This window comes from Macaca nemestrina, chromosome 17 (genome assembly GCF_043159975.1).
Source record: "Macaca nemestrina isolate mMacNem1 chromosome 17, mMacNem.hap1, whole genome shotgun sequence".
NCBI lineage: Eukaryota > Metazoa > Chordata > Mammalia > Primates > Cercopithecidae > Macaca > Macaca nemestrina.
Window position 1 is genome coordinate 19,804,083 of NC_092141.1, and position 288,358 is coordinate 20,092,440.

A 288,358-nucleotide genomic window follows, 5' to 3' on the forward strand; every position below is an offset into this window, starting at 1 on the left:
GATGCAAAGGTTTTGAGGAGCGTCTGTGATGTCAGAGAAGACCAGATGTCCCAGAGCTGTGGCACCTGTGGCTGGCACCGGAGACCTGGGCTAGTGACACTGCTTCCTGAACCTCTGGTTCCTAATCTATAAATGAGGTCAGTGTGATGGCTCACACCTGTAATCTCAGCACTTTGGGAGCCTTAGGCAGGTGGATCAATTGAGGCCAGGAGTTCGAGACCAGCCTGGGCAACATAGTGAAACTCTGTCTCTACAAAAATTTAAAAATTAGCTGGGAATGGTGGTGCACACCTGTAGTCCCAGCTACTGGGGAGGTTGAGGGGGGAGAATTGCTTAAGTCCAGGAGTTCCAGGCTACAGTGAGCCGTGTTTGCACCGCTGCACTCCAGCAACAGAAATCTGAAGGGGTGGCCAGCCCCTCCACAACTGTGGGCGTTTCTCCTCAGGTGGGACTGGAGACTGAGAAAAGAAAGAGACAGAGACAAAGTATAGAGAAAGAAAAGTGGGCCCAGGGAACTGGCGCTCAGGAGGACCCACACCCCCACTGGCACTGGTCTCTGGGTTCCTTCAGTATTTATTGATCATTATCTCTACCATCTTGGAGAGGGGGATGTGGCAGGACAATAGGGGAGAGGGTCAGCAGAAAAACATGTGAACAAAGACCTCTGTGTCATAAATAAGTTTAAAGAAAGGTGCTGTGCCTTGATGTGCGTGTACACAAACATCCCTGGCCTTAAAGAGCAGTATGGCCGCTAGCATGTCTCACCTCCCGCCCTAAGGTGATTTTCTCCTATCTCAGTAAATAGAACATACAATCGGGTTTCACACCAAGACATTCTATTCCCAGGGAGGAGCAGGAGACGGATGCCTTCCTCTTAGCTCAACTGCAAAGAGGCCTTCCTCTTCTACTTCCTCAGCACAGACTCTTTATGGGTGTTGGGCTGGGGGAAGGTCAGATCTCTCCCTTCCCCAGAGACCATATCTCAGGCTATCACTTGGGAAGAAACCCTGGACAATACCTGGCTTTCCTAGGCAGAGGTCCCTGCGGCCTTCCGCAGTGTATCGTGTCCCTGGGTACTTGAGATTAGAGAATGGTGATGACTTTCCCCACAAGATCCTGTCTGTAAAATAAAAAATAAAAATAAATAAATTTTAACAAACGGGCTCACATCCTCACTGCACAGGGCCATTGTGGGGTGAAGGTGAAGGTCAGAAGGCAGCGTGTGCCAGCCAAGCCTTCCTCTTCCTCCCACCTTCAGCTGGGGGCAACTGTCATTTATCAGAGCATTGCCTGTGGGGCCCTTACCTGGGATGCGTGAGGACAACAGGACACACTGTCTTTGATTAGGATGTTGTCTTTGTGGTTAATATGGTTTAAAACCTCTGGGCTGTTTTATCCCACAGTGGGATCCTATGAAGTTTGTTGTCATCTAAAATCAGGTAATTTCAGGCTGGGCACAGTGGCTCATGCCTATAATCCCAGGATTTTAGGAGGCCGAGGTGAGTGGATCATTTGAGGTCAGGAGTTCGAGACCAGCCTGGCCAACATGGTGAAACCCCGCCTCTACTAAAACTACAAAAATTAGCCTGATGCGGTGGTGGGCACTTGTAGTCCCAGCTACTCAGGAGGCTGAGGCAGGAGAATTGCTTGAACTCGGGGAGGTAGAGGTTGCAGTGAGCCAAGATCGCACCACTGCACTCCAGCCTGGGTGACAGAGCAAGCGAGACTCTGTCTCAAAATAAATAAATAAATAATAAAATCAGGTAATATCAGATGAGATGATGGTGCGGCGTGGGGGGGTATTTAGAGCAACAAAACACCAATGACGTCTTTGAAACTCACTCATTTTTTCATTTATTCAACAAATATTTACATAGCCCCATCTATGTATAGGCCACTGCTCTAGCCTCTAGAGATCTAGAGTGAATACAATGGACAAAGGTCAGCACTTGCCTTGAGTGGGGAAAGACAGGCAATAAACAGATGCACAGACAAGACAAAGACTAAGGCAGGTGAGTGAGAGTGAATAGGGAAAGGAGATGAGGTTTGAGCTGGCAGAGGCTGATGAGAAGGATCCAGGAGAACAAGGAACAGTCCTGAGGAAGGGAAAGGCTTGTAGGAGGCCGTGGGTGTTGAACCAGGAAGTTCGTGGCAGAGGTCAGAGAGTAAGACAGGGCCCAGAGCGCATGGCGCTTTGCAAGGCAATTTACGGATCCTCAAGTGCAATGGGGAGCCATCATAACATTTTATGTATTTGTTTATTTATTTGTTTTGAGAGCTGGAGTCTCCCTCTGTCGCCTGTGCTGCAGTGCAGTGGCATGATCATAACTCGCTGCAGCCTTGACCTCCTGGGCTCAAGTGATCCCCTTGCCTCAGCCTCCTAAGTTGGGACTACAGGTGTGCACCATCACGCCTGGCTAATTTTCTCATATTTTGTAGAGATGGGGTTTCACCATGTTGCCCGGGCCGATCTTGAACTCCTGGCTTCAAATGATGCTACCACCTTGGCTTCCTAAGGTACTAGGATTGCAGGTGTAAGCCACTGTGCCTGACCTGCTAATTGGCTCTATCCAGAAAAAAAGACCTCTCATATCTTTATGACAGGAGGTAATTTTGCAACTTGGACAGACATGCCCACTGGAAGTTAGGCTTCTTCCCTCTCACAGGAATTAGAATTTGGGGGTGCATTTCAAAGAGATGACACCCCAGCCCTTGAGAAAGATGTCTGGCTCGTAAAGCTGACAAGAGTCTTATTTATTATAGCTCCTGAAAAGACTTACACACATTTCGAAAAGACAGAACTTATAATGACATGTTTTGCAAAGTAGGTGCTCTAAAACAAAGGAGGGGAGAGAAATCTTTTATTTTCAACAGAGAGAATTAAGGCTCTTTTTTCTATTTTTTGAGACAGAGTCTTGTTCTGTTGCCCAGGCTGGAGTGCAGTCGTATCAACACAGCTCACTGCAGCCTCAAACTCCCGGGCTTAAGCGATCCTCCCACCTCAGCCTCCGAAGTAGCTGGGACCACAGGCATGTACCACCATGACCAGCTAATTTTCTTATATTTATAAAATATAAGATGGCATCTCTCTCTGTTGCCCAGGCTGGCCTTGAACTCCTGGATTCAAGTGATCCTCCTGCCTTGGCCCCCCAAAGCACTGGGATTAGAGGCATGCGCCACTGTGCCTGGCATGCCTCTTATTTTTGCATTTTTAACTTTGCCCTAACGGAGATTTTTGTATTGGGAATATCATCTGGGTGCACAGTGAAGAATGAAGCACAGGGAAGCGAGAGTGGAGGAAAGAAGGCCACTTAGGAGGCATTTGCTGGTGCTCAGGCCAGGGGGGTGCGGGTGAAAATGCAGAGTTGGACACGTTTTTGTGATAGTTGAAGGTGTTCCCCTGGGGGCTTGTGGAAGTCTTGGACATGAAGGAAAGCTGGGGAGTAAAGGCTGACTCCTAGGTTTTGGCCTCAGCCACTCTGCAGGGTGACACGCATTGGGACAGAATGGCTTAGGCCGGGCATGGCGGATCACGCCTGTAATCCCAACACTTTGAGAGGCCGAGGCGGGCGGATCACGAGGTCAGGAGTTTGAGACCAGCCTGGTCAATATGGTGAAACCCCGTCTCTACTAAAAATATAAAAATTAGTTGGGCGTGCTGGCACGCTCCTGTAGTCCCAGCTACTCGGGAGGCTGAGGCAGAAGAATCGCTTGAAACTGGGAGGCAGAGGTTGCGGTGAGCCGAGATCGCACCACTGCACTCCAGCCTGGGCGACAGAGAAAGACTCTGCCTCAGAAAAAAAAAAAAAAAAAAAGTGGCTTAGAGGGGAAAATCAAGAGTTCTCTTTTGGGCATGGAAGTGTTAATTTCCTATTGAGACTCCAAGTTCACAGGTCAAGTTGGTTGTCGGTTGTCGGATATATGAGTCAGGAGCTCAAGGTCAGGAGGGATGGAGACTAACTTGGGAACATAAGCTGGTGAGGAAGGAGAACTGCAGCATGTGGGGTCCAGGAACCCGGAGAACAGAGTGCTCGAGGGAGGGTGGGGTCGGATGGAAGGAGGCGGCAGGGCAGTGGAGACATCCAAAGTGGCTGCGAGACCCTGGGGATCTGCCCACACGAGACTGCGCCTGCCTGGTCAAGAGCCAGGGGTTCCCCATAGGACAGAGGTGAGGGAGGGTCACCTGGGCAAGCGGAAGTGAGTGGGGGCAGGAAGCGCTGTTTGAGAACACCCATTCAAATGAGTCTTGCTGGGAAGGAGCGTAGAGGGATGAGGCAGTCGCCGCAGGGGGAGCCAGTTAGGAGAAAATATTATTTTGTTCTGTTCTTGGCTTTGGGTTTTAAAATTTTTTTAGAAACAGAGTCTCACTCTGGCACCCAGGCTGGAGTACAGTGGCACCTCATAGCTCACTACAGCCTCGAACTCCTGGGCTCAAGTGATCCTCCTGCCTCAGCCTCTCTAGCAGCTGAGACTACAGGCACACACCATCGCACCCAGCTAATTTTTTATTTTTAGTAGAGACAGGGTCTCTATTGCCTAGGCTGGTATTGAACTCCCAGACTGAAGGGATCCTCCCACTTTGACCTCCCAAAGTACTGGGATTATAGGCATGAGCCACCACTCCCAGCCAAGATTTAGTTCAGCTCAATTCTCTGGGTATACTATAAGTCACAGGTCCACGCGGGAAACATCCAAACAAAACAAAACAAAAGTTTCCTCTCTGCCCCTGCTCCCACCCCTTCGCTGGAGGGAAGGAAGCACAGGTAACAGTTAATGACTTTTCTCGTTGCATTTGGGGTCTGGGGGACTTAGAATAAGGCGCAAGACACTAGAGAATAGGAATGGTCCAGGACAGAAGGGAAGACTGAAGACGCAGGGGAGAGAGGAAGGTCAGGAGTGGGAAGGGGGTGGTGGTGGCAGGGCACGGACCACGTGGAGGGTAGGCTTTTATTGGGAGCAGCCAAGTGGCCGGCGGCAGGCGAGGGTCCCAGGCGGGGCCGGGCACACCTGGTGGTGACAGCACAAAACTCTGTTTTCACAAGGAAATCTCAGCAAAAGCTGGGAGGGTTTTGCTGCATGATACCAGGAGAGTCTGTGTAGAGGACCCAGAGGGACCGGCCCAGCCTCAGCAGGTCTCCCCCAGCAGCCTCCCCTTACCTGCCAGGCCCAGGCTGGGAAGCTTCCTGGCTCTGGGTCTCACCAGCCCCCAGAACACCCAGCTCAGACTCGCCTTGCCGGACCCTGTCCTGGCCGTGGGTGCTGGTGCTGCCTGGCCTCGGGTCCTTTGCCCCCATGAGCAGCACTATGCCATAACCAAGGCGTTTTGTGTTGACTACTGCATCATCTCACAAAGTGACCCCTGCCCGAGATAGTGAAGCTAGTCTGGGAAGAGCGAGCATCAGCTCTCCGTATCTGAACCACTGTGCCGACAAGGCTCAGCCTCCTCAGGCTCTCCTTGGCTGAACACACCAGAGATGGAGCTGACCTCCCCAAGGCTAAAAGGAAGATGAGTGTCACCCTGACACTGTACATGGCCTCCTGGCACAAGGCCCCACCAGCTGATGAGAGGCCTTTGCTGGCACGTCAGTGACCACGCTTCGTGGGGCAGTGGGATCAGGCAGGACAGGTCGGTGGGTTCAGTGCTGCATAAGAAGCGCCATATGCCTGCATTTGCTGAGTTAGAAAATTGTATTCATCTCTTTATTGGTCTAGAATGGGGTGGGGACTTGGAGTGGTGAGGCCCGGGCCCATGTGGGAGTGGGGTGTGCACAGGACAGCAGGTCAGCAGAGGAGCGGGGCTGGGCTGGGGCTGCAGGAGTGACTCTCCCAGGGCCAGGAGAGCCAGTGAGGGTGGTCCGCACTCTGATGGGACACAGTGTGGCCAGGCCAGGCGGAGCAGCCCCTCCTCAGTGCCAGGTCATCTGTGAAAGGGACACGGAGCAGGCAGTGATCCCCAGGCCCTGGTCCCACGCAGCCTGGTCTCCCCCCACCCACAGCCCCTTCCCCCTCTCACCTTGGCCGGGCTCGGGGGGTATCTGACTTTCAGTGCTTCATCATTCATCAGAGACCTCACCAGGCAAGAGCGGCGGTGAGAGAAGGTCTCAAAGCTCTTCTTGCCGTGGTAGGACCCCATGCCGCTGTTCCCTGCAGAGGAGAAGTTGGTTCAGGGCTCAGCATCCTGCCCCCAGGATGCCCCAGGCTTCCCTCTCCACCTTGTTGGGTGTATCCCAGAACCACAAGGACAGACAGGCAGAGCCCCAGCCATCATCACCCATCCTTCCCTCAAATCCTGGGGCCCTCAGCACCCAGCCCCAGGTTGTGGCCCTTTTCTGGGCCTCCTGAGGGTGGCCAATGTCCAGGGTGTCCCCAGGGCATCCACGCTGGGGACAACAGTGGGAGTGCCCAGCAAGGGTCTAATCCCAGGTCTGCCACTAAATGGCTGTGTGACCTTTGGCCTGGGTCACCTTTCTCAGGCCTCCATGAAACAGGCTGGTGCACCAGGTGACCTCTAGGACCCTCTAGACTCCCAGGTTAAGTGTGTCTGATGGATGGCAGGCAGAGGCCAAGGCCCAAATGGAAGAGGTTAGCAGGAAGCTGCGGCCTGGGCCACAGGAGGCGGCCCCTCCTGAATTTGCTGGGTGACGGTGCCCAACCCTGGGGGCCCCCGAGGGAGGCAGGGAGGCAGCAAGCTCAGCCCCAGACTCACCCACTCCCCCAAAGGGCAGAGAGTGCAAGGTGATGTGGACGATGACATCGTTGGCCGTCACCCCACCGCTGGATGTCTCTGCAATCATCTTCTTAATCACCTGCACCAGGACCCAGCCACTGACCTCAGTCTCCTGTCCACAGGATGCCACAGCCCCCCACCCCACCCTGCCTGGGTACAGCCTGGAGCCACAGGGACAGGAGCAGGTGGAGGCAGAGCCCTAGCCGCCGTCTCCCGCTCTTCCCGCAGACCGCGTGGCCCTCAGCACCACACGAGCAAAGAGCGACAGCAGCCGCGCCCACGCCTGTGTGCAGGGCCCTGGGCAAGGATCGCTCATTCAATGCCCTCAGGTGACGCTGCTGTCCTGATCTTAGAGATGAGGTGAAAGGAGCTCAGAAAGATCCATTGACTTGCCCAAGGTCACACAGCCAGAGAACAGTGAAGCTGCAGTTTGAACCCAGGTCTGTGGGCCCCAGGACCCTGGAGGAGGGCACCCCAGGCCCACTGCCCACCTTGTCGTTGCTGGAGAACACGTAGAGGGCCAGGGGCTTCTCGCGCTGGTTGATGAACTGGATGGCCTCCTCCAGGCTGCGCACGCACACGATGGGCAGCACAGGCCCGAAGATCTCCTCCTGCATCACCGGGGACTGGGGGTCCACGTCCGTGAGGATGGTGGGGGCTGAGGCAGGAAACGAGCCAGAGTTGGATGGCACAGAGACCCCCACGCGGTTGGAAAGTGCAAGCACCTAGACCCAACCTATTCCAGGTGAAGCTGCCCAGGCTTGGAAAAGGGCAGGGACGAGGCCCCAGAGAGGTGCCGCAGGCACCTGTGTCCCGGGTGCCATCTGGGCAGACCACTGGGGACAACTACAGGTTAACCTGTATGGAAGGACCCGAGATCTGTCTCCAGGAGCAGGCACTGCAGGCACTGCACCCGCCGGCCACCCGATGCCCTGCCAGAATTCTCTTGTCTCCTTGACAAACTCGGGGCCAAGTGGGCCCCATGTGGTGACCCACAGCCTGGGCACTGGGGGCCCCTCACGGCTTGGCACACCTGGGGCTCCTATGGCCTCTGCTGTCCCTGCTCCTGCTGCTACAGAGGGGCGGGGAGATGAGGCCCCTCTTTCTGGGCCTTTGTTGGGAGAGGGGATTCTGAGGCTGGAGCAGGGGCTGTCCTCAGCCCCTGCCTGCTAGAGTCTACCCCAGGCTCCCTGGTGAAAGCAGTTTATACCCAACCCGAGGTCATGTCTGCTTATCAAGTATCTGTGCCCACTTGCTGTGAACTTGCTGGGGACCCCTGTGGCCTGGGCAGGTGGGCTATGCCCTTCAGGGGTCACGCACCTATGTAGCGAGTGGCCGCATCCCCGGTGCCCCCATAAGCCACCTTCTGGCCCTCAATCAGGCCCATCACCCTCTGGAAGTGCCGCGCACTAATGATTCTTCCATAGTCCCGGGACTTCTTGGCATCTTCCCCATAGAACTCCTGTGGAGAAGAGGTGGGGGCTTCGGGTAAGGACGCAGACCCTCGTCGTGGCCAAAAGCTGCTCAGACACAGGCCAGCAGTGGCTGTCTTTGGCTGATGGGATTCTGGGTGGAGATTTTTCTTCTTCTTTATGCTTTTTAATCTTTTCCAAATTATCTATAGTGAGTGTGCATTACCTTTTTTTTTTTTTTTTTTTTCTTAGAGACAGGGTCTTGCTCTGTTGCCCAGGCTGGAATGCAGTGGTACAATCATAGCTCACTGCCGCCTCGAACTCCTGGACCCAACCAATCCTCCAGCCTCACCGCAGCCTTCCAAGTAGCTGAGACAACAGGCATGCACCACCCATCCACCATGGTTGGCTAATTTAAAAACATTTTTTGCAAAGACGGGATCTTGCTGTTACCCAGACTGGTCTCAAACTTCTGGCCTCAAGTGATCCTCCAGCCTCCACCTCCCAAAGTGCAGGATTATGGGTGTGAGCCACCATGCCTAGCTTGCATTATATTTATATTAGAAGAAAATAAATCCACTGTTTCCAAATCCCTAGAAGTTAGTTAAAGGGCCAGGCCCACCTTGTGATGGGAGGCTTCCCATCCCACCCCGCCAAGGGTCCCATACTCACTTTCAGTGACTTCTTGAGTTTCTCCACAATTTGGTTCTGGATTGAGGGGTCACAGAGGATGTAGTCGGGGGCCACGCAGGTCTGGCCACTGTTCATGAATTTCCCCCAGGCGATGCGTCTGTGAAAGTCCCAGACTGGACTAAATCCAAAAGGTTCCCCAAGAGCTGCACCTCGTTTTGCAGACCCTTGAGCTCTCTGGTCAGCAGAAGCCATCGGCTGTGACCTTGCCACCAGTGAGTCCTCCCAAGCGGTCTGCTTACTTCTAGACACTGGACCAGGAAGACCCAATGCCCCGATTGTGTTCACCGGGGACTGGTAGGGAATTTCTAGAGGACGTCTGTTGGGGGCAGCCTCCGTGCTCCCTGATCACGCCCTTGCCCTGCACAGCCAGATGTCACTGCTACTCAGGCTCCCCTACATCTCTGGGGGCCACAGATGTGGGATAGGGAGGTGGCCAGAGCCCTGGCTAGGGTCGGGAGGTGCAGATACGGGATCTTCCCCAGACCCCGAGTGGCGGTGGCTCTTCTCCCTCTGGGCCTGCTCTCCAGAACTCAGATTGCCCTGCCCCAGCAGAGGGCTGGACCCAGTACAGTTCCTTGTGTCCTGAACATCCCACAGTTGCTTTTTCTGCAGCCTCTGCTTGGAGTACCACTTCCCCAGTGATGCCCACTCAGCGAACAGAGCTCAGCCTGGACCTCTCCCCCTCCAGGAAGCCTTCTGGGACTCCCCACGCGTCTTCTGTGCACCTGGTCCCCCCCGCATCCCCATGTGAGTTTCTGCCAGGACCACTGCTCCGTGAGGCAGGGAGTGTCTGTGCTACTCAGAGTGGACCCACAATGTGAGGTGCAGTCATGTGTGCTGGAAGGCAGAGTAAGGGCCGCTGCAGCCAGCAGGCCGGAGCCTCTCACCGGCAGGCCACGTCCAGGCCACAGTTCTTGTCCACGTAGCAGGGGCTCTTCCCTCCCAGCTCCAGCGTGACAGGGGTCAGGTGCTGGGCAGCAGCCGTCATGACGATCTTCCCTACGCCCGTGCTGCCCGTGTACAGGATGTGGTCGAACCTCTCCTTGAGCAGCTCCGTGGTCTCAGGGACACCCCCATTGATGACTGGGTACAGATCCTTCCAAGCAAGGAGAGAGGGGGGGCTCAGCGAACACCAAGCCCTTCCTCGCTCTCACAAGTGTAGATGGGCAGTGGCCGAGACCAGCAGCCCCGAAGCCCAGCACCTCACCTTGGGGGCAGGGGGTGGTAACTGGCAGTAGACCCCCTTTCCTGGCCCAGGGGCTCTGTTCACCCCAATGAGAGAAGGCAGCTGCTAAGGACCATCCTCAGCGCCACCAGCTTGGTCCCTTGCTGCAAGAATTCACTATTTCTCATCCCCCAAATACCTGGCCCCAGCTCAGTTATGAGGCCATGGAGTTATGAGGCCCTGGAGGGCACCTCACCTTGTCCAGGTACTGGGGGATGATGGTAGCCAGCAGGCTCGCCATGTTCTCACTCAGCTCCGAGGGCTTGAGGACCACCGCGTTCCCTGCAGAGCACACAGAGCCAGGCCTATGCCCAGGGTACCTCACCCAGAGGCTCTGCCCTCCCAAGGACCACACCTGAAGCCTCCCCTCCATCGTGTGTCCTCGGAAGAGTGGATGGGAGAGTTATTGGCACACAAGCACATGCCACGGGGCACACCCAGGAGCACACACGGGCACATGACAGAGGGACACGCACAGGCACACGCTGGCCACAGTTGCACCACCTGGCCCTCTGAGTTGCTGAGATGTTGGAGGAAAAGCAGAAAGGGGAGAGAGGCTCTGGGGGCCTGGATGGTAGAACAGCGCTGGCCCCTTCTAGGAAGGAAGCCCTGGTGCATATTAGGTAACAGAAGCTCCAGCCCCCCAAGGGTGGGGGAAGGCAGGCCCTCTCTCCATCATCAGGTGCGGACACCTGAGCCTGACTGGACCTCAGGCACCAAGAGGCCTGGCTAAATAGCGTGGTCCCCACAGCCTCCTGTGACAGACCCAGCAAACCCTTATCTGACCCCAGGACTCTTCACACGGGCCTGAGCCCGTCCTGGCTTGGCTCCGTGGTGGTAGACGGTGCTCCCCCAGCTTCCCTTCCCACAGGGCCATGCACCTGCAGCGATGGCGCCCACCATGGGCTGGATGGTGAGGTTGAAGGGGTAGTTCCAGGTGCCGATGACAAGGACCACGCCCAGAGGCTCCGAGTGGATGTAGAGCTCATCCTGCTGAGTCTGGGGCGTCTTCTCCACGGGCTCATCCGCAGCCCACTCGGGGAGCTTCTGGATCATGTACTCTATCTCCTCCAGGACGTACACCACCTCCTCGTAGTAGGCATTCCATTCGTTCTGCAGGGATAGAGCCCCTGTGAGCTTCCACGGCCAGGGCCCGGCTGCAGCTGGGGCAAGTGAGGAGCCCCACTGCTCAGCTGCCAGGGTGATGGGGGCCGCTCACTCAGCCCAGGGTGGGGGCAGCCGCAGAAGGCCCCCAGGGGAAGCAGAGCCAGGATTATCCACTTGGACCTGTGGGTCTGAGAAGGCCCCTTTGTGCCAGAGGAGGGCCCAGGTAGGTTTGGATGTGTGGGGCCCCAGGGGAGAGAGCGTGAAGGGGCCAGGCATGGGCAAGGGGGATGGATCCAGGTAGGGGGAATAGAGCTGGGCAGGGGAGAGTAGATCCAGGCAGTGGGGATGGATCCGTGGAGGCGGGGATGGATCTGGGGACGGGGGATAGATCCGGGCACTGGGAGATGGATCCGGGCAGGGTGGACGGAGCCAGGCCCTTCAGATGTCTGGAGGGGGATGCAGGACCAAGGGCTGCTGGGCGCTCAGGGCCTCCTTCGGGAAGCAGGGGTGAGAAGAGGGGATGCAGACGGCGGAAAACGCCTCTCTTTTATAAACTTGGGCTGTGAAGAGCAACACAGAAGCTGTAAAGTCAACGGAGTGGGTTTCCTTATTGTTTCTGGTTTAAGATGAGAAGTCCTGGGCGATTTCTTTAGAAGTAGAGGAGCAGGCCTGGCGCTATGGCTCACGCCTGTAATCCCAGCACTTGGAGAGGCCGAGAACTCCTCCTGAGGAACTCCTGAGGTCAGGAGTTCAAGAACAGCCTGTCCAACATGGCGAAACCTCGTCTCTACTAAAAACACAAAATTAGCCGGGCATGGTGGTGCACGCCTGTAGTCCCAGCCACTCGGGAAGCTGAGGCAGGAGAATTGCCTGAACCCGGGAGGCGGAGATTGCAGTGAGCCGAGATCGCGCCATTACACACTCCAGCCTGGGTGACAGAGTAAGACTCCATCTCAAATAAATAAATGAAATAAAATAAAAATAAAAGTGCAGGAGCAAAGAGGGTAGTCGGTGGGAGGATGGACTCCGGAGCGCCGGACCCCAGGCAGGATGTGGGGACAGCAGGGGTCTGCAGACGCGGAGGCGTCTGATCTTGCTCAGGGCGAGGGACGGAACAGCCCCTGTGAGGACTGGGAGGGAGGGAAGAGCCTCCCATGCCCTCCGGGGTGCCAAGCTGCTCTGGTTCCTGGTGTGGAGAACCAGGTGGTCCTGCGTGGGGCTGAGGAATGGGGGGGACCAAAAGTTCGGGGTGTCGGGGCAGCAGGAGAGTTGAAATGGGGGACGCTGCGGGCGGGACGCGGAGGCCAGGCCAGGAGGAAAAGGCCAGAGGGCGAAAGAGGCGGCAGGGAGGCGGGGTGGGGGGGGCGCGGGGCCCGGCGGCCCAGGTGGCCCCAAGTTCTTCCTGCCCCTCTCCGGGCCGCACTGCCCCCAGCCCCCCGCCCCGCCGCGAGGCCCCGACACTGGCAGACGGCGGCCGCCCAGCCCGAGCACCTTGTGCAGGTCTGCGGCCAGCGCGCCCACCAGCTCCTGCTCGCGCTCCTGGATCAGGCGCCGCAGCGCCTCCAGCTGCTGGATCCGGAACTGCAGCGGGCGGGTCCTCCCCGAGCTGAAGGCGGCGCGGGCGCGCTTCACGGCCTCGCTGATCTTGCTCATGGTGCCTGGGGACACAAAGCACCTGCAGCTGGCGGAGGGGCACGAGCGCACCCCGCCTCCCACCCCGCCTGAATGCTATAGGAAGGGACTTCCCTGGGCCCGGGCTCGGCCTTGCGGAAAACGGCCTTCCCGCTGGAAGGTCCGCTTTCTGCCTGGCCTCCTCTCCCGCCCCTCACTCAGACGCCGGGGCCCCTGGCTGCCTTGCTAGCCCCTGAGAAGGTGACACCCGCAGCAACACACGCCCTAAACAGAACTGCTGCTGGGGGCTCTTGGCAGCGTGCTGGGGCAGGGCCTTTCCTGGCCTCTCCCGCTCCGATACTTGCTTGCAAAGCTGGTGGCACAGTCCCAGATCAACACCCCTAGAGCTCTGCACACACAGTCAGCCACTCTCCAGATCAGATTGGAGGGGCACACCCAAGCCGATAAAGCAAAACCCAGCACCACCCTCCTGGCTAAGCCATTGTTCTAAAAAGCGCTGGTTTCTTGGCAGAGCTGAACCAGGCTTGGTGTGTAAACCCATGCGTGCCACACCTGGGAGACGCACGCCCATGACCACCAAGGATTCACAGAGCTGCAGATTTCCACAAAGAGGTGTGAAGGTGATTCCTGCTACCAATACACGAAACCATAGCGGCCAATTGGGATGGCCCTTCTGGGGGCAATTTGGCGATATGTGGCAAAAGTTTTTCAAACGTATTTCTCTGTGACAAAGAAGTCCTACAGCCTTTCCTAAACATTCACGAATAAGAAAGTCATCACTGTTTTCTATAGCAGGGAAATATTGGAAACACCCCAAAGGTCCGAAAGAGGAGACGGTTTAAATGACTCCTGTCACACCCACGTGAGGGATTACTGTGCAGTGTTTAGGGATTAGGTGGAGCAGGCTATTCAGAGCATGTTTGTAGGGGCTCTCTCTACACCAGGGGTGTCCCAGGCACTGAGGATAAGAAAGAAAACAGGTTCCAGGCTGGGCGCGGTGGCTCACGCCTATAATCCTAGCAAACACTTTGGGAGGCTGAGGTGGGTGGGTCATCTGAGGTCAGAAGTTCAAAACCAGCCTGGCCAACATGGTGAAACTCCGTCTCTGCTAAAACTACAAAAATTAGCCAGGAGTGGTGGCAGGCGCCTATAGTCCCAGCTACTTGGGAGGCTGAGGCAGGAGAAGTGCTTGAACCAAGCCGGGAGGAGGAGGTTGCAGTGGGCTGAGATTGCGCCATTGTACTCCAGCATTTTGACCAGGAGAATGGAGTCATAATCACAGAGGTCTCCTATTAGATTAGTGGTAGGAGGTAAGGCAAGGTTAGTGAGATTTGCTAGAAGTCAAGAGGCTATCAGTGGAAGCGGTATTTGAATGCTTCGGGTAAGTAATATAATTACTTTTAGCGAGACTTCATCGAGAAAGAAAAGAAAAGAAAAAAGAAAAGAAAAGAAAAGAGGTTATGGAACAACTCCATCAAGAAAGAAGGGAAGGGAAGGGGAGGGGAAGGGAGGGGAGGGGAGGGGAGGGGAGAGCAGGGGAGGGGAGAGCAGGGGAGGGGAGGGGAGGGGAGGGGAGGGAAGGGAAGGGAAGGGAAGGGAAGGGAAGGGAAGGGAAGGGAAGGGAAGGGAAGGGAAGGGAAGGGAAGGGAAGGGAGTTATGGAATAACAGACGTACCAGGCGTGTGTGTGTGCGCGCGCGTGTGTGTGTGTTCTAACATGCAAGAAAGGACTAGAACGGTAGCCCCCAACGTGATGGGACAATTGATGGGGGTGAAATTATTGATGATCTGTTTTCCTCTTATGCAATGTTTGACTTTTTGCAATGAGCTTGTATTTTTTAAATGTTGGTGCATTTTAAGATAGGCAATACATGCTCATGAAACAAAATGTAAAATATAGCAAACGGACACAGAAAAAGGTCCACCGCCCTCGTCCCTGCTCCATCAGCTGTCAGGTGCTGCCCCACAGAGGGGCCACTGTTATCAGTTCCTGACTCCCCTTCCAGAGGTACTCAGCCCACTTGCAGACCCGGCATAACTTTTAACATCAGCAGAAATAGGGTATCTCCATTTTTTTAAAAAAAACCCTATATATCATAAGTAATATATAATTATATTGTATATAGATATATGGTCCTGCCTACCTTCCAGCGAGTGGCTTCTGATCCATTCTCTGCCTCCCCTCCCCATAGGCTGACCCCTAGCCCCAGGCTTTCTGCACAGGGAGCGGGGACCTGCTGGCTTCGAGGGTGCTCTAAGCCTGGCCCTTCCATGGCCCCTCCCTGTGATCTGATAGGAGGCTGGGGAAGCCCCCTCTCTGGGACCTTCTCAGTTCCATGGGCCAGGCCCCTCCTGCTGACCACAACCCCAGCCCTGCAGGAAGGTCCTGCTTCTCTCCCGAGCCTTGTACGGTCAAAGCAGGGCAGCAGCCTTAGGCACCAGCCACCGAGGCAGGCCGCCCAGGTGGGAAGAGCCTGGTGAGCGTGGGACGGGACTGGTCTTGCACCCCAGCATCGCCACTCGGAACTGTGGTCTCTGGGCAGGACGGCCTTCCCAGGCCTTCCCCGAGAGACAGGTTAACAAAGATGCCACTTCACAGAGATGAGTGGAGACCATCACGTTGCAGCTGCACCCAAATGGGAGCTGCTGCTGCATGCACTGGGGGCCTCCCCAGCACCCGTCGCCTCACACCCCACGTTCTTGCACCCCGCTCCTCTCACCTGTGCCGGTGTTGACTTTGCCCCCCAGTGGCACCCCCTCCCTTCCTCACTGCCTTCTGTGCTCACAAAAGCTCTAGAGTGGCGCCTATGAAGAAGGAACAATGATGAGTGCGTTTGACAGATGAGGAAAGGGAGACTGAGAAACGCTCAGTGCTCTGTCTGGTCTCACAGGTAGCAAATGGCACGTCGGGGCTTGAACCCACATCCATCTCTGTTGGCACCTCATGCCTTTACCACTTGGCTCTGCTACCTTCCCTCCAGTGATGGAGTCTGACGGCCCATCAAGGCCTCTCACCCCACAGCCACCTTGGTGCCTCTGCTCCATGGATTCCTGGGACCTCCGCCTCCCGGTTTGGGGGATGGCAAAGCTGCCAGAGGTCCAGGAGGATGCTCCAGAGATGATGGTCCCGGAGGCAGGGACCAGCCCCCTGGGAGATGATGTAGGACTCTTAACACTTAGGGCCCCCGCTCCGAGGGCAGGCGCCACCTAGACAAGAGAAAAAATAAGGTAAGCAGGGAAGAGGATTACCTTTGACACAGCCTCTCCTGGTAACTGGGGCTCCTGGAACAGCAACAGCCAAGAGGGGACGTATTTAAGGACCCTCCTTCCTGCCCACTGAGCCCTTGGAGTTCCTGCCCAGGAAGTTTGCGTGACAAGAAAAAAAAATATTCAAATGTGGGGTGTGGCGTCCTCTGGACTTCTGCTCCCTACAGCCCTGGTTTTGGGGATTAGGTCCCGGGCTGTCTGCTTTTGTTCGCTTCTGAAATGCCAGAATGTTTCTGAAGGCTTGGGCAGGGCACACATCTGATCTTCAAAACAGTCTGTGTTCGCCCTGGGCATGGGGGCTGCTGATTGATTCAGCCTGGCGTGGAGCTCTTCCAGCTTTCCAGACTTGCCACTGCCAGATGCGATTCTCCGAGTTCTCTGGTTACGTAAGATCGGCAGGGGTCAGCCACGAGCCACAGTGAGAGCATGGCCCCCTCCCAGCCAGCGCTGCCCCGGGCCCTTCACATCCCCCAGTGTGCACAGGGCCCCACTGAGGCAGAGACCCTAGCCCTGGGGAACCACAGGCTGGGGGCTTTTTTTTTTTTTTTGAGACGGAGTCTCGCTCTGTCACCCAAACTGGAGTGCAGTGGCCGGATCTCAGCTCACTGCAAGCTTCGCCTTTCGGGTTCACACCATTCTCCTGCCTCAGCCTCCCGAGTAGCTGGAACTATAGGCGCCTGCCACCTCGCCCAGCTAGTTTTTTTTTTTTTTTTTTTTTTTTTTTTTGTACTTTTTAGTAGAGACGGGGTTTCACCGGGTTAGCCAGGATGGTCTCGATCTCCTGACCTTGTGATCCACCCATCTCGGCCTCCCAAAGTGCTGGGATTACAGGCTTGAGCCACCGCACCCGGCTGGCTGGGAGCTTTTGGTGGGCGTCTCCAATCTGTAAATCTGCCCTCTCGTTGAATAGCTGAGAAGAGGGCCAAGGAGGGTGAGAACTCTGTGTGGTCACCGAAAACCAGAGACGCTTGGGAAGGAAGGAGTCTGGAAAAGCCTTTCCCACGCCCTCTGATCAATGTTCGCTGGGTTCCTGCTCTGCACCACGCTGTGGGGAGGAGGCAGGTGTGGAACAGACTCTTGGCCCCTCTCACCAGGCACTTCCCGCCACCCTCACTTGCCTGCAGGCTGCTTACCAGCATGGGGTCCCTGCTTCCCGTTTCATTCGAGGCAAACACAAGGTCCCCGTCATGGCCTCCGAGTCCTGAGGATGTGCTCTGGCCCTCCTGCTTACCTCCACCTGGAGCCCTTTTCCCCTCCATCCACCCACGCAGCTCTCCGCCAATGCGCTATGGAAAATAGCACAATGCTGTCCTCTTCCTCCATTATTTTTTCTCTGGAGCATTTATATCTTGTTTGCTACCTGTCCCTTAACTCCTGGCTGCTAGAATCTGGTTCATTCACTGCTGCGATCTCCATACAGCATCTATAGTAGATGCTCAATAAATCTTTATTGACTGACAGAATAAACAGGAAATTTCAAAATCATGTGAACACTGTAAGGACCAGGTAGTCAGAGGATGCTAGAGGGGCTGGGGTGAGAGTCCGTGGGAGGGGTCATCGTCTGAGCTGAGTGAGAAGCATTTGGGCAAGGAACAGCAAGGGGGCTGGAAGAGCAGAAGAAAGGCACAGAGGCAGGGAACACTATGTCACGAGAAGGTGCGATGTGTCCACTGTTGCCAGCAGGAGGTGTGGAGGTGAATGACACTCCTGGGGTGGAGGCTTACAGAGGCCTGTAGTCCAGGCCGGCTGTGGGGGTGCGGGGCACTGAGGAGCTTATCAGACAGACAAATGTCGGTTATTTTTTGGTTTAGAGAACCCCCTGGACAGGGCACAGTGTCAGACAGGTCCAGCCCAAAAGCCGCAGCTTCCAACAATGCAGGCAAGAAATGACGAGACCCCCAAATAAGAATGGGAAACATTCCAGAAAAAGCAGAAGGAAGCATCTGCAGGACCTCACACCTGGTGGGGGGGCCTGGACTGGGTGGTAGGTGCAAAGTGGGGTGCCTCCTGAGAGGGGGAAGAACAGGCAGGGCCCAGGCCGGTGCCAGCCTCTCCCCTTTTCTGGTGGCAGCAGCTGATTATCTTTGAAGGCAACCCCTTCCTCCTTGGTGAGATGGCCAGCCAGGTGCCTGCTCCAGGCCAGCCATGGGTTGGGGTGGGCTCCCCATGAGGCCTCCCCAACTCCCCTGGGAATTTGGATCCTGAGTAGAAGGCAGAATGCAAGGCCGAAGGCCATTCGGAGCTGGCTCATCATGGCAGCGGCCCTCCCCTGGGAGAACCATGGAATCAACTAGCAAAAGCCAGCAACGCAGCAGTGAGTACACCAGGTGACCAGAACAGTGCCTGGCGGGCCGAGGGCATCTTGGAAAGTTTAGGTGGCGTGGGTGTCGTCGAAAGTGGCAGCAGTAGCGGTGGGAGCGTCAGAGCAAGGAGCCTAGAAGCAGTTCAAATCTACAAAGAACAAAATCCTTGTTTGCGTGTTTGGGTTTTGGTTATAGTTTCAGTAGTGGCAAAAGTGTGGGTTGTGATAGAAACTTACAGATATTTGCTTTTCGGATTTTTTTTTTTTTTTTTTTTTTTTTTTTTTTTTTTTTTGAGACAGGGTGTTGCTCTGTTGCCCAGGCTGGAGTGCAGTGGTGCCATCATGGCTCACTGCGACTTTGAATTCCGGTGCTCAAGCGATCCTCCCACCTTGTGACTAGAGGAACGTGCCACCATGCCTGGCTAATTTTAAAATTTTTTGTAGAGATGGGTCTCATTATGTTGCCCAGGCTGGTCTCAAACTCCTGGGCTCAGTTGATCTTCCCGCCTCAGCCTCCCAAAGTGCTAGGATTGCAAGCATGATTTAATCTTTGCAAGTCCTAATAACTCCATCCCTGATGCCTCATCCTTGCCTGGGCTGTCACTCTCTCTCTCTCTCCCAGGCCACTGTTTTTGCCCTCTGCCTACTCTCCTTGAGTCCAGGCTCAGCTGCCTTCTCTCAAGTGGCTGCCAGAGAGACGTGCGGACGATGAGGACCTGAGCATGTCTTTCCCCTGATTCACATCCTTGGGTGGCGCCCCCTTGCTGTCGGGAAGCTTCCTCCCACTGCCTGTGAACCCCTGAGGGGCCTGGCTCCTGGTTGCCTCACCGGCCTCACTTCGCACCACTTCCCACCATTCTCACTGCACTGCAGTCCACTGGCATTCCTTGACTGACCCAGGCAATTTCCTACCACAGGGCCTTTGCACATGCTGTTCTTGCTCCTTTGGACACTTTATCTTCCACTCTGCACCAGACTCTTATCCATGTTCAGATCTCAGCTTCCCTGACCTCTCCCACCCCCCAAATAAAACCTTCGTTGCTTCCAGGAACCTGTCACAACCTGCAAGCATAGCTTTGCTTATGTGACTATGTGTTGATTATTTTTCTTCTCTCCTTGTCCCCCCCCCATGGACTGGAACGTCCACAAAGGCAGAGATCTCAACTTTTGTTCAGTACCATATCCTGGCGCAAGGGAGACCTCCTAAGATATGGAAGCAGTCCACTACGCCAAACCATCCCTCGGACAGAAAAGCAATCATTTAGCAAGACGATTTTCAGCAAATTCACCCAAAGCTAGCAAAAAAAAAGGGTTGAATGAATGAATGAATGAAAAGCGAGTTTGCTTAAATTTCAAGGAACGTTTAGATTAGAAATAGTTTTTGGGAGGGGAAACCGCTTCCTTTATGTGAGTAGAAGGAGCCTGGGCATCATAGAGAGACCCATCTCTACAAAAAATAATAAATTAGCCGGGCGGCTGGGCGCTGTGGTTCACGCCTGCAATCCCGGCACTTTGGGAGGCTAAGGTTGGTGGATCACTTGAGCTCAGGAGTTTGAGACCAGCCTGGACAACATGGCAAAACCCCATCTCTACTCAAATACAAAAATTAGCTGGTCATGGTGGCGCATGCCTGTAATCCCAGCTACTCAGGAGGCTGAGGCAGGAGAATCACTTGAACCTGGGAGGCGGAGGTTGCTGTGAGCCGAGATCCCGCCACTGCACTCCAACCTGGACGAGGGCAGAGCGAGACTCCATCTCAAAAAAAAAAAAAAATTAGCTGGGCATGGTGGCATGCACCCAGTTACTTGTGAGGCTGAGGTGGGAGGATTGCTTGAGCCTAGGAGGTCAAGGCTTCAGTGAGCTGTAATCGTGCCAGTGCACTCCAGCCTGGGGGACAGAGTGGTAGACCCTGTCTCAAAAAAAAAAAAAAAAAAAAAAAAAAAGAGTAGAAAGGAGAAAATTAGACAGCGGGTCTCAGGGATCTCCCCATCGGTTAAAAGCATTATGCCTCAGGAAGACAAATACCACGTGTTCTCCCTCACGTGTGTGAGCCAAACAAGTGAATCTCATGAAGATAGAGAATAAATTGGTAGTTATCAGGGCTGGGAAGGGTGGGGAGGTGGGGGAAGGAAGGGAGCTTGCGTAATGGGTACAAATATATACTTAGATAGAAGGAGTACGACTTAGTGTTCAGCCAGGCACGGTGGCTCACACCTGTAATCCCAGCACTTTGGGAGGACGAGGCGGGCAGATCACCTGAGGTCAGGAGTTCGAGCCCAGCCTGGAAGACCAAGCAAGACCCTATCTCTACAAAAAATGTGAAACTCCTCTGGGCATGGTGGCGCGCGCCTGTAGTCCCAGCTACTCGGGAAAGCTGAGGTGGGAGGATCTCTTGAGCCCAGGAGTTGAAGGCCACAGAGAGCTGTAATCCAGTCACCGTGCCCAGGCAAGGGCAGTCAGTCAACTACTGTTACAGAGCCCCTCTTTGGAGAGGCACGAAGTCAGCAGAACTGGCTGTGCCCGGGACACTTTCCCCCACTGTGTCCGCACCTCCTGGGGACTTGCAGGAAAGGATTTCTGGGGCTTCTGCATTTCTTTATCTGCCGCTAGTCATAGTGCCTTGGGTCAGAGAAGCTGCAGGTTTGCAGCCTCGGGAGGTGAGTGCGAGCAGGGGGGAGCCTCCCCTAAGATGCGGCAGAGGCCCCCAGTCCTCACCCCATCTCCCTTGGACTTTCCCGCTCCCAGGAAGCTGTGGCTCCCAGGCCCAGGCCCTGGCTCCCAGGAAGCCTCTGCCGAGGGCATCTTAGCGGGGCAGAAGGCATGCGTGCTGGCGGGAGGGGAAGTGGGTACTAGGACCATCCTGGCTAAGTCAGCCCGCCAGGCGAGATGGCAGCAAAGTGCAAGTCATGGTGAGTTAGGCACAGGCAGCCTCACAGCAGGAATGCCCGGCCCTCCCAGCCCAGGCGGAACCTGCCTGAGTCACCGCCTGGCTGCAGCCCCAGCTGCAGAGCCTCTGCAGACCAGCCCACGCCCCGGCCGTCCTGGAAGGGACCCAGCGGGCACGCCAGGAGAACATGCCAGGGCACGCTTGGGTTGGTACTGCCAGTCTCTTGGGGCCTGGGAAACCCCATCCTGGATCTTAACAGACATTGAATGCACCCGCATCACACAGGAAATATAATGTTTACTCGAAAAATGCAAACAAAAACTAAGTGTTATTTCTTCACAATAATCACACAAATGTAATTTTACAAACATAATACACATTGTTTAGCTCAGACATTTTCTTTTGTGTGTACTTGGTTTGCCCCTTTCTCAATATGAGTGTCTCATCAGTAAGCCACAATATTTTCCCTAAGTTTTCCTCAGTGCTTATTTAACACACACAAAAATGTACATGACACATTGGGAGCTGTCAGCATTTTAAAAGCAGAGCCTCATCATGCACCCTCTTCTGCATCTTCTGACCCCACTCCCTCCAGGGCAACCGGGAGCCGCAGTCCGTTCCTCCTGGTGGCCGTGGGAAAGCAGTGGCAAGCACGTTGAATGTGCAAGTAACCACAGTGTTGCCTGTGGATGGGAGACCACTTTGCCTTCCACTTTGGATCAATGCTGCATGGGCCACTTTGCATGTCCTGGCGTGTGTATTTCTGTGTGTTAGATCCCGGGGATGCTGGCTTTGTCAGTCTTCACAGGTGTTGCCAGTGACTGTCCACCAAGGTGGCCCTAAGGGGCTGCTGTAGTTCCAGCTGGCCTGGCGGTGTGCGGCACTCTGCCGTTTCCCTGCCGTCTGGTGGCATTCCTCACCATGCAATGGCCATTGGCATTTGCCCATTTCTTGGAAGGCGTTTGTGTTTTCCTTGTCAGTATCTAGGAGCTCTTTGCATATTACAGCCATCTGTATCACTAGTATTTTCCTGAATCTATCATTTGTCCACAGACTTTATTTATGGTATCTTTTGTTATATAAAAGTTTTTTATAAAGCTAAATGGAACTCTCTTGTTTAGTTTAGATTAGGAGGGCTTCCTTGCCCCAGGATTAATTCCTAATTTTCTGTTAAGATTTTTATTGTTTTATTATTTACTTTGAATCCATCAAGAGTTGATTTTACAAATGCAAGTGAAAATGCACATTGATTTTCTTTTTTCTTTATATATATTTTTTGAGAGGGAGTCTTGCTCTGCAACCTCTGCCTCCCAGGTTCAAGCAATTCTCTGCCTCAGCCTCCTGAGTATCTGGGATTACAGGCACCCAACACCATGCCCGGCCAATTTTTGTATTTTTAGTAGAGACGGGGTTTCACAATCTTGGCCAAGCTAGTCTTGAACTCCTGACCTCGTGATCTGCCCGCCTCCCAAAGTGCTGGGATTACAGGCGTGAGCCACCATACCCAGCCCGCACATTGTATTTTCTTGCAGATGCACAGCCTATGTGCCAACACCGTTTAGTAACAACTCCACCCCTTCCTGATCCTTTGCTGTGTGCCAGGTCTGAGCACTTACGAACCCTTTAGTTCTCACAAGTACCCAAGAGGCAGGAACTATCACTACTTCCATCTGATAGATGATGAACTGAAGCACACAGGGGTTAAGTGATTTGCATAAGGTCGCACAGCTAGTGAGTGATCGAGCCAGGTTTCACCCGAGAATCTGACCCAGCGTCCCCTTGAGGAGACTCATATCCTGGGGAGTCCGTCCCCCACGTTTGCAAACGTATTGCCAGAGTGTGGAATACAGTTTTCTCCAAATTCTGTTCTCATTTCTAGTCTTGAACGTGTCTGCTGCCCCCATCCCCCTGGAAACTGCAAGTCACGATGTGCTCAGGTCTGTTTCATCAGCGCTTGCAGAGACCTCGTTGCCGTCCAGCGCATTGCTCATGCGTAGATGCGTGGGGTCGCTCATCCATTCTAATAAAGTATGAATGGGATGCGTGTTGGTTTCCTAGCTCATTGATTTCTGTTTTAATCAATTCCTAGTTTCTTTTGGTGCTTAAACTATATAGGTCCTTTTATTTTTGTTTTCCTATTATAACACAGAAGGAACGAAAGTCTGCTTTTCCTCTGAATTTGTTGCTGGAGCTCAAGCGAGAGTTCGCCTTGGAAGATGCCTTCCGCATGCGTGAGGTCACCTGAAGTTCGCTGCCCCCTGATCCTCCTGAACATGAGGGAGAACAGGTTGGTCCCCCAGCCAAGTGGCAGACACTGGTTTTGGTGGCCACAGGGGGCGGCCCGTGCGACAGGCACATGCTGAGGCCTGCCAGTGGAGGAGGTAGTACCTTTGAAGATGCCATTGACCACCTGGCCACAGCCAGCCAGGGGCCTGGTAGCAGGGGGTGTCACCTGAGACAAGCCATCCTGGATGGCCTCATGGATAACATGGGCTTCAGGAGGGACCCTCTGGTCTAGCTGCCCCACCCAACCGCCCTTATTAGCTCCAAGTCCCTCTCCAAGCCTTTGCCAAACTTCCCACACCCACTGCTCTTCTCCTTTTCCCACCCTGATTCCCCATCTTCCTCATCTCCACCATCCAACCAGGAGGCGTCTGCCACTGGTAACATGGCTGTAGGCTCCCCCTTGATGCGAGAGGTAGGCTCCCAGAAAGATCCTGGAAAGTCCCTGCCACCCACACCACCAATGGGGCTGCCCCCACCCCAGGAGTCTGGCGGGGAACCCTTTTATGCTGTTCCTGTGCCTGGCCCTCCTGCTGGAGCGCTACATCATGTGCAGTGGGCTGGATGACAACGAGCTGGCCATGTGCTTTGACCGCCTTGGGCGACCTGGGGCGTGTCTTGTGCTGAGCCGGGGCTCTCTTTGCAGATGACCTGCAGTCAGAGGTGGGGGACTTGGAGGAGGGGACTGAGGCCACAGCTGCATCTTGATCAGGCTTTCTCCAGCCCACCATCAGCCCCACTAGATCTCCATTCTTTGCGATGAGGGCCAACACATGAGAACCCACCTCCCTGCCTGCCAACCCTAGAGCTGCTGGATCATAGAGCCCTTTCTCCCCAGGTCTAAGTATGCAGGGCCGTGCTCCGGCACTGCCCCCCGGGAGCCACAGCCTCTTTACTCTGTTTCTGTTGTTTTAACAACTATACTTTACACACATGGAAAAAAAAAAAATCTCCACCTATTAAATCAAATGTATTGGTTATTCTTTGATATCATTCCTTTGTGTTGATTGGCTTGAGAGCTGTGTATTGAAATCTCCCACTGTAACTGTATTTGGATCAAGCTCTCCTTTCAATTCTAGTAACTTTGGCTCTGTGTATTTAACCAACATTTTGCGTAGTCCATACGGGTCTGTGACTTTTTTCCTTTATAAGTTTTGCTTTTCATCATCACGTGTTCTAAGCTGAAGGTCCGCCTGTCTGCGGCTCACACTGCTGGCGCATCACATTTGTGTCTTGTCTGTCCACACACGGACCGTCCCCAGCCCTTCTCGACCTTACTGTTCCGCATGTATCCCGTCAATCCTGCATAGCTAGGGCTGGTTTTCAGACAATATCCCGACAGCCTCTCTTTGTGTAATGGCTGAAATACTTGGGGTTATCCCCTCCATTTCCCCCTGTGTGGAGCAGTTTACTTCCGCTGGTTATTTCCTCTCGCCTCCAGTCCTGTTCCTTCCACTGCCCCTGGCTCGTCTGCGAGTTCTTCCTACCTTCCCACTGTGCCGATGGGTCCTCCCGTCTCTGCTCCCGTCATCACACGCACATGTCTGTACCCAGTTTCCCACTCTGGGCTGCCCTCCTTTGCCAGGACACGAGCTTCAGACTCACCTCTGCTCCACTGCCACCCCAGGCCCTGGCTGTGGCATTTGGGATGGACACCTCTTCCCCTCCCCACCTCTGGGCCCCAAGGTTTTTGCCCCCCACTTAAAACTAAAAGTACAGAGCCCTCCTGTACTTTTAGTTTTACACTATTATTTGGCCCAAGTGTGAACACAAAATGACTTTTTTCCCAATTACTGCCTCCCACCGTCCCTTGTCCAACCTTTATTTTCCATCCCTGAGACACCCCAACAGCTCCCATCCCTTCCTGGCTGGTGTCCCACATCAAAACGCCAGGTCCAGGAGAATTTATTAAGCAGACCTTAGTGAATGCGCTTCTGCCCAGCCAGGGTTGGGCCTATGGCCCTGAGGAAGGGGTCAAGGCCTCACTACCCCTCCCACCCTGGGTCTCGCTTTCCCTCTGGAATATCGGCTGGTAGGAGAAAAACGGGCAAGAGCGAAGGACTTCAGACTTAACTGGTGCTCCTGGGAGGTGCGGCTCTCAGCAGCCCCTGCAGCGCTTACCCGCCACTGGGTTCCTGGAGAAGGAGAGAGATTCCTGCTGCCCCCCATACCCTCCGCCAACTACCTTCCATGGGGCCCCTCACCTCGCCAGCAGGCCCCTGGCCATGGCATCGGCAAGGCGGCCCACCCAGCAAGCCTCTGGGGGTGCAGCTGGCCCAGAGGGAGTGAACGCGTCATCCCCATGCAAGACGCGTGTGCAGGCGCCGTGCTCAGCCCCTCTCTGCCCAGCCATCTCTGTCTCGTTCTTTTTTCTTGCTCAACCAGCTCCAATGACACAGCGGGCGGCCCGGCTAGTCTCTTGTATGAGAAGACATCCCAATGGGCAATGAAACGCCACCCCTTTCCTTGCAGGTACCCCCATCTCCATCAGGGAGTCCCTGGAGCCCCATGGTTGGCACAGAGTGGTGGGGAGCCCATCTGTGTGTGAGGCGGGTTCCAGGGAAGGAAGGAAAAAGGTCCCATTTCTCTCCCCTTAGGTTCATGATTCCTTCAACTCTCACCAGCTCTCCAATGTCTAGTTTTCTGTTTACGTGGCAGAGATGCTGGAAGATATGGAAGGGCTGGCTCTGCTCCCGCATCCTTGGGAGAGGTCTCCATGGGGCAAAGGGCCCAGAGCACACGAAGGAAGTACAGAGCCCAAGAGGATGGCATTTCAGGCCTTGGGACCCCTGGTGATGGGTGGAGAGTGGGTGAGTCTCCCAGTGCCTCCCAAACTGGAGCATGCTCCATTCCAGCTGTGTCCATCCACCCCATAATCACTGAGACAACCACAGAGCCCCCAGGGCCATTCAAAATCATCCACACAATTCACATACAATGGAATATTATTCACCCTTAAAAAGGAAGGAAGGCCAGGCACCGTGGCTCATGCCTGTCATCCCAGCGACCCAAGAGGCTGAGGTGGAGGATCACTTAAGACCGGGAGCACAAGACCAGCCTGGGCAACAGAGTGAGACCCCCATCTCTACAAAAAAGAAAATTAGCCAGGCATAGTGGCACACGCCACCAGGGTTGCTTGAGCCCAGGAGTTTGAGGCTGCAGTGAGCTATGATCGAACCACTGCACTCTAGTGGTGGGAAACAGAGCAAGACCCTGTCTCTAAAAAAAAAAAAAAAAAGGAAGGGGGCTGGGCACAGTGGCGTACACCTGTAATCCCAGCACTTTGGAAGGCCATGGCGGGCAGATCACTTGAGGTCAGAAGTTTGAGACCAGCTTGGCCAACATGGTGAAACCCTGTCTCTACTAAAAATACAAAATTAGCCGGGCATGGTGGCGGGCACCTGTAATCCCAGCTACTCAGGAGGCTGAGGCAGGAGAATCACTTGATCCCGGGAGGCAGAGGTTGCAGTGAGCCGAGATTGTGCCACTACACTCCAGCCTAGACGACAGAGCAAGACTCCATCAAAAAAAAAAAAAAAGGGAGGAAATCCTGACGTGTGCTACAACATGGATGAACCTTGAGTGAAATAAGCTGGTCACCAAAGGACAAATCCTGTATGATTCCACTTACGCGAGGTACTGAGTGGTAAAATGTATAGAGACACAAAGTAGAATGGTTAGAATGATGGTTGTCGGGGGCTGACTGGAGGGGAGCGGGGAGTGAGTGTTGAATGGGGACAGAGTTTCAGTGTGGGGAAGATAAAAGAGTCTGGGCCAAGTGCAGTGGCTCACGCCTGTAATCCCAGCACTTTGGGAGGCTGAGGCGGGCGGATCACCTGAGGTCGGGAGTTGGAGACCAGCCTTGACTAACAAGCACAAACGTGTTGCCTGACCAGGTTTGTTCATGGAGGCCTGAGAGGGTGCGATGGGTGGGGCGGAGTGGGGTCACCCTGAATGCAGGGCAGAGGTGCTTGGACTCTGTTCTGGGGGCAGTAGGGAGCACAGGGTAAACTTCAGGTGGACGTGTATTAGTTGGCCTCTCCTGCAAATGACAAGCACCAAGAGAAGACACTGCTTCAGCCCGCTGGGAGGAGCCCGGGCTCCTGCTGCGATGCAGGTGTAGGAGCGAGCTCGGGGCCTGGGGCCCGCTGCAGGAGGGTGCGGTCTGTCTCCCTTCCTCTCCCTCTGCCCTCCCTGCCCTCTGCCTGTCTCTGCACATCTGCCTCATTCCTCCTGCCTGCTGGAGGAGAAGCGGGAAGGAGACAGGGAGTGTCCATGAACTCCCATGCCTGGGCTCAGTGAGGCCCCACACTCATACCCACAGCCCTAGCCCCGAGGCCTGCTTGCCACCAAAGGCAAGCATCTCAACACATAGCCTAATGCCTTCTGTGCGAATCTGTGGGGCCTCACGCCCCACTCACCTGTCATTTCGAGATTTCCGCGCTCCTGCTCCTTGGCTGCCCTGCCCCACACCCCACCCCTCCGTCCTGCCACCCCTTTGTCCACCCATCCATCCAAACCCTGCCTCTGGGCCCTCCGGAAAGCACAGTCCTCCTCCTCCCTTCCTGAACCCCAAATCTGTTTGTCCAAAGGACCAGGGCAGCTTCCCTGCGGCCCTCCTTTCCACGGGTGCTGCCTTCCTCCAGGGCCCTCACGCCTCAGGACCTGGGGTGGAGAGGGCTCCTCCTACCTCCGTGGTGCATCCAGGCCACAGAGCGGTACTTTTCTCCACAAATCCCAGCTCCTCGGAAGCTCACACCAGGGCCCGAGGCCCCTCCTCTCTCCCTCTCCCTCAGGGAGGCCCCTGGGGCCCTCCTCGCGAGATGCTCAGCCCCAGGGCCCTCGGCTTCTGATCTCATCTGCACGGACTTTTTCTTCCATGCGCCTTCAACTCGCGCTGCCAAGGTCCCACTGCGAGCGATGAGCTTTACGCTGTGACAGCCCTGGCCAAGAGAGAAGTGCTTTCTCAAAACTGATGATGCCTGTCTGGGACCAGCAGGATCAGAGCTGGAACTAAGGAACAAACACTGGCAAATAGGTGCCTTACTCTTCTCTGTAGACCTATTTTTTTTTTTTTCGTATTTCTTTTGTAGTGAAAATACATAAAATAAATTCACCATTTTAACTGTTTTCAAGTGTAGAGCTCAGTGGCATTAAGCACATTCACACTGTGTACAGTCTTCAGCTCTCTCCATCTCCAGGACTTTTTCATCTTCCCCAAACTGAAACTCTGTGTCCATTAAAAAAACAACTCCCCATAGCCACTGGAAACCACCATTCCTCCGTCTCTATGAATCTGACGACTCAGTGCCTCATGGAAGTGGAATCATAGAAGATTTGTCCTCTGTGTCCGGATGCTTTCACTCAGCATGAGGTCCTCAAGGTGCATCCCGTGCTGCAGAACGTCAGGATCCCCTTCCTTTTTCGGGCTGAATAACATCCCACCGTCTGTCTATGCCTCATTTTGCTCCTCCACTCACCAGCCCGTGGACACTTGGGTCACTCCTACCTTTTGGCTATTGCAAATCACGCTGCAATGAACATGCGGGTATGAGTATTTCCTTGAGACCCTCTTTAGCTTCTCTTGGGTTTATAATCAGAAGCAGAATTGCTGGATCATGTGGTAATCCTAGGTTTAATTTTCTGAGGAACTGCCAGACTGTTCTCCACAGCAGCTGCACCATTTTAACATCCCCAACCGCCACGCACAAGGGTTCCAATTTCTCCACATCCTCACGACACTTATTTTCATGGAGGTAACTTAGTCACCACAGTGAACCAGCAGGTCTCAGAGTTTTGCTGTCAGAAAAACAACTCTCTTTTCTCCCCTCTGACCTCTGGAGCTAGTTCTTCCTGGACCTTGGGACGAGAACTGGGGCAAGTCCATGATGTTCCCAGTCCCTCTCCGATCATGAATAACAGCATGATTTCAGTCAGTTTTTAAAAAATGCCTGTTGGGGCCGGGGCGTGGTTGTTCACACCTGTAATCCCAGCATTTTGGGAGGCCGAGGCGATCTGATCACCTGAGGTCAGGAGTTGGAAACCAACCTAGCCAACAGGGCAAAACCCTGTTTCTACTAAAAATACAAGAAAATTAGCTGGGCGTGGTGGCGGGCGCCTGTATTCCCAGCTACTGGGGAGGTTGAGGCAGGAGAATCACTTGAACATGGGAGGCGGAGGCTGCAATGAGCCGAGATCATGCCACTGCACTCCAGCCTGGGCAACAGAGCAAGACTCTGTCTCAAAAAAAAAAAAAGTCCGTTGGGGTAATCCTTGGAGCCTCTTCCAGGTACCTCCCCCAGTGGACCCCTGCAGCTGCAGGTGCTGTCAGGGGGCAGGAGGCCCTATAGGCTTCTCAGCCTCCCCACCTTGCTCCTCCTTCTCCTACCCCTCCCCCACCTCCTTCTCGGCCTCAGTGAGCCCTGGCTCCACCAAGATCACAGAGGGAAGGCAGGCAAAGGGGCCGCAGAGCAGCTTTCTCATCTGCGCCAGTCTCAGGTGGTTCCCTCTGAGGTCTGAAGCTTGCTCGCTCACACAGCAGCTTTTGACAGCCTCCCACACCCTCTGTCCCCAAGGACTGCTGCCTTGGGCTCCCTTTGACAGAGGAGACACCGTCTCTGCAGATGGCTCATGCTCCTCCGCTGCCCCTTAGCCTCTGACAGACACCCCTTGCTTTCCTGCCAAGGCCCCCTTACCCCAAGCATTGGAGCAGCCATGTTGGACAGGACCCCCAGCTCTCCCTGCCTAGGTCTCTGCCCTCATCGCCCCCTCAGCACTGCCGCACACTCTTTGGCCTACAGAGTGTTTGAGAGCAGCTGGCCAGAAGTGAACTCTTGGCCATTTGATTTTTCAGGCAGCAGACACCCACCCAGCATGTCTCCCAGGCTTCAGAAGATACATAGAAAAGCTCTTCCAAAGGTGCCACCAAGGAGGGGTGCCAGCAGCTTCAGCCCTCCATCAGAGAGGGACACTCAAAGCAGTCTCACCTAGCATCCCTCAAAAGCAGGGCCGGGGAAGGAGAGCCAGCGAAAGGGCAACACTGAGTTGGGTCCTGGCTACATCCATGGGGACGCCTGAGCAACGGTCTGGCTGGTCTCCCCTGGCCATGGTACACCCGGAGGACTCAGCACTGCTCTCTGCTGCTGGCAGGTTGGGCTTAGCAAAACCAGCCTGGTGGGCCCACCGGTAGCCTGTAACTCCATCACCATGGCGGGCTTATCATGGGCTCACGGTACAAGCACCAGGGTGGCCAAGGACGGAGGCCGGTTGACCTCCACTAGACAAGTCATTCACCTCCTGAATCTGGATTTGGCCATGGGGCTTTTGCTTTGGCCAACGGGACACTGGAAAATATGAGGCACGCAGAGACATGTAGGGTGCTGGTGCTTGGGCCCTGGGACTTGCTCTCCTCTTACCATGGGACACCACCATGTAAACAAGGCTGAGCTGGCCTGCCAGATGATGGCAGACAGGAGGCCAAGTCATCCTTGATGTCCCAGCTAAACATCATGCAAGTCTACAAACCCAAGTGAAGCTGCCTTAGACCACTGACCACCAGCCATGTTGACTCAGAACAGAACTGCCTAACTGGCCCATAAGCATGATAAGAAATAATACACACTTATTATTTTAAGCCATTAAGTTTTGGAGTGGTTTGTTATACAGCAAAAATTAACTCATACACTTTTTAGCAACTGAGAATACTGATAGATACCCACATCCTATTAATCTCCAAAGCATTTTAACTCCTACTCATCTATTGAAAACATCCATCATTCTCATGTGAGTAAGTTTCATCTGGTCTCCCTGAATCCATTTGTGGCCCTCTAATCTTTTCTGCAACCTGCCAATCTGATTAGGCCACATCCCATGCTTAAAAATGGCTGCAAGGCAGGTGCAGTGGCTCACCTCTGTAATCCCAGCACTTTGGGGGGCCAAAGTGAGTGGATCACTTGAGGTCAGGAGTTCCTGACCAGCTGGCCAACATGGTAAAACCCCATCTCTACTAGAAATACAAAAATTAGCCAAACATACTGATATGCACCTGTAGTCCCAGCTACTCGGGAGGCTGAGGCAGGAGAATTGCTTGAACCCAGGACACAGAGGTTGGAGTGAACCAAGATCCCGCCACTGCTCTCCAGCCTGGGCAACAGAGCCAGACTCCGTCTTAAAAAAAAAAAAAAAAAAAAAAGGGCTGCAAGCTCATCAACATACCTCTCCCTCTCCCTCTTCCCACCCAGACTCTCTGACCTGCAGTCACACAGTGACAGTGCTGACAGCCTGTGTTCTGTCATGGGCTGAAATCCCCGACTTGCTCACATATACATAGATACGCTTAAAGCTGCACCTAAGCAGATCCGTCTGCTTCATTTACATCTAGAGATGGGCTGTAAGAACATAAGCGCTGGAGGAAGCCTGCCTGAGTTAGAATCCTGGCTCAGGCACCCACCACCTTTGAGAAATTAAGCAAGTTACTTAACATCTCTAAGCTTCAGTTTCCTCATGGGCTGGCTGTGGGTTCATATAAAATGCTTAGAACTGTGACTGGTAGGCAGGGCGCAGTGGCTCATGCCTGTAATCCCAGCACTTTGGGAGGCTGAGGCAGGTGGTTCACGAGGTCAGGAGTTCAAGACCAGCCTGGCCAAGATGGTGAAATCCCGTCTCTACTAAAACTACAAAAATTAGCCAGGTGCAGTGGCAGGCGCCTGTAATCCCAGCTACTTGGGAGACTTAGGCAGGATAATCGCTTGAACCTGGGTGACAGAGAGCCAGAGGATGCAGTGAACCGGATCGTGCCACTGCACTCCAGACTGGGCAGCAAAGTGAGACTCTGTCTCAAAAACAAAACAAAATGAAACTGTGACTGGCACAGGGAAGGACATGCAGTGTATGTCAGCCATTATTATCATTTTCCACAAATATCAAATATATGTTGAGTACCTACTATCTCCCAGGTACTGTCCTAGGAGCTAGGGACACAGTAAGACAGTAAGGCTCCTGGCTTTAGAGAGCTGACGTTTTAGTGAGGTGATAATAATAATAAACAAGTAAAAATACACACAAGATAATTTCCGAACGTGATTACTGCACTGCAGAAAGCAAACCTGCTGGCCTTTGCCCATGCTGGTCTCTCCCTCAGAACACTCCCCTCTCTGCCGACTTCATGCTCCCTTCTTTCCTGGCTTCCTTGGCTGGTCCGGTTCCCCTACCACAAGTCCGCATAACAACATCACCCGCCTCTCTTCTGTGGCATTAGTCACAATTGTCATGTTGTCTTTACCAACGTCCTGTCTACAGTGTGTGCCCCATGAGGGCAGGCCATGCCCTTTCTCCCCTGTGTCACAATATAGCGCCAACTCACAGCAGGTGCTTAATAAACAACTTCAAGGGAATGAATGACGCAGGAAAAAAGACCCAATATCAAGCCAAACATCACAATTTCTCAAAATTTGTCCATTAGCCTCCGGCATAGGAAACATCCAGGGAAGGGAATTCCTTCCTACCCTAGACCTTGCCTGCCCCACACCACCGTCCTGCAAGCTTCTCCTGGCAGCAGGCTTTTTTTTTTTTTTTCTCTGACGTGGAGTTTTGCTTCCGTTGCCCAGGCTGGAGTGCAATGGTGTGATCTCGGCTCATTGCAACCTCCGCCTTCTGGATTCAAGTGATTCTCCTGCCTCAGCCTCCCGGGTAGCTGGGATTACAGGCGCCAGGCACCACACCCAGCTAATTTTTATATTTTTAGTAGAGACAGGGTTTCACCATGTTGGCCAGGCTAGTCTTGAACTCCTGACCTCAGGTGATCTGCCTGCCTTGGCCTCCCAAAGTGCTGGGATTACAGGCGTGAGCCACCGTGCCCAGCCGGGATTTTTTTCTTCTATGCGCTAGTAGGCCTGAGGTCTTACCTTTCTCACCTACAAAAGCCCATCTAGGCCAGGCGCGGTGGCTCACGCCTATAATCCCAGTACTTTGGGAGGCCGAGGCGGGCGGATCACGAGGTCAAGAGATCGAGACCATCCTGGCTAACACCGTGAAACCTCGTCTCTACTAAAAATACAAAAAATTAGCCAGGCGTGGTGGCGGGCGCTTGTGGTCCCAGCTACTCGGGAGGCTGAGGCAGGAGAATGGCGTGAACCCGGGAGGTGGAGCTTGCAGTGAGCCGAGATCGTGCCACTGCACTCCAGCTTGGGTGACAGAGCGAGACTCTGTCTCAAAAAAAAAAAAAAAGAAAAAGAAAAAAAAAAAGCCCATCTAGAGCAGTCCTCACATGGGGCAGCCCCGCCCTGCCAAGCAGAGGCAGGCCCCAGGAGGGACATGTGGCGAGGGCAGCCCTTCCCTCCTGCGGGTGGCCCTGAGTTCTGCAGGTCTGAGTCTCCTTTGGGGCAAGCTCACTCCCCAGCCTCCTCTCAAGGCAAGGGCAGATCTGACCAGACCCAAGAGGGGATCGAGGAATCTTTGGGGCAAGACAGCAGAACTTCTTTGGGGAAAGGGGACTTGAAGACTCACCTCACTGCTTCCCTTAAGGGAGATGGGCTTCCGGGGAGCTGGGAGTCCCCATCACCTAGTGACAAGGGGGCACCGAGGGGGCAGTTCTCATATTTTCTGAGTTTGTGCCTTTTCTGAGGTTTTCCTCAGACTCTCAAAGGGGTCCCTGATGGCGACCCCTTGGGAAGAAGTTACCTCACTGTCCCTTCTCCCCTCCCCATGCAAGATACTGTCCTTTCTCAGGGAGCAGCCCTAGAAGCCTCACTGCCTGGGGGCGGGCGCCCTCTGCCGGTTGAGGGCGGGACCGGGTCTGGCTCAGCGCACGGGGTGCTGCTGGCAGTGGGGCTGGTCAGGGAGACACGTGGGGCTGGACAGGTGTGTGGGGCCTGACCTAAGCTCCTTCTCCAAGGGCAGAGAAAGCACTGAGGTGGGGATATGACTCCCAGGGGTGGGGCCTGCCGCTGACAGTGCGTGGCTGTGGGGGTCCAGAGGCACATGACCTCAGAAGAGTTTGTTTCAATGCAGACAGGCAAGGCCTAGAGTATACACTTCGTATTTTAAAAACCGAGGACAGAGCTAAAATATTTATAGAGGATCGGCCCCATGGTTTTTTGTCAGCCCCACAGCAAGGAACCAGAACTTGGTTTTGCAAAAATCAATATGCTCACATAGCCCTACTGAGACACGGCAACAGCCCAAGGCCCGGCTCCCTGACACTGTAGGCAGCTCTTTATAGGAACAGGGGCATCAAATCCCAGCACGGCAGGGAGAGCCTCACTTTGCTTACTGCCATCATTTATTGAGCACTTGCTAAATGCCAGGCACTGTGCAAAGAGCATTTTCCCCACACAAGCAGGATTAGAAGGTAGTAGTCCTCTTATCTTTTCTAATGGATGGAAAAATTGAGGCTCAGGATGGGAAGGTAACTTGTCCAAACAACACACAGGAAGATTAAAAGTAGAACACCCCATTTCTCAAAGAAGCAGAAAAATATGTTCCAAAACTACCAATGGAGAAAAATTTGCATGCTGTAAACTAACAGTTCATTAAATTCTGTTTAAGGCTGGATGCTTTAAACAGATCACGCCGGTAATCCCAGCACTTCAGGAGGCGGAGACGGGCGGCTCACCGGAGGTCAGGAGTTCAAGACTAGCCTGGCCAACATGGCGAAACTCCGTCTCTAATAAAAATGCAACAATTAGCTGGGCGTGGTGGCACAAGGCCTGTAATTCCAGCTAATGGGGAGGCTGAGGCAGAAGAATTGCTTGAACTCGGGAGGCGGAGGTTGCAGTGAGTCAAGATCACGCCACTGTACTCCAGCGACAGGGACTGTAGAGAGAAAGAAAGAAAGAGGAGGGGAGGGGAGGGGAGGGGAAAGAAAAGAAAAACAATGGAAAATTCCAGAAATAAACAATTCCTAAGTTTTAAGTTACACACCATTCTGAGCAGTGTGATGTAGTCTCCTGCCATCCCACTTGGGACACAAATCATTCCTTTTGTCTGGCGTGTTCATGCCGCAGATGTGATCCACCCTATACTATGTGATTGTATAGGGAAAAACAGCATACATACATGGTTTGGCACTTTCCAAGGTTTCAGATGTCCACTGGGGGGTCTTGGAGCATAACCTCATGAATACGGTGGGACTCCTGCAGTTGTGACAGAGACCATACGGTCTTCAAAACCTAAAATATTTGCATTTTTCTGTACAGGAAAAGCTTGCCAACCCGTGGTCTACACACCTGGTATCTTGGACCATCCTGCCCCAGACTTCCTCTGTAACAACGCTTATAATGTCTCTATGACCACAGAAGTAAAAGGAAATTGTGACCTTTACCAATAAGCAACTTATTTTTACAAATTACTTACGTAATAAGCATCCTGTTTCCAAAACAGACCTCAGTTTTCATGTCCGTTTTGAATGAACATTTGTCACACTGCTGGCTCCTTTGTTACTAATGGTATATTATTGAGATCAACTTTTCTTTTTTTTTTTTTTTTTTTTTTTTTTTTGAGACTGAGTCTGGCTCTGTCGCCCAGGCTGGAGTGCAGTGGCCGGATCTCAGCTCACTGCAAGCTCCGCCTCCCGGGTTTACGCCATTCTCCTGCCTCAGCCTCCGGAGTAGCTGGGACCACAGGCGCCTGCCACCTCGCCCGGCTAGTTTTTTGTATTTTTTAGTAGAGACGGGGTTTCACCGTGTTAGCCAGGATGGTCTCGATCTCCTGACCTTGTGATCCGCCCGTCTCGGCCTCCCAAAGTGCTGGGATTACAGGCTTGAGCCACCGCGCCCGGCCGAGATCAACTTTTCTAAGAAATGTTATTTTAGCACATGTCCCATGGAAAGGAGGGTTTATGGCTCCACAATACAGATGTGACAAAGAGGAAGCAGCATGTGACTGCCAACAAGGAGAACCAACAGAGTGGGTCCTGAGGCCTCCCGTGTCCTTTCAGCCTCGCTCTGCTCCTCCTGCTGCTGGCCATGCCAGCCTCAGCCAGGGGCTGCCATGGCAGCTCATTTGACTCTCACAGGAAACCTGAGAGGCAGGTTGTGTTTCTCTCTCTGCTTTACTGACAAGGACAGGGAAGCCCAGGGAGTGAGGCGTCTCACCCAGGTCAGTGTCAGCACACACAGGAGGCAACCAGAGCATGTGGCAGGGCCCCACAGGACACCAGGGCCTCTCAAACCCACTACCCTTTCAGGCCCCTCTGCTGCTCACCATTGGTGACATGAGGCTGTCAGGAACAAAGGGAATTTCTGGATTTTCTCCTAACATTTTCTCCCACTTTAACCTCCCTTCATCTGTTGAATTTACTGCAAATCTTTCCTAGTCTTTTAGTTTTCCTATACTTAAAAAACCTTGTTTCTAAAAATTAAATAATTAGGCTGGGCACAGTGGCTCACGCCTATAATCCTAGCACTTTGGGAGGCCGAGGTGAGTGGATCACCTGAAGTCAGGAGTTCGAGACCAGCCTGGCCAGCATGGTGAAACCCTGTCTCTACTAAAAATACAAAAATTAGCTGGGCGTGGTGGCAGGCACCTGTAATCCCAGCTACTCAGGAGGCTGAGGTAGGAGAATCATTTGAACCCGGGAGGCGGAGGTTGCAGTGAGCCGAGATCACGCCACTGCACTCCAGCCTAGGCGACAAAGCGAGACTGTCTCAAAAATACACATACACACACAAAAAAATTAGCCAGGTGTGGTGGCACACACTTGTAATCCCAGTTATTTGGGAGGCTTAGATGGGAGAATAGCTTGAACCCAGGAAGCAGAGGTTGCAGTGAGCCGAGATCACGCCATTGCACTCCAGCCTGGGTAACAGAGCGAGACTCTGTCTTTAAAAAAAAAAAAAAAAAAAAATTTATTATGTAAGCTCATGGTTAAAAATATTAGCATTATGGAATATAAAATTAAATGTCTCTTATAATCCCAGCACTTTGGGAGGCCAAGGCAGTGGATCACCTAATGTCAGAAGTTTGAGACCAGCCTGGCCAACATGCTGAAACCCTGTCCCTACTAAAAATACAAAAAAATTAGCCAGGCGTAGTGGCGGGTGCCTGTTATCCCAGCTACGTGGGAGGCTGAGGCAGGAGAATCACTTGAACCTGGGAGGCAGAGGTCGCAGTGAACTGAGATCGCACCACTGCACTCCAGCCTGGGTGACTGAACAAGAATCCGCTTCAAACAAACAAACAAAAGTCTCTAAAATAATTCCCATTTTCCAGGTCCATCAGACACTACAGATAGGGAAGGAAAACTTAATTCCATTGGACACCCACAGATATATCTTGATCATCTTATAAACACTTAAAATATATTCAAATCTTTTGTGCATATTTTCATCATATTGTAGAAAAGTTCTCTCCAAGAGACAGGTGTATGGGGGTGCTGTTTTCTTTCTCAGAATGTAAAAGGGATTTATGAAAAAACTGTTCATGCTCAGAATATTCTGGGTTTCTACTAAATCCATTTTCCAATCACAAGGCATTCCATATCAAAGCCTGCACTCTTTCTGCTCCTTATGAGAATTCCTACCTAAATCAGCCATCTTTGGTTTAGCTCCAAAATGTATCAACTCACCTTCATCTTCACTGAAATTTTCCAGAGGGAGCAGAGCAATAGCCTCTAGCCAGGGCCCCTCAGAAGCCCTGGCTGTAGGTTTCCCATCACTGCTTCTGAAGGGAAACCATGTGCTAGACAGGAAGTCACTTTATTGTCCGTGAGACTTGGGAGAGGCCTTCCAGAGATCCGGCCAGACTCAGGCCACTATCTTCTTCCCCAGCCTCTCCCTGTAGTAGCGGGTGGGAGTGCCAACGTAAACAAGGGCCCTCATGTGGGCTGAGACGGGAACAATAGGACAGAAGGTAGGAGAAGGCAGCAACTGGGTGGACTTGGTGGCTGCAAACAGGGTTCTACACGCTGTCCTCCTCCTGCATAAGCCAAAGGGTACCGGCACTGAACGCTAGGCTGGGCAGGCCGAGGTAAGAATGGGAGTGCACGTAGCCTTGGTGGGGCAGCCTCTAAAGAGCGTTCCTGGAGAAAGGAGAAATGGGCTATGTCTACTGCCATCAGTGAAGGAACTGGTCCCAGGAGGCTGGCAGGGCCTGTGGTGGGGGAAGGTCCTCTGGGCACACCTAGAATTGAGGGTCCTCCCACTTCCCACTGAAACAATTCCCTGCTGCTCAATCTCACTGCCATATGCAAAAACAAGCAAGCAAACAGGAAAACTTAAAAGTGGGTTGATCGAATGCTTGAGTTTATTAACATGTCTCCGAAGTCTTTTTTACTGGGAGTTTCAGGGTGGTCTCTGAAATCCATTGCTGTTGAGCTCCAACTCCAGGCCCCATGGGGTTGCACCAAGCTGTTCAACCTCACCTGTTTCTTGAAATTTTGCTCCCTTCCACTAGGCAGAAGATGGGTCCAGCAGGAGACATTGGAGCACCAAATGGAAAAGCTCTTCCTTCTTTCCCCTCTTCCTGCACATCAGAAAGAATGCATTAGAAAGACAAGGAGTGTGCATTTGGGTTTTCTAAGGGTGAGACAGTGTGGGGCTCCTGTAGGGAGGTGGGTACTCCTGCGCCCAGTGTGGCCTCCTGCTCCCCCCACTATTCAGCTGTGGGGTTTTTCCTTGGGGGAAATTACTTTCCAAATTTGATTTTTCCACCTGTAAAAGGAGGCAAGTAAGGGTTGGTATGAGGATCAAATGAATTAACAACTATCAGACTGACACAAACATTCCACTTAAACAGCCAAATTGACTTAAAAGGGCAACATAGATGTCTGAAGTTAGAGTGCCTGGTGGGTAAGCTGGAGAAAGGAACTTCTATGCAAGAACTGTGTCCTTTCAGAAGCTCCAGCCAGAACGCACATGGTTCGAGAGAGCCCTGAAGACAGGCATTGCCCCACACACACACAGAACAAATTGCTCTCCACCCTCTCCCAAAACAAAACAAGAACAGTGAAGAGCCACAGACTGATGACCAGTACAACGGATACAGTATTGCTGAGCCCTTCCATGTGCCAGGGGCTGGGCAAAGAATTTCATATTATTTCTCACTTCAATTCTGTGAGACATGCACTCTTCCCCCACTGACAGATTCGGGGGAGGAGAGGAACTTTGCCAAAGAACACACAATTGCACATGGTGGAGCTGGAGTTTGAGACCAAGTGGACCACTAAGCTACCTGCCAAATTCAGTTGCAGAAACCCCAAAGCAGGTATAGAACACAGTTTCCAATAAACAAGAGCTCATATCGGCACTTCCTAGTGATAGAAGCTAACTGTCCAAGAGCACGACTGTCTTGGGACAGGAGGTCATGCTGCAGAGCCCAGGGTGGTCCGCCCTGCACAGAGAGGGAGTGCAGACCTAAGGAGAGGCACACTCTGTGAAAAGAGGAAAAACCTACAGATTGATTCCACCTGTTCAGAGCAACAGGCACGGCTTCACTTGGGACCACATGTGCCCAGGGGCTCCACAGGGCTGGGTCCTGGCTCTGTGGCCATCTCTACACAGCCTCTGCTGGGCTACTCTGTGAGAGGTCACACTGGCTGGCAGCAGGATCTCAGCCTCTGCTCCTTTCCCTAGTACAGTTTGATCTCTGAGTTCACTTTGATCTTTTTTTTTTTTGAGACGGAACCTTGCTCTGTCGCCCAGGCTGGAGTGCAGTGGCCGGATCTCAGCTCACTGCAAGCTCCGCCTCCCAGGTTTACGCCATTCTCCTGCCTCAGCCTCCCGAGTAGCTGGGACTACAGGCGCCCGCCACCTCGCCCGGCTAGTTTTTTGTATTTTTTTTAGTAGAGACGAGGTTTCACCGTGTTAACCAGGATGGTCTCGATCTTCTGACCTCGTGATCCGCCCGTCTCGGCCTCCCAAAGTGCTGGGATTACAGGCTTGAGCCACCGCGCCCGGCCGCCCACTTTGATCTTTTACCAGTTCGGCTTCACCTCTTGCACCAAGGCTGTGATTTCTCAGGGCAAGTTGTCAGTTTTCCCGTATGCAGTGTTTTTCTAGGTGGATTGTTTCTGATGTGGTTTCCTCTGATGCAGGTGAGGGAAGTATCACCTTGACTCCTCCCCCAATACAATTATTCTCACAGGGCTCTGCTAAACATGAGACTTGGGAGGGACCCAAGAGCTTGCTTGGCTGCAGATTCAAGGGTCCAGAACTCAGAAGAAAGTGGTCCGAGGTGTCTAGAAACAGGCACAGATGCTTCCAGAATGCACTTAATACCAAGTTCTCTGAGCAGTAGCTACTCCCTGCCAAGTAACCCTCCTTGAGAAACACTGATCAACCTTGCTTTATTCCAGAAAGAATTTAAGACTGCCTACAGAAAACACGAGGGAGCATAGTTAAAATGTGTGAAGTCCTCCTCCAAAACATGTACTAACCACTAATATCAATATTAAGGATTTTGGCCAGGCACGGGGGTTCACGCCTGTAATCCCAGCACTTTGGGAGGCCGAGGCGGGTGTTTAAGACCAGCCTAATACGGTGAAACCCCATCTCTACCAGAAATACAAAAATTAGCTGGGCATGGTGGCACATGCCTGTAATCCCAGCTACTTGGGAGGCTGAGGCAGGAGAATCACTGGAACCCAGGAGGCAGAGGTTGCAGTGAGCCAAGATCGCGCCATTGCACTCCAGCCTGGGCAATACAAACAAACAAACAAATAATAAGGATTCTTCAGATATCCAAGTCCAGGTCCTCATATCCACTATGTCCAACTCAACTTCTCCTTATTACTGTGCAGACCGAGGCAGTCCAGCCCTAAAAATCCCCTCCTCTCAAGCTCCTAGACGGGACTCTAGTGAGGGGAGAACTGCTGCCCTGGTAATTCCTATTGTGGGGACAAAGGAACATGGGACTATGGACAATAAGTTACTTATCAGTCTTCACTGGAAGTTGTTTCTCTCAACTAAAATTATCAAAATTGGGTGTTACAATTTTTAACTTGATATTCCCAGACAAGTGCCAGGAGAGAAGCTGTTGCAAATAGCTGGCTGAGTGGAGAGGAGAGAGCCTCAGCAGAGAGGCAAGCTGGAGGGAGGGATGGATACTATCCTTCTCTGAACTGAAGCAGTCACAGGATGGCTGCACACAGCACTCCCGGCATGCAGAAGGGGGCGTGGGGACTCAGACACTCTGAGATGCATGGGTTTGGGGTACCCACTCGAGGCCTCATGTCCACTGTGTCCAACTCAATTTCCTCCTTATTACTGTGGAGACTGAGGCAGCTCGATCCTAACAGTCCCCTCCTCCCGGCTCCTATTCACCACTCCAGCGAGGGAAAACAACTGTGCTCTGGTTGCTTCTCTCAGTGGAAGGAGGGGACAGGGACTATGGGAAACCAACTATCTAGAGCACAGGCCTCCAAGTCCAGTGGAGGGTACAGTTAAGCAAATCCTTACAGGAGTAATAGCTGGTCAGCAATTTTCCAGGTTATCGTTTGAATACAGGTGTCAACCCATGAATGTATGTATGAACTGGTACATTTCCACTTTATGAAACACGATATGAAATTAAAAAATACTCAGGGAAACATAAAGCATTTGTTTATTATTGCTATACTCAAGGCAGTATCTCTTAAAACAATTAGCCTTGATAATGGAAGTATAACCAGAACCATTATTCATGAATTTACAGTTTGTTCTTTTCTGCTGTTGAGACTTCACTGTTTCACACACACCATCTACCCCAAGAACTTTATTATACAAGAACAAGAAGAATTAACTTGAAAGTCACAAAGCATGGCTTGACAGCTTGCCTAGTTCCTGACTTTAGGCCAATCACGTCCCCTCTCTGAACCTGTTTCATCCTGTGTTAAAAAAGAAATGGGAGAGGAAGAGGAGAGGATAGAATAAACCTACAACTGAGATAACACAGGTGATAACTGAAAGAATATGAATGAAATTTCACTGTGAATAAAAAACATTATACACAATATCACTAATAACAAATAGGGCTGGGAAGGTAAAACAGTCTATGTTCCTGGAAGCCTGCATGACAGCAGCTGAGAACTAAATCCTGGGGCAGGACAAAGGATATTCATGGCCAAGTCTCTAAACTCACTGATGAAGTACCTGGCTCAACAAGTCACTTAATATGTACCCAGCTACACCCTAGAAACATTTTGTCAGTTTTATTTTACCTTAATATACATTTGTACAGGCAGTAATAAAAAGGCTATTACACAACAATTCAGTGAGTTTTACCTAGTTTCAAGAATAATGCATGCAGTTACAAATGAGAGGTAGAAACACTGTATTAAAGACCTAAAAATACAAACGTCATATAAATAAATGTTCAAATTAACTCCTGGAATTTCATACAGATAAATAAGGTAAAAATTACATTACTTTGTCAAAGTAAAGGAAAACCCATGTTTGTTTTTATCAGTACATTAAAATGAGATTAATGCCAAAGAGCTCTGTGCAATTTGTCAAAGAGTTCAGATTATTTTATGTAAAAGGATTAAAATAAAAGGATTAAAATTGGTGAATGGTTTATTCAAGTATTCAAGCAGGTAAGTAAAAGAAACCAAATAATATACAATGTAGGAACCATTCCTGGAGGGATATTAAGTTAACTGCCTGCATTCTCCATGACTAGCTATTTGGTGAACTGTCAGGATTAACATGAAAAATACACATTAGGCAGAAAAGAGCTGCCCATTTTCCTAAGAGAAAACAAACTTCATTTTCCACTCACTTCATGTAGGAACTCCACATCACTAACAAGCCTTTAGGTCACCAACTTTGTTTTGGCCCTATTCAAATTCTCAAGAGTATCTCTTGATCCATGATTTTTTTTCCTAATACTGCCCAAATAAACCTAGCCTTTAGTAAACCTAAGGTCACAGGCATCAATGTACATTTTGCATGCACAATAAAAAATGGAACCAAAAGCTAACAAAAACATTACTGAGAAAATCTGTAGGTGTAGATGAAGAAAAAAAAAAATTGCAAAGGTTCACATGAATACAAGTTTTAACCACTTAAAAGTTCACTGGAGATTACATGTGAATTCTGGGAAGGGTATATGTATACAATCAAGTAAAATATTTTAAACAAGTCCATTGTGCCTCGGTTAAATTACAAAATCCAATACACAGTTGTTTTAATAAATTAGTGCAATATGAAAGATTTTGGAAGATTAACATGTGTCCATATTAGGATCAAATTGAAGATTTCAAAATTTCTTCCAAGATCCATGTTTCACTTCTTCTTAAGCTATTTCTTCCTGAGCTGTTTAAATATACATGCTCAGATTTAAACAAACTTACTCCAAATATCAAACTGCCTGGATGAGGGGTGAATACTTTTACCTTTATACCTCAGCAAACACATGGAATTTCACACACTGCTCTGATGAACCGAGTGATGAGCACTCACTTTGTTACATTTTTAATTATCTTTAAGAATAACTGTACCGGTTATCCTAGTTCTAAGGTACATTTATTCACCAAGTCCAAACTGGGAGCCAAACACTCTTGCTCCTGCTTCTACAAAGAAAAAGGGAAAGGGTGACTTTCTCCAATAAGGCAGATTTCCTACAAATATGTAGTTTTTGGATTGTTTTTCCCTTTTGAAATCACTGCTTGTTCTTTGGTAGTCACCAGTTAAGAAGCTACAGTTTCCTGGGGATGGGGTGACAGAACTCAAGCTGTAATCCCAAAGGCATCACCTCAGGTTCCCACCACCGGTCCATGGGATGAGCCTGCTGCTCACACGGTTGCGGTGCTATGGCAGAGCGCCGACAGTCTTCTCTCAATACTACATTTATCTAGAAATAAAATAACAAAAATGAAGAACTAATGACAAAAATCACTAATTATATTGTCATCTCTATTCTATCTTTGCCCCAAAGTTAACAGTTCTGAACATGTTTTCTTATTTCTGCTTGGTAATAGTTTAGATACGACTTCTAGCTTAGTGCTGCAAAGTGGTAAAATTTAGGTAAGCACGTCGGCTAGCTTGCTACATAACTAGCTTGCTCAAAACTGCAAATAGTCTTAGAACTGCCATCCTCTTGTGGCTACTCAAAATGTAGTGTGACCACATACACTCCAAACAGTCCACCACCTCTGCCTAAAAAACCAGATTACTGGGCTTGTGTGTCATAAGTAATAACATCCTGGTATCCCATCAATCTCCACTCTGCTAACTATACCAAGTCTGCAGTACACAGAAGTTTCACAGGACTCTTCAGTCACTAAGCCCATGAGGCTTAAAATAGTTGCATTTAATAATAAAAATAAAGTCCTCCTACATATACGAACACTTGCCAACAAAGTAACACAGTGTAGAAATCTAAAGATGAATTACACAGTCATCAGTGCTTTTCATGCATCACCTATAATCCTCACAACAACCCTGCAAGGCAGGTACTGCTGTATCTATCTATGTATCTATCTAGCTATGTATTTATTTATCTATATATCTATATATGTATCTATGTATCTACCTACCTACCTACCTACCTAGGATGCAGTCTTGCTCTGTCACCCAGGCTGGAGTGCAGAAGCGCGATCTCAGCTCACTGCAACCTCTGCCTCCTGGGTTCAAGTGATTCTCCTGCCTCAGCCTCTCAAGTAGTGGGGCTTACAGGTATGGGCCATGATGCCCAGCTAATTTTTGTATTTTTAGTAGAGACGGGGTTTCGCCACGTTGGCTAAGCTGGTCTCAAACTCCTGAACTCAAGTGATCCGCCCACCTTGGCCTCCCAAAGTGCTGGGATTACAGGTGTGAGCCACTGTGCCTGGCCCTACTCCCATTTTATGAAAAAGAAGCTGAGGCCGCGCAAAGGCTCAGTGATTTGCTCAAGGCTGGAAAGACACGATTCAAACCCAGGCAGGATTCCAAACTCCAAGCTCTTTGTACTATGCCTGTGGTAGACAATTAAAATGAAGTCAGTAAATACACTACTTTGCAAGTCAACTTACATTTATGTACATTTTCAATATCTGCAGGGTCCTGTAGAATCTTAGTTAGGCCTTCCAAAAGAAGGGCTGCCTTATGATAGCGATAAACAATATCTTCGGTCTGCTGAAACATCTCATCAAGGGCTGCAGACTGAACCTGGAACCAGTCAACAAAAACACAATTCTCTCAATTTTTCCAAGAAAATACAAATGCATTTGGGCAATGAAGCTTTAAATGGAATCCACCTAAAATTAACACATTTTGGTAAAGTGATATAATCTACAAAACTGCATAAAATTCAAAGATTCTTTGGGATGAGCAATACATAAGAGCAACTTCATAAAAAGTCATTCTGCTTTCAAACACAGCCTTCTGGTATTCAGAGGTATGCCTCATAGATTTCTTACTAGAACCCTTCTAAACTGGCTCTTTTATGACTTCACCATAAATTGATTTTAAACACACACTTCCACACAAGGGTAACCTGAAATTTCATTAAAGTAGATTCTGTTTCAATCATACAATTAAATGATGCTAACAGTCACTTACTGGCTTTATTGGCTTCTTTTTCTAGCCAAATAATTTTTGGGTGTTGTCATTCATTCATTCAAATATACTTATTAAGCACCTACTAAGTGCCAGGCACTGTGCCTACAACGAAGGAGAGCTCGCAGTCTGGAGGGAGATACAGTCCTGCAAAAAATGCAATTCTAATTCCAAGGGACACATGGTATTACAGGAGGAAGCACTGGATGGTACGGAATACAAAGGGGATGCCTCTAACCTATATTATGGAAGAAGATGATTAGGGGAAGCTTCCAGGAGGTGCTGTTTGTGCTGAATCATAAAGCAACAGCAGAAGTGAATTAGGTGAGGAAAATATGGGAAGGGGCTCTCCAGAAAGAGGGGATGGTAGCATTATTCACAGGGGTTTCCCCATCGACATTCTGATTTTCTCTTTCATCATTAAATACCAAAACTCTCAGTAATCTAGTATCCAAATTTACTTGTTAATACGCTATATCTTTGTTTTTAATTTTAAAAATATATTAATGTCTTCTTATACAGATGGGGTCTTGCTCTGTTGCCTAGACTGATCTCGAACTCCTGGGCTCAAGCAATCCTCTCGTCTCAGCCTCCTGAGTAGCTGGTACTACAGGTGCTTGCCACTGTACCTACCTATTCTCTCTCCTTCAAAAAAATAATTTCAAGTAGCTAATAACAAGCAAATAAAATGGATACAGAAAATCAGAGCCAAGACAAGTAAAAAGAAAAAAATAACTTAAGTGTTAATGCCTCTAAGCTCACTAAGCAGCCAGGAGGAAAGGAGGAATTTATTAAGTTATAGATCTCTTTATTCCGAGAAGGAAAAACAGCATAATAATACTTTATGGAGAACATTTTTCTGGTGCAAAATTCTAAAAATAATTTATCATATAAGGTCTCAATTCAGCATACAGTGATGCAGTGCGTATTATTCACCTCAACAGTTTACAGCAATATGATATACACTATTTTTGTCAAGAATTTATATTCCAAAGTTATTTTCCTATGGTTATTTTAATAAATTTCAAAATAAGGCCATGGAATATAACAGCACAGTTCAAAGTAGACAAATGGAAAATGGAAAGGGGGATCTATTATGTTAATGTGTAGAAATACAATTAGCACGCCCAGCGTGGTGGCTCATGCCTATAATCCCAACACTTTCGGAGGTCAAGGTGGGTGAATCATTTGAGGTGAATCATTTGAGGTCAAGAGTTCAAGACCAGCCTGGCCAACATGGTAAAATCCCATCTCTACTAAAAATACAAAAATTAGATGGGCATGGTGGCAGGTGCCTACAATCCCAGCTACATGGGAAGCTGGGGCAGCAGAATCGCTTGAACCTGGGAAGCAGAGGTTGCAGTGAGCCAAGATCATGCTGCTGCACTTCAGTCTGGATGACAGAACAAAATTCCATCTCAAAAAAAAAAAAAAAAATATGATTGGCTAACAAATGAATTTTCCCCCACTTAACGACTTTTTCAACAGCCTCTATTTTTATTTCTACTTCAGAGCAATTTTTCCCCAAGAGAGGCAGAAAACAAATTATTTCCAATATTATAACCAGAAAATTGGAAAAGGAGGTTTTACTTTGTGTCTACACTACAATAATTATCAGTAAGTGGGACCTGAGCACATAAATTTGTGTGGATTGATTAATAAAGCAGTGTTTTTTCTTTTTTCTTTTTTTTTTTTGAGACGGAGTCTGGCTCTGTTGCCCAGGCTGGAGTGCAGTGGCCGGATCTCAGCTCACTGCAAGCTCCGCCTCCCGGGTTCACGCCATTCTCCTGCCTCAGCCTCCCGAGTGGCTGGGACTACAGGCGCCCACCACCTCGGCTAGTTTTTTTTTGTATTTTTTTTAGTAGAGACGGGGTTTCACTGTGTTAGCCAGGATGGTCTCGATCTCCTGACCTCATGATCTGCCCGTCTCGGCCTCCCAAAGTGCTGGGATTACAGGCTTGAGCCACCGCGCCCGGCCAGCAGTGTTTTTTCTAAGAGTTTTTTCAAGCCTAACTTTCTTAAACAACAGAAAATGCAGGAACAGATCCTGCTAATGCTTTTAGATGCACACTATAAAAAGATTAGATCGGCTGGGCACAGTGGTTCATGCCTGTAATCCCAGTACTTTGGGAGGCTGAGGAGGGTGGATCCCCTGAGGCCAGGAGTTCGAGACCACCCTGGCCAACATGGCGAAACCCCATCTCTACTAAAAATACAAAAATTAGCTGGGCATGGTGGCAGGTGCCTGTAATCCCAGCTACTCGGGAAGCTGAGACAGGAGAATCACTTGAACCCGGGAAGCAGAGGTTGCAGTGAGCTGAGATTGTGCCACTGTATTCCAGCCTGGGTAACAGAGTGACTTCATCTCCAAAAAAAAAAAAAAAAAAAAAAAAAAGATCATTCCTAATGCCAACAATGTTTAATAAGAGCTGTAATAAACTTTTAGCAAATGTGGTAAATTACAAATGTGGATTTGTAATTACATCAAATACATTCAATAAATTACATTAAGAGTTGCTTAAATCCAATTACTTCTTTAGTAGAAGGCGATCCACAATACTTGGGATTGAGACATTATCTTTTAAAATGATAGCTGTCAAATAGATATTCAATTAAAAAGACACTTAAAAGATAAGTAGTACTATACAATATTAAACCTTAGAAAGGGTTACCATTTCTACAGCACAATTATAGATGAGTTTCTCTGCAGTCACACTGTTGATTTCATCAATAAACCTCTGTTTGTCAGAGAAGAATCGATTCAGCTTTTCTGTAAGTTTCTTGCACATGGTGATGCAGAATTTATATCGTTCGTTCAGATTTTTGACAACTGAAAAAAATTGAGATGGGAACTAATTTTAATTTTCCTCCAGAAATAAAGACACAGTGATATGTATCTTTCTTGCTGATATATAGGGAAGGTGTCACTAGTGATCATTCAAAAAAAAGGACCAGAAATAGGATTCTTTCATATGTTATCTCTTTCAATATGAAAAGATTGAGAATAATGCACTTCTGATTTATATCAATTAAACTGCAAAAAGTTAATAACCCAGCATCTTTTCTCTTTAAGAATATTGAAAAATAAAAATAACAGTGAGTACTCATCAGACACTCTCACGGTGTGATGGGAAAGAGCAACTTAAGGACCCCTGGAGTCACACGCTGCCTTCTCCCATACCTTGTTTCACTGCTGTGGATGGGCTCAGTTTCCCGGACTTGATCTGGGCTTTGGCAAGATGCAGAGAAGCCGCAAGCAGCTGTGCTGCTTTCATGTACAACACCAGCTGCTCCACCCGCCTGCACCCAAAAGACAGTAGCAGAGGGTTATCTAGTGAACTAATCTAATGTGGCACTCTACACAACAGGTCAACATTAACATTGCCTTTCTATAAAGGAATAGCATCCTCTTTGATTTCCTTTTTTTTTTTTTTTTTGACAGAGTCTTGCTCTGTCCCCCAGGCCGAAGTGTAGTGGCTTGATCTTGGCTTACTGCATCCTCTACTTCCTGGGCTCAAGGGATCCTCCCACCTCAGCCTCCCGTGTACTAACATCTGGGACCACAGGGGCGCACCACCATGCCTGGCTAATTTTTGTATTTTTTGTAGAGACAGGGATTTATCATACTGCCCAGGCTGGTCTTGAATCCATGGGCTCACGCAATCCTTCTGCCCTATCCTCCCAAAGTGCTGGAATTACATATAGGCGTGAGTAACTGCGACCAGCCCTCCTTAATTTCTTAATGCACAAGTAAACTCTAGAGGGACAAGGCATAAAGAGGTGTGTACTTTGAAAACAACGGATACACTCAGATAAAAATAAATACAATCTATTTACATAAATAGTAAAATTTATGTAATTTTAATGTAATTATCAACAGTATAATTTACAAGGAAAGGCAACACTAAGGTTGTATAATCTCCAGGTCTTGGCTCATATAGTGAAATCTAGTACAATGAAATAATTGAGACTCCTAGCTTTTAGCAGTGAGATACGATCTTCAGTGGATGACAATACCTATGACTTAGACACAAGTTTAGAGAAAGCATGAAAAGTCTGGAAATGAATGACAGGGGGGTACCCACCCCCAGTCTTTGCTCAGCTGACTGATCTGGTCCACCACCACACTCTCCTGGATCTGGTACAAGGACACAGCAGATGTGCACAGCTCAGGGTTTCCTCCCCTCACGGCTGTCAGGTCCAGCACACATTCGGTGAACATCAGCATCACATTCAGATGGCGTAAGGTGTCCGTGTGTTCCCGCTGCAGCAAAGTCAATTTGTCTTAGAAAATTTCAGATTAAAAATCGGTACATACTCATTTCTGTACATAAACCATGGCCACTGATCACATTTTCTATACTTATGAGTATCAGAATGACAAAAGGAGATTGAAATTTTTAAACTTCAGAAAGCTGGTAAGAAAATGAACACAAATGAAATCAAATGTAGGCATATGCATGTGTTTGTGTATATATATCAGAGTACCCACATAAGTAAACTCTCAGGATGAGTCGCTGTGCTTTTACCAGAAAAAGAAAAGAAAGCTGAAATGATTAAACCAATATACATGAGACAAAAACGTGACAAGTTAGACACCAAGATTATAAGGATACTATAGGTGCTAAATTACACCTCTTGATACTGTAGTGAATTCTGTTGACTTCTTATAATTTCAGAGTTGCTTTACTTAATTTCTGGTGGTTTTTCAGTTAACAGTGATTACTAATACCAAAGCTCTAAATTTCTGTGATCTTTTCAGTTAGTTAAAGAGGGGAGTGTGGGTAGACATAACAACATTCAGAGGGCTGTCATTTAAAAATGGGTATTCTAGGCCAGGTATGGTGGCTCACGCCTGTAATCCCAGCACTTTGTGAAGCTGAGGCAGGTGGATCACCTGAGGTCAGGAGTTTGAGACCAGCCTGGCCAACATGGCGAAACCCCATCTCTACTAAAAATACAAAAATTAGCCGCTGTGGTGGCATGTGTCTGTAGTCGCAGCTACTCAGGAAGCTGAGGCAGGAGACTGGCTTGATCCCAGGAGGTGGAGGTTGGAGTGAGCTGAGATCGCGCCACTGCACTCCAGCCTGGGGTGACAGAGTGAGACTGTCTCAAATAAACAAACAAATAAATAAATAAATGGGTATTCTAGAATGTTGTTTTGAGATTTGTTTTTAGTTATAAATGCATTCTGAAATCTCAAATAAGCCTAAAAGTTTCCCACTCTATTATGGTTAAAGAAAGATGAGAATCATTTTCCTGGTGACAGAATAAGCCAATTGACTTCTAAGTCTTTCTGTTCTGTGACAGCATATTGGACTATATGTTTCAACATACTGGAACATGTACTGGAATGTACTAGAATGCTCATGCCTGTAATCCCAGCACTTTGGGAGGCAGAGGCGGGTGGACCACGAGGTCAGGAGTTCAAGACCAGCTTGGCCAACATGGTGAAACCCTGTCTCTGCTAAAAATACAAAAATTAGCTGGGCATGGTGGCACATGCCTGTAATCCCAGCTACTCGGGGAACTGAGGCAGGAGAACTGCTTCAACCCAGGAGGCGGAGGTTGTGGTGAGCCAAGATCGCGCCACTGCACTCCAGTCTGGGCAACACAGCGAGACTCCATCTCAAAAAAAAAAAGAAAGAAAAACACAGAATCTATGCGTTTCTTCCTATAAACCAAAGCTTATTATGGATGAGTGTCACTGTCAACATTAATCTAAAACGACATCAGCGATACTTTTCAAACAGAAAAGGCACGTTAAAGAGAACATAATTTAGTAACTATTTAATGTATTTTGTTCTTGTCATCACTAGAATGTTCTCAGACCAAATCAACATTACATTCACACCACTATAGTCTCTTCTCTACCTCCATCAGCGTCTCCTCCGGCAGTTCAGGGGCTTCAAAGGTGATGAGCCCCTCCAGGCTGGGGGGTGAAGCACCGTAAGGCACGTATCTCAGGCTGGGAGCTGCCTCTGCTCCTGGAGGGGAAGAGCCGAAGCCTGGGCCAGGCGGGGACCCCACACACACGCGGCCACTCACGGCACACAGAGAGCCCCCCGAGTTGCTAGGCCCCACTACAAGGAAACAGAGGATACATGGCAGTGTCCAGAGTCAGGGCTTTCACACCCACTCCTACTCTTATGTACTGAATAAACCTGCTGAGGTGATAAAGGAAATGTTAAAAGAAACTCACTGACCCCTATGTACTATGTGAGGATATTAATAGTCTTTACCTATCCATGTTCATTGTTATTCCTTGTCTATATATTTTATATTAGACATCATCACAGCTGGTTTTTTTAATACTCTGGGTTTTTTTTTGTTTCTTTTTTGAGACGGAGTCTCGCTCTGTCGCCCAGGCTGGAGTGCAGTGGCCGGATCTCAGCTCACTGCAAGCTCCGCCTCCCGGGTTTACGCCATTCTCCTGCCTCAGCCTTCCCGAGTAGCTGGGACTACAGGCGCCCGCCACCGCGCCCAGCTAGTTTTTTGCATTTTTTAGTAGAGACGGGGTTTCACCATGTTCGCCAGGATGGTCTCGATCTCCTGACCTCGTGATCCGCCCGTCTCGGCCTCCCAAAGTGCTGGGATTACAGGCTTGAGCCACCGCACCCGGCCAATACTCTGTTTTAAACAAATTTAGATCATATTCATTTCTCCTTGCTGTTCCACAGGGCCTCATAATTATAAAACTCAATGGATGCATAGTGATTCATTAAGTTTATATATAATGTTTATCTGGAGTTATTTATACTATTTCTGATTTTATTCATATTACAAATAGCACTGTAATGAAATGCAGTTGTTCCTTCTTTTGAATAATTTCTTTGTGATAAATACTCTGAAGTGGTATAAGAAGGAATGGAATTAGCATATTTTTACAGCTCTTCCTAAGAACTAAGATCAATACATATTTTTATAGCTCTTCCTAAGAACTGCTATATTACTCTTTAACGCAGCCCTGAGTAAGCACATAGATCCTATTTAAACCTCAATAACACTGGACATGATACTTTTTTTTTTTTTTTTTGAGACAGGGTCTTGTTGTTGCCCAGGCTGGATTGCAGTGGCGTGATCACAGCTCACTGCAGCCTTGATTTCCTGGGCTCAGGTAATTCTTTCATCTCAGCCTCACAAGTAGCTGGGACTATAGGCGTATGCCACCATGTCTGGCTAATTTCTGTATTTTTTTTGTAGAGATGGGGTTTTACCATGTTGCCCAGGCTGGCCTCGAACTCCTGACCTCAAGTGATCCTCCCGCCTCGGCCTCCCAAACTGCTGGGATTACAGGCGTGAACCACCATGCCCAGTCTTGGATATTATACTTTTTAAAATGTAGTTAGAGTTAACAGATACAAATGTTACTTTCTTAAAATGGCATTTTCTTATTATTCAAGGTTTTTAACTGTCTTAAAAATACGATTTTAGGTCTATTTTCTCTTATTATCTATTTCTGTCCTTTGCTTATTAATCTGGTATCTTGATTAGCAACTTATTTAGAATAAGATAACTTGACTCATGGTACAACAGAGAAGATGTCGAATTATTGATTTCAAGTCCAATCTAAATACTTTCTTAATTTTTGGTATTAACCTATTTACAGATTATAAATGACAAAACAAATCTATTAGCCTTCTAACTGTATATAGGATTAAGTGCAAAGATTGAGACCCAAAGTACAAAAAATTTAAAAAATAAATAAAACAAGTTTCTTTCCTTTTTTCTTTTTTTTGAGACAGAGTTTTGCTCGTTACCCAGGCTGGAGTGCAATGGCGCGATCTCGGCTCACTGCAACCTCCACTTTCCAGGTTCAAGTGATTCTCCTGCCTCAGCCTCCTGAGTAGCTAGGATTACAGGCACCTGCCACCACATCTGGCTAAATTTTTATATTTTTAGTAGAGACAGGGTTTCACCATGTTGGCCAGGCTGGTCTCGAACTCCTGGCCTCAAGTGATCTGCCTGCCTCAGCCTCCTAAAGTGCTGGGATTACAGGCATGAGCCACCGCACCTGGCCAAAATAAGTTTCTTTAAAACAAACAAACAAACAAACAAAAAGCCTATAATTTTCAAATAATTTATTGGATCTACTAAAGTAACCCTTTAATATATAAGCTGAGAAGAACCATATTTGATTTGCTTCTTCATGAATAAGTCATATTTATACTATGTCACTTTGTAATATATTATATAGAACATATAGTATTTTAATATATAATATAGCACTTTACAAAGTTTTTTTTTCCCACAAATAATGCCTCATTTACTTCTTAAAACCCATTAAGATAAAGAAAATAGTAATCTCCATTTCACTGGTAAAGAAACTGAAGCCCCGAGAATTAAGTGACTTGGCCAAGTTACAACACTAAGTCATTTGTCAAAACACTACATTCCAAATACTAGCCAAAGACTGTAATACAATAAATGCTCCTTACCTGAGGTTGTTCTTGCTCGAAGGAGCATGTGGGTACAAGTGGGGGCTACTGCACTGTGTGGAGGAGACCCTACAGTGAAGAGGACAGCCCTGGAACTTGCAGCTATACCTGCAGGAGGTGCCAGAACAATACCACAGGCTCCTGCTGGAGCTACAACAAAAAGTTTACAGAAGGTCATGTTACCTTGATAGTGTTTATATCTGGGAGATGGGATTGCAGGTGGATACTGACTTTTATATCAGGAGTCTAGTTTTTTTTTTTTCTCTCTTCTTACAAAAAGTACTTATTGCTCTTAAAATCAGAAAATGTAATACAATATTTTCATTAAAATAATTTATAGTAATCTCAAGTGTGAATCTTCTTCACACCAAAATCTAGCATTTGGAGTTTTATTTGTATACTTCTAAAATACATGAACTGTAAGTTATACATGTTGAAGACAGTCCTAAAAAGTGAAGGCCAAGAACTGGGAATAAAAACATGTTAAGCTAGGGTGGGTGTGGTGGCTCATGCATGTAATCCTAGCACTTTGGGAGGCCAAGGTGGGTGGATCACCTGAGGTCAGGAGTTCGAGACCAGCCTGGACAACGTGGTGAAACTCTGTTTCTACTAAAAATGCAAAAAATTGCCGGGCGTGGTGATGCGTGCCTGTAATCATAGGCCTGACTCAAGAGCCTGAGTCAGGAGAACCTCTTGAACCCAGGAGGCAGAGGTTACAGTGAGCCGAGATCGTGCCATTGCACTCAGCCTGGGTGACAGAGCGAGACTCCGTCTCAAAAAAAAAAAAGAAAAGAAATCAAAATAAAGACATTCTCAAATAAACAAAAGCTGAGAGAATTCACTGCCAGCAGACGTGTCTTACAAGAAATATAAAGGACAAAGGATAGTTCTTCAGACCAAAAGTAACTAACTCCAAATAGTAATCCCAATCTGTAAAGATAATTATAAAACACAAACTGGGCCGGGCGTGGTGGCTCAAGCCTGTAATCCCAGCACTTTGGGAGGCCGAGACAGGCGGATCACGAGGTCAGGAGATCGAGACCATCCTGGCTAACACAGTGAAACCCCGTCTCTACTAAAAATACAAAAAAAACTAGCCGGGCGTGGTGGCGGGTGCCTGTAGTCCCAGCTACTCGGGAGGCTGAGGCCGGAGAATGGCGTAAACCCGGGAGGCGGAGCTTGCAGTGAGCTGAGATCCGGCCACTGCACTCCAGCCTGGGTGGCAGAGCGAGACTCCGTCTCAAAAAAAAAAAAAAAAAAAAAAAAAGTTTAAAACACAAACTGTATAGTTCTTCTGTTAACTGATTTAAAAAGCAACTGTATAAAACATGTATACAGTTGCATTGTCAGGTCTATAGCATATAGAAATGTAAAGTTCATTTAATTATTATTATTATTATTATTATTATTATTTATTTATTTTTTTTGGAGACGGAATCTCACTCTGTCGCCAGGCTGGAGTGCACTGGCGAGATCTTGGCTCATTGCAACTCCCGCCTCCTGATTCTCCTGCCTCAGCCTTCCGAGTAGCGGGGATTACAGGTGGGTGCCACAACGCCCAGCTGATTTTTGTATTTTTAGTAGAGATGGGGTTTCACCATGTTGGCCAGGATAGTCTCGATCTCTTGACCTTGTAATCCACCCGCCTTGGCCTCTCAAACTGCTGGGATTACAGGCGTGAGCCCCCGCGCCTGGCCTTACTTTTTATTTTATTTTTTTTTATTTTTATTTTTATTTTTTTTTTGAGACGGAGTCTGGCTCTGTCACCCAGGCTGGAGTGCAGTGGCCGGATCTCAGCTCACTGCAAGCTCCGCCTCCCGGGTTCACATCATTCTCCTGCCTCAGCCTCCCAAGTAGCTGGGACTACAGGCGCCCGCCACCTCGCCCGCCAATTTTTTTTGTATATTTTTTTTTAGTAGAGACGGGGTTTCACCGTGTTCGCCAGGATGGTCTCGATCTCCTGACCTCGTGATCCGCCCGTCTCGGCCTCCCAAAGTGCTGGGATTACAGGCTTGAGCCACCGCGCCCGGCCTTACTTTTTATTTTTTTAGAGACTGGGTCTCCACCTGTCACCCAGGCTGAAGGGCAGTGGTATAGCTCACTGCATAGCTCACTGCAGCCTCGAACTCCTGAGCTCAAGTGATCCTCCTGCCTCAGCCTTCCACAGTGTTGGGATTACAGGAGCGAGCCACTGCACCCAGCCAGAAATATATTTGATAATAATAACATAAAGGAGTCAGATGGGATTAAAACTGTATTAGGGTAAGGAAATGACACCAGATGGTAAATCAAATCCACAAAAACAAAAACAAACCAAGAGAACCAGAAATGATAAATAAGAAAGTTAATATAACAAACTATAAACACATACTTGCTTTCTTTTCTTAGCTTCTTTTCAAAGACATAAAATTACAAACCAGAGTAAGATGGCAAAATAGAAGCCTCCACCAATTGTACAATACACCCCCCCAAAATTTGCGCACAATAAAGCACCTTTATAAGACCCAAAAATCAGGTGAATAATCACAGTACCTGGTTTTAACTTCGTATCACTGAAAGCGGCACTGAAGAGGGTAGGAAAGGTAGTCTTGAACTGCCAGCACTACCCTCCGCCACTCCCCTGGCAGTGGCTGTGTGTGGTGAAGAAATAATCTGTGTACTTGGGGGAGGGAGAGTGCAGCAATTTGGGGACTGCACATTGAACTCAGTGCTGCCCTGTCACAGTGCAAAACAAAACCATGCTGAACTCAGCTGGTATCCGCCCACAGAGGGAGCACTTGGACCAGCTGTAGCTAGAGGGAAAGTGCCCACCTGAGTGGCCAGAATGTGAGTTTCCGCAAGCCTCGCCACCACAAGCTAAAGCGCTCTGGGTTCAAAGTGAACTTGAAAGGCAGTCTAGGATACAAGGAACGCAATTCCTAGCCAAATCCTGGTTCTGTGCTGGGCTTAGAGTCAGTGGATTGGGGCACAACCTAGGGAGACATCAGACAGCGCTTCTAAGGGAGGGTTTGTGCCATTCCTCCTCCCAAACCCAGGCAGCGCAGCTCACAGCAACAAAAGTGACTCCTTCCTTCTGCTTGAGGACAAGAGAGAAAGGTAAAAGGGGCTTTCTCTTGCGTCTTGGATACTAGGTTCAGCCACAGTAGGACAGACTCCGGGCAGAGTCGTGAGACCGCCATCCCAGGCCCTAGTTCCTGTTGACATTTCTAGCCACACCCTGAGCCAGAAGGGAACTCACTGGCCTTGAAAAAAAAAGACCCAGTCTTGGCAAGATTCATCACCTACTGACTGAAGAGTCTTCGGGCCCTGAGTAAGCAATAACTACTACCCAGGGAGCATGCTTGGGCCTTGGGGGAGACTCTGAGACATGCTGGCTTCAGGCATAGCTTGATCACAGTGGCATAGAGCACTAAGCAGGCTCTTGGGGTTTCCAAATCTAGGCCTAGGCTCTTGGACATTTCTGGACCTGCCCTGAAGGGTGGGGTTCTAGGCCTAGTAGCACTCAGTACACGCTGACTGAAGAGCCCTTGGGCCTTAAGTTAACATCAGTGGTGGCCTGGCAGAACTCCTTGTGGGCCAGTGGTGGTTATGGCCACAGGGATAGGTTCTTCTGCCTGTGGTAAGGGCGGGAAAGATTGGGAAGGACTTTGTCTTGTGGTTTGAGTGGCAGCTTCGCTGCAGTAGGATAGGATACCAGGTAGATTTCTAAGGTTTTTAAATTCCTATCCCTGACTCCCAGATAGCATCTCTGGACATGCCTGGAGCCTGGGGAACTTGTTGCCCTGAAAGGAAGGACACAAACCTGGCTGGTTTCACCACCTGCTGATTTTAAGTCCTGGGGCTTGAGCGAACATAGGTGGTAGCCAGGCAGTGGTTATAGAGGGCCTTGGGCAAGACCCAGGGCTGTGCTGGCTTCAGGTCTGAACGAGGTAGTTCCAGTGGTGCTGGCCACAGGGGTGTTTGCATCACCCCACCCCCACCTCCAAGCAGCTCAGCATAGAGAGAGAGAGACGCCATTAGTTGCTCACCTTTTGATAAAAAGGGAACAGAACAAAAGTCTCTATCTGGTAATCCATAGAATTCTTCTGGATCTTATCCAAGTCTACAAGTCTGCAAGAACTACAGCATTATTGGGCTTGGAGCCCAAGTCCCGTCAAATACCTGGAAAGTCTCCCCAGGAAGGACGGGTACAGATTGCAAAGCCCAGATTGTGAAGACAACAGTAAATACCTAACATGTCAATGCCCAGACACGGACAAAAATCTATATCAAGACCAGTCAGGAAAACATGAACCTACCAAGTGAACTAAATAAGGCACCAGGGACCAATCATGGAGAAAGAGAGATATATAACCTTTCAGATAGAGAATTCAAAATAGCTGTTTTAAGAAAACTCAAGGAAATTTAAGATAACATAGAGAAGAAATTCAAAATTCTATCAGATAAATCTAACACAGATTGATATAATTAAAAGAATCAAGTAAAAATTCCAGAGGTGAAAAATGCAATTGACATACTGAAGAATGCACTGGAGTCTCTTAATAGCAGAATTGATCAAGCAGAAGAAAGAATTAGTGAGTTATGAAAATAGGCTATTTGAAAATAAAGAGGAAACAAAAGAAAAAAATGAAAAAGAATGAAGGAAGCCTACAAGATCTAAAAAAATAGCTGCAAAAGAACAAGTCTAAGGGTTATTGGCCTTAAGTAGAAAGACTAAACAATGACCCGATGAAAAATAATAACTACAACTTTTCAAAAGGTAGACAGTACAATAACATGTAGAGAGAAACAACAAAAAGTTAAGAAGCAAGGAGATAAATTTAGAGTATTTTTAGTTTTCTTATTGCTTGTTTATGCAATCAGTGTTGTCATTACTTTAAAATAATGCATCGGGCCGGGAGCAGTGGCTCACGCCTATAATCCTAGCAATTTGGGAGGCCAAGACAGGTGAATCACCTGAGGTCAGGAGTTTGAGACTATCCTGGCAAACATGGTGAAACTCCATCTCTACTAAAAACACAAAAATTTGCCGGGTATGGTGGCAGGCGCCTGTAATCCCAGCTACTTGGGAGGCTGAAGCAGGATAATCACTTGAACCCAGGAGGCAGAGGTTGCAGTGAGCCAAGATCGCGCCATTGCACTCCAGTCTGGGTTACAACAGCGAAACTCCATCTCAAAAATAAAAAAATTAAATTAAATCGAATTAATGGATAGTATTTGCAAGCTCATGGTAACCTCAAATAAAAAAACATATACTGGGGCCGGGCGCGGTGGCTCAAGCCTGTAATCCCAGCACTTTGGGAGGCCGAGATGGGCGGATCACGAGGTCAGGAGTTCGAGACCATCCTGGCTAACACGGTGAAACCCCGTCTCTACTAAAAAATACAAAAAACTAGCCGGGCGAGGTGGCGGGCGCCTGTAGTCCCGGCTACTCGGGAGGCTGAGGCAGGAGAATGGCGTAAAAAAACCCGGGAGGCAGAGCTTGCAGTGAGCTGAGATCCGGCCACTGCACTCAAGCCTGGGCGACACAGCGAGACTCCGTCTCAAAAAAAAAAAAAAACAACAACAACAACAACAAAAAAACATATACTGGATACACAAAAAATAGAAAGCAAGAAATTCAATGATACCACCAGAGAAAATCACCTTCACTAAAAGCAAGAAGGAGGGAGGGAGGAAGGAAGGAAGGAAAAAGAAGACCAGAAAAACAAATAACAAAATGGCAGGATTAAGTCCTTAGTTACCAATACAAACATTGAATATAAATGAACTAAACTCTTTAATCATGAGTTAAAAGACATTGAGTGGCTGAATGGATTAAAAAAAATAAGCCCCACCTATCTGGTGCCTATAAGAAACACACTTCACCTATAGAGACACACATAGACTGATAATAAAGGGATGGAAAAGGATATTCCATGCAATGGAAACTAAAAAAGAGCAGGAGTAGCTATACTTATATCAGACAAAATAGATTTCAAGACAAAAACCATAAAAAGAGACAAAGGTCATTATATAATGACAAAGGGGTCAATTCAGCAAGAGGATATGACAACTGTAGATATATACGCACCCAACACTGGAGCATACAGATATATAAAGCAAATATTATTATTAGAGCTAAAGACAGAGATAGACCCCAATACAATAATAGCTGGAAACTTCAGCACCCCATTTTCACACTTGGATAGATAATCCAAACAGAAAATCAACAAAGAAACATCAGACATAATCTGCACTATAGGTCCTAATTGATATTTACAGAACGTTTCACCCAATGGCTGCAGAATATACATTCCACTCAGCATATGGATCATTCTCAATGATAGACCATATGCTAGGTCACAAAACAAGTCATAAAACATTAAACAACAACAACAATGGCATAGTGGCTCACACCTGTAGTTGCAGCACTGTGGGAGGCCGAGGCGGGCAGATCACTTGAGGTCAAGAGTTCAAAACCAGCTTTGCCAACATGGCAAATCCTGTCTCTACTAAAATTACAAAAATTAGGTGGGCATAGTGGCTCAAGCCTATAATCCCAGCACTTTGGGAGGCTGAGGCGGGCAAATCACATGAGGCCAGGAGTTCCAGACCAGCTTGGCCAACATGGTGAAACCCCGTCTCTACTAAAAATACAAAAAAAGCTGGGTATGGTGGCACACACCCGTGGTTCCAGTTACTCAAGAGGCTGAGGCAGGAGAATCACTTGGATCCAGGAGGAGGTTGCAGTGAGCCAAGATTGCAGCACTGTACTCCAACCTGGGCAACAGAGTGAAACTCTCTAAAAAGAAAAAAAAAAATTACAAAAATTAGCTAGGCATGGTGGTACACACCTGTAATCCCAGCAACAAGGGAAGCTGAGGCACAAGAATTGCTTGAATCTGGGAGGTGGAGATTGCAGTGCACCAACATCATGCCACTGCACTCCAGCAACACCCTGTTTACAAAAAAAAAAAAAATTTTTTTTGAAATAATATCAAGTTATCTTCTCTGACCACCATGAAATAAAACTAGAAATTAATAAGAGGTATTTTGGAAACTATATAAATACATGGAAATTAAACAATATGCTCCTGAATGACCAGTGGGTCAATGAAGAAAGAAGGAAATTGAAAAATTTATTGAAACAAATAATAATGGAAACACAACATACCAAACCTTTGGGATTACAGTGAAAGCAGTAGTAAGCGGGAAATTTATAGCTAAAAGTGCTTACACATCAAAAAAGAAGAAATCTTCAAACAACCTAACAATGCATCTTAAAGAACTAGAAAAGCAAGAGCAAACCAAACCTAAAATTACTAGAAGAAAAGAAATAATAAAAATCAGGGCACAAATAAACAAAATTGAAACTAAGAAAACAATATAAAAGACCAAGGAAATGAAAGTGGTTTATTGAAAAGATAAATAAAATTAACAAACCTTTGACCAGACTAAGAGGAAACAAGACCCAAAAGCCCTCATGAATAGATTAATGCCATTATAAAAGGAATTGGGGTTAAAGGACAAGCCCTCTCCTGACCTTCTGCCTTCCACTATGTGACGAAGCAGCAAGACTCTCACCAGAATAAGTGCCTTGATCTTGGACTTTCAGCCTACAGAATGGTAAGAAAGTAAACTTCTGTTCATTATAAATTATGCAGTCTCAGATGTTCTGTTATAGCAGCAGAAAATGGACTAAGAAAGACTTCAATATTCACTAAATTGATCTAATAATGCAATCTCCATCAAAAACCCAGCCAGTCTCTCTACAGAAACTGACAAGATGATGCAAAAATTCATATGGAAACTCAAGACACCCCTAATAACCAAAACAATCTTGAAAAAGCACAAAAAAGAAAAACTCCTATTTCCTGATTTTGAAACTTAAGACAAAGCTACAGTAATCAAGGTAGTATGGTACCAGCAAGAATTGACATATGTATCAATGAAATAGTTGAGTCCAGAAATAAACATATTTATGGTTGTATTAGTTCGTTTTCCTACTGCTATAAATAACGCCTAAGACTGGGAAATTTATAAAGGAAAGAGGTTTAATTGACTCACAGTTAAGCATGGCTGGGGAGGCCTCAGGAAACCTACAATTATGGTGGAAGGCAAAGGAGAAGCAAGGCACTTTCTTGACAAGGCAGCAGGAAGGAGAAATGCTGAGCAAAGTGGGGAAGAGCCCCCTTATAAAACCATCATATCTCGTGAGAACTCACTATCACCAGAACATCATGGGGGAAACTGCCCCCATGATTCAATTACCTCCACCTGGTCTCTCCCTTGACACATGGAAATTAAGGGAATTACATTTCAAGATAAGATTTGGGTGGGGACACAAAACCTAACCCATCAATGGTCAACCAATTTTTGACAAGGCTAGCAAAAATAGCAAAACAACACAACAGGGAAAGAATAATCTGCAATGGTGCTGCGACCGCGGAATAGCCCATCCAAAAGAATAAAGCTGGATCCCTTCACCACATCATCCATAAGAATTAAGTCAAACTGAACCACAGACGTAAGTGTAAGAGCTACATCTTACACTTTTAAAAATAGAATTATAAAGCTGTCGGAAGAAAATACAGAGTTAGGCAAGGTCCAGATGCAATTTAAGGAGTGTATAGGGAAACCCAAAGACAACAGGAGAGACAAAAACAAGGATACCAGAGAAAATTTTAGCCTCTGATACCCACAGCTACGGCAAATGCTAAATAAAGCTTAACTCCTGGCCAGATAAACAAAAAACCTCATACTAGAGGCCTATTTAACTCAGTTTTTAAACAAAGTATATCATACTCCCCTCAATTAAAAGGCATGCTAAATGGCAAAAATACAGTTTGAAAAGAGAGAGCAAGTCAAACATCAGAACCAGACTCACATATGACAGAGATACTGGAATTATTTAATATCACACTGGGAATTTAAAGTAATGATAATTTAATATACTAAGGGCTCCAATGGAAAAAGTGGACAACATGCAAGAACACATAGGTAATATAGACAGAGAGATGGAAACTCAGAAAGAGTCTAAAAGAAATGCTAAAAATCAAAATCACGGTAACAGAAACAAAGAATGCCTTTGATGGGCTCATCAGTAGACTGGACTTTGCCAAGGAAAGAATCAGTGAGATTAAAGATACGTCAATATCTTCCTGAAACTTCCTGAACTAAAAAGCAAAGAGAAAGAAGAATGAAAAGAAGAAGAAAAAAGAACAGACTAAGAACAATGGAGCCAGTGCCTGGCTAGCTCAGTCAGCAGAGCATGAGACTCTTAAGACCAATGGGCCAACTGTAAGAGCGGAACATATACTTAATGGGAATACCAGAAGAATGAGAGAGAAAAGCAGAAGAAACATTCAAAGCAGTAATAATGGCTGAAAAACTTCCAAAATTAATGACAGAATCAAACCACGGACCTAGGAAACAGAAAACACCAAGCAGAAAGAATATGAAAAAATCTGCATCTAAGCATATCATATTCAAACTTCAGAGAATCAAAGACAAAGAGAAAATTCTGAAAGAAGCCAAAGACAAAAACACACCTCACCTATAGAGAACAAGGGTAAGAATTACATCAGACTTCTCTTTAGAAACTGAAGGGAAGAAGACAGTACAGTGAAATATTAAATCCTACAGTATTCTCTTTGGGTTAGAAACCATGCTGGCTCAGATATTTCCTCCTTTGGATGCTCGTGGGGAAAATTAAAAAATCATAGAGAAAAAAAACCAAGTAGATTACAATAGTGATTCTCAAATTTGAGTGTCCACAATAATCACCTGGGAGTGTATTACATATATTGATTCCTAAAAACCCCCAGAAAATTTAAGCAAGCAAGTCTGGAATACGGAATTAAGAGTCTAGAATCTGCATTTTGTTTTTGTTTTTTGACACGCAGGCCAAGTAATCTAGATATGTATGGGTGGTTATGAACGTACAGTCTCTGGAGCAACTCCAAAAGGTTCAGGGGTCTCAGTGATGTATGGGTCTTTATAAAATCCAGTCACTGTAAAGTAAATGCTCAGGAATGCATGTAGGTTTAGGCCAACTTCGACCAGTATTATCCTACTGACAAAAAAAAATCTTTGTCAGAACTCCTTCTATTAATAACTCACAGACTGCTGCTCATCAAGATACTGAATAAGCTCCTGCTGTGAATGGGCTACTGAGGAGGAAGATGAGAGGATAGGTATGACATCCAGAACTGTAAAATAATACATTTGTGTTATTTTATGCCACCAAGCATGTGGTGATTTGTTACAACAGCAGTAAGAAACTAATACATATGCTAGCAAATTATCTGCCTAAAAAGAAACTACATTTTTCTTACCTATATCCATTGGTCGTTCTGTATTTAAACTGTCTGTGCTGCCCTGATGTCCACCTATAGGAGTCTTTCCTTGTTGATCTGATAACTTCCCAGTACTGACAGATCTAAAAAGAATGGTGATGTTTTTAATAAAGGAAAACTATACTTTTTAAAACTAGAAGGGTTAATAGGAAGTTAGAGAATGAGGAAACAAGAAATAGATACCAAACAATTCAGGGTAGAGATAAACTTCAATAATAAAAATAAAGGACAGAAATAGAATATTCAAGAAGTTCAGGAAGAACTATGTACTTACACAGTTACAGGAAGCATCTATGGTTTTCAGAGATTCTAAATGTATGCTGTACATATCAATAACCATATGGCATAAATCACCTGCTATACTAATGTAGTCTTGCTGCTTTTATAATAGAAATCTATTTGTTTTACTATTACAGTTTTCATGTTTAAGGCTAGAATGGAAACAGTCTTTTACCTGCCAAACACTGCCTTGCTCTGCTGCTCAGCCCGCTGCCTCTCACTTCCTTGCACTAAGAGGCAATGGGCACATTCCCGTGGTTCATTCCCATCTTTGGATTGTTCTTCAGCAGGCCCATGACGAGTAACCAAGGCTAACAGGTTGGAAGATGCTTGCGTTTTAGGGATTTTGAAAGGAGCTGTGGTCTAAAGAGACATATATATATGTAAACTAGTTAATATAATGCATGAACTATTCAGTAATGGAAGGTCTGTGTGACCCAGTAGTCAGAAGTATTGGTCAGGGTGGTGGGAAAAATTGTAGAAAGATACAAACCTTCTTGGAAGGCCGAGAGGTTTTACAAAAGCTAGGATTTAGCTGAAGGCAGCCAGCTTCTCTTATCCGGTGCCTGACAGGTTAGGTTAGGTAACAACGGGATGAAAAAAAACTGATCTAGATAAGTTAGTTTACTTAGGCCTTGGAACCTGGACTTTAATCATCTACACACAATTACCCACAAGTATGTTGACTCAAGGCCTTTATCATTAAATCTGTACTAAATAAATGCCTGCAGCACTAGCATGTCAGAGCCATGGCAGCTACAACTCTTTCTGTGAACGGCCCGGTCCCCTAGCCCACTCCTTCACTGAATGTGTTGGAGTGCATTTTTTCATCCACTGCTTCGTCAGGGTCTGCGGGTCAGACCTGGCAGGAGTATGGACTCTGGCGTCAGTCAAACCCAGATTCAAACACTGGCAGCTCTATTTACAGCTTGAGTGACCTTGCACAGTTCATTTAAACTCTCTAAGCCTCAATTTCCTTTCATCAGGATTAAATGGGATCATACACAAAAAGAATTCTGCAAGTAAAGTACTTACACTGCATCTGGCACATAGAAAGTGTTCATTATATTATAACTATTATTGGCCAGGAGCGGTGGCTCACACCTGTACTTCCAGCATTTTGGGAGACTGAGGCAGGCAGATTACTTGAGACCAGGAGTTCAAGACCAGACTGGCCAACATGGTGAAACCCCATCTCTACTAAAAATACAAAAAAAATTAGCTGGGCAAGGTGGCACATGCCTGTAATCCCAGCTACTCAGGAGGTTGAGGTACCAGAATGGTTTGAACCTGGGAAGCAGAGGTTGTAGTGAACTGAGCTTGCACCACTGTACTCCAGCCTGGGCAACAAAGCAAGACTCTGTCTCAAAAAATAAAATAAATAAATAATAGCTATTCTCATAATGAATCCTTTCCATAAAGTACTATACTAGTTCCTAACCTACAAAAGGGTTTAATAAACACACCTTAGTAGGAGAGCCAATGATTGTTGGCAAAGGAGTTTTAAAGAACCAGTCAGAACTCCGTGGAGAGGACCCCAAGTGCTTGGTGGGAGAAGTTCCAAGGCTGCCAGGCCGGCTGGGCTGAGGTGAGTAGCTGTACCCAGCCCCAGCATGGGTTGGGCACACGGGGTCAGAGTGCTGCTTTCTGAGCTTCTGCTTGTTCTGATAGATGTCAGTGAGGGTGGGGGCGCTCTGCAGTCTAGCACCCAATAAGAGGGACTGTGGTGACTGAGCTTGTGGCACTGGAGAACCTAACAAGAAAACAAATGTAACGTTAACCCAAAGTGAAGAAGTGCAGTGCAAAAATGTAAAAATTAAGAAGACAGTTTTTAAAATGAGAATTCTGATAAATATCTTATCTTTCATAAGACATTCTAAAAGTGATTTACTTGGCAAGAGACTATTTTTCTGCCATCCTTTGCAAAACAAATCCATTGTTCATATTCTCAGGAGACAGATTTTAATGATTATGGGTTACTCGCTGTTTTTAATCAGTAGCTAGTAAATAACTCAGATTAATGCAAGGTCTGATTAGCACCAAAGAGAGCAATATCGTTAGTGATTAAAGTTAATGAATACAACAAAAACCTACATTGAACAGGATGATTTTTACTCTATATGAATACATACCTTGGTAAATCTATGTAATTATTCTCTTTTCTCACACAGCAACTAAAAGAAAACTCAAACTAACCCAAAATAACTCCTTATTCAAAAAAAACAAAATAAACAAATATATATAATGTGTAGGAAAGAAGATCATAAGATAACAGACCTTTCCCAAATTTTACTTTGTGTAAAAATAACAAGCATGTGAATTTTCTGTACTTTGTCCATTAAATTACACACTTAAAACCGAAAGCATCCATATTCTCACAAAGAGAACACTTGCCCGCAGATATCCTTGCCTCTCAGGGGAAACCAAATCAAGAGTCTAGGAGATAAGGTCCCCTTTTCCCCCCTACAAACCTTGTTGCCAACCCAAGGTCCACTAATCCTTGACTCCAGTTACACACTCTTCGGAGTTTCTTAGAAGCCAAACTATCAAGAATTAACATTAAGAGCATGCAAATATTCTTAGTGACCTAACCATCATTATTCTAAAAACAGAAACCAACAGAAGCTTTGCTGTTGACCACTCCTGGCTTCACCTCATTCCAAACTTGATATTTAATTTTACTGCGCTTTATAAAAATAAATTCGTGTTAAAATCTTATGGTCTGACTAAAGTTATTTAAGCTTCGTTAAAGAGTGCTTTTCTAAGTAACACAGGAGTCCTCTAACTGGTCAACTCCTCAAATATCCATACAATAGAATTTAACTTATAAAGCTGCGATTCACACATATATTTTCAGGCATATACATATAATTTTAAAAATCTGTATTATTTTATCTGATGCTGACTCATGGCTCTTACCAAACAGTATTAATCATTCCGAAACGGTGGCTCACACCTGTAATTCCAACACTTTGGGAGGCCAAGGCAGGAGGATCACAAGGTCAGGAGTTCGAGTCTAGCCTGGCCAATATGGTGAAATCCCATCTCTAGTAAAAATACAAAAGTTAGCCGGGCATGGTGGCGCTCGCCTGTAGTCCCAGCTACTTGGGAGGTTGAGGTAGAAGAATCGCTTGAACCCAGGAGGCGGAGGTTGCAGTGAGCCAAGATCGTGCCACTACATTCCAGCCTAGGCGACAGAGCGAGACTCCAATTTAAAAAAAAAAAAAAGGTATTAATCAATAGTATTAAAGTAATGAAATTTCACTTCGTAAATAATTTTCATTATCTATGTGAAAATAAGCAAAACTTAGCCAAGTTATTTAATTCCTAAGACTTACTTTCATTAAGGAATCTCATATTCAAAAGGAGGTATTAGATTAGCTTTATGATATGTTAAACCACATTAGACCAATATTCTAAAAATCAGGATGGCAGAGGAGATAATTCATATCAATTCTGTTCTTTGAGAAGACTAGAAAAACACAACTCAAATCCATTTATAATACAATTCAAATTATTAATAAACCAAATACATTCTCCTACCTGAGGAGTTTCTACTCCTGGAGTCATGGCCCTGAGGATGCCCACAGCAGCACTGACTGAATTGCTCAGGAATGGTACCAACTACAAAAAAAAAAAAAAAAAAAAGATGGGAAAAGGAAGAAAAATATCCAAAACCAATAAAAGACAGCAACAGGCAACACATGCACAAATTACACAGTAAATTACTGGTTAGAAAATTTTAAGGAACAAAGGTTTGGTTCAACTAACATTTACCGGAGGACCAATCTGCTGGGTGCTGCACACTAAGATAAAAAGTATCGTATAATCTGCCTTGAAACAAGAACATTAGGGGAAGAAAAGCCACATAAACAAACAAATGCTCCTAACAAGTATGTCCATAAGACAGGTAAGTACAAAGAGTTTGTACAAAGTGTCCGGGCTTGGGGAGCTGCGGGGCATGGCTAACAGACAGCCCCAGCTGCAGTCCCTCTGGATCTACCACACTGGTGCCAAGGCTAGGCTTCCCCCAGGAGCTGTTCCCAGTCAGTGACTGCATATGGTGGGGCACTAATTCAGGCTTGTTGAAGCAGGTCAGGGAATTCCTCTAACAAGACAATCCAGTGCTTGGGGCTACTCCTTCAGTCTGGCTGAAACCTTCTTAGACCTACATCACAGTCTGAGACTCTTCCTGGCCAGCTCTTCCTCCTTCCTGCCCTCCTTTTCCAGGTGTTGGACCTATGTTTGGTCTGAGGGCCCTCCCTGCTTCCTCCTGCTCCTCCCCTTCATTCTTCACAGGAGTTTCCCCAAGTCACTCTCTTGTAGATAGCATGTTCTATGCATCCATTTCTCTGAGAACTAAAACTAACATAGAGAGAGTTAGGGAAGGCTTCAGGGGAGTTTAAGCAGATGAGAAACATATGTCTACATCAAGAGGGCTCATTCCAAGGGATCAGGCAGCGGGCAGAGATCAGATCCTTAGGGAAGGGCTTTATTCTTGTGTGCAAGAATGAGATCTGGACCTTGTCTTTGGAGACCCTGAAGTACCTCAGGGGCTGCTGCAGGAGTGAGAAAGGGCCAAAATTTTATTCAAAGATTTTTCATCTAAAAACAGCTTTGAAACCATTGCAACAGGTAATGTGGCAATTTAAACTTTTTTCCTTTTTCAACACTATCATTGTGTGTTTTGTCTTGTTTTAAATAGGGCTCCTGAGGAAAGCCCTTCTCTTTCTGTCTCTTCAGATTTCTTCCTGTTCCATCTTAGTCTTACTTCAGCAGTTCTGACTGAAGGTGGGGCCCTCCCCTGGAAGTATTTTTTTGCAGTTTTGAGATCTGCCACCCCGGGCCCTGTGTGCACCACCTGTTCTTCCCACCACCTCAATGCTGCCTCTCATACAGCTGCTGTAGTCTCAGTGGCTTTGGCTCTCTTACACATATTTCTGGAGTTTGAGCTTTTATTTCTGTCTCTTGGTTTCACTGAAGATACGGTATACAGTTTGTTTCTCCTTTTGGGAGGGTTTTTGTTGTTGCTGGTGTTGTTTGTATTGGCATTCTCCTTATTACAGTACCAGGAGAAGTGGGAAGATCTGTAACGAAGCTGCCACCACATGCCTACCGGAACTGGAAGGTTTCTGGTAATTGTGACCCAGAGCTGCTATACAGTAATCCTTATAAGTATGAGTGATAAGTAGAAAAGGCATTTTATGCACTTCAACCTAGGGTTTCTGACTTTGCATTCAGAGCCCAATCCCAAAGGAGACGCTTTTTATACATAAGTTACATTTATATTATTGTATTTCCAGTAGAGATCCTAACACATTTATACAGAGATTCTCAAAAAGAATTGGGGCCAGATGCGGTGGCTCACACCTATAACCCCCGCACTTTGGAAGGCCAAGGCGAGTGGATTGCTTGAGCCCAGGAGTTCGAGACCAGCCTGGGTAACATAATGAAACTTTGCCTCTATAAAAATAAAAAAATAAAAAAAATTAGCTGGGTGTGGTGGCATGCGCCTGTAATTCCAGCTACTTGGGAGGCTGAGGTGGAAAGCTCCTTTGGACCCAGGAGGCAGAGGCTGCAGTGAGCCGAGATCATGCCCCTGCACTCCAGCCTGGGCAACAGAGTGAGACCTTGTCTCAAATAAAGAAAGAAAAAGAAAAAGAAAAAAAGAAAAGAGGGAGTTGGGATTGGGGTAAAGATGGAAGGACGGGGTATGGCCTCCAATCAGCTGAGAATCACTGCCATCATGAGCCAAAGTTCCTAAAGAGAATGTGTAACGTCAGATTTATTACAGTGAAAAAAAGGTTGAAAACAACTGTTTTTAAACTCTCCTTACCCAAAGGGGAAGGTGAGTAAGGCCTAGAAGACCCAGTGGAGAGCCTTCGTCCAACTGTCTGCGCTGTGTCTGCTGGCACCGGGGAGCATGATCCCAGCCGGAGGAAGCCCATGGGGCTGGTGTTTGACCTTCGCACCACTGCAGATCTGAAAAGTAAATTATTCCTTTTATAAAAGGTTCTAGAACTCTCTCTTTATTCCTGCATTTTGTGAAACTTCCTAACAATATGCCATGGAGTAGTTTTCAGAAATATGTAATGTAGTCACATGGAACAATTACAAGATGCATAAAGAGTGAGGTCTTGGCCGGGCGCAGTGGCTCAAGCCTGTAATCCCAGCACTTTGGGAGGCCGAGGCGGGTGGATCACGAGGTCAGGAGATCGAGACTATCCTGGCTAACATGGTGAAACCCCGTCTCTACTAAAAATACAAAAAACTAGCCGGGCGTGGTGGTGGGCGCCTGTAGTCTCAGCTACGTGGGAGGCTGAGGCGGGAGAATGGCGTGAACCCGGGAGGCAGAGCTTGCAGTGAGCCGAGATCACGCCACTGCACTCCAGCCTGGGAGACACAGCGAGACTCCGTCTCAAAAAAAAAAAAAAAAAAAGAGTGAGGTCTCCCTCTCATTTTTCTATTCTATTTGCCTAATACCCAACACTTCCCCAATTCTATTCAAAAGGTTACCATGATTCTTAGTTTCTAGTGTATTCTTTCAGAGTTCCTTAATGCATACACAAAACAAACTAAATATATACTCTTATTTTCACCATGTTTTAACACTAAAGGTGGTATGTTACATACCAACCATTTGGAATCTTTTTGGTCTTAGGTCCTCTTTATACTCTTAAAAATTACTGAAGACCTCAGAGAGTTCTGTTTATGTAACTTATATCTATTGATATTTACTGTATTCAAAATGAAGCTGAGAAATTTTAAGAATTATTAACTCATTAATAAGCTTATTCCATGTAATATAAGATTATGAAAAAAAAGCATATTTTCCAAAACAAAATAAATTAGTAAAAGGCATGGCATTATTTTATACATTTTTATAAATTTCTAATGGCTCACAGAAGACATTTGGATTCTCACAATTGCTTCTGCATTCAATCTGTTGTAAGACACGTTATTTTGAGTAAAGTATATGAGGAGGATCCAGCCTTCCACAGATGTGTAACTGTGAAAGGAAGGAATATTTTGGTAGCCTTTTCAGGTTAACTGTGACATGCTTCTTTGATACTACACCAAAATTCAGCAAGTGGTTGTTGCTAAAAGGTTGACTGCAATGTGGATCTGAAACCAGATTAATGAACTCATACTCCATTATGCGAGACTCCATTCTTTTGCAAAGAATCTTGCACTTTGAATGAAACTTTTACCTGTGCATGATTTTTTTTAACCATTTAGTAATTTGGAAAACATTGGTTCACTGAGTTATGCAGATATTCCAATGTTGATACATTAAACAATATCAAAAAGTAATATTCATAACAAAATATCATCCTCAATTTTAAAAGAAACACCTGTCAAGGTATAACAGAAGCTGTCAAACTTGTATTGACCACTGAATTTTTCCAACATTCTAATTTTTGCTTAAAAGCTCAAGTTTTATCATTGACATTTACCATCACTTGTTTTCTTCAAAGTGGACTTACCATTTTTGACAAAATGGCTGCTTGATACCCATAACCATCGTTTGTCAGCCATTTTTTAAAGTAAAAAGGGTACTAGATCTATGACAAAGCAGCTAGTTCAACTTGGAACTAGAACAATCATACCAGTGCTTTTCCTAAGATAACTACTCTAATATTAATGTGGCAAAAGTGCTTTATGTGTACATCCTACTCAAGGATTGAGATTTTCAAAGAAATATATTAATTTTTACTGCCTCATTAAGGACGTTCCTTTGTACCGCAAGTGTGTGGTGGGGAAGAATACAAAGACTAATAGTACTGTACTGTTTGGGTATCACCACCCTGACTCAGGCAAAGGTTCCAATAGCTTTATCCATCTTTGCTGTTTGTACTATCAGTGCATGTATCAATGCAATGAAAAAAGCAAATAATGTCCTAATTTGTATTATGAAAATAGTTTTGATCTCATTGACCCTCTGAAGGGATCCACAGACTAAGCTTTGAGAACCACTGCATAATATACTGTCAATCACTTTACTTTTTTCATTTTATAATATAACTTGGAAATCTTTCCACTTTGGCACAGAGGGAGCTCCTTCACTCTTTGTGGAATGGAAGGTGTGTAATATTCCATTATCAGAGATGGATCATAATAAATTAGTTCATTACTGGTGGCCACTTGGCTTATTTTTCATCCTTTGGTATCGTAACAGTTAACAACTTTGTGTAAATGCAATTTCATACACAGGAGAGGCCTGTATATGTAGAGTATGTCCATGACTATACATATATGTAGAATTAGTTACCAGAAGTCAAAGTGCTATTTCCTCCCTCCACTCTATCGAGTTCTCTGAGATTTAGGTCTCTCTGAGGATACTGTGGGTCACAGTGATTCTCGTTATGTCAGAATCCCTTATTATATGCATACTTACGTCTGCCATGCTAAATCAAGTACCATTCTTCTATCCCCTTCTGTTTTCCAGAAATTTACTGCACTCTCTCTCTCACTGAATAGAATAAGAATAATCTATGCTTGGCCAGGCATGGTGGCTCACACCTGTAATCCCAGCGCTTTGGGAGGCTGAGATGGGAGGATCGCTTGAGGCCATGAGTTCAAGACCAGCCTGGTCAACGTAGTGAGACCCCATCTCTAAAGCACAAAAAAAAAGAAAAGAAAAAGAAAAAAAAAAAGAATAATCTATTCTTATTTCATGTGTTTGTGTGGACTTGTACCTTTGTCATTCCTTTAATATGATCTTAGTAAGGTCTCAGGATCGGGGAAAAAGTAAATAATATGTAAATAATCTGCTACAACTGGTGGGATTTCATTTTTTTTAATAAGTTCTTCCTCAATTCTTAAAACTAATTATACTTTATAAGTATATGTATCTATACACATGTATACTTAACATATATAAATAAAATATATAAATATATACATATACTATATTATCAAGTTAAACTTAAATATCATTTAAATTATCAATTATAAAACTTTTTTATTCAATTTTGTGCATTTCCAGTATACACACATGTAAGAGACTAACTATGCCATGCAAAGTAACAGTCTTCCAATAACAATAAAAAATTTTTTTAAAGGAGAAGAAAAAGAATTAAGCAAGAAAAAAGCTACAAACTTACCTTGGGGAACCATGTACATTTGTGCCTGAGCTGGCAGTAGATGTAAGATTCTGCTCTATGCGCTGATAATTCCTTATTTGAGTAGGTACTGGAATTGGTGCTGTTTCACTGTGAGGTGACACGGTAGGCTGACACTGCCTGCAATCACAATTTATTGAAAAAGGAAAGAAACAGTGGTAGGACGGTTTTTCTTTCATTTGACCCATTAGTTATATTTAGAGAAAATTCTAGAAAGAGCCAAATGGTCACTCCACTACCTTAATAAGAAATGATCTTGTTAAAAAATATATAAAGCCAAAAAACTCACATTTATTATCTAAAAAACTTCTGGCATTCATATGCATATTGAGGACTAAGAATTACAACAACCTGGAAAAAAGTTCCTTTACAACAACAGGAAAAGTCCACAGGTCAGCAAAACTGTCTCATCCACTCACATTCTGCTATTCATTACTATGTGAGAGAAAAAATATCTAGGAAAATATGCCGGGGAAAAGAACAGGAAGTTCAACAGCAAAGATGACTGGAATGTTTGCAAAAGTCATGAATGCTGTAAGCATTCCCAAAGAGCTCTGACTTTATGAAGAAGGAGAACACATTGTGCAAATTCTCAAAGCATGCAACTCATCTGACGTCCACATTTTGTAGTGTCAGTCTTTGGTTTCTTTAATAGCCTCTTTCCTCACTTTTCATAAATTCAGAAATAGAATGTTCTCATATCACTTTCAATTCACTTTACAATATATCCTAAAACATATCAGAGATAACACTGGGCCCTAAGAGAGATGACTTATTTCAAAGTAAAAAGAAATACAAAATACTTCTGTAGTGGAGATGTTAGCTGCTTTCCCAATATCCATTCAGCTTTTATGTCTTACTAAAAAATAACTTAAATTTTATTAGTAGCAATAATATGCCCAATTAATTGTAGCATATCCCAGACTCCCCTGCAGCCAAGGATAGCCATATGTCTTTTTTGGTCACTGAGATATAAACAGAAGTCTTCTACTCATTCTTCCTGCTCAAAATGTGAGCATACTTGCTGGAGCTTCAGCAGGTACCTTTGAACCACAAAAAAAAGGGCAAAAGACCTGAAGACATATAACTTCCTTGAGCCACAGAAACCAAGGAAACAACTACTTATCTTGACTTTTTTTCATGTGAGAAAACCTTTAGCGTTCAACCACACTACAGTTAGGACCCTGTGGTTTACAGCCAAGTGGAATTCCTAATGATACACCATTTAGTGTGTTTCTATGAGCTCTCTCTACACATTTTGATTTAGGTATTTCCATTTAGTATCTTTAAATACAATAATGAATTTTTTAATATCTATACATCTGATTCTTCAGTTTATCTACACCCTAAAAACAAACAAAAGCCCCAAAACACAAACCCTCTACTACCACTAAAACAGCTTAACAGTACTTCACTAATCAGCTCTGATGTCTGCAAGCCAGTACACTCACAGGTCTGACACCCCAAGTTCCTTAACAACAGAATAACAACACAGCCATCAAATATCAGAATGTGAATGAACAAATGCCATTTTTCTATTGTTTCAATTTAGTAAGTAAACAGTGTTTTTGAAGCATTCATTCCCTGCTGAAGCACATCAGGGAATTTTTTTTTTAAATACACATTACCAAGCTCTAAAATTTTTCCTGTACTGGTTAATCTCCAAAGGGAAGAAGCTAAATAAAGGTACTCAAAGAAGTAAACTTAGCAACCTCATAATTCTAAGCACCTCTCTCAGGTAATCTCAGCTGGCTTCTCTAACACCTCTGGTTCCTCCCACCACCAGCATGAGGACATGAACAACCATGGACCACGTTCTGCAAATGTTATCTCAGATAGTCTCTGGACAGGACCTGCAAGCAGACTTGCTCAGAGTTTAGAAAGTCTTCCCTGGACAAATTCCAGACCTCCAGCTAGTTAAGACAACTGCAGCCATTTTCCTGTACAACTTAGTATTAACACCAATATTTAACCATCACTCAACTCCCTGAGTCCAAGGTAAGGAGACAGAAAGTCTATGTATGTCCTGAGTCTCCAGCACATCTTCCTCACCTCCACTAGGGCCTGCAATTCACAACATTCTCTGTGTGAAACGTCATCTTGGACCCGTATGAAATACTTGAAAGATGAGGCAGCCTGGACACACGGTAGCACAATCACATGTTATTCTACTTGTGCTGAGAGGAAAGCACAAATGCAGAAGGACAAATAAACACTAGGTGATAGCATGATAACTTCCTCAAATTCACAATCTTCACATCAGGAGATCCCTAGTTGCGTCTTTGTTTCAGAAGACTCCATGAGTAAACCCTGAAAGGCTGACAAGTAATCAGGAAAGCAAGGGTTCAGCTGGAAGTAATATCAAGGGACACAGGGAGAGAAGAAGGAAGGATCTATGCATATAAGAGCTTCTGTGAAACACAATCTAGCAGACTAATGCTAAGCCACAGCTGTGAGCTCACACTCATGAGGCTGTGTAAGCGATGGGGAGCCAAGTGGAGATAACCTGCTCATTACCCAGAGGCCAAAGCAGCATCAGAAAAGAGCCTCGTCGGGCACACAGGCACACAGCTGGCAAGGTTCCAATGAGAAAGGAGTTACTTCATGTAAAGGGAAGCAATCAGAAAGTTAGAAATCTACTCAGATGGTACACTCTAATGCACCATGGGCTGTGTACACAGCTGGCCTCCATCAATGTCTGGCAACAACCAGTTTTCAGAATTCTGATATCCTAATTCCCATGCCTGTGCCTATTTTTTGTCTGGATGCGCAAGGAATAGATATTCCTTACGTGTACTGAAAACTGCCATGTGGCTAATGGAGGCACTGTTACTAGGAAGTGCTGCTTTAGAGAAAAATGCATAATCACTGGCAAAGGAAAGTTCAAGAATTAGACCATAGGAAGAGAAGCCAAAAAGGAGCCAAAGATGACTCAAGAAGAAAAAAAGGCAGCAAATCAAAAGAAGTGAAAATCTGGCAATATACAATTCCCGTATTTAAATTCCCATATCCTCAAAGAAAGGAAAGAAACAAGTTTGTACAAGATTTGCTTATCCCCATGGTTCCCAAACTGTGCACTGAGGGACCCCAAGGTACTGGTGCTACTCAAGGGGTGCCTTAGAGTACATCAAATTGTTTAAAGTTTGGGAGGCTGAGGCAGGTGGATCACGAGGTCAGGAGTTCGAGACAGGCCTGACCAACATGGCAAAACGCCATCTCTACTAAAAATACAAAAAATTAGCCAGGCGTGGTGGCAGGCACCTGTAATCCCAGCTACCCTGGAGGCTGACGCAGGAGACTTGCTTGAACCTGGGAGGCGGAGGCTGCAGTGAGCCAAAATCGCACCACTGCACTCCAGCCTGAGTGAGCAAGAGCGAAACTCCATCTCAAAAAAAAAAAAAGATACTCTTGCATATACAGTGAAATGATCTCAGACAAGAATGCTAAGACCACACAATGGGACAGGGACAATCTCTTCAGCAAATAGTGCTGGGAAAACTGGATATCCACATGCAAAAGAGTAAAGCTGGAATCTTATCATACACCATATACAAAAATCAACTCAAAGGGGATTAAAGGCCTGAACATTATACCCAAAACTATAAAGCTCCTAGAAGAAAACATAGAGGGAAAACTTAATGACATTAAGAGTAGGCAATGATTTCTTGAATATGATGCCAAAAGCACAGGCAACAAAACAAAAAATAGACAAATATGACCTCCTCAAACTTAAAAAAACTTTCATGTATCAAAGGACACAAAGAGTCAAAACACAACCAACAGAATGGGAATAATTATTTGCAAATCATACCTGACAAGAGGCTAACATCCAAAATATAGAGAGAACTCTTAAAACCCAACAATAAAAACCCAAATAACTCAATTTAAAAATAAGCAAAGATCTTGACTGGACATTTCTCCAAAGACGACATACAAATGGCTAAGACATATAAGAAAAGATGCTCAATCAACATCACTAATCATTAGAGAAGTGCAAATCAAAATCACAATGAGGTATCACCTCACGCTCATTAATTAGGATGGCTACTATCAAAAAAATTGGAAATAACAAATGCTGGTGAGAATGTGGAAAAACAGGAACCCCTGTGCACTGTTGGTGGGATTGTAAAATGGCACAACCGCTATGGAAAATTTAGCCAATTCCTTAAAAAATTAAACACAAAATTACCATATGAGCCAGCAATCTCACTTCTCGGTACATATCCAAAGGTACTAAAAGCAGGATCTTAAGGAGATATTTACACACTCATGTTCATAACAGCATGCACAATAGCAAAGAGTTTGAAGCAACCCAAATGTTCATCAATAGATGAATGGAGAGACAAAATGCAGCATATACACACCATGGAATATAATTCGGCTATAAAAAGGGAAGAGGCCTGTCACATGCCACAACATGAATTAACCTTACAGTCATTATGCTAAGTGAAATAAGCCAAGTCACAAAAAAGACAAATGCTATATGGTTTCGCTTACATGAGGTATCTAAAGTAGTCAAATTTATAGAAATAGAGAGCAGAATGTGGTTATTATCAGGGCCTTGAGGGGTAGGGGAAATGGGGAGGTAATGTTTAATGAGTACAGAGTTTCATATTTGCAAAACGAAAAAGTCCTAGAAATTAGTTGCATAACAATATGAACATATTTAACACTAATGAACTATAAACATGAAAATGGCTGAAATAGTAGATTTTATGTGTTTTTTATCACAATTAAAATTTCAGGCCGGGCGCAGTGGTTCACACCTGTAATCCCAGCACTTTGGGAGGCTGAGGCGGGCGGATTACCTAAGGTCAGGAGTGTCAGACCAGCCTGGCCAACATGGTGAAACCCCATCTCTACTAAAGATACGAAAAATTAGCCGGGCACAGTGGTGCATACCTGTAATTCCATCTACTCAGGAGGCTGAAGCAGAAGAATCACTTTAACCCGGGAGGTAGAGGTTTCAGTGAGCCGAGATCCCGCCACTGCACTCCAGCCTGGATGACAGGACGAGACTCCGTCTCAAAAAAAAAAAAAAAAAAAAAAATTAGCAGGGCGTGGTGGCACATGCCTGTAATCCCAGCTACCCAGGAGGCTGAGACAGGAGAATCGCTTGAACCCAGGAGGTGGAGGTTGTAGTGAGCCAATATCCCACCAACGCACTCCAGTCTGGGCCACAGAGCAAGACTCCATCTCAAAGAAAAAAATAACTAAATGAAATTTCAAGAAAAGACATAATGAGGCTGGGTGCGGTGGCTCACGCCTGTAATCCCAACACTTTGGGAGGCTGAGGCGGGTGGATCATGAGGTCAGGAGATCGAGATCACCCTGGCTAACACAGTGAAACCCTGTCTCTATTAAAAACACAAAAAGTTAGCCGGGCGTGGTGGCAGGTGCCTACAGTCCCAGCTACTCGGGAGGCTGAGGCAGGAGAATAGCGTGAACCCGGAGGCGGGGCTTGCAGTGAGCTGAAATCGCACTACTGCATTCCAGTCTGGGCAACAGAGCCAGACTCCGTCTCAAAAAAAAAAAGAAATAATGGACTGTAAAACAAAATAAACCTTAAATCAAGAACACTAAGTTCTATAACCTTACCCACAAAAATAAAATATGAAAAATATTTTAATAAGACAATGTAAATATACATACCCTCCACACACCAAGAACTCATTTGAAGCACGCCTGCCAGCAGTCCCCAATGGCGTATCATCTAAAGGAGAAAAAAGTACAATCAGTTCCTGTTATACCATCTGCTTAAAAAAACACAAATTTGTTTCAACATGATTATTAGGTTTTCATGCACAATGCAAAATTACCATTGGCTTATGTTATGATTTCATCTATAAGAAATAATAGATGACCTCAGAAAACTACACCTAGCTGAAAACATAGGCTGCAACTCTTTGGATGTCCACTTCTATAAGCAAATTTGAGGTCTTCTTCAAAATAAAATGTCATATTTATTGCAGTGTTTACATACTTCTTCACCATTAAACATGCAAAAACTGTGCTACTGTTTTTATCAGGTTCCATTTTCTGTGTCAATGACAAAGGTTCTGACAGTTGTGCCCTTAATACCATTTTGCACATAAGTTTATTGCAAAATTTTGCAAAGAACATGTATATAACATAATAGAAGAACTGACCATAAAACAGAGTCTAGTTCAATAAAATGTCGGATTACTCCATCCTCCTGCATAACACTCTCTCAGGTCTTGCATGGGTTGTTGAACAACATGTCATAGAAGGCCAGATGTGGTAGTTCATGCCTGAAATCCCATCATTTAGAGAGGCAGGGGCAGGAGAACAGCTTGAGCCCAGGAGTTTGAGACCTGCCTGGGCAACACAGCAAGACCCCATTCTCCAAAAAAAAAAAAAAAAAAAAAAACCACAATAATGTCAGGTAGCAATAACCTTTATAAAGGAAAATAAATCAGGGTAAGGGGACAAAGAGTAGCAGGGCAAAGGGGAAGTCCATTTTTATTTAAAGACAATGAATACTTGCCTATAGGAGAATTCAGAAAACAGGGAGAGGAGGCAGGGATAGAAGCTAGACTTCACTAAGTGTATTTTCTTTCATAGCTTTGAGTTTGAAACCATACATAATTTTCAAACGAAATTAAATCAAAAGAAAATAAAATCCCTAAAAATCAAAAGTAAAAGAATCTAATCATGTAGCAACCTGATAGCTTAATCACGAGAGGGAAATTATTTCAAGTAACTTTTTTTTTTTTAATTTATGTATTTTTGAGACAGACAGGAGCATGATCTCGGCTCACTGCAACCTCCACCTCCAAGGTTCAAGCAATTCTCCTGCCTCAGTCTCCTAAGTAGCTGGGATTACAGGTGTGTGCCACCACACCCAGCTAATTTTTGTATTTTTAGTAGAGACGGGGTTTCCCCATGTTGGCTAGGCTGGTCTCGAACTCCTGACCTCAAGTGATCTGCCCACCTTGGCCTTCCAAAGTGCTGAGATTACAGACATGAGCCACTGAACCCGGCCTCAAGTAACTTTGATACTCAATAATTTGATTGCATATACCCAGTGGGATTATCCTAAGGACAAAAAAGATTCACAAAAAGATCTTAAATGGCTTTCAATGACCACATTTAAAAAAATTTTAAGTCAGGACCAATAAATAATCATATTTTAAGTAATATTCATAGAGTTTTGATACCATATTGTAATTCTGAAACTATAGAGGCAACGGGAAGGACAGAAAAGAGAAGAGCCTAAACTCACAAGGATCAAAAAAAACCCAGAAAAGTCCACAGCCACCAAAATTTGGAAGGTATAAAGTTGATGGACGAGTAGTATTTGACTTAGCTGACCCAAGAAGATAGAACCTTAGACAGCTGGAAAGCCCAGAAGTAAACCAATTTACATCACAGAACTCCAAAATGCTGAGTAATCAGCAGTACCAGATACCTTTCAGAGTGGCACTGAAGGTAGGACTAAAAGCAGGATTGACTAAAAGTCTGTTTAGAAGCAGTCAGAATATAGTTCATCATAGTGTATCATACTCAGGATTTTTGGTAAGTGAATAGATTACAGCTGCTCATGGAGCGGGCGTGGGTAACTATGTGAGTTGATGAATACATTAATTTATTTCACTGTAGTAACCATTTTACTATAGACAGATGCCCCTCAACCTAAGATGGTGTCGCTTTTGAATAAACCCATTGTAGGTTGAAATTGTCCTGAGTCAAAACGCATTTAATACACCTAACCTACCGAACATCATGGCTAAGCCCAGCTACCTTAAACACGCTCAGAATACTTACACTAGCCTACAATTGGGCACACAAAGCCTGTTTTATAAAGTGTTGAGTATCTCCAGCATCAGCTGTTTACTCTGGTGATCGCGGGCTGACTAGGAGCTGCAGCTCACTGCTTCCACCGAGCATCACAAGAGAGTTCTGTACCGCATATTGCTAATACAGAAAAATATCAAAATTCAAAATTTGAGGGATGGTTTCTACTGAATGTAAATCATTTTCCTCTTCACGTAAAGTCAAAAAATTGTAAGCCATTTTTATATCTCATAATATCATGTTGCATAGCTTAAACATACATAATACAACGTATTTTTTTTATACAGAATTCTTTTTAAAAGAAGCAGTTAGAATTTTATATCCTTTCCCCAACCTTATGCAGGTAGGCAATGCCCATCTCCCACTGTACATTCACACTTGGGACAGAGTAAAACAGAGGGTCTCTGGACTGCAGAACAGCAGGAAAAATTAAAAGCAAGGGTACTACACTGACAAAAGACTAGTGGAAAAAAGTTATTAAATGAAATTTTACACTGACTATTGAGAACTCCATACTTCTTCCCCCATTTTGCAAATCCAGATAGTATCAGGTTCTCTTTAGGCAAAATATTGGATGAGTCTTTTGGGGGATCTGAGTAGCCCTCCAAAAGGGAAATAGTCCCAAGAATTGCCCCCGCCATATCATTCATCAAAGAGGCTTGCTGTCAATGAGACGTTCCCATGTACAGAGCTCTCAAACAACTTTCAAATTCTCCATCCTCAAGAAGCATACAACAATATACTGCATGTTGAAATAAGAACAATACTCAGAGAAAAAACTTCTGAAAATTTAAAACATGAGGGCATAAAATGAAAACTCCCTACAAGGGTAAGAAGAAACATTAATGAAATTAAATTAGAGCAATAAGACAAAAAGATGGAAAATCAGACCAACAAAAGATAAAAATCAGCTGGGCACTCAGGTATTTGTTATACATTACTTTTAAACTGTATAGCTGTTTTAAACATCTTATATGTATGATACGTTTCACAATGGCACATTTTTAATCATTAAAAAGAAGGGCGAGATCAACTGTAACAAGTGTGGATACATCAGGACAATGAGGAATGAGAACTGACCCCTAGGATTTGGCAGCAGGAAGATCTTGACAGGAGCAGTTCTGAAACATTTACACCAGCACACACAAGAAAAAAGACAACTAGATAAAACAAAAGATGTGAATGCTCTTTATATAGAAAAGTATAAAAATGTATCAAAACACATTAAAGAAACCTAAATAAGTGGAGAAATACACATTCGTAATTAGGTGACTTAATATTGTAAAGAACCTACCTGTCCTTGAATAGGTCATACTATACAGTCAATCCAATTCCCATCAAAATGCCAAAATGGTTTTCATAAAATTATCAAGCCGAAATTAAACTATATGTTGGGGGAAAGGGCCAAGAATAGCCAGAATGATTTTGAAGAACACTGAAATGCTCTCTGCTCTCTGCCCCTCCTTCCCTCCCTGACCACACACACATACTGACACACACAAATTTAAAAATTATTATAATATAGACAAAAAAAAGAAACCCCATCCTGTATTTCAAGCTGACATGACAAACGTGACATGACAAACGTGACACTGCATATCAGTGGAGAAAAGACAAATATTTAATAAATAGGACAACTGACCGATCTCTACCTTGCTCCATCTACAAAAATGAATTACAGGTAAAATTATATGTGAAAAAAAATCTTTAGAAGAAAATATAGAACACCATCATAACACTAGGGCTGCATGAAAAAGAATATTAGTACAAGTTGTTTGTACCAATATATTACAAAGTTGTAGATATCTAAGTTTTCAGTTAGAAGAAGTTCTGGGACATGTACACAAGAATGTCTGTTATAATATATATATATTTTTTGAGACAGGGTCTTGCTCTGTTGCCCAGGCTGGAGTGCAGTGGCACAATCATGGCTCACTGCAGCCTCAAACTCCCAAGCTGAGACTACAGGCATGCACCACCACACCCAGCTTTCTATTTTTGGTAAAGATGGGGTCTTGCCATGATGCCCGGCTGGTCTTGAAATTGGGGGTTCATGCGATCCTCCCACTTCAGCCCCCAGAGAAGCTCTGATTACAGGTGTGCACCACCACGCCTGGCTAACTTTTTTATTTCTGTAGAGAAAAAATCTCACTATGTTGCCCAGACTGGTTTCAAATTCCTGGGTTCAAGCAATCCTTCCTCCTCAGCCTCCTAAACTACTGGGATTACAGGTTGTGAACCACAATGCCTGGCTCATTACATTTTGGATAGTGAAAAGGTAGAAATAACCCAGCTATAAATCAGTAGGGAGGCCGGGCACGGTGGCTCAAGCCTGTAATCCCAGCACTTTGGGAGGCCGAGACGGGCGGATCACGAGGTCAGGAGATCGAGACCATCCTGGCTAACATGGTGAAACCCCGTCTCTACTAAAAAATACAAAAAACTAGCTGGGCAAGGTGGCGGGCGCCTGTAGTCCCAGCTACACGGGAGGCTGAGGCAGGAGAATGGCGTGAACCCGGGAGGCGGAGCTTGCAGTGAGCTGAGATCCGGCCACTGCACTCCAGCCCGGGCGACAGAGCAAGACTCCATCTCAAAAAAAAAAAAAAAATCCAAAAAAAAAAAAAAACAAATAAATCAGTAGGGAAATGGATAAACTGTGTTTTAGTTATATTATACAATTATACAATTCAGATACTAGAATGAATTTCGAATTTTAGAATATTTACATTATACTGAGCATTCCAAATGCAAAAATCTAAAATCTGAAATGCTTCAGTGAGCATTTCCATTGAGCATCATGCTGGCACTCTGAAAGTTTCAGATTTGGGGGCATTTCAGATTTTCTAATTTGGCAGGCTCAACCTGTAACTGTAAAAACACAAAAATCTTTTTTTTTTTTTTTTTTTGTTGAGACGGAGTCTCGCTCTGTCACCCAGGCTGGAGTACAGTGGCCGGATCTCAGCTCACTGCAAGCTCTGTCTCCCAGGTTTATGCCATTCTCCTGCCTCAGCCTCCCGAGTAGCTGGGACTACAGGCGCCCGCCACCTCGCCCGGCTAGTTTTTTTTGTATTTTTAATAGAGACGGGGTTTCACCGTGTTAGCCAGGATGGTCTCGATCTCCTGACCTCGTAATCCGCCCGTCTCGGCCTCCCAAAGTGCTGGGATTACAGGCTTGAGCCACCGCGCCCGGCCACAAAAATCTTAAGTATGGATACAATTATATGTAGAAATACAAAATCTACAGGAAGAATATACCCCTAGCAAGAGCAGAAAGAGAAAAGGCACTTTAGCTGTACTTACAGCATTTTTTTGTTTTGTTTGTTTTTTGAGACAGAGTCACTCTCTGTCAGCCAGGTTGGAGTGCAATGGCACAATCTCGGTTCACTGCAACCTCTGCCTGCCGGGGACCCCAGTGCTCCTGGAGGAGGTTCAAGCAATTCTCCAGCCTCAGCCTCCTAAGTAGCTGGGATTACAGGTGTGCGCCACCATGCCTGGCTAATATTTGTATTTTTAGTAGAGACGGGGTTTCACCATGTTGGTCAGGCTGGTCTCAAACTCCTGACCTCATGATCTGCCCACCTCAGCCTCCCAAAGTGGTGGGATTACAGGCATGAGCCACTGCGTAGGCGACTTACAGCATTTTATGTATTTTAAAAAGACATCTAAGACAAATATGGCAAAATACTGACCTATATAAAAGTAACACAGCCTAGTGGGTACCTTGAGTATATGCTCTATTATTTTGTTTAAAATGTTTCATGATTTTAAAAGTTTTAATTACTTTTGGTAAAGAAATAAAACCACTGTAGTAGATGACTTTTAAAGGTAACTCTCAGTTCTCATAATGCTGGTTATAAACTGCCACAGCACTGCTGCTGTGGTCCATGTTTTCCCTTCCGCAGCCAGCTAATACTTAATTACATTCAGTCTAGGGATTACGGTCTTCACAACAACTAGCAAAGTGCCTAGAATGAGAATCTACTAAATAAGTACTCATTCACTGGTTTCTCTGTTTCTGTTTGGATACAAACAGAATTTGAGATCATTTCCTATAAAGTTTTCATGTACCTTCAGAATCCAAACTTACTGTTTAATAGAAGATGATTGAGCAAATTTTAGAAAGGTAGGAATATAATTCTGAGAATTTAAACAACTAAATAAAATGCTCATTTGAAAAGGTGCCCTACGCAAGAAAGTGTAATATACAGGTTTAAAAAAAGATGCTAGTTTAGTAGATTAAATAATATAATGTGTACAAGTAGAAAAGATTCTCACATGAGTGGTCTGACGAGATGTTGTGTGGCACCAAAACAAAGTCATCCGTGTCACAAGAAGAATTCTTGCTACTAGTACTGGCAGAATCTTTGGAAACTTGTAGATAGTTGGGAGGACCCAATGGTGGGGAAGATAAGTTTTCTTCCTGAATATGCTGCATATCTGGAAGGGACTAAAATTAACAACATAAAATTAAAACTGGCCTAATAATCAAATACAAGTCAGAATAGTGACTAGACTAAGGAAATTTTTTTTTTTTTTTTTTTTTGTGATGGAATCTCGCTCTGTTGCCCAGGCTGGAGTGCAGTGGCATGAACTTGGCTCACTGCAAGCTCCGCCTCCCAGGCTCACGCCATTCTCCTGCCTCAGTCTCCCAAGTAGCTGGGACTACAGGGACCCGCCAACATGCTCGACTAATTTTTTCTATTTTTTAGTAGAGACGGGGTTTCACCATGTTAGCCAGGATGGTCTTGATCTCCTGACCTCGTGATCTACCTGCCTCAGCCTTCCAAAGTGCTGGGATTACAGGCATGAGCCACTGTGCCCGGCCTAGACTAAGGAATTTTTTCCCCCCCCACAAAAGTGGGCATAAAGTCCAATTCCATCTAAGGTTTCAAAAAATCTCTCTGGAAAAGCTTTCCTTTAGAAAACCTTTCTTTTAAAAGTGTTTGCATAAAGACTTCTAAAATGTCTTCCAAAAATGATACTTAAAAATATATCATACCACTTATCCACATGTACTTGCCTCCCTCTCCTGAAGTTTCTGAGAAAGTGAATTTTTATCATCACAGCATCCTCCAGTTCTAGCTCATGGCCTAACAAAGCAGATACTTAATAACTCTACACTTAATGACTAAACACAAAATGTCCAGAGACTTTAAATTAATGACATCTTACACACACAAAAGTTTTAAATATATAATGAAGAAAAATTACAAGGAGGAAACCAAGAGACCACATTATGTAAAAAAGTAGACAAATCAGGAAGGGTGCCTGCACTTAAGACCAGAAATATATTTACAGACTTGGAAAACTTTACAGGTGTGCGTGTGTTCCTCTTGTTTTTGTTTTATCAGGGGTAGTAGTTGGTTTGTTAGTAGGAGATAGAATAGGAAGAGAAGAAAACCATGTAAATATATTTAAACAAATACTTAGAGCTAACTAGCTACGTATCTTTTGTCATTTATCTAGTTCAAGGACCCTAGTTGACAACTCATTGAATATCTTGACTATACAATGGTTTTCTACAACAATGAACTTCACAGCTTATTGTGTTAAGCCCCTATTAACCTGTTTCATCTTTGCCTTTATTTAAGGAAAGGAAAAATACTGTATCATGCTCTTTAAACCCAAGCCTTAAATACCTGGTTCACTGCTGCTGCTCCTCTGAATGTCACTGTGCCAGGGTATCAGTCACTGATACCAGTTATTTTCATGTGTGTGACATGCACTTGACACAATCTCTCCTTATCACTTTTTGAAGAGACTTTGTATCTCAAAGTAATGAAGGGAAGGGAAGATGAAAGAACTAGCACTACTAAGCCTCAACCATGGGCTAGGCACTGTTAAGAGCTTTCCATGTTATCTAACTTTAGACCTACTGTGAACTCCATTTCACATATAAATAAACAAAGTTCAGACAGGTAATTTGCCCTAGATCACACAACTAAAAAGGAGTCAAGCTGAGATGTGATTCTAAGTATCTAACTCCACAATTTCTTTCCAGTGGTTTAGGCAGGAACTTTCCCAGTTTCTTCTCCCGCTATTTACAAAATTACCTGCATCTACAATCACCCTGGTCGTTCTTCCTCATAACAGTGGAAGAGATGCTTCTCTTCCATGGGAGCTTCTCTCTCCACCTGTGCTCTGCATTCCATGCTCCTCTACGTCCCCAGTAACCTAGAACAACTCCCCTTGGCTCCTGACATTTTCACACTCTCCCTTTATTATGGCATTTTTCCCCTCTGTAGATAACCATATTTAACTTTCTCACATCTCAAATCCCTACAACCCTCTCAAATTACCATCTCTTCTCCATTTCTTTTTTTTTTTTTTGAGATGGAGTCTCAGTGTGTCACCCAGACTGGAGTGCAGTGGCATGATCTCAGCTCACTGCAACCTCTGCCACCCAGGTTCAAGTGATTCTCCTGCCTCAGCCTCCCGAGTAGCTGGGATTACAAGCATCTGCCACCATGCCTGGCTAATTTTTGTAGTTTTAGTAGAGACGAGGTTTCACTATCTTGGCCAGGCTGGTCTTGAACTCCTGACCTCATGATCCACATGCCTCAGCCTCCCAAAGTGTTGGGATTACAGGTGTGAGCCTGTAAACATTTCTTGAAATTATCTTCACTGACTCAAATTTGTCACATCCTATATATTCCTTAATTCAACATAACCCACTCTGTCTTCAATCCTTGAATAAAATTGCCTTTACTAAGATTATCAATAATTTCTATTGCCAAGTCCAGCAGGTATTTCCCATACTCCTTAAGGTACTTGAACTTTCTGCTCCATCTGTACTGTGGACCATTCTTCTCAACACTCTGCCCCTTCATTCAGTGACCCTGCAATGTCTTGTTTTTCCTCCTATTTCTTGGGGACTCCTTCTGAGTCTCTTTTGTGAGCACATACTTCTCATGTGCCCCTCAAAAAGGAGGAGCAGAAGAGTACAGAGTTCCCCATGAGCCACCCTGGGCTCCTCACGCTTCAGTTGTTGTATTTATCCGAGCGACCATGCTCACCGTCCCTCCTACCTTTAACTACCACTCACAGAATGATGGTTCCCACTTTTTGATCTCCAGCCACGATTCTCTCTGACGAGCTCTAGATCCGTTTGTTCACTTGCCTATACAACACATCCATGCCTATATGTTAACTCTCACCTTTATATTCCAAAGCACTGCTCCCCAAGTTCCCTCAGAGTGACCTTGCCAGTCAGCCATTGTCACTAGCAAAGTCTCACTCTTCCTCAGGTCCCAAGTTCAAGCAATCTTCAAGATCTGTGCGCTCTTTGCCTTTCTCTTACCTGGCTCTTCTCCTTTCCTACTGCCGCCTTAGTTCAGGCTTTGTTCTCAAAACAGTAATGACGTAAACAACAAAAATGATGATAAAAGGTGCAAGGGTCTCAAGGTGTTCTCTCTCCGCTAGTGGAGACCTCTGTATTTCCTCTCTCACTCCAACCTAGTCCTCCACCCTGCTTTTGGGAGAATCTAGCTAAAAAACACACTGGATCATAGCACTCTTCACTTTAAAATAATTCCAATGGCTCACCACACCTTTTTTTTTTTTTTTTTTTTTTTTGAGACAGAATCTCACTCTATCACCAGGCTGGAGTGCAGTGGGGTGATCTCAGCTCACTGCAACCTCCGCCTCCCAGGTTCAATTCTCCTGCCTCAGCCTCCCGAGTAGCTGGAACTACAGGCGCACCCCACCACGCCCAGCTTAATTTTTGTATTTTTAGTAGAAATGGGGTTTCACCATGTTGGCCAGAATGGTCTCAATATCTTGACCTCGTGATCCACCAGCCTAGGCCTCCCAAAGTGCTGGGATTACAGGTGTGAGCCACCGGCCTGGTTCACTACAACTTTTGAGAATGCAGCTGAAATTCATTTGCTTGACCTCCAAATACTCCCAGGCCTCTGTCTACCTCTCTAGCTGTCTTTCCCCTTCACCCATCAACAATGCTCTCTACATCCACCAAACTGATCTATTGAGTGCAGCCTTGTCCTTTCTGCAATGATGGAAAAGGCCTATATTTGAGATATGCACCATGGGAGCCACCAACTAGCTAAGGCTACTAAGCACTTGAAATGTGGCTGGTGTGAATAAGAAAGTGAATTTTAAAATTCACTTAATTTTAACAAATGTAAATGTAAATAGCCATGGAGAGCTAGAGAGTTCCTTCAGTGCTCATGCTTTTATGACTTCATGTACGGAAATTCTTCTGCTTACAATATCATTCTTTCACTAATTGATCTAGCAAACTTTCTTCAAAACTCAGCTCAAACAATCCCCTCTTCTGAGTAGCCTTCCTAAATCTTTAGCCTAATTTTGATGTTCCCCAATCATATTACCATAGGCAATGAAGATACATATACACATGCTTCTGGCAATGATTGAGCTACCTACCTCTTCTCCATACAATTAAATTAAAACCCCCTTAATGTCAGGGACCTGGTCATCTCATTCATTAGTATAAACCAGAACATCACACAAAGTAGGTAATCAATAAATGTTATAAAATGAATAAATAGGCTGGGCGAGGTGGCTCACACCTATAATCCTAGCACTCTGGGAGGCCGAGGCAGGCGGATCACCTGAAGTTAGGAGTTCGAGACCAGCCTGGCCAACATGGCGAAACCCTATCTCTACTAAAAAAATACAAAAATTACCTGGAAGTGGTGGCGCATGCCTGTAATCCCAGCTACTCAGGAGACTGAGACAGGAGAATTGCTTGAACCCGGGAGGCGGAGGTTGCAGTGGGCCGAGATCGCGCCACTGCACTCCAGCCTGGGTGACAGAGTGAGACTCTGTCTCAAATAAATAAATAAATAAATATTCAAGATTTACCATCTAAATAGCATTTAATCTCCAGTCAGTATCATAATTAAAAGAGTGATTTGGAGATTTTATTGTTTATAATTTTTTGTTTTGGGGGGGCCTAGAATTTTTCTGGAATAAAATAGCAGCTAGATATTTACATGAGAATGTAAAAACGACAATGCTATATCGCATGCCTGTGTATCTCAAGCCTCTGTATGAGTCTACACCAGTCCTAGAAAGAAGGAAAGGGATGCATATATGAAATCATCTTATTTTTGACATGTTATGTTAAATATAAGGTCTATAAAACCACCCCATTTTCCAATCCCAGTAACTGGAAACTAGATACAAAGATTTGTACTTTCCTTTTTTCCCGTTTTCTACTTTATTTCCATTTTTTAAAAAGGCTTCCTAGGCCGGGCGCGGTGGCTCAAGCCTGTAATCCCAGCACTTTGGGAGGCCGAGACGGGCGGATCACGAGGTCAGGAGATCGAGACCATCCTGGCTAACACGGCGAAACCCCGTCTCTACTAAAAACACAAAAAATTAGCCGGGCGAGGTGGCGGGCGCCTGTAGTCCCAGCTACTCGGGAGGCTGAGGCAGGAGAATGGCGTAAACCCGGGAGGCGGAGCTTGCAGTGAGCTGAGATCCGGCCACTGCACTCCAGCCTGGGCGACAGAGCGAGACTCCGTCTCACAAAAAAAAAAAAAAAAAAAAAGGCTTCCTAAAATAGTGTTTATTGGTTGGTTGGTTGGTTGGTTGGTTGGCTTTTGAGACAGGGTCTCTCTGTCAGAGGCTCAAGCACCCAGCTAATTTTTAATTTTTTTGTAGAGATGGGATTTCACCATGTTGCCCAAGCTGGTCTCAAGCAATCCTCCCACCTCGGCCTTCCAAAGTGCTAGGATTACAGGTGTGAGCAAGCGCACCCAGCTGACCTTATCTGGTTTTTTTTTTTTGCTTTTTTTTTTCTTTTTTTTGAGACGAAGTCACAAAGTCTCACTCTGCAGTGGCACAATCTCAGCTCACTGCAACCTCCGCCTCCTCGGTTCAAGCGATTCTCCCACCTCAGCCTCCCAAGTAGCTGGGATTACAGGCGCGTACCACCACACCTGGCTAATTTTTGTATTTTTAGTAGAGACAAATTTTCACCGTGTTGGCCAGGCAGGTCCCAAACTCCTGATCTCAAGCGATTTACTCACCTCGGCCTCCGAAAGTGCTGGATTACAGGCATGAGCCACTGAGCCCGGCCCAACCTTATGTTTTAAAGAACTCTAATGAATAAGACATAAAAAGGATATGTTTATGCCAGTGACTTATTTTATTGTTTTTTTTTTTTTTTTTTTGAGATGGAGTCTCACTGTTACCCAGGCTGCAGTGCAGTGGTGTGATCTCGGCTCACTGCAGCCTCTGCCTCCTGGGTTCAAGTGATTCTACTGCCTCAGCCTCCTGAGTATCTGGGATTACAGGTGCATGCCGCCATGCCTGGCTACTTTTTGCATTTGAAAAAACACCGAGACAGGGTTTTGGCATGTTGGCCAGGCTGGTCTCAAACTCCTGACCTCAAGTGGTCCACCCGCCTCAGACTCCCAAAGTGCTGGAATTACGGGCATGAACCACCACACCCGGCCATTTTACTGTTTTTCGTTTGGTTTGCTTTTTTTATTGAGACAGAGTCTTGCTCTGTTGCCCAGGCTGGAGTGCAGTGGCGTAATCTTGGCTCACTGCAACCTCCACCTCCCAGGTTCAAGCAATTATCCTGCCTCAGTCTCCCGAGTAGCTGGGACTACAGGTGCGTGCCACCACGCTTGGCTAATTTTTTGTGTTTTTAGTAGAGACGGGGTTTCACTATGTTAGCCAGGATGGTCCTGATCTCCTGATCCAGCCACCTCAGCCTCCCAAAGTGTTGGGATTACAGGCGTCGAGTCACCACGCCCCGATGGATTTTTTCTTTTTTTTTTTTTTTTTTAGTAGAGGCAGGTTCTTACTATATTGCCCAGGCTGGCCTTGAACTCCTGGGATCAAGCAATCCTCCCATTTCAGCCTCCCTTACAGCTGAGTCTACACTTATGCCCAGGCACACCTGGCTTTTTTTTTTTAAGTAGAGATGGCTAGTCTTGAACTCCTGGGATCAAACAGTCTTCCTGCCTCAGTAAAAATAGGTTTGTCCACCAGAGTTTCTAACACCTAAAAAAGTCCTTCTCTTTCTCCTGCCTCTCTTCACTCCTCCAGTTAGTTCTACATTCAGCTACTCCTTGGCAGCCCTAACCTGGCTGCTATTTTGTTCTCTTTCAACCAACAAAAACCCCAAAATGCTCTCTCCAGTCAAAGAAAATTTCCAGTTCAACGTCCTCCCTGCTGGCCTCTCATCCCTCAGTCACACTATCATCCCACAGGCTCCTTTATGTTTGCTCTCCCAAAATTAGATTCTTCCCTGTTGTTCTTTTCTCTAGCACAAGCTTTGCTTTTCATATTACATTGTGTCAAATATATGGTTCATAATAATGGCCACAATTTATTGAGAATTTGCCATGGCTAGGCACTTCCCACACATTACTACCAGGACCCTGCAAGCAAAGGTTAATCAAGCCTATGGTCCAGATGAGGACACCATGGCCCACCTCTCTAACTGACCGGCCCAAAGTCACTGACTGGGCAAGCAGCAGGGCTAGGATTGGTGCCAGCATGCCTGGCTCTTAATTTTTTTAGTTCACCAGAACGTAAGTCTTATTAACATAATCTGCTTTATCTACTTGGTATGAATTTGCAGGGCTGCATAAGAAACATTTATTGCCAGTTTTGAGACTTGTCTGTTTGCAACAGGCTACATCTGCATCTGCTTTACCTAACAGTTGCTACCTCCTGCATTATATACTATGTGTCAGACCCTGCATGCAGTAAGTGTTTGTACTCACTTATCCCTGAAGAACCCTACAAGGTAGGTAAATTACACTCACTTGATATACAAAAAAAAGGTGCCCTAGTTAGTATAAGGTAAGGCACATGGAGGCTGCAAGTCTCATCCACTTAAACCTCTGAGTTGCCTCACTTTTATGGCTCCCTAACCTTTGTGCCAGAGGCATTCAAGAAATTGATGCCTGAGGCCGGGTGCCGTGGCTCACACTTTGGGAGGCCAAGGTAGGCAGATCACTGGAGGTCAGGAGTTTGAGACCAGCCTGGCCAACATAGTGAAACCCCATCTCTACTAAAGATATAAAAAAGGTTGGGCGCGGTGGCTCACGCCTATAATCCCAGTACTTTTTTGGGAGGCCGAGGCGAGTAGATCACAAGGTCAGGAGTTCAACACCAGCCTGGCCAAGATGGTGAAACCCTGTCTCTACTAAAAATACAAAAATTAGCTGGGCGTGGTGGCACGTGCCTGTAATCCCTGCTACTCAGGAGACTGAGGCAGAGAACTGCTTGACCCCGGGAGGTGGAGGCTGCAGTAAGCCGAGATCGCGCCACTGCACTCCAGCCTGGGCAATAGGGCGAGATTCTGTCTCAAAAAAAAAAAAAAAAAGATACAAAAAATTAGCTGGGTGTGGTGGTGTGCACCCATAGTCCCTGCTACTTGGGAGGCTGAGGCTACAGAATCGCTTAAACCCAGGAGGCGGAGGTTGCAGTGAGCCAAGATGGCACCACTACACTCCAGCCTGGATGACAGAGCGAGACTCCATCTCAAAAAAAAAAAAAGAAAAAAAAAAAAAAAACCTAAGAGGAGAGATAGGTAAAACCCTGGGAGAGTGGAGTAGGAAGAAGTGACAAGAGTGACCAGAAGGCCTCAGGATTAGGAAGAAGTACTGAAATGGGAGGGAACACAGCCATGAAGAAAATGCCTTGGGAGCTTCAGCAAAAGGAAGAGGTTTGAGTAGAAGCCACCTTAAAGTGCCAAAAATCATGATTAAGAGAATCTTAAGTCAGTGAAATCTGGCTCAGAGGTGACTCCTCCATCAGTAGAAATTCCACATACAAAAAAAATCCAAGCTCATGTCTATAGCATTCAGATAAAATAAATATTTATTGCCTATCCACCTGTAATGGGTACTCTTTGTAAGTATCATCACCAAAACACCATAGGGTATAAAAAGGTGATATTACTGTACTCACTGTTCAGAGGAAAATGGCCCAGAGAAGTGATATTTCTTTCTGGAGCTTACACAGTAACATATGGGCAGAGGTCCAAATACAGGTCCATTTGACCCAACTATAATGTTCTTTCTCCCAAACCTCAACTGCATTAGTAAACATTACACATAAAAAGAATATCCACAGTGTATGTTCATGCTCCATTTGAGAACAGATGTAATAGCACTAACTCTGAAACTATTTTTAATAAAACCAGAACTTACTGGTGGAGAAGCAAAACGACAAGATGGAGAGCTGCCACAGGAGCTTCCAGAGACAGAACCAGAATACACGGGCACTGGAACTGGGCAAGCTAGAGGAAGAAACACAAATGAACTACATCATTTTGTAGTGCAGTCATATGACCTGTATAATAGAAACACCTGCCAAAACCACTACACCTTTGTGTTCCCTGAAAATTTGCATTCACCTATTTATTACCACATCTGCTGATGAAACTAAAAATGCAGCAATTACTAAAACTATATCAACTTTGTTTCAGAAGGAAAAATAGAACAGTTATTCAACAAACACAATCGTAGGTATCTAAGAAAATCAGGCCAGGCACAAGGGTTCACTCCTATAATCCCAACACTTTGGGAGTCTGAGGCGGAAGGATCACTTGAGGTCAGGAGTTTGAGACCAGCCTGGCCAACATGGTGAAACCTCGTCTCTACTAAAAATACAAAAATTACCCAGGTGTGGTGGTACCCGCCTGTAATCCCAGTTACTCCGGAGGCTGAGGCAGGAGAATCACTTGAAACCAGGAGGCAGAGTTTGCACCACTGCACTCCAGCCTGGGTGACAGAGCAAGACTCCATTTAAAAAAAAAAAGTAAATTCAACGAAATTTTAAGAGGCACTATAAAAGATCAATTTTGTAATAAAAATAATTAATTTTTCCTAAAGCTTGCATTCATTCTTTAAGTGAAAATACAAAAAATGGGTACTCACATTTTTTTACTGGAACTTGCTCAAGAAAAGGATGGCTAAAAAATGCTTCTGTAACAAGAAATGAGAATGTAACCTTTAAAGAGACGTTGACTAAAATATCAACCAGGTTATTTTTCTCAACGTATTCAACACAACGTCTTTGAGATCAGAATTTAACTTCTTTATACAGCCTCCATTTCCTTTAAATGTAAAAGCATATTTTTTATAAATCCTCTATAAAAACTATTTTTATAATCATATAAAATAATGAATCAACAAATTTTAAGTAATTATGCATTTTCAAAACATGTATCACCAACACAACATACTCTGATGCTACTTACACAGACATGTTCTCTAACATATGCCACCCCCCAGTGGACAGCTCCACAGGAGAACTGTGATCTCCAGGCCCGTGTAGAACCCATGTGAACTACAGCTGTTAATTGTCCTAAGAGGAAATTGAGGCAGCTGATTTATACAACAAACTATCCTTCGCCCCTAGATGTACTCCTAATGCTGGTTTCACATTAAAAAGAGAAAAAACTGGCTGGGCATGGTGGCTCAGCCAGCACTTCGGGAGGCTGAGGCGGGCAGATCACCTAAGGTCAGGCGATTGAGACCATCCTGGCTAACACGGTGAAATCCCGTCTCTACTAAAAATACAAAAAATTAGCCAGGCGAGGTGGCGGGCGCCTGTAGTCCCAGCTGCTTGGGAGGCTGAGGCAGGAGAATGGCATGAATCCTGGAAGCGGAGCTTGCAGTGAGCCAAGATCGCCCCACTGCACTCCAGCCTGGGCAAGAGTGAGACTCCGTCTCAAAAAAAAAAAAAAAAAAAAAAACTACAAAAATAATACATTCAATAGTTGTTTCACTATTGACAATAATTCTCATGGTTCAGAGCAACTCTCAGCTTAACTTCTCCCTAATAGGTATAAATATTTCCAACTACTTGAACTTAATTTTTATTCCAACTTTACAAAACATTAAGAAAATAGGTATTCAGACCATTTCAAATATTTTCCCTGACATGGAAACAATTACAGCTATCCTCTACTGAGTATTCGACATTCACTAAGACAATGAACTGGGTGCTTCACAAACCTTATCTGAGGAAATATATCCTCGTATCATGGGTAAGAAAATTAAAAGCACACAAAGACCATGTTTCTTGTCCAATGTCAAAGAGTTAGTAAGGTGAGGGACTAGAATTCAAATTCCAGTCCATCTTATTTAAATACCAATGTGGATTTCCAATTATACTATACATTAGCAAACCAAAATCCTGGAGTATATTTCCACAAATCTCTGTTAGTATCACAACTATTACTACAGGAAAAGTTACTTTTTTCCCTAAAAGCTACAAGATCAGGGTTAATTTGCTAAGTATTTTCATTAAACATGTCTTAATGATTTCTCTGGTCTGACATTTTCAAGTATTGCTGTTTTTACCTAAGATAAGAATTAGGTTGGGCCGGGCGTGGTGGCTCACGCCTATAATCCCAGCACTTTGGGAGGCGGAGGTGGGCGGATCAGCTGAGGTCGGGAGTTTGAGACCAGTCTGACCAACCTGGAGAAACCCCGACTCTACTAAAAATACAAAATCAGTGGGCATGGTGGCAAATGCCTGTAATCCCAGCTACTCAGGAGGCTGAGGCAGGGGAATTGCTTGAACCTGGGAGGCAGAGGTTGCGGTGAGCCAAGATCCTGCCATTGCACTACAGCTTAGGCAACAAGGGAGAAACTCCGTCTCAAAAACAAAAAAGGCAACTTCCAAAAACTCTAAGACAAACTGATGAGACCCACACAGAGATACAGAATCAAACTTTTAAAAGACAGAGAGAATCTTGGAAACAGCAAGAGAGAAGCAACTTGTAATGTACAGGGATCCTTAATAAGAATATCACCCAATTTCCCATCAGAAATCTTGAGGCCAGAAGGCAGTGGGATATTATCTAAAGTGCTAAAAGAAAAAAAAAAAAGTAAACTGAGAACTCTACATTCCACAAAACTGTCCTTCAAAACTCAGGAAGAAATTAAAATATCTCCAGAAAAACAAAAGCAGAGGGAATTCATTACTGTAACAAGACCTCCCCTATAAGAAATGTTAAAGAGAGTACTTCAGGTTGAAATGAAAAGAGCTAGACAGTAAAGAAAAGCCACATGAAGACATAAAGATCTCTGGAAAAGATAAATGCCAACGGCAATTTAAAATCCAATAGTACTGTAATTTTGGTTTGTAACTTTACTTTTCACTTTCTACAGAGTTCAAAAGACAAATGCATTAAAACTATTATAAAGACATAATTTGTGATATCAACATAAAGGGGGGACAGACCAATACAGAAGTAGTTTTTGTATGCAACTAGAGTTAAGTTAATATGAATTCAGTAACTTTAGATGTTATATGTAATCCCCAGGTAACCACAAGGAAAAATATACACAAAAGGAAATGAGAAGGGAATCAAAACACACCACTATTAAAAAAAATCAAACAACACAAGAGAGCAGTAATGGAATAAATGTGGGACAAAAAAGCTGTAAGATATAAAAATAGTGAAATGGCAAAAATCTTTCCTTATCAGTAATTACTTTAAATGTAAATAGATCTCCCTAGGCAGAGATTGGCAAAGTAGATTAAAAGGAAATAATTCAACTATAAACTGTCTGTAAACAGAGACTCCCTTCAGGCCATGTTTGGTGGCTCACGCCTCTAATTCCAAGCGGATCGCTTAAGCTCAGGAATTCAAGACCAGTCTGGGCAACATGGTGAAACCAAAAATACAAAAAACTTAGCCAGGCATGGTGCTGCACATCTGTGGAACCAGCTGAAGTGAGAGGATAGCTTGAATTTGGGACACCAAGGTTGCAGTGAGCTGAGATTGTGCCACTGCACTCCAGCTTGGGTGAAAGAGTGAGACTCCGTCTCAAGAAAAAAAGAAAAAAAAAAGGAAAAGCAAAAGAAACTCGCTTTAAATTTAAAGACACAAACATATTGAAAGCAAAATGATGGAAAAAGCTCTTCCAAGCAAAAGAGAAGTGCAAGGTTGGCTATCAGACAAAATAGAATTTGAATTGAAAACTGTTATAAAAGACAAAAAGTACATTAAATAAGGCCAGGTACAGTGGCTTAAGCCTGTAATCCTAGCACTTTGGGAGGCTGGAGGCGGGTGGTTTGAGCTCAAGAGTTCAAGATCAGCCTGGGAAAGATGGTGAAACCCCTCTCTACACAAAAATACAAAAATTAGCCAGGTATCGCGGCTTGCACCTGTAGTCCCAGCTACTTGGGGGGCAGACGTGAGAGGATCGCTTGAGCCCAGGAGCAGAGGTTGCAGTGAGCCAAGATTGCACCACTGCGCTCCAGCCTAGGTGACAGAATAAGACCCTGTCTCAAGGGAAAAAAAAAAAAAAAAAAAAAGGGCTGGGTGCAGTAGCTCATGCCTGTAATCCCAGCACTTTGGGAGGCTGAGGAGGGCAGATCACAAGGTCAGGAGCTCAAGACCAGCCTGACCAACATGGTGAAAACCCGTCTATACTAAAAATACAAAAATTAGCTGGGTGTGGTGGCAGGCACCTATAGTCCCAGCTACTCAGGAGGCTGAGGCAGGAGACTTGCTTGAACCTGGGAGGTGGAGGTTGTTGCAGCGAGCCGAGATCACATCACTGCACTCCAGCCTGGGCGACGGAGACTCCGTCTCAAAAAAAAAAAAAAAAGACATTAAATAATGATAGAAGGGTCAATTAACCAAGAAAATTTAAGATTTATAAACATCAGAGCCCCAAAATACATGAAGCAAACATTGACAACTGAAGTGACAAGGAGATTTGTATAACAATAGTTGAGGACTTCAATAAAGGATAGGATAGCCAGATACAGCATCAATAAGGAAATGGAGGCACTTAACAATGCTATAAACTAACTGGACCTAACAGACACACACAAAGTACTCTAGTCTCCGAAAGCAGAGCAAATACTTTTCTCAAGTGCACGTGAGACATTCTCCAAAACAGACCACACCTTAGGCCACAAAACAAGTCTTAATAAATTTTTTTTTTAATCAGAGACAATGTTGCGCTCTGTTTCTCAGGCTGGAATGCAGAGGTGCAATTAGCTCATTGCAGCATCAAACTCCTGGGCTGAAGCAATCCCTCTTACCTCAGGCTCCCAAGAAGCTGGAACCAAAGGTGCACACCACTACACCCAGCTAATTTTTAAAATTTTTTGTAGAGACAGGTTCTCACTATGTTGCCCTGGCTAATCTAAACTGCTGGCCTCATGCAGTCCTCCTTCTTCAGCCTCTCAAAGCACTAAGGTTACAGATATGAGCCACCATGCCTGGCCCATAAATTTTAAAAGACTGTAATCATGGTGATTGATTATCTTTTCCAATCACAATGGAATAAAAGTAGATATCGAGGGCTGGGCGCAGTGGTTCATTCCTGTCCTTTTGAGATTCTGTTTAAAAAAAAAAAAGAAACTAGAAATCAGTAACAGAGGAAATAATGGGAAAACCCACAATATGTAGAAATTAAACAAAACACTCTTGTTTTAGTCTGTTTTCACACACTATAAAGAACTACTTGAGGCCAGGAGCAATGGCTCATGCCTGTAATCCCAGCACTTTGGGAGGCCCGGGCAGGCTGATCGCTTGAGAAGTTCAAGACCAGCTGGCCAACATGGTGAAACCAGGTCTCTACTAAAAACACAAAAATTAGCCAGGCGTGGCGGCACACAGCTGTAATTCCAGCTACTCAGGAGCCTGAGGCAGGAGAATTGCTTGAACCCAGGAAGTGGAGGTTGCAGTGAGCCAAGATTGCTCCACTGCACTCCAGCCTGGGTGACAGAGCAAGACTCTGTCCCTAAACAAAACAAAACAAAACAAAAAAACTACCTGAGACTGGCCAGTTTATGAAGAAAAGAGGTTTAATTTAGTTCTCCATGGCTGGGGAGGTTTCAGAAACTTACAATCATGGCAGAAGGCGAAGGGGAAGCAAGCATGTCTTACCATTGCAGAGTAGGAAGGAGATGTACCACACGTTCAAACCATTAGATCTTGTGAGAACTCACTATCGCGAGAACAGCATGGAGGAAATCCGCCCCCTTGATTCACTCACCTCCCACCACGCCCCTCCCCAGACACATGGGGATTACAACTCAAGATGAGATCTGGGTGGGACATAGAGCCAAATAATACTAACTCTGAAGCAACCATTGAGTCAAAGAAGTCATAAAGGGAAATTAGAAAATATCTTGAGACAAATGAAAATGAAAACAACATACTAAAACTTACGGGATGTAGCAAAAGCAGTAGTAAGAGGGAAAAATATACCTGTAAACACCTCCTTTAAAAAAGAAGAAATGGGGCCACATGCAGTGCCCCACGCCTACAATCCCAGCACTTTGGGAGGCCAAGGCAGGCAGATTACTTGAGGTCGGGAGTTCAAGACCAGCCTGGCCAACATGGTGAAAGCCCGTCTCTACTGAAAATACAAAAAAAATTAGCCAGGCGTGGTGGCGGGCACCTGTAATCTCAGCTGCTCAGGAGGCTGAGGCAGAAGAATTGCTTTAGCCCAGGCGGCGGGGGTTGTAGTGAGCTGAGATTGTGCTGCTGCACTCCAGCCTGGGTGACAGAGCAAAACTCTGTCTCAAAAAAAAGAAGAAATAGGCCAGGCATAATGGCTCGCACTTGTAATCTCAGTATTTTAGGAGGCTGAGGCGGGTGGATCACCTGAGATCAGGAGTTTGAGACCAGCCTAGCTAACATGATGAAACCCTGTCTCTACTAAAAATACAAAACATTAGCCAGGCATGGTGACATGAGCCTGCAGTCCCAGCTACTCTGGAGGCTGAGGCAGGAGTATCGCTTGAACCCAGAAGCTGGATGGAGATCGCAGTGAGCTGAGATGGCGCCACTGCACTCCAGCTGGGTAACAGAGCAAAACTCCGTCTCAAAAAAAAAAGAAACATCTAATCAATAAGCTAACTGCATGCTTATGGAACTAGAAAAACAGCAAACTAAGTCCAAAACTAGTAGAAGGAAAGAAATAATAAAGATTGGAGTTAAGATAAATAAAACATTTTCTTTTCTTTTCTCTTTTTAGAGAGGGTCTCACTCTGTCGTCAAGGCTGGGGACGCTGGCATGATCACAGCTCACTGTAGCCTTGACCTCCAAGGCTTAAGCAACCCTCTCAGCTCAGCCTCCTGAGTAGCTGGGACTACAGGGCCACACCACAACACCAGCTAATTTTTTTATTTTTAGTAGTAGGGTTTCACCATGTTGTCCAGGCTGGTCTCAAACGCCTGAGTTCAAGTGATCTGCCCACCTCAGCCTCCCAAACTGCTGAGATTACAGACGTGAGCCACCATGCCCAGCTGTTCTTGAACTTTTAATGCATTCCCCAAGCCACACAGAGATCAATGGACAAAGGATAGTAACTTACTGTCTCGAAGCACCACCTTTGACCAATCACTGGCTGACCACTAAAAAATTGTAGACACAGGGGTGATCCCTAGGAAACTGGGCTTTACAATTTTTTTAACTGAAAAAAATACAAAAACAACTTTGGAGATAAATCAATGTTAAAAAACTGCAAGGAAAACAATATTCCACAGATTTGGTCCAGGCAAGTTACTAAACAAATCGAACAATCCGATGAGGCATCGTGGCTCATGCCTGTAATCCTAGCACTTTGGGAGGCAGAGGCAGGCAGATCACTTAAGGTCAGGAGTTCATGACTAACGTGGCCAACATGGTGAAACCCATCTCTACTAAAAATACAAAAATTCGCCAGGCGTAGTGGTGTGCGCCTGTAATCCCAGCTACTTGGGAGGCTGAGGCAGGAGTATAGTTTGAACTTGGGAGGTGGAGGTTGCAGTGAGCTGAGTCGTGTCATTGCACTCCAGCCTGGGCAACACAGTAAGACTTTGTCTCAAAAAAAAAAAAAAAAAAAAAAAAAAAAGAACAACCCCCAATTGGGAGAGGGGGAGGGTGCAAATCTAAAGTTGCTATTTGTATTGTACAAAATGTTTGATTTGATTTTCGGCAAAAAACTGCAAGGCATGCAAAGCAACAAAGAAGTATGACCCATACACAGGGGTATGAAGCAATCAACAGAAACTGTCGTGAGAGGGCCAAATGTTGGACTTAGCAAAGACTTTAAAGCAGTTATTTTATTTATTTATTTTTTTTTTTGAGACAGAGTCTCACTCTGTCGCCTGGGCTGGAGTGCAGTGGCCGGATCTCAGCTCACTGCAAGCTCCGCCTCCCAGGTTTATGCCATTCTCCTGCCTCAGTCTCCCGAGTAGCTGGGACTACAGGCGCCCGCCACCTCGCCTGGCTAGTTTTTTGTATTTTTTAGTAGAGACAGGGTTTCACCATGTTAGCCAGGATGGTCTCGATCTCCTGACCTCGTGATCTGCCTGTCTCGGCCTCCCAAAGTGCTGGGATTACAGGCTTGAGCCACCGCACCTGGCCTAAAGCAGTTATTATAAATACATTTTTAAAAGTAGAGAAAGCCAGCCGGGTACAGTGGCTCACGCTTGTAATCCCAGCACTGTAGGAGGCCGAGGTGGGTGGATCATGTGAGCCCAGGAGTTCGAGACCAGCCTGGCCCACATGGTGAAACCCCGGCTCTACTAAAAATACAAAAAATTAGCTGGGCATGGTAGAGGGTGCCTGTAGTCCCACCTATGCAGGAGACTGAGGCAGGAGACAGTGACTCAACAAATAGAGAATATCAAGAAAAAGACGGAAATTGGCCAGGCTTGGTGGCTCACGCCTGTAATCCCAGCACTTTGGGAGGCTGAGACGGGCGGATCACGAGGTCAGGAGATCGAGACCATCCTGGCTAACAAGGTGAAACCCCGTCTCTACTACAAAATACAAAAAAAAAAAACTAGCCGGGCGAGGTGGCGGGCGCTTGTGGTCCCAGCTACTCGGGAGGCTGAGGCAGGAGAATGGCGTAAACCCGGGAGGCGGAGCTTGCAGTGAGCTGAGATCCGGCCACTGCACTCCAGCCTGGGCGACACAGCGAGACTCTGTCTCAAAAAAAAAAAAAGAAAAAGATGGAAATTATAAAAAAGAACCAAATGGAAATTCTGGAGTTAAAAAGTACAATAACTGAATAAAATAATCAGCAAACCTGAGAACAGATCAATAGATATTTCCAATCTGAAAAACTCAAAGGAAAAAACAATATGGAAAAATGAACAGACTCAGATGTGGGATATTATCAAGCATAGACCATTAAGTGCACATAATGGGAGTCTCAGAGAAGAGAAAGAAAAAGGGACAGAATGAATACTTTAAGAAATGATGGTTGACAACTCCCCAAATTCAGTGAAAAACATTTATTTATATATCAAAAAAGATCAATAAACTCCAAGCAGGATAAACACAGATACACATCTAGACAGATCACAGTTAAAATTGTTGAAAATCCAAGACAGAGAAAAATCTCAAAAGCACTAAGAGAAATATGACTCATCACCCACTAGGGAAACTAGTAAGATTAACAGGTGACTTCTCATCAGAAACAACGGAGGCCAGAAAGCAGTAAGATGACATAGTCAAAGTACTGGCTGGAGAAAATCCTAACAACCAAGAATTCAGTATCTACCAAAAAAACACTTTTCCAAAGTGAAGGTAAATAAAGGGAAATAATGACATTCCCAGATAAATGAAGATTCTGAGAATCTGTATAAAGAGCATTGGTAATTATGCAGATAATTACAGAAGAGTATATTATGTATTTTTCTCTTAACCAATTTAAAGGATAACTGCATAAAATAATTATAAGATTGTACTACTGGGTTTTGTTTGTAACATACAAAGATTAATATATATGACAACACAAAAGAGGAAAGGAATGGAATTATATGAGCTAAAAAAAAATGACACCAAACAAAAAAGAGATACAAAAAAATACAAAAAGAAAAAAAATGACACCAAACAGTAACTTGAGTCCATAAGAATAAATGAAGAGTGCCACAAATGATAAATTTATAGGCTAAAATAGTACTCTAAGGCTATTTAATCCCAGCACTCTGGGAGGCCGAGGAGGGATGTTTGCTTGAACCCAGGAGTTGGTGACCAGCCTGGGCAATATGGCAAAAACCTCCCTACAAAAAATTTAAAAATTAGCTGGGCATGGTGGTGTGCACTTGTAGTCCCAGCTACATAGAAGTTTCAGGCAGGAGGATCACTTGAGCCCAAGAGCTCAAGGCTGCAGTGAGGCATGTTTGTACCACTGTACTTAGGCCTGGATGCAGAGTAAGACTCTGTCTCAGAAAAAAAAAAAAAAAAAAAGAGAAACACACAAAAAGACACTATACATGTTTTTCACCTTTCTTCTCCTCACTTCTTTAAAAGAGGTAAGACTGTATAAAGCAATAGTTGTAACACTGCACTGCTGAAATTACAACATAGACATAATATGTGAGACAATAACAGCACAAAGGGAAGAGCAAATGAAGCCATATTAACGGAACAAAGCTTCTATATTTTAATGGAATTCAACTAGTTTTTTGTTTTGTTTTTGTTTTCTTTTTCTTTTTTTGGAGACAGAGTCTCGCTCTGTCAACCAGGCTGGAGGAGTGCAGTGGCAAGATCTTAGCTCACTGCAAGTTCCGCCTCCCGGGTTCATGCCATTCTCCCGCCTCAGCCTTCCGACTAGCTGGGACTACAGGCGCCTGCCACCATGCCCGGCTAATTTTTTTGGTACTTTTTTTTTTTTTTTTTTTTTTTTTTTTTTGAGACGGAGTCTCGCTCTGTCGCCCAGGCTGGAGTGCAGTGGCGCGATCTCGGCTCACTGCAAGCTCCGCCTCCCGGGTTCACGCCATTCTCCTGCCTCAGCCTCCCGAGTAGCTGGGACTACAGGCGCCCACAACCGTGCCCGGCTAATTTTTTGTATTTTTAGTAGAGACGGGGTTTCACCGTGGTCTCGATCTCCTGACCTTGTGATCCGCCCGCCTCAGCCTCCCAAAGTGCTGGGATTACAGGCGTAAGCCACCGCGCCTGGCTATACTTTTAGTAAAGATGGGGTTTCACCGTGTTAGCCAGGATGGTCTTGATCTCCTGACCTCATGATCCGCCCACCTCAGCCTCCCAAAGTGCTGGGATTACAGATGTGGGCCACCACGCCCTGCCTCAACTAGTATTTATATAAAGTAGATTGTGATAAATTAAAATGCATACTGTAATCCCTAGATCAATCATTAAAAAAAATAACAAATAGCACAAAAAAGCCAGAAGACTCAATGAAAGAATTTAAATGGTACACTAGAAAATAATCTATTTTGACTAGGCACAGTGGTTCATATCTGTAATCCCAGCACTTTGGGAGGCAGAGGCAAGAAGATTGCTTGGAGCCAGGAGTTCGAGAATAGCCCTGGCAATATTGTGAGACCCTATCCCTACAAAAGGGTAAAAAAATTAGCCGACTGGGCTAGGCCCGGTGGCTCACGCCTGCAATCTCAGCACTTTGGGAGGCCAAGGCAGGTGGATCCCCTGAGGCCGGGAGTTCGAGACAAGCCTAAACAACATGGCAAAACCCCATCTCTACTAAAAAAAAAAAAAATACAAAAATTAGGCCAGGCGTGGTGGTTCACGCCTGTAATCCTAGCACTTTGGGAGGCTGAGGCAGGCCGGATCATGAGGTCAGGAGTTCGAGACCAGCCTGGCCAACATGATGAAACCCCGTCTCTACTAAAAATACAAAAATTAGCTGTATATAGTGGCGTGCTCCTGTAATCCCAGCTACTCAGGAGGCTAAGGCAGGAGAATTGCTTGAACCCAGGAGACAGAGGTTGCAGTGAGCAGATATCGCATCACTGCACTCCAGCCTGGGCGACAGAGCAAGACTCCCTCTCAAAAGAACAAACAAGCAAAAAAAATTAGCAGGGCATGGTGGCGGGCGCTTGTAATCCCAGCTACTTGGGAGGCTAAGGCAGGAGAATCGCTTGAACCTGGGAGGCGGAAGTTGCGGTGAGTCAAGATCATGCCACTGCACTCCAGCCTGGGCAACAAGAGCAAAACTTCGTCTCAAAAACCAAACAAAACAGAGCATGGTGGCTCATGCCTGCAATCCCAGCACTTTGGGAGGCTGAGGTGGGCAGATCACAAGGTCAGGAGTTCAACACCAGCTTGGCCAAGATGGTGAAAAACCCTGTCACCACTAAAAATATAAAAAATTACCGGGCGTGGTGGTGGGTGCCTGTAATCCCAGCTACTCGGGAGGTTGAGGCGGAGAACTGCCTGAATCCAGGAGGCGGAAGTTGCAGTGAGCCAAGATCGTGCCATTGCACTCCAGCCTGGGTGACAGAGTAAGACTCCATCTCAAAAACAAAACAAAGCTGGGCGCGGTAGCTGACGCCTGTAATCCCAGCACTTTAGGAGGCTGAGACGGGTGGATCACGAGGTCAGGAGATCCAGACCATCCTGGCTAACACGGTGAAACCCGTCTCTATTAAAAATACAAAACAATTAGCCAGGCATAGTGGCGGGCGCCTGTAGTCCCAGCTACTCGGGAGGCTGAGGCAGGAGAATGGCGTGAACCCAGGAGGCAGAGCTTGCAGTGAGCTGAGATAGCGCCACTGCACTCCAGCCTGGGCGACTGAGTGAGACACCGTCTCAAAACAAATAAATTAATTAATTAAATAAACAAAACAAAAAATTAGCCGACTGTGGTGATGCAGGCTTGTAGTCCCAGCTATTAAGGAAGCTGAGGTGGGAGAATCACTTGCCCCCAGGAGTTCAACGTTGCAGTGAGCTACGATCACACCACTGCATTCCCGGTCCAGCCTGGGTAATACAGTGAGGCCTTCTCTCAAATAAAGGGGGAATAAAAAAGAAAATAATCTATTTAATAAATATTGCTGGGCATGGTGGCTCACATCTGTAATCTCAGCATTTTGGCAGGCCAAGGTGGGTAGATCGCTTGAGCCCAGGAGTTTGAGACCAGCCTGGGCAACATAACGAAACCCTGTCTCTACAAAAAAATACAAAAATTAGCCAGGGGTGGTGTTGTACACCTGTAGTCCCAGGTACTGGGGAGGCTGAGGTTGGAGGATCACCTGAGCCTGGGGAAGTCGAGGCTGCAGTGAGCCATGATCATACCACTGCACTCCAGCCTGAGTGACAGAGTAAAATCCTGTCTCAAAAAAAATTTTTTTTAATTAAATAAATAAATACCAACCACAGGCTGACAACTCCCCAATCTGCCCCCAGTCTACCCTTTTCTGAAATTCAAGTGCACTTCTGTTTTTGTTTTTTTTTGTTTTTTGAGACGGAGTCTCGCTCTGTTGCCCAGGCTGGAGTGCAGTGACGCGATCTCGGCTCACTGCAAGCTCCGCCTCCTGGGTTTACGCCATTCTCCTGCCTCAGCCTCCTGAGTAGCTGGGACTACAGGCGCCCGCCACCGCGCCCGGCTAATTTTTTGTATTTTTAGTAGAGACGTGGTTTCACCGTGGTCTCGATCTCCTGACCTCGTGATCCGCCCGTCTCGGCCTCCCAAAGTGCTGGGATTACAGGCGTGAGCCACCGCGCCCGGCCTCAAGTGCACTTCTGACATTGACACTTAGACATCCAATGGTTATCTTAAATGTAACATATCCAGCAGAAACTCATCTTGTCCCCATAGCCTGCTCTATCCATACAGTCTTTCCCATCACTGTAACTGACAACATCCTTTCAGCTGCTCAGGCCAGAAACTTTGGAGTCATCCTTGAGTCTTCCCTCTCACACCCTCAGATTCAATCCATCAGTGAATGCTGTTGCCTCTACCTCCAGAAAGACTTCTTACCACCTCCACTGCTATTATCCTAGTCAAAGCTACACTCATCTCTCACCTGGGTAACGACAAGAGTCTCCCGATTAGTCTCCCAGCTTCTGCTCTTCCCCTTATATGCACACAGTCTATTCTCAAGCAGCAGCCAGCTTGATCCTTTTTAAAAACATTAGTCAGATCACTTTTCCTCCACTCAAAACTCTCTAATGGCTCCCATCACACTTTGTGGAAAAGCCCAAGTCTTCAACTGGCTTTCTAGTTGTTCCTCAAGCTTACAGGCATGTGCCCAGCCCTAAGCATTTGTATTGGCTGTTCACTCTGCTTAAAAAGCTCTTCCCACAGATATCCTATGGCTCACTCTCATTTCAAGTCAAGTCTTTGTTCAAATGTCACTTTCTCAATAAGGTCTTCACTGACTATCTTATTTAAAATTTCAATCCCCACCCCCACTTCTTTATTCCCACAATACTTAGCAACTTCTAATATAATATGTAACTATGGTTTTTAATTTGTTTCTTGTCTCTCTCTACCACTAGAATATATGCTACATGAGGAGAGAGATTTTATTACTCTATCTCCCATACCTAGAACATAGTAATAAGCACTCAATATTTACGAAACTAGTGAAGAAAATAAAAAGAAAAGCGAAACTGACTTCAATTTTCTTCTGAAATCTCTATTTTTAAAATCTTTCAGCACATATAACAATAAAGTTAGAAAGCATGCAAAAGTTGAAACTATTTCTTACCAAAGTCCATTCTATCTTTTTGGTTTCTCTGAAGCAAACCCAAAAGGAGATTAGCCAAATAAGGTGATGTTTCTCTGGGAATACTGGGGGAAAGGAAAAACACAACCACCTAAGTGATAAGTTTATATATATAAACAACATTAATTTTTGCCTTCCATATAGTAAACTAACACATATATGTGGTTTCACAAATACCAATACATTTATACCAAGAAGACCATGTAAGAGTCATCTAAAGAAGGAAAAAAAAGCACTAAACTGCCTTTGAGAAACAGCATCAAATTGAGAAGATTCCTGTACTGTGCTTGTTGTTATTTGAGTATCTGCAGGAGTAAGGCACCTCACAAGCCCAATGTTGAGTTTTACCATAACTTCAATCTTGTACTAATAGTTGCTATAATATTCTGTATTACAAAATAGCCACCTCCATTTCCGTCTGGAAAAGGGCAGCACTTAAACACAAGTGAGAACTAATACAACTTCCTAACATCCAATATGAAAACAACAAGCAATAGGAAAATGAGTGAAGTAATAGAAGTACACAATTCAAAGAATAAGAATTACAAAAATATATTAAACAGGCTGGGCACGGTGTCTTACGTCTGTAATCCCAGCACTTTGAGAGGCCAAGGCGGGTGGATCACTTGAGGTCAGGAGTTCAAGACCAGCCTGAACAACATAGTGAAATCCTGTCTCCACTAAAAATACAAAAATTAGCCGGGCGTGGTAGCCTGCCTGTAGTCCCAGCTACCTGGGAGGCTGAGGCAGGAAAATGGCTTGAAACCGGGAGGTGGACATTGCAGTGAGCCAAGATCATGCCATTGCACTTCAGCCTGGCAATAGAACAAGACTCTATCTCAAAAAAAAAAAAAGAAAGAAAGAAAGAAAAAGAAAAAGATTAAACAAATACAAGCCGGGCGCGGTGGCTCACGCCTGTAATCCCAGCACTTTGGGAGGCCGAGGCGGGCGGATCACAAGGTCAGGAGATCGAGACCACGGTGAAACCCCGTCTCTACTAAAAATACAAAAAATTAGCCAGGCGCGGTTGTGGGCGCCTGTAGTCCCAGCTACTCGGGAGGCTGAGGCAGCAGAATGGCGTGAACCCGGGAGGCGGAGCTTGCAGTGAGCCGAGATCGCGCCACTGCACTCCAGCCTGGGCAACAGAGCGAGACTCCGTCTCAAAAAAAAAAAAAAAAAAAAAAACAAATACAAAGGAGCCAAACTCACTAATGAAGAGAACGATCCAAATTAAATTAATAGCTAACTGGTCCTCATGCATTTGTGCAGCATCAAATCCGCTAACATTCTGTGTTGGTAAAAATGAGGGAAAAGGGGCAGTCTTCTATCTTGCTGTATTCACTGGGATAGCCTATTTGGAAAGTGCATCTTTTGGTCTGACAATTCCATTTCTAGAAGTCCAAACTAACAAAATGCACACATACACAAAGGTGTACACACACACACAAACACACACACACACACACACACTTCACTAGAGCCTGTTTGTAGTGACCAAAAAATGAAAACAGGGATCTGATTAAATAAAGTAATGTACATCTATGGGACTCTCTGTGGCATTTAAAAGCATACAGTGGCAGGTGCAGTTGTGCCCTGGGTCACCAAGATGTCGTTCCCAAAGTATACTCCATCGCGCCTGGCCACTCTGCCCCCAACCCTCGACCAAATACAACATATCTCCAGAAACCCGACGGGCGCAAGTCGAGCCGTTGGCCATAAGAGTTCGGCTGAAACAAGAGTACCTGCTTCAGTACAACCACCCCAACTGCAGAGGGCTCATCGAAGATCCTGCCTTGATTCGTTGGACCTATGCAAGATCAGCAAATGTCTATCCTAATTTCAGACCCACTCCTAAAAACTCACTCTTGGGAGCTCTGTGTGGACTTGGACCCCTCTTCTTCTGCTATTATGTTTTCAAAACTGACAGGGATAGGAAAGAAAAGCTTATCCGGGAAGGAAAATTGGGTCAGACATTTAATCTCTCATGTTAAGTCTGTCGATGACTATATGTACTCCTGCCTAAATAGCCTATTAATCATCTAAAAAAAAAAAAAAAAAGCATACAGTTGGCCAGGTATGGTGGCTCACACCTATAATCCCAGCACTTTAGGAGGCCAAGGTGGGAGGATCACTTGAGGTCAGGAGTTCAAGACCAGCCTGGCCAACATGGTGAAACCCCGTCTCTAATAATAAAAAAAAAATACAAAAATTAGCCTGGTGTGGTGGCGGGCACCTACAGTCCCAGCTACTAGGGAGGCTGAGGCAGGAGAATTGCTTGAACTAGGGAGGCGGAGGTTGCAGTGAGCCTAGATCGTGCCACTGCACTCCAGCCTGGGAGACAGAGCAAGACTCTGTCTCAAAATAAAAAAGCATACAGTGGCTTTCCACATCCTGTTGAGGAACATCATCTGTGATGTACTACAAAGTAAAAAACAAAAGGACACTGCAAACAACTCACAAAATATGATGTAATTTGTCTTAAACTATGTGTGTGTATAAATACATACATAAACAAGCACTCATCTCAAGATACAAGTTCAAGAGAAAACAAAAGGAAAACAAGCACTCAAACATGTATAAAGAATTCCCACAAAAACTATGTAGAAAGAGATACAGCAAACTCTTGTTACCCCTAAAGAAGAGAGCAAAGCTGTGGGGAATTCACTTTCTACTTTCCGTGTATCTATTCTGTCCACATTACCCTCCCCACAAGGAACACATGTAACTTCCGTATCTTTTTCTTTCAAATTTACATTTACATTTTAAAAGAGAAAGAAAAGAGTACAGTACTACACAGACACCTATGATGTGCCAGCAATTTTCCAATTTGCTATAACAAATGCTTTCACATTATCAACTGAAAAAGAATTCAAAAATGAGAATACATAAAACACAAACAGTTCAAATAAACAACACTGTGTTCACAAATAGTAAAACCCAGTGTAATCTAAACACATACCTAGGCATTAAGCTCCTGTTTTTTTCATAAAACATCCTTAAGTCTTGAGGACTATTGGCCTATTAAAAAAAAAAAGGTTTAATTTCCTAAACAATGGGGGCAAAACTTCCAAATCATATGATTGACGCTCATATTCTTTTTTTTAACGGATTGAGGGAGTGGGAGTTTCAAGGAAGGGATTCAGAGGAAAGGAGGGAAAGTATGAGGGAGGAGGAAAGGAAAGAGAGATGATGCTCATATTCTTGCTACAGAACATAGATTCTCAACTTGAAAGCCATGGATTGCTGAAGGAGCCATAACTGGTCATTAGAAAGTCATAAAACAAAGTCATATGACATTGTGTGAAAATTCTGTACATCTGAGTATAATGTACCTTTTCTGAGGTAGCTTTTCTGAGGTCAGACTCTCAGAGGAGCCTGAAACTTAGAATAGATTAAGGGTCACTATTCCGAAGGTTACATGGCCTGCCCAATAAGTACGTTATTGTTGGGTAAAATTCAGGTGTACTTTACCTTAGGACCCTACAGGAATTCAAAGAAAAGAACTATGTATACTGCTACTATGCAGTCTCTCCACAGCAACAAGTAGCTGATAACAAAAACTGCTTAAATGTAGAAGCCTCCTCTACAATGCAAACTAGACTAAGAAATTAAAAGTGTTTAACCTGGCTGTGTCACTAATTTTCTTAATACTATCTTAGGCAAATATTTTCATTTTGTTCCAGTTTTCAAATTCAAAGATCTTCTTTATGATATAAGAAATTATAACATGACAATATGAACTCAAGAGAAATCATCGTGATTATACTCTACAGGGTCACTTTTTGACAGGATGTTGGGGGAGAGGAGAAGACAAACCCATAATAATTTCCATAAAGCGTATATAATTACCTCCCTCTCACCTAGCAGTGTTAGGAATAGAGAGCTAGAGATGGTTTCCAGAGATCTCCCCAGACAGCCCCAGCCCTCATGTGGATTCCAGGATCTCAAAACCAGGCTAACCAGGAAGCTGTGGTGTCACCATTCACACCCATTTCCCATCACGCTGTTAGCCCTGATCCCAACATACAACAGACTGCATGCCCAGTTCAACTACAAAGGGCAAGCAGATAAAAGGGGAAAACCAAAAGATGTTCTGACTCACTAAAGCAGTTTTTGCCTATAAAAGAATCAAAGTAAGTCACAGAGGAGCCAAAAACACTGCTTTCAAAGTATTCTTCATTTTACAAATCAAACGCAACTATAAAATGACAAGATTCCAAAACTGAGGACATAAGAAAAAAGTCAGCCTACCTGAAAAGGTGGTTTTCCAACTAGGCATTGGTATATCACTGTTCCTATGCTCCACAAGTCAGCCTTAGCATCATAATGTTGAGACATAATAACCTCAGGAGCCTGGGGACAGAGAAATTTAAGGGGCATGCAGTATTTACATAATTAATATGCACATATTAACTGGTAAAGGTGACACTCCTAACAAACTACCAGAATAAAACAACACCCTGTGATAGTTCTCTAATCAAATAATAAGGCAATGAACTTACAACATATTATCATATATTGAGATTTACTAGTAAATCTCAAAATCAATGTTGCATGAAAAGGGGCAAGTTATAGAAACAAATGTTTCAACTGATTATAATGGACACATAAAGTACAATGAGAGGACCAAAATAATAACAAAGAAAAATACACACCATAGGACATGGTGTATAAAATACATACCATAGGACAGAGGTTCCCTCAGGTGTGTGAAAGGAGCAGAGGAGGAAATGGAATCAGGGAGAAGTACAAAAGGAACCTGGGCTGTCTCCAACATACATACATAAATATATATATATATATATATATATATATATTTTTTTTTTTTTTTTTTTTTTTTTTTTTTGGAGAACAAGTCTCCCTGTGTCACCCAGGCTGGAGCGCAGCGGCACGATCTCGGCTCACTGCAACCTCCACCTCCTGGGTTCAAGCGATTTTCCTGCCTCAGCCTCCCGAGTAGCTGGGATTACATGCGCCTGTCACCACACCCAGCTAATTTTTTGTATTTTTAGTAGAGACGGGGTTTCACCATGTTGGCCAGGCTGGTCTCGAACTCCTGACCTTATGATCCTCCCGCCTCGGCCTCCCAAAGTGCTGGGATTACAGGCATGAGCCACCATGCCCAGCCTATTTTATTTCTTTCAAAAACAAGATCAAGACAAACATGGCAAAATGCTAACTTTGTGAAATATGGATAGTGGGTACATAGGAGTTTGCTATATTATTCCCTATGTTTTTTGTAATCTGAACACTTCTACAGTAATAAAAACTATGATGCAAAACCCCACACAATAATAAAAATTGTCCTAAAAGCAAAACCATTTATCTGCTGCTTTGTTACAGGTATTTTCCCACCTCTCATCAAATTTTGCTTTTTAAATATACCATTAATCAGGACATATACTAAACAGAAATGGAAAATATACTTAAAGATAGTTTTATTTCCCACATGTAACATTTCAACTTTAATTCTTTTTGGAAATGGGGTCTTGCTGTGTTCACAGGCTGGCCATGAACTCCTGGGCTTCAGAAGTCCTCCTGCCTCAGTCTCCCAAGTGGTTGGGACCAAAGGCATGCATCACTACATCCAGCTCAGACATAACATTTTTATTTATTTTCCCTAGTAAATTTCTTATTAAGTCAATTTCCTTTAATAATCAGCCAAAACACTCTAACCTCAAGGCTAAACTAATTTTATACTCAAGAAGTACAAAGTAATTTTAAAATTTATATTTTTTATAAATTTAAAATATATATTATATATAAGCAGTGAAATTATGATTGACAGTAAATCTGATAAAATTTTTTTTGAAATTTGATTAATAGTTCAAAGTTGATTTTAGTTTAGAGAAATTCTGAATTTAATATAAACCCATTTTAAACTTAGAACTGAAATAGGTACATTTCACATAATTCTGAAGCTCTAGAATTAAGGTATTTCCAGACTTAACACTGCACATTAGTTTGGAAGTTTCATAACCTAACCCTATAATACATGATGATATCTATATGAGAGGATAAAGGGGAAAGCTGAGGTATTTCAGCTTTGAGTGTGAGGCTAATAGAAAAAACATCTACAATATAGGATCCTGTCAAGAGAGTTAACATGCAAAAGATGAGCACATCCTACAGCTGAAGAAGTGCTCCCATAAGGTGTTTTTTAAGCATTCCTACTTTTATAGTTCACTATGCTAAGGCAAAAGATTTCTGTATTATAGCATTATCAGTAATATAATTAACATTAGTAATAACAACTTGGACTATATGTAAAATCACATCTTATTTGGAAGCAAGCATTATATTTAAATTCCAATGCTTATGGAGCCACACTTTAAACACACAAGGATGCAAACACTCACTCACCATGTACATCGGGGATCCACACAGTGTTGCAGCCATCATGTTACTATGTAGGTAACGAGCAAAACCAAAATCCGCTATTTCACAAAATAGAAAGTAGAAAATCAAATTATATCTTCGCTCATACCTAACATACATCATATGATTCTTCAAGACACAAGAAGGCACAAAGGACTGTGAAAAATAAACAGCTTACTGAATATCACTGTCCACCAAAGAAAAAACTACCTACCTCAATTTCAACAAGCTAAAAATAGTAGTAATCATCAACTGTACAAGTCACTCCTCTGCCAGATTTGTAACCAAGGTGCATGAAACTTTGCAAGTGAAAATACTAATTATAGTAAGTAGCTCATTAATACAGTTTTCATTAAATATCAATACCAGATACAGAATGTAAACAATTATGTTTTTATTGTTTCAAATAATTTTGAGGTACTGCTAAAAAAAAAAAAAAACTGCCAAGGGCTAAACCAGATGGTCTCTGAGATCCCTATGTCAAAAGCCTAGGAACTGTAAAGAATCAGGGTTATGGCTGGGCGTGGCGGCTCATGCCCATAATCCCAGCACTTTGGGAGGCCAAGGTAGGCAGATCACCTGAGGTCAGGAGTTTGAGACCAGCCTGGCCAACATGGTGAAACCCCGTCTCTACTAACAAAATATATACAGGCTGGGCACGGTGGCTCAAGCCTGTAATCCCAGCACTTTGGGAGGCCGAGACGGGCGGATCATGAGGTCAGGAGATCGAGACCATCCTGGCTAACACGGTGAAACCCCGTCTCTACTAAAGAATACAAAAAACTAGCCAGGCGAGGTGGCGGGCACCTGTAGTCCCAGCTACTTGGGAGGCTGAGGCAGGAGAATGGCGTAAACCCGGGAGGCGGAGCTTGCAGTGAGCTGAGATCCGGCCACTGCACTCCAGCCTGGGTGACAGAGCGAGACTCCGTCTCAAAAAAAATATATATATATATATATATGTACAAAAAAAAAATGAGCTGGGTGTGGTGGAACATGCCAGCTACTTGCGCATCCCAGCTACTTGGGAGGCTGAGGCAGGAGAATCCCCTGAACCTGGGAGGCGGAGGTTGTAGTGAGCCGAGATCGTGCCTCACTCCAGCCTGGGTGACAGAATGAGACTCCACCTCAAAGAAAAAAAAAGAAACAGGGTTATTAATTTGCTGCCAGTAACCACACCACATCAATTTTCCTCTCGAGAGACACAGGTATTCATATTTAGAGCTCCTGATGAGGGCCTGTCAGCATCGTCTGAGACTTAGCAGACACTGTCAATAATGTAAAGGATTCACCTAAGAGAACTTCACGATGTCAATAAAAATACCAAAATTGCATCAATAAAATCCATCATTTAGCCAGGTGTGGTGGCTCACACCTGTAATCCCAGCACTTTCAGAGGCTGAGGCGGGCAGATCACCTGAGGTTAGGAGTTCAAGACCAGCCTGGCCAACACGGTGAAACCCTGTCTCTACTAAAAATACAAAATTCAGCTAGGCGTAGTGGTGCATGCCTGTAATCCCAGTTACTCAGGAGGCTGAGGCAGGAGAATCACTCAAACCCAGGAGGCGTAGGTTGCAGTGAGCCGAGATCGTCCCACTACACTCCAGTCTGGGCAACAGAGCAAGACTCCATCTCAAAAAAAAAAATTCATCATTCAACAAAGCTAAAGTTGTCTAAAAATAGTTTCAAAAATGTCCTTTCCATAACACAATACGCGGCCATTTACCTATTTTGATGCGAATACCACTGACACTTGATTTTCTGCGATTAGCATAGGACAGCAAGATGTTCTGTGGTTTGAGATCTCTGTGGATGATTCCTTTGCTGTGCAGGATTCGCATGGCAGCAGCAATTTGATGCAGAAACACTCTGATGGTATCTTCACTGAGAGTTCCTTTTGCTGGTACAAAAGGAGTCACGTAAATATTTAAGCACAAAAAATCAAATACCATCTGCATATTCCATCAACAGGATTGGGTTGTGAAGGACAGCATGAAGGGAATAAGGAATTTGGATTCACATTTATTCATTTTTAACTTTAATAATTGGCGTTTATGAAGAGATACAAGATTTCTCAAAACTTGTAGTCAACCTGTTGTAAAGAGAACTGATGGGCACTTTCATCTTGTTTCACCTGTGTGTTTTGCTTTTCCCTTCATGTTTTTACTGCTGATGGTGCCCACATGACTCTGAACACCATAGGTACTCAATAAATACGAATGTCCTTTACAAGCCAAAAGCTAAGTTCCCCTTCGTATTAGTCAAATATCTGGAATAAGTGTCCATATTTAATTCCAACCATTATGTGAGCACAAGTTACAAACAAGCAAAATCTTTGACCAGAGGGACCTGGACACTACTGCTACCTGTACCTGTGAGGCATCTGTGTTACTGCATCTACTCTGTCCCTTTTATCTCCCATATCCCCCATTCCACTAGAATCTCTTTCACAACTAAAGATACCTAAGAATAAATGTTTTAACCTATTTCACCACTATAAAGAGGTGATATGAACATTATTTGAAAGTAGTGAGTCATTATTCAGTAAATTTTTTTTTTTTGAGACAGAGTTTCACTCTGCCCCCAGGCTGGAGCGCAGCGGCACAATCTCGGCTTACTGCAAGCTCCGCCTCCTGGGTTCAAGAGATTCTCCTGCTTCAGCCTCCTGAGTAGCTGGGACTACAGGCATGATTCACCATGTCCAACTAATTTTTGTATTTTTGTAGAGACAGGGTTTTGCCATGTTGGCCAGGCTGGTCTTGAACTCCTGACCTAAGTGATCCATTCGCCTCGGCCACCCACAGTGCTGGGATTACAGTGAGAAACATTGTGATCAGCCTATTCAGTAAATTCTACAGTATTTCTGTGTATGCCTGAGCATGTTGTGGTTAACAGCTTGATTTGGAGTCTGGCTGCCTTTGTTCAACTCCCAGGTCTTCCACTGAATGTGTTACCCTAAAAGCCGATCCCTCTGTGCCCACCTTCCTCATGTATAAAAGTTGATGAGACTACATGAGGTTGACATGATGATTAAATAAAACCCATTTAATAATGAAAACTTCTGCTCGTTTCAGCAGCACATATAATAAAACTGGTACAGAGAAGATTAGCAAAAAAAAATTTACATTAAAAAGAAGCCAGGCGCGGTGGCTCACGCCTGTAATCCCAGCACTTTGGGAGGGCGAGGCAGGTGGATCACGAGGTCAGGAGATTGAGACCACCCTGGCTAACGCGGTGAAACCCCGTCTCTACTAAAAATACAAAAATATTAGCCGGGCTTGGTGGCAGGCGCCTGTAGTCCCAGCTTCTCGGGAGGCTGAGGCAGGAGAATGGCGTGAACCCGGGAGGCGGAGTTTGCAGCGAGCTGAGATCGTGCCTCTGCACTCCAGCCTGGGTGACAAGAGCAAGATTCCATCTCAAAAAAAAAAAAAAAAAAGAAAAGAAAACGATTATGAAATCTTTAGAAAAGGGCTTTGCACATAATATTTCAATGTAGTAAGTATGCAAATGGCCGGGCGCGGTGGCTCAAGCCTGTAATCCCAGCACTTTGGGAGGCTGAGACGGGCGGATCACGAGGTCAGGAGATCGAGACCATCCTGGCTAACATGGTGAAACCCCATCTCTACTAAAAAATACAAAAAAAACTAGCCGGGCGAGGTGGCGGGCGCCTGTAGTCCCAGCTACTCGGGAGGCTGAGGCAGGAGAATGGCATAAACCCAGGAGGCGGAGCTTGCAGTGAGCTGAGATCCGGCCACTGCACTCCAGCCTGGGCCACAGAGCAAGACTCCCTCTCAAAAAAAAAAAAAAAAGTGTATAAATAAGCTTATTACAATGAGTCTAAAAGTCACAAGTGTAATTCCTTACCTCCACTGAGGATTTAGTATCCGTGTACCTATTTAAATTATTTGTGATGCATGTCTGTCCATGTAATTCTTAGAATATGTTCTATATAACCTTTCCATTTGTAAATAAGAGAGAAATAACATTAATACTTGGAACAAGTGAAATATTATGGTTTTAAAATCATTTTAATGACCTGTCAAGTTTTACATGTCCTTAACATCTTCAAATAAAATAAAACTTTATGATTTAAAAATTACCAAATATGGCCCAGTGTGTGGCTCATGCCTGTAATCCCAGCACTTTGGGAGGCCATGGCAGACGGATTGCTTGAGCCCAGGAGTTTGAGACCAGCCTAGGCAACATGGTAAGACTCTGCCTCTACAAAAAAATTAAAAATTAAGGCTGGGTATGGTGGCTCACACCTGTAACCCCAGCACTTTGGGAGGCCAACGTGAGCGAATCACCTGAGCTCAGGAGTCTGAGACCACCCTGGGTAACATGATGAAAACCCACCTCTACTAAAATGCAAAAAATTAGCCAGGCATGGTGGCACACGTCTACGGTCCAGCTACTTGGGAGGCTGAGGCACGAGAATCACTTGAGCCTGGGAGGCAGAAGTTGCAGTGAGCTGAGATCGTGCCATTGCACTCCAGCTTGGACTACACAGATGCCATCTCAAAAATTAATAAATAAAATGAAAAATTAAAATTAAAAAAAATTTCAGGGGGCTGGGAGCGGTGGCTCACGCCTGTAATCCCAGCACTTTGGGAGGCCAAGGCAGGTGGATCACGAGGTCAGGAGTTTGAGACCAGCCTGGCCAACACGGTGAAATGCTGTCTCTACTAAAAATACAAAAATTAGCCTGGCATGGTGGTGCACACCTGTAGTCCCAGCTACTCGGGAAGCTGAGACAGGAGAATAGTCTGAACCCGGGAGGTGGAGCTTGCAATGAACCGAGATCCTGCCACTGCACTCCAGCCTGGGCAATAAAGCAAGACTCCGTCTCAAAAAAAAAAAAAAAAAAAAAAAAAAAAATTCATCCTTTGGAGATGAACACTGTTAAAAATTTGATGTACATTTTTCCAGATCTACTTTCTTGCAGATGCTAAGATATATATATTATTGCATAATAGTGGAGAAGTCAAATCAACAACTAGAACTTTATTTTTGTTATGCTTTACTTAAATTACATAGCGACAACTGAAATGGATGGTGTATTTAAAATTCATTTTGGCCGGGCACGGCGGCTCACGCCTGTATTCCCAACACTTTGGGAGGCCGAGGAGGGTGGATCGCCTGAGGTCAGGAGTTCAAGACCAGCCTGGCCAACATGGCGAAACCCTGTCTCTACTAAAAATACAAAATTAGCCAGGCACAGTGGCAGGTGCCTGTAGCATACTTGGGAGGCTGAGGCAGGAGAATGGCTTGAACCCAGGTAGCAAAGGTTGCAGTGAGCCGAGATCGTACCACTGCACTCCAGCCTGGGCGATAGAGTGAGACTCTGTCTCAAAAAGATAAAAAAGAAAAAAAGAAAGAAAGAAAATGTAAAAGGTGTTTGTTTCAAAGAGCAAATTAAAGGACTAAATGATCCTATTGTGACACAATGGCATTCAACCTTCTAGACATTCCAGACCTTCTAAACATTCCAGACCTTCTAGACCAGTGCTCTCCAACATGAATATTAAGGTGGCCACACATCAAACTTTCCATTTTCTTGTGGCCAGATTTTAAAAGGTGAAAAGAAAGAGATATAATTAATATATTTAACTCAATATATCCAAAATATTACCATTTCAACTCGTAATAAATACTTTTAATGAGATTTAATCATTCTTTCCTTCTGATGAAGTATTCAAATTCCGTTGTGCATTTTACACTTACAGCACATCTTGATTCTACCTAGCCACATTTCAAGAGCCCAATGTGGTCAGTGGCTACTATATTGGACAGTGCAGCTCTCAATAATTCCTCTAAGGACCAGAATTTCTTTCATATGTCTTTAAAGTGCTTTCATACTACAAGGGATTCCCTTACAGACTGTGACAGAGAAAGACCAGGGAGAAGTTATAAAACCAAAATCATACAGCAGTATGAGTAAACACTGGTGCTAGAACCATGCTTGCCTGACTGACTCCAACATTCAAGCTCTTAAGCTCTTCACTATTGAGTTTCCTAACAATATTGCTTTAGAGTATCAAACACAAGAGTTCAACAAAACTGTTGTAATAGTGCTTCTACGGGTGAATAATAGTTGTTAATGAGACTGATATTCTTTTTTTTTTTTTTTTTTTTAACAACATGCTCTCTAGAAAAGAAAAAACTCTTTTTTTGTTTTTTGAGACGGAGTCTTGCTCTGTCACCCAGGTTGGAGTGCAGTGGTGTGATCTCAGCTCGCTGCAAGCTCCGCCTCCCAGGTTCACGCCATTCTCCCGCCTCAGCCTCCTGAGTAGCTGGGACTACAGGCGCCCACCACAACATCCGGTTAATTTTTTGTATTTTTAGTAGAGATGGGGTTTCACCATGTCAGTCAGGATGGTCTTGATCTCCTGACCTCGTGATCCACCCGTCTGGGCCTCCCAAAGTGCTGGGATTATAGGCATGAGCCACAGGAGTCAAAAAACAACTGGTATTCTAATAAGGGCTGTAAGCTGGTGTCACTCAGTCTGACCCCAAGTAGAAAAGTGCTTCATCAGGAACACCAAGAACGTGAAGAAAGGCAGGGCAGGGTGCTTTCCAGCTTCAACTCCTTTCCAACAGCAGTGAATGAAAGTGTCTGTCTCACTGCGTTCTATTTATGAATAACATTTTGAAATGTGTTTACTAAATTGACAGTTTTTTTTTTTTTTAACTACCAAATTCAGGACAATGACTGCCTCTAGGGAAAGGACAGGAATGGGACTGCAGAAGGGCTTACAGGGAGCTTCAACTGTATTTATAATTTCTTTTTTCTATTTTTTTGAGTTTTTTTTGAGACAGAGTCTTGCTCTGTAGCCCAGGCTGCAGTAAAATGGTTTGATCTCAGCTCACTGCAACCTCCGCCACCCGGGTCCAAGAGATTCTCCTGCCTCAGCCTCCCAAGCAGCTAGGACTACAGGCATGCACCACCATGCCCAGCTACGTTTTATATTTTTAGTAGAGACAGGGTTTCACCATGTTGAACAGGCTGGTCTCAAACTCCTGACCTCAAGTGATCCGCCCACCTTGGCCTCCCAAAGTGCTGGGATTACAGGTGTAAGCCACCATGCCCAGCCTATAATTCCCTTGTAAATGGTGGTGGGGGTGCAAGTACCGGTATTCTTTACATTTTTCTCTACACAGCTTCTGAATGTTAGCAATATTCTATATTATCCTATATATCTATGTTATATTTTGTAAATTGTCCACAGTGCTTTTACCATCAACTGCCGTAATCTATTTTTTTTTTTTTTTTTTCTGAGATGGGAGTTTCTATCTTGTTGCCCAGGCTGGAGTGCAATGTTGTGATCTCGGCTCACTGCAACTTCCACCTCCTGGATTCAAGTGATTCTCCTGCCTCAGCCTCCCAAGTAGCTGGGATCACAGGCATGTGCCACTACCCCCAGCTAATTCTGTATTCTTAGTAGAGATGAGTTTTCTCCATGTTGGTCAGGCTGGTCTCGAACTCCCAACCTCAGGTGATCCACCCGCCTCGGCCTCCCAAAGTGCTGGGATTATAGGCATGAGCCACCGCGCTCAGACGCCGTAATCTATTTATAGGTTGAATGTGTTAACTTTTTACTGTCTTTTTGCATATTCCCCTTGTATCTTTTAAGGGGTGAACAAGTAGGTACTGGCTTCACTGGCCAGGTGCGGCGGCTCACCCTATAATTCCAGCACTTTGGGAGGCCTAGGATGGCGGATCACGAGGTCAGGAGTTTGGGACCAGCCTGATCAACATGGTGAAACCCTGTCTCTACTAAAAATACAAAAATTAGCTGGGCGTGGTGGCATGTACCAGTAATCCCAGCTACTCAGGAGGCTGAGTAGGAGAATCACTTGAACCCAGGAGGCGGAGGTTGCAGTGAGCCGAGAATGCACCACTGCACTCCAGCCTGGGTGACAGAGCAAGACTTTGTCTCCAAAAAAAAAAGAAAGAAAAAGAAAATACTCTGGAGGCACACAATTTGATCTGAATGCTTCATATCCTACATGTATGCATTTTGGGTTCAAAATTTCAAGCACCATCTAATACTAAAATCTTACTTCTGTACCACAAAATAATTTCATTGTTACCTTTAATGCCTTATAATGTTTTTTGTTGCCTTTTTTTAATTACAAGAAATGTTCACACAAATACATTCTTGGATACATTTTTCCACTACAATTTTTTTTTATTTTGAAAGAAATGAAAAGGACTACAACTCAGTGAAGCCTTTTGAAGGAGAGGAATTCTATGGGGTTTCTCCTCTCCTGGGGATAGGACCATCTCTCAAACACTATCAGAGAGAGACACACAAAAAGGTAAATACTTATATACAAGTAAAGCTTAGGAACAAAACCACAAACAACTGGTCTGCAAAGTGATCACAAGTCAAACAAATACACAAATATTTATTGAATGTTTCTATACAAGAGCAGAAAACGGGTAGTGTATTTCAAAAGTACCTCTTAGAATTAAACAGGCTGCAGCACTATCTTTATTGAACACTGACACACACACAGTTACCTTGCAAATAATCTGCGAGGTCTCCACCATTGCAATACTGACATAGAAAAGAGAAAGTAATGAAAATAAACACAGTGATTCAAGATTAATTCAATCCATTGTCAATTGTGATTAAAAAATCATTTGTATATAATGTCATGTAAATATAGCCTAAAAACATTACAGATTCAAAATTTTTAAAATTTTATATTCCTTGAGTAGAATCTAGATCACCGAATCAACTTTATTAATATAAACATTCAAATAATTTATCTACTGTCAATCTTAAGGTTCATATTAATCAAAAGGGATTTGAAATATGAAGATTTATGCTAGAATCTAAAAAAAAAAAGAAATTTGAAATAAATTAAACAGAAGTTTGTATACTACCTACCTCCATCACCAAAAAGACAGAGTTGGGTAATTCCTGAAAAGTAAACATATTAAATATAATTTAGAGAAAAATTAAACACAAAATTTAAGTATGATAGTTAAAAATACCACACTTGTTCATTATTAAAACTGGTAAAATGAAACCACAAAATCTATTAGAAGGTGAAATTAAAATTCGCAACACAATGATATATCTCCTCTACAAAGCCAAATCAAGTTTTAGTAACACTAATGTAGTCATCAACAAGTAAAATTTTGTTTACAGAAATAACTACATAAAGATTCATCTTTTGGTTATGATTGACCTAAAACAACAGATCTAGGACAAAAAGCACGGTAAATTTACAATGGGGAAAAAGGAAGGATTCTTTGGTCCTTGGGGAAACACTTCCTCTATGAAAAGTTTATGATTTGGAGCAGCAAAATGGCATAATCCTCCCTAGCAACACTAAATGCACAATCTGATTTCTGGAATATATTACTCAGGATGTCTGGTTTTTTGTTTTTCTGTTTTTTATGTTTATTTGGGGCAATTGCATTATCAGCAATTGTTGGCAAAGGGAAATGTTTTATCACATTATCAACACATGTTCCAAAATGTTGAGGAAATGAATTGAGGGCTCTTAAAAAGTCTCTCAAATCCATATAACTCCAAGTCTGCTGTTGATTAAGTAACTCAAATATTGATTAGCTGGCTCTTATATAAAAAATGGCATATAAATACCATTTATAAAAAAATGGCAATTTTTATAACGATAACTAAATTTCAGATTGAACTTCCCTGTGGCTTAACTTGAGCCAGTGTGCAAATGTGATTCAAAATATAGCTTTTGGCCAGGCACGGTGGCTCACGCCTGTAATCCCAGCACTTTGGGGGGGCCGAGGCAGGCAGATCACAAGGTCAGGAGATCGAGACCATCCTGGCTAACACAGTGAAACCCTGTCTCTACTAAAAATACAAAAAATGAGCCAGGCGTGGTGGCGGACAACTGTAGTCCCAGCTACTTGGGAGGCTGAGGCAGGAGAATGGCGTGAACCCAGGAGGCGGAGCTCGCAGTCAGCCAAGATTGTGTCACTGCACTCCAGCCTGGGCGACAGAGCCAGACTCCATCTCAAAAAAAAAAAAAAAAATATATACACACACACACACACACACACACACACACACACACACATAGCTTTTGGGCTGTCTGTAGTGGCTCACACCTGTAATCCCAACACTTTGGAAGGCCAAGGTGGCAGGATCACTTGAGCCCAAGAGTTCAAGACTAGCCTAGGTAACACATGGAGAACTCATCTCTACTAACAATTAAAAAATGGCTGGGCACAGTGGCTCACGCCTGTAATCCCAGCACTTTGGGAGGCTGAGACAGGAGGATCACCTAAACTAGGGAGTTCGAGATCAGCTTGGCCAATATGGTGAAACTCCGTCTCTAATAAAAATACCAAAAAAAAAAAAAAAATTAGCCGGGCGTGGCAGCGAGTGCCTGTAATCCCAGCTACTTGGGAAGCTGAGGCATGAGAATCACTTGAACCCAGGAGGCAGAGGTTGCAGTGAGCCGAGATTGTACGACTGCACTCCAGCCTGGGCAATAGAGTGAGACTTTGTCTCAGGAAAAAAAAAAAAAAAAATTAGGCCGGGCACAGTGGCTCACGCCTGTAATCCCAGCACTTTGGGATGCCAAGGTGGGCAGATCACCTGAGGTCAGGAGTTCAAGACCAGCCTGGCCAACATGGTGAACACCGTCTCTACTAAAAATACAAAAAAATTAGCCAGGCACAGTGGTGCCTGCCTGCAATCCCAGCTACTCCAGAGGCTGAGGCATGAGTATCGCTTGAGCCTGGGAGGTGGAGGTTGCAGTGAGCTGAGATCGCGCCACTGTACTCCAGCCTAGGCAACAGAATGAGACCCCATCACAAAATAAATAAATAATAAAAATAAAAAAGTCTTGAAGGACACAAAACAGTATTTTCTTCTGGAAAGAGGAAATAAAGAGGTATAAGAAGAGGGCATCTCAGCTGGATGCGGTACCTCACACCTGTAATCTCAGCACTTTGGGAGGCCGAGGCGGGTGGATCAGGACGTCAGCAGTTCAAGACCAGCCTGGCCAATACGGTGAAACCCCATCCCTACCAAAAATACAAAAATTAGCTGGGTGTGGTGGCATGTGCCTGTAGTCCCAGCTACTCTGGAGGCAGAGGCAGGAGAATCGCTTGAATCCAGGAGGCAGAGATTGCAGTGAACCGAGATCGCACCACTGCACTCCAGCCTGGCGACAGAACGAGACTCCATCTCAAAAAAAATTTTTTTAAATACAAAAATTAGCTGGGTGGGGTGGCGTGCACCTATAGTCCCAGCTGCCTGGGAGACTGAGGCAGGAGAACCACTTGAATCCAGGAGGCGGAGGTTGCAGTGAGCCGAGATCGTGCCACTGCACTCCAGCCTGGGCCACAGAGCAAGACTCCATCTCAAAAAAAAAAAAAAAAAAAGCAGGCCAGGCGCGGTGGCTCAAGCCTGTAATCCCAGCACTTTGGGAGGCCGAGACGTGCGGATCACGAGGTCAGAAGATTAAGACCATCCTGGCTAACACGGTGAAACCCCATCTCTACTAAAAAATACAAAAAACTAGCCGGGCGAGGTGGCGGGCGTCTGTAGTCCCAGCTACTCGGGAGGCTGAGGCAGGAAAACGGCGTGAACCCGGGAGGCGGAGCTTGCAGTGAGCTGAGATCCGGCCACTGCACTCCAGCCTGGGCGACAGAGCGAGACTCCGTCTCCAAAAAAAAAAAAAAAAAAAAAAAAGGCATAGGCGGTGGCTCACGCCTGTAATCCCAGCACTTTGGGAGGCTGAGGCAGTCGAACCACAAAGTCAGGAGATCGAGACCATCCTGGCTAACACGGTGAAACCCCGTCTCTACGAAAAATACAAAAAATCAGCCAGGTGTGGTGCCGGGCGCCTGTAGTCCCGCTACTCAGGAGGCTGAGGCAGGAGAATGGCGTGAACCCGGGAGACAGAGCTTACAGAGAGCTGAGATCACCACTGCACTCCAGCCTGGGCAACAGAACATGACAGAGCGAGACTGTCTTTAAAAAAAAAAAAAAAAGAGCCGGGCGCGGTGGCTCAAGCCTGTAATCCCAGCACTTTGGGAGGCCGAGACGGGCGGATCACGAGGTCAGGAGATCGAGACCATCCTGGCTAACATGGTGAAACCCCGTCTCTACTAAAAATACAAAAAACTAGCCGGGCGAGGTGGCGGGCGCCTGTAGTCCCAGCTACTCGGGAGGCTGAGGCAGGAGAATGGCGTAAACCCGGGAGGCGGAGCTTGCAGTGAGCTGAGATCCAGCCACTGCACTCCAGCCTGGGCGACAGAGCAAGACTCCGTCTCAAAAAAAAAAAAAAAAAAAAAGAAGAGGGCATCTCTTTTTTACTTCATATATTGCTAGACTATTTTAAGTGTTTTTATACTGAAGCTCATTTACTTTTGTAATTTAAAAAAACAATAAATTCTTTTTAAAAGTCAAAATTAAATGAGTAGGTGGTTCTCTCAAGTAAACTCAGATGCCTAGAAGTAGAAGTAAAGAAAACGGCAGCATGATACAAAGCAACAGAAAAGAAGTAAATGACAAGCCAGACAATTCAAAGAAAAATTCCTGGTTTCTTTTTTATTTTAAAGTGATATATTTTTTCTTTTCCTTTTTTTTTTTTTTTTTTTTGAGACGGAGTCTCGCTCTGTCACCCAGGCTGGAGTGCAGTGGCGCGATCTCGGCTCACTGCAAGCTCCGCCTCCCGGGTTTACGCCATTCTCCTGCCTCAGCCTCCCGAGTAGCTGGGACTACAGGCGCCCGCCACCTCACCCGGCTAATTTTTTTGTATTTTTAGTAGAGACGGGGTTTCATTGTGTTAGCCAGGATGGTCTCGATCTCCTGACCTCGTGATCCGCCCGTCTCGGCCTCCCAAAGTGCTGGGATTACAGGCTTGAGCCACCACGCCCGGCCTTCCTTTTTTTTTTTTTAAGACAAGGTCCTGCTCTATTACCCAGGCTGCAATTCAGTGGTGTGATGGCTCACTGCAACCTCCGCCTCCAGGTTTCAAGCAAGTCTCCTGCTTCAGCGCCCCCGAGTAGCTAGGACTACAGGTGCGTACCACCACGCCCAGCTAATTTTTATGTAGTTTTTCTAGAGATGGGGTTTTGCCACATTGTCCAGGCTGGTCCCAAACTCCTGGACTCGAGTGATCTGCCCACCTTGCCCTCCCAAAGTGCTGGGATTACTTGAGCCACTGCACCTGGCCTAATTCCTGGTTACTAAAACCCAAATCCTCACATCTCTCTGCTATATTCTTAATTCATTCTCCATTCCTCAGGCAACTTCTGTGGTTTATCTCACAGGAAAAGAGGAAAGAAACATTCCTACAATCCTTGGGCTTATTTCCCTTGGGGTTACCTGGTACTAGACTGTCTCACAGCATGACTAAGTAGGGTTGGAATTATCATCCATACTTTGGTGAGAGGGTGGTGTTAACATGGAAAAAGTGGTTTGCTCAAGATCCTAAGTTGAGTTTGCTAATAACAGTACTCTAAGCCCCCATTTCCTTATTCACATCTATGGCTCTTCCTCTTATGTCATTTCTTAGTCCATTTAGGCTGCTAAATTTTCATAACAAACTACCATATACTGGGGGGTTGAAAATAGAAATGTACTTCTCACAATTCTGGAGGCTGGGAAGTCCATCAAGGCACAGGCAAATCTGGCGTCTGGTGAAGGCCCACTTCTGGTTCAGACAGCCATCTTCTCACAATAAGCTCACATAGTTGAAGGAACAAGGGAGCTCCCTCTGTGGTCTCTTATAAAGGCACTAATATCTCATTCATGACACCTCCACCCTCATGATCTAATGAGGCCCCACCTCCTAATACCATCACCTTGAGGGATAGGATTTCAACACATGAATTTTGGAGGGACAGGAACATTGACACCACAGCAAATCAAGTTCTACAAAATTTAGAGATGCAAAATACAATACATGAAAGCCAATTCTGGCCGGGCATGGTGGCTCACTCTTGTAATCCCGGCACTTTGGGAGGCCAAGGCGGGCGAATCGCCTGAGGTCAGGAGTTTGAGACCAGCCTGGCCAACACGGTGAAACCCGTCTCTACTAAAAATACAAAAATTAGCCGGGTGTGGTGGTGCATGCCTGTAATCCTCAGAAGGCTGACGGAGGAGAATTGCTTGCTTGAACCCAGGAGATGAAGGTTGCAGTGAGCCGAGATTGTGCCACTGCACTCCAGCCTGGGCAACAGAGTGAGACTCCATCTCAAAAAAAAAAAACAGCACTCAAAAAGAAGGCCAGTTCTAGCTTCCTGATCTAACACAAACCCAACATAGGTTTGTGGAAAAACTCTCCCTCAATGTGTATCTCAGTAATACCAATTACACCAAAGGCTGCAAAAATATTCAGAATATATAATACTGATTTATAAATAAATTTATAAATTGATTGATACTCACCTACTCTGACCCTGATTTGCTACAATTCTTCAAATTCCCTAAGTCCTAACTCTTGTTAACAGTCTTACAGAAGACTTCTTCTGTAGATATCCTCAAAAACAGGTTAAGAGTCTGGGATAGCTGGTTGGGCTTTCTGGATAATAAGTTGAATCCCTACATTATCCCTTTGTACATAACTAAGTTCCAGAGATCAAAAATATAAATATGAAAAAATGAAACCCTAAGTACTAGATGAAAACACAGAGAATCATTTTCATAAGCTCAGGGTAAAGAAATCTATAATATGAAACCTAGGGGTCATTAAAGAACAGGTTGGATAAATTCTACCATGTAGGAACTTCTATAAAAGAGGCAGGTGGGGCACTGTGGCTTACGCCTGTAATCCCAGCACTTTGGGAGGCCGAGGCAAGTGGATCACGAGGTCAGGAGTTCAAGACCAGCCTGGCCAAGATGGTGAAACCCTGTCTCTACTAAAAACACAAAAAATGCCGGGCGCGGTGGCTCACGCCTGTAATCCCAGCACTTTGGGAGGCCGAGGCGGGCGGATCACAAGGTCAGGAGATCGAGACCACGGTGAAACCCCGTCTCTACTAAAAATACAAAAAAATTAGCCGGGCGCGGTTGTGGGCGCCTGTAGTCCCAGCTACTCGGGAGGCTGAGGCAGGAGAATGGCGTGAACCCGGGAGGCGGAGCTTGCAGTGAGCCGAGATCGCGCCACTGCACTCCAGCCTGGGAGACAGAGCGAGACTCCGTCTCAAAAAAAAAAAAAAAAACACAAAAAATTATCTGGGCTTGGTGGCGGGTGCCTGTAATCCCAGCTACTCAGGAGGCTGAGGCAGGAGAATTGCTTGAACCCAGGAAGTGGAGGTTGCAGTGAGCTGATATTGCGCCACTGTACTCCAGACTGGGCAACAGAACAAGACTGTATCTCAAAAAAAAAAAAAAAAGAGGCTAGGCCAGGTGTGGTGGCTCACGCCTGTAATCCCACCACTTTGGGAGGCTGAGGCAGGTGGATCACCTGAGGTCAGCAGTTCGAGAGTAGCCTGGCCAGCATGGTGAAACCCTATCTCTACTAAAAATACAAAAATTAGCCAGGTGTGGTGGTAGTCGCCTATAATCCCAGCTACTGGGGAAGCTGAGGCAGAATCACTTGAACCCGAGAGGCAGAGGCTGAAGTGAGCTGAGATTGCGCCATTGCATTCCAGCCTGGGCAACACAGTAAGACTCCGTCTCAAAAAAAAAAAAAAAAGGCTAAAATAAGACTCCCCCAAAATACCAGACAAAATGGGAAAAATATCTCAAAACATGACAAAGAGCTATCAACTCTGATTCCCTCTTGTTTACCTCCTACAGTCCAAGTGCCCAAGTCCTATCAATTCTATCTCCTAAACATCTCACCAATCTGTCCAGGCCTCTGTCTCCATTGATACCACCATTCTTTCTTACCCAGGTATAAATAACTCTTTCTTTTTAATAACGGTATACACTGAGCATGGTGGCTCAGGCCTGTAACCCCAGCTACTCAGGAGGCAAAGGCAGGAAGATCATTTGAGCCCAGGAGTTAGAGGCTGCAAGGAGATACGACGGCGCCACAGAAGAAATGCACTCCAGCCTGAGTAACAGAGTAAGACCCCATTTCTAAGTAAGTATTTAAAAATAAAAATAAATGTACAGTTCAATGTGTTGTGACAAATGTTTACACCTATGTATCTACCCTGCCAATCAAACTACATAACAATTCCATCATCCCAAAAAGTTCTCTCATGCCCCTTTCCCATCAGTCCCTGGGACCAAGAGGCAACCTCTGTTCTGATTTCTATCACCCTAGCTTACTTCTGACTCTTCCCAAAATTCACAAAAACAGAATTATACTGTAGCAGTATATGGCACGCTTCCTTTTCTCAAAATAATGTTTGAGGCCAGGTGCGGTGGCTCACGCCTGTAATCTCAGCACTTTGGGTGGCCGAGGCGGGCGGATCACATGGTCAGGAGATCGAGACCATCCTGGCTAACACGGTGAAACTCTGTCTCTACTAAAAATACAAAAACAAAATTAGCCAGGCATGGGGGCGGGCGCCTGTAGTCCCAGCTACTTAGGAGGCTGAGGCGGGAGAATGGCGTGAACCTGGGAGGTGGAGCTTGCAGTGAGCCGAGATCGCACTACTGCACTCCAGCCTGGGTGACAAAGTGAGACTCTGTCTCAAAAAAAAAAAAAAAAAAAAAAAAAAAATTTTTAAATTTTTTATGGTCGGGCACAGTGGCTCACTTTGGGAGGCCAAGACGGGCAGATCACCTGAGGTCAGGAGTTCAAGACCAGGCGGGCCAAATATGGTGAAACCTCCTCTTTACTAAAAATATAGAAATTAGCCAGGCGTGGTAGCAGGGCACCTGTAATCCCAGCTACTCAGGAGGCTGAGGCAGGAGAATCGCTTGAACCTGGGAGGCAGAGGTTGCACTGGGCCAAGATCATGGCATTGCACTCCAGCCTGGGCAACAGAGCGAGACTCTGTCTCAAAAAAAAAAAAAAAAAAAACAACTTTTTTTATATGTTCCTACTACAGCTTCTGATACAACATCTTCTGAGTTTCTTATCTTGATTTAAAATGTCTTTCCATCCCTTGGATTATATAGTCATCTAAATATTATTCTGAGACTATTATTGTTTACTTTATATATTTAAGCCTTTAATTCATTTGGAAATTATTTTGTAAAATGATGAGAATGGTGTTCCGATTCTATTTTTTGTCAGATGTCTCAGTTTTATGAACACCACCTATTAAATGAATCATCTTTTTCTTGAGATACTAAGAATTACCAAGAGGTAGATATTTAACCAGACCACTGACAATCACACAGTTATATATTCCTAAGTGAAAGTATTTATCTCATGCTCAGAGTGCTCTAGAAGATTTATCTTTTGAAAACCAAAAATGGTATCACTCTCCTACTTTTAAAACTCTTCAGTGGCTTTGCACTGTCCTTAAGATAAACATCAGATCTGGCTCCTGCTAACCTCTCCAGTATCACCTAACACTACACTCTCGCTCTCATTACTGTACTCCAAACACACTAACCTCCTTCCAGTTCTTCAAACTCAGTGATCTCTCCTGTCAGTGGTCTTTACAGAAGGCTTCATCTCCTTGGGAAGCTTACTTTTTTCTCCCATTAACCCCCACCTAGCCTTCTCCAACCCATCCCTCAATCTCTATAGACATCATTTCCCCAGGAAGCCTTCCCTTGTCCCACTTCCCTAGTCCCCATATTGTCCAAACCTCACCAACAGTTCTCCCTTACAGCACTTGGCAAACTTGGAAACAGTAACTATTGGCCCAGGTGTGGTGGCTCACGCCTGTAATCCCAGCACTTTGGGAAGCCAAGGTGGGCAGGTGGCTTAAGCTCAGCAGTTTGAGAACAGCCTGAGCAACATGGTAAAACCGCGTCTCTACAAAAAATAGAAAAATTAGCCACGCATGGTGGTGCCTGCCTGTAGTCCCAGATACTTTGAAGGCTGAGCTGGGAGGATGGCTTAAGCCCGGAAGGTGGAGGTTGCAGTGAGGCATGATCATGCCACTGTACTCCAGCCTGGGTAGGAGAGCCAGACCCTGTCTCAAAAAAGAAAAAAAAAAAAAAAAGAAATAGCAACTATTTGCTTAATGTCATCTTTCCTAATATACTGTAAGAATTCCACAATGACAAGGACCATTTCTACTTTGTTCACGACTATACTCCTGTACCTCTCATTAACTAGCTCAAGAAACTCGAGTCACAAATAAATCAGTAAGAAAAATGAACACAACCGATGTATCACAGAACAGCAATGGGAACGTCACAGAAGAAATGTAAAAAGATAAATGCAGCAAAAAGATGACTGATACCCTAATGATTTAAGAAAAAAAAAATATATCAGCTGGGCGCAGTGGCTCACATCTGTAATTCCAGAACTTTGGGAAGCTGAGGCAGGTGGATCACTTGAGGTCAGGAGTTCGAGGCCAGCCTGGCCCATTTCTACTAAAAATACAAAAATTAGCCAGGCGTGGTGGTGGGTGCCTGTAATCCTAGCTACTTGGGAGGCTGAGGCAGGAGAATTGCTTGAGCCCAGGAGGCAGAGGTTGCAGCAAGCTGAGATCATGCCACTGCACTCTAGCCTGGGCAACAGAGTGAAACTCTGTCACAAAAAAAAAAAAAAGAAAAGAAAAGAAACAAAGAAATAAAAAAATTAGGCTGGGCACGGTGGCTCACACCTGTAATCCCAGCACTTTAGGAAGCCGAGGCAGGAGGATAACTTTAGTCTAAGAGTTTGAGACCAGCCTGGGCAACATAGTGACCTCGTCTCTATTCATTAAATAAATATAATTTAAAATTTTTAAAAAATACATTTTCCTAGTGTGAGATTGTAAAGATATTTTTTTAAAAAAGGTCACTACTGGTTAAAAAGAACCGGTGGCTGGGTGTGATGGCTCACACCTGCAATCCCAGCACTTGGGAGGCCAAGGCGGGCGGATCACAAGGTCAGGAAATTGAGACCATCCTCGCTAACACAGTGAAACCCCATCTCTACTAGAAATACAAAAAATTAGCCGGGCATGGTGGCGGGCGCCTGTAGTCCCAGTTACTAGGTAGGCTGAGGCAGGAGAATGGCATGGACCCTGGAGGCGGAGCTTGCAGTGAGCCGAGATCGCGCCACTGCACTCCAGCCTGGGCGACAGAGCGAGACTCTGTCTCAAAAAAAAATAAAAAAATAAAAAACAAAAAGAACTGGTATAGGCTGGGCGTGGTGGCTCACGCCTGTAATCCCAGCATTTCAGGAGGATGAAGTGGGCAGATCACAAGGTCTGGAGATCGAGACCATCCTGGCTAACATGGTGAAATCCCATGTCTACTAAAAATACAAAAAAGTAGCCAGGTGTGGTGGCAGGTGCCTGTAGTCCCAGCTACTCGGGAGGCTGAGGCAAGAGGATGGCATGAACCCAGGAGGCAGAGCTTGCAGTGAGCCAAGATAGAGTCACTGTAGTCCGGCCTGGGCGAAAGAGCAAGACTCTGTCTCAAAAAAAAAAAAAAAAAAAAAAAAAAATTAGCCAGGCGTGGTGGCGGGCACCTGTAATCCTAGTTACTCCAGAGGCTGAGGCAAGAGAATCGCTTGAAGCCAGGAGGCAGAGATTGCAGTGAGCCGAGATTGTGTCACTGCACTCCAGCCTGGGTGACAGAAAGAACTGGTATAATCTTTTAAAAGATAGCTAGTATCTTTGACCAAGCAATTCCACTTCAAGGAATTTATTCTACAGGAACACTACAAAAACACACAAAGATATACGTACACAGTTTTCTCTGCAGTACTGTTTCCAATAGAGAAAAAATAGGAAACACTCCAAATAGCCATAATTCGGTGGTTTTTTAGGCGACAGGACTCACTCTGTCCCCTAAGCCAGAGTACAGTGGCCAGTGGTGCAATCACAGCTCACTGTAACTTCAAGTTCCTGGGCTCAAGCCTTCCTTCCATTTTAGCCTCCCAAGTAGCTGGGACTACAGGTATGTGCCAGCACATATGGCTAACTTTATTTTTTGTAGAAACAGGGTCTCACGGCTGGGCGCGGTGGCTCAAGCCTGTAATCCCAGCACTTTGGGAGGCCGAGACGGGCGGATCACAAGGTCAGGAGATCGAGACCATCCTGGCTAACACAGTGAAACCCCGTCTCTACTAAAAAATACAAAAACCTAGCCGGGCGAGATGGCGGGCGCCTGTAGTCCCAGCTACTCGGGAGGCTGAGGCAGGAGAATGGCGTGAACCCGGGAGGCGGAGCTTGCAGTGAGCTGAGATCTGGCCACTGCACTCCAGTCTGGGCGACAAAGCAAGACTCTGTCTCAACAAAAAAAAATAAAAAATAAAAGAAACAGGGTCTCACTATGTTGCACAGGCTGGTCTTGAACTTCTGGCCTCAAGCAATCCTCCTGCTTCAGCTTCCCAAGCCACTGAGATTATGGTGTGAGCCACCATGCCTGGCTTATAATTGGGTTTTAAGTAAATTATCATTTAGCCCTACAATACCTATACTGATTATGACAAAGTATCTAAGACACATCAAGCTTAATAAAACATGTTGCATTTCTGTACAAACACTACCATTTCTCTCAAAATGAAAAGCTTTAAAAACCAAGTATAGGCCGGGCGCAGTGGCTCACGCCTGTAATCCCAGCACTTTGGGAGGCCGAGGCGGGCGGATCACAAGGTCAGGAGATCGAGACCACGGTGAAACCCCGTCTCTACTAAAAATACAAAGAATGAGCCAGGCGCGGTGGTGGGCGCCTGTAGTCCCAGCTACTCGGGAGGCTGAGGCAGGAGAATGGCGTGAACCCAGGAGGCAGAGCTTGCAGTGAGCCAGGATCGCGCCACTGCACTCCAGCTTGGGCGACAGAGCGAGACTCCGTCTCAAAAAAAAAAAAAAAAAAAAAAAAAAAACAAGTATAAATGGTTATAGACTGATATACATATTTAGAAAATTCTAAAATATACCAAACAGTGGTTATCTCTGGGAACTGCCATCTCTTTTCTAATTTACCATTTGCACAGTATTTGATTATTTTAACTGTGGGCATATATTACTTTTGGAATCAAGAGGGAAAATGCATTTCTTTTTAAGTCTCATCTAAACTGAAAGCTGATTTTTACAATGTCAAAAGTTCTCAATTTATAAACTTCAGACAGATAACCAAAACTAATGGTCAGTAAAAATGACATTCACTCCGAGTTGACAGTTACTATATTAGTTCCTAAACATACTGTACCCATTGATGAACAATTTGAATCAAGAAAACAAATATAAAGTATTAGGTCAAGACTCTGTTTAACAGCCAAACGTTTAAGACATCTGATTAATACTTCTTGTTTGTTTGTTTTGTTTTTGAGGTAGAGTTTCCCTCTTGTTACCCAGGCTGGTGTGCAATGGTGCGATCTCGGCTCATCGCAACCTCCGCCTCTTGGGTTCAAGAGATTCTCCTACTTCAGCCTCCCGAGTAGCTGGGATTAGAGGTATGTGCCACCATGCCCGACTAATTTTGTATTTTTAGTGGAGACAGGGTTTCTCCATGTTGGTCAGGCTGGTCTCAAACTCCTGACCTCAGGTGATCCGCCTGCCTTGGCCTCCCAAAGTGCTGGGATTACAGGCATGAGCCACCGCGCTCAGCCTAATACTTCTTAAGTTTGTTTTTATAAATTAGTTTCAAAGCACTGGTAGTGCAGTGGTAGAAGTTTCAAAGCACTGGTGGTTCAGCGGTAGAATTCTCGCCTCCCATGCAGGAGACCCAGGTTCGATTCCTGGCCAATGCAGCTCCCATATTAATCCCAGCTACTCAGGAGACTGAGGCAGGAGAATCCCTTGAACCCAGGAGGCAGAGGTGCAATGAGCTGAGATCATGCCATTGCACTCTACCCTCGGCAACAAAAGTGAGACTTCTTCTCAAAAAAAAAAAAATATATTAGTTCTAATAGTATACCATGTACAAAATAAAACAACATTTTAATGCAGTCACTGTGAAATTCCTGATTGTTTAACAATTCACATTTTTTAGTATGTTCTCCCTAATGATACCTCATTCTATAATCAAAGCTGGTACTAAAAAATACTTTTCATTCTGATAGAAAATAATCTAAGTATACTTTCAAAACGAAACCTACTCTGCAATTGCCAGGGTTTTCTGTATATCTCCAAGATTGGGAAACTAAAGAGTTAACATTATTTAACAGTTTTTGTACTAGGCACTGAGTTGTACCACTTGATGCCCTCTGTCTACAGAGACTAAGACAAACTATACAAACAGCAGTGAGGAGAACCAACATTTCAACTAGGGACTGAGAGAAGAGATGAGTTTAGTTTTGACTTGAAAGGTTTCTCCCCTTTTTATGCTGCTTTGAATTTCTCAAATGAAGAAACGAATTACAGCTATCTGAACAGGTAATAAAATATACCCACTGCATTCACATATTCCATGAATGGAAGTTTAAATTGTAAAGTTTTTGTAAAGCAATCATACTCTACAATCAAAAACTTTAACACTGTGCATGCTATTTGACTTGGTCTTTCCAATTCTACAAATTGAAGTTAAATAATCAAAAATATGTTCAGAAGGTATACATAATTCTTACAGCATTTTTCTTTTTAGGAAAAACTTAAACATCCTTTTTCTTTTTCCCCGAGATGGAGTCTGGCTCTGTCACCCAGGCTGGAGTGCAGTGGCACGATCTTAGCTCACTGCAACCTCTGCCTCCCTGGTTCAAGCAATTCTCCCGCCTCAGCCTCCTGAGTAACCGGGATTACAGGTGCCCGCCACCACGCCCAGCTAATTTTTGTATTTTTAGCAGAGACAGAGTTTCGCCATGTTGGCCAGACTGGTCTTGAACTCCTGACCTCTGGTGATCCGCTTGCCTCAGCCTCCCAAAGTGCGGATTGCAGGCGTGAGCCATCGCACCTGGCCAAAAAAATTTAAACATCTTATAACATGAGTTTAGTTACTTTGTGTTATGATATGACCACATGAAAAAAAATTTTTTTTTTTTTTTTTTAGACGGAGTTTCGCTTGTTACCCAGGCAGGAGTGCAATGGCGCAATCTCAGCTCACTGCAACCTCTGCCTCCTGGGCTCAAGTAATTCTCCTGCCTTAGGCTCCTGAGTAGCTGGCTTTACAGGCACCTACCACCACACCTGGCTAATTTTTGTATTTTTAGTAGAAATGGGGTTTCTCCATGTTGGTCAGGCTGGTCTTGAATTCCCAACCTCAGGTGACCCGCCTGCCTCGGCTTTCCAAAGTCCTGGAATTACAGGTATGAGCCACAGTGCCCAGCAGAAAAATGACAATATTTTTTAAAAAGTAAATATACAACAGTCCATTTGTCTCACCCGCCTAAAACTAAACATATTGAAAGCAAAGACTTTGTTTTATTCACTGCTTGATTCCTAGCACTTAGAACAATGCCTGGCACATAACAGTCACTCAAAAACTTACAAAATAGGCCGGGAGTGGTGGCTCACATCTGTAATCCCAGCACTTTGGGAGGCAGAGGTGGGCGGATCACCTGAGGTCAGGAGTTCCAGACTAGCATGGCCAACATGGTGAAATCTTGTCTCTACCAAAAATACAAAAATTAGCTGGACATGGTGGCAGGTGCCTATAATCCCAGCTACTTGGGAGACTGAGGCACAAGAATTGCTTGAACCCGGCAGGCAGAGGTTGCAGTGAGCCAAGCTCACACCACTGCACTCCAGCCTGGGCGACAGAGTGAGACTGTCTCAAAAAAAAAAAAAAAAAAAAAAAAAAATTGTCAAATGAATACAGAAGAGGTTTTAGCTAGAAATATATATGTAATAGGATCACATAACATATACATTTACCTTAACCGAATTCAACTGTCCAGACTAAGCAAAAGAAAGAACTTATGTAAATCATGCATGCTGACTTGCCCTGGAGTGACAGTGGAGAGAAAACCAGAATCTGCTGTTCCCTCTGAGAGTCTCTGGTCCCTACAGCTCTCACATGGTATCGCACTAGCTACACGTGATTCTAGTTTTTTGGGTTTTTTTTTTTTTTAAGGGACGATCTTGCTCTGTTGTCCAGGCGGGACTGCAGTGGCATGATCACAGCTCACTGCAGCCCTGAACTCCTGTGCTCAAGTGATCTTCCTGCCTCAGCCTCCTGAGTAGCAAGAATTACAGGCTCAAGCCACCACACCCAGCCTGATTTTAGCGTTTAAAAGATTTTTTAACGTAAGATGGCCCTAAATATAAGCCAGCTGCTTCATCTGGTGCTACACCCAGAAAACAGCAATTTTCTACAATGCTGAGATCTGAAAAGGATTTCCAAGAGTAATTTTGACTATATGGAAATTTTGCCTTAGAGGATGACTTTAGAACCTACTTCCCTTGGCCGGGCGAGGTGGCTCAAGCCTGTAATCCCAGCACTTTGGGAGGCCGAGACGGGCGGATCACGAGGTCAGGAGATCGAGACCATCCTGGCTAACACAGTGAAACCCCGTCTCTACTAAAAATACAAAAACTTAGCCGGGCGAGGTGGCAGGCGCCTGTAGTCCCAGCTACTCGGGAGGCTGAGGCAGGAGAATGGCGTGAACCCGGGAGGCAGAGCTTGCAGTGAGCTGAGATCCGGCCACTGCACTCCAGCCTGGGTGACAGAGCGAGACTCCGTCTCAAAAAAAAAAAAAAAAAAAAAAAAAAAGAACCTACTTCCCATTCCAAATAAAATGCAACTCTACTTCATGCCATAGCATACACAAATATATCTATAACCTATAATCATAGATATAACTGGGTGATGAATATGCATAGTGTCTTTGTTTTTATTTTCTAACATTTCTTCAATTTACAAATAGTGCTTTCATAATAAGAAAAAGCTCTATTTAGGCCATGTGTGGTGGCTCACATCTGTAATCCCAGCACTTTGAGAGGCTGAGGCAGAAGGATCCCTTGAGCCCAGGAGTTCAAGACCAACCTGAACAACATAGAGAGACCCTATCTCCACAAAATAAAAAAATGTTTAAAAAAAAAAAAATTTCTATTTAGGCGGGGCACAGTGGCTCATGCCTGTAATCCCAGCACTTTGGGAGACCAAGATGGGAGGATGACTTGAGGTCAGGAGTTCGAGACAAGCCTGGCCAACATGGTGAAACTCCATCTCTGCTAAAAATACAAAAAAGAAAAAAAAAAAATTAGCCTGGCGTGGTGGTGCGCACCTGTAGTCCCAGCTACTCGGGAGGCTGAGGCAGGAGAATCACTTGAACCCGGGAGGTGGCGGTTGCAGTGAGCCGAGATCAAGCCACTGCACTCCAGCCCAAGAGACAAAGTGAGACTCCGTAAAAAAAAAAAAAAAAAGAAGAAGAAAAAAAAGGTCTATTTTTAATAGTCCTTTCAACATTCATCAGAGAATGCTAGATTTGGTATCAATATTCCTCTACCTCACCTAAAACAATGCTACCTCTATAGTATATTATCAATCGTTAATAAACTTACTCATGCAGCATATTCTTTCAGCCTATTACTCTGTTCTGTTTTAAATAATTTCTTAATTCAGAAACATGTAACTCAAGCTATGTATCTTTTCAACAAGAATTAAAGTCATTTTTATTTCTATTAAGAGTCACTTAAATCTATGAAATAGAAAAAATTTTTTTAATTTTTAAAAAATTTCAAAATAAGGTACCTGAACATCATAGAGTGCTACAATATTTTCATGCTGAAGTTCCTATTAAGAAAATTGAGAATGAAAAATATGTAAGTATTCTAATACTTTTACTATATTTTAATATGTAAATAAAATTAAAGTATACACTTACACACTACTTCTAGTATTACACTTCTATTAATAGACTAGAAAAATCCAATTCAAGAATAAGAAATGTGCCTGATCAAACAAAAAGCACATTATCTCACTAAAAGAAAATATGATTTTTAGCTCAAAGTGCTACAATTCTTAGCAAAGAGCTCTCGACAGAAAGCAGTTTTGAAGAAATCGGGTGTTAAATGAGGGTTCCACACTTGTGTTAGTTTGGAAAACGCTACGTTAAGTACTTTGAAACCAGTTTCTTCATTGTAGAATTTTTCAGACTTTCTTTAATGAGCCATAGGCTTTGTGACTCTCCAAGAAGTATTTAGCAAATGGGGTTTTCCAAATTTACTTAACCATCTTCTCAAACCATCTCACTTAGATAACACTGGTTGTGAGTGATCTAAAAAAGCCACCTCCAAAGAATGTAACTGTCTTCCATTTAAAGACCCCCAGTGCCCCTACTCTCCCCAAAAAACTTAGTAGTAACATGAAAGGGGACAACCGGAGAAGTAAAAACAGTGTACAAGATGGGTCTGCCTGGCCCTCAAACAACAACACAGTCATTAGGAAAAAGGAGAAATGATGAGAAGCTAAACTCAGTCTTCACAGAATCCCTCTGAGCTTTGGTTCTTAAAAACAGCTTCTAAGTACTCAATGTTTTAAAAAAGTGAGCATGCAAAAAGGAGAGCAACAGTTGAAAATTCTCAAACTTAGACCCAACTACCAAACTGCAAAGGATGGCAGCATGCATTCATTTAAATTAAGTTTTAACCTTATATGAATACTACTATATAAAGTAACATACCTTTAAGATTTTAATTTCCTTTCCAAGCAGTATTTGTGATTTTGACAAGTTCTTTTTATTAATACTTTTAATAGCTACCTCCCAATCAGTTTTCTGAAAAAGAAAAACAGTGTTACTCCTAGATATTCCACAGATGTTTTTAGCAAATAAATGTACGGCATTGGGGAAAAATGGAAAAGAACCTGTATTTTCAATCATGGGAAAGTGACTTCATAAATTATAGTGTAATATGCCAAGGTCCTACAACACAACTACTAAAAATAACAAATATGAAGTCCACATAGTAACTAACATTGAATGAAAAAAGAATAGTTCACAACCACTTCAAAGTTATGGACAAATGTAGAAATAAACTTGGAAGGTGATACGGTTAACTGAAAACTTGTTAGTTTGGAATGATTACACCTTGTTTTTCTCGAGTTCTAAATTATTTTCCTAATAAATGAAAAGTAGGTCGGGCGCAGTGACTCACACGTATAATCCCAGCACTTTGGGAGGCCAGGGCAGGCGGATCGGATCACCTGAGGTCAGGAGTTCAAGACCACCCTGGCCAACGTGGTGAAACACAGTCTCTAGTAAAAATACAAAAAAAAAAAAAAAAAAAAAAAATTAGGCGGGCGTGGTGGCAGGCGCCTGTAATCCCAGCTACTCGGGAGGCTGAGGCAGGAGAATCGCTTGAAGCCGGGAGGCGGTGGTTGCAGTAAGCAGAGATCTCGCCACTGCACTCCAGGCTGGGCAACAAAGCGAGTGTCTCATAAATAAACAAATAAATAAATAAGAAAAGTAGCATTACTTTATCCGATAAGCAACAAAGTCAGCCCACTTTTAACACACCCCTTGGCAACAATCAGAACTGCCACACCCTTTAAGATTATTTTCACTCCCGATATGCCTTTGCAAATTCTTTAGATTCTAAAACCTCGTGTAACTATACTTGCGAAATAGCAAAGGCTAAAAAAAAAAAAAAAAAAAATTTAAGGCTTAAACATGATTTCATGTTCATTGTGATTGAAAATGAATTGTCCAATCACCTTTCTCACCCGGAGCTCATCTATCTGACTCCGGGGGAGAAAACGGTGCCGGGGCTCTTCGGGGTGCAGGGGACCAGTGCTGAGAAAGGTGACACCTCCCAGGCTGAGAAAGCCTGAGGCTAATGGGACATCGCCCATTTTCCGCTGGGTCTGTAATTATCAACCTCAAAGGTGACCAGCCCTGGGCACGGGGAAAAAAACCAAAGGTCCATTCACGCCCAAGCCTCGAGTCTGCACGGGGCAGTACCGTCTATTTTGGGTCGAGGGCAACTTGGGTGCAAAGGCTCCTGCGATCGGCCCGCGGGGTAGGTCCCGGGCACACAGGAGGGTCAGCAGCAGCCGGTCGGTAGGCGGAGCGCTGCCAGAGGCTTGGGCCTCACAACAACCCTCAAAGGACCAAAACAAACCGCGAGACGGGCTGCGCGCACAATAGCATCCCCAGGCGGCTAGCCGTGGCGGGGGGCTCGGCCCGCGGCTGCGCCAAGTTTCAGAACCACCTAGCCCCGTGCCTGCCGCCCGGGGCCCGGCCTCGCCCCGGCCGGCGCTCACCTGGCGGTGCCGCCCCCGGAAGACCACGGCGAAGGCCCCGTGTCCCACGAGATCCCTCTTGCTGTACTCGAAGTCGCCCACCACCTCCATGGCCGCGCCCCCGGGGCACACAGTGGGCGGGCTGGCGGCGTAGCGCGGCGCAGGTATCAGCACCGCGGGTCTGCGGCCCCGGAGCGCGCCAGCTGGCGGCGAGTCTGGGGCAGCCGCAGCCCCGGGCCCGGGCTGACTCTCATGCCGAGAGGCCGGAGCGGAAACGGGGGAGGCCGCCGCGCGGAGCCGGGGTCAGCGAGGCCCGGCCCGGCCCCGGCCGCTCCTCATGGCCCGGCCTGCCGCCGGTCGCGGGCTGTCTGGCGAAGCGGCCTCGGCGCTGCCGGGCCAGGGTCGCTGTCACCGTCACTGTGCGCGCCCGGAGCCGCACACGCGCTCTGAGGCAGTGAGGGGCCTGGTACTCTCCATCCCCAGCTCGTCCGGCCTCCTCGGCCCTCCCCGCCCGGGGCGCTGCTGCGGCGGCGGCAGCCGCCGCCCTAGAACCCGCACCGCCGCGGACCCGCGCTTCCCAGCCTCGCGGCGGCGCCCAACGCCCTCACGCGCGCTACCCGCTCCCGCGCGACTGGCTGCCCTCCGCGACGTCCGCGCGCCTTGAAGGCCGCAGCGCCAGCCCGCTCCCTCCGCCGGGGAAAGGAGTGCGGCCCGGGCGGGGCGCCAGCAGCTGGGGAGATCCTCAGCTGCTCCTGAGGCGGGGACGGCGGGCGCGACCCGCTGCGGCCACAGCGGGTTACGGGCTGCAGGCTCTGTTCTGGGCCTGGGGAGCAGATTCCAGCCGACCACGCCCCGGGCTCCAGGCCGCTGGGAGGCGGACTTCAGAGAAGCGAGTCTTGAACCCCAGCTGCAGGCAGGACGGGAGAATCTCTGCAGGGTAGACCGCCAAATTCCTGCCAGAGCAAAGGAGCGACTGCTACTCCAGGCTTTGCCCGCGCCCTCGAAAACCGGAGTTAATGCTGCCAAGCTGCCGGCCTTCGGACGCCTCTCGGGGTTTACTCTTTCCGGATCCCTAGAGGGACGGTGACAGGCGGGATTCTGCACCTTTTGGTGGTCCCTTGACTCTGCGAGAAGCTGGTCAAGCTCAGGGTCCTCTTCGCAGAGAATCGCCTCTGCATACCGACTCAGGATCGCACACGTTTTCAAGGCTCTCCTGGGGGCTCCCAGTGTCAGGCTAGTTTGACCTCGGGCTTACTTCAAATGGCCGAAGGGAGCTTTCTTTTCTACCTGATTGTTAAAGTTGTTCAAGTGACAAGGAACAGACTGTCAGGTTTCCCGCAAGGAAGTACCTTATGAAACCATTGACTAAACAATATGCTTGAAACGATGAGAAAACGCAGGCCCCACACTTGAGTGTGTGTTCCATTGTTTAGGGTTTGTGCTTTCAGGGTCTGTCCCTGCAAGCTGATCTCTGAACCGTGACAGAGTCAGCTGAGAGAACCCTCCTTCCTCACACGCTCAAAACCTAGGGCCTTGGGTTTCTGCTTCTGCTACTGTGCACCCTTACGTCATCCTGTCCTTACTTACATCTGGCCCAGGTGGTTGTGTTAGACACTGAAAATCTGGAGCCTTCAAAAGTTGACAGCAACTTAAGCAAGATTGCACGTACACCCAACAATGGATGGAAATGATTCCTTACCTCACTGAAAGATTCTCTACAGTCTAGCCTTTTCTGTACTTTTTTTTTTTTTTTTTTTTTTGAGACAGAATCTCACTCTGTCACCAAGGCTGGAGTGCGGTAGCACAATCTCAGCTCACTGCAACCTCTGCCTCCCAAGTGCACGTGATTCTCCTGCCTGAGCCTCCCAAGCAGCTAGAATTACAGGCAGGCACCACCACACCCTGCTAATTTTTGTGTCTTAGTAGAGATGGGATTTCACCATGTTGGCCAGGCTGGTCTCAAACCCCCGACTTCAAGCGATCAGCCTGCCTTGGCCTCCCAAAGTGCTGGGATTACAGGCGTGAGCCACCACGCCCGGCCTGTTTTTTTGTTTTCAGACAGAGTCTTGCTCTGTGGCCCAGTTTGGAGTGCAGTGGCACGATTTAGGCCCACTGCAACTTCCGCCTCGTGGGTTCAAGTGATTCTCCTGCCTCAGCTTCCTGAGTAGCTGGGATTACAGACCTGCACCACCATGCCCGGCTAACTTTTTTTATTTTTAGTAGAGATAGGGTTTCACCATGTTGGCTAGGCTGGTCTCAAAACTCCCAACTTCAAGCCATCCACCGGCTTCGGCCTCCCAAAGTGCTGGGATTACAGGCATGAGCCACCGCACCCAGCCACATGAAGGTATTTTTAAGAAACCACTGATAGGCCCTTCATTTGGACATGGGTCGTGTCCTGTATTCATTCACAGGCCAAAGATGGGCCCCATGGACCTATCCATTTGAAAAGCAAAATGTGCAGGATTTCTGACCTCAAGGGTCAGAAAAGAAGTGGGGGCAGGAGGCAGGGGGTGCTTTGCTAAAAAATGTTTAGTTAGGACTATGTTGGTAGCAAATAGCAAACGTCAAATGTGATAAAGTGAAAAATAAAGAATGTAGATAAAGATACAGGTGTGCTTCTCAGAGTTCCAGGTCGGGCTTCAAAAGCAAACTACCCGCAGAACCAGGATCTCAAAGAGAACCGCCTTCCGTCTGTGCCCCTGCTTTGTTCTCTTGCCTGAGATCTCCTACATGGTGACAATGGCAGTCCCCGTCTCCAAACCAAATTCTTTTTTTTTTTTTTTTTTTGAGACAAAGTCTCGCTCTGTCGCCCAGGGTGGAGTACGGTGGTACCATCTCGGCTTACTGCAACCTCTGCCTTCCGGGTTCAAGCGATTCTCCTGCCTCAGCCTCCCAAGTAGCTGGGATTACAGACGCGTGCCACTGCACCCAGCTAAAAATTTTTCTGCATTTTTAGTAGAGGCGGGGTTTCACCATGTTGGTCAGGCTGGTCTTGAACTCCTGACCTTAGGTAATCCAACTGCCTCAGCCTCCCAAAGTGTTACGATTGCAGGCATGAGCCACCACGCCCGGCCACCAAATTCTTAAGGAAGGGATTCTGATCAACCTAACTTCAGCTGGGTGCTGGGCCCTGAACAATCATTGGAAGCCAGGAATGGGACTGAGGAAGGCAGGATCACGTAACTATGGCGGCCTCCAACACAAGCCTGTGGGCGTTCGGAGTCCCCAGAACTCATAGGCACATAGGCACCCCAAGAAGTGTTCACCCTAGATCAAATTTAGGCTTCATTTGAGAATGGAGGCCAGGGGAGATTTCTAGTTTACCTCTAAAATCACTGGAAATTGTCAATTTGATTCATGTTCATTGTTCTTAATTTGTCCTGTGTGTGTAGGTGCATGTGTGTTTAAACACGCTAAACTGTTGAAATCTTCAATACCAGTTAGTAAATAGAATAACAGTAACTGCAATGAGAGGTAAAATTAATTAGTAATATAGGCCAGGCGCAGGGGCTCATGCCTGTAATCCCAGCACTTTGGGAGGCCAAGGCAGGCGGATCACCTGAGGTCAGGAGTTCCAGACCAGCCTGGCCAACGTGGCGAAACCCTATCTCTACTAAAAATACAAAAATTAGCCAGGCGTGGTGGTGGGTGCCTGTAATCCCAGCTACTAGGGAGGCTAAGGTAGGAAAATCACTTGAACCTAGGAGGCGGAGGTTGCAGTAAACCAAGATTGCACCATTGCATGGATAAGAAGAGCAAAAATCCATCACACACACACACACACACACACACACACACACACACAATCAGCCAGGTGTGGTGGCATTCGCCTGCAATCCCAGCTACTCCGGAGGCTGAGGCAGGAGAATTGCTTGAACCCAGGAGTGGCAGGTTGTGGTGAGCCGGGATCGCGCCACTGAACTCCAGCCTGGGTGACAGAAAGAGACACTGTCTCAAAAAAAAATTAATTACTAATATAAATTCTTTTTTTTTTTTTTTTTTTTTTTTTTTTGAGACAGAGTCTTGCTGTGTCGCCCAGGCTGGAGTGCAGTGGCCGGATCTCAGCTCATTGCAAGCTCCGCCTCCCGGGTTTTTACGCCATTCTCCTGCCTCAGCCTCCCGAGTAGCTGGGACTACAGGCGCCCGCCACCTCGCCCGGCTAGTTTTTTGTATTTTTTAGTAGAGACGGGGTTTCACCGTGTTCGCCAGGCTGGTCTCGATCTCCTGACGTCGTGATCCGCCCGTCTCGGCCTCCCAAAGTGCTGGGATTACAGGCTTGAGCCACCGCGCCCGGCTACTAATATAAATTCTAATATAAACTGTTTAGTTTATCATCCAGTGCTATAGAAATGCTCTGATGATAAAATGTCTCCTGTGAAAATAAATGTGAGAAATATTCTGCTGGGCAGGGAGCATTCCAAGATGCAGAAGAATAGCCAGTTTATTATTATCTTCAAATTACATCATTTCTATTCCTTCTATTTTGGTTCTATTGTTTCTAGTTTGATTACATTGCTGATGCTTTGACATTCTTGTGAATAGTTAGGGTGCAGTGCTTTAATATTTATAAATGCAAGAATTTACAATAAAATATGAAAAATAAGCACATAAAAGGAAGCAATAACAAATTTTGAGTATGTTTTTTAAAGTTTTAAAAAATACCATAATAACAAATCTTCTGAATAATAAATATAAGTTTGCTGAAACGGTATCAGTAATACAGTTCAGCATAGGAATATTTTGATGCAATGAAAAAAAAAAAACAGCAAGGAGCATCTTTTTATATTGTGCAAAAATCAGTATAAAATTTGGCCAGGTGTGGTGGCTCACGCCTGTAATCCCAGCACTTTCGGAGGCTGAGACGGGCAGATCACAAGGTCAGGAGATCGAGGCCATCTTGGCTAACACGGTGACACCCCGTCTCTACTCAAAAATACAAAAAATTAGCCAGGGGTGGTGGCGGGTGCCTGTAGTGCCAGCTACTTGGGAGGCTGAGGCAGGAGAATGGCGTGAACCCGGGAGGCGGAGCTTGCGCTGAGCCGAGATCGCCCACTGCACTCCAGCCTCAGCAACAGAGCGAGATTCCATCTCAAAAAAAAAAAAAAAAAAATGCATTTCAGGCCAGGCACAGTGGCCCACGCCTGTAACTCCAGCACTTTGGGAGAATGAGGCGGGCAGATTGCTTGAGCTCAGCAGTTCAAGACCAGTCTGGGCAACATAGGAAAACCTCATCTCTACAAAAAATAAAACAATTGACCAGGCTGGGCACGGTGGCTCACACCTGTAATCCCAGCATTTTGGGAGGCCAAGGCAGGAGGATCACTTGAGGTCAGGAGTTCGAGATCAGCCTGGCCAACGTGGTGAAACCAGAAGATGGCGACTCTATAACATTGCTTGGGGTTGCAAAGTTTTCTGGAAGAAAGTCATGTTGGAGAAAAGTCTGGAAAGATGTATCAGAGCTTGCCAAGTAGGAAAGGTGAGTGAAAAGAGCGTGTTCAAAATGTGGCATTTGTGGAAACCAGTGGGCTGTTTGACATAACAGGAATATAAGGGACATGGTTGGATGGGTTGGATAGAATAGTGGGAGATGGGGCTGGGAAGTTAGGTTGGGACCATATCCAGGAAGGTGCTAGAGGCCCTGCCAACTCCTACTTCCAGCCCATCTGATAAGGTCATGTCCAAAAGGACTATGAAATGGGATCAAGAAGAAGCTGGGTTCCCCAGTTCTGTTCACCACACTATTGTCCATAGCTCTTACTTCTTCATCTGGGCTCTGGTGAGCATGTGTCCTAGATGAACAGATGCACAGGTCAAGGAATGTGGGAAGGGGCATGGAGCTTCTATGTCCTCTCCAGGCACACCACCCTCCAGGAACCTCCACCTGTTCAGCTATCCGGAAGCACTTCAAAAATGTCAACAGAATCTACTGTATGGTTTAGAAAGAATAGAGCTTTTTCAGCCATGATGGATTTCCTAGAACTTCAAAAAAGAATAAGACCGGCCAGGCGCAGTGGCTCATGCCTATAATCCCAGCACTCTGGGAGGCCAAGGTGGGTGGATCACTTGAGGTCAGGAGTTCGAGACCAGCCTGGCCAACATGGTGAAATCCCGTCTCTACTAAAAATACAAAAATTAGCCAGGTGTGATGGTGCACACCTGTAATCCCAGCTACTCGGGAGGCTGAGGCAGGAGAATCACTTGAACCCAGGAGGCGGAGGTTGCAGTGAGCCAAGATGGCACCATTGCACTCCAGCCTGGGCGACAGAGCAAGACTTGGTCTCAGAAAAAAAGAAAAAAAAGAAAAGAAAATCTAGCAATCTAGATTTGAGCTCCCTCTTGCAAAACAAAGACCCACTGAAATGACAAAACAACTGTCCTTGGTTGGGTTCTCTGCAAACAGATGCTGACCTGGACTTGAGGTACAAGATGATTATTAGGGATTAACACCAGGGATAAAAATGGGAGCTGGAAGCAGAACTGGACAGAAGAGGAAGGACTGTGATACAGGCTCGACGACGCCTAACCTCCTCAGCAGAAAGGTCTGGAGCAGAACGGCAGTCAGAGTTGCATTGAGCCAAAACATCCCGCCTCACTCAGCCACCTGGTGGGGCCACCCAGGCCTCCTGACAGGGCGGTGAGGCTGCTCTGCTGCTGAGGCCGGGAGGAGTTGACTGCTGGAGGCTTATGTGCTACCCCAGCCTCACAGCATGTCCGTCCTCCGGGGAAGGTCTGGGCAGCATGTCCCCAAGGCTACTGCAACAACTTTCTGGAACACTTGGGAGTCAAGCTGTAATTTTCTACCATTATCAATGCCACGTCTATTATTTCACATTAAAGTATTTTAATAATGTCCTTAAATGCAAATTTTAAAACTAAAGATTGTTTAGTGCATCTTGTGAATTATGTGGAGCTAGCAGAAAAAATATCTGAAAGCATCTATTACTTTTTTTTTCCTGAGACTCAGCCCAGTGTGTAATCGCAGCACTTGGGAGACCAATGCGGGCGGATCACCTGAGACCAGGAGTTCAAGACCTGCCTGACCAACATAGTGAAACCCTATCTCTACTAAAAATACAAAAATTAGCTGGGTGTGGTAGCGAATGCCTGTAATCCCATCTACTCAGGAGGCTGAGGTGGGAGAATCACTTGAACCTGGGAGGCAGAGGTTACAGTCAGTCAAAATCATGCCACTGCACTTTAGCCTGGGTGAAAGAGCAAGACTCAGTCTCAAAAAAAAGCAATCCATCCTGATTTAGACCGTTTAATAAAAATTGTAACATGGGAGTGGCTAAATAATAAATAAAAATTTTTGAGGGTCTAGTTTTAATAAATGATTTATAATAGAAAATTCAATCTTTTCTCTCTCTTTTTTTTTTTTTTTTTGGGAGGCTGAGTCATGAGAATCGTTTGAACCCAGGAGACAGAGGTTGCAGTGAGCCAAGATCATGCCACTTCACTCCAGCCTGGATGACAGAGCAAGACTCCGTCTCAAAAAGAAAAAAAAAAGCCGGGTGCAGTGACTCACGCCTGTAAACCTAGCACCAATGAGCCACTGGGCCCGGCCCTTTTCTTTAGCTTTTAAGGATATTGTTGAAACTGATAGATTAATTCAATGGCTCTCGAAGTGTGGACTGTGAGGGGTCCTGTTAGGTCTCCAACACACTATCAGGGGTTCTGCGAGGTCAAAACTATTTTCACCATAATACTGAGGTATGGGGTATTACTATGTGGCATCGTGTGAATATTTGCGCTGATGATACAAAAGCAAGGGTGGGTGAAACTAGCACCACAACGGAAATCTGGACAGTGACACTGACCTGTGCCACTCATTACTGAAATCTTTACCACCATGCACTCACCATAAAAAGAAAAAGCCTGCCGGCCACAGTGGCTCACACCTGTAATCCCAGCACTTTGGGAAGCGAAGCAAGTGGATCACTTGAGGTCTGGAGTTCGAGACCAGCCTGGCCAACATGGTGAAACACCATCTCTACTAAAAATACAAAAAAATTAGCCGTGAGTGGTGGTGGGCACCTGTAATCCCAGCTACTTCGAGAGGCTGAGGTAGGAGAATCGCTTGAACCTGGCAGATGGAGGTGCAGTGAGCAGAGATCACGTCACAGCACTCCAGCCTGGGCAACAGAGCAAGACTCCATTAAAAAAAAAAAATGCCATTTAGCCACTTTCCCAAGGAATGTTCTTGGTGAAGCAGTAACAATTACTAATTTCATTAAATATCAACTCTCGGAAAAGCACTTGTGCAGTTGTCTGGGTCGTGAGCAGACTTAGCCACTGTTTTCGTGGATTACCATTTTTACTTGAAAGAAAAACTGACCAACTAACTATTTAGACGTGAGTATTTAAAAGACATTGTCCGCCGGGCACAGTGGCTCATGCCTATAATCCCAGCACTTTGGGAGGCCAAGTCGGTGGATCACAAGGTCAGGAGATCAAGACTATCCTGGCCAACATGGTGAGACCCCGTCTCTACTAAAAACACACCAAAAAATCAGCCGGGCGTGGTGGTGCACACCTGTAATCCCAGCTACTTGGGAGGCTCAGGCAGGATAATCACTTGAACCTGGGAGGCAGAGGTTGCAGTGAGCCAAGATCACACCATTGCCCTCCAGCCTGGCAACAGAGCGAGACTCCCTCTCAAAAAATAAAAACAAAAAGTAAATAAAAGACATTATCTTGACAAGGAAGGCCAGGTGTGGTGGCACATCTGTAATTCCAGTGGTTTGGGAGGCCGAGGTGGAAGGATAGCTTGAACCTGGGAGTTTGAAACCAGCCTGGGCAACATAGTGAAATCCTTCTCTACAAAAAAAAAAAACTTTAACTTTTTTTTGAAACAAAGTCTTGCTCTGTCGCCCAGGCTGGAGTGCAGTGGCACGATCTCGGCTCACTGCAACCGCTGCCTTCCAGGTTCAAGCAATTCTTCTTGCCTCAGCCTCCTGAGTAGCTGGAATTACAGGCACCCGCCACCAGGCTTGGCTATTTTTTTTTTTTTTTTTTTTTTTTTTTTTTTTTTTTTTTTTTTGCCTTTCTAGCAGAGATGGGGGTTTCATCATGTTGGCCAGGCTGGTCTGAAACTTCTCACCTCAGGTGATCCACCCATCTTGGCCTCCCACAGTACTGGGATTACAGGCATGAGCCACTGTGCCCAGCCAAACATTTCTGTCTCTTTTTTTGTTTTGTTTTGAGACGGAGTCTCGCTCTGTCGCCCAGGCTGGAGTGCAGTGGCCGGATCTCATTTCACTACAAGCTCCGCCTCCTGTGTTTACGCCATTCTCCTGCCTCAGCCTCCCGAGTAGCTGAGACTACAGGCGCCCGCCACCTCGCCCGGCTTGTTTTTTGTATTTTTTAGTAGAGACGGGGTTTCACCGGGATGGCCAGGATGGTCGCCATCTCCTGACCTCGTGATCCGCCAGTCTCGGCCTCCCAAAGTGCTGGGATTACAGGCATGAGCCACCGCGCCCGGCCATTTCTGTCTCTTTTTAAAATCAGGTTCTCACTCTGTTACTCAGGCTGGAGGGCAGTGAGTGGTACAATCACAGCTCACTGCGGTCTTGACCTCTTGAGCTGAAGCAATCCTCCCACCTTGGGTAGCTGGAAGCACAGACGTGAGCCACTGTGCTGGGCTAATTTAGAAATTCTTTTTAGAGATGGGATCTCACTTATTGCCTAGGCTGGTCTCAAACTTCTGGGCTCAAGGGATACTCCTGCCTCAGCCTCCCAAATTTGCTGAGCTTACAGGTGTGAGGCACCACACCTGGCCAATTTCTGTTTTTAATTTCTGATACATTATGCATATGTCAATAGGTCTAGTCTACATAAACCAAAGCTCTTTGGGATTCTCAAGACATTTTCAGGGTGTGAAGGATTTCTGAGATGAAAGGTTTGAGAACTGCTCCACTAGTCCAAGCTCAGGCTAGTGCTGGCAGAGGCCAGGCTTCATCTACACTGTGCTGTTTGCAGTAAAGTAGGTTCAGTTCCAAATTGTGCCACATCCTGGCTGTAGGACTTTAGGCTCTCCTTCACCTCTCTGGGCCTCTGTGCCATCTGTAGAAATGGAGATGATGATGTTTAGTGACTGCTGGTGGCAGACAGAGAGACAAGTTCACTGACTTGTGAAACATTGGTGGGACAGTCAGGAGGTCCTGATGATGTATTACGAAGATGAGAGTAAAGAGTTGGTGGCCGGGGGCAGTGGCTCACACCTGTAATCCTAGCACTTTGGGAGGCCGAGACGGGTGGATCACCTGAGGTCAGGAGTTCAAGATCAGCTTGGCCAACATGGTGAGCCCCCATCTCTACTAAAAATACAAACATTAGCTAGGCGTGGTGGCAGGCGCCTATAATCCCAGTTACTTAGGAGGCTGAGGCAGGAGAATCGCTTGAACCCAGGAGGCAGAGGTTGCAGGAGCCGAGACTGTGCCATTGCACTCCAGTCTGGGCGACAAAAGGGAAATTATGTCTCAAAAATAAATAAATAAAACTAAAGTGTTGGTTTTTCTGATTTATTATGAAGACAGACCTATCTCATGATCTTATTCCCAAGGCTATTCTTTCTGTGTAGCCCCTGCAGCCCCTCAGTTCCTCCTTAGAGGAGTCTGTAATCAGGACGACTGATTTCTGGCTTCTGCATAATTGCTAACACTGGGAAACTCATATTTCCCTTTTTCTGCCCACTGTGGTGAGAATTGCTGAGCTGATATCTTCCCCCAACTCAAGAGGAAGTGAACGCCCTGCCCTGCGCAGGGGGCCCGAAGCCATCTCCTCTGCCTCTTGGGGGTGTGGTCGGGATCTTGCCCGAGGTCAACCACACGGCGCACACACGCCACGCCTCTTGGGGAGGAAGCTCTTGGAGGCTGCCAGCCTTCTTCAAAGGAAGGAAGAAGCAAAACCCACTGGCAACAAGAACTAAAACTGTGTGTGTGATCTCAGTGCAGACATAGGCAGATACATCAGTAGAACCAAATGGGAAGCCTGGAGACACACCGGGAGGTCAGCCCACGGCGCTGCGCCATGACAGCGAAGGGGTCACCCTGAGAAGCTGCAGCCCATGTCCTCCCTAAGGCTTCACAGCGGGACGCCTGCTCTAGAGAAACCACCTCGGAGGCCGGGCGCGGTGGCTCAAGCCTGTAATCCCAGCACTTTGGGAGGCCGAGACGGGCGGATCACGAGGTCAGGAGATCGAGACCATCCTGGCTAACATGGTGAAACGCCGTCTCTACTAAAAAACATACAAAAAAACTAGCCGGGCGAGGTGGCGGGCGCCTGTAGTCCCAGCTACGCGGGAGGCTGAGCCAGGAGAATGGCGTGAACCCGGGAGGCGGAGCTTGCAGTGAGCTGAGATCTGGCCACTGCACTCTAGCCTGGGTGACAAAGCAAGACTCCGTCTCAAAAAAAAAAAAAGGGAAACCACCTCGGTTGGGATGCAGAACTTGGCCTGCAACTTCCGCGAACCTGATTTCATGAGCACCCAGAGATCGGGGTGAGAGTCTCTCTCAAGAGGAGTTCACGTTAATCACAATCCTAGAGGCTGTGACATTTACCCCAGAAGCCGAATGTATTGATTTGTGAGGGAAAGATCCAACTGTTAAAAAGTAAACCAGAAAAAGCACTTGACAAAATCCAACATTCATTTCTGATTAAAACAAAACAAAATAAAAAAACTCCTAGCAAACTAGGAATAGAAGTGAACTTCTCCCAACTTTGGCATTTGTCCAAACCCATAGTACATCTATCACCAAGAGTAGACACTAATGTAAAAACCCTCCTGTAAACAGTGGACTTCAGGTGATTAGAGTGTGCCAGTGCAGCCCGATGGATTGTGACCAATGAAGCACTGTGGTGGGGGATGTTGACAGTGGGAAAGGCTGTGCATGCAGTGGGGGCAGGGGGGGTGTGGGAACTCGCTGGACTTTCTGCTCAATTTTGCCGTGAACCTAAAACTGCTTTAAAAAGTAAAGTCCTGGCCGGGCGCGGTGGCTCAAGCCTGTAATCCCAGCACTTTGGGAGGCCGAGGCAGGTGGATCACGAGGTCAGGAGATCGAGACTATCCTGGCTAACATGGTGAAAACCCGTCTCTACTAAAAATACAAAAAACTAGCCGGGCGTGGTGGCGGGCGCCTGTAGTCTCAGCTACTTGGGAGGCTGAGGCCGGAGAATGGCGTGAACCCGGGAGGCGGAGCTTGCAGTGAGCCGAGATCACGCCACTGCACTCCAGCCTGGGAGACACAGCGAGACTCTGTCTCAAAAAAAAAAAAAAAAAAAAAAAAAGTAAAGTCCTAAAAAATGCTCAGCACCGCTAATCATCAACAAAATGCCCATTAAAAGCACAATGAGATATCATCTCACACCAGTCAGAATGGCTATTATTAAACGGACAAAAAATAACAGATGTTGGTGAGGCTGCTGAGAAAAGGGAACTCTTTATATGCTGCTGGTAGGAATGTAAATCAGTACAGCCTCTGTGGAAAACAGTGTGAAGATCTCTCAAAAACTGAAAATAGAACCATCCTGTCTTTTGATCCAGCAATCCCTCTATGGGTATCTACCCAAACAAAAAGAAATTAGTGCATCAAAGGGATACCTGCACTTGTATGTTTATCGCAGCATTATTCACAATAGCAAAGATATAAAATCGACCTAAGTATCCTTCAACAGGTGAATGAATAAAGAAAGTGTGGTGCATATACACAATGGAATATCATTCAGCCATAAGAAGAATAAAATTATTGGCCGGGTGCGGTGGCTCACGCCTGTAATCCCAACACTTTGTGAGGCTGAGGCAGGCGGATCACAAGGTTAGGAGTTCGAGACCAGCCTGACCAACATGGTAAAACCCCATCTCTTCTAAAAATACAAAAAAAAAAAAAAAAAAACAATCGCCAGGCGTGGTGTTGCGCACCTGAAATCCCAGCTACTCAGGAGACTGAGGCAGGAGAATCGCTTGAACCTGGGAGGTGGAGGTTGCAGTGAGCAGAGAGCGAGTCACTGCACTCTAGCATGGGTGACAGAGGGAGTCTCCGTCTCAACAAAAAAAAAAAAAAAGAATGAAATTATGTTTTTGGCGGCATCATGGATGGAAATGGAGGTCAGTCATTATCTTTTTTTTTTTTTTTTTTTTTTTGAGACGGAGTCTCGCTCTGTCACCCAGGCTGGAATGCAGTGGCCGGATCTCAGCTCACCGCAAGCTCCGCCTCCCGGGTTCACGCCATTCTCCTGCCTCAGCCTCCCGAGTAGCTGGGACTACAGGCGCCTGCCACCTCGCCCGGCTAAGTTTTTTGTATTTTTAGTAGAGACGGGGTTTCACTGTGTTAGCCAGGATGGTCTCGATCTCCTGACCTCGTGATCCGCCCGTCTCGGCCTCCCAAAGTGCTGGGATTACAGGCTTGAGCCACCGCGCCCGGCCGGTCAGTCATTATCTTAAGTGAAACGAGCCAGGTGCAGAAAATAAAATACTGCATGTTGTCACTCATAAGTGGATACTAAGAAATGTGTGCACATGGAGGTAGAGTAGAACGCTACACAATGGAGACTCAGAAGGGTGAGGGGCTGGGGGGATGGGAGGGTGGATGATGAGAAATTAGTTAGTGGGTACAATGTACATGGTGGGTGCACTGAGAGCCCTGACTTGACCACTACGCAATCTATGCATGTAACACAATTGCACGTGTACTCAATACATTTGCACAAATCAAAATAAAGGTAACTAAAAAGATAAAAATAAAGTCTTTAAAAGGAAAAGAGTAACCCAGATTATGTTGTTCTTTGTTAAAAACCCTACAGAGTCCTCTCACCCAATCAAGGGAACCTAAAGTCCTTATAATAACCTGCGAGAACTTTCACTATCTGGCCTGTTTCCCGTTTGTCCACATCTCACGTCACCTTCCCCCGCCTTGCCTGGCCCCAGTCACACTGGGCTACATGCAGCCTCCTGCTTCAGGGCTCCTGAACGTGCTGTTTCTTCCTCTGGGAATGTTCTCACTCTATCTGCAAGGATCACGCCCTCACTTCCTTCAGGTCTTTACTGAGCTGTCACCTGCTCAGTGAGGCTATCCCTAGCCTCCTTTTCTCAAGTCGTATTCCTCCCTCTACAATTCCTATCTCCCTTCCCAGGTTTCGTTTTCTCCTTCGTACCCATCACCAGCTAACATCCTACCTAGTTTGTTTCTTTGATGGTCAGCCAGCTTCCTCCACTAGAGAATAAACGTCTTGAGAACAGGGGTTTTGTCAGTTATTTCTATTATTATTTTAATATATATATTAAAAATGTAAATATGAATATAAAATACATATATTATATATGTGTATATGTATTTCAGAAAGAGGGTCTCACTCTGTTGCCCAGGCTCTGAACTCAAGTGATCCTACTGCCTTCTCTTCCCAAAGGGTGCCAGGATTACAGGCTCAAACCATTGCAACCTGGCTACTTTGTCAATTTTGTTCACTCCTAAATACTTGCTGAATGAATGAACAGATGAACTATCTGGTGGGCTAAAATGCTGGTAACAGTAGCTCCTCACATACCCTCAGCTCTGCAAAGCCACCTGGGAAGCCATAGCTTCAGGGGTACTGAGTAAGCTGGAATCTGAGCCCAGGGTGTCTGCTGACCTTGGGCAATGCCGTTGAAGGCATCATCCTTGGCAAGGCAATACTCCCTCTCCCCCATATTTTCTCCTTGACACTGCCTTTTCATTCTTCCAGGGCTCTCAGCCCCTTTCTAATTAGTACACTCTTTACTCCCCCACCTCCCTCTTTTCCCCCTTGCTTCCTTTCAGTTTTTTCTTCCTTTCTTTCGAAAGGGTCTCATCTGTTGTCCAGGCTGGAGTGCAGTGGTGTGATCATAGCTCACTACAGCCTCCAACTGCTGGGCTCAAGAAATCCACCTGCCTCAGCCTCCCAAAACACTGGGATTACAGGTGTGCACCACCGCGTCTGGCCAGCACACTCTTTCATTCTTTTTTTTTTTTTTTTTTTGAGACAGCGTCTCACTGTCTTACTCAGGTTGGAGTGCACTGGCATGATCTAGGCTCACTGCAACCTCCACCTCCTGGGTTCAAGTGATTCTCCCGCCTCAGCTTCCCAAGTAACTAGGATTACAGGCATGCACCACCATGCTAAGCTAATTTTTGTATTTTTAGCAGAGACGGGGTTTTGCCATGTTGGCCAGGCTGGTCTTGAACCCCTGACCTCAGGTGATCTGCCTGCCTTGGCCTCCCAAAGTGCTAGGTAGGATTACAGGTGTGAGCTACCGTGCCTGGCCCTCACTCTTTCTTAAGATATGCTCAATTTAAAAGTCTTGCTGCCAGGCATGGTGGCTTATGCCTTTAATCCCAGCACTTTGGGAGGCTGAGGTGGGTGGATTGCTTGAGGCCAGGAGTTCAAGACCAGCCTAGCCAACATGGTGAAACCCCATCTCTACTAAAAGTACAAAAAATTAGCTGAGCGTGGCGGCGCATATCTGTAATCTCAGCTACTTGGGAGGCAGAGACACAAGAATTCGTTGAATCTGGGTGGCAGAGATTACGGTGAGCCGTGATTGCACCACGGCACTCCAGCCGGGGTGACAGAGCAAGACTCTGTCTCAGCAAAAAATAAAACAAAAAACAAAAACGCTCTTGCTGCCTTGGCATTAAATTATTTCTCTAAGACATCTCACATAACCTCTGCTGTGAGTTATTTTTTGCTGATCTTGAACTCTGTCAGAACCAACCTCCTATCCACATAGCTCTCCTGGGAAACATCTATTATCCATGCCTCCATCATGAGAGTCTTAATGTCTGACCTAGCGCCATTAAAAAAAATTTAATGGCTCACAGCTGTAATCCCAGCACTTTGGGAGGCTGAAGCGGGTGGATCACCGGTGAGGTCAGGAGTTCGAGACCAGTCTGACCAACATGGTGAAACCCTGTCTCTACTAAATACAAAAAATTAGCCAGGAGTGGTGGCATGTGCCTGTAATCCCAGCTATTTGGAAGGCCGCAGCAGGAGAATCTCTTAAACCTGGGAGGTGGAGGTTGCAGTGAGCCAAGATTGCACCATTGCACTCCAGCCTGGGCAATAAGAGTTAAACTCCATCTCGGCCGGGCGCGGCGGCTCAAGCCTGTAATCCCAGCACTTTGGGAGGCCGAGGCGGGCGGATCACAAGGTCAGGAGATCGAGACCACAGTGAAACCCCGTCTCTACTAAAAATACAAAAAATTAGCCGGGCGCGGTGGCGGGCGCCTGTAGTCCCAGCTACTCAGGAGGCTGAGGCAGGAGAATGGCGGGAACCCGGGAGGCGGAGCTTGCAGTGAGCCGAGATCGCGCCACTGCACTCCAGCCTGGGCAACAGCGTGAGACTCCTTCTCAAAAAAAAAAAAAAAAAAAAGAGTTAAACTCCATCTCAAAAAAAAAAAAAAAAAGAAAAAGAAAAAATTTGGCCTGGTGTGGTGGCTCATGCCTGTAATCCCAGCACTTGGGGAGGCTGAGGCAGTTGGATCACAAGAGGTCAGGAGTTCCAGACCAGCCTGATCAACATGGTGAAGCCCTGTCTCTACTAAAAATACAAAAATTGGCTGGGCATGGTGGCAGATGCCTGTAATCCCAGCTACTCGGGAAGCTGAGGCAGGAGAATCGTTGGAACCCAGGAGGCAGAGGTTGCAGTGAGCTGGATCACGCCACTGCACTCCAGCCTGGGCGACAGTGCAAGACTCTGTCTCAAAAACAAAAAAAAAATTAGCTAGGTGTAGTAGCAGGTGCCTGTAATCCCAGCGACTTGGGAGGCTGAAGCAGGAGAACTGCTTGATCCTAGGAGGTGGAGGTTGTAGTGAGCCGAGATCATGCCATTGCACTCCAGCCTGGGCAACAAGAGCAAAACTCCAACTAAAAAGAAAAAATTTTTTTAGAGACAGAGCCTTGCTCTCTTACCCAGGCTGGAGCATACTGACGCGATCATAGCTCACTGCATCCTTGAGCTACTGGGCTCAAGTGATCCTGCCATCTCAGCTTCCCAAAGTGCTGAGAGCAACTCTGGCAACTAAACAAAGTGTGGCCTCAAATAAGCAATATTAAAACCGTGACAACTCATTCAGCTCACAGATGCTGACTAACTGAACCCTTGCTCCACCAGCTATAGCTATAGCTTTGATTCGTCAAGAGACTGATTTCAGTAACTTTCTCCTGACAAGAAGACCACTTTTGGGAGGCCAAGGTGGGCGGATCAGTTGAGGTCAGGAGTTCAAGACCAGCCTGGTCAACATGGTGAAACGCTGTCTCTACTAAAAAAATACAAAACTTGGCGGATCATGAGGTCAGGAGATCGAGACCATCCTGGCTAACATGGTGAAACCCCGTCTGTACTAAAAATACAAAAAAAAAAAAAAAAATTGGCCGGGCGCGGTGGCTCAAGCCTGTAATCCCAGCACTTTGGGAGGCCGAGACGGGCGGATCACGAGGCCAGGAGATCGAGAGACGATCCCGGCTAACACGGTGAAACCCCGTCTCTACTAAAAAATACAAAAAAACTAGCCGGGCGAGGTGGCGGGCGCCTGTAGTCCCAGCTACTCGGGAGGCTGAGGCAGGAGAACGGTGTAAACCCGGGGGGCGGAGCTTGCAGTGAGCTGAGATCCAGCCACTGCACTCCAGCCTGGGTGACAGAGCAAGACTCCGTCTCAAAAAAAAAAAAAAAAAAAAAAAAAAAAATTAGCTGGGCATGGTGGCAGGTGCCTGTAGTCCCAGCTACTCAGGAGGCTGAGGCAGGAGAATGGCATGAACCCGGGAGGTGGAGCTTGCAGTGAGCTGAGTTTGCACCACTGCACTCCAGCCTGGGTGACAGAGTGAAACTCCGTCTAAAAATAAATAAATACATAAATAAATACATAAATAAATACATAAATAATAAAATTTTTAAAATACAAAAATTAGCTGGGTGTGGTGGCGAGCACCTGTAATCCCAGCTACTCAGGAGGCTGAGGCAGCAGAATCGCTTGAACCCAGAAGGTGGAGGTTGCAGTGAGCAGGGATAGCGCCACTGCACTCCAGCCTGGGCGACATGAGTGAGACTCCATCTCAAAAAAAAAAAAAAGAAAAATAAAAAAGACCTCTGATCGCGGACTGGCTCTTGTGGGTTTACAAAGGTTTCGTATTTTCATTCCTTCAGGTCCTGAAAAGATCTTTTGACATATAGGGCCTAACTGTAATACATTGAAATGTTAAGTCTCTACCCCAAAGTGAACACGGGTTGTATGTTACAGGTATGTTTGCTCAGTACACGTCAGGACTGCCTCATGAATATTCATAGCATAGCTTCTCCTGTAACATGTTGAATATGTATGCTTAGCCAACGTGTCCAGCATAACTTCTACCCTAACCCTTCCTCCTCTGAAGTGCCTATCTCTAGTCTTGGTCAGAGGCATGGTTTCCAGCCTGTGGGATGGCCACCTTGGGGGCTGTAACCCTTCTATAAAAAATCAAGTCTCTTCCCTTTTTCTAAGTTTACATATTGTGGTTTTTAAAAAGTTAACAGCACAAACTCTTTTTTTTTTTTTTTTGAGACGGAGTCTCGCTCTGTTGCCCAGGCTGGAGTGCAGTGGCCGGATCTCAGCTCACTGCAAGCTCCGCCTCCCGGGTTCACGCCATTCTCCTGCCTCAGCCTCCCAAGTAGCTGGGGCTACAGGCGCCCGCCACCTCGCCCGGCTAGTTTTTCGTATTTTTTTAGTAGAGACGGGGTTTCACCGTGTTAGCCAGGATGGTCTCGATCTCCTGACCTCGCGATCCGCCCGTCTCGGCCTCCCAAAGTGCTGGGATTACAGGCTTGAGCCACCGCGCCCGGCCAGTACAAACTCTTTGGAAGACACTTTATTAGTATCTGTCAATGTTGAGTACGTGCATTGTCTATGATCCAGCAGTTCCATTGCTAGGTATACAAACAGAAATGTAGACATACGTTCACCTGAATTCACAATCTAGAGTGTTTGTAACAGCACTGTTTGCAGGAGACATAAACTTGGCATTCGTGGTTTATGCGTACCATGTGATACTGAATAGCAATGAGAATGAGTGAAGGACCACAAGCTGTCTACGGATGACTCTTACATGCATGACGCTGAGTGAAAGAAAGCAGACACAAACCAGACAAAACTAAATCTAGAGGTTGCGATAGTGTTACCTTTTGGAGTACAGTGGTTGGATGGGAGGATGACAGGGTCTGTGACGGGGGAACTGGGTTTCCGGAAAAATGAGTGAATCCAGCTCATCCTATACGAAGAGGCCCAGCACTCTCAGCTAGCTCCAGTGACCCAGATCCTATAGCCCCAGTTGAGTCACCACAGGCAAAACCACGTGGGGCAGAGATGAACCATCCCTGATGGCCCTACCAGAATTCCTGACCTACACAATTGTGAACCCTTAATTAATTAATTAGTTAATTATTTTTTTAAGAGATAGGATCTTGCTTGGTTGCCCAGGCTGGTCTTAAACTCCTGGGATCAAATGATCCTCCCACCTTGGCCTCTGAAAGTGCTGGGATTACAGGCATGAGCCATCGTGCCCAGTCTGTGAACAGTTTTTTAAAAATGTTGGCCAGGCACGGTGGCTCACACCTATAATCCCAGCGCTTTGGAAGGCCGAGGCAGGCAGATCACCTGAGGTCAGGAGTTTAAGACCAGCCTGGCCAACATGGTGAAACCTCGTCTCTGCAAAAACGCAAAAATTAGCCGGGCATGATGGCGGGTGTCTGTAATCCCAGCTACTCAGGAGGCTGAGGCAGGAGAATAGCTTGAACCCAGGAGGCAGAGGTTGCAATGGGCCGATATCGTGCCATTGCACTCCAGCCTGGGTGACAGAGCAAGATGCCGTCTCAAGAAAAAAAGCTTTTTGGTTTAAGTGACTAAGTTTTGTAAAACAGCAATAGATTACTGAAACAATGTTCATCCTTGAGGGGCTACTGAGGAAGGAACCAAATCTTTCTTGTATTTGGGGTGTTAAATATGTTTAACAATATTTAATATAAACAGTATAGGCAACATTTAACAACATTATATGCTAACATACAAAATTTAACATTTTACTTTTTGAATAAGCCAAATAACACATGCCATAAATACATACATGCCATTGAAGATGTAGCATACATTATTGATTAAATTACTTTGAGGATTTCTAAATTATTTATCAATATTTTGAAGCTGTTGAGTGTTCATTTGTCTGATGTGGCTCTCCCTAGTTAAATGAGGGCTCATCTGAACCATGGTTTAACAACAGTGAACTATATCAAACTCTTCTCATGACTTCCCCACTAGATTTAAAGTCACTAAGTGGCCTGTATTTTTTTTTTTTTTTTTTTAAGAGATGGAGTCTCGCTCTGTCGCCCAGGTTGGAGTGCAGTGGTGTGATCTGGGCTCACTGCAATCTCCGCCTCCCAGTTCATGCCATTCTTCTACCTCAGCCTCCTAAGTAGCTGGGACTACAGGTGTCCACCACCACGCCCGGCTAATTTTTTTTTTTTTTTTTTTTTTTTTGTATTTTTAGTAGAGACGGGGTTTCACTGTGTTAGCCAGGATGGTTTCTATCTCCTGACCTCATGATCTGCCCACCTCAGCCTCCCAATGTGCTGGGATTACAGGCGTGAGCCACCATGCCTGGCCTGGCCTGTATTCTTAATACCTAGAGAATGTTTCAATATTAACAATATTGTTCATGTCTCTGAATCTTCTTAATCCTTGTAATAATGTCAGAGATTTAAAAAATGTATCCAACAGCTTTATTAGGAAGTATATATATAGTAATTTGTTGGAATAAATATCTTATTTATTTTTAATATTTATTTATTTATTTATTTATTTATTTATTTATTTATTTTTGAGACAGAGTTTTGCTCTTGTTGCCCGGGCTGATGTGCAATGGCACAATCTCGGCTCACCGCAACTTCCGCCTCCCGGGTTCAAACGATTCTCCTGCCTCAGCCTCTCGAGTAGCTGGGATTACAGGTATGCGCCACCATGCCTGGCTGATTTTGTACTTTTAGTAGAGATGGGATTTCTCCATGTTGGTGAGGCTGAAACCTCACGGTGAAACCCCGTCTCTACTAAAAAAATACACAAAAAAACTAGCCGGGCGAGGTGACCGGCGCCTGTAGTCCCAGCTACTCGGGAGGCTGAGGCAGGAGAATGGCGTAAACCCGGGAGGCGGAGCTTGCAGTGAGCTGAGATCCGGTCACTGCACTCCAGCCTGGGTGACAGAGCAAGACTCCGTCTCAAAAAAAAAAAAAAAAAAAAAAAAAAAGAACCCAGGCTAAGGGAGAAGAAGGGGAAATGGAGGGCGGAAGGTTGCCCATACTGAAGGAGGTAAGTTTAAAGAGAAAAGTAGAGACACAGAGAAGGGGGGCGGGGCGTGAACAGTCAAAGCAGGCGTCCCCGCAATTGACTTGCCACCAAGGGAATGTGGGTGAATGACCAAGGCAGGCGTCCCCGCAGTGATCAGATACCAATGGAGTGTGGGTGAATAACCAGGCAGGTGTCCCTGCAGTGATTAAACACCAAGGGAAGACTGTCTTCCCGAGTCCGTGACCGGCGCCAGAGTTTTGGGTCCATGGATCAAATGTGTCTCCTTGTCTCTACTAGAGAGGAAAAAGAACTGGAATTGGAAGGACAGGGAGATTGGAGAGTAGCAAGAGAGGAAGACTGAAGGGTAGCGAGAGAGACTGGAGAAGAGAGTGAAAAGACTGCTTACCCAATTTGAAATTGGTGAGATGTTCCTTGGGCTGGTTGGTCTGAGGACCCTTGGTCGTAGGTGGATCTCCTCACGGAGTGAGGGCGAGGACAGGGGACTGGTGTCCTGAAGGAGTCCTCCTGTCCCGGGTCGTCGGCGCCAAATGTAACGCGTGTCCACGTGAAGAGAACACCAAACAGGCTTTGTGTGAGCAACAAAGCTGTTTATTTCACTTGGGTGCAGGCGGGTTGAGTCCGAAAAAGGAATCAGCCTTTTTTTTTTTTTTTTTTTTTTTCCGAGACGGAGCGCCCGCCACCTCGCCCGGCTAGTTTTTTGTATTTTTTAGTACAGACGGGGTTTCACCGTGTTAGCCAGGATGGTCTCGATCTCCTGACCTCGTGATCCGCCCATCTCGGCCTCCCAAAGTGCTGGGATTACAGGCTTGAGCCACCGCGCCCGGCTTTTTTTTTTTTTTTTTTTTTTTGACAGAGTCTTGCTCTTGTCTCCAGGCTGGAGTGCAATGGTGCAATTTCGGCTCACTGTAACCTCCGCCTCCTGGATTTAAGCGATTCTGCTGCCTCAGCCTCCCAAGTAGCTGGAATTACAGGCATGTACCACCACACCTGGCTAATTTTGTATTTTTAGTAGAGACAGAGTTTCTCCATGTTGGTCAGGTTGGTCTTGAACTTCCGACCTCAGGTGATCCACCTGCCTCAACCTCCCAAAGTGCTGGGATTACAGGCATGAGCCACCGTGCCCAGCCTCGTGTTTTTTTCTTAAAGGTTAGTTACAACGTAGAGTCTGAACCATATCAATGAACTGTTCATAGTCTGTTATATTGAAATCTATTGCTGGCTCTTGCACTTTGATCTGTCACCTAAACATGATTTTTTATAGCATGCACTGGTCATTTGGAAAATATTGGCTTGGCCAGGTTTGGTGGCTCATGCCTATAATACCAACACTTTAAGAGGCTGAGGTGGGAGCATCACTGGAGGTTAGGAGTTTGAGACCAGCCTGGGCAACACAGTAAGACCCCCATCTCAAAAAACAACTGGACTGGGCTAGGCATGGTGGCTCACGCCTGTAATCCCAGCACTTTGGAAGGCCGAGGTGGGTGCATCACCTGAGGTCAGGAATTAACAACATGGTGAAAGCCCATCTCTACTAAAAAAATTAGTCAGGTGTGGTGGTGCACACCTGTAATCTCACCTACTTGGGAGGCTGAGGCAGGAGAATTGCTTGAACCTGGGAGGTAGAAGTTGCGGTGAGCCAAGATTGCGCCACTGCACTCCAGCCTCAGTGACAGAGCAAGACTGGGTTTCAAAAAACAAACAAACAAAATTGGACTGGATAATGCAGATCTTCCAAATATTGGCACATTTTATTATACAGCATTTTACAAATCACATTTGTTTGCCGGTGTGGTGACTCACAGCTGTAACCCCAGCACTTTGGGAGGCCAAGGTAGATCACTTGAGCCCAGGAGTTGGAGACCAGCCTGGGCAACATAGCAAGACCTCTTCTCCACAAAAAAATCACGGTGGCACACACTGGTGGTCCCAGCTACGAGGGAGGCTGAGGTGAGAGGATCACTTGAGCATGGGAGTTTGAGGCTGCAGTGAGCCATGATCAGACCACTGCACTCCAGCCTGGGTGACAGAGTAAGACCCTATCTTAAAAATGAAGAAAATAAAATGTCTTTTAAAAACCCAATAGTCAACTGGTCAGTTGTTCTTTAAAGCAAAGATGGAATTCCATGAAAACGGTGGCTAAGTCAGCTGACCATCCAGACAACTGCACAGTGCTTTTCCTGGGGACAGCCATCACACTGCACTGCGCAGAAGTGCTTTATGCAGACTTCCCATTTGTTACGCACATTAAAATACATGTACTTGAGGGTTGATATTTAATGAAATTACCAATTGCTATCCTTCCCCAATAACATTCCTATGGGAAATGGTTTTTTTTTTTTTTTGAGATGGAGTCTTGCTCTGTTGCCCAGGCTGGAGTGCAGTGGCGTGATCTCAGCTCACTGCAATCCCCACCTCCCGAGTTCAAGCACTTACCCCTGCCTCAGCCTCCTGGGTACTGGGATTACAGGCAACTGCCACCACGCCCAGCTAATTTTTATATTTTTTAGTAGAGACAAGGTTTTGGCATGTTGGCCAGGCTGGTCTTGAACTCCTGACCTCAGATGGACCCACCCACCTCGGCCTCCCAAAATGTTGGGATTACAGGCATGAGCCATCGCGCCTGGCAGGCTTTTTCTTTTTTTATGGTGAGTGCATGGTGGTGAAGATTTCAATAATGAGTGGCACAGGTCAGCGTCACTGTCCAGATTTCCACTGAGATGCGTTTCGTCTATCCTTGCTTTTGCATCATCCGTGCATTCACATGGTGACACCCCATCTTAGTCTGATTATGAAGTTTTGACCTTGCAGACCTCCAGAAAGGGTCTCAGGGACCCTCGGGCACCTGTGGGATGATGTCTTGTGAACTGCTGGACTAGCACTGGAGACAGACATCTTCACGTCAGCCTCTTTGTAGGGGCAGACAGGGTGTTTTTCAGGCAGACGGGCCCAACAGGGCCATTAGCTGGGCCTGGTCCATTTACAGCAAACTTATTTCCCCCTGCATCTCCTGGGTCATGTTTCCTGGGGACAAACCCGTCTTTCCTGGGAAGAGCTCACTCACATTTGATGGCATAGAGGCCCAGAACCGAACCGTCAGTGATGCCAAACTGGATACTATGTGAGGACAGGCTTGGCATCGGGAAAGGCTTTGGGAGGATGTGGAGGAGAAAGTGGTCAGTCTTGAGAAAAAAGAAGGACTTCTTTGGGCAGAATGTGGGGGAAGACATTTTAAATTGTGGGCATTGCTTGAGGATAGGTACCAGTTCTGAAGTGTGAAACCCACCGAGGAGAGAGGAGATGTGTAGTTCAAGTAGTGGTGTTCCGGCTGGGTGAAGTGGCTCATGCCTGTAATCCCAGCACTTTGGTAGGCTGAGGCAGGTGGATCATCTGAGGTCAGGAGTTCGTGTTTTTTTTTTTTTTTTGAGACGGAGTCTTGCTCTGTCGCCCAGGCGGGAGTGCAGTGGCCGGATCTCAGCTCACTGCAAGCTCCGCCTCCCAGGTTTACGCCATTCTCCTGCCTCAGCCTCCCGAGTAGCTGGGACTACAGGCGCCTGCCACCTCGCCCGGCTAGTTTTTTGTATTTTTTAGTAAAGACGGGGTTTCACCGGGTTAGCCAGGATGGTCTCGATCTCCTGACCTTGTGATCCGCCCGTCTTGGCCTCCCAAAGTGCTGGGATTACAGGCTTGAGCCACCACGCCCGGCTGAGGTCAGGAGTTCGAAACCAGCCTGGCCAACATAGTGAGACCCCATCTCTACTAAAAATACAAAAATTAGCTTGGTGTGGTATAATCCTAGCTACAAAAATTAGCTGGGTGCTCCTGTAATCCCAGCTACTCAGGAGGCTGAGGCAGGAGAATCGCTTGAACTCAGGAGGTGGAGGTTGCAGTAAGCTGAGATTGCGCCACTGCACTTCAGCCTGGGCAACAAAGTGAGACTCTGGACTTTATTCAGTGGACAATAAGAACTTCATGAAACATACAGGTGATTTCTACATTTAATACAAATCCCTATTTCCCTAATAACAAAATCATTTGAAGTACCCAGAGTACTTAAACTTCTAGGAATGCTGATGAAATAGGCACATGTCTAGTTTTAATATCTAATTTATTACTTTAGTTACACATGCATATTTAAAATAACATTATATATATAATACATTAATACAAAATATTGCTTTTTTCCCATTCTCACATTTCAAGTAACAATTTTATCCACTCTCTACATGCATCTTGGACATCAACATCTTCCTGATACCTAGAGTCCATGGCTCAAAGTGTATCTCCTTCACTTGCCTCTAAGCTGTCTGAGGTGCAGCGCTTCTCAAATACATGTCTGACTCACTGGAAAGTTTGACCCAAGTCACCACATTAGGACCACCCTCCCCAACCCCCAATTTATCATGTAGGTGTATTTGTAATCCTTACGACAAAATCACTTATTTTTCCTTCCCCTCTAATCCACTCCAATAGGAGGACTCTATAATGGTGCAAAATGTTATTGTTTGAGGCTGTTGTGGGTAGTGTGTGAGGAGAAACCGGAGGTAGAGCAGTTGCAGGGGATCACCGAGTTTGGATACGGGTGCAACCGAAGAGTGAAACGCCAGTGTTGGGAACAGGCCAGATTGCTGGACAGACTCTGCCATCATGGACAGTGATGTTCCTGGGTTGGGAATGAAGTGAAGACACCTGGGAGTGGTAGATGGAAGACCTGGAGAAACAGGTAGGAGTGGCCTGGAGCCGAGCAGATGGCAGAAGTGAAAGGGCAGTTTCGGGTGGCAAGGCTGTGGAGGACGGGGAGCAAGGCTGTGGAAGCAGCACTGGCCAGAAGCGGGTGCTACGGACAATGATGATGAGGTGTGGGGTAGGGAGTCAGGACTGGGAAGAAATGGTGTCTTGAGACTTGCAGAATGGGCAGGTCCTAGAGAAAGAGTGAGATGGTCACAAAGTCTGTAAACTGCAGGGTTGAGGGAGGGCACCTAAACTGCCCCCGGCAGGTCCCTTACTGTCTAGTAGCACTCATCCCATTGAGTGGTCATTGCTTGCTTTCTGGACTGCAAGGAGGGCAGGCAGTGTTTGTCCTGGATACTGCTGTATCCCCAGCAACTACAACAGGCATATAGCAGGCCCTCAGGAAATACATACCTGATGAAGAAATAGAGGGAGGAAGGAAGAGGGAAAGAAACGACTAAGGTATGAGCATACTCTGGGAGGGACTTGAAAAGAAGGTCAATGAAGGAGAGACAGGCCAGGAAAGGCATGGTCAGGACCTCAGAGGGAACGGTGGACCTGAGGTACAAACGGAAAGAAAATGAACCAGACAGGATTTGTGTGAAAAGTTCCACTGGGATCTTGGGTATGATTCCAACAGCCGCCAGTCTCAGCCCAGACTGTCAAGGGCGCTGTTCCCAGCAAAGAGGCTGGGAGCTGATGACTATGGGGCTGAAACCGGTCTATGGTCTCTTCTAAGCCTCATCCCAGCAAGCAACTTGCTTTGATAGCCTTAGATCTGCCCAGGCTCCCAGAGACTGAAAAACTGTTTGGGTGTTCTCAGCTTTGATAAACATCTGAATAATAGTAAAGGATTTATGTGCTTGTTTGGGTGACTCATAAATAACAGATCTCAAACTACATTTCTGTGTAGCATGGTCATTCCCAATAAAAGGGAATGAAAATATGCATTTCCCAACTCACAGGAAAGATTTTAAGGCAGTGGTTCTTGAAAGTGTGGTCTCCAGAGCAGCGGCATCTGGGAATTTGTTAAAAATGCAAATTCTCGCCTGCAATCCCAGCACTTTGGGAGGCTGAGGTGGGTAGATCATGAGGTCAGGAGTTCACGACCAGCTTGGCCAAAATGGTGAAACCCCGTCTCTATTAAAAACAAAAAAATTAGCCGGGCATGGTGGCGGGCGCCTGTAATCCCAGCTACTCAGGAGGCTGAGACAGAGAACTGCTTGAACCCGGGAGGCAGAGGTTGCAGTGAGCCGAGATTGCGCCAATGCACTCCAGACTGGGTGACAGAGTGAGACTCTGTCTCAAAAGAAAAAAAAAAAAAAAAAAAAAAAGGCAAATTCTTGCACCATTCCAGACCTACTAAATTAGAAACTTTGGGGGTTAGGCCCAACAATGCAAATTTTCACAAGTCCTCGGGGATCCTGATGCATGTGAAAATTTAAGAACCACTGCTTTAAGGTAGATAGATGGGATGTTTTCCATTTTAAAGTGAATCCCTCTAATTTTTTCTGAAGTTTTTGATATCTTCTATACTTGTCTGTGGTGAGTACCAATAAGCGCAAAATGAGAGAAGGAAGAGAACATTTGCAGGATAGCATAGTTGTGAGTAAGAGGGCAGTCTCCCCTGGCTGAGACCCTGGAGAAATTCCTTTACCTCTTAAGCCTGTCTTCTCCTTTGTAAGAAGGGAAAAAATGGCCAGGCATGGTGGCTCACACCTATAATCCCAGCACTTTGGGAGGCTGAGATGGGAAGAGTGCTTGAGGCCAGGAATTCAAGACTAGCCTGGGCAACATAGTGAGACTCTCTCTCTAAAAGACTGTTTAAAGGAGGGAGAAAATCGGCCGGGCACGGTGGCTCACGCCTGTCATCCCAGCACTTTGGGAGGCCGAGGTGGGTGGATCATGAGGTCAGGAGACCGAGACCATCCTGGCTCACATGGTGAAACCCCATCTCTACTAAAAATACAAAAAATTAGCCAGGCGAGGTGGTGGGTGCCTGTAGTCCCAGCTACTCGGGAGGCTGAGGCAGGAGAATGGCGTGAACCCGGGAGGCGGAGCTTGCAGTGAGCTGAGACTGCGCCACTGCACTCCAGTCTGGGCAACAGAGTGAGCCTCCGTCTCAAAAAAAAAAAAAAAAAAAAAAAAAAGACGGAAGAAAATCAGTACTTACAAGATTATCACAAGGATCAAATGAGACGCTGCCTGGCACACAGTGTTTACTCATTATCCTGATTATTATTACCACTGCAGAACTGGGGAGCTGATTACTTAATAGAATTAGCTCAACAGCTGGCTAGGATTTTCCAAGGTTGTGATTTTACACGGCATGCATATAGTAACTGTACAGTAGTCTTGTTTTTAAGAATTCACATGTCCCAAAGCTCTGCAGAGCCATGGAGCTGAGACTGACTTTAGGCCTCTTCTAAGCCTTACTCTAAGGTAAGCCCTGTTCAGAGACCTGCCTTGATGGTCTCAGGCATCAAGATGCTGACGTATTGTCAACCAGGGGCTCAACACCTGAGGAAAAAAACCTCCAGTCTTGCAGGAAGTGAACGGAGTGGCACAGCAACTGGTCCTTGTGGAAAGATGAGGCTGACAGGACACAGAAGGGGGACCTCTCTTCAGGCTCCCCCTCTCGGCTGCAGCTCTCCCTATGGGTCTATAGCAGGAGAGCCTGATGATTTCCAGTAGACCCTGGTGGGTAAGAGAGCTAAATCAAGGGCTCAAAAGACCATCTTGAATCAAAAATGCCAGCACAGTTTAGCCGCTATCCCAACTTCCATCACCTCTTCAGTAGAATGCAAGCTCCAAGGTGTCTGCAAGTTTTATTCCTTCCTGTGTCCCTGTCAACAGTGCCTGGCACTTACAGGGTGACTGAATGGGTGAATTTACTAAACCAACAGTTACGTAATTAGAAGAAACAAAAGGTACTCTTTGCCAAGAGAAAACGAAGAAAAACTTGAAAGAAGTGTGGTGCTTCCTTCAGCTGGAGCCTCTTTCCAAGTTGTATGGTGTGTGGAATTCTTACTGTGATGTGGGAGAGGCCGGCTTGGGGTCACTTAGGGATGAGGAGTCTGAAGGCACAGTCAATATACAGGACTCAGCTGAAGCTGGGGAAATGGCACAGTTGTTGCAATCATCGTCTCTCATTTGCTTCTTGGTAAATCCCAGCTCCTTTCAAGCTGAAACTAAGCCCTCTCTCTAGGCTCCTTGCCCACAGACTGGGCCAGTCCAACAGGTGCTTCAGTGGTACAGGAGGTGGGGTGGGGAAGGAGATGCACTATCACCTTTAGGCAAGGGGCTGAACGCATCCAGGTGAGTTGTGACATCCTGGATGTGCCAGAGCAGGCAGTTTGAGAGGAACAGACTGAGGAAATACTTGTTTACATAAAGTTACTAAGGCAGGAATACCCACCCTCTTGTGTGCCAAGCAAGCCAGTGGGCAGCAACCCTCCCTGAATATGAATGCCCTCGGGGCCTTTACTCAAACTGCTCCCTCCAATGTCCTTTATTGGACATCACCGGCCATCTCCACCTGCCCAGAATCCACAGTATCACTGGTCCTACTCTGCCCCATTCCCAGTCCTGCCCAAGCAGAAGGGCTTCCTTTAGTGCTCAATGTTAACCCGGAGAGGGCCTCAGTGGGTAACTATCAGTGTGGGCCACCCAAGTTGTAAGCTTGAGGGGTTTTACTGGGGTTTCTTCCCACTGTATGGTTCCAGCAAAGGCCAGAGACCTTGCCTGAATTGGCAGGTATTTACAAATTTTGTAAAAATTATCTCTCCTGCCAAACTTCTACCAGTACTCTAACCAAAAAATTTTCTATTTCTGGGTTTATTACAATTGCTAAAAGTGGTCATAATCCTCATTAGTCTTTGGAAGGATCTGAGAAGCATGAAAAGGCACTGGCCTAGGCCTGAGTTCTAATGGTGATCATCTCACAAGCCAGGGACTTCTCCCTTTCCTGAGCCTCAGTAACTGCTTCTTATAAAAGTAAGAGGTGTTGTGTAGGTGCATTAGGTTAGGACACCACTTTGAGAGAATACACATGATGACTAAGTAAAGTTTACTGAAGAAAAATTATTCTCCAGAAATCAGCAGTACTTTGCAGACATGCTGAGCATACGTAATCATTAGGAATTAGAGCAGTCTGGCAGTATTTTAGCCAGACTCCTTTTGGTTGCACGTAATTAAAAAAACTCACTTCAGACTGGTTTCAAAAAATCAAAAAACAGACCGGGTGCCATGGCTCACGCCTGTAATCCCAGCACTTTGGGAGGCCGAGGCGGCCGGATCACCTGAGGTTGGGAGTTTGAGACCACCCTGACCAACGTGGGAGAAACCCCGTCTTTACTAAAAATACAAAATTAGCCGGGCGTGGTGGCACATGCCTGTAATCCCAGCTACTCAGGAGGCTGAGGCAGGAGAATCGCTTGAAACTGGGAGGTGGAAGTTGCCGTGAGCCGAGATCGCGCCATTGCACTCCAGCCTGGGCAACAAGAGCGAAACTCCACCTCGCAAAAAAAATAAAAAAATAAATAAATAATTAAAAAAATCAAAAATCATTATAAGGATAACTGACAGATTAATGAAGTCCAATGCAATAATGCAGGACTAGATGCAGAAACCAGGGCTGTCTTCAGTGTTATCACGATAGCTGCTATCTCAGGCCCACATGCTTCTGTTTGTCCACGCAGTGCTGGCTCCTGATTTTGTAAGTGCCACATCCAAGCACCATCCCACATGGTGATCAGTATCTCTCTTTCCCCATGCAAAATTCTTTTTTTTTTTTGAGACAGAGTCTCGCTCTGTCACCCAGGCTGGAGCGCAGTGGTGCGATCTCGGCTCACTGCAACCTCTGCCTCCCAGATTCAAGCAATTCTCTCTGCCTCAGCCTCCCCAGGCGCCTGCCACCATGCCTGGCTAATTTTTGTATTTTTTTTTTAGTAACAGACAGGGTTTCACCATATTTGCCAGACTGGTCTTGAACTCCTGACCTCAGGTAATCCATCCACCTTGGCCTCCCAAAGTGCTGGGATTACAGGAATGTGCCACAGCACCCAGTCAAAATTCTCTTTTTTTGAGACGGAGTCTCACTCTGTGGCCCAGGCTGGAGGGCAGTGGCGCGATCTTGGCTCACTGCAAGCTCCACCTCCCAGGTTCACGCCCTTCCCCTGCCTCAGCCTCCCTAGTAGCTGGACTACAGGTGCCCGCCAACATGCCTGGCTATTTTTTTTGTATTTTTAATAGCGATGGGGTTTCACCATGTTAGCCAGGATGGTCTCGATCTCCTGACCTTGTGATCTGCCCGCCTTGGCCTCCCAAAGTGCTGGTATTACAGGCATGAGCCACCGCGCCCGGGGAAGTTTTTTTTTTTTTTAGACAGAGTCTTGCTCTCTTGCCCAGGCTGGAGTGCAGTGGTGCGATCTTGGCTCACTGAAACCTCTGCTTCCTGGGTTCAAGTGATTCTCCTGCCCCAGCCTTCCGAGCAGCTAGGATTATAGATGCCCGCTACCACATCTGGCTAATTTTTGTCTTTTTAGTAGAGACTGAGTTTCACTGTGTTGGCCAGGCTGGTCTCGAACTCCTGTCCTCAAGTGATCTGCCCATCTTGGGCCTTCCAAAATGCTGTAATTACAGGCGTGAGTCACTGTGCCCAAAATTCTTTTCCCTTTTTTTTTTTTTTTTTTTTTTGGAGACAGAGTCTCCCTCTGTCACCCAGGCTGGAATGCAGTGACGCAGTCTCGGCTCATTGCACAACCTCCGCCTCCAGGTTCAAGCAATTCTCCTCCTGCCTCAGCCACCCACATAGCTGGGATTACAGGCGTGTGCCACCACGCCCAGCTAATTTTTGTATTTTTAGTAGAGACAGGGTTTCACCGTGTTGGCCAGGCTGGCCTCAAACTCCTGACCTCAAGTGATCCGCCTGTCTCGGCCTCCCAAAGTGCTGGGATTACAGGTGTGAGCCACTGTGCCCAGCCCTAAAATTTGGATCAGGAGTTCAACCCAGGTCCAATAGACTGCTATGTGGGGAAGAGGGAGGAGAGGGTGAGAGAAAAGTTCACTGTGTAGAAACAAACCCCACTCCTGAAGTCAGGCAGGTACCCAAATAGTGTCACTGGAGAGAGGTCAGTCACTTCATCAGGTGCTTAGCTCTCAATACTTAAATAAAACAGCAAAGAAGTTTGTATTTTTCTACAATTCAGAATGACCTTCCCCTCCAAATTCCTACTGAACTAGTCAAAGCTCCAGTATTGTAAACTACTTACATTTCAAAAAGCTCTACTGAATGTTGAAACCCAAGTAGAAAAGTTATAATTTATTGCAGTTCACTGGATTTGGCTGACATTTGCTTTTTACTTTCATCAAATCTTGCAGAGTGATGAAGACACATCAAGTTACAAAATGTATCACTTTCTCTCTAATATCTTTTTTTTAAACAATTTGTGTCAATGTCAACAACATGATAAAGATGAAGGGTGTTCAACTGATTATTTGAACCTATGAAAACTCCACCAGGGAATCTAATTTTATGAGCACAATGCACAGAGCCTGGAACATGGTGGGTGCTCAATATTGGAGGAATCGAATTCCAACTTTAAAATCAGTACAAGGATCTACTTTAGATCAAATATTACATCTGGCTAATAATTTCGGGTCACACTCCGCTTCTGTCTCTCAAAGCAGGTGGAGCAGAAAAAAGTAGCCAAGTGTCAGATTTGCTGCTATTCTCTTTATAAGCCGTTTACAACTACTTGGCATCTCTAGCTCAGAAGCACAAATTGTATTTACAAAGAAATGATCAGAAATTATCTTAACTGAAAGCACTAGTTTAAACAGCCTAGAGTCTTGTAGAAATTGTTATTCCAAAACATGCAGAGGCAGCAAGAGTCGCCCAAAACCACATTTTATTCTATGACCTTTATATTGCTTTTCTGTTAAAGATTGAAGCAATGTGAAATGGATGGAAATATTTTGTTAAAAGAACAAAATGAATTAATCATAGCATAGATGCCGAATAAAAACCTTGGGTTTATGCCATACACTCCAAAAACAAGGCAAAGTCCAGTAGTGGCTCATGTTCTGAGTTTTTAGAAAGCAAATGGAAATATTTAGAAAGATCAATATATTTCAACAGAAGAGCCATAAATACCCTGAAAGCAGAAAGTTGACACAATTTTAAATAGAATTCTCATATATATATTTTAAAATCAAACACAATTAAATATAATATGGTTTAAGTACATGAATACTTCAGCTTTAAAAGAATAACAGAGGTGGTACATAGTACCAAAAACTTACACAAAGCCTTTTTGCTTCTTCTGTCGATGAAACAGTGTGCCTCTATACAATCAAATATTGCAATGGAATAAATTCTCTGTTCATTCAAGACTTTCTCAAGGACAAAAGTGATTAATAATTATATATTTATACATATATATATATATATATTTTTTTTTTTTTTGCAAAGTCTGAGCAAAAGCAGTAACATCTAAGAGAACTTTCTTTCTTCTCAAACAATCATGTGCATTGAGGAAGCACTGGCGCCACGTGGTCAATGGAGTGTGCTCACCAACTGGGCAGCCCTGCTGATGGCTGTGCGGTCCCGATGCAGAAGCCAACTGAGCAGAAGTGCAGTGAGTGAGTCTCTTACTGTCCTAAAGAAAGGAGAAGAAAGACCACCAACTGCACACTTCCCAGCTCACAGCAAAGAATGGGGGAGGCAGTCAAACAAAGTCGAATGTTTCTCTCTCCCCAATCATCCTGCTCACCTTATGTTAAAAAAAAAAAAAAAAAAAAAAAGTGTAATTTGGGAATAACTGTTTTGTTCAAGGTGCCACAGGGGCAAAATTGGAGTCATCGCTATGATTTCTTTCTTTCCACATGTATTCTGAAGGGAAAGTTAAGTACTGGAGTGCAGAATTCCAAAGGGGCAAATCCTAATGCTCAAAGTAAACTAGATTCACACCCTTCTGTTAGCAGGAGAGAGAATGGTTTTAAGTATACTGCATCTCAGGAGGAGGAATTAAATGTGAAAACTGTATACTGCCATCAAAGGAAGGAAGAAGTCACTGAAACTTGACCCATGACTTGTCAGCTTCCTTCCAAATTAATGCTGCTGTCAAGGAAGACTGCATAATTTACTCTCACCCTGTTCCACTGAAGCTGCTAGCACCACGCTGCCACTCAGAGCTGCCTGGCTCTCGGTGGGGCTGACTCACCTGCCTTGGGAGGACAAAGCAAAGCACCTCTGGCACCTGCTTTATGATGCTGTTAGGGATGAGTTACTGCTACGAGTGTGCATCAAGTATCGGTTCTATGCTTATCTGCTTCCCAGAGGATGTGGTCCCTGTCTATTCCAGTAGGCTAAAAGACTCTCATAAATGGGTTATTGCCATTGGAAAACTAATAATTTTCTAGTAATGTAAACAATACCATTTTGTATCTTTAAGACTCTCACTGTGTGAACGTCATGTGCATCAATTATGCCTACAGGTAACTGCATTATGGTGGAAGTCTAGGATTGTCTCCCATTCTCTCCTGGAAACAACAGTGACAGATCAGAAATACAGTGCTGTTTTCATTGGCTGTGTTGAAGAATTCAACCAAGGGAAAAAAGTTCTCTTATTTTTCACAAGCAGATTTCCTTTATCTCAAGTTTTGAGTCATAACTGAAAAAAGAAAAGAAAAGAAAATGGTAAGGTGCTTTTCTCTAACAAGTGACCTATTATTACAAATTAAGGATGGACACCAACACTTAGTGTTTACTATATACCAGAGTTTATGACAGCCAGAAGCTAACTACAATTTTGTGAGGTAAGATATTGTAATTTTCCTTGTTTTAACATATGAGTGAACAGAAGCTTAAAGAGGTTAGGTAACTTACCCAAGGGTCATTTAACAAGGACTGGCATCCAGACTTGCTTTCCCATGTTGGCAATAGATATTAGAATGAAAAATACTGCCAATTTTCAACAGAGTAAGTCTACTTCTAGGAATTAACCCTACAGCATATTCAAGAGGGATGGTAAAGACACGCATGCAGACATTCACTGACTCTCTCCTGTACTCACAGCACTGGGGACAAATATCACTGGGTCCCCGGTATTGTGGCATGGGACATGTGCACATGAAGCAATTCAGTAATGGTGTAAGGTAGTTTATGCTGAATGTCCAAGTACATCCTATAGGCAAATGTCGAGTTGGAGGTTGAAGAGAGAGGTACCAGCACAGGATAAAGAGACTGGGTATTCCTTCACAGGCCTAGGACTTCATGCATTCATAAAATCATGGAATGAGGATTAGAAGGGGTTTTTCTTTTGGGGTTTTTGTGTTGAATTTCTCTGATCTACTAATGAGGACATGAGGAACTAAAGTAGTCACCTGCAAAAGGTCACAGTTACTACCTACAGAAAAACTCAGCTAGTTCTTTGAGTCTACTGTTTGTGTGTTTTTTTTTTTTTTTTGAGATGGAGTTTCACTCTTGTGGCCCAGGCTGGAGTGCACTGGTGCGATCTCAGCTCACCGCAACCTCTGCCTCTGGGGTTCAAGCGATTCTCCTGCCTCGGCCTCCCAAGTAGCTGGGATTACAGGCATGCGCCCCCACACCCAGCTAATTTTGTATTTTTAGTAGAGACGAGGTTTCTCCATGTTGGTCAGGCTGTCTCAAACTCCCAATCTCAGGTGATCTGCCTGCCTCGGCTCCCCCAAAGTGCTGGGATTATAGACATGAGCCACTGTGCCTGGCCCCCATTTCTGGAATTTTTTATTTCAAGAAATTCAATTTGGTTCTTTTAAAACTATTTTGCATTTTTCTCATTATACTCTTGTTTTCCTTGATATTCTTGAACTTCTTTTTTTTTTTTTGAGATGGAGTCTTACTCTGTTGTCCAGGCTGAAGTACAAGTGGCGCAATCTCGGCTTACTGCAACCTCCGCCTCCCGGGTTCAAGTGATTCTTGTGCCTCAGCCTCCCACGTAGCTGGGACTACAGGCGCCTGCCACCATGCCCAGCTATTTTTTTTTGTATTTTTAGTAGAGAAGGGGTTTCACCATATTGGCCAAGCTGGTCTTGAACTCCTGACCTCACGTGATCTACCCATGTCGGCCTCCCAAAATGCTGAGATTACAGGCATGAGCCACCGCGCCTGGTCACTTGAGCATATTTTTAATATTTAAATTCACCATCTTTCTCATATCTGGGTCTGTTTCTATAGACTGAGTTTTCTCCTGGTTATAGATTAACTTCATGTCATACTTGGTAATTTGTGATTGATGTCAGAATTTTCATCTCATCTCCTCGTCTCGTCTTGTCTCGTCTCATTGTCTGAGTTTTGCTCTTTTTGCCTAGGCTGGAGTGCAATGGTGTGATCTCGGCTCACTGCAACCTCCACCTCCTGGGTTCAGGCAATTCTCTTGCCTCAGCCTCCCGAGTAGCTGGGATCACAGGCGCCCGCCACCACGCCTGGCTAATTTTTTCTATTTTTCATAGAGACAAGGTTGCACCATGTTAGCCAGGCTGATTTTGAACTCCTAACCTCAGGTCATCACCTGCCTCAGCCTTCCAAAGTGCTGGGATTACAGGCATGAGCCACTGCGCCCAGCCTGGACATTAGACATTCTAACTTTACACTGTGAAGTGCTGAATTTTGTTGTGTTACTGTAAAGAGGGTTAGCCCTTTGTTTTGGCATGCAGTTGTTAGAGTAATTTGATCCTTTAAAAATTTGCTTTCGGCCGGGTGCGGTGGCTCACGCCTGTAATCCCAGCACTTTGGGAGGCCGAGGCGGGCGGATCACAAGGTCAGGAGATCGAGACCACGGTGAAACCCCGTCTCTACTAAAAATACAAAAAATTAGCCGGGCGCGGTTGTGGGCGCCTGTAGTCCCAGCTACTCGGGAGGCTGAGGCAGGAGAATGGCGTGAACCCGGGAGGCGGAGCTTGCAGTGAGCCGAGATCGCGCCACTGCACTCCAGCCTGGGAGACAGAGCGAGACTCCGTCTCAAAAAAAAAAAAAAAAAAAAAATTTGCTTTCAAACTTGGTTCAGGTGGTTGTACTCTAGACCTAATTTAACTTCAGCAGTAAGGCATAACCTTTGTGAAGACCCTACGCAATGCCTTGTGTATCACAAAGTCTCTCTACTCTGGCCAGATCCTTCTGGCCACGAACTTTTCTTAGCCCTATGTTCAGCCTACTAATTTCTGGGGGGTTCTTTACCTGGACATATGCATTTTCACCCCACACATATACAGATAACCTAGGCCAAGGATCCAAGGAAACCTCTCTAAATATCTCTACAGCTTTCTTTCTGGGCAGCTTCCTCTTTTCTGGTACCTTATCCTACAACTTCTACTCAAATTGGTCTCTCTGAACTTTGATTTTTTGTTTGTTTGTTTGTTTGAGATGGAGTTTCGCTCTTGTTGCCCAGGCCGCAGTGCAGTGGCGTGATCTCAGCTTACTGCAACCTCCACCTCCCTGGCTCAAGCGATTCTCCTGCCTCAGCCTCCCAAATAGTTGGGATTACTGGCGCCTGCCACCACACCCAGCTAATTTATGTATTTTTAGTAGAGACGGGGTTTCACCATGTTGGCCAGGCTGGTCTTGAACTCCTGATCTCAAGTAATTCACCCACCTTGGCTTCCCAAAGTGCTGGGATTACAGGCGTGAGCCACTGCACCTGGCCTGAACTTTGACTTTTAACTCTTTCGTTCAGCAAGACTGGGCTCTGTTTGGTTTTCAATGGTTTCCCTGTATTGCCCATTGTCCAATATATGGAAACAGTTGTTTCATTTAGTTTTTCTGTTTTCTAGTTGCTTATGATAAGAAGGTAATCCCCATAGCAGTTAATCCTTCAAAGGCAAAGAAACCCCTTATGTCCTTTTTTATTTTTATACCTGGAAAATAATACTTTTTAGTCTACACAAAACAAAGTCATCCTTACCTTTGTAGATTTCTCTAATGGCTGATCATACTGTGCCTGCTGCATAACGTCACTGACTATCATTTTAGCAATCTTCCAAGCTAGCTCTTCCTGGGCCTAAAAAAAATAATTTAAACTGGTGATAACAGTTATTCATTAGATGGATCGAGATGCACATACTCCGTGCTCTTAACAAATGGCATAATTATGCACATCATTTCTACTTATTTGGATAAGAATTTCATTCCCACATACGAAAAAACCTGGGCCACCCTCTGGCTGTGAATATTAACATGTCATTCCCTGTCTTCTAGTGTCAACTACTGGATACCTAGCACTGGAACTACTTTCAGGTTAGATGGTCAAAATAAAACACTTTCCTTTTTTCACCTCCCATCTCTCAATGTTCTTAACTATTAAAAAAGCAGGCCGGGCGCGGTGGCTCACGCCTGTAATCCCAGCACTTTGGGAGGCCGAGGCGGGCGGATCACAAGGTCAGGAGATCGAGACCACGGTGAAACCCCGTCTCTACTAAAAATACAAAAAATTAGCCGGGCGCGGTTGTGGGCGCCTGTAGTCCCAGCTACTCGGGAGGCTGAGGCAGGAGAATGGCGTGAACCCGGGAGGCGGAGCTTGCAGTGAGCCGAGATCGCGCCACTGCACTCCAGCCTGGGCGACAGAGCGAGACTCCGTCTCAAAAAAAAAAAAAAAAAAAAGCAAGCCTCCACTACTTCAAGTAAAACTGATGGCGGGGAGGGAAACATTTGAACTTTTGATCTATACATTGATTACTGATGCCTGCTGGCTGATGGAAACTTGAAAGCATGTATATCCTTCAGTGGTCCTAGCCTCTGGACTGAAGATACTTTCACTGCTACTATCAGGCAATTGTTATATGTTAAGAAGGGACCACCCTTTCTTGGTACATTGTGGATAAGAGAGCATAAATGTGCCATGCTGCTTAAACATGGGAACTAAAGAAAAAGAAAATTTAAAACCTTACTTACACAAGGATGGCACTTATAAACAGAAATCTCTTTATCCTAAAAGTAGAATTTACCTCATCAGTATTTCCTTGCACCCATTTCTTCATAGCTTGTGAGAACATGGATCCTAGTAAACAAAAACAAAATTGAATGTACATTTCATGCATAATCTTACATTAAAAATGCACTGGGCACAGTGGCTCACGCCTGTAATCCTAGCACTTTGGGAGGCCGAGGCGGGCGGATCACCTGAGGTCAGGGGTTCGAGACCAGCCTGGCCAACATGGTGAAACTCTGTCTCTACTAAAAATACAAAAATTAGCCAGGCATGGTGGTGTGCGCCTGTAATCCCAGCTACTCGGGAGGCTGAGGCAGAAGGATTGCTTGAACCTGGGAGGCGGAGGTTGTGGTGAGCCAAGATCGCACCATTGCACTGCAGCTTAGGGGACAAGAGCGAGACTTCATCTCAAAAAAAAAAAAAAAAAAAAGCTCTTATTTGGCTGGCCGTGGTGGTTCACACCTGTAATCATAGCACTTTGGGAGGCTGAGGTGGGTGGTTCACCTGAGGTTAGGCGTTCGAGACCAGCCTGGCCAACATGGTGAAACCCCTGTCTCTACTAAAATAACAAAAATCAGCCGGGCATGGTGGCAGGCACCTATAATCCCAGCTACTCAGGAGGCTGAGGCAGGAGAATTGCTTGAACCCAGGAGTGGAGGCTGCAAAAAAAGCTGGGCACGGTGGTTCACTCCTGTAATCCTAGCACTTTTGGGGAGGCCAAGGTGGGTGGATCACCTGAGGTCAGGAGTTTGAGACCAGCCTGGCCAACATGATGAAACCATGTCACTACTAAAAATGTAAATAATAAAAAAAAATTTAGCCAGGTAGCAGGCACCTATAATCCCAGCTACTTGGGAGGCTGAGGCAGGAGAATCGCTGGAACCCGGGAGGCGGAGGTTGCAGTGAGCCCAGATTACACCATTGTACTCCACCCTGGGCGACAGAGTGAGACTCCATTTCAAAAACAAAAACCCAACATCACCACCACCAACAACAAAATGCTCTTTTAAAAGCTGTTGCTTCCAGACATGGATATTCTTATGTGATACCATCCAAAACACTAAGGAATGTTGCATTAATAAAAACTGATTATATTGCTTCCATAACAGAGTATTTAACTTGCAAACATCATGGCTTGACAAACTTTTGAAAAGGTGTTTCAGAGTTCTGGACTTTTCTTCTACTCTCCTCACTTGATGAAAGAAACTAATATCTAGTGTTAGTTTGCAGCAAACATTAAAAAACAAAACAAAACCCTAACCAGGATATTGCTCTTGGGTAAGAATCTAGCAATACATTGGGAGACATCAACACATTTGTTATGTTTTCAAACCTTCCAGACCAGATCCTATATAAAATGGTTTCTAGGACAGAGTATGCCACTACATTCTAGTTCACTGGTCTATATAAACTAGCCGGGTGAGAGAAGAGTTTCAAAGAGCCATACTCCATCCAAGCTAGAGTACACCTTAACTTCCTAGGATGTGTAAGCCCACATCTGTAATCACATGCTGAGAATCATCTGAAGTAGGCCAGCCTCTATTTCTACAAATGAAATACACAGCTTACTTTGTTATTTAATAATTTGAACACTCTTACTTGCTAACTTTGCTTTAAACCAAGTTAATTGTTGGTAGATTATTTCTTGAGGCGAGGTCCTGATTTATTCAATAACTGAATTCATAAAAAATATAAAACCTGGATCCTTTTCCCTCAATTTTTATTATTACCTAAGGGTTTAAATATTGGTTTATTCAAATTTTACTGCCAACCAGAGTCTACAGAGCCACAATGTTAAATGCTCTGCCTGAAGGCTCAACTGGCTGTTGAATCATCCCATGCACTGTTCTCTTTTCAGGCCACCCTGCAGAGTCACTCTATTGACAGTCTCCCTCTTATTGACTGATACTTTTTCCTCCAAACCCACATCTTAGACTCTTCCTCTGTGCATTCTGTCCTCCTTTAACATGGAGCTTCTCCAGGATCCAACTGCCAGCTTTCCTTTCATCTTCAACACATTCTCTTTGGGCATCTCATTCCCTTGTGTGGATTTAACTTCCTTTGATCTGCAGATAACTTAGAAACCCCTTGAGTGTCAAATCTGTAGTTCCAAATTGTCCAAAGGCATCTCAAACTGAACCTATTTCAAACTGAACTAATCTATCTCCCACCTACTCTTCTTCTGTGTTGTGTGTCTCAGTTAACGTCACACATTTTCATCTAGAGAACCCATGTTAAAAAAAATCTCAATCTACCTTCCCAATTTAAACATGAAATCTGGTTACCAAATTTCACCTTAGAATTCAACCTTGGACATATCATAAATCTGACCTTCCCTGTAATTCTTGCTACCACTACCTAACTTTGAATCTTTTTCTTCTCCTATCTACATTACTAGCTAATTCCACTGGCTGACTGGTGTCCCTGATGCCAGTTTCTCCCAACTCCAATTCATTCTCATTCTACTGACAAGGAAAACATCTGGTTAGTACTTTGTTTAGAAATCTCTGATGTCTACATGATGCGAGTCTAAGATCCTTAAAATGACATGTAAGGGATTTATCAATTTAAGTACAGTTTTGTCTCCTGCCACTGTATCCAAGCACAAGGGATTGCCACTACATGGGCACAGGCTCATAACATCCTTTTACAATTCCTTCTTGTTACACTGTCTCCTAGATGATGTTAATGTAACTTAAGTTACCTTGCTTGCCCTTCTCATAATCTCAGAAGTCTCTTTTCAAAACTCAATCTTGGCTGGCACGGTGGCTCACGCCTGTAATCCCAGCACTTTGGGAGGCTGGGGTGGACAAATCACTTGAGGTCAGGAGTTTGAGATCAGTCTAACCAACATGGTGGAACCCCGTCTCTACTAAAAATACAAAAATGGTCAGGTGTGGTGGCGCATGCCTATAATCCCAGCACTTTGGGAGGCCGAGGCGGGCAGATAACCTGAGATCAGGAGTTCGAGATCAGCCTGGTCAACATAGTGAAACCCCGTCTCTACTAAACATACAAAAATGAACTGGGGATGGTAGCACACACCTGTAGTCCCAGCTACTAGGGAGGCTGAGGCAGAAGAATTGCTTGAATCCAGGAGACAGAGCTTGGAGTGAGCCAAGATCGTGCCACTGCACTCCAGCATGGATGACAGAGCAAGACTCCATCTCAGAAAAAAACAAAATGAAACAAAAACACAGAAAAGTAGCTGGGCGTGGTGGCACGTGCCTGTAAGCTCAGCTACTCGAGAGGCAGAGGCAGAATTGCTTGAACCTGGGAGGCAGAGGTTGCAACGAGCTGAGGTGGTGTTACTGCACTCCAGCCTGGGCCATGGAGCGAGACTGTCTCAAAAAAAGAAAAGTCAGTCTTTTCCTCTGTGCTCTATTATCAAGGTTTCAAAACTCAGATTAAAACTATAGGCTAGTAAATGATGAAAATTCTTTCCAGCTGCCCCCAATAAGGAAGGAGAGAGAGGCAGAGGAAGGGGAGTCAAACTGTAAACAAACTGTTGTCAAGGTGGTATTCTGAACCAAAGCCCTGTAGTTGCTACTAACCTGCTGTGTGACTCCTAACAAATCACAAATCACAATCTCCCCATTCCTCAATTTCTTTCTTTTTTTTTTTTTTAAGACGGAGTCTCACTCTGTTGCCCAGGCTGGAATGTAGTGGTGCATTATCAGCTCACTGCAAACTCTACCTCCTGGGTTCAAGCCATTCTCCTCCCTCACTCACCCTCCCTAGTAGCTGGGATTACAGGTACCCGCCACCACGTCTGGCTTTTTTTTTTTTTTTTTTTTTTGGAGATAGAATCTCGCTCCGTCACCCAGGCTGGAGTTCAGTGATGCAATCTCAGCTCACTGCAACCTCTGCCTCCCAGGTTCAAGGGATTCTCCTGCCTCAGCCTCCCGAGTAGTTGGGACTACAGGCACCTGCCACCATGCCTGGCTAATTTTTTGTATTTTTAGTAGAGACGGGGTTAGCCAGGATGGTCTCGAACTCCTGACCTTGTGATCCGCCCACCTTGGCCTCCCAAAGTGCTGGGATTACAGGCGTGAGCCACCGCACCCGGCCCTAATTTTTGTTTTGTTTTGTTTTTTTTTTTGAGACGGAGTCTCGCTCTGTCGCCCAGGCTGGAGTGCAGTGGCCGGATCTCAGCTCAATGCAAGCTCCGCCTCCCGGGTTCACGCCATTCTCCTGCCTCAGCCTCCCGAGTAGCTGGGACTACAGGCGCCCGCCACCTCGCCCGGCTAGTTTTTTGTATTTTTTTTAGTAGAGACGGGGTTTCACCGTGTTCGCCAGGATGGTCTCGATCTCCTGACCTCGTGATCCGCCCGTCTCGGCCTCCCAAAGTGCTGGGATTACAGGCTTGAGCCACCACGCCCGGCCAATTTTTGTATTTTTAATAGAGGCGAGGCTTCACCATGTTGGCCACGCTGGTCTTGAACTCCTGACCTCAGTGATCCTCTCGCCTTGGTCTCGCAAACTGCTGAGATTACAGGCGTGAGCCACTGTGCCCAGCCTTCAATTTCTATATTTGTAGAATGAGGAGATGATATACACAGATACATCATCTAAGAATTGCATGAGCTTGAAAATGCTAAGAAATATCAATTATTTGGGAACTGAGAAGAGAATGGCCTCTGTGAGTATCCTCACAAGTAATCTGGCTAAGAAAACATAGTGTCTATGTCAGTGTGGCAAAGGGCAACCAAGTTTAAAAAATGATTTTTTTCTTACATAAATATAATCCATAATCTTATCACTCAGAAAATCCCAAATGAAATTCTTAAGTATTAATTAATTCAATCAATAAATATTTAAGGAGTACTTACCATGTGCTAGGCATAATTTCAGAATCAGGAAATATAGTGCCAAATAATACAGACAAACTCACTGCTCTTATAGAGGTAATATTCTAGTCATGAAAGAGAAACTACTTTTATTTACTTTTTAGACACAGGGTCTCACTTTGTCACTAGGCTAGAGTGCAGTGGCACGATTAAGGCTCACTGTCGCCTCGACCTCCTGGGCCCAAGTGATTCTCCCACCTCAGCCTCCCAAGTAGCTGCGACTACAGGCATGTGCCACCACGCCCAGCTAATTTTTAAACAATTTTTTATAGACAGGGTCTCACTTTGTTGCCCAGGCTGGTCTTGAAGTCCTGGGCTCAACCAATTCTCCAAACTAGCCTCCCAAAGTATTGGGATTATAGGTGTGAGGCACCATGTCCAGCTGATAAACAAGTATATAAATAAATGAACAAGATAATTTCAGACAGTGAATAAGAAAATAGGCCGGGCGTGGTGGCTCACTCCTGTAATCCCAGCACTTTGGGAGGCCGAGAGATGTGCACTGCTTGAGGTAGGAGTTTGAGACCAGCCTTGGCAAATCCCTGTCTCTACAAAAAGTAAAATAATAAGCCAAGCGTGGTGGTGTGTGCCTGCAGTTCCAGCTACTCGAGAGGCTGAGGTGAAAGGATCATCTGAGCCCAAGAAGTTGGGGCTGCAGTGAGTCGTGACTCCAGCCTGGGCAAGACCCTGTCTCAGAAAAAAAAAAAAGAAAGAAAGAAAAAAGGAAAAGAAAAAGAAAAGAAAGAAGTGGTAGTGAGTGGTACATACAACGGATTTTAGATCATGTGAGTTGGAAAGGTCCCTCTCTGAAGAGATAATATTGAGATAAGAAGGAGAAACAATCCTTGCATGAAAGCCATGGCAGGGCTTGCCACAGTCATGAAACAGCAACTGCAGAGGCCCTCAAAGGGAAGAAACTTCAGCAAAAGAATAAAAGATAGTCCAATGAGAGCTCAGTCCATGAAAGGAGTGGTTCAAAGTAAGGTGATAGAGGCCAGCAAGGGACATTCACAGGTCACAGCAAAGAGTCTAGATTTCATTCCAAGTGCAACAGGAAGCCACAGGGGAAGAGATGAGGTGGATGATTAAGCAATAAAGTATGCATAAGGCAAGAAAATTCAAAAAGCAGAGGAAAAGGGTATATTGAAAAGTAAAAGGCACCTCTTCTCATCTCTAATATAATCACTGTTAAATTTTACGTGTATCCATTCAGGCAATATTTTAATGTACAGACCAATATACAGAAAGCCTTTCAAAAACACCATATACAACACACCCATGTGTTCTAATCTAAAATGTGTAACACGAATCATCAAGACTATAGGTGTAACTTCCAGTTTACAAGAAATGTCAAGGAGAGAGAAATAAGCTAAATAACAACCAGGAAATTTCAGAAGATTAAACATTCTGTAGGTTAACTGATATGCGCTTAACAAGTCAGGGTCATTAAAAAGGAACCAAGCTGGAGTAAAACAGACTGAGACTATGCCCTCTTATTTACATCCTTGGCATTCAGCATAGTGCCTGGCACACAGTAATCACTCAAATGCCTTCTGAGTGAATAATTCAATCCCTAGGCTCCTACACCACCAAAAAATACTTTGACTTAAAGAGACGTCTGGACAATTAAAAGAATTAAAAGAAGGATATATGGGGGTGTTTAACCCAACTGCAGACATTCCTATTCATTAGTTTATGTGGGTGTATCTCAATCAAATTATAATACAAATAACTTCATAGATGGGCTTGCTGGTAGAAATACAATGTTTTTGCCTCTACCTTCAAATACAACCCGAACTGGACTGGTCTTCCACTACCAGCCTAATCCACACCACCATCATCCCTTACTTAGACTACGATTACGGCAAGAATGTTGTTTCTCTGCTTCTATTCTTGAAGCCCTACACTTAATTTTCCAAATAGCTGATACAGCAATCCCTTAAAAACATAAATCCCATCATTTCCTTGCTCCAAATTCCAATGTGTCCCTGACACTTTCCAGTCCTTGCCATGGTCTCTGGTGACCTCCCAACTCATTCACCTTCTACTGCTCCTTCCTTTGCTCACTCCATTCCAGCCACACGGGGCTTGCTGTTCCTTGATCATGCTGAGCTCTCTAGCTTCGGGCCTCTATCCTTGTTCCTTCCATCATGAACACTCTTCCTCCACTTGCTGCCTGGGCTTATGCCCCCAATGCGCTCAGGTCTACTAAAAATGCCACCTCCTCAGTGAGGCCTTTCCCGACAACCACCTTGAAAACAGCACTCCCTACTACTCTCTCCCAGCCCCCTACCCTGCTTTTCATGTAACACACATACACAGGCTGCATTTGTTTATCTGTTACTGTCTCTACCAATATAATGTAAGTTCCATGAAAGCAGGAACTTTGCTTTCTTCCCCAGGACCCAGAACAGTAGATGCATATAGTAGGCACTCCATTGTTCTATAGAATGAATGAATGAAGGAATAACATAAAGAGACTGAATGAAGGCCGGGCGCGGTGGCTCAAGCCTGTAATCCCAGCACTTTGGGAGGCTGAGATGGGCGGATCACGAGGTCAGGAGATCGAGACCATCCTGGCTGACATGGTGAAACCCCGTCTCTACTTTAAAAATACAAAAAAAAAAACTAGCCGGGCGAGGTGGCGGGCGCCTATAGTCCCAGCTACTCGGGAGGCTGAGGCAGGAGAATGGCGTGAACCCGGGAGGCGGAGCTTGCAGTGAGCTGAGACCCGGCCACTGCACTCCAGCCTGGGCGGCAGAGCGAGACTCTGTCTCAACAAAAAAAAAAAAAAAGAGAGACTGAATGAATAGAACGAGCAGATATAGTGGTTTGGGAAAAAATTTCCTGTTTCTCTTCAACTGCTCATAATACACCTTAATTCATATAAAACAAACAGAAACAAACAGAACACCAAACACCTATGCTATACCTAACACATATATGTATGAAGCAGGAACACTTCTTCATGAGCTATCAGAGGTATGAAACCAGATTAAAAAAAAAAAAAAACCGGCCGGGCACGGTGGCTCACGCCTGTAATTCCAGCACTTTGGGAGGCTGAGGTGGGCAGATCACGAGGTCAGGAGATTGAGACCATCCTGGCTGACATGGTGAAACCCCGTCTCTACTAAAAGTAACAAAAAAATTAGCTGGGCGTGGTGGCCGATGCCTGTAGTGCCAGCTATTCGGGAGGCTGAGGCAGGAGCATGGCGTGAAACCAGGAGGCGGAGCTTGCAGTGAGCCAAGATTGCGCCATAGCACTCCAGCCTGGGCGACAGAGCAAGACTCCGTCTCAGGGGGGAAAAAAAAACCAGCTCAGAGATTTTCTATTAATACCGGGGAGGAGACTCCATTATCCTTATAGACAGAAGCTGCCTAAAGACACTGGAGAGTTCTTCCTGGCCAATGCCTCACAAAGGTCATCTGGCACTTCCTCTGTTCTGAAACCGCCGCTGACCTCTTCCTAGTATTCCTTAAAAAAATTTTGTTTTGTTTTTTAGAGACAGGGTCTTGCTCCATTACTTAGGTGGAAGTGTGATGGCACGATCACAATTCACTGCAACCTCACCTTCCTGGGCTCCAACACTTCTCCCGTCTTAGTCTCACAAAGTGCTGGGATTACAGGTATGAACCATCATGCAGCCCCCAATATTCTTCTTTTATCCAATACAAGCTCATGCCTGTAAGCCCAGCACTTTGGGAGGCCAAGAGTCTGAGGCCAGCAGGGTCAACATGGCAAAACCCCATCTCTACTAAAAATACAAAAAATTAGCCAGGCGTGGTGGCAGGTGCCTATAATCCCAGCTACATGGGAGGCTGACACAGAATAATTGCTAGAACCCGGGGAGCAGAGGTTGCAGTGAGTCGGGATCACGCCATTGCACTCCAGCCTGGGCAACAGAGCAAGACTCTGTCTCCAAAAAAAAAAAAAAAAAAAGAAGAAAAAGAAAGGCACATAACTACTAGACTGTCAAATTTTTGAAAGCAAGATCTGAATCTTCTAACCTGCTGTATGAATACAAGTACACAAAGAGGCACTCAAAATCATTTACTTAAAACATATACACAATTTTTTTCCCTTTCCTTAACTCAGGAAAAGCAAAACATTATTTACTGAATAAACTGTGTAGATTTTCCTTCAGTCTTAAGATTCTTCCCAACAGTGTACCTAAGACTTCTCTGACAAAACAGGAAATAAAAGTAATTATTTGGATAAAGTCAACTAGGTAATAGGCCCTTTTTTGGTTTAAATTACTTCAATAATTGTTGCATTTTTTGCTTACTCTGTCAAATTTATATCTGACCAAAAAGTAGATCATTCATCAAAATGAAGAGATGCAATTAATTACCTAAATAATAATTGCATTAAGAAAATAAAATGGGCCAGGTGTGGTGACTCACACCTATAATCCCAGCACTTTGGGAGGCCAAGGTGGGTGGATCACGAGGTCAGGAGATGGAGATCATCCTGGTCAACATGATGAAACCCCATCTCTGCTAAAAATACAAAAATTAGCTGGGCCTGGTGGTGCATACCTGTAATCCCAGCTACTTGGGAGGCTGAGATTACAGGAGAATCACTTGAACCCAGGAGGTGGAGGTTGCACTGAGCCAAGACCATGCCTCTACACTCCAGCCTGGCAACAGAGCTAGACTCTGTCCCCCATGCCAAAAAAAAAAAAAAAAGAAGAAAGAAAATAAGATGGCTGGGCGCAGTGGCTCACACCTGTAACCTCAGCACTTTGGGAGGCTGAGGTGGGCACAGATAACGAGGTTAGGAGTTCGAGACCAGCCTGGCCAACATAATGAACAGGTGTGGTGGCACGCGCCTGTAATCCAAGCTACTTGGAAGGCCGAGGCAGGACAATTGCTTGAACCCAGAAGGCAGAGGTTACAGTGAGCTGAGATCATGCCACTGCACTCCAACGCTGGTCAACAGAGCAAGACTCCATCTCAGGAAAAAAAAAAAAAGAAAATAAGATAAATGGCCAGACATGGGGGATCACGCCTATAATCCCAGCACTTTGGGAGGTCCAGGCAGGCGGATCACCTGAGGTCAGGAGTTTGAGACCAGACCAGCCAGGTCAACGTAGTGAAACCCTGTCTCTACTAAAAATACAAAAATTAGCCATGGCGCCTATAATCCCAGCTACTCGGGAGCCTAAAACAGAATTGCTTAAACCCGGAGGCGGTTGCACAGGCACATGCCACCAAGTCTGGCTAATTTCTGTGTTTTCAGTACAGATGGGGTTTCACCGTGTTGGTCAGGATGGTCACGATCTCTTGACCTCGTGATCCACCTGCCTTGGCTTCTCAAAGTGCTGGGATTACAGGCGTGAGCCACAGCGTCCAGCCAACAGCTCTTAATCTTAAACGTACTTATCAAAATTGAGTATTTTCTTCTTACAAAAATTAAAGACAATACTGTCAATTCAACCAAACTGAAAACTTCTAGATATCATCTTTCGCGGATCCACATTTGTTTCTGAAACCTTCCTGTGTAAACCAGGAAGAAACTGAAATCAGTCACAAAGAATGCACTTGACAAAAAAGATTTCTGTGTCTAACCCTTGGATTTGACTAAGCTACTCTTGTGATGAAATGAACAATTTGAATTTTGACCTATTAATATTTTCCACATATATTTCTTATTTATTTATTTATTATACTTTAAGTTCCAGGGTACATGTGCACAACGTGCAGCTTTGTTACATATGTATACATGTGCCATGTTGGTTGGTGTGCTGCACCCATTAACTCATCATTTACATTAGGTATATCTCCTAATGCTATCCCTCCCCTCTCCCCCAACCCCACAACAGTCCCCGGTGTGTGATGTTCCCCACCCTGTGTCCAAGTGTTCTCATTGTTCAATTCCCACCTATGAGTGAGAATATGCGGTGTTCGGTTTTCTGTCCTTGCAATAGTTTGTTCAGAATGATGGTTTCCAGCTTCATCCATGTCCTTACAAAGGACATGAACTCATCCTTCTTTATGGCTGCATAGTAGTCTATGGTGTATATGTACCACATTTTCTTAATCCAGCCTATTTTCTATGTATATTTCATTACTTTCATCAATCTTGAGGAAATTTAATAAAAATAATTTAATAGGGCCAGGCACAGTGGCTCACACCTGTAATTCCAGCACTTTGGGACGCCAAGGCGGGTGGATTGCTTGAGGTCAGGAGTACGAGACCAACCTAGCCAACGTAGTGAAACCCCATCACTGCTAAAAATACAAAAATCAGCCAGGTGTGGTGATGTGCACCTGTAGTCCCAGCTACTCAGGAGGCTGAGGCAGGAAAATCGCTAGAACCTAGGAAGCAGAGGTTGCAGTGAGGTGAGATCAGACCACTGCACTCCAATCTGGGTGACAGAGCAAGAACTGTCTCAAAAAATTATAAAAAAAAAAAAAAGGAAAAAAAGAAAAGAAAAAATATAACAATTTAATAAAATAAAGGGTCTCAAACATTAAGTCCAACTTAGGTTGGGTATTTTGCCATAAAATAAAAAAATAGACAATGCTTTTTCATATTCATGTGCCTTCTGGAGTGGCAAAGCAAGTTCACTAACTTTTGATTCAGAGGAAATTGCATAAAGATTTGACTACATGAAGCCCTTGTACTTACTTGTGACCATAAACACAAGGTGAAAGATACAGTGGTTATTTTACAAAATAAACAGTTTAAACCTTCAGTGGTCTTTGAGTTACAGTCAAATGACTTACAGTCAATGTGAGTAAAGGCTTAATATGAAGTATAAAAACATCACAAACCTTTTGATTTCTTTACATCAGGTTCAGGCTCAGATTCTCGGATGAATTGCCCCAAGTCACTGACTCTTCCAAATGTCATCTTCCTAAACAAGGATGAACAGAAGACTATAACCGCTAACAATCAGTTTTAAATTTAGGAGAATTCATCTAAATCTAGAAAGCCAGAAACACAATTTACAGCCATCCTATGTAACTTAAAGTAGGGCTTATTTGAAATAAAACGGTGCTGCACAGAAAGCAAGATAACCTTTGAGTGCAATTCCATTAGAAATCCTCAAATGGTTTACAAAACATGGTGAGTCAACAGGTAATTCACAATTCTAAAACTCACAAAGAAGAAAAAAGGCACAAGAATAGCCAAGACAATTTTGTCAAAGAAGCAGCCAAAAGGTAGGCCTTGCTCTAACAATGACTGAAATATATTATAAAGCCATAGTTGTGTGTATGTATGTTTGTTTATACTAAAACTATAGTACTATAAAACAAAGGTAAAAAGCAAAAAGCAGCCGGGCGTGGTGGCTCATGCCTATAATCCCAGTACTTTGGGAGGCCAGGGCAGGCGGATCACTTGAGGCCAGCAGTTTGAGACCTAGCCAACATGGTGAAATGCTGTCTCTACTAAAAATATAAAAATTAGCCGGGAGTGGTGGTGGGTGCCTGTAATCCCAGCTACTCAGGAGGCTAAGGCAGGAGAATCGCTTGAACCAGGGAGGTAGAGGTTGTAGTTGCAGTGAGCTGAGAGCCGAGATCACACCATTGCACTCCAGCCTGGGCAACAGAGTAAGACTCTGTCTCCAAAAAAAAAAAAAAAAGCAAAAAATACAGTAAGGTTCTTATTTTTAAGATATTACCAACCAATGATTAGTATTGAGAAACATGTACAGAATTTTTTTTTTGAATAATGAAGTGTCATGCTGAAGAAATATACAGAATTTTAACAAGTCACTAATAAAATCACGCAACAGAAATAATGTGAAAAGGAGATGAATAGTCAATTCATAGAGGAAAAAACCTGAACAATCAAGAGATATACCAAAAGAAACCCAATCTCAACCTAAGACTGGAAAAAAAATTAAGTCTGAAGTTTTTTTGTTTTTTTTTTTTTCTGAGACGGAATCTCACTCTGTTGCTAGGCTGGAGTGCAGTGGTGCGATCTCAGTTCACTGCAACCTCTGCCTCCCGGGTTCAAGTGATTCTCCTGCCTCAGCCTCCCGAGTAGCTAGGACTACGGGCGTGCGCCACTATGCTCAGCTAATTTTTGTATTTTTAGTAGAGACAGGGTTTCACCATGTTGGCCAGGGTGGTCTTGATCCCTTGATCCACCTGCCTCGGCCTCCCAAAGTGCTAGGATTACAGGCGTGAGCCACTGTGTCCAGCCAAAAGTCTCAAGTATTCTCATTAATGACTGGTGAGAACATAAAATGATGTAGATACTTTAAAAAGTAAATTGTAAGAGCTATCAAATTTTAAAATCTGGGCCAGGCGTGGTGGTTCATGCCTGTAACCCCAGTGCTTTGGATGGCCAAGATGGAAGGACTGCTTGAGCCTAGGAGTTTGAGACCAGCCTGGGCAACATAGTGAGACTTCATTTCATTTTTTTTCAAAAATTTAAAAAAAAAAATTTTTTTAATCTGCTTCCTGGTAGAAAGAAGCATATAAAAGGAGATCCTTTGTGATACTGGGTGTAAGAGGGAAAAACTGCAAATGACTTAAATACTCATTGATACTAAAATGGCAAAACAGTAACACATACACTGTGAGATACTCTGCTACAGTTATGAATTATAATAAATATTATATACGGAATACTACAGTATAGTTAAAATGAGGTAAGTCTGTATAGACGAACATAGGAATGCCCAAAACTCACTGTGAATGAAAGTACAATGTACAGAATGGAGCGTAATATCAATTATATAAAAACAAGCAAACAAAAATGCATACCATAAGAATGATTACTGTGAGTAGGAACGGAAGAAAATAAGCAATGGTACATGAACAAAGGGGACACTAAACTTAACTATAAATTTAATTTTTTATAAGAATAATGCCAGGTGCGGTGGCTCATGCCTGTAATCCCAGCACTTTGGGAGGCTGAGGAAGGTGGATCACTTGAGGTCAAGAATAATGCATTTGTCAAGTTGGTTAAAAGAAAAATTCTGTGAACATCAATATATCAGTTTATTTCAGGCAAAGTAGATCTTATTTTAAAGATACCCTCCTAATAAGTTATTTCATATATGGGTGCTGATATACCAACTGATACAATTTTCTTGCCTTGAGAAAAATTTCAGGAAGATGCTAAAATCACAAAACTAAAACAAATATTAAAAACCATCTTTATTTATTTATTTTTAGTAAAGACAGGGTTTCACCATGTTGGCCAGGCTGGTTTTGAACTCCTGACCTCAAGTGATCTGCCTGCCTCAGCCTCCCAAAGTGCTGGGATTACAAGTGTGAGCCACTGTGCCTGGCGAAGGTAATCTTTAAAGATAAAGAAAAATGATCACTTCTCTTTTCTGCTTCATTTTATACATTTAAAAAATACATGCTGGGCGTGATGGCTCATGCCTGTAATAGCAGCACCTTGGGAGGCCAAGGCAGGTGAATCATGAGGTCAGGAGATCGAGACCATCCTGGCTAGAACGGTGAAACCCTGTCTCTACTAAAAATACAAGAAATTAGCTGGGCGTGGTGGCACACGCATGTAGTCCCAGCTACTTGGGAGGCTGAGGCAGGAGAAATGCTTGAACCTGGGGTGACAGAGCGAGACTCTGTCTCAAAAAAACAAAACAAAAACATATATATTTATATTACACACATACACAATTACAGAAGTGAAACATCACACAATGGATAGACTTTATGTAAGGTCTTAAATAAATGAAACATTCCTTAAGAATAACATCATCTTTGGGAATGAACTCATTTAGGTTTACTGTCCATTATTTTTTATTTTATTATTATTATTTTTGAGACAGAGTCTTGCTCTCTCGCCCAGGCTGGAGTGCAGTGGCGTGATCTCAGCTCACTGCAACCTCCGCCTCCCGGGTTCTAGCAATTCTCCTGCCTCAGCCTCCTGAGTAGCTGGGACTATTGGCACACGCCGCCACGCCCGGCTTTTTGTATTTTAGTAGACATGGGGTTTCACCATGTTGCCTAGGCTGGTCTCTAACTCCAGAGCTCAGGTAATCCATCCGCCTCGGCCTCCCAAAGTGGTGGGATTACAGGCGTGAGCCACTGTGCCCGGCCTTGTCCATTATTTTCTAAAAGAAGAACTAAAGATCACTATACAAAGCAACACAGCTGAAGAAGCTGGCTTTCCAAATACAGTGTGGTCAAACAAATCTTTTATTTCCTTCAAGTACTTTCCAGGCTCCTCAGTCTCCAGAAAGTAACCATTGTTACTTTCTTTTTTTTTTTTTTTTTTTTTTTGAGACAGAGTCTCGCTCTATCACCCAGGCTGCAGTGCAGTGGCGCAATCTCTGCTCACTGCAAGCTCTGCCTCCCAGGTTCATGCCATTCTCCTGCCTCAGTCTCCCAAGTAGCGGGAACTACAGGTGCCTGCCACCACGCCCGGCTTTTTGTCTTTTTAGTAGAGACGGGGTTTCACCATGTTAGCCAGGATGGTCTCGATCTCCTGACCTCGTGATTTGCCTGCCTCAGCCTCCCAAAGTGCTGGGATTACAGGCATGACCCACTGCGCCTGGCCTACCACTGTTACTTTCTACTGAAAGCAATTAAGTATCTTGAAATCACTTTTTCATGGTACTGCTGGGAACTAGAGAATGGGTCAGGGTAGGGTAATCAAGTCTTTACACACCTTTACATGTTAATCAAGCCACCTTTAGGGAAGAGAAAGTGATTTTCTGATTGGATCTGTGGTAAATTTTAGTAAGTGGCATGTCCTATAAATCACTATCTTTTGATCACAAGCTAAAATGAACAACCGAGTTAACTCTTTTTTTTTTTTTTTTTTTTTTTTGAGACGGAGTCTCGCTCTGTCGCCCAGCCTGGAGTGCAGTGGCCGGATCTCAGCTCACTGCAAGCTCCACCTCCCGGGTTTACGCCATTCTCCTGCCTCAGCCTCCCGAGTAGCTGGGACTACAGGCGCCCGCCACCTCGCCCGGCTAGTTTTTTGTATTTTTTTTAGTAGAGACGGGGTTTCACCGTGTTAGCCAGGATGGTCTTGATCTCCTGACCTCGTGATCCGCCCGTCTCAGCCTCCCAAAGTGCTGGGATTACAGGCTTGAGCCACCGCGCCCGGCCTGAGTTAATTCTTAAATTCAAAGAAATAATTTTTCCAAGTATGAGTTATGCAGCCCAGAGTAAATGATGTTGGCATCTTTTCACTTTATTATTCTTATTTTACAGATGAAAAAACCGAGATACCAAGAGGTTAGCAGCTTGCCAATAAACGGCAGCAGAGCCAAGATTAAAACCCAGGAAGTCACTCCAGAGCCTTTACACTTAACCACCACATTATACTGCACACTCTAAGTGAAAGTTCTGGGCATATAATAATAGATTAGAAAAAAATGTAAAACTTAATTTAAAAATTTTAAAAGATGCAGTTATTTACACTTGTAAAAATTCTACACATGAGCTAAGCTTACCCGGCATATGTCCGTTGATACAAAGATTCCGGATCCAGACTTGCCGCATCCACAATTATCGCTTCATCAAAATTTTTCAGTATTTTAATACTGGCTTTTTTCACACTGGACTACAATAGAAATTGTAAAATTAGAAGTATATGAAACAATCAGTCCTGGGCTTGGAATGTGACAGATTTGTACAAAATTTTCTTCAGTGTTTGAAATAGAAGTAACTTTCACTCAACCTCATCACTATTAAGATGCTTAACAACAATGACTCTGAAATGTAACCTCATACTATAGCTAAAAGAGGAAAACACAATATTAAAATGTACAGGTCAGGCACAGTGACTGAAGCCTGTAATCCCTAGGTTGAAGTGTGATGGCGCGATCACAACTCACTGCAGCCTCAATCTCCTGGGCTCTAGCACTCCTCCCGTCTGTCTCACAAAGTGCTGGGGTTACAGGTATCAGCTACCATGCAGCCCTCAATATTCATCTTTTACCCAATACAAGGATCCCAGCACTTTTGGAGGCTAAGGTGGGCCAATCACTTCAGGCCAAGAGTTCGAGGCCAGCATGGTCAACATGGTGAAACCCCGTTTCTACTAAAAATACAAAAATTAGTCGGGCATGGTGGTGCATGCCTGTAATCCTAGCTACTCTGGAGGCTGAGACATGAGAATCACTTGAGCCCAGGAGGTGGAGGTCATAGTGAGCCCAGATTGCACCACTGCTCTCCGACCTGGGCAACAGAGGAAGACTTTGTCTTAAAAACTAAAAAATAAAATAAAATAAAATGTGTAATATATGAATTTATAAAACATTCTTAATGACCTAAGTTCCAACAAATGTGCTGTACTCACAGCATTATTCCTCAGTGTGAAAAGCTCTCATCCATACAGAAATATGTATCCTGGGTAGTAAAACCCCATGTTTACAGGGTAAATAGGAATGTTTATTTACAGGGTGTTTGATTCTTGGTGAGGCCATATGACAAAAAGAAGCTAAGGAAACCCTTTCTAAAATGACTAGCTAGCTGAGTACAGCATGTTACCCTCCAGCATTCTACCTCCTACTCCCCACCTCCACAAGAAAAGTCAGAATTGGTATTTTTGTGAAATACAGAGCCATAGGTTGACCTAGAAATTCCACTTCTAAAAATTCAGTAACAGACAGACTCATATTGATGGAAAATGACTTATATACAAGAGTATTCATTGCAGCATTCTTTACAATAAAAGACATAAACAAGCTTAATGTCCCTGACTAAGTAATAGGTTAAGCAAATAAAATAATTTTTTTTTTTTTGAGACAGAGTCTCACGCTGTGTCACCCAGGCTGGAGTGCAGTGGCGCGATCTCGGCTCACTGCAAGCTCCGCATCCCAGGTTCACGCCATTCTCCTGCCTCAGCCTCCGAGTAGCTGGGACTATAGGCGCCCGCCACCTCGCCCGGCTAGTTTTTTGTATTTTTAGTAGAGACGGGGTTTCACCATGTTAGCCAGGATGGTCTCGATCTCCTGACCTCGTGATCCACCCGCCTCGGCCTCCCAAAGTGCTGGGATTACAGGCTTGAGCCACCGCGCCCGGCCTGCAAATAAAATAATTGAACAGACACTTATAGAACTCTCTATAGCGGGGGTGGGAGGGTAGGGAAAGGGGCTCTCATTATGTGTTGAGAAGGAACAATCTCCAAGATACACAGTTAAATAAAAAAGAAAGAGGGACCAGAATAAAGAAGAGGAAATACTTCTCAACTAATTCTATGACGACTGTTACTCAGATACCAAAATCTCACTCTTACTTTCTGATTTCAAAACTTATTACACAGCAATAGTAATCAAGAGAGTATGGTACTGGCATAAAGACAGACCATAAAGATGGATGGATGTCTTATCTTTGGAATGGAAGAGAATTAAGAACCCACAAATACACCCTCACATTTATGGTCAATTGATTTGTGATGGAGTATAAATGTTATCTTAAGCGTTCAGATACAAAATCTTCAACAAAATACCAGTAAATAGAATCCAGCAGCATATTGAAAAGATTACACACCATGACCAAGTGAGATTGATCTCAGGCATGCATGGTTGGTTTAACACTGAAAATCAATTAATATTTCACATCAGTAGAATACAACCCAAAACCCATATGATCATTTATACTGATACAGGAAGAACATGACAATATTCAACACCGTTTCATGATTTAAAAAAAAAAAAAAAAAGCATTAAAAAATTAGGAATGATAGGGAAATTCCTCAACCTGAAAAAAGGCATTTATTGAAAACCCAGACCTAACATCATATTAAATGATGAAACTGAAAGCATTCCCTGTCGGATAGGAAACAAGACAAAGATTTTTGCTTTTGCCACTTTTACTCATCATTGTTCTGTAAGTTCTAGCCAGAAATAAACTATCTGTATCCATAAATGACATGATCTTATATAATGAAAATCCTAAAGAATCCACAAAAAACTATTAGAGCTAACAATCAGATTTAGCAAAGTTGAAGTTGCACTTGCATCAACATGTAAAAATCACTTGTATTTCTTTCTTTTTTTTGAGATGGAGTCTCGCTCTGTCACCAAGGCTGGAGTGCAGTGGCACGATCTTGACCCACTGCAAGCTCCACCTCCGGGATTCACACCATTCTCCTGCCTCAGCCTCCTGAGTAGCTGGGACTACAGGTGCCTGCCACCACGCCTGGCTAATTTTTTTTTATTTTTAGTAGAGACGGGGTTTCACTGTGTTAGCCAGGATGGTCTGGAACTCCTGACCTCGTGATCCACCCATCTCAGCCTCCCAAAGTGAGCCACCGTGCCCAGCCAAAATCACTTGTATTTCTATGCTCTCTCATCAAACAATCTGAAAATGAAATTAAGAAAACAATTCTATTTATAATGGAATCGAAAAGAATTTAAACATAGGAATAAATGACCCAAGGGGGTGAAAGGCTTCTACTCTGAAAACTACAAAATTCTGCTGAAATTAAAGAACACATAAATACATGAAGATACATCTATGTTCACAAATTAGAAGACAATATTGCTAAGATGGCAATATTTCGGCTGGGTGCAGTGGCTCACGCCTGTAATCCCAGCACTTTGGGAGGCCATGGCAGGTGGATCACCTGAATTCAGGAGTTCAAGACCAGCTGGGTGAACATGGTGAAACGCTGTCTTTACCAAAAATACAAAAAAATTAGCCAGGCATGGTGGTGGGTGCCTGTAATCCCAGCTACTTGGGAGGCTGAGGCAGGAAGACACTATTAATAGTGAAAAGACAGGTTGCATGTGGCTGACATCTGTAATCCCAGCACTCTGGGAAGCAAAGGTGGGAGAATCACTTTGAGCCTAGAGTTTGAGACCAGCCTGGGCAACCCAGTAAGATCTGTCTCTACAAACAGAAAAAAATAGCTGGCTGGGAGAGTGCGTATCTATGGCCTTAGCTATTCAGGAGGCTGAAGTGAGAGGATCACTTCGGCCCAGGAGGTTGAGGTGGCAGTGAGCTGTGATTGTGCCACTGTATTCCAGCCTGGGCAACAGAATGAGACCTTATCTCAAAAAACAAACAACAAAAACAAAACAAAACAAAAAAAACCCTTTTTTAAAAGGTAGAGGAAAGACAACTCACAGAATGAAGAAAATACCTGGAAATAATATAATTTGATAAGGAACATTTATCTGTAATATATAAAGGACTCCTAAAACTCAATATAAAAAGGCAATCTAATTTAAAAATGGGCAAAGAGCCTGAGCAAGGTGGCTCACGCCTGTAATCCCCACACTTTGGGAGGCCAAGGCAGGAGGATCACTTGAACCCAGGAGTTTGACACCAGCCTGAGCAATATAATGAGAAAATTGGCTGGGCATGGTAGCTCATGCCTGTAATCCCAGCACTTTGGGAAGCCAATGCAGCTGGATCACCTGAGGTCAGGAGTTCGAGACCAGCCTGGCCAACATGGTGAAACCCTGTCTCTAAAAAAAATACAAAAGTTAGCTGGGTGTGGTGGTGGGCGCCTGTAATCCCAGCTACTGGGGAGGCTGAGGCAGGAGAATCGCTTGAACCCAGGAGGCAGAGATTGCAGTGATTGAGCCATTGCACTCCAGCCTGGGCAACAAGAGCAAGACTCTGTCCCCCCACCAAAAAAAAAGAAAAAAGAAAATTTAGGCCAGGCCCAATGGCTCACGCCTGTAATCCCAGCACTCTGGGAGGCCTAGGCAGGCAGATCACCTGAGGTCAGGAGTTCGTGACCAGCCTGGCTAACACATTGAAACCCCGTCTCTAGTAAAAATAGAAAAATCTGCCAGGCGTGCTGGCAAATACCTGAAATGTTAGCGTAGATTAGCGTTACCTGTTCTTGTCATTTTATAAATAAAACCATACCGTGTATTCTTTTTTTGTACAGCTTTATTGTGCTAATTCACATTCACATCATACATTTCAGTGGTTTTTATATGGTCATGTATACATTTTTTTTTTTTTTTTGAGATGGAGTCTCTTCTGTTGCCAGGCTGGAGTGCAGTGGCATGATCTCGGCTCACTGCAAACTCCGACCCCCTGGTTCAAGCCATTCTCCTGCCTCAGCCTCCCAAGTAGCTGAGATTACAGGAGTGCGACCACTATACCCAGCTAATTTTTGTATTTTTAGTAGAGACGGGGTTTCACCACGTTGGCCAGGATGGTCTTGATCTCCTGACCTCCTGACCTCCTGATCTGCCCACCTCAGTCTCCCAAAGTGCTGGGATTACAGGTGTGAGCCACCGCGCCTGGCCAAAAAAAATTTGCAAATTAGTCAGGCGTGGTGGTGCATGCCTCTAGTCCCAGCTACTCAGGAGGTTGTGGTGGGTGGATTATTTGAGCCCAGAATTTCCCGGCTGCAGTGAGGAGACCCTGTCTCAAAAAAAAAAAAAAAAAAAAAAAAAAAGAAAAAGAAAAAGAAAAAAAAGGAGACCTAAGAATTCACTCAATTATTTTATTAAAAGTATCCTAAAAAAATAAAAAATAAAAAAATAAAAAGTATCCTAAATACTTACATACAGAGCTCTTCAGAGGCTATGAATATATTCCATATTACTTGATTTATTAAGAGAAATAGCCACAGATTCAAACAGAATAATGGCCTAAATGAAACAGCATGATACTTTACAATACAGTATATTGTAAGTCACCACAAATGCTTTAATTAGAAGATAGTAAGTAAGCTAATTTTATTTCTCTCTCTCATTTTTTTTTTTTTTGAGACAGTCTCACTCTCTCACCCAGACTGGAGTGCAGTGGCGCGATTTCGCCTAATTGCAACCTCTGACTCCTGGGTTCAAGGGATTCTCCTGCCTCAGCCTCCCAAGTAGCTGGGATTACAGGTGCCTGCCACCATGCCCGGCTAATTTTTGTATTTTTAGTAGAGATGGGTTTCACCATGTCGGCCAGGCTGGTCTTGAATTCCTGACCTCATGAGATCTGCCCACTGCAGCCTTCCATAGTGCTGGGATTACAGGCACAAACCACCGCACCCGGCTTTTATTTATCTTTTGTTTCTGCAACTTAAAATTTACAAACAGGATCTGTTACTGGGATGTGAAGGAAAGGATGTGTATGCTTTTCTCCCTAATGGCAGATGCAATCAGTCAATACCTGAGACGCAGAGCTGTCAGAACTCCCTGGGTGAGACTCATCAGGAGGGCCAACAGAGCCAGGAGCAGTCATCGAAACGTTCCCACCCAGAAATTCATCTCCTCGAACCGAATGGATGAGATCATTCAAATATTTATAATAAAGATTGCTGGACAAAAAGCCAGGCAAAAAGACCTGATAGAGAGGAAAAGCATTATTTCAAAGTTGAAATCAAATCCAACTAAAACTATTTTAAATAAATAAACTTTACGTATAATTTTACTGGTTATAAACGTTAACTATCTATAACAAATGTTTTTCCTTCTTGTTTTACTACAAGTATTATTCCTTTGTACAGTTTACAAATTAAAATTGTAATGCATGAGGCTGGGTGCAGTGGCTCACACCTGTAATCTCAGCACTCTGGGAGGCCATGGCAGACAGATCACTTGAGGCCAGGAATTTAAGAACAGCTTGGGCAACATGATGAAACCCTATCTCTACTAAAAACTATAAAAATTAGCCAGGCATGGTGGTGAGCACCTATAATCACAGGTACTCGGGAGGCTGAGACAGGAGAATTGCTTAAACCCGGGTGGCAGAGGTTGCAGTGAGCCGAGATTGTGCCACTTGCACCCCAGCCTGGATGCCAGTGCGAGACTATGTCTCAAAAAAAAAAAAAAAAAAAAAAAAAAATTACAATGCATGTAATTTTGTTGGGTTTTCTCCCCCAAAACATTTGTCATGAAAGTATTACATAAACCTGATATTTACATAAACTCCAGTTTTCTGGTTTATGATAAATATTAAAGTCTTTGTGCATATATTGATTTTACTTTCAAACTGATTTCCTTAAGATAACTCACCAGGCGTGTGATTGCTGAGTTAAATTTTAACTTTGATATATATGGTCAGCTTACCCTTCAAAGGAACATTATCAATTTGAATCACTAGCAATATATCAAAATATCTGTTTCCACATAGGTTTTCTAACACTGGGTTGTATGTTTTTTTTTTTCCAAATAATTATTAAATACCTAATTTTACATAGATGTTTTTCTTTACATTTAATAATTATTAATTATACTGAATGAGTTCTCATGTTTATTACTTGTATTTCTAATTCTATAAAGGAAAAGTTTGTAACTGGACATGCAAATAACAAACATGAGAACTTATTCAGTATAATTTGTAAATATTTATGTTCATATTTAATATGCACCTTTTTTGTTTGTTTTTGGTTTTTTGAGATGGAGTTTCGCTCTTGTCGCCAAGGCTGGAATGCAGTGGTGTGATCTCGACTCACTGGAACCTCTGCCTCCCAGGATCAAGTGATTCTCCTGCCTCAGCCTCCCGAGTAGCTGGGATTATAGGTGCCCAAGACCACATCCAGTTAATTTTTGTATTTTTAGTAGAGATGGGGTTTCGCCATGTTGGCCAAGTTGCTCTTGAACTCCTGACCTCAGGTGATCCACCCATCTCAATCTCCCAAAGTGCTGGGATTAGAGGTGCGAGCCACCATGCCCAGCCAATATGTGCCTTTTTTGTAGACTAAGCTCCAGGATGGCAGAAACACATTTCTTTTGTTTACCACCATGACACTTTTTGGTGAATGAATCATTCATGTCTTTTTTCCTACTTAACTACCAGGGTCTTGATAGTGTTCTTAAAATTAGTCTAAGTTCCTTACATACACATATCTAGTAAGAACTACTTTTGCATTTTCTCTCTGCATTTTAATTTTATTACCCTGAAAACTTATATTCTTTATATCACACAGATCTGAACTTTTCCTTTAAAATCAGAAAAGGTTTAATTTTAATTGTGAAAATATTATTATCATTGGGTAACAGTTGACACTCTATTCTGTTTACTACTAGCCATTTAATGATTTGACTTCTATATGTAATTCTTCAGTATTCCTAAAATTCAGTTTTTGTGTATAGTATTATATAATAGCACTTAATTAAGTTTTTTCACCTGGATACACATGACACATATAAACAACATTAACCTCATGGGCTCTACAATTCCTGGAAAAATCTCCTCTAGTTCATTAGAAGAATAAACCATTCACAAACATCAAAACTTTACTTTTATTTATTTATTATCATTATTTTTTTGAGATGGAGTTTTGCTCTTGTTGCCCAGGCTGGAGTGCAATGTCGCAATCTCAGCTCACTGCAACCTCCGCCTCCTGGATTCAAGCAATTCTCCCACCTCAGCCTCCTAAGTAGCTGGGATTACAGGCATGCACCACCACGCCCAACTAATTTTGTGTTTTTAGTAGAAATGGGGTTTCTCCATGTTGGTCAGGCTGGTCTCAAACTCCTGACCTCAGGTGATCCACCCGCCTCAGCCTCCCAAAGTGCTGGGATTACAGGCATGAGTCACTGCGCCCGGTCAATACTTTATTATTAATAAGCTATTAGTAATACCTAGTGATCATAATACCGAAAACTAGTATTCCAATCCTGTGACAGATACTGGTGAAATATTTGGATCATTACTAAGCTAACTCTGCCCCATAATGCCTTCTTCAATTTTTGGAGACAGGGTCTTGCTCTGTCACCAAGGCTGGAGTGCAGGGGCATGAACACGGCTCACTGCAGCCTTGAACTCCCAGGCTCAAGCAATCCTTCAGCTTCAGCCTCCTGAGTAGCTGGAACTACAGGTGTGTGCCACTACGCCCAGCTAATTTTTGATAATGCTTTCTAATTATTTTAAAATATGTAATAATAATAGTAATAACAGTAGTTAACATTTTTTGATGCTTACCATGTTATCAGGTACTATGTTAATATGTATTTTTATATACATTACCTTATTTTAATCCTCAAAGTAACTTTGAGGTAAATATGCATATTATCGTCATTTTACAGATAAGGAAAATGGCATTAGAGAATTTCAGTTACTGCCCAGACATGGTGGCTCATGCCTGTAATCCCAGCACTTTCGGAGGCCAAAGCAGGCAGATCACTTAAGGTCAGGAGTTCGAGAACAGCCTGGCCAACATGGTGAAACCCCGTCTCTACTAAAATACGAAAATTAGCCAGGCGTGGTGGTGCCTGCCTGTAATCCCAGCTACGTGGGAGGATGAGACAGGAGAATTGCTCGAACCTGGGAGGCAGAAGTTGCAGTGTGCCAAGATTGTGCCACTGCACTCCAGCCTGGACAACAGAGTGAGATTCTGTCTCAATCAATCAATCAATCAATCAATCGAATTTCTATTTGCCATTGTGCTAACATCACAGAGTGTACTTATACAAACCTAGATGGTATGGCCTACTATACCCCTTGGCTATATGGTACAACCTATTGCTTTTGGGCTACAAACCTTTATCACATGTTACTATAACAAATACTGCAGGCTACTATTACAGTGGTAAGGATTTGTGTATTTAAACACAAACACAGAAAAGGCACAGTAAAAATACAGTTTAAAAGATAAAAAAAGGTCCATCTGTATAAGGCACTTACCATGAATGGAGCTTGCAGGACTGGAAGTTGCTCTGGGGGAGTCAGTGAGTGAGTGGTGAGTGAATGTGAAGGCCTAGCACATTACTACACACTACTGTAGACTTACACTATACACTTAGGCTACACTAAATTTACTTAAAATTTTTTCTTTAATAATAAATTAGCTTACTGTAACTTTTTAACTCTGTAAGTTTCACCTTTTTTTAACTTTTTAACTCTGTTGTCATAACAGCTTAAAACACAAACATATACAGCTGTACAAAAATATTTTCATTATATCCTTATTTTATAAGCTTTTTTCTATTTTTGATTTTTTTTTTCTTTTTAAATTTGTTTGTTAAAAACTAAGACAAACACCCACATTAGCCTAAGCCCACACAGGTCAGGATCATCATTATCACTTTCCTTCACCTCCACATCTTGTCCCACTGGAAGGTCTTCAGGGGCAGTAACACGCATGGGGCCATCATCTCCTTTGATAACAATGCCTCCTTCTGGAAACCTTGTGAAGGACCTGTCTGAAGCTGTTTTACAGTTAACTTTTTTTTTTTTTTAAATAAGAAGGAGCACTCTCAAATAATGATTAAAATTATAGTACAGTAAATATGAGGCAACAGAGATTTTTCAGTTCCATTAATTTTTTTGGTTTTGTTCTTGTTTATTCTTTATCTTTTTAGTTTTTCTTTTTTCTTTTTTATTCATTAAAATTTGTTTTTTCTAACCTTTGTTATTATTACACTGCCAGCTCTGATCCATTATAATCATACAGGACCATTGTACATGCAGCCCACTGTTGACTAAAATGTTATGTGGCATGTGACTGTACATACCAGGCCAGACTCAAGGCCTCTGCTCTTAATCACTGTGCTGGACTGCTTCAATTTCCACTGTGCTACTCTGCTTGGTTTTCCCACCTTATATTTTATGAGTTCTACCAATAAAACTTCTTGTAGTTTAATACATTTGAAGTTCTTGGTTACCTTCTCCATGGTTGTCCAGGCCTGACGTAATGGAGTTGTGAAACAGTTGGGGAGTGGCCCACCTTCCCTGCAGATATTGGATTCAATTTCTAATCGTACGACATCATCAAATCCAAGAGGATGTGTGGCTTGGAGGGAGAAGTATCTATGGTAAAAAAGATATCCAAAGTAAAATCAAATTCCATAGCAAGTATAAGCAACTTTTGGCGCCTCCTCCAGAGAATCTTCTACAAGGCTACTTGATTCAGTCTGCAGGCCTAGAACCATAGAGCTATGTGATGACAGTACTGATGCAACCTTTCTTTATTCCCACTTCCCCACAGATAGTTGGGTCAACTTGCTACCTTTCTATCTGTCTGCCAACCATCCTTAGTTCTTGACGGTGAACTCTACTGTTGTTTAAAAGCTGTAAGGAGCAGACTACAACTGAGGCAAAGAAACTAATAGTCACATATTTATGGGTACCTATTCTCTGTTCAGGACTTGATAGACAGAAATGAATTTATAGGAAAGGAAGACATGGTCATTTCCCCTAAAAAGCAAGCTGAGAACTTGTATGCACAGAATAAAATAAGAACACATCATCATAACTATATGGCATCAGCAGTAAACATGTACAAATTCAAAACAAAATGGCACTGAGGGTGAGCTGGATGGATATGATCTATTTGGATAGAACAGGACTTACTGATGACTCAGTGTGGAAAGGAAAGGGAGTAACTAATATTGGGAACACAAAGATTTCTACCTTGATAGGGTATAATGCAGCTAATGTTTTGGTAAGCTGATTATGAAACGAATACCAAAAAAAGCATTAAATGCGAGGAAAAAAAAAAAGTTCTCTTCCAAGCACTCTAATGGCTTCTATCTCCTATCTCCTGACAGAAATACAAAGGCTGATAAGGCATGACTATGATGATGCATATATATGATACAAAAACAAGTATGCCGGGCACAGTGGCTCACACCTGTAATCCCAGCACTTTGGGAGGCCAAGGTGGGTGGATCATTTGAGGTCAGGTGTTCAAGACCGGCCTGGCCAACATGGTGAAACCTGTCTCTACTAAAAATACAAAAATTAGCTGGGCATGGTGGCCCGCACCTGTAATCCCAGCACTTTGGGAGGCTGAGGCAGGAGAATCGCTTGAACCCAGGAGGCGGAGGTTGCAGTGAGTTGAGATCGTGTCACTGCACTCCAGCCTGGGTGACACAGCAAGACTCCATCTCAAAAAATAAAAAAGAAAAAAAAAGAAAACTCTCCTTTTAAATCAGCATTTTTGTAACAAAATGTGAATCTCCTATGTTGTATTGAATAAGTTGGTCAATACTCCTCCACGACTTGAATGTTCAGGCATTTTACACCAAATTTCTAAATGTAAACCCTTCTTATCTCAATATCTATATAGCAATGTTTCTTATCTAGTATCGTCTACAAACATATTTATCTTTTTTTTTTTTCTTTTTTGAGACGGAGTCTCACTCTGTCCCCCTTGCTGGAGTGCAGTGGCCGGATCTCAGCTCACTGCAAGCTCCGCCTCCCGGGTTCAGGCCATTCTCCTGCCTCAGCCTCCCGAGTAGCTGGGACTACAGGCGCCCGCCACCTCGCCCGGCTAGTTTTTTTGTATTTTTTAGTAGAGACGGGGTTTCACTGGGTTAGCCAGGATGGTCTCGATCTCCTGACCTCGTGATCCACCCGTCTCGGCCTCCCAAAGTGCTGGGATTACAGGCTTGAGCCACCGCGCCCGGCCAAACATATTTATCAAAATAAACACTGGACAGAACATTAAGAACTGCATTCCAGTCCAAGTGCTGCCACTAACTTGTTCTGTGACTCTGAGAAAATCATTACCTCTCTGGGCCTTATTTTCCTTACTTGCAAAATAGGAAAATCAGACTACATCCCTAATCTGGCTATTTATCAGAATTATCTGGTATGTTTTCTAAAAATAAAGATTCCTGGTCACACCTCAAACCTGTGGAATCAGAATTTCTGAGACTGGGTGGGTGGGGGACTGGAAACTTTTTTTTTTTTTTGAGATGGAGTCTCCCTCTGTCACCCAGGCTCCAGTGCAGTGGCACGATGTCAGCTCATTGCAACCTCTGCCTCCTGGATTCAAGCAATTCTCCTGCCTCAGCCTCCCTAGTAGCTGGGATTACAGGCACCCGTCAAAATGCCCAGCTAATTTTGGTAGTTTTTAGTAGAGACAGGTTTCACTATGTTGGCCAGGTGGGTCTTGAACTCCTGACCTCAAGTGATCTGCCTGCCTTGGCCTTCCAAAATGCTGCGATTACAGGTGTGAGCCACCATGCCCAGATTGAAAACTTAATTTTTTTTTTTTTTCTGAGACAGAGTCTCGCTCTGTCAGCTAGGCTGGAGTGCAGTGGCATGATCTCGGCTCACTGCAACCTCCGCCTCCCGGGCTCAGGCAATTCTCCTGCCTCAGCCTCCCGAGTACCTGGGATTACAGGTGTGTGCCACCATGCCTAGCTAATTCTTGTGTTTTTAGTAGAGATGGGCTTTTACCATGTTGGCCAGGCTGGTCTTGAATGCCTGTCCTCAGGTAATCTGCCCGCTTCGGCCTCCCAAAGTGCTGGTATTACAGGCAGGAGTCACCACACCCGGCCTGAAAACCTATTTTTAACGAGCTCTCAGGTGATTCCTATGCAGACAGCCCAGCAAGAGCCTGCAGATCAGTGTTCAAGAACCATTGGCCTAGATGCTATTGGCTGTCTTCAAACCCTAACATTTATGGACTTTTCTCTATCCCCAAGTTACTCCTTTACCATTTGCTTAAGGATACAAATAACAAATTAATTTTTTTTTTTTTTTTTGAGAAAGGGTCTCACTCTGCTGCCCTGCACAGGGTGGAGTACAGTGGATCACAGCTCACTGCAGCGTTGACCTCCCAAGGCTCAGGTGATGCTCCTGCCTCAGGCTCCTAAGTAGCTAGGACAAAAGGCGCACACCACCACGCTCAGCTAATTTTTGTATTTTTAGTAAAGGCGGGGTTTTGCCATGTTGCCCAGGCTGGTCTCAAATTCCTGGGCTCAAGCAATTCATCCGCTTCTGCCTCTCAAAGTGTTGGGATTACAGGTGTGAGCCACCGTGCCCAACCACAAATTATTTTTTTTTTACAGAGTAAGAAAAGTTAAATGAAAAGAATACCATACGTTACAGAGCTGGCCACAAGCTCATCACTTGCCTGATCAGATATTTTCAATTTTGTTCACTGTATGATTTTTCTATCCTCTCATTTTCAGTGAAAACTAATAAAAAAACTAATTCATTTAATAACGTGGCAAGGCAGATTTATACAGAAAGTATACTATACCCATAAAGAGGCATTCAAGGTCCCTTACAATCTATTCCAATTAGTACCAGCATCCTCACATGTATTCCCCAACCCTTTGATTATCTCAACTCAAGTTTCTTCAAAGTGCCACCTTCCGCCAAGTCTCCATGGCTTCTGTGCCAATGCCTTTGCCTAGAATGTTGTTTCCTGCCTTCTCTGGGTAGCAAAATTCAATTCATTCTTTAGGATCCAAACAAAATCTCTCTTCTGGGAAACACTGCTTGAACACTACCACTGCCATCCTGTTTGCCCCCCACACACCTCCCCTTTCCCAGCAGAAACTTTTGTTCTAAGAACCCCCAAAGCTTTACAAACACCATACAAAAAGTAGCTTTCATGCTGCCTCCTGTGAACTCCTTGACAACAGAGACTGAGTTTTTGCATCTTTATTTCCACAAAACATATCACATGCTCAATAAGTATCTGCTGAATGCATCTATCAATATAACTCACTTGTCATATAAAATCATGGCATCATTCTGTGCCTCCTGTCCATCGTATTGGCCCTTTTTGGCAGCAAGCTGAGACTGGAAGTTATCTGCTGCCAACCAGAATTGTAAGATATTCACTGCATCCTCTTTTTCCATGTACTAGGAAGAAATAATACACAAGGGAAAATAAGACTATAAACAGATTTCTCTCACCATCTCTAATCTATAAGCTCAAATATTAAAATACAGGTCATAAGCAAAAAACAAAAAGATCGACTTCTTCAGTTAACACCTGTCAGCAAGTTACAGTCATTTGAGATTAAAAAGTTTTAAAGTATTTAGAGGAAAAAAAAAATTAACAAGAAACAAACACTACACAACTGGATGCAAACTTTTAGTGAACTAGAGTAAAAATTATACTAAATTGGATTTGTGGTTCCTTACCAGCAAACATATAAAGAGTAAACTAACCAAATATTTTATATCTGATCATTTCCACCATTCCATGAGGACATATTAGCCTAAACAAATTGTTGGTTTAAACTTATAGCAAAGAAAGGCAGTGGAAAAACAGATCAACTGAGTACCTGTATTCTTGCAAAGAGGCGGAATCAAGTGTCTAAATTACTGCTTTGTGAGACCAGGAATCCTCTTTCTGCTTTCTGACAAAATAATTTCACTTGTTGAAGCCTAACAAAGAGCATTATACTAAACTGTATGCCTCAAAAAGATTAATATACTCATTGTCTGTTGCAAATGCTTCTTCACTGGGCAATCCTATCAACTGGCTAAAGAAAACATGATGAGCATAAGAAAAAATTTACTACTTTTCTTTTTCTCTTCTGAAGTCTGGTCTGCAATTTATGCCCTGGAAGTTTCAAATTCTGTGGTTTTAAAATAGCTCCAAACAATTAAAAACATGCACTCTCTGGCATGCAGTAGCTTAATCAGGTTTTTCAAAATTAGAGTTATTTAACACATTGAGTTTTCATGTTCTCTCTAATATGTTATTAAATTACTCTTGCTATCAGAAACAACTTGAAACAACGATAAATCTTTTTGGAAATGACTTGGCTCTTCTGGGTTATTTCCTATAGACAGGGCCCCAGCATTGATAGTTAGAGGCTGGAATGCTCGAACAGAGTGTGAAAGGAAATGCAGACTTTACCTCAGAGAAATAAAAGAGGGCTGACTCACAGAAGAGAATGTCAGCCAGGTAAACAGTTCCACTGGTCAGCACTTCAATCTGGTATTTACAGAAATGGTGACTTCGCAGAAACTCACTAAAGTGCCTGCACATGGACAAAAGGGAAAATTTGAGGGAACGACCAAGGAAAGAGTTTAAGTGGGAAAAATATACTCTTTCCATACTGTCCCTATCGTATCTTAAAGGCCTAGGTCAACACTATCTCACTCCCCACGGTGTCATTCCTGATTCCTTTACCTGTATGTAATCTCTCCCACCTTTTTATGACTTTGTAGTTCTCCCCTGACATTTAACACATGCCACTTCATATTACAGTAACCAAAGAACATGCCCTATGTCTTTTATTAGGTTGTAACTTCCTTCAAGACTGGTACTATGCCTAACCATGTCTTACACAGAGCACTCTTTTGATAAATGTTAAGTGAAAGAATGAATAGATTTTTTTTTAAGGGCACACAGCAGTAATAAATCTAAAAAACCTCTGGAGCCATTTCAACAAATCTATGTGGATTTAGTTATATAGCATCGATTTAGCTTAAAGCCTAACAAATTAGGAGAGCCATCTGAAGACATGCATTATTTCAATAAATAAACCAATTCTAACAGTCATAATCACTACGGCCTCAATCACTCCCCAAATGATTTCATAACTGAAAACAAATTATTTTAACTTAGGAAATACTAACATTGAAAATGAAAATTAAAATTTTAAGAGTTCACATAATTTATATTTAAAAGAAACTATTAATCAAGATAGAGTATGCCTTATATGTTCCTGTAAATATCCAAAATATTTAAATCCTCAAAAATACTTCATTTTTAGCTAAGTGAAGCCCATTCCTAACAATGAACCCAAATTCCCTAGGATGCACAATGTGAAAATATGAACTAACTTACTCTTGCTCCATTGCACTAAAGACTATGGACTGTGCCAAAACGAAACAGTTGGGATCCACCTGTCCATCTTCTCCACAAATCTTTGCTGTAAAAGAAGTCGTAAATAATTAAATTGCCACTAAATTCAAACTATACACACTTGTGAATCAACTTGGGAGTTAACAGCATAGGCATGTAAATTAAGAGGTTTTAAATAGAACTAATAGAAAATACAGGTAACACTTGACCTTGAAGTAGAAAGTCTTTTGAAGTACATATGCAAAAGCAGAGATCAAAAGATTTAACAACATAAAATTATTTCCTAGACATTGAAACACTCCAAAAACAAAATACAAAGGCAAACAAACAGAAAAAAGATTTGCAGCATGCATGACAGTTAAAAGATTACTATCATTAAAATACCAAGAGCTCTTATAAACTACTAAGAAATGTCCCAAAAGAAAAATGAGCAAAGGACATGACAACCCACAAAGGAACAAACATAAAATGATCAACGTGAAAAGATACACATACTCACTAGTAATCAGATCAGAATAAGGAGGCACTGCACCTTTTGTCTAGTAAACTGGTACAACATTGCTTTTAATAATATGCATACTTGAGCAAGGGCACAGGAAAACTGACACTAGTGTTAGTGGGGATATAAACACCTTTTTCTGAAGGCAATTTGGCAGTTTCTAGCATAGCTTTAAAAACGAACATACCCTTTCAATGAGCAATTCTATTTCTAGGATTGTAGCTTAAAAAATTATGTATTTGTGAAGTCATCTGTAAAAAAGTTTATCAAAATGTTATTGGTAGAAATTTTAAAACATGAAATGTGCTAAAATAAGGAACTGCCTAAATAAACTGCAGCAAAACAATAAGCTGTTTGGCTAACTGTTAAACATGGCTGGAAAAACCATATAACATGATGCCTAGTCTCACTTTGTGTTCATGACTTTAGTGGGACCTTCATGAAACCCAGGGATCATACTAGTGTCATGGTCTGTTCACATTCACTTTCCTAGACAATACAAATCTGTGATATTGTGAAATATGTTATTTACTCTTTGCCCAGTTTTTTTTTTCTCCCCCTTTTCTTCTGAGACAAGCTGGAGTCAGTGGCACGATCATGGCTCACTGCTGCCTTGAACTCCCGGGCTCAGTGATCCTCAGCCTTCTGAGTAGCTGGGACTACAGACAAGAGCTGCCACGCCTGGCCAATTTTTAAGTATTTTGTAAGGGGGTCTCACTATGTTGACCAGGCTGGTTTTGATCTCATGGCCTCAAATGATCCCCCTACCTCAGCCTCCCAAAGTGCTGGGATTACAGGCCTGAGCCATTGCAACTGGCCTTTTTAGCCAGTTTCTTAGCATACAGCTCCTAAAATTCATGAAATCTCTGGATTCTTTTGAATGCTAATGAGATGACTAATGGCAGGTGGCCTCTAAAGAGCTTTAGGATGAGGGCTAATCACCAGAAAGACCAAGGCAGAATTACAGGGTTGGGACTTTCAGCCCTACCCACCAACCTCCCAGAAGGAGGGGACTGAAGGTTGAGCTGATCACCAATAGCCAACGATCAATTATGCCTATATAATGAAGTCTCCACAAAAAAACCAAAAGGACAGAATGGGGAGGGGGGCTTCTGAATAGCTAAATCTGTAGAGGTTCTTGGAGGGTGGTATGACCTGGAGAGGGCATGGAAGCTGTGCCCCCTCTCCCATACCTTGCCCATGCATCTCTTCCATCTGCCTGTTCAATCTGTATCCTTTGTAATATCCTTTATAATAAACTGGTAAATATAAGTGAAGCATTTCCCTGAGTTCTGACAGCTGCTCTAGCAAATTTATTGAACCCAAGGAGGGGACTGTGGGAACTCCAATTTATAGAAGGCCGGTCAGAAGCACAGGCCACAACTTGGGCTTCAGACTGGCATCTGAAGTGGGGGCAGTCTTGTGGGACAGAGTCCTCAATCTGTGGGATCTGATGCTATCTCCAGGTAGATCGTGTGAGAACTGAACTGACTTAGAGGACACCCAGTTGGAGGGGTCACTGGAGAATCATCTGCAGAATTGATAGTTGACGGGGAAAACCCCCACACAACTAGGGTCATGGAAAGGTTCTGTTTTGTGAGAGTTCAGGAGTTTTGTTTTGTTTTGTTTTTCTACAGTACATCTCCTTTCTCAAATATTCAACACCTCTTTCTCCTGTTCTCTTTGCTGAGAACTTTACTTCCTGCTTCAGTGAGAATATAGAAGCAATCAGAAAATTATTTCCATCGTCTCTCACATCTTTCAACTCACCTGCATCTCTACCCATGTACTGCATTCTTTCCTGTGACTCCAGATAAACTGTCCTCGCTCCCATCTAAGTAATATTTTATGTGAGCACTAGAATTCATCCCTTTTGCCTCCAGACTTCTTTCCTGTAACAACTGTCCCCTCTCCTACATCAACTTCTCCTTCACTACTGCCTCATTCCTATCAGCTGTGTGGACTGCATGTTATACATGTATACCTGTTCGTATGCTATAACACATCTTACATGCTTATAATACATCTTACCTTAAAAACAAAATTAAAAACCATTGCCCCCCCCCCCCCCCCCGCCTTTTTTTTTTTGAGACAGGGTCTGGCTCTGTCACCCAGGCTGAAGTGCAGTGGCATGATCTTGGCTCACTGCAGCCATGACCTCCTGGGGCTCAAGTGATCCTGCCACCTCAGCCTTCCTAATAGCTGAGACTACAGGTATGCACCACCATGCCTGAAAAATTTTTGTAGTATTATTATTTTTTTGGTAGAGATGGGGTTTCACTATGTTGCCCAGGCTAGTCTCAAACTCCTGGGCTCAAGTGATTCAACCTCCCTGGCCTGCCAAAGTGCTGAAATTACAGGTGTGCACCACTGCCCCCAATGCACACTTGATTAACATCACCTTCCAGCTCAACTTTAGAGGAACATGCCACATAAGAGTTGTCAATACTCGCTGGTTCCACTCCTCCTATTCTCTCTTAAGACTCCTCCAATTAAGTTTCGTCTAAAATGGCCCACTGTAATTAAGATAACTAGTGTACGATGGGTTGTCAAATCCATTCAATTCCAGTATTCGTCTTACTTATCTCAGCTTCATTTCCTCCCAGAAACATTTTTCTTACTTGGCTTCCTGAAGAAAACTACTTCTTGATATACCATTGTCATAAGAGGGCCTAAGTGTCCTTTGCTAGTTCTTCTCCATCTGACAGAATGTCAGGGCTCAGTCCTTAGACCTCATCTTCCCTCATTACACTTACTCCCATGGTAATGTTATCTAGTATTGCAGCTCTAAATCCATCTATATGCTAATGACTTCCAAACACGTGTCTCCAACCCAGGCCACTGCCATAAAATCCTAATGTAGGTGTCCAATTACCTACTTGACATTCACCATTTGGATGTCTAAAACCAAACTCCTGATTTTCCTCATAAGCCATTACTCCTACAGTCTTTTCATCTTATAAATGACAACCCTACAATTCCAGGTATTCAGTTTTTTAAAAAATGGAGTCATGCAGTCAGGTGGGGTGGTTCATGCCTGTAACCTCAGCACTTTGGGAGGCCAAGGTGGGTGGATTACGAGGTCAGGAGATGGAGACCATCCTGGCCAACACGGTGAAACTCCGTTTCTACTAAAATACAAAAAAAAAAAAAAAAAATTAGCTGGGGGTGGTGGCAAGAGCCTGTAGTCCCAGCTACTTGGGAGGCTGAGGCAGGGGAATCGCTTAAACAAACAAAAAAAATGCAGTCATGCTTTATTCCTTTTTTTCCCTCTCATACTACTCACTTCCAAACCATTAGCAAATTCTGTCAGCTGTACCTTCAAAGTTTTTTAAAATTCTACCACTTTAAAGATTTGTGGAAGATGAAGGAGGTAGTGGAAGTATAGCTTCTGGATCACTCTAAATCCTCACATAAAAACAGCAATTAGAAAGCAAAGCCAAAAACCCAAGGATAACATTTTAAAAAAGACTATGCAAGTTGGATACACAGTAAGTGCTGAAGTGAAGGCTCCTTTGAATAAAACTCACTTGAAGGACAGCTATATTCAAATAGTACAACTGCAGCAAGAGGAGACAAATAATTTGGACAGGATTAAGAATGAGGCTCAAGGAGGAAAAATGACTTGCCTAAAGCCATACAGGTAATTAACATCCTAAAATATATAATGATAGACACTGGGATAGAGGTTTTCTCAAATCCCTTGATCACAAAATGTTATCAACTTGATCCTTAAGCAGACTTTTCCTTCATGGGATTACATCATCATTAATTTGATTAAGCTTAAGTAAAAGAAAGAGAGTTGCAGTGTGGTTTCATTTTTAAGTGTTTTATTTGACTTGAAACTCTTTCCTTTTCATCCTCACACCAGTGAGGCTATTAACTGGTACAGACTCCCCTCAAAAAAGTCACTAGCCAACCAATTCTTCAAACAGGGAAACTCTAATCAGTCAGAACATCCCTGTTGTATTACTAGGAAAAGCTGGTCTAGCGACAATGGTAGCAGCAAATTCTCACATAAAAACAGAGCAACAACACAGAAAAACTCAAATCTCATGACAACATCTGTCAGCAAAACTCAGTGAAACACCACCCCTTAAATACAAGCAGATAGGGATAAGCCACCAACAGCCACCAGGCCTATGTTACAGCTGTTATAGGTATCTGTCTGGGAGAAAGAAAAGGAAAATGGAGGCAACATGAGATGGACCCCACAATAGCTAACTGGAAGGTACAGTGGGCCAATTTAAGAAACACAGCTGAGACTAACAGGGGTCTTGCTGTCTCCAGTAGTGAGTGAGTGCAAAGTACCCACAGTAAGATTAAAGAAGCCCCACATTGGGACAGACCTGCTAGAAGTGCAAGAACAAGTTTTATTACATAAATTACAAATACTAACTTTTTTGAAAAACAAAAATACATAATATTAGGACTTATGAGAATGTAATATTTATTGAACGAATAAATAAACCTCTTTTATCTGTGAATATATGTTCACCTAAGGTCTTCCTGATAAAACACAGTAAAAGCTTTCAAACTATTTTGCTATAACTTATACAGAAATATATTTGTTGAATCAGCATACACATACATACATGTATATATAATGAAAACATTTTTCTGAAATGATGTTTGTCCTTACTACTCTGAGACACTTTGATTTTTTTATTCTAGTGTGTATATACACATATATACACACTAACATATATATATACTAACATATATATACACTAACATATCTATATACACTAACATATATATATATGTTTATTTTGGTAGGGGGTGAGGGCATAGGAGAAGGTCGGTCCCAACCTACAGTATGAAAAACACTGCCACAGCACAGCAGTTAAGGTATGTGAGGGTCTAGTTTCAAACCCTGACTCCGCCATGTCTGAGCTGTTACCTTGGACAAAGTACTTAACTTCTCTGTGCTTCAGTTTCTTCATCTATAAAATAACTGTATTTATCCCACAAAGTTCTTTAGAAGTTAAAGAGTTTATCCACAGAAAGTGCTTGGAATATTGTCTGGGACACAGTGAGTGTTCAATAAATGTGTACTATTTATTGTTCTTGCTGTCATTGTTATTTAGGTCAAAGTCTAAGAATTTGGGTCCAACATACAAGAAAAACTTTTTTTTTTTTTTTTTGTAAAGTTAGCAAATTGTCTTTATTCAGAAGAATAAAGTTACTTGAAACTGGGACTGGACATGAGGCTGCCCTCCTCCTTGCACCTCCAGCTGTGCCAAATGACACAGAAATGACATTGTGTGTGGCACAATCAACTGGCAAAAAATGGCAAGTCACGGGCCATGTGATGGCTCTGGCTAACGCAGGTAGACGGGAGGTCAGGCCCACTGAGAAGTGGGATGAAGCCCTGAGACAGAGAGGCCACCACTGAGACAACTGTCTGGCCATCCAGTTGTCCGCTGGTCTTGAGACTCCTGGGCTGCAGCCCTGATGCCTGGAGACTTTGGCACTGGCCTTTAGCCTCACTGGACTTCCAACCCCGGAAGTTTCTGTCCCGCCCGCTTTGTGCACGGGTGTGGGGCTGTCAGCCAGTCCGTCTGGTGGTCTGTGCCAGTGTGCGTAGCCGCCCGCCGGCCCAGCTGCTCAGCAGTGGCCAGGCCAGAGCACCCACTACACTGCAGCCCTCCCGGCCCAGGCAAAAACCCTGGCGCCAACTGCAGCCGAGAAACTTTTAAAGTGAGCTATAATCTGACATAAAAAATACTCAGAAAACAAATTAGGAAGGGAACCGTTAAATTCCATGTTAAGAAAAAATTAGTCAGTAACCAAAAATCAGTTCTGTGCATTTTTTGTTTTTTTGGTTTTTTTTTTCTTGCCACAGTTTCAAGCATTGCTTACCTATGATGTCATTTCTCATTGCTTCTGTAATTGGTATTGGTTTAGCAGCATCTGGAGATATATATTTGGTAAAAGTATTCACTGCATCTTGTTCTATACCTGCAAGGGGAGAAGAGAATTTCAAAAATCTAAAAGCCACTTAGACTCCAGTAATGAATTTTTTTTTTTTTTTTTTTGAGACAGAGTCTCGCTCTGTCACCCAGGCTGGAGTACAGTGGCGCGATCTGGACTCACTGTAAGCGCCGCCTCCCGGGTTCACGCCATTCTCCTGCCTCAGCCTCCTGAGTAGCTGGGACTACAGGTGCCCGCCACCAGGCCCAGCTAATTTTTTGTATCTTTTAGTAGAGATGGGTTTTCACCGTAATAGCCAGGATGGTCTCGATCTCCTGACCTCGTGATTCACCCGCCTCAGTCTCCCAAAGTACTGGGATTACAGGCATGAGCCACCGCGCCCGGCCTCCAGTAATGAATTATATTCATGAATAGCAGGGCTTAGATCACTGTGAGTTCCTATTGCAAAATGAACTTCCATCACGGAGGTGCTTTTTCATTGTTTGGTTTGTGGAAGAGGAGAGTTACATGGGGATGTTCAAAGCTATGGAAAATGCATATGATGAAAAAACTATGCATGAATTTCAAAGTACTTTTACACCAAAATAAACTCATATTAACCTGTTATATCTGAACAGGATCTACTTTGAGGCACTAAGAAGGAGAAAACACCAGTTTGAAGACAGCCCCTATTGGAGCAACATGAATTCTGCTAAAATAGAAGAATAAACATCAAATTTACAGTGAAGCTTGGGTGGATGAATGATAAAATTATTGATGCTTTACCAAAAGTTTATGGGGACAATGCCTCAAAGGAATCAGCGGTTTAAGAGGGATAAGGTACATGAAGTCGGCAGCAGCAGACTATCCACATCAATTTACGAGTAAAAAAAATTGATCTTGTTTGTGTCCTATTTGAAGAGGATCAACAATTATCAGCAGAAATAGATAACACCACAGATATCTCAATATTCCTGCCTCTGTCTCCCGAGTAGCTGAGACGACACACACTTGCTAATTTTTATATTTTTAGTAGAGACGGGGTTTCATCACGTTGGCCAGGCTGGCCTCAAACTCCTAGCCACAAGTGATCTGCCCACCTTGGCCTCCCAAAGGGAAGGGATTTCAGGAGTGAGCCCCCATGCCCGGCCACAAATATTTATTGTATGGCTATTATGAGCAAATTACTAAGCAAAAAATGTCTGCCCAAAAGCTTTAAAATCAGAACCTGGTTGTTTGTAAATGCTTGCTTTCCCATTTAGTCAAAAACACCTGCCAATCCCAGATAAATGCAGTAAGAATTTATCTAGATATTAATGCATATTTATTTTCTGGGGATTAAAACCATTGGAAGAAGTATTAATACTCTTAAATAACACATTAACTATATTTCAGAAACAGAACTAGGTCACATCCTTCTTTCAGATATAGAAAGTTTTCATTTGTTTAAGAATAAAAGAACATTAAAACATTTTAAAACATTTAAAAAATAATAAAATACATTTTAAAAATTAACTCAATAAATACTAGATTAAAATAAATGCTTTGGGTCCACTTCCTACAATACTCTTTTTCTTTTTTTTTTATGAGATGGAGTCTTGCTCTGTTGCCCAGGCTGGAGCGCAGTGGCACAATCTCGACTCACTGCCAGCTCTGCCTCCTGGGGTCACACCATTCTCCTGCCTCAGCCTCCCGAGTAGCTGAGATTACAGATGCCCGCCACCACACCAAGCTAATTTTTTTGTACTTTTAGTAGAGACGGGGTTTCACCATGTTAGCCAGGATGGTCTCGATCTCCTGACCTCGTGATCTGCCCGCCTCAGCCTCCCAAAGTGCTGGGATTACAGGCATGAGCCACTGTGCCCAGCCCAATTCCTACAATACTCTATAGAGAAATTGCTTAAAACATCCTGTTTAAAAAAAAAAAAAAAAGTGCCTTTTAGGAAACTGTGAGGTCAGACAACTAGAATGATCTATTTGAATGGATCTATGTTATTTTTTTTTTTTTTTTTTTGAGACGGAGTCTCGCTCTGTCGCCCAGGCTGGAGTGCAGTGGCACGATCTCGGCTCACTGCAAGCTCCGCCTCCTGGGTTTACGCCATTCTCCTGCCTCAGCCTCCTGAGTAGCTGGGACTACAGGCGCCCGCCACCGCGCCCGACTAATTTTTTGTATTTTTAGTAGAGACGGGGTTTCACCGTGGTCTCGATCTCCTGACCTTGTGATCCGCCCGCCTCGGCCTCCCAAAGTGCTGGGATTACAGGCGTGAGCCACCGCGCCCGGCCCTATGTTATTTTTTGAGACAGAATCTCGCTCTGTCAGCCAGGCTGAAGTACAGTGGCGCGATCCCGACTCACTGCAACCTTGTCTCCCAGGTTCAAGCAATTCTCCTGCCTTAGCCTCCGAAGTACCTGGAATTACAGGCATGCACCACAATGACTGGCTAATTTTTTTGTATTTTTAGCAGAGACCAGGTTTTGCCATTTTGGCCAGGCTGGTCTGGAACTCTTGACCTCAAGTGATCTGCCTGCCTCGGCCTCCCAAAGTGCTGGGGATTACAGGCATGAGCCACTGTGTCCGGCCCAAAATGGATATATTTTAGATCACCGATTTGTCAAGCCGTGGTATGACAATTTCAGGGCACATGAAGTAACAGTTTGAAGTGTAAATCTGTCAGAACAATTAAAGTATTGAAGGTAAAAAATTCTTTAGACTATAAATTCATGCAATGGACAAAAATTTTGCTGAATGCTCAGCTTGTGATTATTCCATTTATTACTGTACCGCTGGTGTCTCGGCATATAAAAAAAGTGCTTAATAAACATTTGCTAAAAGAATGAACTTACCACAAAGACCTGTTGAAAGAATGAATTTACTACATATATTACCACATGTTTTCCTGTTATCTTAAATTGTTAGCAATATCTTTATGAAAAATTTTGAGGTCAGGAATTCTCCTTAGGCAGAGGGAAGATGTCTGAAGATAAAGACAGCTTAAAGCAGAGAAGATAAGCAATGGGAGTGGGGCTCCACCTGAAGACACAATGGGCAGGCCTATTCCTAAAAGACCATCAGGCAGTCAGGTAAGGGGCTATGAAGGAGTATGTGTTCTAGGCAAAATGCAAGATTAGTAAATTTATCAAAGTCAGTACAGAAGAAATTATTTTGTTAACTTCCACCTCTCTGCATAAAGCAAGACCCTAAAATTAAGCTTAGTATCTATTCAAATACCAAGTACAAAGCATCACTGTATCCTAAAGAATTTAGTCAAAAGAAATTATACACTGCTTTTGAGTTCTTTGTATTGATTTTCAGTTACAAAAGTAGTAGGCCATTACAAATCTGTTCATTGGTAAAAGGAGTAACAAGGACATATTCAAGAAATTCTAGGCCATCCAAGAGTAGTGATATATGCAAATATGAAAAGGTTTATTCAAGAAAGAGATTATCTATTCTTTATGAAAAACGGGAGCTAGAACTACCAGGAGAAGAGAGAGTAAGAATTTCTAGGCTCCAGACAAATTTTATATGCAAATATAAGAGATGTTACTATAGGCCGGGCGCGGTGGCTCAAGCCTGTAATCCCAGCACTTTGGGAGGCCGAGACGGGCGGATCACAAGGTCAGGAGATCGAGACCATCCTGGCTAACACGGTGAAACCCCGTCTCTACTAAAAACACAAAAAATTAGCCGGGCGAGGTGGCGGCGCCTGTGGTCCCAGCTACTCGGGAGGCTGAGACAGGAGAATGGCGGGAACCCGGGAGGCGGAGCTTGCAGTGAGCTGAGATCTGGCCACTGCACTCCAGCCTGGGCGACAGAGCGAGACTCCGTCTCAAAAAAAAAAAAAAAAAGAGATGTTACTATAAAGCTATCTTCTGGAGTTCAAGAGGTTTTAATACAATGAAAGTATTAATAATTGGCTGGGCGCGGTGGCTCACACCTGTAATCCCAGCACTTTGGGAGGCCGAGACGGGTGGATCACGAGTTCAGGAGATCGAGACCATCCTGGCTCACATGGTGAAACCTCACCTCTGCTAAAAAACATTAGCTGGGCGTGGTGGCAGGAGCCTGCAGTCCCAGCTACTTGGGAGGCTGAGGCCAGGAGAATGGCATGAACCCGGGAGGCAGAGCTTGCAGTCAGCCGAGATGGCATCACTGTACTCCAGCCTGGGCGACAGAGCGAGACTCCGTCTCCAAAAAAAAAAAGTAAGTATTAACAATTACGACAGAAACCACCACAGGCGGTGTTAAAAGTATTATCTTCCTAATGTGCTTGCTAAAGGGAAAACAGTAAATTAATATAGAGAATATCATCCTTTGATTTGATTTGAAATCCTAATAAGTAGGTCAAGACGAAATAAGCACACTCTTCTGTCTCTCCCATGGAATGCAACTAACAACAGTGGACAAATGTATCCAAGGACTTGGAATCAGGTGGACTGAGAAAAGTAACCAGAACTCGCAGTACCTCCATACTCCTGACAAGTTTGTCCAGCACCTCCTGGCCTGGACTCAAAAGCTGTAACTGCATACTAGATGCACAAAGAAGAAGTTCCAAGAGAGGCCCTCTATTTCTGGTCTGAGGAACAGGAAAGAGGGTTCTCACGGATTAAAGAGAGTGGAGGAAATCCCCTGGGTGGTTGTGTTTTGTTCCTTTCTCCTTTGACTCCCAGGCAGTATCAGAGCAGCCATAGCAGCAATGACAGCAGCTCCAAGAACCCTACTTTCTGACAAGAGAAACTGCAGTCCCAAGAGGAAGAAGAGAAGTCTTGGCCACAGAGGGTGACTAACTACAGGAAGTGTGCTGAAGTATAGGGAATCTAAAGCCCTGACTTTCTAGCCAGACAACAGGAAAGGGATAAAGGGAGGTTCTCAGGAGGCAGAAAGTGTCAGGGACATTACAGAAAAGAAGGAGCCCGTGAAAACGTATAGTTGTATGTGCACTCCTGGGGCCACTCGTGAGCTGGGTGTGCATGGCCCTGCTTCTAAGAGTATACAAAGGCTTTGGGACCTGCCCATTGGCCAGGTCCCAGACTGGACACAAAAAGGCATATAAGCAGATAAGATACAAAACTGAACTGATGATGGAACCAGAGCCTACAGAATGCTGGTTGGAATTTGTGGCCTGAACCTAAATAAGTCAACTGCTTGTTAAAGCAAAAACTTCAGTATTTTCCACAGGATTTAAATAAGATTCAGAATCATGTAACATAAGTCAAACTGTCCAAGATACAAACTAAAATTAATTATCATACAAAGAACCAGAAAATCCCATTATCTCACAAGAGAAAAGACAATCAAGAGGACACATATGGTGGGATTATAAAACAAATTTTAAGTAGCTACTAAAACCATGCTCTAAGAAATAAAGTCACTCTTGAAACAAATGGTAAGAGTTTCAAGAGGAGAGTAAAAGACATACACAAAAAAAGAAATTTTAGAACTAAAAAACATAATAAACAAAATTTAAAATTCACTACAAAGACTCAATAACAGAATGGAAATGACAGGGGAAAGAACCAGTGACTTTGAAGACAGATGAATAGAAATTTTCAAAGTTGAACAACAGGAAAAAAGAATTTAAAGAAGTAAATAAGGCCAAAAGAACCTGCCAAACAATAACAAAACTAACATTTGGGTTACTAAAATCCTAGAAGGAAAAGAGAAAAAGTGCAATGTCAAAAAAAAATATTTAAAGACTTAGCCGGGCGCGGTGGATCACGCCTGTAATCCCAGCACTTTGGGAGGCCGAGGAGGGGGGATCATGAGGTCAAGAGATCGAGACCAGACTGGCCAACATAATGAAACTCCATCTCTACTAAAAATACAAAAATTAGCTGGGCTTATTTTGTATTGGTGCACACCTGTAATCCCAGCAAGTCAGGAGGCTGAGGCAGAACTGCTTGAACTCAGGGGGTGGAGGCTGCAGCGAGCCAAGATCACGCCACTGCACTCCAGCCTGGTAACAGAACGAGAGATTCCATCTCAAAAAAAAAAAAAAAAAAAGTATTATTAAATATTTTTATTATATTTCTTTTCTCTCTCTTTTTTAACCTCATCCCTAGCTCTATTTTTATGGTGGTGAAGTTTTCTACATTCCACTTGAAGTTATAAAATAGTAAATGTGAGTACACCGTGAAAAATATGTATATTGTAATTCCTAGAGAAGCCACTAAAGGGCCGGGCGCGGTGGCTCAAGCCTGTAATCCCAGCACTTTGGGAGGCCGAGACGGGCGGATCACGAGGTCGGGAGATCGAGACCATCCTGGCTAACACGGTGAAACCCCATCTCTACTTAAAAAATACAAAAAACTAGCCGGGCGAGGTGGCAGGCGCCTGTAGTCCCAGCTACTCGGGAGGCTGAGGCAGGAGAATGGCGTGAACCCAGGAGGCGGAGCTTGCAGTGAGCTGAGATCCGGCCACTGCACTCCAGCCTGGGCGACAGAGCGAGACTCCATCTCAAAAAGAAAAAAAAAAAAAAAAAAAGAGAGAGAAGCCACTAAAAAGCCTACATAAAGATACAATCAATAACTCAACATATAAATTCTGGAAAAAGGCAGGGCATGGTGGCTCATGCCTGCAATCCCAGCACTTTGGGAGGCCGAGGCAGGTGGATCACCTGAGGTCAAGAGTTCAAGACCAGCCTGGCCAATATGGTGAAACCCTGTCTGTACTAAAAATACAAAAAAATTAGCTGGGTGTAGTGGCACATGCCTGCAGTCCCAGCTACTTGGGAGCTGTGGCAGGAGAATCACTCAGAAAAACAAATAAGTAAAATAAATAAATTTAAGGAAAAATTCAAATAATCCAAAAGAAAGCAAAAAAGGGGAAATCAAGGAGGGGGAAACAGAGAAAATAAACATAAAACATATACTAAACTGGTAATCTAAATCCAAAGACATTAATATTATTTTGGGTAATATAAATTATATTAATACCAATAATTATATTTACACATTATAAATACTCCCAGTGCAACAGTTACATTTAATGTAAATAATTATACTAAAATGTATATTAAAATAATTAAATTTACCAACAAAACCCCCATATTGTGAGAAAAGATTAAAAATAACATGACTCGTCCGGGTGCAGTGGCTCACGCCTGTAATCCCAGCACTTTGGGAGGTCAAAGCAGGTGGATCACCTGAGGTCAGGAGTTCAAGACCAGCCTGGCTAACATGGTGAAAACCTGTTTCTACTAAAAATACAAAAAATTAGCCAGGGGTAGTGCACGTGCCTGTAATCCCAGCTACTCGGGAGACTGAGGCAGGAAAATCGCTTCAACCCAGGAGGTGGAGGTTGCGGTGAGCCAGGATTGCACCACTGCACTCCATCTTGGGCAACAAGAGCAAAATTCCGTCTCAAAAAATAAATAAATAAACAACACAACCCAACTATATGCTGCCTACAAGAAGCCCCCTTTAAATAGAATTATAAAGGTAGGTCAAAAGGAAAAATATGGAAAAAGATATGCCATGCAAGCACTAATCAAATGAAAGCTTCAGTGTCTATATAAATTGGACAACAGATATGTCTGATCTCAGAACAAGGAAAATTACCATAAAGAGGGAATTACATAATGATAAAACATGCAATTCACCCAGAAGATATGATCCTAAATGTGTACACACCTAACAACAGAGCCTCAAAATACGTGAAGCAAAACCAGATAGAGCTGAAAGTAAAATTGGAAAAACAACTGTAGTTGGAAAGTTCAACACTCTTCTGAGTAATAAAGTAATATAATCGCATACAAAATATCAGCAAGTATAAAGACAAACTGAATACCATCATTAACCAACTAAATCAACTTGACATTTACAGAAAACTGTCCAAAAACAGAATGTACATTCTTCATACTGTATGTGGTATACTCCCATTAACATTTTTTTAATGTTATTTTTAAAACTTAATAAATGAAATCATTCAAAATATGTTCTCTGACCATAATATAGTGAAATGAGAAATAAATGGTAGAAAAATAACAGGAAAAAAGTCTCCAATTGCTTGCAAACTAAATAACATATTTCTAAATAATTCATGGGTAAAAGAAGAAGACTCAAGGGAAATTAGAACATTTCATTTGTGCTCAGTTCAAAATACCAGAATTTGTGGGGGTATAGCTAAAGCAGTGGTTAGAAGGAAATTTACAGTATTAAATGCTTATCTTAGAAAAGAAAGGTCTCAAACCAGAAATCTAAGTTTCTACTTTAAGTAACTTGGGAGAAAAAAAAAAAAAAAGAGTAAAATAAACCCAAAGCAAGCAGGAGAAAAAGAAATAATAAAGAGCAGAAAATCAATGAAATTGAAAACAAAAACAACAGAAAAATGAAAACAAAACTAGTTCTTTGAAAAGACTAATAAATCCCTATACAATCTGACAAAGAAAAACAAGACACAATAGCCAACACTAGGAATAAAAGAGGGATACCACTACAAACCCAAAATGCTATAAATAATTACATGCCCATAAATTCAACAATTCAATACAATTAATTGCTCAAAGGCCATAAAGTACAGTAAAAATTCACTCAAGAAGAAGTAGATAACTTAAATATTCCTATATCTTTTTTTTTTTTTTTTTGAGATGGAGTCTCGCTCTGTCGCCCAGGCTGGAGTGCAGTGGCGCAATCTCGGCTCACTGCAAGCTCTGCCTCCCGGGTTCACGCCATTCTCTTGCCTCAGCCTCCCGAGTAGCTGGGACTACAGGCGCCCACCACCACGCCCGGCTAAGTTTTTGTATTTTTAGTAGAGACGGGGTTTCACCGTGTTAGCCAGGATGGTCTCGATCTCCTGACCTCGTGATCCGCCAGCCTAGGCCTCCCAAAGTGCTGGGATTACAGGCGTGAGCCACTGCGCCCGGTTCCTATATCTATTAAATAACCTGAATTCATAGTTTAAAATACTCTGAGAAAGAAAACCCTAGGTCCCTGCCAGGTACCGTAGCCCACATATATAATCCTAACACTTTGGGAGGCCAAGGTAGGTGAATCACTTGAGGTCACAAGTTCAAGACCAGCTTGGTCAACATGGTGAAACCCTGTCTGCACTGAAAATACAAAAATTAGTCGGGCATAGTGGCACACGCTTGTAATCCCAGGTACTTGGGAGGCTGAGGCGGGAGGGTAACTTGAACCTAGGAGGCAGAGGTTGCAGTAAGCCAAGATCTCACCGCTGCACTCCAGCCTGGGTGACAGAGTGAGACTCTGTCTCACACACAAAAAACAAAACCCTAGACCCAGATGGCATCACTTCCCAATTCAACCAAATATCTAAAGAAGAAATGACACCAATTCTATACAATCTCTTCTAGAAAATGGAAATAGAGTAAAAATAAAAACTTACCAATTCATTTTATAAGGCCACCATTACCCAGTTTTAAGACTTACTCTCGGCCGGGCGCGGTGGCTCAAGCCTGTAATCCCAGCACTTTGGGAGGCCGAGGCAGGTGGATCACGAGGTCAGGAGATCGAGACCATCCTGGCTAACATGGTGAAACCCTGTCTCTACTAAAAATACAAAAAACTAGCCGGGCGTAGTGGCGGGCGCCTGTAGTCTCAGCTACTTGGGAGGCTGAGGCGGGAGAATGGCGTGAACCCGGGAGGCGGAGCTTGCAGTGAGCCGAGATCACGCCACTGCACTCCAGCCTGGGAGACACAGCGAGACTCCGTCTCAAAAAAAAAAAAAAAAAAAAAAAAAAAAGACCATGTGGTATTAACCAAGGAATAGACACACACATCTTGAAACAGAAAAAGGAGTCCAAAAACAGGCCTAGAAAATATGGCTAAAGTACAAAGGCAATTCAAAGGAGTAAAGGTTGTCTTTTCAACAAATGGTATTAGAACGACTATACGACTATATTTTTATGTAAAAATAAACAAAAAACTTGGCCTAGCCCTCACACTTATACATTAACTCAAAGAAGATATATATCTAAATGTAAAGTGTGAAACCATAATATATTTTTTTTTGAAGTGGAGTCTAGCTTTGTCGCCCAGGCTGGAGTGCAGTGGTGCGATCTTAGCTCACTTAGCTCACTGCAAGCTCCGCCTCCCGGGTTCACGCTATTCTCCTGCCTCAGCCTCCAGAGTAGCTGGGACTACAGATGACTGCCACCAAGCCCAGCTAATTTATTTATTTATTTTTGTATTTTTAGTAGAGACAGGGTTTCACCGCATTAGCCAAGATGGTCTTGGTCTCCTGATCTCGTAATCTGCCTGCCTGGGCCTCTCAAAGTGCTGGGATTACAGGCATGAACCACCGCGCCTGGCCAACCACAATACTTTTATAAGGAAACATATGAGAAAATCTTCATGACCCTTGATCAGGTATGACTCCGAAGGCACAATCCATACAAGGAAAAAAATGACAAGTTGAATGTAAATTAAAAAAAAAAAAGTCCTGACCGTGCGCAGTGGCTCATGCCTGTAATCCCAGCACTTTGGGAGGCCGAGGCCGGTGGATCACTTGAGGTCAAGAGTTCGAGATCAGCCTGGCCAACAGGGTGAAACCCCGTTTCTACTAAAAGTACAAAAAAATTAGCCGGGCATGATGGTGCATGCCTATAATCCCAGCTACGAGGGAGGCTAAGGCAGGAGAATTGCTTGAACCCAGGAGGCGGAGGTTGCAGTGAGCCGAGATTGCCACACTGCACTCCAGCCTGGGCGACAGACCAAGAAGCTGTCTCAAAAAATAAATAAATAAATAAATAAAAAGAAAAAAAAAAAGAGAAAAGGCAAGCTATTGAGATGGAGAACAGATCAGTGGTTGCCAAGTGTTGGGACAGAGGTGGGGTTTGACTTGAAAGGTGAAGGAACTAACCCTTATAGTGGTGACAGTTACAGGAATCTATGTGTTAAAACTGATATAAGTATATGTTTTAAAAAGGTCAAACTTACTATATATAACATGTGAAGATAATGAAAAAGGGCCAAATGTAACTAATGGTCTTTCAATAACTCCACTGCTATTTCTATTTTTATTGAAAATTACCACCAAAGCAAAGACCGTTTCCAAAAACAATAAATATATTACAAACAGAAACATAATCCCAGCACTTTGGGAGGTCGAGGTGGGCAGATCATGAGGTCAGGGGTTCAAGACTGGCCTGGCCAACATGACGAAACCCCATCTCTTCTAAAAATACAAAAATCAGCCAGGCATGGAGGTGGGCACCTGTAATCCCAGCTACTTAGGGGGCTGAGGCAAGAGAATCGCTTGAACCCAGGAGGTGGAGGTTGCAGTGAGCCGAGAGTACACCCCTGCACTCCAGCCTGGGTAACAAAGTGAGACTCCATCTCAAAAAAATAACAATTACAGAAACAGACTTTGGACTTCCATTTCCAGAAACAGGTTAGAAACGTTTTCCAGGCCGGGCGCGGTGGCTCAAGCCTGTAATCCCAGCACTTTGGGAGGCCGAGACGGGTGGATCACAAGGTCAGGAGATCGAGACCAGCCTGGCTAACACGGTGAAACCCCGTCTCTACTAAAAAAAATATAAAAAACTAGCCGAGAGAGGTGGCGGGCGCCTGCAGTCCCAGCTACTCCGGAGGCTGAGGCAGGAGAATGGCGTGAACCCGGGAGGCGGGGCTTGCAGTGAGCTGAGATCCAGCCACTGCGCTCCAGCCTGGGCGACAGAGCGAGACTCCGTCTCAAAAAAAAAAAGAAACATTTTCCAATACTGAATTCCCTCAAAATGTTTTTTAAAAAGATGAGTTTGTGTTAAAGTAAGGAAAACAGTGGGAGCCAGAAACAAATACAGGCAGTTCCCTTATCTGAAACATTTGGGGCCAGTAGTATTCTGGAATTCAGAATTTTGGAAGGTTTTACAGGGACAACACATTAACAGAAAGCATATTAATTAACACTCTAGCACCTACCTGGGACAATACCCCATAATCAAAAACCATCATATTTCTGCAATAAGTACAAACTTGCACTCATATAGGATTAATACGAGCACCCAAGACAAAAATTCAGTTTTAAGTGGTACCAGAAGGGTAGTGACACAGGCCCCAGCTGCATGGCAAAAGAGAATGCAAAACACCTGAAATAACCTAATTTATACAGAGTACATAGAGAATTCCCACAGATAAAAGTCCAAGAAACATGTTCACGGCCAAAAATCACTAAAATCACAAGCCACCAAGAGTCTGAATCTGAGGAAACAAAGAAATGCTGAATCAGGTCCACAAAAACTGTAGACAGTAGAATTATCAGACAATAAATACACATTTAATAAAACTAAAGAAATAAAAGATAGGATCAAAAGTGGGATGAAGTGTGAAAGGAAAAAGAAACTACAAAAAATGATCCATAGAAATAAAAAATTCAGTAACTTTTTTTTTTTTTTTTTTTTTTTTTTGAGACGGAGTCTCGCTTTGTCGCCCAGGCTGGAGTGCAGTGGCCGGATCTCAGCTCACTGCAAGCTCCGCCTCCCGGGTTTACGCCATTCTCCTGCCTCAGCCTCCCGAGTAGCTGGGACTACAGGCGCCCACCACCTCGCCCGGCTAGTTTTTTGTATTTTTAGTAGAGACGGGGTTTCACCATATTAGCCAGGATGGTCTCGATCTCCTGACCTCGTGATCCGCCCGTCTCGGCCTCCCAAAGTGCTGGGATTACAGGCTTGAGCCACCGCGCCCAGCCAACTTTTTTTTCTTTGTTTGAGCTGGGGTCTTGCTTGTTGCCCAGGCTGGTCTCAAAACTCCTGGGCTCAAGCAATCTTCTCACCTTAAGCTTCCTGAGTAGCTGAGAGTACAAGTGTGTGCCACTTCACCCAGTTTACAATAACTTTGTGATGAAAATAACATGCGGCCAGGTGTGGTGACTGATACCTGTAATCCCAGCACTTTGGGAGGCCGAGGCAGGTGGATCACTTGAGGTCAGGAGTTCAAGACCAGCCTGACCAACATGGTGAAACCCCATCTCTACTAAAATATAAAAATTAGCCAGGTGTGGTGGTGGGCGCCTGTAATCCCGGCTCCTCAGGAGCCTGGTTGAGGGAAGGAAGGAGGGAGGGAGGGAGGTAAGGAAGGATGGAGGGAGGGAGGCAGGAAATAACACACTGAAAACTTGATTCAGTAGCAGATTAGACCTCATTTTAGTTCACTGAGAATGAGCGAACTAAAAATCTGAAATCACTTAGCCCTTTGAGACACAAAGAACCCTTAAGATGAAAAAGAAGAACATGAATGCTGTCTAATCAAAATCCCAGGTAATAATTAAGAGTATAGAATTTCTAAACTAATAGAGAAGAAAAAAAACAGGTGCTCTTGTCAAAATGCTTCTAGGTCCACATTTACTGTACAACCTAGGGGAAAGTTACCGAACCTTTCTAAGCCCTGGTTTTCTCATGTGTAAATAAGATAATCATGCCTATTACCTGCACAGGGGTCTTGTGACTAATAAATAAAATCCAAATATACACTAAGCACAGAACTTTTTTTTTTTCTTTTGAGACGCAGTCTTGCTGTTACCCAGGCTGGAGTGCAGTGGCGCGATCTCGGCTCACTGCAAGCTCTGCCTCCCGGGTTCATGCCATTCTCCTGCCTCGTCTCCCAAGTAGCTGGGACTACAGACGCCCGCCACCACGCCCGGCTAATTTTTTTGTATTTTTAGTAGAGATGGGGTTTCACCGTGTTAGCCAGGATGGTCTCGATCTCCTGACCTTGTGATACACCTGCCTCAGCCTCCCAAAGTGCTGGGATTACACGCCTGAGCCACCGCGCCCAGCCCTAAGCACAGAACTTAATAAATGTCATTTATTGGCCATTTTAAAAATAATTTTTAAAAATTTTATCTGCAAATTGCAGTAAAATATTAATAAAATTAAGACTGAGGGAGGAAATAAGGCTATGTGGATAATGGTTTTATTTCAAAATCAGTGGAGGAGAAAAGTAGGACATTTGACCCTTCTTCATTTACTAATTCTGGTAACACACTTCTTAGAAGGTCCAGTCACTCCAGATATCCCTCCTGCTCCTTTTCCATACACTGATCTGACTCTACTACACTCTCCAAATTCTCCCAAATTTACAAGTAGTTAGAGGAGGAAAAAAAAGATTCCAATCATTTTATTCATCTGAAGTTCTGCTTTGTAAATTAAAAAAAGAAAGTGAGACACACACGTACACACAAGAAAATCACATACTCACTTTTCATTAGTTTTCCTGACAATTCTTTTAGCGGAGAAGCAGGACTATTTCTACTGGCTACTGTAAGTGTAGAGGAAGATTCTTGGGTTTCCATGGAAACTTGATGAGTTCCTGCTCTGGCCCTTTCAAGATGGAGAGAATGGGCACTGTCATATTCCTGGGAAAGCAGCAAGTGATTCTGAGTACTGTTAGTTCTATTATTCAGTTCAATTCCTTCTGAATGAGTCATAAACAACTGTGCTGAGCCGGAATCCTCCAATCTCTTGTCAAGAGAATCAGTTAAAAAAGCTGCTGTAGTTTCGTGCTTTTTAGATGGAGAGACAGGCTCAGCCAGTGAGCTCTGCTTCACTGTGTTTAGACTGTGTGCTCTTATTCGCGACCAAGTTGTTGAGTGAAAACTTTCAGCCTCTAACCAAAATTTCACCAAATGCTCCATTCGCCGAAGTTCCATGAATTGAATGAAGTAAGGGAGGACAACAGTGTCGTGCAAGACTTGTTCAAGGGTCTTAGAAAGGCTTGATTTGGTCTCTTGAGTCTGGTAGTCCAGACAAGATCTGCCTAAAAGATAGAAGCAAAAGAATTAGCAGTTCGGCAACAAATAATTTCAGATTGACAGATTAGTCAATCACTTTTAGCAATAACTGGTACCAGAGACCTTGAATAAAGTTTACTTCCGGCCGGGTGCGGTGGCTCAAGCCTGTAATCCCAGCACTTTGGGAGGCTGAGGCGGGTGGATCACGAGGTCAGGAGATCGAGACTATCCTGGCTAACATGGTGAAACCCCGTCTCTACTAAAAATACAAAAAACTAGCCAGGTGTGGTGGCGGGCGCCTGTAGTCTCAGCTACTTGGGAGGCTGAGGTGGGAGAATGGCGTGAACCCGGGAGGCGGAGCTTGCAGTGAGCCGAGATCACGCCACTGCACTCCAGCCTGGGAGACACAGCGAGACTCCGTCTCAAAAAAAAAAAAAAAAAAAAAAAAAAGTTTACTTCCTACCAACTAAAATAAATTTAAAAAACTACAAATACTATGCTTTTGGATTCTAAACAAAGTACAATCCTCCAAAACTTGCCTAAATTATTAAAAAGTTCTTTGTAACTCAATAATTCTCATATCTCTTTTAATGGCAATTCAGATCATGCAAAAAAAATTTTTTTTTTTTTTTTTTTTGAGACTCTTCACTCTTGTTGCCTAGGCTGGAGTGCAATAGCACAATCTCGGCTCAATGCAACCTCCACCTCCCGGGTTCAAGCGATTCTCTTGACTCAGCCTCCTGAGTAGCTGGGATTACAGGCACCCGCCACCACGCCCAGCTAGTTTTTGTACTTTCAGTAGAGACGGGGTTTCACCATGCTGGTCAGGCTGGTCTCAAACTCCTGACCTTCGGCAATCCATCCGCCTCAGCCTCCCTAAGTGCCGGGATTGCAGGCGTGAGCCACCACACCCAGCCCAGACCACATAAATTCTTAAGAAAAAAAACTTATGATACTAGTTCCAAAGAAAAGGGGCCAATAAAAATATTAAAAACTGGCCGGGCACGGTGGCTCAAGCCTATAATCCCAGCACTTTGGGAGGCTGAGGCGGGTGGATCACGAGGTCAGGAGATCGAGACTATCCTGGCTAACATGGTGAAACCCCGTCTCTACTAAAAATACAAAAAACTAGCCGGGCGTGGTGGCGGGCCCCTGTAGTCTCAGCTACTTGGGAGGCTGAGGCAGGAGAATGGCATGAACCCGGGAGGCGGAGCTTGCAGTGAGCCGAGATCACGCTACTGCACTCCAGCCTGGGAGACACAGCGAGACTCCATCTCAAAAAAAAAAAAAAAAAATATTAAAAACTATACTCAACCTCATTAAAAATTCCAGAAAAGCAAATTAACATAAAATGCATTTTTGCTGTCAAATTAGATTTTTTTCAAAAATTATTAAGCAGTAACAAGGGCACAGGAAAACAGGCAACACTCTCATTCACTGGTCATGGGGATGTAACTGGCAAAACCATTTTGGAGGAGCATTCAGGAATAGATAGCAAAGTCTTAGCAAACTGCATGATTTTCAATTCAGTAATTATACTTGTAGGCACTTATCCTGAGGGAAAATTGTGGATATATCTACAAAGATGTTATGAACTCAGCATTATTCATTCATAGTAGGTTAAAGAGTAGCTTTGAGATTGTACCCTGAAAAACAAAACTAAACTTAATAAAAAATCATTTATCTTATATTTAACTAAATTTAAGTTATAATTATAACCACAAGCTAATTGTTAGGAAAAACAAAAAAATTTTTTTTTAATTGGCTTTCATAGCAAGATCATAAAGATGGTTATTCTTATAAAACTGACTGAGGGTTTCATCAATCTGTCAAAAGAGCTTTTCTTAATCCATTGATACTCAAATCATTTTTTTGAAGTACGTCGTGTCATCATCATCAATCTTACTGTCAATGTCAACTAGTTCATCTTTGTCAACATCACAACTTGAGGAAATTCTGATCTTTTGCGAGATTTACAATTTCTTTTAATTAAATTCTATGAGATAATGCTAGATTCACATGAAGTTGTAAGATAAAATACTGAAAGGGCCAGGCGTGGTTGCTCATGCCTGTAATCCCAGTACTTTGGGAGGCTGGGGCGGGTGGATCACTTGAGCCCAGGAGTTCGAGACCAGCCTGGGCAACATGGTGAAACCCCATCTCTAAAAAAATAATAATACCTGGAGATCCCTTGTACACTTTAGTTTCTCCCACGGTAACATCTTGCAAAGCTATTGTACAATATCACTCTAAGATACTGACAGTGATACAACACTCTAACTTATTCAGATTTCTGCAGTTTTACCTGTACTCATTCCTGTTTTTAGTTCTTTGTAATTTTATCACATTGAGATTTCTGCATCCACTGCCAAGATACAATTTCAACATCACAAGGATCTCTCATGTTGCACTTTTATAACTACACCCACTTATCCCTCTCACCTCCCTGTCTCTAACATCTGGCAAACACTCATCTTTTCATTTCTCTAATTTCTCTATTTCAAGAATAGTATCCTAATGGAATCATACTGTATGTAGCCTTTAGGGATTGGCTTTTGTCTGACAGCAAAATTCCCCTGATATTCATCCAAGTGGTTGCATGTATCAACAGTTTGTTCCTTTTTATTGCTGAGTGGTATTCCATGGTATGAATGAACCAGTTCATTCACCTGCTGAAGAACATCCAGTTTTTTGATATTAAGCTGCTATGAACATTTGTGCACAGGTTTTTGTAGGAAGGTAAGTTTTCATTTCTCTAGGAAAAATGCAGAGTGCAACTGCTAGGTCATTTGGTAATTGCATGTTTCACCTCATAAGAAACCACCAGCCAAGCATGATAGTTCACACCTGTAATCCCAGCACTTTGGGAGGCCGAGGCGGGCTGATCACCTGAGGTCAGGAGTTCAAAACCAGCCTGACCAACATGGTGAAACTCCATCTCTACTAAAAATAAAAAATCAGCCTGGCATGATGGCAGGCACCTGTCATCCCAGCTACTCAGGAGGCTGAGGCAGGAGAATCACTTGAACCCGGAAGGCGGAGGATGCAGTGAGACAAAATTGGGCCACTGCACTCCAGTCTGAGAGACTCGTCTACAAATAAATTAAAACAAACAAACAAACAAAAAAAACCTGCCTAGGTCAGGCATAGTAGCTCACGCCTGTAATCCCAGCACTTTGGGAGGCCCACACGAGTGGATCGTTTGAGTCCAGGAGTTTGAGACCAGCTTGTGAAACATGGCGAAACCCTGTCTCCACAAAAATACAAAAATTAGCCAGGCGTGGTGGTATATGCCTGTAGTCCCAGCTACTCAGGAGAGTGAGGTGGGAGGATCACCTGAACCTGAGGAGGCTGAGGCTGCAGTGAGTTGTAATCACGCCACTGTACTCCAGCCTGGGCAACAGAGTGAGACCCTGTCTCAAAAAAAAAAAAAAGAAAAGAAAAAGAAAAAGAAAGAAACTGCCGTTTTCCAGAGTGTCTGTACCATTTCAAATTCTCATCAGCAACTTATGAGTGATCCAGCAAAACTTACAATTTTACTCTGTGAGCTATGTGCATTTTGTTTGCTATGTATTATTGCTAAGTGTGACCCACAAATACATTGACACTGGTTTGAATATACACAAAAGTAGAGAGAGATGTCAAAAGAAGGACTGATTTTATTAGAAGTCTATTCGTTCATGGACCTTTTTGCAACTTATGACAACATGACATGCAATTTTCTAAGTGAAAATTTTTGGTTAACAAATACTGAGAAAATAAAGGTATCCTGCATATGTTTTTGTTTTGGAAGAACTTATTTTAATATAAAGGATTTTACCATACATACTGTGATTTGCTTCTCACTTTCAAACATGCCTTAGACATTTTCCCACGTCTTTTTTTTTTTTTTTTTTTTTTTGAGACGGAGTCTCGCTGTGTCGCCCAGGCTGGAGTGCAGTGGCCGGATCTTGGCTCACTGCAAGCTCCGCCTCCCGGGTTCACGCCATTCTCCTGCCTCAGCCTCCAGAGTAGCTGGGACTACAGGCGCCCGCCACCTCGCCCGGCTAGTTTTTTGTATTTTTTAGTAGAGATGGGGTTTCACCGTGTTAGCCAGGATGGTCTCGATCTCCTGACCTCGTGATCCACCCGTCTCGGCCTCCCAAAGTGCTGGGATTACAGGCGTGAGCCACCACGCCCGGCCTTCCCACGTCTTTTTTAGACTTCTAAATGGCTACACTGAGCCACGTGTGGTGGCTCACGTCTGTAATCCTAGCACTTTGGAAGGCCTACGTGGGAGAATTGCTTGAGGCCAGAAGTTTGAGACCAGCCTGGGCAACACAGTGAGACCCCATCTCTACGAAAAAATTAAAAAATTATCTGGGTGTGGTGACACATGCCTGTAGTCCTAGTAACTCTGGAGGCTGAGGCGAGAGAATAGCTTGTGCCTAGGAGGTGAAGGCTGCAGTGAACCATGATCATACCACTGCACTCCAGCCTGGGCAACAGAGTAAGATCCTGTCCCAAAAAAATAAATAAATAGAAACAAATGGCTACACTATAAGCCAGAGCAATGCGTATACCACAGTTTGGTTATTTCCCTCTAACAGATATATTTATGTTGTCCATAATTTTTTGCTATCACAAACAATACTACAATGAATAGCTTTAAACATACATATATACATTTACATATGAATAAGCATATCTGAGGGCTAGGTCTTAGAAAGAGTGGCCTAAATGACATGCATATTTTATACTGATTTCCAAATTGCTTTCCAAAGAGTCTTCAATGAATTACATTATCACTAAATAGGAGGGGTATTTCTCTGCATCTTCACTAACATTCAAATTGTCAAACTTTAAAGATATGCTAATGTGGGTCAGGCTAATCCCAGCACTTTGGGAGGCCGAGGCGGGAGGATCATGAGGTCAGATTGAGACCATCCTGACTAACTCAGCCCATCTCCACTAAAAATACAAACAATTATATTGTTTGTATTGTGGAGGGCGCCTGTAGTCCCAGTTACTCAGAAGGCTGAGGCAGGAGAATGGCGTGAACCTGGGAGGCGGAGCTTGCAGTGAGCCGAGATCGCGCCACTGCATTCCAGCCTGGGCGACAGAGCATATATATATATATGCTAATATGTTAGGGAACATTAACTGATTATTTTAATTTGCACTTCCCTCAGTAATAAAGTGAGGCATCTTTTTCATATATTTATATTTAGTGGTCCGATATATTTCTTCTGGAAATGCTTGTTTTTCTACTGGGCATGCTTTATATTCTATACTTACAGGAACACAACACAGTGCTAACCATTATACTTGTAGTTGTTATTTTAAATACATTTTTTCCAAAGCATCTTCCAATTATATAGTTCTGTATCCTATGACAGAAGTTTCACATATTGTACTCAAATCCTTCTATTGCAAGTTAACAAAAAATGATAGTTACTTACCCAGGTCACCAAAATGAGCGGCCTCCATGTGGCTTGGCTGCTTCTTAAGTGTGGCTGTCCTGCTACTTGAAAAGGAGTCCATGTTGGCAGAAATGGCATTGATTGCAACATGACTTGGTCCTGCAGCCTCCAGCAAGGCATGATTTTTAGTGCTTTTTTGTGGGGAATGTACGGATATTGAAGCTATAATTTTTCAAAAAATTGTTAAGAATTAAACACAATTTGATAGCCTAAAATTCTCATAAGGGGGCTTTCAGAGAACTTTAAAAATTAAATTTTGTAACATTACTCTTAAGTCAGCATACTCAGCAAAAAATACTTTACAGGAAAAGTAACTTAATCAAGTGGCAGAAAATTGGGAAGAAAACACTCTTTCTTTTTTTCTTTTCAGACAGTTGCTCTGTCACCCAGGCTGAAGTGCAGTGGCACGATCTCGGCTCACGACAACCTCCGCCTCCCAGGTTCAAGTGATTCTCCTGCCTCAGCCTCCCAAGTGGCTGGGATTACAGGCATGAGCCACCACACCCAGCCAGAAAACATTCTAGTATTATTTGTAATTCTCAAAATACTGTGCCAAAAAGTTAAAAGAGCGAGATCTTTCTCTGAGAACTTCTATTGTGTATAAAGAGTAACAAAGCCAGAAAGCATTCTAAAATATGGATTATTTTAAAATCCTTAAACCTTGCTTGCTTTAGGAACAAAATTAAAATTGCAGAATAAATGCTTAGGGTGGGAGGAAACCTAGAAAAACATTCCTTAGGCCGGGCGTGGTGGCTCTGCCTGTAATGGCAGTACTTTGGGAGGCCAAGGAAGGTGGGTCACCTGAGGTCAGGAGTTTGAGACCAGCCTGACCAACATGGTGACACCCTGTCTCTACTAAAAATACGAAAAATTAGCCGGGTGTGGGGGCAGGTGCCTGTAATCCCAGCTATTTGGGAGGCCGAGGCAGAAGAATTGCTTGAACCTGGGAGGCGGAGGTTGCAGTGAGCTGAGATCGCACCACTGCACTCCAGCCTGAGCAACAAGAGTGAAATTCCATATCAAAAAAAAAAAGAAGATAAAGCACACTCAAAATTCATAAAATATATTTTTAGTAGTCTGAAGAAATATCAATATCACCCATTTGGCTTCAGAATAAAGATAATTTCAGTCATTCAATAATAGTTGAGGGAATTACAAAATGAAGAGTGACTGTCTTCAAACTATTTTTTCAATTTTAAAGGAAGGTTTATTTTTATTTTCATGAGAAATTGGAAGGAGCAAAATAATTTTTAGCTTATTTATAAACAAAAGCCAGTTTTCGTGTTCAGACAAGTATGAATCTATAGGAATGGTGAGACTCTTGCATTGTTTCTTAATTAGATGTATATAATATAAAATGCTATTAACTCATTTGTACAAGGCTTTCCCTGGTCCCTCTTAACATCTCTGTTAGAACTAGTAACTTATTTTTACCACTCCTTCCTCATAGTCTGTCTTTCTTGGTCTCCATGGTATTATACTCTCTTAATTTCCTCTTCTATCTGCTCATTCCTCTCATTCTTTTAATACCCATTTATCAATGCCCAGTGTGTCAGATATGGCCTGCTTCTTTGGCTCCTCTTCTTGAGGCTATCTGCTCTTTTTTTATTCTTTCTGCTAGAAAGCGTATTTACTCTCAAATCTTTATTACTAGAGCAATACTTTTCAAACTTTTTTAAAGCTGCAACCTCCTTTGCTTACCCCCAAAATAAACTTAACAAGGGGTCGGGCACAGTGGTTCATGCCTGTAATCCCAGAACCTTTGGAGGCCGAGGCGGGCGATCATGAGGTCAGGAGTTTGAGACCAGCCTGGCCAACATGGTGGAACCCCATCTCTACTAAAAATACAAAAAAAAATTAGCTGGGCATGGTGGCACGTGCCTGCAATCCCAGCTACTTGGGAGGCTGAGGCAGGAGAATCGCTTGAACCCGGGAGGCGGAGGTTGCAGTGAGCCGAGATCTCACCACTGCCCTCCAGCCTGGGCAACAGAGCGAGAATCTGTCTCAGAAAAAAAAAAAAAGTAATTCTGGCAAATTCAAGGGGAACATCTTACTCACACCCTCCACATGGACTCTTTGCAACAGCTCCTGGGGTACACCTCTGTAGAGCAGATGAGAAATCCCTGATCTCTATCTGTGAATTGTCTTTGACCTGGACTTTGGTCTTGTATCACTGATTACCGCTACTAGGCATTCCCACCCACGCTGACTTTACCATCTTCAGCACAATCTATCTAAATATCAACTTAAAACATCATCGTCTGATTCTCCTCTCAATTTCCCTGTCTGTTCAATCCACCAGTCTCCAAAACTCAAAATCTTGGTCCCATTCTTTTTCACTATATCTGTTTACTTGCCAAGATTTGTTGACTTTTCCTTCAAGATGTTTAAACATTTACTTACCTGTTTATTTTTAACACCACACCCTCAGTGCAAGTCTGTCTGGGGTCTCCATCCTGCAAATCTCTTCCAGACTAACCTTTCATAACCACCACACTTACAGCATCAGTATCTTGCTCAAAAACCTACAGTGGCTTCCTGCTTCCTGTCTCAATTCTCTTTTCTGGTCTTTACAGCCTTCTATACCTTCATCTCAATCTTTCTGTAAAAATCTCCCTTTACTTGTCTGAAGGCCCCTCTGCCCAATATATCCTCAAATAAGAAGCTGGGCTGGTAGGGAGAAAAGAGAAAGAATCTCTCATTCAAATCTTTCTTAATCTTCAACTTTTATACAAGGTAAGTGTCATTTCCATGAAGTCTTCCCTAAACTTCAGAAATCATTTGCTGACCTCAAATTCCTCTGAACTCCTTGTAATGCTTCACTTAGTTTGACGAATTCAACAAATTGAAGGCTATGTTAAAACTAGATAATGATAGCTACCAATGGAGGACCTATTATATACCAGGCACTATACTAGTTTCTCTATGTATCTTTTTTTTTGGGTATTATTTCATCTATCTCTCATGACAATCTTGTAAAACCATATTTTCCTTATTTTAGAGGTGAAGACAAAAATGAAAACAAGTTGAATACTTTGCCCTAGGTTAATGAGCTAGTAAACAGCCATTTCAACAGGCAGGATTTCAACCTAGGTTTGCTAGACTCTAAAAAAATCACTCTCTAACCTGTGGTTTAAAATTCAGACCTTAAAATTACTGTGCATATAAAATAACATATGTAACATATGTAAATGAATGACTCAAAAGCACCTCCCACCCAACATAACAAAACTGAACATATAATTTCCTGGCTTGGTTCTGTCAGGCAAGTCAGAAGGTAGGTATCAATCTTAAATATTCCTCTCTCTCACACCTCATATTTATTTATTTATTTATTTTTTTTTTTTTTAATTTTTTTTTTTTTGAGACGGAGTCTCGCTGTGTCGCCCAGGCTGGAGTGCAGTGGCCGGATCTCAGCTCACTGCAAGCTCTGCCTCCCGGGTTTTTACGCCATTCTCCTGCCTCAGCCTCCCGAGTAGCCGGGACTACAGGCGCCCGCCACCGCGCCCGGCTAGTTTTTTGTATTTTTTAGTAGAGACGGGGTTTCACCGTGTTAGCCAGGATGGTCTCGAACTCCTGACCTCGTGATCCACCCGTCTCGGCCTCCCAAAGTGCTGGGATTACAGGCTTGAGCCACCGCGCCCGGCCTTAAATATTCCTCTCTCTCACACCTCATATTTAATCAATAATAAACTTCTATCCATTTTGCCTCCTAATGTTTTTTCAAGTCCGTTCAGATCTCTTTACTTCCATTACTACCAATCTAGGCCAAGCCATCTGTGGAATTACTTGATTAATGTTCCTCTCCCCTACTAATCTGGAAGTTCAATGAGGGCAGGACCTAAGTCTTTTTTGTTCACCGTTACAGTCAGTTTTTGTCTAATGCCCAGCATAGAAGAAGTGTTCTATAAATGGCAGCTATTATTATTTTGGTTTATTTGCTACTGTTCTGTATATAAGTTTGTCTTTCTAATGAGACTGCAAACGTCTTGAGGGGCTGTTTCTTGTACTGCTTCTGTATTATCCTAAGGTTAAGTCAGTGAATGTTAAGCACAGGTTATGTACTATCATAATCAGAGTATGAGCATAGAATTTTTTAGCCCGGTAGAGATTTAGAAATTAACTAGGCCAATTCCCTCATTCAACAAATAAAGAATCTGAAGAAAGCTACAACTTCCCAAGGTCATACTGTTAGTGGCAAAATTTAGAGTGAAAGACTGGTGTTCTCACTGCCTGAGACGTCGAAGTTCCTTCCTTCTACTACAATCAGATCTAGTCTTTACAGGTCTCTGCTTGAGAAGGGCTTTAAGCCTTTATCACTGCCAATCAAATTTTGCTCAAAGAAGGCAGTTTGAACTAATGTGGAATCCAACTGGCTTTAAATGAGAAATAAGTAAAGTAGGCTGTAAAGTACCTTATTTTTTTCCCCTAATTTTACAACTTTCCTAGGTTATAATTAGTCTTCTTCTCCAGCAAATTGAGCATATAGAATACTCAATGCGAGCAATGCAACATAAACATATTTGAAAGAAAAATCTAAATAAGCACCAATCTACAGATTTTACAGAAATAAACTGATGAAATTAATATGTAATGACTATGGAAACAATTTCCATTATAATTTTCCCATTTCAATCTCTGTACACTGGACAAATAAAATCAGTGAATAATATAGCATCTTTAAAAAGTATGCTCTAATCTATAAACAACGACAATGTATCAATCCCAACAAAAAATAAACAAAACTAATATATTTTAAATTAAGTTTGTTCATTCAAATAAAAAAGCAAAAACTGTAATCTACCATACTTCTTTCTGGATAAATAGCGCCAGTGCTTTCCTGCAGTTAACAGACTGCTCAGTTAAGAGTATTCTTCATTTTTCGTCTTACTAAAGTCAACTAATCACTTTTAGGGAACAATTAAATGTGTGATTAATAAGAAGGGCACTGGTTCACTGTAATCACTAGGATAGCCAATACACAGAAGGCTCAGTAAAAGCCTACTTATGGCCGAGCGTGGTGGCTCACGCCTGTAATCCCAGGAGTTTGGGAGGCCGAGGTGAGTGGATCACTTGAGGTCAGCAGTTCGAGACTGGCCTGGTCAACATGGTAAAACCCTGTCTCCACTAAAAATACAAAAATTAGCTGGGCATGGTGGTGGGCACCTGTAATCCCAGCTACTCGGGAGGCTGAGGCAGGAGAATCGCTTGAACCCGGGAGGTGGATGTTGTAGTGAGCCGAGATGGCACCACCGCACTCCAGCCTGGGCGATAAGAGCAAAACTCCATCTCAAAAAAATAATTAAAGTAAAAAAACCTACTTATTATATGCTAGGTGTTAAAGTGTTATACAGGTTAAAGAGAGAAATAAATCAAAATCATAACTAATTACAAAATAAGGCAGAAATGATTAATGCCGGCCGGGCGCAGTGGCTCACGTCTGTAATCCCAGCACTTTGGGAGGCTGAGGCGGGTGGATCACAAGGTCAGGAGATCGAGACCATCCTGGCTAAAACGGTGAAACCCCGTCTCTACTAAAAATACAAAAAATTAGCCGGGCGCGGTGGCGGGCGCCTGTGGTCCCAGCTACTCGGGAGGCTGAGGCAGGAGAATGGCGTCGGCCCGGGAGGCGGAGCTTGCAGTGAGCCGAGATCGCGCCACTGCACTCCAGCCTGGGCGACAGATCGAGACTCCGTCTCAAAAAAAAAAAAAAAAAAAGAAATGATTAATGCCAGAAGAGAGAAGATAACAGGATTAAAGAGTCCACAAATGCAAAGCACATCACTTTCTAACGCAGTGGATTGCAAAGGGCAGAACTTACCTTTAATGGACTTGACATCTGAGGTCTTCTCTTGTTCTTTGCCTTTCACTAGAATATAAAAAGATAATTATGACCAATTTTGCAGTCAGAGATCCACTCAATAATATTGTAAAAATTAGACCAGCTTTATTCTAAGATGAGTATTCAAAGTTCTACAACAATGGACAGCCTTGGAGGACAGCACAGGAGGGCAGTTGTCAGCAAAAGCTTCTCTAAGGAAGTGACCTTGAAGCAGCATCCAGTCAAAAGAGTTGAACCTGCTGGAGAAACAATGTAGTCACGGGCTCTACCACTTTTTTTTTTTTTTTTTTTTTTGAGACGGAGTCTGGCTCTGTCACCCAGGCTGGAGTGCAGTGGCGCGATCTCGGCTCACTGCAAGCTCCGCCTCCCGGGTTTACGCCATTCTCCTGCCTCAGCCTCCCGAGTAGTTGGGACCACAGGCGCCCGCCACCTCGCCCGGCTAGTTTTTTGTATTTTTTAGTAGAGACGGGGTTTCACCGTGTTAGCCAGGATGGTCTCAATCTCCTGACCTCGTGATCCGCCCGTCTCGGCCTCCCAAAGTGCTGGGATTACAGGCTTGACAGAGTCTGGCTCTGCCGCCCAGGCTGGAGTGCAGTGGCCAGATCTCAGCTCACTGCACGCTCCGCCTCCCGGGTTCACGCCATTCTCCTGCCTCAGCCTCCCGAGTAGTTGGGACTACAGGCGCCCGCCACCGCGCCCGGCTAGTTTTTTGTATTTTTTTAGCAGAGACGGGGTTTCACCGTGTTAGCCAGGATGGTCTCGATCTCCTGACCTCGTGATCCGCCCGTCTCGGCCTCCCAAAGTGCTGGGATTACAGGCTTGAGCCACAGCGCCCGGCCGGGCTCTACCACTTATAAGCCACGTGATCTTGGACAAGTTACTTTACTTCTCTGGGTCTTAATTTTCTTGATTTATAAAATTAGGTCAATAATAAAAACTACCTTAGAGGGTTATTGATGAAAAAAAAAAAAATACCTGTAAGGGGCTTAGAAGGGTGACTAGCACAGTAAATTTAGGACAAATGTTAACCAATATTATTACCAAGCGTCATCCAGAGTACTAGCTACTAGAAGCATAGTGAAGAAAGTTCTCTGGTAGTGTATCACATATTACTTCTTATTCTTCCCATAGCATCAAGTAAAAACATCCTAAACCTCTAACACTCAAAGTATAATAATTTGTCTGGGCCAGGCAGGGTGGCTCACGCCTGTAATCCCAGCACTTTGGGAGGCCAAGGCGGTGGATCACCTGAGGTCAGTAGTTCAAGATCAGCCTGGCCAACATGGTGAAACACCATCTCTACTACAAATACAAAAAAATGAGCTGGGCGTGGTGGCGGGCACCTGTAAGCCCAGCTACTTGGGAGGCTGAGGCAGAGAACTGCTTGAACCCGGGAGGCGGAGGTTGCAGTGCGCCAAGATCACGCCACTGTACTCCAGCCTGAGTGACAAAGGGAGGCTCCATCTAAAAAAAAAAAAGATAAAAAAAATTTGTCTGTAAAATAATCATATAATTGCTTCTTTATTACATAAAACAGTAAAAATTCTGCTGTAGGCCGGGCGCAGTGGCTCAAGCCTGTAATCCCAGCACTTTGGGAGGCCGAGACGGGCGGATCACGAGGTCAGGAGATCGAGACCATCCTGGCTAACACGGTGAAACCCCGTCTCTACTAAGAAATACAAAAAACTAGCTGGGCGAGGTGGCAGGCGCCTGTAGTCCCAGCTACTCTGGAGGCTGAGGCCGGAGAATGGCGTGAACCCGGGAGGCAGAGCTTGCAGTGAGCTGAGATCCGGCCACTGCACTCCAGCCTGGGCTACAGAGCGAGACTCCGTCTCAAAAAAAAAAAAAAAAAAAAAAAAAAATTCTGCTGTAGATAAGCTAATATGACATCCAAGATAAGAAGGTGCCCAGCAGCTTAAGCCAAGTGTGAATTCTATTATAGGATCTGACATAAGACTATTTTAAACCCCCTTCTTTTTTTTTTTTTTAACATTAAACTTTAAAAAATCTTACTAGGAAAAGGTTATCAAAATAAGAAATGCCAAAACGTGCCCATCTCTTTATTTGTGCTCTTAAACACTGAAAGGTGAAAGGCTAGTAGCAGGAAATAACTCGCCCCCAGAGTATCTGGTTGAAGTCGATACATCAACTGTTGAGTGCTTAGTATGTGCCAGACACGCTCCCAGCTCAGAAAAGGCAGTGATTTTGCCTTCAAAAAGTCTACATTCAAGTGTGTGGAGACTAACATGAAAAAAATAAATAAGATCGTTGCAGGTACTCATCACTGCTATCAGGAAGACAACATTTAAAAATGTTGTAGGGTGACTGGTGTTTGCAGCCCTCTCAGCAGCATCTGCCCATGGACTACATCACTCACTTGAAACATTAACGTGTCTTGGCTTCCTTGACTCCTCTCTTCTGCATATACATCTGTATTCCCTGGCTGTTTCTACCCATTCTTAAGGCTTACAATACCATAGATATGCTGTTACTCCTAAATTTGTATCTCCATCCTAAATCTTTTATCTCAAATTCATATAGCTAACCACCTACCTGCCATCTTCCATAATTCCACTTGTCTAAAAGGGAACATGTCATCTTCTCCCAAAACTGTTCCTACCTCAGTCTTCATCTTCCCTCATGAATGACACTGTCATCCACCCACTACTCAGACCAAAATTCTGGAAGTCATCCTTAACATGGTCTGTTTATTACCTTCCACATACAAACTATGACCAACTGATTCCACTGCTAAAATAAACCGCCACGGTTCCACTTTTACCACCCTAAAAACATTCTCCTACTAACAATCAGATCTCCTATGTTATACTTCTAACATACACACAACTCAACAATCAAATATCAGCATTTTGCTTCATTTCCTTCTGTCCCCCTAAGTATTATACATAGAGTTCCCATGAATCACCACCTGACCCTTCCTTTCCCAGATATAAATACTATACTAAATTAGATATTTTCTGACTGGGAGCGGTGGCTCACGCCTGTAATCCCAGGACTTTGGGAGGCCAAGGCGGGTGGCTTACTTGAGGTCAGGAGTTCAAGACCAGCCTTGCCAACATGGTGAAACCCCATCTCTACTGAAAACACAAAAATTAGCAGGGTGTGGTGGCCGGTATCTGTAGTCCCAGTTACTTAGAAGGCTAAGGCGGGAGAATCACTTGAACCCAGGAGACGGAGATTGCGGTGAGCTGAGATTACACCACTGTACCCCAGCCTGGGCGACAGAGCAAGACTCTGTCTTAAAAAATAAATAAATAAATTAGATGTTTTCCTTCCATGTCTGTTTTTTGACTATGACTGCATCCAAATACTTTTTTTAATTTTTATTTTTTTGAGACAGGGTCTTGCTCTGTTGTCCAGGCTAGAGTGCAGAGGCCTCATAATACTTGAACTCCTGGGCTCAAGTGATTCTCTCATGCCACCATGCCTAATTATCCTTTCTGTTGTTGAGATGGGGTTTTGCTATCTTGCCCAGGCTAGTCTTGTACTCCTGGGCTCAAGTGATCCTCCTGCCTCAGCCTCCCAAAGTGCTGGGATTACAGGTATGAGCCATCACACCCAGCCAAATGTATATATATTTTTTAATAGCATTATTCTGCACATCTTTAAAAATTACATGAATGGCTAAGCACAGTGGCTCACGCCTGTAATCCTAGCACTTTGGGAGGCCGAGTTGTGTGGATCACTTGAGGTCAGGAGTTCAAGACCAGCCTGGCCAACACGGTGAAACCCCGTGTCTACTAAAAATATAAAAATGAGCTGGGCATGGTAGCGCATGCCCGTAACCCCAACTACTCGGGAGGCTGAGGCAGGAGAATCACTTTAACCCAGGAAGTGGAGGTTGCAGTTAAGTGACATCACACCACTGCACTCCACCCTGGGGCGACAGAGTAAGACTCTGTCTCAAAAAAAAAAAAAAAAATTAATTACACAAATGGCATTCCATACATATCTGACCTGTATTCATTCAATAATCTGACATGACTATTGATGCAGTTCTAGTTCATTCATGCAGCTCTAGTTTATTCATTTTAGCTACTTAATTCTTTTATAAATATACCTTTATTTACTCATTTTCCTGTTAGTGAACATTTACTTTATTTCCTAATTTTCACTTAAATATTCAACTGATGAACATTCTAGTACACGTGTTCCTATGCACATAAGCAAGAATTTCTCTAGAATAAATCTCTAGAAACAGAATTGCTAGGTAACAAATTATGTGCATTTTTTTTTGGCCAGGAGCGTTGGATCACACCTGTAATCCCAGCACTTTGGGAAGCAGCTCATCTGAGGTCAGGAGTTCGAGACCAGCCTGGCCAACATGGCAAAACCCTGTCTCTACTAAAAATAAAAAAATTAGATGGGCGTGGTGGCACACGCCTGTAATCGCAGCTACTCAGGAAGCTGAGGCAGGAGAATTGCTTGAGCCCAGGAGGCAGAGGTTGTAGTGAGCTGAGATCATGCCACTGCATTTCAGCCTGGGCGACAGAGACTCTGTTTCAAAAAAATAAATAAAAAACAAATTATGTGCATTTTAAATGAAAGTGCCTGTACCAGTTCCATGCACTCAGATAGCCATGCTTCATAGTCTCATCCTTGGTATTTTTAATTTGCCAACTTATTAGTTTTGAAATGGCATTTGATGTTTTAAATTCATTTCCTTGTTTCCTCTGAGGTTAAAACATCCTTTCATGTTTATTGGTCATTTTGGTTTCCTCTTTTATAACTGCCTCTTCATGTCCTTTGTCTTTTACTTATTACTTATAGAAACTGTAGAAATTCCATACATGTCCTGGATGCAAATCTTCTCTTCTGTAAGTATCTTAGGTGTATTTTATTGTGTGAAAGTTTTAGGTTTTTTGTTTTGTTTTGTTTTTTGAGACGGAGTCTTGCTCTGTCGCTTAGGCTGGAGTGTAGTGGCGCAATCTCAGCTCACTGCAAGCTTCACCTCCTGGGTTCACGCCATTCTCCTGCCTCAGCCTCCCGAGTAGCTGGGACTACAGGCACCCACCACCATACCCAGCTAATTTTTTGTATTTTTAGTACAGACAGGGTTTCACCATGTTAGCCAGGATGGTCTCGATCTCTTGACCTCATGATCCTCCCACCTCGGCCTCCCAAAGTACTGGGATTACAGGCGTGAGCCACCGTGCCCGGTGAAAATTTTAAGTTTTAATGTAGTCAAATTTACACAACATATTTTCCTGTGTCTTATGTTAAACAATATCCCTTCCTATCCCGAGATCAGGATTTTTCCCCCTACCTGTTCTTCTATACGATTTTAAGTTTTGTTTTTTTAACATTCTGGGCTCCTATCTACCTGGAATTTGTTTCTGTATCAGGGATTGGCAAACTACAGCCCATGGGCCAAATCCAACCCACTACCTTTTGTTTTGTTTTGCTTTAAGATTCCATCACCCTGGCTGGAGTGCAGTGGCGCTATCTTGGCTCACTGCAACCTCTGCCTTCTGGGTTCAAGTGATTCTTGTGTCTCATCCTCCAGAGTAGCTAGAATTATAGACACGCACCACCACGCCCAGCTAAGTTTTGTATTTTTAGTAGAGACGGGGTTTCACCATGTTGGCCAGGCTGGTCTCAAACTCCTGACCCCAAGTGATCCATCCGCCTCAGCCTCCCAAAGTGCTGGCCATGCCTAAACTGGCCCACTACAGGTTTTTGGAAGTAAAGTTTTATTGTAGCACAGCCATGCCCATTTGTTTACATATTATCTATGGCTTCAAGGATAGAGGAGTGTGACAGAAACCATATGGTCTGGAAAGCCTAAAATATTTACTATTTGGCCTTTAACAGAAAAAGTCTATTGATCTGATATGTATGAGAGGAGGCAGGAAATTATTTTTTGCCAGATGATGGATAATTGGCATCATTTACAGATCAGTCTATCTTTTCCCAACTAGGAACTCTTTTTATATCCGAAATTCCCATATATACCTGGGTCTGTTTCTGTGCATTTGTTTTGAACATATACCATAAGTATCAAGAATGGAATGGAAACCAAGTGGAAGCCTATAGCAAAATAATGCTGCCTCCTCAATCTTTATAAAACCAGCTCCCTCTTGACATTTAAGCTCAGATTTGAATGTCATCTCCTTAGAGGACATCTTTAACCACTCAATCTTAACAGAGATGACTGCTTAGACCAGGGTGTTAATTGTCACAGATGGTGAGAAGTGGTAGGATTTAGATATGTGTGAGGTAGACCTAACAGATTTGCTGATGGATAAGATACAGAGTAGGAGGAAAGAAGAGGTTCAAGGATGTACTAAAGTTTTGGGCTGAGCAATTAAAAATCCAAAAATGCAGCCACGAGCGGTGGCTCACGCCTGTAACCCCAGCACTTTGGGAGGCCGAGGCGGGTGGATCACCTCAGGTCAGGAGTACAAAACCAGCCTGACCAACATGGTGAAACCCTGTCTCCAAAAATTAGCTGGTCTTGGTGGCGCATGCCTGTAATTCCAGCTACTTGGGAGGCTGAGGCAGGAGAATCACTTGAACCCAGGAGGCGGAGGTTGCAGTGAGCCAAGATCCGCCACTGCATTCCAGCCTGAACAATAAGAGCGAAACTCCATCACAAAAAAAAGAAAAAAAAAAAAAAGCCAAAAATACTACTTACTGAGAAAAACTGATGAGCGGGTTTAAAAGGACTAAATCTGGCATAAAATTTTAGATAGCGTAAGTTGAAGGTATCTACTGGATTAAGCTTGTCCAACCTGCAGCCTATGGGCCTCATGTGGCCCAGGACGGCTTTGAATGAGCCCAACATTCGTAAACTTTCTTCAAACATTATGAGTTTTGCAATTTTTTTTTTTAAGCTCATCAGCTATTGTTAGCATTAGTGTATTTTATGTGTGGCTCAAGACAATTCTTCTTCCAATGTGGCCTAGGAAGCCAAAATAATGGACACCTCTGTATTAGTCAGGTAGAGATATAAAGTGAACCTAAAGTTGGATATACCAATCTGGATTCAGGGGCAAGGATCCAAGGTAGCGATGTCAATTTGGGACTCAACGCATTGGTGGTATTTAAAGTCTGAATCGAATCCCTAACAGAACATCTCCAGCTTCTACTCTTACCACATCCAGTCTCCAAAAAGCTTCTAAAATGATTTTTTTTTTTTCTTTGAGACAGGATCTCACTGTATTGCAGTGGTGGGATCACAGCTTACTGCAGCCTCAAACTCCTGGGCTCAAGTGATGTTTCTGCTTCAGCATCCTGAATAGCTCACAATGCCCAGCTATTTATTTTTTCCTTTTATAGAGATGAAGTCTCTCTATGTTGTACAGGTTGATCTCGAACTGGCCTGAGGTGATCCTCCTGTCTCAGCCTCCCAAAGCACTTGATTACAGGCATGAGCCACCGTGCCCTAAAATGATCTTTTTAAGATATAAGTTCAGATCACTCCTCTTTCAAAATTTTAAATTAACGTTCTCTCTGTATTTTGTTTGACACAGGGTCCCACTTTGTCATCCAGGCTGGAGTGTAGTGACTCAAATATGGCTCACTGTAGCTTCCACCTCCTAGGCTCAAGTGATCCTTCTGCCTCAGCCCCCTGAGTAGCTGGGACCACAGGTGAGCACCATCACACCCAGCAAATTTTTTGTTTTGTACAGGTCTCACCTTGCTCAGGTTGGTCTTGAACTCCTGGGTTCAAGCTATACTTCCGCCTCAGCCTCCTAAAGTACTGGGATTACAGATATGAACCCACCATGTTTGGCATCTCGGCATTAGGAATAAAACCTAACCATGGCCTGTAAAGCTCTCAATCACCTGACACTTGCCTACATCTATGCCCCAGTCACAGTGGCCTTCTTTCCTCTCTTGAAGGGCACCATGCTCTTTCTTGCCTCCTGACCTTTGAACATGCTATTCCCTGGCCTCTCTAGTTACCTCCTACTGATCCTTCAGCTCTAAGCTTCAAGGTCACCTGCTGAGTCCTCTCTCTAACATCTAACCAAAATGTGTTTCTCCTCTTAATCTTTCAAAACACTTTACTCAATTTGTTAAGTATACACCTATACACACACACTTACATGGAGCGGGTGGGAGAAAAGAGGAAGAGATTTGTTTGCTTATTTATTATCTGTCTACCCCAGGAGACAATAAACTCCATGGGTGCAGGGACATTGTCTGGTTCACTACCCAATCGTCAGGACCTAGCACAGTGCCTGGCAGACTGTGGACACTCAAAAGATATTCGTTAAGATATTCATTGAATAGAGACAACAGTCTCTTGTGCAATATGCAGTTTGCCTCATTATTCTTAGAATGCTTTTCCCCCCTTAATAAAACAAAAGGTAACCACTGCAATGCCAACAAATTAGAGACCTATTAAGTATACCCCTGCCTTACCAATAAAGATTCCTCCTCCTATTTTACCTGTTTCATTCATTCAGCACTTTCATTCATTCATCACCTAGCATCAGTTACCAAAACCGTGTACCTACTTAAGAAGTATTTAATGTCATTCAGAGTTCAATGGGCCTTTGGGAATCATCTAATTCTCAGCTGATAGAAGGCAGAAAAGTAGGTTAACTGGTCTGTCCCCCGTTACAGTTAGTAGCAGAGCTGTCATATGAATCCAAGGTCCTGATTTTTGTTTAGTGCTTTTTCCAAAACCCATTTCTGGCCAGCCGCGGTGGGAGGCTCACTTGAAGTCAGGGGTTCAAGACCAGCCTGACCAACATGGTAAAACCCCGTTTTCACTAAAAATACAAAAATTAGCCAGGCATGGTGGGGCATGGGTAATCCCAGCTACTTGGGAGGCTGAGGCAGGAGAATCGATTGAACCTGGGAGGTGGAGGTTGCAGTGAGCCGAGATCGAGATCGCGCTATTGCACTCCAGCCCGGGCGACAAGAGCGAAACTCCGTCTCAAAACAAAAAAAGAAAACAAAACTCATTATTGTTTGGTACTGTTTTTTTTTTTTTTTTAGACGGAGTTTAGCCCTTTTTGCCCAGGCTGGAGTGCAACGGTGCAATCTCGGCTCACCGCAACGTCCGCCTCCCAGGTTCAAGCAATTCTCCTGCCTCAGCCTCGAGTAGCTGGGATTACAGGCATGCGCCACCACTCTGGCTAATTTTGTATTTTTAGTAGAGACGGGGTTTCCCCATGTTGGTCAGGCTGGTCTTGAACTCTGACCTCAGGTGATCCACCCACCTCGGCCTCCCAAAGTGCTGGGATTACAGGCGTGAGCCACCGCGCCCGGCCTCTGTCTGGTACATTTTATCTGAAGCAACAGGAATTGACAGGAAATATCGCTGCTGTCCACAGATCCACACTTGCTCACTTCGGATATGTATTTTTAATGAAGTACAACAACCTTACCCAAAATCAAAACCAAGCTGCTTCTACGTAAATATTGGGCAGGTAATACAACTGAAAATCAAAAATGTAAGTAGTTCGTTTATAAAGTTAGGCTTCCAGTAGCTAGTAAACTTGCAAAGTCATCAAAAGTAGTGGTCTTCCTCTTGGGGAACTTTAGCAGTAAGTAATTTTATTTTAGTAACAGCAGTAACTACCCCTCCCCCCAAGAGGAAATTGTAAGACAGCACTGGGTGAAGAAAACAATTTTTTCACGTGTTGCTTTTAGACATAAAATCCTCACTATTTGGAAAATTCAGACTTCCATAATAAGGTTCTAAAGAGATTTCCTTGATCTTGATCCACGGTCCTCAAAGAAACACAAAAAAACTAACCACCACCTAAGAACTGTTCTTAACCAAACAAGCAGGAACTTCTGTGGGCTTTAGCAATCGCTTCTGAACCAGCGCGACAATTCTCCTCTGACCTCGCGCAAGAAGACCACCTTCTCCCTCCCAGAAGAGTCTCGGAGCACAGCAAGGCACTCAGGGGGCATCTGCGCCGAGGCCGAAGCTCGCTGAAGGCCTTGCTGCCGCCCTGGAGAAAGCCCTCGCAGGCCCACCTGCCCCACCGCCGCCCCTGAGGCCCGGCCTGACTCCCCGCCGGCGCCCCCTCAGCTACCTTTCCGCCGGAAGAAGGACATGGCGGGGCCCGGGTCGGGGCGGAGGGTGCGGGGGGACTGGCGCGGGGAGGGCCCGGCTCCCCTCATTCAGCAACCGGCCCGGACTTCCGGGTCCAGAGGGCCCGCCGTACTAGCGCGAAAAGGGACCCTTCTTCCGGGAGTGGGCCCCACCGCCTCCTCGGGATGCCCAGGCAGCTCCAGCCGCCATATTATCAACAAGCCGCCCGCCCGGAGTTCCGGTCCTTCCCCGCGCTAGGCTTCACGGGAGGTCAAGCGCCGGCCCCGCCCCTTTCCCCCACCGCCTCCCGCGGGTGCAGGGGCGCACGCCCGCATCGCCCGCGTGATCCGCGCGTGCGACCCGCGCCTGTTTCCCGGGCCCTGGGTGCCTGGAGCAAGCCACCGTTCCTGCAGCTGTTTTGTGGCGTCTGCCGCCGGCCCCCGATGGAGCGCTGCAGACCCAGTCTCTGCAAAACTAACCTCCGTGGAGCGGGAGCCCTCCCTGCAGCTGGGACGGGGCGGGCCTTAGGTCCCCGGCTTCCGGCCCCTGGGCACCCTTCAAATTGTGCCCTTCTAAAAGGCAGGGCTAAGCCTGCCACGCTCCGGCTCGACCTCTCCTGCTCCTCCGTTTGAGGTTTGCTCACAGGCGCTGGCCGACACGAGCAGCTTCACCCTGCACCCCAGCCCCTGCTTCCCCAGGAGAGCAGCCCACCACGGCCTGCGGGTTCGAGGCGATGCAGAACCCTGATAAGGAAAGGGCACAACCTGCTGCATGGGAACCAGCAGCTCCCTCGGTCATTCGCGAAGGAAAAGGGGAAGCGGGCTTATTTCGGAGTGCAATCCCTGCGAATGCTCAACTTTGTAAGGAACTGAAACATAAAACCTCACCAGTATTTAAAAGCAAGCTCCAGTGAATCATCCTTGCTCAAATGCCATTTTCCTGTGAATCTTCTGACCCTTCCTCTACTCCCAAAGCAAAATGAATCAAGCCTCCCTGTCTTTGGTGCTTCTTACACCCCGCGAGTGTGCTCAGCGGCTGAGGTTGTAACTGCTCCCTGGGGTTGGGGTTGGGGAGGGCAGGAAGGTAATAGTAACTCAATAAATGTTCGCTGGGGTTTTTTTTTTTTTTTTTTTTTTTTTTTTTGAGACGGAGTCTCGCTCTGTCACCCAGGCTGGAGTGCAGTGGCCGGATCTCAGCTCACTGCAAGCTCCGCCTCCCGGGTTCACGCCATTCTCCGGCCTCAGCCTCCCAAGTAGCTGGGACTACAGGCGCCCGCCACCTCGCCCGGCTAGTTTTTTTTGTATTTCTTAATAGAGACGGGGTTTCGCCGTGTTAGCCAGGATGGTCTCGATCTCCTGACCTCGTGATCCGCCCGTCTCGGCCTTGAGCCACCGCAAGCGGCCCGCTGGGGTTTTTTAACCAATGAATTTTATCATGTGACGGATGGGAAAACAGGCCCAGAAGAGACAACTAGCCCAAGATGGTTCAGAATGTTAGAAATACCAAAATTGTTAGAAATAGATAATCAGTGCCGTGAAGAAAAGTCAGCACGGAGACAAAAGATCTCTCAGCAAGGCAATCGTTAGTTTCTGCAGAAAGTGTGGTCAATTGCAGATGGGACAATGTCGAGAGCACACCTGAACAACGGAAAAGCAGACATATTTATCCCTTACACATTTGGGTCGTCCTCACTGCTGTGTCCTGCATCCATTGGCTGGAGCGGGACCTCACACTCTTAAACTGATACCCTGTTTGCTAATAGCGTAAAACTTTCCTAAATAGGTAAGTGCAAGGAAAAACGAAGAAAGAAAGGAAGTTGCTTACCGAAAGGTTTAAGGAAGCAATAACATTTCCAAATAAGGAAGGGGGATAGGCTGTGAGCTGGAATGTGCCTATGAGCATGTCCAACAGTTACGTAGGATAGGGCTTAACAAAGAGTTATTAGCACAAAGCAAGGAGGTTTGAAGAAAGTCTTTAAGAGAAACTATTACTTATTACACTTATGATGTAGTCTTTAACAAGAAGGGGAACTTTGAAGAGGAAACTTTATATTCTACAAGAATGTCCAAGTTTAAGACTATAACTAGAGGCCGGGTGCGGTGGCTCAAGCCTGTAATCCCAGCACTTTGGGAGGCCGAGATGGGCAGATCACGAGGTCAGGAGATCAAGACCATCCTGGCTAACACGGTGAAACCCCGTCTCTACTAAAAAAAATACAAAGAACTAGCTGGGCCAGGTGGTGGGTGCCTGTAGTCCCAGCTACTCAGGAGGCTGAGGCAGGAGAATGGCGTGAACCCGGGAGGCGGAGCTTGCAGTGAGCTGAGATCCGGCCACTGCACTCCAGCCTGGGTGACAGAGCGAGACTCCGTCTCAAAAAAAAAAAAAAAAAAAAAAAAAAAAAAAGACTATAACTAGAACCCGAAAAAGGCAAATCCCTTAACCTGCTCTAATATGGTCTTTTCACTATATTATTAGAGCAGGTTAAAAGATTTGCTGGCCGGGCGCGGTGGCTCAAGCCTGTAATCCCAGCACTTTGGGAGGCCGAGACGGGCGGATCACGAGGTCAGGAGATCGAGACCATCCTGGCTAACACAGTGAAACCCCGTCTCTACTAAAAAATACAAAAAACTAGCCGGGCGAGGTGGCGGGCGCCTGTAGTCCCAGCTACTCGGGAGGCTGAGGCAGGAGAATGGCTTAAACCCGGGAGGCGGAGCTTGCAGTGAGCCGAGATCCGGCCACTGCGCTCCAGCCTGGGCGACAGAGCAAGACTCTGTCACAAAAAAAAAAAAAAAAAAAAAAAAAAAAAAAAAGATTTGCTTATTTCATTTCTGGCCAGGCGCGGTGGCTCATGCCTGTAATCCCAACACTTTGAGAGGCCGAGGCGGTCAGATCACCTGAGGTTAGGAGTTAGACCAGCCTGGCCAAGATGGCGAAACCCCATCTCTACTAAAAATACAAAAATTAGCGGGGCGTGTGGCGCGCCTATAGTCCCAGCTAATCAGGAGGCTGAGGCAGGAGAATCTCGTACACGGGAGGTAGAGGTCACAGTGAGCCGAGATCGCGCCACTGCACTCCAGCCTGGGCGAGAGGAAGAGCCTCAAAAAAAAAAAAAAAAAAGATTCGCCTATTTCGTTTCGGAGCATGGCATGTTTGCAAGTGCACGAAAGATAACCAAAACTGACATGGAAAATTTACTATGCGCCAGTACTGTGCTAAACCCTCCAGATGAGTAATAGTCCTTGGAGTCAGTCCTGGTATCTGGAAAACTAGGCACTGAAAAATAAAGTCAACTGCTCAAGGTCACACACTAGGGATGAAGCCTAGATTTCAAGGTCAAGCCTCTCTCCAGGTAAGGAGAGTGCGTCCAGGCGCACTGGACGGAAGCAGCGCTGGCTACGGCTCCGGACGTCCGGAGTGAGCTGGCGCCGAACGGACGCGGTCTGGCCGCTTCCTGCTGGCCTTGGCGGGGCCTGCACCGGGAGTCTGAGCGGCGCCCCACCCAGGGATCCGAGATGCCCTCGGAAGCCAGTCTGTGTTCTGGGCGGACCACACCCCGCTGTCTGTAGCCAATAAAACTCTGGATCCTGCATCCTACCCCCACCAAAGGGAGATTGGCCTAAGCCAAGGACCCGGGCGCGGTCTAGGTGGGATTTTTCTGCAGGCTGAGGGGCACGTGACTGTCTACCAGGGGCCCAAGTACAGGGCGTCAGCAAGAAAGCGCAGCGCCTTTCTCTCGTTCCCTTCCAGCGTGCAGAACCTCGCAGGGCCTATTTTGTATGTGTTGTGTGATTAATCGGATGGGACGGGAGGGACGCAGGGGAAGGGAGAGTGCGAGAAATCCCCTGAATGTCTTTGGCACGGGGGCAGATCCGACAGAGTTGGAGGCGGAGGACTCTTAAATTCCTCTTAATCTCCTCTAACCCTTTCTCATTCTCTCCTGCTAAGCAGTCAATGCAGAAGCAGTGCCTCATCTCCACTTCCAGTGTGATTTGCTGCCTTTGAGCCCCGCCCACCAGAAATTCCCCGACAGCCGCATACACCTCAGTCATGATAATGGCCGTCCTTCTTTATGGAGTACTTATTATGCGCCTTCCTTGTGTTAAGTGCTTTACAATTACTAGCTCACTTAATCCATAATTCCTGCCATTCCCCGAAAACAGACCCTGTGAGATCACATCACAACCCCCAATTTACAGATGTGGCCCTGAGGCTTAGGGTAACTTATGCAGGATCATGAGGCTGATAAGAGGTAGAGACAGGATTTTAATCGCTGTCAATCAGACTCCAAAGCCATTTGCTTATACCACTTTCTCCTATCTGTCCACCCACCCATTCATCCAGTGTCCCAAAAAGGGGTATCTGTCGGGCAGGTATATGGGGATGAATGATATCTGGCAGTACAGATTCTTCGGGTACCTACTGAATCATCACCCATTAAAATGTTTATATGCTTAGGGAAGCTTGCTGCTAAGAGTATTGTCATTTAATCTTTTGAAATTTGATGATCCACATATGAGTAAAGTTAAAAGAATAATTTAAAAATAATAACAATATTACATTAGCCTAAATACGCAGTTGTGGCAAGTTAATACCTTGCATTATATTTCTGAATAAACTTGATACAGTCATTTTAGTTTACATGTAAGATAAAATTAATTTTTATCAGAAGGAGTTCCTTTAATTGTGCTCCTAATTTTTGGGAATCGTTACAGTATATATATATATATTTTTTTTTAGACGGAGTTTTGCTCTTGTTGCCCAGGCTGGAGTGCAATGGCGCGATCTCGGCTCACCGCAACCTCTGCCTCCCGGGTTCAAGCGAATCTCCTGCCACAGCCTTCCGAGGAGTTGGGATTACAGGCATGCATCACCATGCCCAGCTAATTTTGTGTTTTTAGTAAAGATGGGGTTTCACCATGTTAGTCAGGCTGGTCTTGAACTCCTGACCTCAGGTGATCCGCCCACCTCAGCCTCCCAAAGGGCTGGGATTACAGGCGTGAGCCACCGCGCCTGGCCTCCTCACAGTCTTTTTATACCAGTTGTATTAATTACAACAAACCAGTGAGGTAAAATCAGTAAGTTAATTATCACAAATCCAGTGAATGATTTAATCTAACATTGTTTAAAAATCAATGAATAGTATTCTACAACAAATATTCCAACAAATACAGTTTATCAAACATTCATAACCTTTTTTTTGAGACAGATTCTAATCTCACTCTGTTGCCCAGGCCAGATTGCAGTGGTGGGATCTCGGCTCACTGCAACCTCCACCTCCTGGGTTCAAGCAATTCTTCTGCCTCAGCCTCCTGAGTAGCTGGGGCTACAGATGTGGGCCACCATGCCTAGCTAATTTTTGTATTTTTAGTAGAGACAAGGTTTCACCATATTGGCGAGGCTGGTCTTGAACTCCTGACCTCAGGTGATCCACCTGCCTAGGCCTCTCAAGGTGTTGGGATTACAGGCGTGAGTCACCGCACCCGGCCCTGGTTTTCATTTTAATCAAATCAATTGTACCAAAAGGGGAGAAGAGAGAATTTAGCAAGGAAGTATTTGAAAAGCTACTGGCTGACAATTTTCCTGTGGTGATAACAGAAACCAACACACTAATTCAAGAATCACTATGAACTGCAAGCAAAAGAAATACAAGGAAATCTGCACACAGATTATTAATAACAAAACTTCGGCCGGGCGCGGTGGCTCACGCCTGTAATCCCAGCACTTTGGGAGGCCGAGACGGGTGGATCACAAGGTCAGGAGATCGAGACCATCCTGGCTAACACTGTGAAACCCCGTCTCTACTAAAAATGCAAAAAATTAGCCGGGCGAGGCGGCGGGCGCCTGTAGTCCCAGCTACTCGGGAGGCTGAGGCAGGAGAATGGCGTGAACCCGGGAGGCGGAGCTTGCAGTGAGCCGAGATCGCGCCACTGCACTCCAGCCTGGGCGACTAAGCGAGACTCTGTCTCAAAAAAAAAAAAAAAAAAACAAAAAAAAAAAAAACAAAAAAAAAACTTCAGGAAATAAAAATGAAGAAAAAGTATTAAAAATTGCTAGGGGTAGGGGAAGTAGATTTCATTCAAAGGAGTGCCACTTGGCTGGGTGCGGTGGTTCATGCCTGTAATCCCGGCATGGATTGGGAGGCCGGGGTGGGCGAATCACCTGAGGTCAGGAGTTCAAGACCAGCCTGTCCAACATGGTGAAACCCTGTCTCTGCCAAAAATACAAAAATTAGCCAGATGTGATGGTACACACCTGTGATCCCAGCTACTTGGGAGGCTGAGGCAGAATTGCTTGAACCTGGGAGACGGAGGTTGCACTGAGCTGAGATCGCGTCACTGCACACCAGCCTAGATGACAGAGTGAGACTCCATCTAAAAAAAGGAGTGCCAAGTAAATAGCTGATTTTTTTAACAGTTACAATGGATGCCAGGAGATTGATATTAAATCTTCAATATGCTATAAAAAGTAACTACTGGCTGGGCATGGCCCAGCACTTTGGAAGGCCAAGGTGGGTGGATTGCTAGAGCTCAGGAGTTAGAGACCAGCCTGGGCAACCTGGTGAAGCCCCATCTCTACAATAAGTAGAAAAAATTAGTTGAGCATGGTGGCATGCATCTGTAGTCCCAGCTACTGGGGAGGCTGAGGTGGGAGGATCACCTGAGCCCTGGGAGGTCAAGGCTGCAGTGAACCAAGATCACGTTACTGCACTCCAGCATAGGCAACAGAGTGAGACCCTGTCTCAAAATAATAACAATAATGATAATAACTATCAACCTACAATTCTGTACCCATCAAAAATATATTTCGAAGATGACACTAAATAAGATTTTCAGACAAAAACAGAAAAAATTGGCCGGGCATGGTGGCTCATGTCTGTAATCCCAATACTTTGGGAGGCCAAGGTGTGTGGATCACCTGAGGTCAGGAGTTCGAGACCAGCCTGGCCAACATAGTGAAACCCCGTCTCTACTAAAAATAGAAAAATTAGCCAGATGTGGTGGTGGGTGCCTGTAATCTTAGCTACTCAGGAGGCTGAGGCAGGAGCATTGCTGGAATCCGGGAGGTAGGAGGTTGCAGTGAGGCGAGATTGCGCCATTGCACTCCAGCCTGAACCAACAACAGCGAGACTCAGTCTCAAAAAAAAAAAAAAAAAAAAAAGTCACCAGCAGACCTCACTAAAGAATATTCTGTTTTGGCCAGGTGCGGTGGCTCATGCTTGTAATCCCAGCACTTTGGGAGGCTGAGGTGGTCAGATCACTTGAGGCCAGGAGTTTAAGACCAACCTGGCCAACATGGTGAAAACTGGTCTCTACCAAAAAATTACAAAAGTTAGCTGGGCGTGGTGGTGCGTGCCTGTAATCCCAGCTACATGGGAGACTGAGGCAGGAGTTCGCTTGAACCAGGGAGGCAGAGGTTGAAGTGAGCTGAGCTTGCGCCACTGCACTTCAGCCTGGGCCACAGAGTGAGACTCTGTCTCAAAAAAAAAAAAAAAATATATATATATATATATATATATATTTGATAGCACAACAGAGTGACTCTAGTCAATAAAAAATTAATTGTACATTTAAAATAACTTAAAGAGTGTAATTGGATTGTTTGTACCCCATTCTCCATGAAGTGCTTATTTCACATTGCATGCCTGTATCAAAACACCTCATGTACTCCATAAATACATATACCTACTATATACCCACAAAAATAACAAAATTAAAAATAAATAAAAAATAAAATTAAGTATGTACAAAGTTAAAAAAAAAAAGATCCTAAAGGATTTACTTCAAGCAGAATAAAGTACATGAGATAGAAAGTCTTTGATGCAAGGCACTAGAAAGAAGAAAGTAAGTGGTATGTGGATAAATGTGAATAAACATTGAGTGTAAGCAGTAATGATAAAGGTGTGAAAGTTAATCAACTACAAAGTTAGAGGGCATGGTCCACACATGAGCACCCTTACTTCTGACACCAGTTGCAAGTTCAGGGGTCCCCAAGGCTATCCTTAGGTTGGATAATTTGCTAGAAGTGCTCACAAAACTCATTGAAAGCTGTTATATTCACAGTTATAATTTACTACAGCTCAAGGATACACTTTAAGAATCAGCCAAGGGGGCTGGGCGCGGTGAGTCACACATGTATTCCCAGCACTTTGGGAGATTGAGGTGGGCAGATCATGAGGTCAGGAGATCGTGACCTTCCTGGCTAACATGATGAAACCCCGTCTCTACTAAAAATACAAAAATTAGCCAGGTGTGGTGCTATGCGACTGTAGTCTCAGCTACTCGGGAGGCTGAGACAGGTAAATCTCTTGAACTGGGGAGGTGGAGGTTGCAGTGAGCCGAGATCGTTCCACTGCACTCCAGCCTGGGTGACAGAGTGAGATTCCATCTCATAATAATAATAATAATCAGCCAAGGAAAAAGTGTTCAGGGCAAAGCCCAGGGAGGTACCAAATGAGAATATCCAGTTGTCCTCTCCCTGTGGAGTCAGGATGGGGTTAGTTTCCCAGTATAGAGCATTGCCAACCAGGAAAGCTTACCCAAGCCCTTGTGTCCAAAGTCTTTTTTTTTTGAGATGGAGTCTTGCTCTGTCACCCAGGCTGGAGGGCAGTGGTGTGATTTTGGCTCACTGCAAGCTCCGCCTCCTGGGTTCACGCCATTCTCCTGCCTCAGCCTCCCAAATAGCTGCGACTGTGGGAGCCCGCCACCATGCCCAGCTAATTTTTTGTATTTTTAGTAGAGATGAGGTTTCACCGTGTTAGGCAAGATGGTCTCAATCTCCTGACCTCCTGATCCGCCCACCTCGGCCTCCCAAAGTGCTGGGATTACAGGCGTGAGCTACCATGCCTGACCTGTCCAAAGTCTTTATTGGGATTCCATCATGTAAGCTGGGTTGACTGCCCGTGTGGTTGATTCCAGTCTTTAGCCACTCAGGAGGTCACACTGATGCCACCTGACCCAAAGCCCCCAGCCTAGATCACATTGTTGCTATCAAGGCCCCCAGTCAAAACAAAAATACTTTTATCAGGAATGCTATTTCAAGAGTTTAAAGAGATTACCTCCCAGTAGCTGGGGACAAAGGCCAGACCCCTCTCTGGGCAAGGTTAAGTTATTTTCTACACAAACATCTAGCAGGTTTAAAAATGTCACCAGTGTGGCAGGCCACTGAATCTTGGTAGAGTTTACATCTCACCTTCTGGCATGTATGTGTCTTGCTTGTGTTTCTGGAACACTTGCCATTTCTTGCTTACAATCGGCATGATGTCATCAATATAGTGTCTCAGTGTGATGTTCTGCAGAATGTCCAGACAATCAAGCATTCTTTTTTTTTGAGATGGAGTCTTGCTCTGCCACCCAGGCTGGAGTGCAGTGGCGTGATCTTGGCTCACTGCAACCTCTGCCTCCTGGGTTCAAGCAATTCTCCTGCCTCAGTCTCCTGAGTAGCTGGGATTACAGGTGCCCAACACCACGCCCAGCTAATTTTTCTATTTTTAGTAGAGATGGGGTTTCACTATGTTGGTCAGGCTGGTCTCAAACTCTGACTCCAGTTGATCCACCCCCTCTTGGCCTCCCAAAGTGCTGGGATTACAGGCGTAAGCCACCGCACTCGGCATTTATTTATTTATTTATTTTTGAGACAGTCTCACTCTGTCGCCCAGGTTAGAGTGCCGTAGTGGTGTGGCATGATCTTGGGTCACTGCAATGCCTCCTGGATTCAAGCTATTCTCCTGCCTCAGCCTCCCAAGTACCTGGGATTACAGGCATGCGCCACCATGCCTGGCTAATTTTTTTTGTATTATTAGTAGAGGTTTCACCATGTTGGCCAGGCTGGTCTTGAACTCCCGACCTCAAATGATCTGTCCGCCTTGGCCTCCCAAAGTGCTGGGATTACAGGTGTGAGCCACTATGCCTGGCCGATCAACGATTCTTTAGACTTGCACTGTCCAAAATTTTGGTGAATACTAAATAGCCACATGTTGCTATTCAGTATTTTTAATGTGGCTAATCAAACAAAGATGTGCTGTGAGTGTAAAATATACTTTCTATTTCCATGCACTCTAACCTGACAGCTTTCTACTGCAAATACCTGTGACTCTGTCTGTGCTCTTTTTTTTTTTTTTTTTGAGACAGATTCTCACTGTGTCACCAGGCTGGAGTGCGGTGTCGAGATCTCAGCTCACTGCAACCTCCACCTCCTGGGTTCAAGCAAATCTTGTGCCTCAGCCTCCTTAGTAGTTGGTATTACAGGCACACGCCACCTCACCCAGCTAATTATTATTATTATTATTTTTTTTTTTTTTCAGATGGAGTCTCGCTCTGTCGCCCAGGCTGGAGTGCAGTGGCGTGATCTCCACTCACTGCAAGCTCTGCCTCCTGGGTTCACGCCATTCTCCTGCCTCAGCCTCCCAAGTAGCTGGGACTACAGGCGCCCACCACCACACCCGGCTAATTTTTGTATTTTTAGTAGAGACGGGGTTTCACCGTGTTAGTCAGGATGGTCTTGATCTCCTGACCTTGTGATCCACCTGTCTCGGCCTCCCAAAGTGCTGGGATTACAGGCGTGATATTATTTTTTTTTAGACAGAGTTTCACTCTGTCACCAGGCTGGAGTGCAGTAGTGCGATCTCCGCTCACTACAACCTCCACTTCCAAGGTTCAAGTGATTCTCATGCCTCAGCCTCCCGAGTAGCTGGGACTACAGGTGCACACCACCAAACCCGGATAATGTTGTATTTTTAGTAGAGATGGGATTTCACCATGTTGGCCAGGATGGTCTCAATCTCTTGACCTTGTGATCTGCGTACCTCAGCCTCCCAAAGTGCTGGGATTACAGGCGTGAGCCACGGTGCATGGACTGTCTGTGCTTTCTTTAGCAGCTGGTGTGCTCCTGGCCTGTGCACCAAGGAGGTTGGAAGTGCCAGAGAACTAACAACCATGGTTCAGATTTCAAAGACTTGGTATGAAAAAAGAATGTGGAATACCACATTAGTATTTTCATATTGATTATACAGTGTCTGTTACATTATCCCAGTTCCTGCTTTGGGGATGAAGCAATCACCACAGAGTGGATCTGACACTGGGCCCACTGCAGGCTGGACTCGGGTCCAGACTCCACATGACTTCATTTTAAGCACAAGAGCACATGACATTTTGAGTCCTCTGGTTTTAATCATTTTATATCCCAGATCCCGTATTGCACAGTCCTAGGAAACTCTGGATGTCTCACGTCTCTGTGCGAAGAGACCACCAAACAAGCTTTGTGTGAGCAACAAGGCTGTTTGTTTCACCTGGGTGCAGGTGGGCTGAGTCCGAAAAGAGAGTCAGCAAAGGGTGGTAGGGTTATCGTTAGTTCTTAAAGGTTTGGGGATAGGCAGTGGAGTTAGGAGCAATGATTTGCGGGTAGAGGGTGGATCTCACACTCTCACACAGTACATTCTGAAGGGTGGGGAGAATTACAAAGAACCTTCCTGAGGGTGGGGGAGATTACAAAGTACATTGATCAGTTAGGGTGGGGCAGAAACAAATCACAATGGTGGAATGTCATCAGTTAAGGCTATTTTCACTTCTTTTGTGGATCTTCAGTTGCTTCAGGCGATCTGGATGTATACGTGCAGGTCACAGGGGACATGATGGCTGCAGGTCACAGGGGACATGATGGCTTAGCTTGGGCTTAGAGGCCTGACATTCCTGTCTTCTTATATTAATAAGAAAAATAAAACGAAATAGTGGTAAAGTGTTGAGGCAGCAAAAATTTTTGGGGGTGGTATGGAGAGATAATGGGCGATGTTTCTCGGGGCTGCTTTGAGCGGATTTAGGGGTGGCATGGGAACCTACAGTAGGAGAGATTAAGCTGAAGGAAGATTTTGTGGTAAGGGGTGATTCTGTGGGGTTGTTAGAAGGAGTGTTTGTCAACTAGAATGATTAGTGATGGCCTGGATACAGTTTTGGATGAATTGAGAAACTAAATGGAAGACACAAGGTCTGAATAAGAAAAATAGGTATTAGGCCGGGCGCGGTGGCTCAAGCCTGTAATCCCAGCACTTTGGGAGGCCGAGACGGGCGGATCATGAGGCCAGAAGATCGAGACCATCCTGGCTAACACAGTGAAGCCCCGTCTCTACTAAAAAAATACAAAAAACTAGCCGGGCGAGGTGGCGGGCGCCTATAGTCCCAGCTACTCGGGAGGCTGAGGCAGGAGAATGACGTAAACCCGGGAGGCGGAGCTTGCAGTGAGCTGAGATCCGGCCACTGTACTCCAGCCCGGGCGACAGAGTGAGACTCCGTCTCAAAAAAAAAAAAAAAAAAAAAAAAAAGAAAAATAGGTATTAAAGGACTAAGAATTGGGAGGACCCAGGACATCCAATTAGAGAGTGCCCAAGGGGGTTCAGCGTAATTACTTGCTTGGTTGGTAAGTTTTTGGGCTCTATCTTTGACAGAATTCTCCTTTTTAAGTTGGAGGCTGAGCTTGGTGAGGTGTGTTTTTAAAATTAGTCCATTCTACCTTTCCTGAAGATTGAGGACGGTAAAGGGGTATGAATGTTTTACTGAATACCAAGAGCCTGAGAAACTTCTTGGGTGATTTGACTAGTAAAGGCTGGTCCGTTATCGGAATGTATAGAAGTGGGAAGGCCAAATTGAGGAATTACGTCTGACAGAAGGGAAGAAAGGATCACAGTGGCCTTCTCAGAGCCTGTGGGAAAGGCCTCTACCCATCCAGTGAAAGTGTCTACCCAGACCAAGAGGTATTTTAGTTTTCTGACTCAGGGCATGTGAGTAAAGTCAATTTGCCAGTCCTTGCCAGGGGCACATCCCCGAGCTTGATGTGTAGGGAAGCAGGGGGGCCTGAACAATCCCTGAGGAGTAGTAAAATAGCAGATGGAACACTGAGAAGTGATTTCCTTGAGGACAGATTTCCATGATGGAAAGGAAATGAGAGGTTCTAAGAGGCAGGCTAGCGGCTTGTAACCCATATGGAAGAGGTTATGAAATGACAACAGAATAGAATAGGCCTGTGAGACTAGAAGGAGATATTTTCCTTGGCCCAAGAACCATTGCCTTGTATGGGAAGAGATTGATAGGTGGAAGTTTCAGTAGGAGAGTAAATAGGTGTGACCAATGAGAAGGAGAAAAACTGAGGGACAGAAGTTGGAACGCTAGCTGCTTCTTTAGCTACCTTATCAGCATAAGTGTTGCCCTGAGTGATGGGATCTAATACCTTTTGGTGGCCCTTGCAGTGTATGACTCCAGCTTCCTTTGCAAGTACAGCGACCTTGAGAAGAGTTTTTATTAAAGAGGTATTAATGATGGAGGACCCTTGCGGAGTGAGGAAGCCTCTTTCAGCCCATATAACAGCATGGTGGTGCAGGATATGGAAGGCATGTTTAGAGTCAGTATGAATATTGAATGTAATTCCTTTGCAAGAGTGAGGGCCTGAGTTAAGGCAATGAATTCAGCTTGTTGAGAGTTAGTGGAGGGGGCAGAGCGGTAGGCTCAATGATAGATGTGGAAGATACTATAGCATAGCTTGCCTTTGCTGGTGTGTGGCTATTAGGCCTGGTGGAACTGCCGTCAATAAACCAGGTGTGATCAGAGGAACAGGAAAGAAGTAAATATAGGGAAATAGAGTGAATGCCAGGTGTATCAGAGAGATATAGTCATGGGGGTCAGGTGTGGTATCAGGAATAATGTGGGAGGCTGGATTGAAGTCCGGGCCAGGAACGATGGTAACTGTGGGAGACTCAGCGAAGAGTGAGTACAGCTGAAGGAGCCAGGGAGCGGACAGAAAATAGATTTTAGCAGTTATGAGAACTGTAGAGAGTGAATTGAGCATAATTTGTGATTTTGAGGGCCTCTAAAAGTATTAGGGCAGTGGCAGCCACTGCACGGAGACATGATGGCCAGCCTAAAACAGTAAGATCAAGTTGTTTGGATGAAAAGGCTACAGGGCACAGTCCTGGTCCTTGTGTAAGAATTCCGACTGCACAGCCCCGCACTTTGGCTGTGTGTAATGAAAAGGGTTGGGATGAGTTAGGGAGAGCTAGTGTAGGGGCAGCTTCTAGGGCTGTTTTTAAGGAACAGAAAGAGGAGTGGCGAAAGGACTTAGGATCTATGGGGTCAGCTAGGTTTGCTTTTGTGAGTTTATATAATGGTTCAGTCAGGATGGTAAAACTAGGTGTCCAAAGGCGGAAGTACCTAACCATGCCTAGGAAGGAAAGAAATTGTTGTTTGTAGAAGGGATTGGGGTTTGGGAGATTAGCCAGACATGATCAGCAGGGAGAGTGCATGTGTTTTTATGAAGAATTATGTCGAGGTAGGTAATGGATGGAGAAGAAATTTGGGCTTGACTGAAGTAATGGGGGGCTCTCTATGAAGCCTTGTGGCAGTAGAGCCCAGGTAATTTCCTGAGCCTGATGGGTGTCAGGGTCAGTCCAAGTGAAAGCGAAGAGAGGCTGGGATGAAGGGTGCAAAGGAATAGTAAAGAAAGCATGTTTGAGATCCAGAATAGAATAATGGGTTGTGGAGGGAGGTATTGAGGATAGGAGAGTATATGGGTTTGGCACCATGGGGTGGATAGGCAAGACAATTTGGTTGATAAGGCGCAGATCTTGAATTAACCTGTAAGACTTGTCTGGTTTTAGGACAGGTAAAATGGGGGAATTGTAAGGAGAGTTTATAGGCTTTAAAAGGCCATGATGTAGCAGGCGAGTGTAACAGGCTTTAATCCTTTTAAAGCGTGCTGTGGGATGGGATATTGGCGTTGAGTGGGGTAAGGATGATTAGGTTTTTTTTTTTTTTTTTTTTTTTTTTGAGACAGAGTCTCGCTCTGCCGCCCAGATGATTAGGTTTTAATGGGATGGTAAGGGGTGCATGATCAGTCTCCAAGGAGGGAGTAGAGGTGTCCCATACTTGTGGATTAAGGTGGGGAGATACAAGCGGAGGATGTGAAGGAGGCTTTCAACTGGGGGAAAAGGTCAGTAATGAAGTGTGGCTGTAGTCCAGGAATAGGGAAGCAGATAATTTGGTTAAAATCTCTTGGCCTAATGAGGGAACTGGGCAGGTAGGGATAACTAAAAAGGAGTGCTTAAAAGAGTATTGTCTAAGTTGGCACCAGAGTTGGGGAGTTTTAAGAGGTTTAGCAGTCTGGCTGTCAATACCCACAACGGTTATGGAGGCAAGGGAAACAGGCCCTTGAAAAGAAGGTAACGTGGAGTGGGTAGCCTCCATACTGGTTAAGAAGGGGACAGACTTACCCTCCACTGTGAGAGTTACCCGAAGTTCGGCATCAGTGATGGTCCAGGGGGCCTCTGAGGTGATTGGCGGTGTCAGTCTTCAGCTACTAAGCCGAAGAGATCTGGGAAGGAGTTGACCAAGGAACATTGGGTTCAGGCTCCAGGGGCTTTAGGAGCGGCGGCAATGTGAGTCGGACAGTCCAACCTCCAGTGGCGGCCCACACAGGGCACGGCTTAGGAGGAATCCTGGGCTGCGGGCATCCTGAGACCCAGTGGCCAGGCTTTTGGCATTTGAAGCAAGGCCCACGAGGATGTTTTGAAGGAGCCCCTGGAAGCTGTGGCTTGGATGTTCTAAAGTCCTTGTATGTTGGAGATGTGGTTGTGGGTTGTCTCACAGCGGAGGCAAGTAGCTGTAACTCAGAAATGCGTTGCTGTCTGGCTACCTCCTCTCTATTATTGTACACCTTGAAGTCGAGGTTGATTAATTCCTATTGTGGGGTTTGAGGGCCAGATTCCATTTTGAAGCTTTTTTCTAATATCAGGAGCTGACAGGGTGATAAAATGCATATTAAGAATAAGGCGGCCTTCTGACCCCTCTGGGTCTAGGGCGGTAAAGCATCTAAGGGTTGCTGCTAAGCGGGCCATGAACTGGGCTGGATTTTCGTCTTTACCTTGGGTAGTTTCTTTAAGTTTGTCATAATTAACAGCTTTGTAAGCTGCCTTTTTAAGCTGTTCAACTAGGCAGGAAACCATGTAATCTCACCTAGCTATACCTGGGGAATCTGCCTGATAGTTCCATTGGGGATCTTCTCAGGAACTGCTCTAATGCCTTCCTGGAGGTCTGGCTCATGAAGCCGGTGGTTATCAGCATGAGATTGGGCTAGAGAAAAAACTCATTCCCGGCCGGGCGCGGTGGCTCAAGCCAGTAATCCTAGCACTTTGGGAGGCCGAGACGGGCGGATCACGAGGTCAGGAGATCGAGACCATCCTGGCTAACACGATGAAACCCCGTCTCTACTAAAAATACAAGAAAATTAGCCGGGCGAGGTGGCAGGCGCCTGTAGTCCCAGCTACTGGGGAGGCTGAGGCAGGAGAATGGCGTGAACCCGGGGGGGCGGAGCTTGCAGCGAGCCGAGATCGCGCCACTGCACTCCAGCCTGGGGCACAGAGCAAGACTCCGTCTCAAAAAAAAAAAAAAAAAAAAAACTCATTCCCGTTCATCTGGGGAGAGGGTAGAAGTTAGGATGACATTTAAGTCACTCCAGGTTAAATTGTAGGACAGAGTTAGATATGGGAATTCCTGTATATATTTAGTGGGGTCTGATGAGAAAGACCTTAAATGCTGGCTGATTTGGGAAAGGTCTGCTAGAGAAAATGGCACATGTACCCTGACTATGCCTTCAGCTCCAGTCACCTCTCTAAGAGGAAATTGTTGGGCAGGTGGGGGAAGGCTAGTTGCAGAACAAAACTATAAACCAGACCGGGTGTGAGGAGGGGAGGTGATAGAAAGATTATAGGGTGGGGGAGCAGAGGCTGAGGAAGAATTGGGACCTGGGTCTGCCTGGCAAGGAGCAGGCTGGGGAGAAGGGGAGAGGTCAGATGAGTCCGTAGAAAAGAAGGATTCAAAGGACTCAGAGCTTGGGGTGGAGACTGAAGGAACAGACAGGAGAGAAAGAAGAAAGATTTGGGACATGTCGCATTGGAAGCAGAGACTAGGGAGGGACCAATGTGTAAAAGAACGCCTCAGACGTCAGGTACCTCAGACCATTTGCCCATTTTTTGACAAAAATTACCTAGATCTCGTAGGATGGAGAAATCAAAAATGCCGTTTTCTGGCCATTTAGAACCATTGTCGAGTTTGTATTGGGGCCAAGTGGTGTTGCAGAAGAAAATAAGATGCTTAGATTTTAGGTCAGGCGAGAGTTGAGGTTTTAAGTTCTTGAGAACACAGGCTAAGGGAGAAGAAAGAGGAATGGAGGGTGGAAGTTTGCCCATAGCGAAGGAGGCAAGTTTAAAGAGAAGGGTAGAGACATGGAGAAGGGGTTGGGGAGCAGCCCTGGGCTGCAATGTGGGTGAGCAGCCAAAGCAGGTGTCCCCGCAGTTGACTTGCCACCAAGGGAATGTGGGTGAATGACCAAGGCAGGCATCCCTGCGGAGATCAGACACCAATGGAATGTAGGTGAATAATCAGGCAGGCGTCCTGGCAATGATTAAATATCAAGGGAAGACTGTCTTCCCGAGTCCGTGACAGGTGCCAGAGTTTTGGGTCCACGGATAAAATGTGTCTCCTTTGTCTCTACTAGAAAGGAAAAAGTACTGGAATTGGAAGGACAGGGAGATTCAAGGGTAGCGAGAGAGGCTGGAGAAGAGAGTGAAAAGACTGCTTACTTGATTTGAAATTGGTGAGATGTTCCTTGGGCTGGTTGATCTGAGGACCCAAGGTCATAGGTGGATCTCTTCACGGAGTGAGGGTGAGGACAGGGGACTGGTCCTACAATTTAACCTGGAGTGACTTAAATGTCATCCTAACTTCTACCATGTCCCGGGAGTAGAAGGAGTCCTCCTGTCCTGGGTTTCAGCACCAAATGTCACACGTGTCTGTGTGAAGAGACCACTAAACAGGCTTTGCGTCAGTAACAAGGCTGTTTATTTCACCTGGCTGCAGGTGGGCTGAGTCCGAAAAAAGAGTCAGCAAAGGTGGTGGGATTATCATTAGTTCTCATAGGTTTTGGGATAGGCGGTGGAGTTAGGAGCAATGTTTTGCAGGCAGGGGATGGATCTCATACAGTACGTTCTGAAGGGTGGGGAGAATTACAAAGAACCTTCTTAAGGGTGGGAGAGATTACAAAGTACGCTGATCAGTTAGGGTGGGGCAGAAACAAATTACAATGGTGGAATGTCATCAGTTAAGGCTAATTTCACTTCTTTTGTGGATCTTCAGTTGCTTCACGCCATCTGGATGTATACGTGCAGGTCACAGGGGATATGATGGCTTAGCTTGGGCTCAGAGGCCTGACACTGGGCATTCTCCTTTCCCTTGCGCTCAGTTACTTTTGAAAAATAACTGCAGGTCTATTGGGGGGAATGATTGGGGAATTATTTACTATACATGCTTATGGTGGTACTGTTAAGGTCTTTCCTGAAGAGGACCTGGCTTCCTTTACAAATAGTTAACTGTGGGCCTATAAACTAACTTATATCTAGGAACGTGGGAGGAAATGTGACTTTCCATTGTGGCAGCTGAGAGACTTCCAAGTAGCTGGGACTACAGGCGCCCGCCACCATGTCTGGCTAATTTTTTGTATATTTAGTAGAGACAGGGTTTCACTGTATTAGCCAGGATGGTCTCAATCTCCTGACTTCGTGATCCACCCGCCTCGACCTCCCAAACTGCTGGGATTACAGGCATGAGCCACCGCACCTGGCCCATGAGCTGTTGATTTTTTTTTTTTTTTTTTTTTGAGACGGAGTCCCGCTCTGTCGCCCAGGCTGGAGTGCAGTGGCCAGATCTCAGCTCACTGCAAGCTCCGCCTCCCGGGTTCACACCCATTCTCCTGCCTCAGCCTCCCGAGTAGCTGGGACTACAGGCGCCCGCCACCTCGCCCGGCTAGTTTTTTGTATTTTTTAGTAGAGACGGGGTTTCACCGTGTTAGCCAGGATGGTCTCGATCTCCTGACCTCGTGATCCGCCCATCTCGGCCTCCCAAAGTGCTGGGATTACAGGCTTGAGCCACCGCACCTGGCCCATGAGCTGTTGATTTTTAAAAATTATATAAATCAGGCATGCCCTAGTCTGTTGTCCATCTTTCTCCCCACTAGGAATACTATGCACCTATTAGCCATCTCTCCCAACCCCTTATGGGTCCAGGAACCCCAAAAGACTGTCCCGCCTTGCTTCCCAATACAATAAGTACATTAGCCTTCCTTTGATACTTAAATGCAGCCACCTGGCCAGTTCCAGAATCCCATCATTTCCATTGGTAGTTGTTAAGAAATAAAGCTGGATTCGTAAAGAAAGATGAACACTTAAATAAAGGATTTTTTAGAAAAGCAAGTTTACTTCTGTGCAGAAGGGTGGTTTTTGTAAGGCTGGTTGTCACGAGAGTACACCAAATAAAGGAGAGTGGAAGCTTGTTTTTTTTTTTGTTTTTTTTTGAGACGGAGTCTCCCTTTGTCACCCAGGCTGGAGTGCAGCGGTGCCATCTCGGCTCACTGCAAGCTCCGCCTCCCAGATTCAGGCCATTCTCCTGCCTCAGCCTCCAAGTAGCTGGGACTGCAGGCGCGCACCACCACACCCAGCTAATTTTTTGTATTTTTAGTAGAGACAGGGTTTCACCCGTGTTAGCCAGTTAGCCAGGATGGTCTCGATCTCCTGACTTCGTGATCTGCCCGTCTCGGCCTCCCAAAGTGCTGGGATTACTGGCGTGAGCCACCGTGCCTGGCCAGAAGCTTGTATTTTTAACGTGACTCTTGTCCCCATGTCCTTTCCCCATTGGCTGGAGTCGGACTGCACAGTCTAAACTATACCCGATTGGCTAAACATTTAAACTTTTTTAGATAAGGTAGGTGCCTGATGGGAGAGAGGGGAGAGGAGGAAGGGGTCATCTACAGAGGACTAGAGAGCTAGTCCTTTTTTTTTTTTTTTTTTTTTTGAGACAGAGTCTGGTTCTGTCACCCAGAATGGAGCGCAGTGGTGCGATCTCAGCTCACTTGCAAGCTTCCCCTCCTGGGTTCAGGCCATTCTCCTGCCTCAGCCTCCCGAGCTGCTGGGAATGCAGGTGCCCGCCACCACGCCTGGCTAATTATTTTGCATTTTTAGTACAGACGGGGTTTCACCGTGTTGCCCAGGATGGTCTCAATCTCCTGACCTCGTGATCTGCCCGCCTCAGCCTCCCAAAGTGCTGGGATTACAGGTGTGAGCCACCGCCCCCGGCCCCAGTCCAATTTTTTTTTTTTTTTTTTTGAGACAGAGTCTCACTCTGTCACTCAGGCTGGAGTGCGGTGGCCAAATCTTAGCTCACTGCAAGCTCCGCCTCCCGGGTTTCCGCCATTCTCCTGCCTCAGCCTCCCGAGTAGCTGGGACTACAGGCGCCCACCACCTCGCCTGACTAGTTTTTTTGTATTTTTTAGTAGAGATGGGGTTTCACCATGTTAGCCAGGATGGTCTTGATCTCCTGACCTCGTGATCCGCCCGTCTCAGCCTCCCAAAGTGCTGGGATTACAGGCTTGAGTCACTGCGCCCCTGGCCCCCCAGTCCCTTTTTAAATAAGGAAAGTAATGTGAGCTGGGGCTGTGGCATGCCTGGGCATGTAGTAAAATCAGAAAGAAGGAAAAGGAGAAGAAAGCGGGGGGTGGTACTTGGAATTAGAGAATAGGAAGCTGAGCAGCCTGTTTGAAGAGAAACCTTGTCATATCTCACAGTAGTAGCATGTCCCACAGTCCACACTGGCCGACGGAAAATTACCACCACCCAGCCTGTCACAGATGCCAGTGTCCTAATGAAGGCTGTGTCCTCTGATGGCTTCTCAGGTCTTGCATAGTAATTCAATTCCAACATTCCTGCTGTCAGATGCATCGGAACCAGAGTGACCCCATGGTAAAATGAGGCTGAGACCTGCGAGGCTGCATTCTTAGTCACAGGATGAGATAGGAAGTCTGCAGGACAAGTCATAGGTCATAAAGACCCTGCTCATAAAACAGGATGTGTTAAAAAAAAAAAAAAAGCTGGCCAAAACCCACCACAACCAAGATGGTGATGAAAGGGACCTCCGGCCGTCCTCACTGCTCATTATACACATTATAATACATTAACATGCTAAAAGACACTTCCACCAGGGCCATGACAGTTTACAAACGCCGTGGCAACGTCAGGAAGTTACTCTATATGGTCTAAAAGTGGAGGGGATCCATCAGTTCTGGGAAATCCCTGCCCCTTTCCTGGAAACCTCACAAATCATCCACCCCTTGTTTTTTTTTTTTTTTTTTTTTTTTGAGACGGAGTCTCGCTCTGTCACCCAGGCTGGAGTGCAGTGGCCGGATCTCAGCTCACCGCAAGCTCCGCCTCCCGGGTTTACGCCATTCTCCTGCCTCAGCCTCCCGAGTAGCTGGGACTACAGGCGCCTGCCACCTCGCCCGGCTAAGTTTTTTGTATTTTTAGTAGAGACGGGGTTTCACTGTGTTAGCCAGGATGGTCTCGATCTCCTGACCTCGTGATCCGCCCGTCTCGGCCTCCCAAAGTGCTGGGATTACAGGCTTGAGCCACCGCGCCCGGCTACCCCTTGTTTAGCACAGAATCAAGAAATAACCATAAGAATACTCAGTCAAGCAGCCCAGGTCACTGCTCTGCCTATGGATTAGCCATTTTTCTGCTGCTTCTTTAATAAAATTGCTTTCACTTTACTCTGTGGACTCACCTCAAACTCTTTCATTTTTTTTTTTTTTTTTTTTTTGAGGCGGAGTCTCGCTCTGTCGCCCAGGCTGGAGTGCAGTGGCGCAATCTCGGCTCACTGCAAGCTCCGCCTCCCGGGTTTACGCCATTCTCCTGCCTCAGCCTCCCGAGTAGCTGGGACTACAGGCGCCGCCACCACGCCCGGCTAATTTTTTTGTATTTTTTTTAGTGGAGACGGGGTTTCATTGTGTTAGCCAGGATGGTCTCGATCTCCTGACCTCGTGATCCGCCCGCCTCGGCCTCCCAAAGTGCTGGGATTACAGGCTTGAGCCACCGCGCCCGGCCAAACTCTTTCTTATGCAAGGTCCAAGAACCCTCTCCTGGCGTCTGGATCAGGACACCTTTCCAGTTACACTACCTCCTTAAGCCTTCTGACCTCTTCCTCAATACTATGTTGAGAAAGTTCTGGCACTATCCTCCTCATTTTTTTTTTTTTTTTTTTTTGAGACGGAGTCTCGCTCTGTCTCCCGGGCTGGAGTGCAGTGGCCGGATCTCAGCTCACTGCAAGCTCCGCCTCCCAGGTTTAGGCCATTCTCCTGCCTCAGCCTCCCGAGTAGCTGGGACTACAGGCACCCGCCACCTTGCCCGGCTAGTTTTTTGTACTTTTTAGTAGAGACGGGTTTCACCGTGTTAGCCAGGATGGTCTCGATCTCCTGACCTCGTGATCCGCCCATCTCGGCCTCCCAAAGTGCTGGGATTACAGGCTTGAGCCACTGCACCCGGCCTATCCTCCTCATTTTACTCTAGGCCAAGTTCAATCCCGACCATCTATTAGGACTAGCTCTGGGATCTCTTGCCATAGCACTGGATCTTGAGTTGTGGGTAAAGGCCCCCAGATGGGAAAAAACTCCCTGGGGCCAGGCTTATATTCCATCCTACCCCCAGTCTAACAGCTTCAATATTGACTCCCACACACAGCAGCCAGGGCTAGCGAATCCTTTGGCCAGTGTGGTATTCTCTCCTGTAGCAGGGTCTGACTTTCTTGCTCAGGCTGTGTGGAGACCTGACTTTGGTTATTTACCTAGAAACAGAGTGGAGGGGTCCATCTCCAGTAGGACAAGTGGCATCTTGCAGGGGTCCTGCCTGAGCTGAGGTCCATGTCCAGCCTCCTCTGGGGAGCAGGGGCATTGAGGGGTCTGAAGATGCAAGCTTCTCAGGGTTAACCACTCAAATGTCCCCATTTCACATCTCAGGGTTTGACTCTTAATTATCAGGGCGTTGACTTTGACTAGGAGATGAGATAAGACTACGCATCCTCTCTTTTTTCCAACAATTAGAACCTGGGCCTGATCATCAGCAAAGTTTGTTCTCTGGTGAATAATCTAACTTTCTTTTTTTTTTTTTTTTTTTTTTGAGACAGAGTCTCGCTGTGTCTCCCAGGCTGGAGTGCAGTGGCGTGATCTCGGCTCACTGCAAGCTCCGCCTCCCGGGTTCACGCCATTCTCCCACCTCAGCCTCCCAAGTAGCTGAGACTACAGGCGCCCGCCACCACGCCCGGCTAGTTTTTTGTGTTTTTAGTAGAGACGGGGTTTCACCATGTTAGCCAGGATAGTCTCGATCTCCTGACCTCGTGATCCACCGGCCTCGGCCTCCCAAAGTGCTGGGATTACAGGCTTGAGCCACCGCGCCCGGCTGAATAATCTAACTTTCAAATCCCAATCCTCTTTTAGGGCCACTCAGTATTTAGCCTCAGTTCCCCCAAAAAAGCAAAACCTGAGATGAAGGGCTCATGGCAGGGCTATGTGAAGGTGCACAGTCTCAGGGGCAGGGATGAGAAATGAGGGAACCGAGGGAGGGATGGAGGGAGGGCACACGCAAGACTGTGTTATCGAGCTGGCTGCTTCTAAGTCTGAAGAATTGCCGGATTCTCGAACTCCTGACCTCGTGATTTGCCCACCTCAGCCTCCCAAAGTCCTGGGATTAAAGACGTGAGCCACTGTACCCGGCCCTGGCCATATCTTCAATGTGCTGCTGGAAGTAAGGGCTGTAAATAAACTGAATAAATGAAATGCCAGAATAACCTTTCTTGGTTGTGTTGTCGTGTTGTATGCATAAGAGAGGCAGTTGAGTCATGTCTAATCCATCAGGAGTAGCTCAGCCTCCAGAATCAATTATTAATACCACATTTGGAGCTCTTGCATGATCTTTTATCCAGGATGTCTCAAATATATTTCAGCAGAGAACCCTAGAATCAGTGATCAACAAAGCTAGGGTTCTAGGGTTGGGCATGGTGGCTCATGCCTGTAATCCCAGCACTTTGGAAGGCCGAGGTGGGTGGATCACCTGAGGTCAGGAGTTTGAGACCAGCCTGACCAATATGGTGAAACCCCATCTCTACTAAAAATACAAAAGTTAGCTGGGCGTGGTGGTGTACGCCTGTAGTCCCAGCTACTCAGGAGGCTGAGACAGGAGAATCACTTGAACCTGGGAGGCGGAGGTTGCAGTGAGCCGAGACCATGCCACTTCTCTCCAGCCTGGGTGACAGAGTGAGACTCCCTCTAAAACACAAGAACAAAAAAATAAAGGTAGAAGGAATCTTAGCAATGGTCTATGCAATTCCCTTACTCTATGGATCAGAAAACTGAAGCCTCTCTCAGTATAATAATAACAACAATAATGACCATCGCTGCAATAATATCACTATCATTTTTGATCACCTGTTAGATGTACTTTTTCAAAAACTTAATCCCCATGACAGCTCTCATTTTGGAGATGAAAAACACAGCCTCAGACCGGCTCTGATTTCATCAATCTGGGTGATTCTAACAAGCAGCAGGGGTCAATATCTAGAGCCTAAAGTTTAACTTAAAATTGTTTTTCCCCCCTAAACGGAGACTAGTGAGCCTGAAGCATTATAATCAGTCCTCTTGTCTTCTTTCAATTGCCTCGCTGCCCACAATCATTTAAAATGAATTTTAATGACGTTTCAGTGATATTCCATTGTAAGCATCAGTTCTGAGATGCTAAGTATCCACATAAAAGGATATCCTTGTGGAGCACATACTTTAGCCAGATAATGTCCAAGGGACTTCTCATTTCATTAAATGTAATGTTGCATTTAATTCTCATGACAACCTGGGAGAGTAGATATTATTATTTGCCTCATTTCGTGAATGAGAAAATGAGTCTTTGGAGAGGTTAAATAAATTGCCTGAGATCTTGCAGCTAATAAAAGGCAAAGCCAAGTATTGAAAAATGGTTCTGGGCTGGGAGCAGTGGCTCATGCCTGCAATCCCAGCACTTTGGGAATCTGAGGCGGGTAGATCATGTGAGGTCAGGAGTTCGAGACCAGCATGGCCAACATGGTGAAACCCTGTTTCTACTAAAAATATAAAAATTAGCCGGGTGTGGTGGCACACGCCTGTAGTCTCAGCCACTTAGGAGGCAGGAGAATTGCTTGAACCCGGGAGGCAGAGGTTGCAGTGAGCCGAGATCGCGCCACTGCACTCCAGCCTGGGTGACAGAGCAAGAGACTCTGTGTCGAACAATAATAATCATAATAGGCCGGGCGCGGTGGCTCAAGCCTGTAATCCCAGCACTTTGGGAGGCCGAGACGGGCGGATCACGAGGTCAGGAGATCGAGACCATCCTGGTTAATACGGTGAAACCTCGTCTCTACTAAAAAGTACAAAAAACTAGCCGGGCGAGGTGGCGGGCGCCTGTAGTCCCAGCTACTTGGGAGGCTGAGGCAGGAGAATGGCGTGAACCCGGGAGGCGGAGCTTGCAGTGAGCTGAGATCTGGCCACTGCACTCCAGCCTGGGCGACAGAGCGAGACTCCGTCTCAAAAAAAAAAAAAAAAAAAAAAAATAATAATAATCATAATAATCCTAGGGTGTTCTCTCAACTCCTCTATCCAACTCCTATCTTTGCTTCAGGACTCAGCCCAAGATCTACCTCCTGATAGGAAGTCCTCCCTGACAAATCCAGCATTTCCTGACTCAATTGCTTCTAAACTGTTATAATTAGAGTAATGCAGCTATCAGTTGTTGAATACTTAGTATACACAAGGTATCTTTTATGCATTATCTAAAACGTTCTAACACTCCTTTTTTTTTTTTTTTTTGAGACTGTCTCTGTTGCCCAGGCTGGAGTGTGGTGGTGCGATCTTGGCTCACTGCACACTTTGCCTTCCAGGTTCTAGCAATATCCCTGCCTCAGTCTCCCGAGCAGCTGGGATTACAGACATGTGCCACCACACCCGGCTAATTTTTGTATTTTTTAGTAGAGACAGGATTTTCCATGTTGGCCAAGCTGGTCCTGAACTTCTGACCTCAGGTGATCCGCCTGCCTCAGCCTCCCAAAGTGCTAGGATTACAGACATGAGGTAATACCCTTGAGTGTTAGAAAGTATTGCTTTTACGGATGAGGAAACGGGCTCAGAGAGCCTTCCAAGCTCCTGTAGCTAACCAGCAGCAGAGCCAGAATTCAAAATCAGATCTGGGTGAGCCCAAAGCAGGAGTTGGCAAACTGAGAATCATGGGCCAAATCCAGCCCACTCATTGTCTGTTTTGATAAATAAAATTTTGCTGAAACGAAATCAGACTCACTCATTTACATAACCCTGATGGCTGCCTTCAAGCTACAATAGCAACATTGAGTCCCTGCAAATGAGTCTATGTGGCTCTCAAAGCCTAAAATATTTACTATCTGGCCCTTTAGAAACATGTTGCTTGTAAACGTTTTTGTTTTTATAGAAAAACTCCTGCTTGGAAGCCTGTTTTCTTGCCACTTCATCTCTTTTCTTCTCTGCATGCCACTGCTATTACAGTATTGCAGTTGTCACTCTTGCTCCCAGCAGGTGAAAGGACAGCATGCTTCTTATGAAAAGGACCTCAGTAGGACACTCACAGAAGTCCGGGCAACTGGGACGGAGACCATGACCGCCAGGAAGGGAGTGGTCAATCAGCACAGGGATCACCAGTACAGGAGCCCCTGTTTGGAAGGAAAGTCAGAAAGATCCTGTGGCCTTGCTCTACCAACTTTTGGCAGCCTGCCCGGCCACATCCCTACCTCCCCAGAGGCCCATGCTGTGGTTCCTGGATGTCACCCTGTTCTCTGCAAGTGCCAGCAATGTTGCTTTCGCATCATCCCGGGGGGCACTATCCACATGTTCCAGGGACTCCATCTACATAGTTACCCTGGGTGCAATGATCACCTGTGTGTGTCTGGAGTGGGTGGGGGAGAAGGGCTGTGGCTGTTCTTGGGATCTGCAGTAAGAGACTCTGTTTTAAGGGTTCTGAGAGAGGAGGCTGTGTCGTGGGGTGTGAAGGAGCGAGCTGGGACTCTGCAGCTTTTGGTCTTTGCAGAGCAGTGGGAGTGGAGGAGGTAGAGGAGGAAATCCTGGGAAAAAGGTTGAGGGTACTGTCTTGAGAAGAGAGTGCAAAGCCACACACACCCAGACCACATAATACGAATATTATATAGAGTTTATTGGGGGCAAAGCCTATATGCGGCGAGATCTCAGAGCACACTGCTGCTATGCCCGAGTCAGCCTAAGCCATCAAGGATGACCCTGCAGTCAGACCATGTCTGGCTATTGACTCAGTGCAGTTAGAGGGACTGCACACTGAGCAACATGGGAATGGCTCAGCACACAAAGGTCAGCACAGAGTTATTCCAGGACTTGAGGGTGGTGTGAAGTTAAGGTGACAATTAAATGAAGCAGTGCTTCGATAGGCTCATAGCAAACCAGGCTGGGTATTGTGAGTCAACATCAGGTGCGGGCTGGGAAATGGACTCAGGGTCTTGTTTCTTTGGAAATAATAATTTTTTTTTTTTTTTTTTTTTTTTAGATGGAGTCTCACGCTGTTGCACAGGCTGGAATACAGTGGTGCCATCTTAGCTTACTGCAACCTCCGGCTCCTGAGTTCTAGCAATTCTCCTGCCTTAGCCTCCCCAGTAGCTGGGATTAAAGGCAAGTGCCACCATGCCCGGCTAATTTTAGTATTTTTAGTAGAGATGAAGTTTCACCATGTTGGCCAGGCTGGTCTCGAACTCCTAACCTCGGGTGATCCACCCACCTCAGCCTCCCAAAGTGTTAGGATTACAGGTGTGAGCCACTGCACCCAGCCTTTTATTCCTTTTTAAAGGCTGAATAACATTCCATTTTACATATATACCATATTTCGTTTTTTCATTCGCCTGCTGACAGACACATGTTGCTTTTGTGTTTTAGCTATTAGGTCAAAGTTAATACTGCTATGACCATAGAGGTACAAATATCTCTTCGAGACCTTACTTTCAATTCTCTCTCTCTCTTTTTTTTTTTTTTTTTTTTTGAGATGGAGTCTTGCTCTGTCACCCAGGCTGGAGTGCAGTGGCATCATCTTGGCTCACTGCAGCCTCAGCCTCCCTGGTTCAAGTGATTCTCCTGCCTCAGCCTCCCAAGTAGCTGGGATTACAGGTGCACACCACCACACCCAGCTAATTTTTTTTGTATTCTTAGTACAGAAGAGGTTTCACCATGTTGGCCAGGTTGGTCTCCAGCTCCTGACCTCAAGTGATCTGCCTGTCTCAGCCTCCCAAAGTGCTGGGATTATGGGCGTGAGCCACTGTGTCCTGCCTTTTTTTTTTTTTTTTTTTTTGAGACAGTGTCTCACTCTATCACCCTGGCACAATCTCAGCTCACTGCAACCTCCGTCTCCCAGGTTCAAGTGATTCTCCTGCTTCAGTCTCCCAAGTAGCTGGGATTACAGGTGCCCACCATCACACCTCGCTAATTTTTGTATTTTTAGTAGAGATACAGTTTCACCATGTTGGCCAGGCTGGTCCTGAATGCCTGACCTCAGGTAATCCACCTGCCTTGGCCTCCCAAAGTGCTGGGATTACAGGCATGAGCTACCACACCTGGCCTTCTTCTTCTTCTTTTTTTTTTTGTAGAGATGGGATCTCACTATGTTGCTGGGATTTACAAGTGTGAGCTACTGTGTCTGGTGTCTATATATTTTTTAATTAATTAAAAATTTTTTTAAATTCTTTTTTTTCTTTTTTCTTTGAGACGGAGTCTCACTTTGCTGCCCAGGTTGGAGTGCAGTGGCGTGATCTTGGCTCACTGCAACCTCTGCCTCCCGAGTTCAAGTGATTCTCCTGCCTCAGCCTCCCAAGTAATTGGGATTACAGGTGCCTGTCACTGCACCCAACTAATTTTTGTATTTTTAGTAGAAATGGGGTTTCACCATCTTGGCCAGGCTGTTCTTGAACTCCTGACCTTGTGATCCACCCGTGGCCTCCCAAAGTGCTGGGAGTACAGGCATGAGCCACCACGCCCAGCCTTTGTTTTTTAGAGACAGTCTCACTCAAGCTGGAGTACAGTGGTGAGATCATAACTCACTGTAATCTCAAACTTCTGGGCTCAAGGGTCTTCCCACTTCAGCCTCCTGAGTAGCTGGGACTAAAAGCACACTGTCATGTGTTGGGATTCACTCAGGATGGTGGCAGAAATATTAAAGGGAAATATTAGGGAAAGTTATAGGGAGTAGTCACAAACCTTTTGAAAGGCGGAAAGGTTACATCGCTTGTAATAATTGAACAGCTGAAGGCAGCTGGTTCTTACCTTAGAGCATTAGGTCATAGGGTAAATACTAGGGACAATAGATGCTTCCCCAGTTAAAGTCTGTTTACCCCACCTCCATTAACACCTTTGAGCCAGAGGGCCCTCTTGTGGGGAGGTGGACTAGGGATATTGCCCCCTCATAGTATTTACCTTAGACCTGGTACCTGAGCTTTAATCATTCCTAGAACTACTCTCTTAACCATGTTAAGTATCCCCAAGTGTGTTTACTCAAAGCTTCTGTTGTTAATTGTATACCAAATAAATGCCTGGTGTGTGAGCTGCTCAGGGCAGGCCAGGCCGTAGTGACAAACCTCTCCTGGTATGCAGGCGGTCGGACACTCGGCCGGACTGGCAAAACAGAGTATCTGTGAGTCAGTGTACGTTTTATTCATCTGTCCTTTGGGTCAGGGTCTGCGGACAGACCCCTGCAGCTAATGCCCTCAAGTGTGAGGAGTAATACCTCAGCCATGCCCAGCTCTCTTTTATTTTTTGTAGAGATGGAGTCTCCCTATATTGCCCAGGGTGGTCTTGACCTGTTGGCCTCAAGTCATCCTCCCACTTTGGCCTCTCAAAGTTCTGGAATTACAGGCGTGAGCTACGATGCTCAGCTCTCTGCTTTTAATTCCTGCTTTTATATACCCAGAAGTGGAATTGCTGGATCATATGGTAATTCTATTTAGGTTTTTGAGAAACTGCCAAACTGTTTTCCATACTGGTTGCACCAGCAGTGAATTCCCACCAACGACGCACAAGGGTTCTGATTTTTCCACCAACACTTATATTCTCACCAACACTTGTTATTTCTGTTTTTTTTTTTTAAAATAATAGCCATCCTAATGAATATTAGAAGTGGTATCTCATTGTCATTTTAATTTGCTTTTTCTTCATCATTGGTGATCTTGAGCATCTTTTCATGCATTTATTGGCCATTTATAATCTTTGGAGAATTGTCTAATAAAGTCCTTTGCCAAGGCTGTTACTTTTTTTTTTTTTTTTTTTGAGATGGAGTGTCACTCTTTTGCCAAGGCTGGAGTGCAGTGGCGTGATCTCGGCTCGCTGCAAGCTCCGCCTCCCAGGTTCACACCATTCTCCTGCCTCAGCCTCCCGAGTAGCTGGGACTATAGGCACCCGCCACCGCGCCCAGCTAATTTTTTTGTATTTTTAGTAGAGACGGGGTTTCACCGTGTTAGCCAGGATGGTCTTAATCTCCTGACCTCATGATCCACCCGCCTCGGCCTACCAAAGTGCTGGGATTACAGGCGTGAACCACCGCACCCAGCCGACTGTTACTCTTAAGAGCTCAGTTTGTGCTTTCTCCAGGGCTGCTGTATCAGTAGGGATAGGCTAGGTTATTCTGCAATAATGAAAAACTCTACTATCTTAGTCACTTAAGACAACAAAGTGTACTTCTCACCAACAAGTCTACAAGGGTCTTTCTCATTGTGGCATTCCAGGTCACAGGTTGACAGTGACTACATATCCACCACATGTGCTTCCCCTGCTACCACATCACTGGGAAGGGGACATGTCACAGCATGCACTAGGTCTCAGAGCTCACTGCCCGTTACCAAAGCAAGCCA

At 44.9% G+C, this 288,358-nt stretch overlaps 3 protein-coding genes, 1 non-coding gene and 2 pseudogenes across 9 annotated transcripts; 3 read left to right on the plus strand and 3 right to left on the minus strand.

Annotated features, from left to right (window-relative positions):
* Positions 1 to 5,669: 5,669 nt before the first annotated feature.
* LOC105493335 (aldehyde dehydrogenase 3 family member A1) lies at positions 5,670 to 16,312 on the minus strand. The gene is made up of 11 exons (XM_011760902.3): positions 16,045 to 16,312; positions 12,656 to 12,822; positions 10,939 to 11,170; positions 10,254 to 10,339; positions 9,720 to 9,928; positions 8,812 to 8,929; positions 8,048 to 8,189; positions 7,219 to 7,385; positions 6,707 to 6,806; positions 6,014 to 6,144; positions 5,670 to 5,921 (listed from the first exon to the last, which is right to left on the minus strand). The coding sequence occupies exons 2-11, from the start codon at positions 12,815 to 12,817 to the stop codon at positions 5,907 to 5,909; spliced, it is 1,362 nt and encodes a 453-aa protein (XP_011759204.1). The 5' UTR covers positions 12,818 to 12,822; positions 16,045 to 16,312; the 3' UTR covers positions 5,670 to 5,906.
* A 4,741-nt stretch (positions 16,313 to 21,053) lies between these two features.
* LOC105493333 (TBC1 domain family member 25-like) lies at positions 21,054 to 24,242 on the plus strand (annotated as a pseudogene).
* Positions 24,243 to 38,756: 14,514 nt separating this feature from the next.
* Positions 38,757 to 144,512, minus strand: LOC105493332 (unc-51 like autophagy activating kinase 2). 4 transcript variants are annotated; one of them, XM_071082504.1, is made up of 28 exons: positions 143,900 to 144,512; positions 142,320 to 142,412; positions 141,389 to 141,430; positions 124,685 to 124,717; positions 124,312 to 124,348; positions 117,511 to 117,684; positions 115,773 to 115,846; positions 113,661 to 113,762; positions 112,369 to 112,427; positions 109,392 to 109,474; positions 95,878 to 95,925; positions 95,149 to 95,237; positions 86,261 to 86,432; positions 79,820 to 79,880; positions 74,150 to 74,287; positions 70,879 to 71,024; positions 68,586 to 68,666; positions 66,509 to 66,795; positions 65,218 to 65,405; positions 64,743 to 64,846; positions 54,424 to 54,573; positions 51,860 to 52,068; positions 50,071 to 50,249; positions 49,167 to 49,285; positions 48,658 to 48,815; positions 45,460 to 45,595; positions 44,202 to 44,300; positions 38,757 to 38,993 (listed from the first exon to the last, which is right to left on the minus strand). In XM_071082504.1, exons 1-27 carry the CDS (start codon positions 143,987 to 143,989, stop codon positions 44,242 to 44,244), a joined length of 3,111 nt encoding a protein of 1,036 aa, XP_070938605.1. In that variant the 5' UTR covers positions 143,990 to 144,512; the 3' UTR covers positions 38,757 to 38,993; positions 44,202 to 44,241. The 4 variants fall into 4 exon arrangements, with proteins under 4 accessions (XP_070938605.1, XP_070938607.1, XP_070938608.1 ...); XM_071082506.1 differs by having other exon boundaries at positions 51,860 to 51,972; positions 143,900 to 144,454; XM_071082507.1 differs by lacking the exon at positions 54,424 to 54,573 and having other exon boundaries at positions 143,900 to 144,454.
* LOC112428804 (NADH dehydrogenase [ubiquinone] 1 beta subcomplex subunit 4 pseudogene) lies at positions 111,016 to 111,400 on the plus strand (annotated as a pseudogene).
* Positions 137,440 to 137,510, plus strand: TRNAG-CCC (transfer RNA glycine (anticodon CCC)). The gene has a single exon. It is a non-coding gene; the product is annotated as a tRNA-Gly (tRNA).
* Positions 144,513 to 176,251: 31,739 nt separating the features above from the next.
* Positions 176,252 to 266,823, minus strand: LOC105493355 (A-kinase anchoring protein 10). Of its 3 annotated transcripts, none has more exons than XM_071082509.1 (15): positions 266,742 to 266,823; positions 247,508 to 247,555; positions 241,666 to 241,848; positions 235,693 to 236,250; positions 221,488 to 221,586; positions 215,106 to 215,190; positions 214,170 to 214,293; positions 213,024 to 213,160; positions 209,218 to 209,362; positions 204,779 to 204,952; positions 199,156 to 199,265; positions 194,540 to 194,622; positions 182,926 to 182,978; positions 181,887 to 181,982; positions 176,252 to 178,619 (listed from the first exon to the last, which is right to left on the minus strand). In XM_071082509.1, the coding sequence occupies exons 1-15, from the start codon at positions 266,806 to 266,808 to the stop codon at positions 178,614 to 178,616; spliced, it is 1,968 nt and encodes a 655-aa protein (XP_070938610.1). In that variant the 5' UTR covers positions 266,809 to 266,823; the 3' UTR covers positions 176,252 to 178,613. The 3 variants fall into 3 exon arrangements, with proteins under 3 accessions (XP_070938610.1, XP_070938609.1, XP_070938611.1); XM_071082508.1 differs by lacking the exon at positions 266,742 to 266,823 and adding an exon at positions 257,554 to 257,791; XM_071082510.1 differs by lacking the exon at positions 266,742 to 266,823 and having other exon boundaries at positions 241,666 to 241,817.
* Between the last annotated feature and the right edge of the window lie 21,535 nt (positions 266,824 to 288,358).

Excerpts from the sequence above, each read along its gene's own strand:
- LOC105493335 (XM_011760902.3), bottom strand. The coding sequence starts at position 12,817 with ATGAGCAAGATCAGCGAGGCCGTGAAGCGCGCCCGCGCCGCCTTCAGC. Across the intron at positions 10,340-10,938 it reads GGTGGGCGCCATCGCTGCAG|GGAACGCGGTGGTCCTCAAG; the intron begins GTGCATGGCCCT and ends TGTGCTCTGCAG. Across the intron at positions 6,807-7,218 it reads TGTTCTCCAGCAACGACAAG|GTGATTAAGAAGATGATTGC; the intron begins GTGGGCAGTGGG and ends GTCCTGGTGCAG.
- LOC105493332 (XM_071082504.1), bottom strand. The coding sequence starts at position 143,989 with ATGGAGGTGGTGGGCGACTTCGAGTACAGCAAGAGGGATCTCGTGGGA. Across the intron at positions 113,763-115,772 it reads GTGGATCCCCGATGTACATG|GCTCCTGAGGTTATTATGTC; the intron begins GTGAGTGAGTGT and ends CTCTGTCCCCAG. Across the intron at positions 95,238-95,877 it reads GCAAGTTCCAGTAAAAAAAT|CTTGCCCAGTTCCAGTGCCC; the intron begins GTGAGTACCCAT and ends TTCTTCCTCTAG.
- LOC105493355 (XM_071082508.1), bottom strand. The coding sequence starts at position 257,641 with ATGAGGGGAGCCGGGCCCTCCCCGCGCCAGTCCCCCCGCACCCTCCGC. Across the intron at positions 221,587-235,692 it reads GTCAGGAAAACTAATGAAAA|GTATAGAACAAGATGCAGTG; the intron begins GTGAGTATGTGA and ends CTCCCCTTGCAG. Across the intron at positions 204,953-209,217 it reads CCTGGACAACCATGGAGAAG|GTCTTTTTGCCTGGCTTTTT; the intron begins GTAACCAAGAAC and ends CCTCTCTATCAG.